This window comes from Lytechinus variegatus, chromosome 3 (assembly GCF_018143015.1).
Source record: "Lytechinus variegatus isolate NC3 chromosome 3, Lvar_3.0, whole genome shotgun sequence".
NCBI lineage: Eukaryota > Metazoa > Echinodermata > Echinoidea > Temnopleuroida > Toxopneustidae > Lytechinus > Lytechinus variegatus.
The window spans coordinates 13,781,713-14,021,599 of NC_054742.1; the positions used below are offsets into that span (position 1 = coordinate 13,781,713).

The 239,887-nt window shown below is 34.7% G+C and overlaps 4 protein-coding genes and 1 long non-coding RNA gene across 24 annotated transcripts; 2 read left to right on the forward strand and 3 right to left on the reverse strand.

The window, feature by feature from the left end:
- Nucleotides 1-31,794: 31,794 nt before the first annotated feature.
- Nucleotides 31,795-65,868, reverse strand: LOC121410271. Of its 2 annotated transcripts, XR_005969305.1 has the most exons (11): nucleotides 65,582-65,868; nucleotides 59,116-59,304; nucleotides 57,801-58,380; nucleotides 56,943-57,107; nucleotides 54,850-55,025; nucleotides 52,872-53,018; nucleotides 50,517-50,734; nucleotides 37,210-37,401; nucleotides 36,671-36,766; nucleotides 33,997-34,299; nucleotides 31,795-33,305 (listed from the first exon to the last, which is right to left on the reverse strand). XR_005969305.1 is itself a non-coding variant. In XM_041602235.1 (10 exons), exons 2-10 carry the CDS (start codon nucleotides 59,218-59,220, stop codon nucleotides 34,107-34,109), a joined length of 1,872 nt encoding a protein of 623 aa, XP_041458169.1. In that variant the 5' UTR covers nucleotides 59,221-59,304; nucleotides 65,582-65,868; the 3' UTR covers nucleotides 33,821-34,106. The 2 variants fall into 2 exon arrangements, 1 of the variants encoding a protein (XP_041458169.1); XM_041602235.1 differs by lacking the exon at nucleotides 31,795-33,305 and having other exon boundaries at nucleotides 33,821-34,299.
- An 87-nt stretch (nucleotides 65,869-65,955) lies between these two features.
- Nucleotides 65,956-87,153, forward strand: LOC121410270 (ubiquitin carboxyl-terminal hydrolase calypso-like). The gene is made up of 12 exons (XM_041602233.1): nucleotides 65,956-66,123; nucleotides 76,074-76,103; nucleotides 76,756-76,943; nucleotides 77,162-77,281; nucleotides 78,226-78,427; nucleotides 79,092-79,164; nucleotides 79,817-79,937; nucleotides 80,792-81,054; nucleotides 81,427-82,413; nucleotides 82,971-83,154; nucleotides 83,775-83,867; nucleotides 84,695-87,153. The coding sequence occupies exons 1-12, from the start codon at nucleotides 66,084-66,086 to the stop codon at nucleotides 84,917-84,919; spliced, it is 2,526 nt and encodes an 841-aa protein (XP_041458167.1). The 5' UTR covers nucleotides 65,956-66,083; the 3' UTR covers nucleotides 84,920-87,153.
- A 1,783-nt stretch (nucleotides 87,154-88,936) lies between these two features.
- Nucleotides 88,937-195,549, reverse strand: LOC121410272 (dynein heavy chain 3, axonemal-like). 19 transcript variants are annotated; one of them, XM_041602236.1, is made up of 86 exons: nucleotides 194,841-195,549; nucleotides 192,221-192,316; nucleotides 187,314-187,485; nucleotides 186,572-186,728; nucleotides 167,586-167,971; nucleotides 166,878-167,016; nucleotides 166,011-166,152; nucleotides 163,532-163,767; nucleotides 162,818-163,013; nucleotides 162,284-162,487; nucleotides 161,551-161,804; nucleotides 160,766-160,970; nucleotides 159,854-160,057; nucleotides 159,532-159,662; nucleotides 156,318-156,513; nucleotides 155,616-155,810; nucleotides 154,851-155,039; nucleotides 153,962-154,090; nucleotides 151,669-151,869; nucleotides 151,213-151,352; nucleotides 150,618-150,776; nucleotides 149,905-150,133; nucleotides 149,132-149,284; nucleotides 148,663-148,804; nucleotides 148,180-148,378; nucleotides 147,426-147,534; nucleotides 147,024-147,143; nucleotides 146,513-146,683; nucleotides 145,596-145,733; nucleotides 144,988-145,131; nucleotides 144,408-144,572; nucleotides 143,684-143,818; nucleotides 142,829-143,047; nucleotides 141,890-141,990; nucleotides 141,068-141,182; nucleotides 140,348-140,481; nucleotides 138,851-138,865; nucleotides 138,027-138,200; nucleotides 136,815-137,016; nucleotides 136,085-136,090; nucleotides 135,505-135,743; nucleotides 134,949-135,098; nucleotides 134,181-134,400; nucleotides 133,358-133,621; nucleotides 127,022-127,113; nucleotides 126,361-126,402; nucleotides 124,852-124,933; nucleotides 124,248-124,386; nucleotides 123,766-123,956; nucleotides 123,057-123,152; nucleotides 122,414-122,605; nucleotides 121,869-122,002; nucleotides 121,326-121,488; nucleotides 119,466-119,648; nucleotides 119,000-119,158; nucleotides 118,507-118,578; nucleotides 117,924-118,124; nucleotides 117,048-117,203; nucleotides 116,256-116,351; nucleotides 115,824-115,928; nucleotides 115,356-115,489; nucleotides 114,984-115,155; nucleotides 114,561-114,647; nucleotides 114,221-114,337; nucleotides 113,674-113,841; nucleotides 113,198-113,353; nucleotides 112,693-112,797; nucleotides 112,305-112,355; nucleotides 109,987-110,147; nucleotides 109,459-109,630; nucleotides 108,593-108,718; nucleotides 108,013-108,190; nucleotides 105,410-106,189; nucleotides 103,548-103,624; nucleotides 102,894-103,187; nucleotides 102,423-102,560; nucleotides 101,537-101,797; nucleotides 100,374-100,466; nucleotides 98,266-98,307; nucleotides 95,895-95,993; nucleotides 95,194-95,376; nucleotides 94,741-94,833; nucleotides 94,425-94,598; nucleotides 92,637-92,747; nucleotides 91,795-91,855; nucleotides 88,937-91,303 (listed from the first exon to the last, which is right to left on the reverse strand). In XM_041602236.1, the coding sequence occupies exons 1-86, from the start codon at nucleotides 194,865-194,867 to the stop codon at nucleotides 91,158-91,160; spliced, it is 13,584 nt and encodes a 4,527-aa protein (XP_041458170.1). In that variant the 5' UTR covers nucleotides 194,868-195,549; the 3' UTR covers nucleotides 88,937-91,157. The 19 variants fall into 19 exon arrangements, with proteins under 19 accessions (XP_041458170.1, XP_041458173.1, XP_041458181.1 ...); XM_041602239.1 differs by lacking the exon at nucleotides 98,266-98,307 and adding an exon at nucleotides 99,828-99,836; XM_041602247.1 differs by having other exon boundaries at nucleotides 105,983-106,189; nucleotides 194,841-195,548.
- LOC121410274 lies at nucleotides 177,376-183,500 on the reverse strand. Its single transcript, XR_005969306.1, has 4 exons — nucleotides 183,280-183,500; nucleotides 180,639-180,894; nucleotides 179,841-180,144; nucleotides 177,376-179,125 (listed from the first exon to the last, which is right to left on the reverse strand). It is a non-coding gene; the product is annotated as an uncharacterized LOC121410274 (long non-coding RNA).
- Nucleotides 195,550-204,606: 9,057 nt separating the features above from the next.
- Nucleotides 204,607-231,326, forward strand: LOC121410275 (mucin-17-like). Its single transcript, XM_041602256.1, has 6 exons — nucleotides 204,607-204,757; nucleotides 215,411-216,645; nucleotides 217,592-217,696; nucleotides 218,687-218,855; nucleotides 227,202-227,275; nucleotides 230,230-231,326. Exons 1-6 carry the CDS (start codon nucleotides 204,718-204,720, stop codon nucleotides 230,743-230,745), a joined length of 2,139 nt encoding a protein of 712 aa, XP_041458190.1. The 5' UTR covers nucleotides 204,607-204,717; the 3' UTR covers nucleotides 230,746-231,326.
- The last annotated feature ends 8,561 nt before the right edge of the window (nucleotides 231,327-239,887 follow it).

The window sequence follows — 239,887 nt, forward strand, 5'->3', positions numbered from 1 at the left end:
TCAGGACACATCTTTTATAGACTAATGGTTTGATTATCAGGACACATCTTATATAGACTGGTTGTTTGATCATCGCGACACATCTTATATGGACTGGTTGTTTGATCATCAGGACACATCTTATAGAGACTAGTCGTTTGATCATCAGGACACATCTTATGTAGACTGGTAGTTTGATCTTCAGATCACATCTCATAAAGACTGGTGTTCTCTTTTTACCCAATATTAAATATTTTTAGAGTGTTTGCTTGTTTGTTTGTATCGTTCAGATCTCGTGTATGAATGTATGTCTCTTGTATGTATATATATATCAACCAATGCATATCAATAGTATATACCCACAGATATAAATGGCTTTATTTTCAGGCCAGTATTATTATTATTTTTGTTTCGTGGGACAATATTAATTTCATTAACAGTGTTCTGAATGTCCCAATTAATAACTTTGAAAATCAGGGTGCGCTTCCTGCTTATTTGATAAGATGTTAATTTATTCTAGTTCATGAAATTAAGGAAAAGCACTTGAAACGTTTATTTTGTGTAAACGTATGCACTCCTCCCCCCCCCCCCAATCATTGGATAATTCTCGATTCGCACTGCGTATGATCATAGAGGTCACATCACTGGTTGTTCGATTTTATGGCATTGAACTGATTGCGACTTGTCAAATATGGATTTTGTTTATCACCTCGGTCGTGCAAGACCAGCCGGCAAACATTTAGTCCCTTTAACAGTTTGCCATAGCCTGCAACAGTGATTTTCATGGTGCTGCACGATAAAAAGCTTGGTTCCCAATGAGCACTCAAAGTCGTTGTAAGCGATAGCGAACCCATGGTAACTGGTCGCGATATAAACAAACATTGTTGCCACAGTGTGTTCACATAATTGACTATGCGTAAACTGTGTGTTAACCATGTGGTCACTATGTTGTCACAGTGTGGGACTTCAGATCACATAGTTAACCACATAATAACCCACATGGTTGGCATTCAAAACACAGAGTGACACACATATACCACAGTGTGGTATGAATTGAACTATGTGTAAACCATGTGTGTATATTGTTTTCCAGTTGTTCACATAGTTGACCGTTGTATTTGCGCGTTAACCACGTGTTAACCCTGTTGTCACAGTGTGGGACTAAAGATCACACATTCAACCACACAATTACCCACACGATTGGGTAACAAACAGTGTTGCCACAGTGTGTTCACATAGTTGACTATATGTAAACTGTGTGTTTACCATGTGGTCACACTGTTGTCACAGTGTGGGACTTCAGATCACATAGTTAACCACATAATTACCCACATGGTTGGCATTCAGAACACAGAGTGGCACACATATACCACAGTGTGGTATGTACCGAACTATGTGTAAACCATGTGTTTATAGTGTTTTCCACAGTGTGTTCACATAGTTGACCGTTGTAATTGTGTGTTAACCATGTGGTCACAGTGTTGTCATAAAATGGGACTTCAGATCACATAGTTAACCACATAATTACCTACAGACTTGGCATTTCAAACACAGAGTGGCACATATAGTACATACCACAGTGATATGTGCATATACCGTGTGTCTCAAAAAAACGTAACACTTTTGAAATGGTTGCCAAATTGAGCATATATTATTTCATGAAAAAATGTCAATATGTATGGAAAGCTAAAGGACCAACCTTTCATATGAAATGACAAAATTGAAAAAAAAATCATGCTTCGATGAACAGGGTTCACTTAAGTTAGAGGTATGAAAATGGGCCTGCGCAGGATTTTTCCTTCCAATTGTGGACAGGTATAGCATACAAAATAAATTTGATATGAGATATTCATGATCGATGGATTAAGAGTTAAAAGGATGTTTTGAATACCAGTCCTTTCTCTCTCTCTGTCATTTATCAATCCCCAAACACCACCCATGCCACACACACACCAACTTTCACTCCCATCCTAATGTATCATTGATGTGGTAGATGTGAACAGGATGAAGGAAGAATTGGAAAATGTTTAATTGAAATCATTCAAATTCATAATCGACATGCAACCCACTCTCCTCCCCCACAACCTTTTCCCATCCCATTACCTACCCCTTGCCTTTTCTTTATCTGTTTTCTTCCGTAAATTTGGTGGATCATCAATCACATTTTATTCAGGTTTTATGAATGACCCAAACATGTAATAGCTAAGTACATCATTCATTAAGCATTGAAAATACCAGACCCCTTCTCTTTCCCCACATTTGAACTTTATCACCTGTCCATGGAATGTGACAATGCATTGTTATTCTTCATTGGCCTGAACACTGAGTAGCCAGAAACTGTTACATAATCCTCTTTATCCAAAATAACTGTTTGAATCTAAACAAAGAGGCAAAAACATGGTATTACACATTACAGGTTTAAGAGTAAAAATAATTGCATTAAAGGCGCTGTCACACCTTGGCGTTTTAGACAGCGTATGCCCGACGATGAGGAATTTGGCGAATGCGCTGGCGTACGTCGAATACGTTACGGGTAAGTTTTGCATACGTTAAGAGTACGCTAAAACACGCTGGTATACATGGTATACGTCGTCATACGACGTATGCCAGCGTATGGCTCATACGTCCCGCATACGCGGGCCATAAGTTGTAGGCAAGTTACGCGATCGTTGATACACGTTACTCGTAAGTTACTCATAAGTCGATGTACGTCGAGATAATGTCCAGCGTACCTAAAAACTTACTTCTAACCTATGAGTAACGTGCTTTGAACGTATGTGTAACATAACTCCAACGTATATTGACGTATGAAGACGTGCTCCGGACGACCACAAAACTTACTGAACGTGTTTATAACTTACAGCTACCGTATAATGGCGTATTGACAACGTTTATAGGAATTGGTATCAGAGGGTGAGCGTGAGGGTGAGGTATCCTCCTTGGTTCACGTCCATGCCCCCGCCCATGGCCAGGGGACTTCTTGGCAGCGTTCTTCGAAGTTTCCTTCGGCATGGCGGTGGTGTTGATACAGTGATGTATCGTGCAGTTATGATTTGAATAGTCGAGCGGCAGCCTTTTTAAAGGCTACGACACGTGTTCGTCAGCGATACGCTGCCGCGCGCTATGCGTAAGTTAGGCTATCATAGGGCATAAGTTGTGTACGCCAGCAATACGCTAAGCATTCGTTAGAATACGTTACTTATAAGTTAACGAAGCGTTCGATATAAGTTACTAATACGTTATGTATACGTCCAACTCGTTATGAATACGCTAAGTATACGCCCAGAGTTGAAGAAAAAAAATTAAAGTTCAGCATATGCCGACGTTTTAGAGAATTTTGATACGTCGGGCATACGCTGTCTAAAACGCCAAGGTGTGACAGCGCCATAAGTTGTTACATAGCCTTCAAACAGTCCATCTTATGCCATGTCATGCATGTTGTCAGTATGGAACGACCCCAATTCACAAATCAACAGCGTGCCTTCATGGTAACTAAGTATCATCGAACTAACAATGTTACAGCAGTCTTTCAGAGGTTCAGACAAGTCTATCCGGATGTACGCTGCCCTTCGCATCTTGCCGTGTACCGCAATGTCGCGAAGGGCAGGGGACAAGCCATAATCTGAACCGAGGAAGATCAGGACGCCTCAGGACTGGACGATCGGCAGAGAATATTGAAGCGGTTCATCAAGCCATTCAGGAGTATCAGGATGGAGACATCAGCTGTCGGCGAAACCCTACAGATGTACCCCACGCCACCTTCAACAGGATCACGCGACTTGATCTTCACTACCACCCTTACCAGGTGATTAAGAGGCACGAGCTTCTTCCAGATCGTCAGCGTCGCACAAGATTTTGTGAGTGGCTTCTTCGAAGACCGGCGCGATTCTTAGATGACATGTTGATAGGGGACGAGTCCGGTTTCGCTCTCAATGCTCAGGTCAACACGCACAATCTTATGGCATACCGGGATAAAGGGCATCCTCCAGAAGAGTTCGACTACCAAAGGAAGGACAACCGGTCGAAGGTGACGGTGTGGGCCGGTCTCACTGGCAGAGGGGACATCATCGGGCCTGTCTTCTTTGACAACAATGTCAACAGTGAAGCCTATCTCCAGATGATCGATGGATATGTTGTTCCCTGCCCTCAGTACGGTAGAGTTGCAAGGTATCGCCGTGGCAGGAATGGACGGTTCCGACGCGTATGGTGGGCGCAAGATGGGGCACCTTGCCATCGCTCCAGGATGTCACAGAGCGCCTCACCCAGCTCTTCGGTGATCGAGTGATATCCCTCAACCGCGAAGTTGAATGGCCTCCACGTTCACCTGACATGACGCCTCTCGACTTCTTCTTGTGGGGATGGCTCAAGGCCAAGGTCTACACCACACCTCCCGACACACTGGATGATATCAAGGAGAAAATCACCCATGAGATTGATGTCCTTCGTCAGGACAGAGCCACAGTCAGGAGAGCTGTTCTGGACATGTTGAAACGGGCAAGATCGTGAATCGAGAGAGGTGGACATGTTGATCATTAATGTGAAAGACATTCATCTTTACCGGTACCCTTACTCAATCGGTACTTTGAAAGCCGTGATATTCAGTCAAGAAGAAAAGATAGCCATGTGGACTATGAACTGATTACTTTTGTCAGATCGTCTTCTTGTGGGGATGGCTCAAGGCCAAGGTCTACACCACACCTCCCGACACACTGGATGATATCAAGGAGAAAATCACCCATGAGATTGATGTCCTTCGTCAGGACAGAGCCACAGTCAAGAGAGCTGTTCTGGACATGCTGAAACGGGCAAGATCGTGAATCGAGAGAGGTGGACATGTTGATCATTAATGTGAAAGACATTCATCTTTACCGGTACCCTTACTCAATCGGTACTTTGAAAGCCGTGATATTCAGTCAAGAAGAAAAGATAGCCATGTGGACTATGAACTGATTACTTTTGTCAGATCTTTCATTTTAAGATGAACAAAGCAGTTGTAAATAAGAAATATGAATAAAAGAAACATGAACATCTTTAAAAAAAAAAATTAACTTGTTTTTGTCATGTCTGCCCTAATGTGTGTGTGTGTGTGCGCGCGCGCGTGTATGTGTGTGCGTGTGTGTGTGTGTGGTTTGTGTGCGTGTGATAATTGGTTTGAGCAATTGCTTGATGGAATTAATGTTTCAGTGATTTATCGATTGATTTCATTGATCAAAATGAGTGACTGGTTAATAATTTGATTATTAATGGAAAAAAATGATCCACCAAACTTTCAGAAGAAAAGTGATAAAAAAGAAGGAGTAGGTGAGAGGATAGGAAGAATGTTGTGTGTGTGTGTGTGTGGGAGGGGGAGGACAGTGGGTTGCGTAATGTTAATTATGATTAGGAATATTTCAATTTAGCCAATTCCCATTCATCCTTAATCCCGTTCACATCTACCAGATCAATGATACAATAAGATGGGAGTGGAAGTGTGTGTGCGTGTGTGTGTGGGGGGTGGGCGGTGGTGTTTCGGGATTGATAAATAATAAAGAAAAGGGAATGGCATTCAAGGTATTCAAAATATCCTGTCGATCCATCGATCATGAATATCTCATATCGACCTTATTTTGTAAGCTACAAGTAACTTACCTGTCCAAAATTGGAAGGAAAAATCCTGCGCAGGCACATTTTCATACCTCTAACTTAAGTGAACACTGTTCATCGACGCATGATTTTCTTTTCCAATTTTTCGTATCATATGAAAGGTTGGTCCTTCAGCTTTCTATACATATCGACATTTCTTCATAAAATTACATATGCTCAATTTGGCAACCATTTCAAAAGTGTTACGTTTTTTGAGACACACGGTAGAACTATGTATATAGAACTAGTTTTGTCACTGTGTGGATTTCCACATATTTTCCACATATATTGAACACAGTATGGTATATTTTTAAAAATGTGTACACCCTGTTTTGACAGTGTTGTCATACTATGAGAGTTCAGATCAGTCATGTATCACATTATCATACCCACAGACTTGGCATACTGAACACAAAGTAATTGGATCTTTTAATCTCCAGCCCAGTAAATAAAAGGAAGGAATACAAAAAGGAACATACAAAGATAATAGAAAATAGGTAAAGGACTGGCGTGTGTGAAGGTCAAAGAAATCGAAAGGTGAAATAATGAGAATAAGAGTAGAAGGGCAATTTTAATAATATACATGTACATTTTTACTTTGTAAATATGATAATATGAGTCTTCGGACTTTTGTTATGTACCATTTTCAAAATAAAACCTGAATTGAATTGAATTGAAACACAGAAATTATAATCACGTTATAGTTACTGAGTTGTTAGTTGTTATTGAAATTTATTCATCAATCTACGAGGAGTAAATTTGCATCGACACTTTAATCTGAAGTGATTATTTATTGATTAATCAACTAGTAAATGTTTAGTTCTATCAGAGTGACCAGATTATATGACATTTATTTACCGAACAATAAATTTAACAGAATATTCCTCAAACGGTTTCTTTATGTATAATCAAATAGTAACGACATTGAGATAAAACCGCGCGATACACACTGTCATAGGCAGATCCAGGGAGCCCGAGGGGTCCGCCCCCCACTGGCGGAGCAAAAAAAGAAAAAAGGGGAAGCGAGAAAAAAGGGAAAAGAGAGGAAAAAGAAGGGAAAACATAAAAGGTCGAAGATGATTGAATGAAATAAGATGAGGGGAGGACTTGGAAAATAATTTTTAAAAAAATCTTTAGTGTGCCTATAATAAAATTTTTGCTCGCCATTCGCGCTCCCATTGCGTTTTAGGTGATTTATATTATCTTGCTCAATATGGAGCTTTAAAATATCAAATTTTGAACTCAATATGCAAAATATATTTTAGCTCGGAGTTATGTATCTCTAAATATTGATTATACAACAAACTTCTTAAAATCCCGTTTCCATGACATTTTACCAAAAAATTTGGCTTTCGATTTGCGCTCGCATTAAAAGTTAAAATATATTAACGGATGCATCCTACTTGTAATTACAAAAGTGCTTGGAATGCCCACTTTTCAGGCCATAATGTCATCAGATTTATGAATAAGATATTAATTTGATAGTTGCATTGTCCCATGTGTTTCATCTTCCGCTTAGCAAGAGGAATAGGGAGATAGTCATTTTCATATGCATGTCCTAATGATGTCCATGTCCTATGTTAAAATTCAAAGTAGGCCTAATAATAATGAAAAATAGCAGTTCTTTATTAAGTGTGATCCATATCCACCTCATAATTTTCATAAAGTGCCTGAAATATAGAGCTGAAATTGACTCTTTTTCAGATCGGAATAATGATAAAAGATGTATGCCTAGTTTCTAGGTCTAAATATGAAACACTCACGCGCATGCTTATTCAGATACTCAACTTGGTCTCTAATTAAATCATTATCCAGTTTCAGACCACAATATCAAAAATTTTCTTCTTGCACTTTGTGCTCGCATTATTAATGCAGGAAGATTCCCTATTCTCATTCTTTTCATGATTTATAAAACATGAATAGAGTGACTCCTATTTTTTCCGCTAGCGCTTCGCGCTCGCATTAATTTTTTCGTTATATACCTATCCTGTTCACGAATAAAACATATTGATTAGAATTTTACATTCTTTATGTAAAAAATGTCAAAATCTTGGAGCTCGCGCTTCGCGCTCGCAATATTTGACTGTTGAAATATCTAACGTCTTCATGTGCAAGTGCAAGCAGTCCTTAACAGGTATCTTTTCTGCTCGCGCTCTGCGCTCGCATTATTAATGTAAGGAAGACCCCCACTTACTCATCCTTTTCATGATTTACAAACTTGAATTAAGTGTCTCGTTCAGTATAGGTCTAAATCTCGAAATTTTCCGCTCGCGCTTTGCGCTCGCATCAATTGTTTACTTATATACCTATTCTGTTTAAGTTACGAAAAGTGCTTAGAATTTCCATTCCTTAGGAAAAATGTCAAAAATTTCAGCTCGCATTTCGCGCTCGCATTATTTGATTTTTAAAATATGTAGCGTCCTCATGCATTGCTAACTGCAAGCAGTCTTTTCCATCAGTTCATTTCTGCTAACGCTTCACGTTTGTAGTAATTATTCATTGGTATACACATCTTTTTCAGGATAACAAACATTGTCCAGAATGTTCAAGATTTTAGGGAAAAATACATAAGATTTCCACCAAAAAAATAGCTCGCATTACTAGTATATAAATGAGGATTATGATATTATATATTCACATATCTTCATAAGAATAGAAGTGACTATTAGGACTACCCATTCAAAGAAACCAAAGATTATCTTCGAGCGGCCGATCGGAAAAAATATGGCTGGAAAAAAATGATGCGAGCGCGAAGAGCGAGCAGACTTTTTTATATTATGATCTGAAACGAAGAACAAACTGCTTATCTCAATAAATATGCGTGTGCGTTTTTTTTAATACATTATTTAATCATTTAATTTATTTATTTCCGTTGCACAATGTTGTACATAAGATAATATTAAACATAACACAAAAAGTAAAGAATATTACAAAGCATAATATCATATATAATCTAATTAGGCCTAGATTTGATAAACACAATAAAAAAATTAAGCTGCCTTAGATAATGTTCGCCTTTTGGAGTAAAAGGGAAGGGCTTGCCAAAAAAGCAAAGCTTGTTTGAAAAGCAAGCCCCTAAACTTAGTTTCATTTACGTACAAATACGAAATATAAGTTCGTAATAATAGTGGGTCTATGTATAGATATTTGCAAAACAATCATTAACTGAAAAAACATAAAATCAATAATGCAAGCACGAAGATCGAGCTGAAAATGTTTTTTTTATTCCAATCTGATCAAGGGTCAATTTAAGCACTATGTAAGAAAATTATGAGGTGGATGTGGATCGCACTTAATAAATGATGCGAGCACGAAGCGCGATCTGTTTTTTTTTTTGACCTATTAGACCAGGACATTCTAAGGACATTTTGTCATATGAAAATTATATATATATATTCTTTATATCCCTCTTCCTAAGCGCGAGATGAAATTTGTCGATATTCCATTTAAAAAAGGGGGACAATTTAGTTATGAGGAATTCATGAAAATGTTATTATCGTATTTATCATTCTAATGCGAGCGTTTCATTCGTTGATATTAGGCAAGAAATCTTGACATTTTAAGCAATTTTTGTAATTATGAATAGGATGCATGGGTTAATATATTTTTAACAATGCGAGCGCGAAGCGGAAGTAATTTTTTTTCCAAAACTTCCCTCACCTTATTTCATTCACTCTTTTCCCTCCTCTTACTCATTCTCTTCCTTTTTCCTCCTCTTTCCCCCTTCTATTTATTTTATTTTTCTTTCTCCCCACTTATTTTCTTTTTTGCTCCGCCGATGAAGGGGGGTGCCTCGGGGCCCGCCTATGGGTATTAATATAAAGAAAAAAGTCTAAATTTTAAGATGACGTAAATGAAAAACCATAAATTACCTGATAAATTTGGAAAAACTAACCGGGAATCCCTGTTCAATTTTTTTCGGGACTTCCTATACTGTATATATAAGTTCGTCTTATTTTGTTCAGGCCAATAATGTTCCGATGTTTTTATATTTTCTGTCTTGAACAATCATTTTCAATGATATATCATAAAATAATTAAACAATAATCCTATACAATAAGTTTAAAGATGGGAAATTTATTTATTAACTAAATTACTTGTTGTTTCCTTCCCCATCCATCCCAGTCACTTCGAGATTTTCTTTTGTCCATCGACGTTTTGCGTATATATTTGCAATTTTCCCTCGTGCAAAATGTTTTGCGATTTCATTATGGACGTGCATCATAATGCTAACTTTTTCTAGTTCAACGTTTGCTCCATATTCTTTCACTCTCTCCCGTATTTTTTTTCTTTTACAAATGTTGGCATTTAAATCATTTAGTTATTGCAGGGGCCATCTTTTCATTTTAATAAGATTTTTTTGTTTGCCAGTCTTTTTTATTTTTTTCTGTCCACGTTTTAAGTCACACGCACAGTAATCATGTATTCAAAACCGTTACCCTTAAACTTACTGTATTGAGTGATGCTCATGATATGATTTTTTTATCGTATCGATATTATATAGAATTGTATATGCTTATTTCTTATAATAATTTTAAATTTGTATTTTTTATGATGAACACTAAAATGAAATAATTTTTCTTTTATCTAAAACATACTAAAAAAAAACAGGACATGATTTCAAGTGGCATTTGTTCTCACGTTAGCGTTCTCATGCTATTTTATGAGTAAGCTTATCGCTTAACTACAAATTAATTACTTACCAAAAATTTGGGAAATCTCTTATTTCTATTGAGGATTTGTTGCTCTGGATGAAGCTGTAGTAACTGGGCGATTTCTTGCTCCGCTGCTGAGGATACTGGAATCTGAGATTGTGTTAATCTGTGTAGATTGAGACCGGTAACTATCTGTAGTACAAACAGCGTAGACACTGCAACAAATCCAATTTGACCATACGACACCATTGTGATAGCTTCTTAAAGTTGCAGATCTCCGGTGCAGAGACTTCCTCCGTCTTTAGGCACCAAAACGAAGAAATTTTGAGTGTCAATTCTACCTTGATATTTAATATTTGCTCTGATAACTATGAAGTAAAGAAATTCTTATTCAGCTGAAAATCCGTCGTTGAGCTACCAGAAACCGTCGATGTTTAGCTAAACCATCACAAACACAAAATGCTCTCAATGGTCGAAAAGAAAGTGAGGGGGACAAAATAAAGAGGGTTATCTTGATCAAGCTAATCTGAGTTGTGAGAGGAATGTGGAGGCATTCAAGAGTTTGAATAACTGATTTCAAGCGTTGAGAAAATACGTGGATGGATGTCAATGTCGAAGGGTATTTTGAAGTGAGGCGCTGGAATATTTAGACTGATTATGCACGGGGGAGGGGCGAACTCGGCAAGATGAACGCATCTCTGGACAAGTGTTGATGTGACGTCACTGCAATCTCGTACTGTCAGTGAAAGAAACGGTTGGTGTCGAAAACATTGTAACACATTAAAGATAAATACTGAGAGATGATAACTGATTTAGACAAGGACTTTCAAAAGACAACCACTTCAAAACAATCCAACGTGCTATACCACGTTTAGAATCGAATAAACACAAATAGAAGTAAATAACGAACTGATCAGCAATTAGAGATTAGGATTTAAGATCTAAAAAAAATATTTGCTTAACATCCTATCAGTTGGAATAACCGTATGCACTTCTTTTTTAAGGAGATGTATGTTTTATAATCAAGAAAGTTAAAACTAAGATTGCTTATTATATAATCAGGTCCAACATGCCAAGGCTATGATCTCGCATCCTTAAAATGTCGGAAAAAATCAACTTATCGCATATCCGTATGTTGATTGACAATGATCATGATGATAAGGGATGAGACTTGCCCAATAGGACTGGAGAACACTAATGACGATTCACTTCAACTCATGAATAAGGCGCTTTATTTCTTAGCGAATCAGCCGCCACTTTTCATATTTACTACGGAGACACTACGCACTAATTCTTTTGAAAGTGCAAGTCAAATCACAATGAAGAGATGAGAGGCTTTTGTCGAAAGTTGGTGGATCGGGACAGCATCGAAATCTCTTGACTATGGACAACGACATGTTTGCAATTGTTCGTCCAGTGCAAATCTTCGGATGACCTGCTGTCCCAGTCTACCAACTTTCGTCAAAAGCCTCTTAGCTCTCCAATGTGATTTAATTGTATATTGAAAGGAATTGATGCGTTGTAGACAGTGCCTCCGTAGTAAATGTGAAAACTCTTTAGTGTCTCACCATATCAACGTCAGCAATGATCCTACACTCATGACACACCCCCATCAACACCCCGTCAACGCCTCATGACAGCGCCACCATTACTGTCAACACAGCGACTTGAGAGCCGCTACTCGCCAGTGTCACCATTGACACACCCCCAACATGCCCTTCGATCCAGACTACAAAAACACCATAATTATCATCGGTCGGGGTTAGCGGTTTTAACTTTTACAAAAGTAGTGGCTAGTTTGATGTTAAATTCCTGTTTATTTATTTCACTTTCTAATCTGAAACTTCCACTTACAAATTTTGTTATTTTGTTATTTTCATGCACTCTTAATCTGCTTCAATCACTATAGGCTATACTTATTTATTCATAAATTTTCTGCCTCGCATAAAATTCTATTTTCTTCCCTCTTTGTAGCTATGTAAATTGCTGCTTTAACTTTTGATAAACCATTTAAACGAACAAACGAATTAGACATACGGGAATACGGCAGTAATACTGTAATACAGTAATACTAGCCATGGTAGTATTAAAAGGATGCTAGATATTAGTAAATTATAGTGTGTTGCTTCGTATGTTTAATTCATTGACGAGTATTTTCTTTATTTTGTTTAAGCCCACTGAAGTATGCTATCTTGCTATGTTTGTCATGCTTATGTAAGAACAAATATTGGTATTATTGGGTCACATCATATGGAGCATCAAGGAAGGGGAAACGAGAAAAGAAAGAGAGAAAGAAGATAAAATACAAGTCAATGCATAAACATTCACATCAGAATTCAGCTCACATTTGCTTAACAATAAAATTAACAGTGGTGGGCGGGAGATGGATGTATAAGGAAACAATATAAACATTTGATCTATAAACAAAACTACGAGAATGCAAAGGTATATAAGAAACTAAATTTTGAATACTGAACAGATTATAGGCCTAAACATTATCGGTATTGAGCCTATTAAGATTCATTCATTCAATCATTTCGGTTTATTGTACACAATACTTCCTTGTTAAAACAGTTGGGAGACTGATACAAACAAAGATTACAATGTAAGCATAAATTTCATTGTTACATTAGTGAAATGAAAAAGTCAAATAATATAAAGTAACAATTAATTAATTGATGTTGGTATATTGCACTTACAAGGTAATTCTAGATGATAGCACGTTACAAAATTATTTCCAAAGATATTCATAAAAAAAACTATAATATGGTAATGATAACTGAAATACATGCACTAAATTCAATAAACAAATTTATAAGTTGTGGAGAAGGTTGAGATTGGGATATAGAATTAAATCGCAAAGTGGAAGGTTCACATTGTGAAATAAAAATGGAATTGTGTTTTTAAAATATAATTTTGAGGCTAATGTAAAATATCTGACATACGGAAAATGAGGCATAGAGTACTGTAAATTTTATTATCATAGATTATATCATTATTGTCAATGTATATAAAAATATCGTCACTACATGTATTAATATGTTATATTATTATAATCATTACCATTTAACAGTTACCATTTGCAAAGAGATCAAAAATGAGAGTAAAAACGTATGTGATTTCACCAAAGGCAATTACATACTTTTTAGAGATAAACAGAGATGGATATTCTTGGCAAACACAATATACTGATTAATAGCATAAAACTACATGTTGGAATTTAGCATTCTAGTTAAGGAGGGAATCGCAGAGTTCTTGTATCGCTGGGTTTTACAACGTAGCAAGTGGAGTAGATGAGCATTTCTTAATCCTGAACTACGATTAGAGATGCTTTGACGAGTGACCGGTAGCATGACACGGTGGCGATCAGATTTCAGGAGACCGCGTCCAAATCGCAGAAGAAGATCATTCCTGCGCTCACACAACATAGGTAACTTAAAAAGAGCAAGCCGTTGTTCATATGAGAGGGGAGACGGATACACAATGAAACAAAGCGCACGTTTTGGATCCGTTCAATTGCATCACTCTGCTTCTTCGTAATTCCTGAGCCCCAAACAGGAACACCAAACTCTACAAGAGGACGGATGTAAGCTTTGTAGATGGTCACAAGATCATGCTTGTCGATTCCGAATTTCTTTAGAACACACAGAATGTAAAGTCTCCGCGCAGCCCGTGATGTCATCTGTTTGACCTCATCGTCCCATTTCAGATCCGAATGAATCGCTACACCGAGTAGTGTCAGAGAATCAACATGTTTAAGGTGAACATTTGCGATGGTGATATCCAACATGGGAGGAGGATTCTTCAAGAAAGACACCTGCATAACTTGACACTTTTCAGGCTTTGGCGTGACGTCATTTAAGGCGCACCATTCCCCGAGTTCGTCAACGTGATCCTGGATGTTACTTTGCTGGTTCGTAGATAATACCTCTACCAAACTCAGGTCGTCGACATACTTCCATCTATATGGTGTAGATAGGGCAGCATCGTTAACAAGAGCAAGGAAAAGAATCGGTCCCAACTTAGTACCTTGAGGCACTCCGCATGACAGGCTCATCGGATTGGATGTCTGTCCCTGGTGTCGTACCACTTGGTGACGGTTGGACAGAAAACTACAAACAATCGGTATTATTGAAGGATCAACTCCAAGTTGGATCAACTTCTCAATGACCTTCGAATGATTCACAAGGTCAAATGCTTTGGTGAAGTCAATAGTGCAGATGTTGGCATACCATCCACGTTGCTCAAGATTCTTATAGATGACGTCCAGCATAGAAACAAGATAGTGGTTAACAGAACTCCCTCCTATATTGCCAAACTGCGATGAATCAATGTGGGGTTTAAGGTCATTCATTAACCAGTCGGCAAGGAAACTCTCAAAAACTCTAGCAAGAACAGACGTGATAGAGATAGGTCTAAGTTGATCATAACCTGTAACGCGTGTAGACTTGGGTATCGCTGTAACAGATGCACACTTCCACTTCTCCGGAAAATATCCGTTCTTCAGGCATTTATTGAAGATCAAGGAAAGAGGTGTGGCTATTTCCGGAGTAAATTCCTTAAATATGCGAGTAGGGACGTCGTATGGATGAGGTGCCTTAGAAGAGTTAAGGCTTCTTAAACGATGTGACACTTCCCTCTCGCGAATAGGGGGCGGAGATGTAGGTGCTGGAAGATATGCCGAAAGAGTTGTCAAGTCCAGTGGTGGTAGTGTGTTGCAGATTGAGGAAAAATGCCGATTTATATCATTCGCTACTTCCCGGTTGGATTTATCTGCTTGACTAATATTGAAAGAGGGCTTCTTTTTCATTCCCGTTAAGGATCTTACTTGTCTGTGCCATTTTCATGGCTCTGAGCTCTTGAGATGCTCAACCTTTCTACGGAAATACTTTGCTTTGGCTCGAGAAATTGCACGTTGGACTCTATTTCTTAGTAGATGATAGCGATCCAAATCTCCACTCCTGTGTGCGATTTCGCGTTGTTCGATGAGGTTACGGATGCTGCTGTTGAACCATGGTTTGTCTCGAACTCTTCTCCTAATTGATATCTCTGGAAAACAAGGCTTATACTGCATCATAAGTGTGCTATGGAGAATCTCCACCATTTCATCAACATTTTCAGCATCGGTGAGCTCAGTCCAGTCAAATTCGGTGATCCACTGACCAAACATTCGAATGGATGAATCTTTGAAAGGCCTAAGTTTCACCTTGGTAGCCTTCTCAGACTGAATTGCGTCATGAGGACGGACTACGACGACACGATGGTCACTGGACGCAATTGGTCAATGAACAACAGGTTCATTAAACACGTCTGGAAGATTCGTCAAGACTTTGTCCAAGATGGCATCGCCTCTGGTCGGCAATGTTACCAGCTGAGTCAATAGAGCCTGTTGAACAAGATCTTCAGTTGGCATGTCATTAAAATCACCCAAGATCAGAATCAGGGCATCCTCAGTAGAATTAATCACATCTACTATCTGGATAATGTGATCAATTGTTTCCTGATGATGTGGAGACCTCGGTGGAGCATATACAACGCACACATAATGCTTTTTCCTAAACGTATTGTGGGAGAGGAAGTTAATTTAACCCACAATATTTCAAGATGTTCAGGGACCGAGTCTTCAAAGACTTGTCGGCAATTAATGTCATTCCTCGTATATAACAATATTCCTCCCCCAGCTCTATCAACACGTTCAGATCGATGAAGAGTAAAGGAGGGCAAATCAAAGCAGGATGACGGCTTATCTGGGGTGAGCCAGGTCTCAGTGACTGCAATCAAACTGACGTCAGAATACTGTGCAAGAATAGTTGCTTGGAAATCATCGAATTTGTTGCATAGTGAACGTGCATTAGTCAAACATATGGAGGGTAATAATTGGCGATGTGAGCTCTGATAATATTCACGACTGATGTACCTCAAAGTTCTTGGTCGGATAAATAGAGCTGGGTCAAACTGCTTTCGAGGATAAGAGTGAACAACTCGTATTGGCCGGTGAACTTTCCTTCCTGCACGACGCCCTCGTTTGCGGGCGATTCCAAGAGTCTGTATAGTAGAAAAAACGTCTTGGTCCAAACGAGGTCTCGGATGAGGCAAAGCTCGTCTCTTGTATAGTAAATTGGACTATTGTCCGGAGATTGACTATTGTCCATGACCATGGCATTCGCGGACACAACAATGCCGGCCAAAAAGATCAATGTCAAGGGTCCGAACTGTCCGAGCGTCGGGTTACAAACGTAGTTAGCGTATTGACGTATGTATATCATGTTACTGTATATACGGGATATACTCACGACACAGCAAGAATGTAATGTCAAAAATGATGGAGATGAAGATACGAAATACCGTTCTATAGATATATATTTATGGTAGAAAAAAGAAAGATTTAATCAAAATTATTATTTGTCTTTAGAAACTGCAAGAAAATCCACAAAAGATGGGAATGATATAAAAAATACAACATTATTTTATTTACACTTTACACCCATAAACTACCATAATTTTCTACAAATGGGTATAATTTTACGTGATATGGTTCCATAATCATAAAAATGTGAGCATTTTTTCATTACACAACAGGAAACCTCTCCATCCAATTAAGTTCTGTATTGAGTAATATATGTGCAGTCAGGTTAAGCAACAATCTATTCACGTTTAGCCACTGGCGTAAACCTGCAAAGTTTTTTTTCTTTTCTTCAGGACTTGAAGATTACCTAATCATTCATCTGATTGAGAATTTCAAACTTCAGGTCAGAATATCAAAATTTTCAATCAGTTGTTTAGATAGGTACCCATCCTGTTCATGGTCACAAAAAGTGCTTATATAGGGTCTAAAGTGTTGGGTCCGAACGTCAAGCATTTTCAGCCCCCGTGTCGCAGTCGCCTTTAGTTAGATAACCCATCCTGTTCATGATTACCAAAAGTGCTTAGAATGTCAAGTTTCGGGTTGGAATATCAAAATTTTCAGCATAAATTATTTAGTTGAAACCCATCCTGTTTTTAGAAAGGTGCATAAAATGTCCTGCAGATATATTGTGTCCGAATATCAAAAAATTCCATCTCGCGCAATTGAATGTTTATTATTCATGTTCAGGGAGCCCCTTTTTACGAAAATTACACAGGGGCACCAAAATCAGATCGGACCCACTGGGTGCAAAATCCTGGATATCCGCCTGCCTTATTAAATATCTCATATTATTCATAAGAAAAAAACTTAGATGTGCTCAAAACTTTAGACTTTAGTGGGTCTATCCCCTTACAATATTGTTTTAAAAATCAGAAATTGCACCATGTTGGTAAAGCCAGCCTGACACTTGCACGATTTTGTGTCACGCATTGGCACGACTCAAGTGCCAGTGTGCAAACTAGTCGAGAACTGGCGTGAAGTGTGCGTAAACACGTCGTGACACGTTGCGACTGCGTACCATGTTGGGACGAGAATTTTGAAATGTTCAAAATTTTGGTCACGACAAAATTTAGCGACCGGGTCGTGAACTATGCGCAAACTGTTCGTGAACTCGTCGGGACGATGCGGGAGGATGCGTGCCAGTGCGTGGCAGTGTGCGCCATGCCACGACTGTCACGAATAGTTCACGAACAGCTCACGTCGTGTTCACGAATAGTTCAGCACGATACCGTCCGAATTGCGCAAACTCGTCGTGCCAATGCGGGAAGTGCGTAAACTATGCGTGAACTCGTCGTGACAGTTCGTGTCAATTCGGACACTGACGGGAATGCATTCGTGAACTATTCGTGAACTCGTCGTGAACTTGTCGTGAACTATGCGTGAACTAGTCGTAAACAGTGCGGGAACCTCCCAGTTCGTGCCCCAAAATGGCACGACTTGCCACGACAAAATCGTGGCCAAAAGTCGACCAAGTGTCAGCCTGGCTTTACCCATGGAAACTTGGTTGGTCGAACTCTCTCTCTCTATTAATTGCTCTTGTGAGAGGGTGTGCGGGAACACCAAATGTGAACATCCTTATTGAGGCTGGTCTTTCTATAATTCAAATTCAGGAATGCTATTATATATACCCTCCTTGAGGCTACCGCACACCTTACGACCCGACGGGACGCCGACTGGCTTGCGACTGGGTCAGGGGGGATGTGACGTCACAGCGCTTTTCAGCTTCAGAGTCGCAGACCGTTCAGAGACAAGTCGCAAGGAAAATCGGAAGGATTTGACGTGTTGAATCCTTATTATGACTGGATCGCAAGCTCAATGCAACCTACAGCCATTATCAGACAGAAGAGTTGCATAACGCGTATTATGATAAACAACGCGCATATGCGGTAGTAAGCGCAATTTCTCAGATGCTATGCCAAAAAGCAAAAAGCGCATGCGTGAGTCGCAGATCGGATCGCAAGGTGTGCAGTGTCGAGGCTTATGACTGCCTTGCGACTCATCTCCCCTCATTACTCAGTCGCCAGCCAGTCGCCGACTAGTCGGGTCGTAAGGCGTTCGGTGGCCTTTAAACATGTAAAAAAAAAACAAGACTATCCCTCGAAAATTTCAGGATAAACCTGCAATGTGAAAGAATCATGTGGCAACGTTTCATTGTTCATTTCTTTTAAATTTTGTCACCAAATTTGTAAAGTCCGTTCGCATGAACGGAAAGTTCGTACAATGTCATCAACATTCAAATGCTAAAAAAAGTGATTTGGGTGCAAATCCAATTCAAAGTGAATTTTAAACAGAAATATTAGATGGCCAAGACAGATAGCCAAGCGCGATTGGTCCGTAGCGCGTCACGTGATATGATCGAAATCAATGTATTTTCCCAGCCGGTCCACCTTCGATGAATATATTGACCAACCGGTCCATGAATATATTTTTCTACGTGTATGGCGCCCTCTTGTGGATTAGATGTTACCATGCATTATCGGCCTGCCTTGGGTCCTGGACCTGGACTGGGCTCGAACTTTAGATTTAGATCTAGGGCTAGGCCTAAACAAAGTTGATTTAATTGGAAAGGGCCATTCACTCGTTCGACTAATGTTACTTAGATATCTATAGATCAAGATCTAACATTAGATTTATCACTGTGAATATCATAAACTTGCTGCACGCATCGTTAGGCCTAACTTTATCTTCATCATTAGAGGCTATCTAATATAGCAGATATTGAGTGATGGGATGTGTAAAAAAAATTCTTTGGACCACCTAAAGGATTTATATTTTCCCTCGTGATCATATTTTCCCTCAGCGTCGGGAAAATATAACCCCTTGGGAAAATACAAATCCGGCGGTCCAAAGAATGTTTATATTACACATCCCATCAGTCAATATCTGTATAATATATGAATGTATGATTAGTTTTTATTGTCTCACCTGCGAAGCAAAGTGAGACTATAGGCGCCGCTTTTCCGACGGCGGCGGCGACGGCGGCGGCGACGGCGGCGGCGGCGGCGGCGTCAACATCAAATCTTAACCTGAGGTTAAGTTTTTGAAATGACATCATAACTTAGAAAGTATATGGACCTAGTTCATGAAACTTGGCCATAAGGTTAATCAAGTATTACTGAACATTCTATTAGAGTTTCATGTCACATGACCAAGGTCAAAGGTCATTTAGGGTCAATGAACTTAGACCATGTTGGAGGAATCAACATCGAAATCTTAACCTGTGGTTAAGTTTTTGAAATGTCATCATAACTTAGAAAATATATGGACCTAGTTCATGAAACTTGGACATAAGGTTAATCAAGTATCACTGAACATCCTGCATGAGTTTCACGTCACATGACCAAGGTCAAAGGTCATTTAGGGTCAATGAACTTTGGCCGAATTGGGGATATCTGTTGAATTCCCATCATAACTTTGAAAGTTTATGGATCTGATTCATGAAACTTGGACATAATAGTAATCAAGCATCACTGAAAATTTTGTGCAAGTTTCAGGTCTCATGATTAAGGTCAAAGGTCATTTAGGGTCAATGAACTTTGGCCGAATCAGGGGTATCTGTTGAATTACCATCATAACTTTGATAGTTTATTGGTCTAGTTCATTAAACTTGGACATTAGAGTAATCAAGTATCACTGAACATCCTGTGCACGTTTCAGGTCACATGACCAAGGTCAAAGGTCAATGAACTTTGGCCGAATCTGTTGAATTACCATCATAACTTTGAAAGTTTATGGATCTGATTCATGAAACTTGTACATAAGAGTAATCAAGTATCACTGAATATCCTGTTTGAGTTTCAGGTCACATGATCAAGGTCAAAGGTCATGTAAGGTCAATGAACTTTGGCCATGTTGGGGTTTTTTGGTGAATCTCTGTAAGTTTATTGGTCTAGTTCATAAAAAGTGGACATAAGAGTAACCATGTATCACTGAACATCTTGTGCGAGTTAGAGTAGTATTCAAAGTCAGCACTGCTGCTATATTGAACCGCGTGATGCAGGTGAGACGGCCAGAGGCATTCCACTTGTTTTTTATCATAGTCAATAAATTTTGCGCTATTTATGATCAAACACATGTTACCAACAAATTTCTTTCAAATACAATGACATATACACAATTTATAAGAAATACATTTATAAAGGGCCTACCGCATTTTAAAGAAAAATTGTTGCCAGTATTAAAAGAGTAAACACACAAAAATCAGTCCTGTTATTTTTCTTTAACATGCTTCGCGAGTGCCTTTACCTTCCGGAAGCTAAGCGTGCTACTTTCTGCCTACTTGCGTGCATTACGTGTGACCTACGTGACTGTGACTGAGCCGTGTTAGTAAAACCCCTTTCACAATTGACGTACGACCTGTTTACGACCGCCTGCAACAGTTTTTTCTTGTCGTTGTACGATCGATCTCTTGGTGTCTTGCGAGCACTCGCAGTCGTTTTAGGCGATCGCACGAACTCGAGGTGGTCGGAGGTGGTCGTGACTGGTCGCATCTGAACTTTGAACATGTTCAAAATCCAAACGCGATCAAATACGACTGATTCACTCGCATCAGGTCGTACCATCGGTCGGGCGATCATCGTGTGAGTGTTGTTCAACGTTGTACGACTTGGTGCGAGAGGTGGCACAGCTAAGTATAGTCGCATCCGGTCGACTGGAGGTCGTACAACAGAGACCTATAGAGACCAATCTTGCGACTGGGTGCGATTATATAAGACTGTTGCAAGACCGATCGAAATTACGGCTTACAACATTCCACTACCGTTGAATTCGCATGTATGCGACCGTTCAGCCCCTTTCACAATTGACGTCCGACCAGTTTACGACCGCCTGCAACAGTTTTTTCCTGTTGTTGTACGATCGATCTCTTGTTGTCTTGCGAGTACTCGCAGTCGTTGTAGACGGTCGCACGAACTCGAGGTAGTCGTGACTGGTCACAACTGAACTTTGAACATGTTCAAAATCCGAACGCGATCAAATACGATCGATTCACTCGCATCAGGCCGTACCCGGGGTCGTACCATCGGTCGGGCGATCATCGTGCGAGTGTTGTTCAACGTTGTACGACTTGGTGCGAGAGGTGGCACGACTAAGTAGTCGGATTTACTCGACTGGAGGTCGCACAACACTTGCACATGTGCTAGCGACTTACAAGTACAGAGACCTGTCTTGCGACTGGGTGCGATAATATATGGACCATAAGACTGTTGCAAGACCGATCGCAACGGCTCACAACACTGCACTACCGTTTCATTTGCATTTATGCGACCGTTCCACTCGCAATCCCTCGTGCAACACACGCATGTGATCGCACGAGCACAATAAGAGCACATGCGACTTACTCGTGCAACGGGGTTTACTAGTTGTTTTTGTTGTACGACAGCTGTTGCAACTGTGACAGCCTCTGTGCGATCTTATGAGATGACTAGCGATTGATGCCTGTTGCAGCCTGTCGCACGATCAAAAGGTCGCAAATGGTCGTACGTCAATTGTGAAAGGGGCTTTACGGACGACATACGAGCGCTGCGCGAGATATCTACGATACAACTGCAAGTTAATTTCGTGCGAGTTGCCTGTGAGGTGCGAGCCTTGGTGATTTTGCTGAGATCCTTAAAGTACGTCACTCTAGGGATTATTTCCACAGCGACGTACAACATCCAACTCCAAAGTCAGATATTGTACCCTTCACTGGACAAAACATGTGTAGAATAAAATTATCATTATTATTATCATATTATTCTTATCATTACTGTTGTTACTGTTATTATTATCATTATAAGCAGAAGCAGTAGTAGTAGTAGCAGCAGTAGTAGTAGTATTAGTAGTAGTAGTAGTGGTAGTAGTAGTAGTAGTGTAGTGGTAGTAGTGGTAGTGGTAGTAGTAGTAGTAGTAGTAGTAGTAGTAGTAGTAGTAGTAGTAGTAGTAGTAGTAGTGCAGTAGTAGTAGTAGTAGTAGTAGTGTAGTTTTAGTAGTGGTAGTAGTAGTCGGTAGTAGCAGTAGAAGTAGTAGTAGCAGTAGTAGTAGCAGCAGCAGCAGCAGTAGTAGTATGTTCATAAACTCCTAATTGTTTGCATTGTAAGCATAATATATACATAAATAAATTAACAAATTGAAGTGAAATGAATGTCATATTTCCACACTTTGCCCTTACTATTTAGATTATATTGAACGTATAAATGCATAGAGTAAATAGGGTATATCATATTATTGGTTTGAAAAATAATCATAATGGGCAAAGAATAAGGAGTCTTATATTCGCATTTCATGACTATTTCAATTTGCTCATAATGACTATGATTGTGAATCCGCCAAGACTTGTGAATAATTACTAGTATCATTTACATCCTCTTTACTTAATGCTGACACACTTCCTACACAAGAAATTGATACCAAAATCGTGTTAGACCAGTCCATTAGAGATATAGAAGTTTGAAATTTCAGACAAATTTTAGCCCTCTGACACTATGTGAGGCAGACAAGGGGGGTATTTTCTGTAAAACCACCGGAAAACAAATATTCTGTGTTTTCTATTTTCATTGCCAGATAATCTACTTTTTCCCGATTGCTAACCTGTTTTGGTAGAATCTGAGTAATTGATGCTATTTACTATATTTATTTAGCTATTCAAAAAACTTAAGGCATATTTTCCTGCTCAGTTAAACCACAATGCTTAATTGTTCCATGAATTTTCCAGTTAAAAATGATTTGTTTCCTTCTATTTCTTCAGATTATCATATAAATAAATATATACATATATATATATAGTCTGCTTTGGCATATGGAATGAAATAATGGAATATCAAAAAACTGTTTACAATATACTTTTAAGGAATTTTCGCCTTATAGGGCTTTGTCAAGTAATGACAAATTTTATTAGCTTATGTCAAAATAATGCATATTATAATGTATAAATTGCACAGTTTAATAGGCTGGAAAGGGGTTACAGTCATAATCTACTCTATGTCTGTGTATTTGAGAATTCGGTGCATGTTTGTGTGCGTGTGTGTGTGTGAGCAAGATACAAAATGTCAGGTACATCTCCTGTCCATTCATAATAAAAATTTGTCTTTATTATTTCATTTTCATTTTTATGTTTTTTTTTGTAAGTGATATTTCAACATACGTGTCTATGGGCAAATGCATCCTATACAGATCAGCGGAGGTCACCAACTGAGGAGCTGTATATGAGGGCGCAACCAATTAGTTGAGATCACTGGAACATCAATGATGTGGAGCTCATCCGGCATCTCGCAACAAAATTTGACACAATTTTTCATTTCAGCCTAGTTGACATTGAAGTGAATTATTTTGGTAAAATAAACTGAGGAAACATATTTGAAATTAATAAAGGAATGACGGAGAAGAAGCTTACTTTTTTGTGATTTATGAATAAAGTTTGTATGAATTAGCATAAATAATTTTCTAGTCAAAATTTCTAAATTCTGAGTAGACCCTCGGTGAACCTCATGAGGGTCTCAGATGGAAGGGAAAACAAATAAAAATCCGTTAACACATAAATAAGCATTTTTGTGAGTTTTAAATAATATGCATAAATTAGCGTATTAAATGAGTCTCAAAATTCTGTGTAGAAATTCAGTATCCGCACCTAGAGCAATCGTATAAAGCAAACAAATTTGAAATTTATCAACAAATGAAGGAGAAAGGGTATTTTTGTGATCTATGAAGAAATTTGGCATAAATTAGCATAAATAACTTTCTAGTCAAAATTTCAAAATTATATGTCAAATTTGGTAAACCTCATGCAGCTCTACCAGATGGAAGAAAAAAAATCAAAATCAGTAAACAAATAAATAAGAGGCATTTTCTTTGATTTATGAATACATTTTGCATAAATTAGCATAAATGATTTTCTACTCAAAATTCTGTGTAGAAATTTGCTAAACCTGATGAAACTCTACCAGATGGAAAGAAAAAAAATCAAAATCGGTCAACAAATAAAGAAGAAGCACTTTATAAGATTTTATAAAAATATGCTAAAAATATTTTTGCATACAATAGCATTAAAATATTTCTATTTAAAATTTCGAAATTCAGTGCAGATGTTTGGCAAACCTTGCGAAGCTCTACCAGATGGAAGCCCAAAAATCAAAATCGTTCAGCAAATAAAGAAGAAGCATTTTTGTGAATTTGGAAAAAATGCGCATGAAATAGTGTATTTAATGAGTTTCAAAATTCTGTGTATAAGTATTTAATTCCCCACCTAGTGATATAATATAAAGCAAACAGAATTGAAATCGGACTTGAAATGGCGAAGTAGTAGCATTTTGAAATCATGGACGGATGACAGACGACACACGACGGACGCCACGCCACGGCATTAAAAAAAAAACAATTGAGCCTACGATGTAACGGATCATTAATGATATGACAAAGACATGCGACCGATACACTGCAAAAACTACGATGTTGACTCAAGACCAGCCTGGAATCTATATATGTCCACACCAGAGAAGTGTTAAACAACACCAGTTTGTTTTTGGTCTAACACCAGATATGTGTTTATACAACACCAGTTAGTATTAAAACAGCATCGGTTTGATTCCAAACTGGTGTTGTTTCAATACTTCTCTGGTGTGGATATATATAGATTCCGGTCTGGTGTTAAATCACACCCGAGTTTTTGCAGTATACATGTAATTTCAAATCATAGAGATGTACACTAATTAGTATATATTCCTATGTTTCAAATGGAGCTCCTTCATCCAGTTTGTCATTCTTTATCTATTCATTATTCTATATCTACTTCATGCATACATTGAATGAAGATAACAATAGTAGGCGTAGCTTAAATCAAGGTTCCCCAGAGCCATCTATCCTTTGGAAAAATTGATGATGCCGAAAAAAATGTCTCAAAACACTTAAAGATTTCGTTTCGAATGCGTTTAGAAATTAAACATGCATTACAAAAATATTATTTATTCAAAAAATCATTTCACAATTTTCATATCAATGATTGCATCAGTCTTATCCAAATATACATATATATAGAGAGAGAGAGAGCAAAATACAATGTGATTACAAAATACAATGTGAAATAATTTTTATCATTAATATATATATATATATATATATATATATATATATATATATATATATATATATAGTCTGCTTCGGCATATGGAATAAAATAATCTTAAAAGGTATAGTAAATGCCGTAAAAATAAAATCATAGATTTTAAAAGGAGCATAACTCTCAAAAATGAAAGGTAAAGTCACACTCTTCGTCAGTGCCCATGATGTGACAAAAAAGAGAATTCAAAATCCGTTTCTGAAACAGTCGTGAAAAACACGTCTGTTCATGGGCATACGGATTGTGAAACTCACCTTTCAAAGAAATCAATGCGCTGAAGATGGATGAAGAGCACTGTAAAAAACTTTTGCATATATATATATAGATATATATATATATATATATATATATATATATATATATATGCAGTCATTCATATGAAAATTGTGAAATGAATTTTGAATAATGAATGTTTTTGTAATGCATGTTTTTAATTTCGAAACGCATTCGAAACGAAATCTATAAGTGTTTTGAATTCATAAATGGCGAGTAAGAAGCAGAGACTTAATAGTAAAGGTGATTCAATTTTTTAGAAGCTTCCATCACACGATTTGAACATGGAACTACTGAATATAGAAAATGCTGCTAACTTGAGAGCTCACGTCACAGTTGCTTCATCAAAGTGAATATGAAAGAACGAGGTTTGTAAAAACCCTGCACACTTGGTTTGTTCGGACACAGTGTTATTTAGGAGTAGATTTAGAAGGACAAGTAGATGATGATGAGAAACTCAACCACCTCTTGAATAGTAGTTAAGTAGGTGCTTCTTCTTGGGATCACTTCCCCTCTTTCAGCAGAGCGTTGGTTGTCTCATGATCAGATTCCGAAAGAAGATACTTGTCAAACACTATTTTCTTTATGATCTTGATTGTTTTTTCATGACGTTATCAAGACATCACTCCTAAATCTGGAGACTTTTATCGAAAACTATTAAGATGGTTTTCTTCTTTCTAACCGGTGCCTTCACTGTTCTACTGTACAACTTATACACCCCCTTCTTGCTCGTAGTCGCTAACACGACTGATTCTATATAACCCTAAATTTCAGTTTACTAATTTCTCTTACTAATAGAAAGATGGGGGAGGCGGGGAACACATATTTACTTTGAAATCAATTGACTATCAATAGTTAAGTGATTTAGATAAATCCATTATTAATCTCAGTAAATTACCACTCGATGAGAGACTCAGATGTGTCTGCCCAGGAGTTTTTTTTTTATTCTTCACTTCATTTGAATCAATTTGGAGAGCCGAGATGAGCATCGATCGTAATCACAAGTTTGATCTCATTTCGTTTTTTTTCCAAATTCATTTGTTCTGCAGTTATCATGACTTGTTCGTTTAAGCCCGATGGCTCACACTCTGCGATTCGTTGCCGAATTTGAAAGAAATTGTGATAACATTTGATATGAACATTTCAACTAATAAAATCTTACGGATCAGAGTTCAGAATAGTGGTAGGACTACTGAAATCGAAACTCAGTCCAGTTCGAGCCTCCCTGAATGAATAAAAACAACTTCGAATCCAAATCATGATGACGTCATCATCGGCTGCGACTTGAAGCCGATTTGGACTTTTCTCCGACCATAGGACTTGCCGCAAAGTAATTTAGTATTCCTTATATTATGCCAAACTTTCAGTAAAATAATTTTACTTTTGGAAATATCATAATGCAAAATGCGATTTCTTGAAAAATCGCGTCGCAACGAATCGCATATATAGAGTGGGCCGGGGCTTTGCACTTAACGATGGAACTTTTATAACTTTAATTGATAATGGAGAGATTATTTCTTTCTCGTTTCACTGTAATGCCATCAATATTAATCGCTACTGGATTTTCAAGTACAGAACTTGATCTGCCAGTGACGGGAAAAAATGGATACCCATTTTTATCCTATATAGAATGAATCGCACTGTCGCCTATGCCAATTTCTTTTCACTCTAGATGGATTGCTCTACAAGCTTTGAGACATTTTATAGCGATGTCTTCTCTGGCATACTAATTCATTTCATCTATGATTATTAATATTCATGAATAGGATTTTAGTCAAATCATAAATACGTTTGAAAATGACAGCTGATATCTTACCTCCTTTTTTCGATAATAATTTCCATATGATTTGTTTTGATGAAAAAGACTGAAAATATCAAGAAAAGGTACGCAGTAGAACTAGAGTATTTTCATTAGTTTACCATCTAAATACAGGGAAAGGGAGGACGTAAAACTACAGCTGCTTTAAGGGTAATACAGCTTTATTGTCATGTTATAAAGACTATTGTTATACTCAGCGTAGGGAAGTTAATCATAAAATTAAGATTACGATCATCTTGTTATTGTTATTAATTATTATCATTTTTATCATTATTATTAGTAGTAGTAGCAGAAATATTATTATTAGTAGTACACTGTAAAAACTGCGGTGTGAAAACTGACACCATTTGGTGTTAATAGAGGACCACACCCTCAGGTGTTAGAATAACTAGCCTTAACATATAACACCAAAGAGTGTAAATGTAACAACCATAGGTGTTGTAATAACACCTATAGGTGTAAAACTAACACCAACAAATTAACACCTATGTAAAATAACTGGTGTGGTCCTCTTTGTACACCGGTTAACACCACAGTTTTTGCTGTGTAGTAGTAGTAGTAGTAGTAGTAGTAGTAGTAGTAGAATTAGTAGTAATTCCTAATAATAAACTATGACCAAACCTACCACGCTATCAGTCGCTAAGTAACCAGAAATCTATAGATAATTAATACTTTGCTTAATGAAACACCTACACTGATGATGACATCACGATGATCTCGAGCTAAAAGAACAAGTCATTTTCCCGCATCTTGAAAGCTAACACCACAATCAACTCCTATCACTGACATTTCCGCGCCAATAATATGCACGAAGAGGAATATGGGACACAGCGTACCCTAAGGGCAAAACGGAATTTTGAAGTTTGCATAAGTTTTTTTTATTCTTTATATTTTTATTGATAAATCATCAACATACAAATCATTTACATCAAATTTCACTATAAAAGCTACGAATTTGTATAAGTTAATAAAGTACGCCCACTTTACAAATTATTTGAAGCAGACGACATGGCGGCATAACAAACCATGAACTTTAATACAGAAACATTAATGAGCACTTCCGAGTAACGTCTTTTAAAAAAACTTGCACCCTCGTGATCTAAGATAAGGGGATGATTATATATCTGTAAATTTGTAGTTGCTGTATCAATTTTGAGATTATAAAAACCGGTTGCCGTTTATACATCCAATTAATACATTGCGATAGTAATTTTGACAATTTTCTATAAGGTCATGTCATGCTCGTGCATTTTCACATACTGTCAATGTTCCCTCATCTACCCCCTCTCTCCCCCCTTTTCATAATCTTCCTCTTTCATTCTCTCTCTTCCTCTCCCTCTTACCGTACTCTGTACCTCTCCATTTAGTTTTACCCTATAGTCCTATTCACAGGAACCTTGAATATCAATTTCTTCCCTTTTTCGTAATTTGATTGAAGCAATAGGGCAATTTAACTAATGCTAGACATTACCGAAAAAGCTTCAAACACAACTCCATGACATTACCAATTTTAATTTCTACCCCGTGGCACACTTGAGTGAGATTTCTCTTTCTACTTGATCAATAGTATGAGGTAAAAAAAAGATTGTCTGTTGAATGTTTAGAAGTCACCTGTTCGCGTTTGATTTTTTTTATTCAGTGATCCGCATTAAGGTATTGTTATGTAAAAAGCACGATCAGCAATTTCATATTCAGTAATTGTCTTTTATCTCACAATAATTAATAAATTATGCATCAATATATTTCGATACAATTTTAATGACGTAACAATTATGAATGACAAAAACTTATTCGGCAATTTTATTCCTTTTAGCTTCATTGACTTCATCCATAAATCGATTCTTCGTTTCTATAAATCGCCTGCGCCATTCCCATTTATTTTGTTCCTAATGTAAGAAGAAACTAAGTAATTTGCATGTGGTTAGTGCCAATATAATTCTTTTTCAAGTTAATAAAGCTTTTTCAAAGCATTAAGGGAATGCGTTGCTTTTCTTAAGGTTGCGAGGATGAATCTATCAGTGAAATTTAAACAAACCCGGGAATTGTGGATAAGATTACATTGTATCGCTTTTATTCCCTTCATTTCGAGAATTTGCAATCAGATGATTCCCTTCAATATAAAACCTGGTAACTCGTAGTGTTATCAAAACAAATGTCAATATAGTAAGATCTTTTAATCAAGTTGTCCGTTTCTTTCAGCAGAAGACCCTAAGGGATATTATGTGGAAAGTTTGGTATTATAACGAGACACACAAAAGCTACGACCAGTTATTATAGAACCGATTTCTTGTCTCGCTAACTCATTTATTTCAAAATGTATACAAATATACTGTCATGAATAGCACAATGATGATTTTCAGTACATAATTGTGTTCTGTTTGCCTACCTTTTATTCACATTTTTCTTTCCTTTTCATCAGTCGCATGCAATCTCTTGTATAACCCTTCTCGGTTAAAAAATGTCTCCCACATTCATAAAATGGTTCATATATTATCAGGATCAAGCTTTCATTCTACCTGATAAACATGAATCTTGGAAACCCTTAGATATGGAGGACGGTAACAAAAAATTCTTGAAGTAGAGTCTCGATTCATAACGGTTTTGTCATATTTTTATTGATCCCCTTTTCTTCCCTCCTCTCTATATTTTCTCTGTCAGTATCAACCCCCTTTTTCCTCATTTCTTTCCTGAATTCCCAAACACTCCTTATGTTCTTATGCTTCTTAAGCAACTGAAATATTTTCAGAGATTTTGCTCATTACAAATATCATTATCATCATTATCATTAATCTTATTATAATTGATATTATATATCATATTAATGAGGTGTAACCGCCGCAGCCATGTGTAAACAGCTACTTCAAACATTTCCTTATTAGTTCACAAAACGACGAGGAGTATTGTCACTTCGAGTCGGTTTTCCATGCGTCCAATTACATAGGGGGAATCAACCAAATGTAGAATATAAAGAGAAAACTTTTTAGATATGTTCAACTTCTCAATGGTTCATCTCAGAGGACCTTGAAACGAATGGTATCCCCTTACTTCATACTAACTTTGATATATGAATTAAGTTAGGAGATGAAACGTCACATGGACATCGGTACCATAGTGTAATGATAATGTAAGAAATCATAAACACGCAAGTAAAAACAAAGTAAAAATATCTAAAGTGATTTATAGATCATTTATATATTTTCTATCACCTTACAAAAATTATACAAATCTAAAAACAAAGACAAAAGCTGCTTCACATAAAATTTCAAACTATTTGGCAATGCATAATTTTCACATTCTACTTTGGAAGCACCATTGTTAGCAAAAAACTAAAGGAAGCTGTGAATCACGAACAATAGCATCAATCAATAAAAGCTGAGCGAAATCACTTCTTCCTGATTTAAAAAATGACTCAACATGGAAACAAGTATGTCTTGTTCAATATTTCACCCATACAACAGGTAACATGTATGCATGATTGTCTTGTACAGAAGATAATTGTCAGAGTCTGGTTCTGTCAAATATCATCATCAAGTGGAGCACATCTGGCAGCCTCGCCTGCATTAAGCGATTCAATATAGCCACAGTGCTGACTTGGAAATCTACTATAAAGTAATTATTCACAAAATTGATTATCCATATGTCCACAATTCATAAACTATAAAAAGTTATGACAGCAATTTAATCATTACCTCCAACATGGCCAAAGTTCATTGACCTTAATGACCTATGACCATGGTCATGTGACTTGAAACTCACAAAGGATGTTCAATGATACTTGATTACTCTTATGTCTATGTTTTATGAATCAGATCCATAAATTTATCAAGTTATGATGGTATTTCAACAAATACCCCCAACTTGGCCAAAGTTCATTGACCTTAAATTACCTTTGTCATGCGACTTGAAACTCGCACAGGATGCTACATGTAAGTGATAATTGATTACTCTTATGTCCAAGTTTAATGAATCAGATCCATAAACTTTCAAAGTTATCATGGTAATTTAACAAATACCCCCAACTTGGCCAACGTTCATTGACACTAAATGACCATTGAAATTGGTCATGTGACCTGAAACTCAGGGAGGATTTTAAGTAATACTTGATTAACCTTATGTCCAAGTTTCATGAGCTTGATCCATACACTTTCTAAGTTATGTTATCATTTCACAAACTTAACCTTTGGCCAAGATCTGGTGTTGATGCCGCCGCCATAGGAAAAGCAGCGCCTATAGTCTCGCTCTGCTATGCAGGTGAGACAACAAAACCACTGATCAATATCTTATCCTTTAAAATCAAACATAGATATTGCACAACTTAACTCCATGATCAACATATTATATTAGTATACATAATATTTCTATGGTTGAATGTAATTATCTGAAAGAAAAACAATGGAAAATGTTGATATTTATTACAAATGGAAATAAACTGTTCCAAAGTATAGCCAACCATATCAGAATAATGGTAATACATATCTTCCAAATCGACAAGACTGAGGTTTGGATTAGCACATACACTTCTATAACCATCTAAAATAAGAAAACAAAATAAATTTCAAAGTTCAATGAGAAAGATTAACTAGAATGAGGTATCATGCATATAAATATCAACATAAAGAAATTTAAGACATTCATGTGATCAAATGTAAAATGATATTTTTTTTTAATCAACCAAGAACTATACACCAACATCAATACAATAAATATATGATAATTTTATGATAATTTGATTTCTCAGTAGGAAATACAGTATTAATTTTGTTTCAACAACAAATTGTAAATCTAAAATATGTATGAAAAAGTAGTTTGTTACATTTGTAAATCAATACAAAAAATGCATGTGAAGGAGAGCACATATTAAGAGCCCTATCTTTTTACAATTATGCAACATACCTTTTTTTACTCATGAAATATAACTACACAAAATTTTACATTTCTTGATTTTAAATATGCCTAGTTTTTATTTCTGAAAAAAATATATTTTTTTAAATACAATCAACAATACATCAGGCTTATTAAGCCACAGGCCTGAAGAAATGAATGCATTCCAGGAGTTGTAAGAGAGGTTCTAAAGAACATATAATTATACTCGATGTGCCCACTATCTAAAATACCTGGCATGGTAGAAAAAAGAAGGAAATTGTATATGTGATGATAGTACAATTATAACAAATCAAAATTGTTAAAAACACTCATTGTTTTCAACATTTCTTACTGCTGGCAAGCTCAAAAAAAAAATACATATATATATATATATACTAGTATATAAGACAGACGAAAGGACAGACGGTCGGACATCGAGCATGATGGATAATATGTCCCATATGGCAGGCATATAAAAAAGAGAGAGATGAGTCATGCCACCCTACAACCCCCTTCCTTATAAAACTGACAACAAAACTTACACCATAAGACATCAAAGATTGAGGTGTCCAAACTGTACAGATCCCTCTTCCTGATTGACTGGTTCATTTAAAAGATAAGACAAATAAATCAAGCATAAACAAGATCAAAGGCAAGATTAAAGACAAGAGTAAAGCCAATGCCAATATAAAAATAAATTACATAATACTATTAAAAATTATATCCTTAAAATTCAATATATTCTCTTTTCACATTTTTTTTCAAATATTTCTATTTTTATCAGTCTTCTGATTTTCCATTGTTAAGAAAATACCTAAATATCATGCAAATCGAATAACCTGCATATGATATGATTGAAAAGCAAAATTTTACACACAAACAAAAAAAGAACTTGTGCCATGATATTTGGAGTGATAAATATGACAGCCATTGTGCTTTACAAATCTTAGGCAATAAAATAGCTAAAATTCTTAAAAGTACAAATCAAGAAAGTAAATTAATGCATACACTCGATACCCAACTTCACATACAGCTTGAGTATATAAACAAAAGAAATAGAACATAAATTGGAAGAGAAAAAAAATCTCTTCTATATGAAAATAATAATTTGATAAAAATAAAGATTTCAAAAATCTTTAAAAAGTTTTGATGCATTTGAATACATTTTCATATAAATGAGGATTTATTATTAATTCTAATATATGGTATGAAGCAAAAGATCTAGAAGCCTCATAAAACGGATTTAATCTACACAAATGAAATGTCCTAAACTAGAAAAACAGTTCACTACCTTTATGAAATTGCATACTCTTAACTGACCTTTCCATTAGTGATCCCTGTAAACCCTTGCAGCCATATCTTACATCTGAAATGACTATCCTGACAACCTAAGAAAAAAAATTATGGAAGCCCCATCATGTCTAATAGAGCATTGATCTTAACATCAAGCCATGTGGTATGACTCTTTTTGAAGCACTTCACCCAAGAGGGAGGAAGATTCTTGAAGCCAAACCAACAGCCTAAAACAGCACCAGCTACAGATGCATTATAGGTACTGTCACCTCCTTGCATTGCAATCTGTGTTATCAATGACCTGTTAATAAAATAATGCACAAAGAGAATGTATGAACAAAGTCAGAAAAATGAATTGGAAGACCAATATCAATTAACATTAATAATATAAAAATAATATGAAAAAAAGAAAACAGCAAAAGATTTTTTAAAAATTGCGTAAAGTGCATCTCTTTATTTCACTGTTTATCATGCATGCATGTCCAGTTTCCTTATGTGTTTGCAAATAAAATACTGGAATTAAACAGAATCAGGTGAAACCGCAGTCTTTAGTGACAATGCTGATAGAATGCATCTGGGGTAATAATATGATACCACGTATCATATACCACGTATCAAAAGCACAGTTGAGTATATTCACATAGTAACAGTGCTATATAAATGGACATATTATTATTATCACATTATCTCCCACTTTCTATGGCCTTTTCTTAATGTATAGAAATATTGCCTTTTGCATAATTGCGAAGAAGGCCCTTAAGAGCAGGTAAAAATACCTAAAAATTTTGAACTTGGGACAAAAAGAAAGGGAATTTAAAGGGAAAATGAAAACCATCTTTAATTTTTGCTTGGCCTGGTTTCTCTGTGAGTATGAGACCAAGTACATTGCTTTTTCATGTTGCAATAACCTGAATGGAGCAAGATGACAAAATTCAAATTCATTTTTTTTTCACATCTCTAAAAAAGCAAACAAGCTAGAGTATATTGGATCAAAACAATCAAAAGATTCCATAATAACAGAGTATAAAAATAGAAATAATAATTTTAAAGTTTGGACAGAATTACAATACATAAGGTAACTAAAACTATCACTGAAGGTGATACCCCCACCCTATGCTGTTACCATGGCAACAGTTTGCAACACATGGGAAAAAATATGTCCTGCCAATATGTACCCCTCGACCTATGTGTGAGCAAAATATGAGAATTGGTTAAATACTGATGAATTAGTTCAAACCACAAGATTTTTACCTAATTCTTTACATACAATATATTGTTACCATGTTACAAGATTTCCAACAAGATGTGTGAGCGAAATATGAGAATTGTTTGAAAATTGATGAAACTGCAAGTTTTTTACCTGATTTCTTTCATATAATATGTTGCTACAATGACAACATGATTTCTGACACACACAAAATACATGCTTTGCACATCTTTATGTCAATACCAATGAGTGCACCAAATTTCATGAGAATCGGTTAAAAACTGAGGACGGAGTGTGAACTGCAAGATTTTTATCTTATTTTTGCCAAAATGCACCATTACCATGGAAATACAATTTCTGACACATGCGTGTTGACGTACTTCATTTGGCGGGGGTATAATGAATGGGATGTGAGGGAGTAACAAAAAGCCAATAGGCATATCTAGACAACTCCCTGATATACATGTACATTCATTACTGGAAGGACAAAAGGACAATCATTCTCATAAATACTGGTAATCCATTAGATTGATAAGTTTTTAACAACACTATCATCACAGTTGTTTCACAGTTTTTCCCATCTTAGTAGGGATATTGCAAATATATGTATTTGAATTTTGGAGAGCTAAAGAAGTATAGTTCTCAGAAATACTTATGATTAAATTTTGTACTAAGCATAATAATAATGAGCTCAAGGTGACTTTCAGAAATGCATCTACAAAACTTATGTTTTAAGGTCAAGTCCACCCCAGAAAAATGTTGATTTAAATAAATACAGAAAACTCAAACATGAATAATGCTGAAAACTTCATCAAAATCTGATGTAAAGTAAGAAAGTTATGACATTTTAAAGTTTCGCTTATTTTTCACAAAACAGTTCAATTCAGTGATATGTAAATGAGAGAGTTGATGATGTCACTCACTCACTTTTTCTTTTGTTTTTTATTGTCTGAATAATACAATATTTCGATTTTTCGAATTCGACAATTAGGACCCCCTTGCTTGAACCACAAAATTTTGAATTCCATGTGTTCAGGGAGGAATGACACATGACAATGACAGGAAAATCGAAATATTTCATATTTCATATAATAAAATACAAAAGAAATAGTGAGTGGGTGATGTCATCGGTCCCCCTCATTTGCATACTGAACAGGATGTGCATATAACTGTTTTGAGAAATTAAGCAAAACTTTAAAATGTTATAACTTTCTTATTTTACATCCGATTTTGATAAAATTTTCAGTGTTATGCTTGTTTGATTTTTCTCTTTGTATTCAAATCAGCTTTTTGTTAGAGTGGACTTGTCCTTTAACTTAATAGTTCAAAACACTTCCAGCATTGTAGATGAATTTGCTTGAAAAAACTTTTTGAAATTCCCATTAAACCAAATAAGGATAATTACTGTGATTTGGGCGTAAAAATTGTCTGTAGTTATTTGCATATCAAGTGTTCTTTGTCATACCTGAAGTTTGTATTCCTAGACATCTTAAGAGCTGTTATGCAAGTGGCCACTGGTCTAAACGTGTGACTTGGCTTGTTATTATCAAGAGATCTCAAACTGTTGATAAGAAACAAACAATGATAGTGAGAATTAATCATTTCACCAATACATTACAATTATCAATCTCATCATCATGTATGAGTCAGAAATGTAAAAGTGCTCTAGGTCTTAGAAAAGAATGAATAGGGGAAGAAGAAAGAAATAAATAGACAAAGAATGGAAGAAAGGAAGAAAAGGAGGGAGGGAGGAAGGAAGGAAGGAAGGAAGGAAAGAAAGAAAGAAATAATAATAAAGAAAATAAGAGAGATATAAAGAACGAATGAATGAACAAGTGAAGAAAGAAAAAAAAAAGAAATAGAAAGAGAAATAAAGAAAGAAATCAAGAAAGAAATGAAGAACAAACAAAAAAACAAAAGAAAGAAATAAAGAAAAAGAGAAAATACATTTAAGTATAGTATCTATTAATCAAAACAACATGAAAGTGACTTTGTTAAACATACCTGTCAATACATGATACAGAACAGTATTTGTTGAACATATGATGATGTTCTTCATGGATTAGGTGCTTCCTTCCAACATCAATTGCCATGGTAATGATCTTATCAAGAGAAAGCTCCTCTGATGAAGAATTATAATCATTCTGAAGAATTAATGCTATGAGTGATGACAAGAATGCACAGCTGGCCTGACATCTAGACATAATTATGATAAAGAATAGAAAGAATAAACTGAGTCCTATTCATTATGATAGCTCATTTTCTTGATTAAAAATCATAAGGTTCGCAAGAGACTGGTAATTTGGCATCAACTGGTTTTAGTGTTGCGCCATTTTCAAAGAATTTAGGTAAGAAACAAGAAATGATATGGTTAACAGAACAGGTGCATAATAATGGATCTCCATTGATGGCATCTACTGCATTTAACATACTTGTTTTTCCCCCTAAATTTATCTTATTGCCATTTGAGTGTCTTTGCAATGAATGTCCAAATCGAGACACACTGGTAGTTCTCAATGACAAGGTCATTGGATAAGTTTCTCAAAAGAGACTTTGCACACATGTCTTGGAAAAAGGCCAATATCAAGGATGTTAAATATACACAAATTTCTTCATCACATTTCAGTTCATAAAAATGGTAATGTAATTTACGAAAATGACATGATTCATAATCACTGCCTCAATACTAAACAAAATGAAACAAGATTTATACTTTTATCATTTGAACTGTGTGCCTACTTCACTGTAAATGAATTCTCTACCCCAACATTCTATTCTATCTCTTTCTCTCTTCCTAGCCCCCTCTCTCTCTCAAATACTCAGACCCACACCCACACACCCACGCAAACACTAGGCAGAAATCAGGAAAATGCTCTTTTAAAGGCCAAGGTGGATAATTAAAACATATCAAAAGAAAACACCTGATCATACCCCAAAAAACATCATTCACATCAATACAACTCATTCTTTCACAAGTCTGCCAATAATAATAACTTATATTGGCATGAGTGTTGATAGATAGACCACAGCCTGTCTGAAGAAACTATATAGACAAAATTAGATGTACATTTGTTCATTACAGAAAAAGAGTGATTTGTGTGTAAAACCATCCATACCTTTCTGAATCAGCTCCCATATTCTAGAAAACGAAATATAAACTTACAAATAAGATTATTGAAATGATAACAGTATTCTGCCCATCCTGCAATACATGAATTCATGTACTTGTTATTGTGTTATTGTTTTTGTGTTTGTTCTACCTTATACTTGTCATCTGTTTTAAATATAATTATAAATCATAAATCTTAATTTTTTCTTATATAGGAAATTAGTGGCTTTACTTTGTTAAAATTCTTATTTGTGCACAATGATGTGCTTATGTAATTACACAAATTTTCATTAAATAACGAATATGTACTTGTTTTAAGAGATGAAATAAAAAGTTAAGAATGAACTGAAGAGCTTATTATGTTTAAGAGCCCTGTATTGTATAGTATGAGTAAGTGGATAGCCTAATAACTGTTATTGCCAAGATAAAAACAATTTTAAACAAGTGAAAATAAATTAATTTTAAATATGCAAATATAATAAAAATGAAAAAATATAAACACTTTAAAATGGAAAATACAATGATACTTAGGAAATTACATTTTCTTGAATGGTACTTTAGTGTAAATGAATTGGCATGAAAAAGCCTGAATTTATGTGAAGAGTTTTGACTATAATTGGAACATGGACCTCATGGTTGGAATAAAATGAAAGTGGTTGTCATCATTGTTTGTATCATCTTCATTGAGAATATTTAATCCTTCAAGGTATATTCCCAATCATGTGACAGTTTGCGTATCCCATGTAATTCAACAACCATTTACAACACTTGGGCAAATATTACTGTTTGCATATTTTCCCACAAAAAATTGTTTCCAAAGAGATACATAATTATCCAATAAGTTCTTGACTAGTGCAAAAATTGTATATTGCGTTTTTCACAAACATTGTATATTTTGAGAAAAGCTGTCAATTTTTTTTCAAATTGTGAATGATATATTTTTCTTCATATTAATATCTATCCTCTCTATCATGACACCATATTAATGACAAATTATTTATCATTTTTCAGCAACCATTGACCTAGGGAAAATGGTTGGCCAAAATGAAGGAAATTGGCAAAATGGAAGGAGCAATTGAGTTCTCCTAATAAAAAGAATTGCTCCTTATAAACATGTAATAATGTATTGATTATATGTAAATTTTATACAATCATTTGAATTTTCATTTGTTTTATGCATGACTCAGGATTAATGAGCTACCTTTCTTTAACCCTATCTAGGCCGGGGGGGGCCTCGGAGGCCCCCCTCAACAAATCGCGCGATATTTTCGCCGTGCGAAATTTTTTGACCGCGCCGCTCGCTGACTTTTTACTTTCAAGTCTTGCGCAACTTTTGAGACCAATTTTGTTTCACCCGGGTACGTGGTTCCGAAATTACGCAACATTATGTAAGTGCATGTCAGACCGAAAATTGCTCAAAAACATGATTTCGTGTACAAAGTCAATGCAAAATTCATAAATGTATGATTATTTTTAGTTTTGCTAGTCTAAATGTATTCATTTTATGCTTTTTATGATCACAGAAGAGTCCCCAACAAATTTCATTGAAAAAACAATGAAAAACAAAAGGTAAAAAAACATAGAAATACATAAGAAATTGCAAAAAACAATATAATACATAAGAAAATGATTTGCTATCACAATTTTTTCATGTACACTTGCTAAGGACACCACAAAGAGTTTCTATACCAAAAATTAGTACATTTGGAGCTTTATTTAGGGAGTTAGAGGAAAAAGTATGATTTCGCATACTAATTACGCATAAATTAGCATAATCACTTAATAGCGATTCGCATGAAATAAATTACTATACAAACTTGTGTTACGATACTGCAACAAATAACAATCAAGATGTAATTTAAATTTCCCTTTTTTTTATTACAGGAAATAATTATACATAAATAAAACAAATAATGATCTTACATAAATCTCTTGAAGTGTCTGATGTACAATCCAGGGTTATAGTCCAATATATATATATTCCAGGTAGGCTGGGAAGATTCCTTATTGATGATGGCGATGATGAAACTGATGTTGAAGTCCGATGAATAATAAAAGTCACTGCAACGAGTTGAAATGTCCGTGAAGACGATGTTGATGATGATTAACAGTCAATTTCAGCAATCCATGGGTTGAAGCGTGTTCATTGAACAGGTTGATGATGTTGATGAGAACTGATAATTTCTCTCTCAAAATAACTGCAAACAGTTCATTGATGGTGGGCATAAACTGCTCTGATCTGATCTGGTGAAGTGATCTCATATGATGTGATGTGATCTCCTGCTCTCATATGATGTGATGATCATCTTGAAAAATCTGCAGCTTTATACTAATTACAAGTGTTCTAGATCATTCTAAAATTTCAACTTATCTACAAGCTTCTAGAATTCACTCTTCTGGAAGCTTCTTTATTTCTAAAACATTCTTGAATGACCTCATTGAAATCAACATGGGTAAACAAAATACCTAAGCCTATTCATTTCCACTACCAATACAATTCTATTGTTTGGCTTTTCCCTATTCAACAATAAAACTCCTTGGCCTTTAAATAGGCAAGGCCTGCATAATAAAAAGACATTCTGGAAAGTTCTTTACAAACATGCTGTGGAATGTACTTGATCATTCTAGGCTATTCTTAAAGAGGAAATAACTAATAGATTAATGTAACTGCTTTCACAATTCTTCTACAATTATTCTTATATATAACACCTCCCCCACCGGGGAAAAGAAAGCTTTACCGTAGTAAAGGTTTCTTTAAGATTACTTTTTTTTCTTTTAACTGCTCAAAGTCATCTTGATAAATCATTTACAGTTATCGTGTACAAAGATATAGTACTTAACGAACATGTTAAAATAAATGAACATCAAAGATGTTTTCTTCAAATGACACACTTGGTCAAAATCATGAATAATGTCACTTTTTATACTCTTGATAGAGCATCAGCAATTACATTATTCTTTCCCTTTATGTGTACAATTTTCAAAGGGAATGGTTGGAGCATTAGGCTCCATCTATACAGTCTTTGATTCTTTGTTTTAAATTTCTCCAAAAACACAAGAGGATTGTGATCTGTATAGACTGTAATCTCTCCATTGGTTAGATACACCTCAAACTGCTGAAGGGCTAGTACGAGACTCAGGGCCTCTTTTTCAATAGTTGAGTATTTCTTTTGAAACCAATTGAGTTTCTTAGAGAAGTAGCACACTGGTTTTTCGATGCCTTCTTCATCTTCTTGGAGCAATACTGCTCCTACTCCAACATCACATGCATCAATAGCTACTTTGAATGGCTTTGTGAAGTTTGGAGCTGCCAAAACAGGCTCATTCACCAAAATGGCCTTTAATTTCTCAAATGATCTTTGACATTCGTCAGACCAAACATACTTCACTTTTGCCTTCAGCAGGTTTGTCAGAGGACTAACCACTGTACTGAAATTTGGAACAAATTTCCTGTAGAAGCCACTCATACCTAAGAATCTGAGCAATTCTTTCTTAGTTGTGGGAATTGGGAAGTCTAAGATAGCTTGTGACCTTTGCCTTGGCAAATTCACTCTTCATCAGATTCACTACTAGATTGGCTTTGTCCAGCCTGTCAAACAGTGCTCGCAAATGATTCAGATGATCATTCCAAGTATCACTGTATACTAGGATGTCGTCTATGTATACGACACAATTGTCAAGTCCGGCAATCACTTGATTTGTCAACCTTTGGAAGGTTGCTGGTGCATTTTTCATTCCAAAAGGCATGACTTTGCATTGAAACAAGCCTTCAGGTGTAACAAAGGCTGATATCTCTTTGGCTCGGTCAGTCAGTGGCACTTGCCAATATCCTTTAAGCAAGTCTATCTTTGTGATATAGGCAGAATTTCCAACCCTGTCAATACAATCTTCTAACCTAGGAATTGGATACGAGTCAGTCTTAGTTACTGCATTTACCTTTCGGTAATCAATGCAAAATCTCTGAGAGCCGTCTGGCTTTGGAACCATTACAATGGGAGAACTCCAACTACTCTGACTCGGTTCGATTATGTCATTATCTAACATAAACTGTATTTCCTTATTCACCATTTCCAACTTGCTTGGATTGAGCCTATAAGGATTCTGTTTGATAGGTCTTACATCGCCTATGTCTACGTCATGTACAGTTAAAGGTGTACGACCTGGTTTGTCTTTACATACATTCTCATATCCTCTTAACAGGCCAGATATATCATTTCTTTGATCTTCAGGCAGGTGTTTTAATGCCTCATCCATGTTTCCTAACATCTCTGAGTTAGATAACTTTATACCACATGGTTCGTTCTTGGATACATCTGTATAAGACAATTCATTATCTGTCTTTCCATAACATTCTTCTTCATGTACATTTACATGTTTTTCTTCTTTGACCTGTGTTGTACCTATTGGCTGACTAGCCTCTCGCTCAAAGTATTCTTTCAACATGTTTACATGACAAACTCTTTGAGACTTTCTTCGATCAGGGGTACTGATCACATAGTTGACATCATTCAATTTCTTTTTGACTATGTAGGGACCACTAAACCTAGCTTTCAAGGGCTCACCTTGCAAAGGCAACAACACTAATACTTTGTCTCCAGGCTTGAAACTTCGCTCTTTTGCATTTTTGTCAGCTTGAGCTTTCATTTTTCCCTGCGACTCTTTCAAGTGTTCCTTAGCCACATCACAAGCTTTTGAGAGCCTTTCTCTAAACTTTGACACATAGTCTAGAAGGTTTACATCATCATTCTGAACCATAAACCTCTCTTTGATAAGCTTTAGAGGACCCCTAACCTCATGACCATAGACCAATTCAAATGGACTGAAACCTGTGGACTCATTCGGGGAATCCCTAGTTGCAAACAGTAGGAATGAGATCCCTTTATCCCAGTCATCGGGATAGTCTTCACAATAAGCCCTAATCATGGTCTTCAAAGTCTGATGATAGCGTTCTAACGCTCCTTGGGACTGTGGGTGATAAGCAGAGGACTTGATCTGCTTTATTCCCAACTCCTTCATAACTTGCTGAAATATTCCTGACATGAAATTTGACCCTTGATCAGATTGAATTTCCTTGGGCAGACCATACCTAGTGAAAAACTGCACTAACGCCTGCACCACTGTCTTTGCAGTGATACTCCTCAAAGGTATCGCCTCTGGAAACCGTGTAGACAAGTCCATAATCGTCAGGAGAAATCTGTGACCCGACCTCGTTCTGGGTAAGGGTCCGACACAATCAACAAGAACCCTAGTAAAAGGTTCATCAAATGCAGGAATGGGTATCAATGGAGCAGGCTTGATAGAAGGCTGTGCCTTACCAATAATCTGACATGTGTGACATGTCTTACAGAAATGCACAACATCTTTGTGCATCTTAGGCCAATAGAAATGCCTCATAATTCTATCTTCTGTCTTCCGAATACCGACATGACCTGCCATAGGTAACTCATGAGCCATTTTCAGAATATCTGTGCGGTAACAAGGAGGAACTACAACCTGGTGAATTATACACCAATCTTCATCAGCTGGTCTCCGGGGAGGTCTCCATTTCCTCATCAAAATGTCATCTTTGACATAAAAGCACTCAGGAACCTTATCAGCCTCAGCCTCAGAACATGCTTTCTGTGACAAGCTTTTTAATTCTGGGTCTGCCTGTTGTGCCTGTACTAGGGAGGATTTACTAAACAAACTATCATTGTTAGCAACAGAGCCTTCAACACTATCCCCATTCAAATCCTTGAAAAAGGTTTCAGCTAACCAGACATCAGTACTCTCCTCTACATCAGCAGATTCCGCATCATCCTTTTCAGCTCTACGAGTCTGAGACCTAGTAACAACACAATCCGGGAAAATCCCTGGAAAATCTTCCTGCAACAATTCAGTTTCAGCTACCTCAACGGGCTTTTCCAAAACCACTGGAGATGCAACAACTTTATCTCCAGCCAAGTCGTTACCTAACAAGAAATCAACACCTTTCATGGGTAATTCTGGAACGACACCAACAGTCACAGGACCACTAACTAGGTCACACTTTAAGTCGACCTTATGCAAAGGAACCGACATGAAATTTGGGCCAATACCTTGAACTAAGACGTTGGCATTCTCTGAACTCTCCGGAGGAAGAGCCGAATCCCCTGGCACCATCAGGGACTGTGCAGCCCCTGTATCCCTAAGGATCACCACTGACCTACCAGCAGCACCAGTCGAACAAGGGGATACTTCACCATCATGCAAAAAACTTCTAAAAGTTTCATCAACCTGTTTGACTTTATCAGCAAATACCAGAGAAACACTCTCAACATCTTGATTGGGCTCTGATGGAACAAACTCCATCGAGGGAACACTTGTTTGCTTGACAAAACCCATGTCTTTCTTAGTTTTGGTTGGCATTCCAACCAATTTCCAACATGATTCTTTCAAATGTCCCGATTTATGACAATGAGTACAAATTTTGGAACTACGACTCTCAGACCTTTTGGTTGATTCTGTGCCCGCACTAGCCTGATTCTTGTTAGTGTCTTTATCCTTGCTTGCATATTTTCCCTCACTAGGTTTATTGTGGGATTCAAATGACCCTTTACCTTTCTTTTTCCAATAATTCTTGAAAGGAGGCCTATCTCCACTACCTTTATGTGTGACCTCAAATTCATCAGCTACTATGGCTGCTTTACTGACTTCAGTAACTCTATGGTCATCTAAGTGAGATTTAATGCCAAAAGGAAGACTCTTTTTGAATTCTTCTAGGAGGACAACTTCCCTAAGGTGAACAAAATCTTTGTCAACTTTCAGTGATCTGTACCACTTATCGAACATCATTTCTTGTTCCCTAGCAAATTCAACATACGTCTGGCCTGTTTGTCTTTGCATGTTCCTAAATTTATGTCTGTACGCTTCTGGTACTAACTCATATGCATTGAGAATTGTTTCTTTTACTGTAGCATAGTCACATGATTGCATTTCAGAGAGCGAAGAATAGACTTTTGCAGCCTTTCCAACAAAAACACTTTGGAGGAGAAGAGTCCAGTATTCCTCGGGCCAATTCAATCTCTTGGCCACTTTTTCAAATGACACAAAATATGTATCAACTCCCTCTTCATCAAATTTTGGCACAAGGCGAATGTTTTTCGCCAAATCAAAGCCTTGGGGAGATTTATCTTTAACAGAGATAGTATTTGCATGAGCTAACTCCATTTCTTTCAACTTTAACTGGTACTCCAATCTCATTTTCTCCATTTCAATGTTTTCTCTGATTCTTTCCTTCTCAAGGTTTTGTTTGATTCTCTCTTTTTCCAATTTAATGTTTGCCAGTTGGATCTGAGCATCCTCTGACATTTTGATAGAAGTTTCAGGCTCCTCTGTAAGCTTCATGTGACTAGCTAACAAGTCAATTATCTCTGCCTTCTTTAAACCTGGGGCTAGAGATACACCCAAATGATCACAAACTGTTATCAAATCATCTTTCTTCAGTGACTTCAAATGATCATATGACAATTCTGTCTTTGCAAGAAATTCTTCAACATCAAATGAAGCCATAGTGAATATATACAAATACAAGCAAGTAATAACACAGTACAGTATATTCTAGAACTTTCCAAAAATTTCCAAAATGTTTCCAATTCAAATTGAGATTTGTTTCAAATTGACTTTCGTCTCAAATTGGTTTTCGTTTCCAGGAAAAACTGTTTATAATTTCAAACTGGCTTGTACAAATTTGGTTTCCGTTTCCCGGACAAGCCCCCAAAAATTATTTGTTACGATACTGCAACAAATAACAATCAAGATGTAATTTAAATTTCCCTTTTTTTTATTACAGGAAATAATTATACATAAATAAAACAAATAATGATCTTACATAAATCTCTTGAAGTGTCTGATGTACAATCCAGGGTTATAGTCCAATATATATATATTCCAGGTAGGCTGGGAAGATTCCTTATTGATGATGGCGATGATGAAACTGATGTTGAAGTCCGATGAATAATAAAAGTCACTGCAACGAGTTGAAATGTCCGTGAAGACGATGTTGATGATGATTAACAGTCAATTTCAGCAATCCATGGGTTGAAGCGTGTTCATTGAACAGGTTGATGATGTTGATGAGAACTGATAATTTCTCTCTCAAAATAACTGCAAACAGTTCATTGATGGTGGGCATAAACTGCTCTGATCTGATCTGGTGAAGTGATCTCATATGATGTGATGTGATCTCCTGCTCTCATATGATGTGATGATCATCTTGAAAAATCTGCAGCTTTATACTAATTACAAGTGTTCTAGATCATTCTAAAATTTCAACTTATCTACAAGCTTCTAGAATTCACTCTTCTGGAAGCTTCTTTATTTCTAAAACATTCTTGAATGACCTCATTGAAATCAACACGGGTAAACAAAATACCTAAGCCTATTCATTTCCACTACCAATACAATTCTATTGTTTGGCTTTTCCCTATTCAACAATAAAACTCCTTGGCCTTTAAATAGGCAAGGCCTGCATAATAAAAAGACATTCTGGAAAGTTCTTTACAAACATGCTGTGGAATGTACTTGATCATTCTAGGCTATTCTTAAAGAGGAAATAACTAATAGATTAATGTAACTGCTTTCACAATTCTTCTACAATTATTCTTATATATAACACTTGTAGATTATGTCCTAGGCAACCCGCATGCCAATTTTCGGCGCGACCGTGCGGTCGACGGCCGAGATCTTAGGGGGGGCCTGGGAGGCCCCCCCCGGCCATAGGAACTCCCCAAATACCCCGGCCTAGATAGGGTTAAAGTTCGTCAGATGACTGAAAGAAGTAGTTAGGCATATGAGCTCAACTCAATATGGCAAGCATTCAGTCAAGAACAAAAGTACCAAGTTATCTTCCTTGTCATTCCTTCTTAATATAAGGTGTTATTGAGTCGTTTAGTAATGCATCAAAGACATTTCTTATCTTTTGGTCTTCATGATGTTCCTTTCAGTAAAAGCAATTTCCTACCCATTGCCTGTAATTCTACATGTATTCCAGCAATGCCAAGTAAGATCTTGATGGTAAGTACCCAACAAAGATCCACAGGCAAGAAATAAGAGCTATGATGACAATTATGATAATGAATAGAGACATAATTCCTACACAAATGCATGTTAGGAACAGCTCAATTTCTTTGGAAATAATCATTTTATTTTGGGTCCATTTCATGGAAAACATTTCATATTCATGCTAATCAGGCACAGTGGCTGATCTAATGAATGACAGAAATTACTCCCAGGTCTTTTTATCAAAGTTGAGACAATGGCAAATAGGGGATATAAACTCACAACCCAACAATTATGAGTCCATTGTGCAAACCACTAGAACACACGACCCATTGATGTAATCCATTTGAGAGTGTATATGAATGGGGGACAGTGAATTTACCATATTTTTGTTAGGAGGTAGGATCATCCATGCAACATTCTCTTAACTGAAACAGAAAATTTCCAAGTCTGATCGGTTTTGTTAATGTAACTGGCAGCTGTCTCGCCCTATCCCTTTCTTTCTTTTCCTCAAAACATCTGATATTGCTTTACATACTCCGTTTACATTTTCTAAATACCAATGGTTGGATTTAGTATAGGAAAAACATCCACTTTGAAAAAAAGAGATAAATATTTAGAGGTATATAAAAGCGTATTATTGGCAGTTTTAGTTATCACATTTTTTGCTTCTTCCTATTTTATTTGATGAGAATATTGAACGATTCATATCTTTGTGAGAAGTTTGAATATGATACTGATAAGCATAACAATGTCAATCATTTTTTTAATGGTTTGGGTTATAAAAAAACGAATATGACCCGTTATTTACCTGATCTTAAGTTTATGACGAGAGAATTTGGCTGCAGAAGAAATGCAATTGATATGATCACAGCAATTATTTTTGAATAATAATCATAATGATGATGACTCTGATGGCAATAACATTAAAGGGATTAAAGGAAAATATTCATATCTTTATACATAGCGTAGAATTCACTGAGCAAAATGTCGAAAATTTCATCAAAATCGGATGACAATTTATAAAGTTATTGAAATTAAAAAATTAGTAATATTTTGTGAAAAAGAGTCATCATGAATATTCATTCGGTGGGCTGATGATGTCACATCCCCACTTTCCGTTATTACATAAAATCATAATTATTTCATACTTGTGTGAATAATATGTCTTCCTTATAATGAAATAAGTTGCAGCAATAAATATCTAATGCATTAAAACAGTTGTCAATTCAAATATTCTAGTGCTTGTAGGAAAAAAAGATTGAATAAACCTAATTTCATATAATAAAATACAAAAGAACAAGTGGAGATGTGACATCATCAGCCCACCTAATGAATATTCATGACGACTGTTTTCACAAAAGATTTCTAAACTTTAAAATTCAATAACTTTGTTATTTTGTTATCCGATTTTGATGAAATTTTCAGTATTTTGCTCAGTGAATTATGCTCTATTTATAAAACTATAAATACTTTCAGCCCAGACAATCCCTTTAATGATAATAAGAAGGTGAAGGAGAAGAATAATAATAATAATAATTACAATAACAATAATGATAATAATGATTATGATAATAGTAATACTAATAATGATAATAATAATAATAATAACAATAATAAATGAATAAATAATGAGTGTGATCATTGCAGTGCACAGACGAGAGTTGGGAATGACAGCCTTCTTTACTCATATATTTATAACGAGAACAATTTTGTAAGAATGCTAAAAACAAAGTATAAGACCTTTCCCCCGCCCCCCCCCCCCCCCCCCCAAACCGTGCACATTTGCAGGCAGAAAAAACCTTGAGACAAGAATACTACCATATCGGCCTGCAAAAGACCCGATCGATAGCTCATGAATATTCATGTAACAATAGCGAATGGGCGAGTAGTGTTGGGTGAGGAACATCGTACCGCTCTGTCATTGGTCAATTTTGAGCATAATGCCTTCACACATTCACCTTTGATCTGCCCATAGAAGTATGTGTATTGCTACACACAACCGTTATATCACACGTGTCTACAGGGGAAATCTTGATTCAGATCGTGGTAATATCCGAAATCAACTCTTCAAAATAATGATGCAAAAATAAAATTTTACTCAAAAAATGTCTATGTAAACCACTATTTTTTATATATATGATAAATTGAATTGTGAATTAATTGCCAGTATAACAACATAAAAAACACAAAATATGGTGTTGATTTTCTGGCTGTAAAATTGGTTAAACAAAAAAAAAGTTATTGGGCACGTATACGTGGTACGTATACCTGCCAATGGCACGAGAGGGCTAAGGGCACGCATACATGTAGCTGCTAATGGCATTTAAAGAGTTAAAAATATGAATAAATTAATTTTGCATAAATTAGCATATTTAATGAATTTTAAAATTCTGTGTAGAAGTTTTGTATCCCCCACCTAGAGCTATCATATAAAGCAAACAGAATTGAAATCGGACTTTAAATGGCGAAGTAGTAGCATTTTGAAATTGTGGACGGACGACATCATCTTGCCCTTCGGGCCGGATGAGCTAAAAATTACATTTGTTGCAGATTTTATAATATTTTTCTCACAAGGAAAGCATTAGTACCTATATGGTACAACACCAAATATATTTATAAGAACTTGTCATGCCTCATACACCAGCTCATAGCCAAAGATCACCACACCAACTTCTAACAACCATCAAACACAAGTAGCCTACAATAAGTGAGCAAATTCTGCCACAGCACCTTTTTGGAATAATTTACTATTAAAATAACAAAATATATCAATCATCATTAGAGGATTTCAAATTTAAACTGAAGTCTTATCTATTTTACTATTATCAGTTCTTGGCACCAAGACACTTATCAAAACTCTCTCATTCTTGTGTGTCTCAGAATAGAATATTTACAGAAAGATGGCGCTATGATGGTTGCCCTTGCATCACCATCCATTGCATCATTAGCTCAATTTAAAAAGTGTGGGAATGGTTAGAAGGAATGGTAAGTGTTTGCTGAATTCACCGTCTCACTGCTTTTCCATCTTGTCGCAAGTATTTTGTTGAACACTGATCTTTACATTTCACAAGGCCACATTGATTATTTAAGACTCATTCACTCCATTCCAATTGACTTTATACAGCTACTACCCAGATCTATCCAGTAGGCAATAGGCTAAAACAATAAAATGTATATCTACCTTGGATCCTGGTGTGTTGATGTACATATCCTCAAAGCATTCTCCTCAACTTCATCTAGCCTGTAGAAATGAGGTACTCCAAGGATTGCCGTTCTTACTACAGCAGAATTATCAGCTAGATGTTCGCATGAATCAGCATCATGACCATCATAATTCCTATTCCATAATCCTCTTGCTATGGCACTGGGTTCTTCACAGAACAAGGGATTGGCTATCACCTGGTTAAGAAGAAAAATATAACTTTGTTTAAATAAAAAACAATGAAAGGCCTGAATTTAAAACAAGATAGATTCTTAACAGTGCTCAATCTAAATGTATGCCTCCATTTTTGCCAGATCTTAAATATATTGTACACTTTAACTCATAGATTTTTTTTTCAATTTACTCATCAGGGGGGTGTTTCACAAAGATTTAAGTATCACTTAGAGTCGCACTTAAATGCCGAGTTGCGTACGGTATGAAAGGCTTGACCGCATTGGTCAGATCATGCCATGAGGACGCGCACGTACAGCGTATCTATCAATAAGATCGCACGTTGCATATCATGTACGCGTCGGCATTTAAGTGCAATTTAAGTCATACTTAAATCTTTGTGAAACACCCCCCATATCTTCCCTATGTTATGCATTTATGAACTGACTTTGATTATAATATATCTATTGGATCAATGATGCAACGAAATAGATATAACTTCAATCATAATATCTTAAAATATTAAGTTCAATGTATCTCACTTAATCACAAATTTTTAACTTTTATACTTTATAAAGCCTACTTTAAGTTTTTGGTAAATCCCATCCTCCCATAGTAAATTTCCTGAAGCTTTCAAAAAACAACCTAAAAAATTTCTGTTCAATTCTTTTTAATTTCTTGAAAAGGACATTGAGCAATGAGCACTCTACAGAGCACTTGAATTTGGCACAATATAAGTCCAATTTATTATTTTTTAGCTCATGCCGTGGCTTGGCGTCCATCATCTGTCGTCCGTCCACAATTTCAAAATCCTTTTTCTTCTTCATTACAAGTCCGATTTCAATTCTGTTTGCTTTATATGATAGCATTAGGTGGGGGATTCAAAACTTCTACACAGAATTTTGAAAATCATTAAATATGCTAATATATGGGCATTTTACAAAAATTCACATGAGGGTCACCAAATGCAAAGAATGCTTCTCCTTCTAAATAATTTGTTGACCAAATTTTATTTTTTGCTTCAATCTGGTCACCAAACTTCTACACAATATTGAAATTTTGACTTGAAAATTATTTATACTAATTTATGCATATTTCTCGAAATTCACATAAAATGCGTCTTCTTCTGTATTTGTTGACAGTTTAATTTTTTTTTCTTCCATCTGGTAGGGCTGTATGAGATTCCCCAAACATGTACACAGAATTTTGAAATTTTGAGTAGAAAATCATTTATGCAAAATTTATTCATAATCACAAAAAATTGTTTCTTCTTTTTTACTTGGTGACCAACTTTGATTTTTTTTTCATCTATCTGGTAGAGCTTCATGAGAGTCACCAAACTTACACACAGAATTTTGACATTTTGACTAGTTATAGTTATAAGTTCAAATGATACAAATTTGTAATTTTGATTTCAAATGAAATATATTTTGAAAAATATTTCTTTGAAATACAGCGAGTAGCATCATGTGTAGTGGCACAAGTGGGGGTGGGGGCAGGGGCATGGTGCGGGAAATAGATTAAATTTTTCAAAAAGTGAAAGGCACCACATGCGTGTCTGTCTCAAAGAAAACTTCATGAATGAGTTGTTTACTATTAAAGGTGTAATTTGACTTTCGACTGTAAGACTGTAGGCTGATTCATTCAAACGCAGGGGTTTAGCACTTGGAAGGATGCATAATACAAGCATTCATTTAGGAAAGATTTTTCATTGCAAAAAACAACTGAAAGTTTCTTTCAAATTTCATATAATTTCTTTTGAAATACAAGTCAAAGAGAAGGGGGAACAAAAGGCTTACTTGTATTTATGAGGAACAGACAATGCTCTTTACCCTAGATGTTCAATAATTTAAACCCTATGTCTTTAGGTAGGTCTTGAATAAGTAGGTCAACTATAGTGACTTTATAGAAGATGTGATTCCAAATGAACAATCAAACCATTCAATTATTTTCTCAGGAAATAATCGAATAGTAAAAATGACATTTGTCCCAGGCCTAGACCGTCCACAACACCTTTGTAGGATTTGAATGTTGAATGATACCCTTTACCAAACTTAGAGAGTCCTCTCTTCTCTAACTGAGAGTATTAACAGATCAGTGCAATTAAAAAAATCCACATTTTGAAAATTACAAAAATCAATATTTACTTGAGCAATGACCTACCTTAGCCACAGTATTACTGAATCCTTCAAATCCTTTGGTATCACCTAGCTCTGGAAAACCATGGTTGTACCAATGAACAAGTCGTTTGGCAAAGTCTAATTCATCTACCACACCAGCCCATTGGAGTATAGAGTCTAAGGTCAAAACCTGAAGAAAGAAAAATGTAACAAGAAAATCAGAATAATGCCATTGTGGGTCAATCTTCTTCATTTCAATTTAAGTCTGAAATGAGGAATGAGTCACTTTCAGAATTGCCATAGTTGATATTAATCAAATTCAAGTCAATTCAATTCACAACAAAAGTGTCCCCAAGGTGAGTGCATAATACGCCCACCTGTAAAATGGTGTTATTGGTCAAGCAAAAAAAGTGGAAGGTGGTGATAATTATATGAGCCTAGATTAAGTTGAAACTGAAGTTATCCCATTTACAAAGACTTCAGAAGGATAAGATGAAAATGTGTCACTGTGACCTTGACCTTTTGACCTCAAAGTCAATAGGCTTCCTGGGATCCATGCTAGTATCATGCATGCCAAATTATATGAGCTTAGGTTAAGTTAAAACTGAAGTTATCACATTTACAAGAACTGCAGAAGGGTAATATGAAAGCATGTCACTGTGACCTTGACCTTTGACCTTTTGACCTCAAAATTGATATGCACCCTGGGATCTATGCTAGTATCACACACAGCAAATCATATGAGCCTAGGGTAAGTTGAATGAATTTATCGCATTTACAAAGACTTCAAGAAGATAAGATGAATATATGTCACTGTGACCTTGACCTTTGACCTTTTGATCTCAAAATCATTAGGGCTCTTGGGATCTATGCTAGTATCATACACACAAAATTATATGAGCCTAAGTCAAGTTAAACTGAAGATATCACGTTTACAAGGACTGCAGTAGGGTAAGATGAAAACATGTCACTCTGACCTTGACCTTTGACCTTTTGACCTCAAAGTCGTTGGGCTTCCTGGAATCCATGCTAGGATCATACACACCAAATTATATGAGCCTAGGTTAAGTTAAAACTGAAGTTATTGCGTTTACAAGACCTGCAGAAGGGCAATATGAAAGCATGTCACTGTGACCTTGACCTTTTGACCTCAAAATCAATAAGCTTCCTTGGATTCATGCTTAGTATCATATGCAACGAATGATATGAGCCTAGGTTAAGTTAAACTGAAGTCATCACATTTACAAGAAAAAGTTAATGGACAGATAGACAGACAGACAGACATCGAGCATGATACCATTATACGTCGCGTCTAGGACAGGCGTATTGGCAAAAGAGAAAAATTAAATGAAACAATTTAAATACAGTATATTAAATTGAATGCACCAGCACTGCAATAATATAGAAAAGTACATTATGGCACAACAAAACATGACACAACTGAAAGATTTCAACAAATGATGAATGAAAGAATTAATTAGAATCAATTGAATTAAATTTAATGTCAAAAAGTGGCAAACAGTTTTTTATCAGTTTCCATTTAAATTCCTTTAGTTCTATTCAAGGTCCTTCACAACTTATTGATTAATTTTAAAATTTAGTACTAAAAAAATGAGGTACTGAAATTTGCCAGATGGAAAAGATCCTCTTAGTTGCATTACAGGGTGGAAATTAAGTTTTTATCAAAAACTGTCTTAACACTTAAAGTAAGATAGCATTTTTAGTTTGTACAAAAACAAGTAAATACTATGAGAAAAAGATCTGTAAATTTGAGTTATTTAATAGATTGAAGATTTATGTGCAATGAAAGGACAGCTTGAATCACTATTAACCAAATGGCCCATTTTGGGAGACTAATGACGGGCTTTTATAATCTATCAGATGTTTTCTCCATCTTTTTCTCCGTTTTTTAATCTACATATATGGTAAGTAGTAAAAAATAAATGACTGGATATTACATTTTCACACAAGAATGGTAAATAAGTTAAGTGACCAAGATTTCTTCATGAAAGCTTTGTTACCAATTGATCAAATGCAGTAGTCCAATCTCCCTTGGCCCATTGAAGTCTGTGTTTATCACTTATTTTCTGATTCGGATGAAGAGTATGTTCATCATAATGGAACTTGCATTCATCTTCTGTCATCCAAGCTGTACACAGGCCAATAGCATCACCAATAGCAGCACCATACAACAGACCTTATATTGATAAACAAGGAGAGGGGTGGTCAAATAAACTGTTTCATAGTACTTTTAGCTGAGAAGTTATAATATGATTGGAATATAAAATCATTGAATTAAATTAAATGAATTGTAAATAAGAGTTAAAGGAGAATGAAACCTTTAGAACAATATAGCTTGTGTGAAAATAGAAAAATCAAAGAAACAGATCAATGAAAGTTTGAGAAAATTCGGACAAATAATGAGAAAGTTATGGGCATTTGTATATTGCAATCACTAATGCTATGAAGATCCTCACATTGGCAATGCGACAAAAAAGTGTGATGTCACTTGTGAACAATTCTCCCCATTACTTTGATATATATTTCACTTAAAATTTCCTCTTTTATCAAATCTATCAGTAGATAATGTGTTCTTTCTACAGGAGGGCATGTAATACAGATTTTAAAAGAATACATCATGGATAAAGAATTTGTATCATCATAAGAAAAAGCAAAAAGAGACATTTTGGGGGTATTTTATAGTCCACCAAAGGGAAAGTTGTTCACATGTGACATCACACATCCTTGTCGCATTGCCAATGGGAGGATCTCCATAGCATTAGTGATTGCAATATTCAAATGCATCTCTTATTTAGTCTGCGGTAATCGTTCGTATGTTATTGTCGCGCATAGTCCATCATTGCTCTTTTGTCAAAATGGGCCAATCTCAAAAGAACCCTTAACGAAGCAACACTATGACACAAACATACAAGAAAGCTTGATCTATTCCCTTGTCCTTATTTATAATCGCACGCGATATCAAACCATTGCTCACTGTTTGTTCATCTTATTGGGTTATATCAACCCTTCGCTCGCCTTCGGCTGCAATTTACTCAAAGAGGCGAACAAAAAAATCGATATCCTTTGCATGTCATATTGATCCTTCGCTTACCGTTTGTTGATAAAATGATATGACAAAAATTTTATTTGAATTTGTTGAATTCGCATGCATTTTTCCCATTAGTCACCCTTCGTCCGCCTGCATAAGTCAAGTGTGAGGGGGTTTAAGGTTAAGTTTTCGAAATTTCGTCATTACTTCTAAAGTATATGGATCTATTTCATGAAACTTGGCCATGAGGGTAATCAAGTATTACTAAACACCTTGCCTGAGTTTCAAGTCACATGACCAAGGTCAAAGGTCATTTAAGGGTCAATGATCTCTGACTAAGTTGGGGGTATTTGTTGAATTACCATCATAACTTTGAAAGTTTATGGATCTGATTGTTCATATAACTTACACATAAGAGTAATCAAGTATCACTGAACAACCTGTGCGAGTTTCAGGTCACATGACCAAGGTCAAATGTCATCTAAGGTCAATGAACTTTGGCCAAGTTGGGGGTATTTGTTGAATTACCATCATACCTTCGAAAGTTTATCGATCTGATTCATAAAACTTAGACATGAGAGTAATCAAGTATCACTGAACATCCTGTGCGAATTTCTGGTCACATAACCAAGGTCAAAGGTCATTTAAGGTCAATGAACTTTGGCCATGTTGGAGGTAATTATTAAATTGCTGTCATAACTTTCAAAGTTTATGGATATAGTTTATGAAATGTGGACAAAGGGGTAATCAAGTATCACTGACAAGTCTTAGGTCACATGATCAAGGTCAAATATCATTTAGGATCAATGATTGTAGTATTGTATCATTATATGAATGGTGTTTTTTGTGAATAATTAATTCATAGTCCTTTTCAAAGTCAGCACTGCTGCAATATTGAATCATGCAGGTGAGACTGAGAGGTGCTCCACTTGTTAGTATATTCACCCATAATATCAATTTGACAGGTCATTTTATAATGAAAATAATATTGATGTAAAGAACTCAAATCAGTTCAATTATACCAAACACTATACAGTTCTCCCAATGGAAGTGAAACACACTTACCAACTACCTTATCCATAAGCTCATCTGCTTCTAGAGTAGTAGCACCTGGAGGCGGTCTCAAGGGGGTGCGAATTCTGCTCTTTGTATTGGTAGTCTCTGTCAGCTCTTGGGCATACTGTGCCTGCGCACAGTGGGGGTTGGCAACACGTGATTGCAAGACGTCCCCTATAATTTTTAAAGAATACATAACAATAATAAATTACATCAACTTAAAAAAGAATGTCGCTTAGGCAAGCACATAATATGCCCGCCTGTAATGCGGAAAATGGAGAAAAGCAAGAAAAGAGAAGGTGGTGACTTTTCCTAAGACCTTCTGACCTAAAAATCAACAGGCTCCTGGAGCTCCATGCTAGTGTCATACAAACCAAATTATATGAGCCAAGGTTAAGCAAAGTTATCGCATTTATAGGGACTGCAGAAGGGTAAGATGAAAACATGTCACTGTGACCTTGACCTTTGACCTCTTGACCTCAATATCAATAAGCTTCCTGGGGTCCATGCTAGTATCATACACACCAAATTATATGAGCCTAGGTTAAGTTAAACTACAGTTATTGCATTTACAAGGAAAAATAACGGACGGACAGCGAGCGTGATAACACGTCCCGTAGGAGAGGCATATACATGTAGAAACCTACAGAATAATCATCTAATTTCTGAAAAAGCAGAGATTAACTTTCCTATCAATAGGAAAAATATAATTTTATTACATATAAGGAAATAGCTTTGTTTTTTAATCAAGCCATCAATCAATGCAGAATGGGCAGTAGTAATTTACCTTTCACTGACTTTATCATATGCTCATTAAAATTTAAAGTTTTAAATACACATAATACCTAGGTGTGAGATGCTGATTACCTCTACATCGTTTGAAAACATTTCCTGTATTGCTCTTTTTCGGAATGTATCCATTTTCAGACTGCTTCCTGAGAAACTGCAATGTCTTCTCTGACCCTTCATCGCATATACTCTGAGGAGGAGATGCGCATCTGTTATTAGAAGCCAACAAAACTTCCATGATGCTAGACTTCCCAAGAGATGAAGGCAACAGTGTTAACAAATTATCCATGACATTCAACTTATGTAGCGATTCCATGCCTCCTATATTCTCTGGCAGAGACTTGAGTTTGTTGCTAGATATATCCAGCTTTTCAAGCTTTACAAGATGGATGAAAGAATCCGGGAGATGTTCAAGTTCATTATGATTGATGAGCAATGTCTTGAGATGAAATAGAAGAGAGAAGCTATCTGGTAGAAGAGTAATACGGTTGTGACTCATATTGAGGTAGGAGAGATGAGGGAGACGGAGAGGTATCTCTGGTGGTATAGCGGATATATGATTGAAACTAGCATCCATGTGTTCAAATAATGAAATAGAGTCAACCAAAGCCCAAGGTAACTCAGTCAATGCTCCTTCTAATTCTTCACCTGCAACATGCTAGATGAAGAGAAATTGAAAAAAAAGAAACCAACAATAATTAAAAAGTATATAGATATCAAGCTCAAATATCAGCAATGCATTAGATTTGGAGGAAGGGCAAGAGTCAATAATGGGAGTCGCACACATCATTATAAAAAAATACTCTGGTTATATGTATAAAGCACTTTTAACAGACATACACAATTTAAGCACCCAAGTGCTTACAGAAAAATTAATCGGTCATTTGATTCAAGCAGTCGTTCCCACACACAATGCATGCACATCCTCCTCTCCATGGGGAGTAGTCCAGCCAGTACTGGACAAGCTACCATGACTTACACATCCTAATGTGTGAGACTTGGCATGCCTCAAACTGGTCAAATCAAACTGGATAAATTTTATCAAGCTCAAGACCCCCCCCTCCCTTCCTAAACCATGATACACATATATTTTGTGATCTTGCTGTTAATATAGAATGGCCATACTCTTTGGCCCAATCGATGGTTATATTCATTCTTAAATGCACAGATGTAATGAGAACATACCCAATTTTTTTTTCTGCAAACAAAAATACAAACAACTTACTAAATTCAAATTCACACTATTATTGTCACTATTTAAAAAATAATTCAATCACAAACAGTGATTGTGTTGGTATGTATTTACATGTATACCTTTAGTATTCCAAGTAATGTAATCTTGTCAGATGTAGCATATTCAAACTTTCTTGGTTTTCAGAACAAGTATGTTTACCTTCTGGTAATCACTACTAGTGATTTTTCTGGTCAGCTTTAGTTCTTTTCTCTCATCAGGTCGCACTGGTGTGAAGTCATTCACTTGCAGCTGAACGTTCCCCATTTCTACTTCAAGCAATCATCCACATCATTAGACAAAGGAGTAGATGAACTTAACATACAATGTACAGGTAATCAGAAGTTCTCACTGGAATTTAAAAGAAAGAAAAATGAAAGAGAATGCACTATTGTCTTTATAGAGATTCATATTCAAACAGTTTAATAAACACACCATTAGAAAGTGGCATGATAAAATATTCAGTCACAAAGTAAGGTTGTTGTCCCCGGTGTTGGCAAAGAGGGCTTTGTGAAATGGTTACTAGTAGCAGACAAGTAACTCACTATCTCTGAATTTAGTTCAGAAATTAGACTTATAACAGTGTTGAGAAACGGGCCCTGGTAGGATTTTTTACTTGTCTTTTTTAGCTAGGCCCGGGGCCTAAATTTAAGTTCTTAAATTGAAATAAGTTATGCTAGACCCCTAAGGCTAAGGAACACTAATTTGTTTATAGACTATTCAAGTTCAACTTTTTTTAAATTTCCATCATTAACATTGAATACAAATCAAACATAGATCTACACCATACAAATACAAATCAAATATGATTTGATCTAGGCTTGATCTACAATGATTAGGTTACAAATCAACTAGATCTACAAATTCCAAAACATTTGTATTTTGTAAAACTAAGGTCTAGATCCTATTTAAATAGATCTAGTTTTATTAAAAATAAAAAGATAGAGTCTAGGCCTACTCGAAAAGATCTTGTTTGGAAATGAAGGAATCCACTTCTATTATTAAGACAGTTCAAATAATACCAGTGCTGCCAACACTCAAGCGTTGAGCAGGAGACTCATGCATTTCACCCATTTCTCACGCTTTCAATTTATGCTAATAATAAAATTCTCACACAAAAAATAGTTAAATAAAAATTTTTGAAAAGCGATTTTAATAAAAAGGCGACCAACTCAAGAATCCTGGAAGTGCTGAAAAACTTATGAAGGTTTTCCTGCCTTTTGTGGAAAGCCTTTGATCTCATTTTGAGCACTTGCATGTTTAATTTTCTTATATCTGTCCAGAGAGTGATGTAGGACAGTTATTTTATCATTTTCTTTAACTTATTTCTTCAGCTGTTTTTCATTTCTGTTTCATCTAGATTTGAGTTCATTTCCATTTCTTTTCAGTACTGCCCTTGCAGTCGGAACTAAGGTTATTTGAATTTGATTATATTCAGTTTTCATTCATACTTCTCCACATTGGATTCTTTTCCTCTGATTCTCTTTTGTAATCTTCATTTCTTTTCTATTCAGGTGTTCCACTCATTCCATCCCCCAGCTGACTCCTTAGTTTCTAATGCCATTATTACATAATCACTCAGACATCTTTTATCACCTTCATCTTATTCTTCATTAGTTTAATATGATGAACTGGATTACTACATTTTAGTTGAGCTCTCCCATTTTCATTAATTTCATTGGTAAGCTTTAAGTTAATTTAAATAGTGTTATGTTTCTATAGCTACAAATTTGATGTCGGCCAGAAAGGCCTATGGTATAAGAAGAGAAGTGATTTTTAATAAACATATACACAGACACGACACAAGATTTCTTTGACTTTAGTTCAGTTTATTTGCGTCTTCTCCTAGTTTCACTTATTTTCCCCTTTGGTTTGATGATTGATTGATTTGAGCTATAACTTAGAACTTACATTATTTTCTACCTCTAAACTTCTAATTTTTACTACCTTACAGTGATATGATGACTTTGATGGCTAATTACATAAGCCAACCACGTAAGTACCCCCTTCACCGTAACTACTTGTACGTCGCATCGACCTAGCAGAGGCGCCTACTGGCCTGGACGGACGTACGTACCTACATCTACATCAACATACATTTCAAAATTCGAATTGAGCTCAGCCTAGAGCACAAGGTTAGAGACCAGAAAAGAACTAGAGATGCTCGGCGGGTCGCGCAGCCGAGCACATGTATCCCCCAAACCCACCGGGTCATCTGTCATTGCAATATATAGAGCTCACACAGAAAAAATACATTTATCATGGCGACAATGACCCTAGCATGCAGGTCCCCCAAGTCCATTCGCCATCCAAGTGTGGTTGAAAAGTGACTTATGATTGCGGAGAAAGAGAGTCTTGCATGTTGACTTCAACGTTGACCTGAAAATGACCGTTGATCTTACCATGTGACCTCTGACTGCAGCATAATATGCAGGTTCCCCAAGTCCATGTATCATCCAAGTATGGTTGAAAAGTGACTTACGGTTGCAGAGTTAGGTGTCATAAAAGAGTCTTGTATGTAAACTATAACGTTAACCTGAATATGACCTTTGACCTTACCATGTGACCTCTGACTGCAGCATAATATGCAGGTTCCCCAAGTCCATCTATCATCCAAGTTTGGTTGAAAAGTGACTTACGGTTGCAGAGTTAGGTGTCATAAGAGTCTTGCATACTGTAAACTTTAACGTTGACCTGAAAATGACCTTTGACCTATGTCTGACTGCAGCATAACATGCAGGTTCCCCAAGTCCATGTATCATCCAAGTTTGGTTGAAAAGTGACTTATGGTTGTGGAGTTAGGTGTCACAGGAGAGTCTTGCATGTAAACTGTAATGTTGACCTGAAAATGACCTTTGACCTTACCATGTGACCTCTGACTGCAGCATAACATGCAGGTTCCCCAAGTCCATGTATCATCCAAGTTTGGTTGACAAGTGACTTATGGTTGCGGAGTTAGGTGTCATGGGAGAGTCTTGCATGTTAACTGTAATGTTGACCTGAAAATGAACTTTGACCTTACCATGTGACCTCTGACTGCAGCATAACATGCAGGTCCCCCAAGTCCATCTACCATCCAAGTTTGGTTGAAAAGTGACTTACGGTTGCGGAGTTAGGTGTCATAAGAATCTTGCATGTAAACTTTAACCTTGACCTGAAAATGACCTTTGACCTTACCATGTGACCTCCGACTGCAGCGTAATAAGCAGGTACCCCAAATCCATCTACTATCTAAGTTTGGTTGAAAAGTGACTTATGATTGCAGAGTTAGGTGTCATAAGAGAGTCTTGTATGTAAACTCTAACGTTGACCAGAAAATGACCTTTGACCTCACCATGTTACCTCTGACTGCAGCATAACATGCGGGTACCCCAAGTTTAGTTGAAAAATGACTTACAGTTGCGGAGTTAGGTGTCATAAGAGAGTCTTGCATACTGTAAACTTTAATGATGACCTGAAAATGACCTTTACCTTAACATGTGACCTCCGCCCACACCAAAAATCGATAGGCGGCTTCACTATACAATACTTGACCTTCATGCCAAATTTGAAGTTGATAAGAGAAGAAATGCAGCTGATAGAGCACTCAAAAGGAAATCTCTGCGGCGGTGGATGCGGCGCAACAAGGCCAAATCCATAGTATCCTCCGATGATACAAATATCATCATCATCCGATGATACAAATATCATCTCTCCCTCTCTTGTTATGTTTTCCATTTTGTTTGTTGTGTATGCTATGCATGTATCCTTAGTTTCAATTTGAATTGTATGTTGTATGTTTTAATGAGAATTTAAAATAAATAAATGAAATGAAAATATATGCAATATCTCATTATCATCCAACAACCATTTGCCTATTAATTTGTATTATTTTTGAACGGAGATCGTAAGATAGAGTATAGAATCATGAAATATGATTATAATTTATATGTTAGTTTGTAGATTAATATGTTATCTTTCATCTTGTTGGCATTTTTTAAGCTTCAATCATTGAGTATACAAATAACTGCGGGATAAGTATAGGCCTATAATTACTAAGAATTGAGTTGCTCATTTATAGGATGCTTAAAGTCACCATGAATTTTGCTTGTCTGATTGTTTTCCTGAAGTCCAAGAAGATTTTTTTTTCTAGAGACATCCCATTCTTTTTATTGTTTTTGCTTATAGAATAATGAATAATCATGGTCACACTAAATCAGCTCTATACTTCTACTTCTATACCATTGAAGAATTGACACAGAAATCAAATTTTGTGATAGATTTTGTCACAACATCCCCCCCCCCCAAAAAAAAAAAGAGAGGAGAAACGGTGATAGCGAAGGGGGAACAATTGCAAAAAAGATAGCGTTGCGGGATTTTCTTTCTCTCTAAATATTTGCTTCCGCGTATGTTTGCGAGAAAATCATTGTTTTCTCCTTTGTTTACCTTTCTATACTACCCCGTTTACCTTTCTATACTACCCCGTTTTTTCATCTCAGCTATATTGCTAGTGTTTTGTGGCGGCATCAAGTTTTAAAGAATATTTGGGAACGGAATTACTATAAAGATTATAGGTCAAAGTATATGAAGTCATATTTTCTTCGAATCGATCACACAACATTCCCGATCCTATAGTTCAGGGCAGTAAACTCTATAATAATAATGCCGTCAATTACCCACCCACAAAGGCTACTTCTTCCGTTTTTCAGCTCTTTACAAGTCAGTCATAATTTATTTGGGGATTGCGGACGGCCTGTTCCTCATTTAAAAGGGGCACTTACAAAAATTGTGCGTACCATATATATATATATAAAAAGAAAGTACAATGTTATTATAGAATTAGATGGAAGTTCATGTTTTCAAAGAACTGTCACCAATTTTGCTCCATTTACATGTAATTTGATATTTTGCATATATGTCACTTAAGTTCCTAATCATTCAAATACACTGTTAAATAATTTTTAAAAATGCTGTTTACGATGTGAATCACTCAGTAATTGTTCAAACAGTTTAAACAAGTCTTTAAAATCTTAAACAACAGTTTAAATTCAAACATTAAATTATCAATAATAAAAGCATGATTGTTTAAGAGTTTAAACACTTGTCTGAAATGTTTGAACAACTACTGTGCAATTCTCACAATTAACAGCATTGTTTAAATCATTTTTGACAGTGTAAAAGCACTTCATATAAATGAGTTCAATCAGGGGTGGATCCATGATTTTCCAAAAGGGGGCACATTTTTCCGATGAAAAATTTGACAAGCAAAAAAAAGGAAAGTTCTTCAACAAAAAATTAAGGATATTTTGTCCCCGAAAAAATCAACAAGCCAAAAAAAAGGTCTTCACTGTCGAATGGGAGGGGGCACTGTTCGGTTTTAACACCATTTTCACATTACAAATGTTCATCCGGCAGTGAGTTTGATGATTTGAATTTGACAAGCAAAAAAAGGTCTTTAACGCAAAATTAGAGGTCGTATCGTACCAATTTTTTTTTAGGGGGGCGGGTGAGGTTGTGATTATGCTACTGCCATGCGGTGTATTAAACAACAAATGGTGACTGGAGATTATCTAAGGGGCAGAATTTTAAAAAAATCATAATTATTTATTCTTTACATTATCTTGATATTTCTTAAAGCAGGCAAAATTGTTTTTAAGTATTTCCATTCATTCTATCCTCATTGTTATAAAGTGAAAAAGATAAATAACATGAAATCATTTACATTATTGAATCAGAATTTATATTTAAGAATATCGTAAATTGGTTATTCTAAATGTAAAATTAGAATCCATCTGTAAATATTTCTTTGATATTTCATAATCACAAAGGGAATAATGATAATACAGACTAAAATTTTCTGATCTGGAAATCTCTGAATATAACTATAAAACACAAGCACACTATTGATAAATACTTTGTTCCTTTTTAGTATCATTATATCAAAATAATTTGAGGAAAATAACTTTTAAAAAAAACACCAAGTAAACACATTCATGCTTTAGTGGCAGTTAGTGGCAGTTTTTCTGACATCTGGGCACAGACTGGAACCTCAAGAAACCAAAAGTTCTCTCCTCCTACCCCCGTCTCGATCGGCCATTTTGTTACAATTCATAACAAAAATGGCCGATCGAGACGGGGTAGAAGGAGAGAACTTTTCGTTTTTTTGAGGTTCCAGTCTGTGCCCAGATGTCAGAAAAACTGCCACTCGTTAGACCATCATCCATGTAATCGTGGTAAGTGCTTGATTTCTGTTTTAACTATTTATTCGGAGAATTATTTTGACCATACTTCACGCTTGTCAGGTGAGTATGCCAAATTGCAGTTTGCACGTACGATCCTGGGCTCCCTGGGTTACATGCACGCATGCCCGTTCCATAGCATAGGGGTGCATACGCACGTACTCACACGCTGGTGATCCGTTCCAAGGACCCTCGTTTTCACAAAATTGTAGTTCAGAAGCCCGTTCCTCCTTTTTACAATAAGCCCACTCCAAGGCCCCCATTTTTTGTCTCGCCCGCGGCACACCCCTACCAGTATTTTGGTCGAGTGCCCCCCCCCCCCTGAGGCCGGGCCGACCCCCCATCCTACTGTACTACTACTAAAGACAAGTCATGATAATGGCCGGGAATTCTATTTTTGTTTAGCTTACCTCGATTCAGCCAGTGCAATGACACCACTGAGTGACTTGATTATTGATATTGTTGGGTTGCCTTTTCTTTTAACAACTTCAAGTAGATCTGTACTAGATCTAGTCTGTGTTGAGTGTTGCACGCCAGCTGTTCAGACAATACCACACAGTTCACTGAAATGCCCATACTGTAGAAAAATATGACGTGCCAAAATAGGGGGTACAAAGTTTAACCAAGCCACGTAGGATCTCAACCTGGTTGCACTAATTAGCATATTACTATCTTGCATTCATTAGTTTAAATTTGGGAAAAAAATTCTACTCCAACTTTCAAGCGTATCTCTGGCAAGTTTAATATTTTTCTCTTAAAAAAAACAACACACACATACAACAACAGCTTGTCATACATCCCTGTGTCCTTGATCGTCCTTGATTGATCAGCGAGTCAGTGTTTAAACGATAGCAAGAATATAGATCGAGCATAGTTTGAGTATAAAGGCCTTAGGCCTATATTTTTTCAACAATGATGGCTGGAGAGTGGCTTGAACTTGAAAGTGATCCAGGTACTTTCCAATTTATTGTTATTTCTATGTTGTAAGTAGGCTAACGTTAGCATGGTTAGATCTAAGTAGAGTCCCACATACTGACATTTGTGTCTTCTTGTTTAAACTGCCCAATAAAGCCAAGCTCAAGCCAGGCAGGGCCTCCGGTAGACTGATATATCCGCTGTTTTGGGTGAGTTTTTTTTACATTTTGTGATTTTTTTTATCCTCCTTCCTACACAGACGTCTGCCATTCATTGTCGAAAATAAAATTTGTAATATATTTAGACAATCATTGAATTCAGTTACGCGAGCGAAGTGCGGACAGATCAGCTGGGCGTAGATTTGCCCCGGGGACCCCGACACGTCTTCAGACAGTGTCGGGGTCCTGAAGGCTACCCTTCATCATCTCCGGAGCACAAAACTTCGCGATGTTTTGCATTAAAAAACCGGTGATAATAATGAATTAAAAATCTAACGATTAATGTCAATCTTACCTAAACAAACTGTTCCTAAATCAGCTTACATTTGAAAGAAGAATAATGTATACAATTCTAAGAAATCCTTCAAAAGAGCGTCAATTTTCGGACTTTTGTTCCAATCGCGAGATCGCCATGTTTGAAGAATGTGAAAATAGTTTCTGCGCATGCGCATATGAATATTTATAAGATGACGTCTCTGCCTTTACAACACAGTTTAATGAATATGCATGTAACTTAAGTCAAAACTTCCGGCAAGTCGCCTCGATTCAATTATTAGGCATATAATTCAATACCATTTTTTCATATTAATTTGAAGAAAAAAAATCTGTATTAATAAAAAAAGTAATTTATTTCATATATATTTCTATTTTGTTACATTCTGTGTTTTTTATATTTTTTTTATTTTGTCATTTGTTATATTTCTTTTCATTCTTTTTATGCTTTGTTTATGGGAAAGGGGGGGGGGGGTAAAGCATGACTGTTCTCTTGGTGTGTTTGTGTTTTATATACTGAACAAAATAAAATTCACGAATAACATGATTGTGTTTTATAATCAAGAGATTTCTCGATCATGTAGAAACTTTTAGTCTGTATTATGATTATTCCCTTTGTAATTATGAGATATTAAAGAAATATTTACAGATTCTAATTTTACATTCAGAATAACCAATTTACGATTTTCTAAATTATGAATCCTGATTTTATTGATGTTATTCATCTTTTTCAATTGTTATAGCAATTAGGAAGGAATGAATATGAATTTAAACGAAAGGACATACTTAAAAACAACTTTGCCTCCTTTTAAAATAAATATCAAGATATTGTAAAGAATAAATAATTATGATTAAAAAAAATCTGCTACTTTGATAATCTCTAATCACCATGGTAGTAGCATAGGTTTTTTTTATCGCCCCCCTTCTAAAGAAAATTGATACCAACGACCTCCAATTTTATGTTAAAGACCTTTTTTGCTTGTCAAATTCACATTAAAAACATCGAACTCACTGCCGGATCCGGGGGGGGGGGGGGGCAAAGCCGGCTCGTCCTCCCCCCTTGAGAAGCATAATGAAAATTTGTGATGTTAAAAATGGTGTTGAAACCGAACTGTGCCCCCTCCGCTTTGAAAGTGAAGACATTTTTTTCTTGTCAAAATTTTTCGGGCCAAATTATTCTTTTTTTTGTTAAAAAGATTTCTTTATTTTTGTTTTTTTTGGCTTATCAATTTTTTTCCTGGAAGAAATTTCCTTAATTTTGGTTGGAAAACTTTCCTTCTTTTTTTTCTGCTCATCAAATTTTTCATTGGAAAAACTTGCCCCCCTTTTGAAAATCATGGTTCCGCCCCTAATTGAGCTCATTTATACGCTGTGCTTACACTGTTAAAAAATAATTTGAACAACGCTATTTATTGTGTGAATTGCGCATACTTAGTTGTTTAAACATTTTAAATAAGTGTTTAAAATCTTAAACAATCATGCTGTAATTATTGATAATTTAATATTTGAATTTAATTATTGATAATCAAATTTTAAATCTAAACTGTGTTGTTTAAGATTTTAAATACTTGTTTAAACAATTGTGTGATTCGTATCGTAAACAGCGTTTTTTCAATCATTTTTAACAGTGTATTTGAATGATTAGGAACAAAAAGTGACATGCAAAATATCAAATTAATGGCGCAAAATAGGCGACAGGAGATTGATGGCATGTGAACTTCCGTCATCTATAGTAATATTGTACTTTTTCACAATTTTTATAACTGCCCCTTTAAATGCTCAGGATAAGGCTGTCCGCGGCCCCAAATAAATTCACTAGTAAAGAGCTGAAAAGCGGAAGAAGTAGCCTTTGTGGGTAAGGGTAATTGACATCATTGTTATTATATAGTTTACCACCCTTTCCTAAGGATCGGAAAAGTTGGTATTGATCAATTTGAAGAAATATATTACTTTGACCTGTAATCTTAATACAAGTTCCGATCCCAAATATTTTTAAAAACTTGATGCCGCCACGAAACAAAATAGCTTTAAGCCGAGATGGGAAGACGGGGAAAGGTACCGTAAACAAAGGAGAAAACAATATTTTCATGATTTCCTCGCAAACTTGCGCAGAAGCAAATATTTAGAGAGAAAGAAAATTAGAAAGAAAATCCCGCAAAGCTATCTTTTTCGCCACTGCTTTCCCCTTCGCTCTCACCGTTTCTCATGTCCTTTTTTTTGGGGGGGGCGTTAGGATGGGGAAGGCCACCCCACCGCCTCCTTGCGACGAACTTTTATAGAAAAATGGGAAAGGTTCATGACAAAGGCCTGACTTTTATTGGGATGTTATGACAAAATCTATCACAAAATTTGATTTCTGCATCAATACTTCAGTGGTACTGCAGTAGAAGTATAGATAAGCTGATTTAGTGTCATCATTATTATTCATTAATTCTTATAAGCAAAACAATTAAGATAAAGAACGGGACATATTTAGAAAAAAAGCGCCTCTTGGATGCCAGGAAAACAATCAGATAAGCAAGATTCGCGGCGAATTTATGCATCCTATATGTAATGAGCAATTCAATTCTTTGTAATTACAGGCCTATCCCGCAGAGATTTATATACTCAATGATTGAGGCTTAAAGAATGCCAACAAGATGAAAGATTACATAGTAATCTAGAAACAAACATATGAATTTTAATCATATTTCATGATTCCATACTCTATCTTATAATCTCCGTTCAAATTCAAAATTGATATTGATATAAGCATCAATTGTATATTGAAATGGTTGTAGAATGATAATGAGATTTGCATATATTTTCATTTATTTATTTTAAATTCTCATTAAAACATACAACATACAATTCAAACTGACAGAATGATTCATGCATGCACAGTATACAAAATAAATAAAATGGAAAACATAACAAGAGAGAAAGAACAAAATTAAAATATGTGGGAGCCAGCTTTGGACTCCGTGATAATGTCTTTAAAATCATTTCACATCACGGAGTCCTCTAGATTCTAGGCTAAGTCAGCCCAGACCTTTCAGTTGCTGGGTTCCAGAAAATGGGCATCAATATCTTAAAGAGATGATTTGCTGATCACTCAATAATTTTGATCAACGAATATATTCACAAGCGTACCTAAAAGAGGGGGGGTAGACTGCCCCCCCCCCTCTGATGAGTCATAACTCATGCAATAGACGTACCCCTGCCGCCATGACGAATCACAACTGATCCCGACGAGCCACAAGTGCCCCCTCTTTTGAACTTGTAGACCTTTTATCTCTTATTTGCTTGTCAATTTTTTTTCTGGTACGAAATCATTTATTTGTGGTTGAAGACAATTTCTTTTCTTTTTTTGCTTGTCAATTTTTTGGGCAGACGAATTTGCCCCCCCCCCCCGGAAAATTCTGGGTACACCCCTGAAAATATTCCTTTAATATATGAGTATTAATTTATTTCTTTGCTTGTTTATTTACCTATATCTGTAGATTTCTATAATAATAATAATAATAATGATAAAAAATTTGTAGTACGACAACATGAGTATTATCTCTCGAAAACAAAGAAGACAAGAAGAAAATTAGAGACAAAAAAAGAGAAGAAACAAAATGAGGAAGAATAAAAAAACCAAAGGCAAAAACTAAAAAAAAGGGAAGAAAAAAACCGACCCAAAAATGAAGAGAAGGTAGGGGAACAAAATAATGAGAATAAAAAAAAAGGGCAAAGGAAAAAAAATAGAACAGAAGAAAAGAAAAAAAAATGAAGGAGAAAGAAAGAAAAAACAATTCAAAAGAAAATGTTATTTCTTTCAAAGAAAAAACCAAAGCCGTATGTTGACTGGTTACCAGGCAAAGGGAAAAGCAAGAATTTACGGAACTAGACTCATGAATATTCATATAAATCTTTTTCCGACGCATCGAATGATAGCCTTTTGTCGGGGCCTTAAGTTATATTTTCTATATGGACTTTGGTGCTATTGGCAAATCTGATGAACATGGCAAACTTACTATAATTCACACATATTACGCATATTCAATTATTATTTTATTTTTTAAGTATATTTTTCTTTTATTGTTTGTTTTTGTTTTTTCGCTCGTTGCCTCGTCAAAAGGCTATATCGATCCTCCATTGCTTCCTGTACAAACGACTTTTAATGCACATCAGAAAAAAATCCCTCCACTTTTGCCTAGTTTTGGGACATTACTTCTTCGTTTTGAGGATTGTGAATATTGCGGCTTAAGTTGTAAGTATGTATTGATTCCTTCATTCCAATTTTGTCCAATGTCATTAATAATCATTCAATTCCCGATGCTCATCTGGTTGATCCGGTGAGCTGGGGTGAAACACTTCGCAGCCCGAACACAGTACATGTTCGGGCTGCCGCAGTAAGGCGTAGATCAACCTGGCCTTGTTAGAATGAGCGAGCGTAGATACTTGCATTGCAGTGAAAGGCAAGCGCATATTGTTAACACACAGTTCAAATGACTTTGCTCTGATCATCCCTTTGGCTTTGCCAAGTGCTGGATGAAGTGGCATTCTGAATAGCTCAACAAAACCGAGTCAGTTTCTTCCTTTATTTCGCTGATTTTGATTGGTCAAAAATTCTGGTGGTTGCTTCGTAGCCTACATCTCTGGCAAACATCAAAAATATACATCATAGTCATAGAGTTTTAATTACCAGCGTGTGATGGAAAGACCTCAAGTTAAGATAATACTGCTTCTTCATTTGAAATCGCCCACTCGTAATCATCGGATCTTCATGAAACTAAGTAAATAATAAATTGTATATTTGAAAACATAAATAAAGAGTCAGCGATTGTGAAATTTAGGGAAGAAACAAGATGTAATAATTATAAATCATAGTGACCTACAGTGTGCTATTGGCAGGATTTTCATATTGAGAGAAAAATTAAACTTTCAGAAGTTTTTTAAAACTTATTTAAGTTTTACTTTTTTTAATATCATTATTTAAATCATTCCAAAGCTTGATTACTCTACAACATAGACAATTCTGGGTGATTTTAGTGTTTGGAAGATATTGGTGAAGATCTGCTGAATGACACGTAAAGTATGAATGATAAGAGGCATTTTTGTCAAAAAGATTATTAAAAATATTTGGCAAGAGATTTGAATGGCAATTGTACATATATATATGAACCAAGTCACAAATTTTCAATATTTAACAATCAAGAAATAACTTGATTGTGTTACTATTGAAATGTTTTTACAAACTGTTCTTATAAGAAATAATCTATGTAAATGTGTTGTGAATCCATTTCCCCATAGGCTTTAGCATGCAGCAATAAGTGAGATGGGGTTAAACCAAAGTATTTTATAGTGAAATTAATACATGTCTGGGTAAAATAAACTTCAGTTTGCGGAGGATGCCAGTACTTTTTGATAAGCGAGTGCATAAATCATCAATATGAGGTTTCCAGGATAGAAATTCATTGATCTTGATACCTAAAAAATTGATATTTGATACCTGGGAAATGATCTTGCCATCCATTATGACTGAAGGAATGTCAGTACCATTTTTTTTTAGTGTGTGTTTTAAATAGTACAAATTTTGTTTTTTTCAAGGTTCAGTAACAGTTCATTGCATTGAAGCCAGACAACGACTTTATGAAGTTCAGTATTTATGGTATCAATGAGAGGAATAATATTTTTGTGAGAAAGAGTAATACTGGTATCATCAGCAAAGAGTATGAAATTAAGAATTAAGGAACAATTTACTTGCTCACTGATATACAAAAGGAAGATCAAAGGGCTGAGGACAGACCTTTTAGGAACGCCGTTTGATACATGACTTGAAGTAGAGTTGAGATCCTCGACCACAACATACCGCTTGCGTTTTGATAAATAATTATCAAACCAATCAAGAGCGAGACCGCTTATTCTATAATGTTTCATTTTTTAAAGAAGTATGTCATGACCAACGGTGTCAATGCTTTCAAGAGATCCAAAATTATACTAATGGTTAGATGTACCCTTATCTATTTCTTGCATTATAGGATCATATTATAAATTTAATTTCTAATATTCAAGCAAAAGAAATCCATATCAAGTTATGTTCACCATATATACTTTACCACAAGACAATAACCCGAAATAGGGTTAGGTGTAGATTTTTGGATAGGGGTAGTTGTCGGGGGGGGGGGGGTAATTGTCCAGGGGTAGTTGCACTTGAACCAATGTTATCGGTATGCCAATATGCCAAATCAATCTGAGTACTTTTAGACCTCCATTTTTCTTAATTTGTCATTAAATTTGAAAAAGTACATAAAAGGTCATTTTTTAATTATGGCTTTTGTCTTAATTGATAATTAAATATCAATTATGTATATTAAAAATCTATAGACAACAGGGTTGGGCTCAATTATAAAGTAATTGCAAAGTAATTGATCAATTACGTAATTATTAATTACATTTTTTGAGTAATTGTAATTTGTAATGGAAATTTCTAAAGGGAAAGTAATTGTAATTGACTTCAATTATTGTCAATTACTTTTAATTACATTTACATGTATGTTTCAATTTTTTCTGGATTGCTTACTTTTCCCATAGCTATACATGTATGTCTGTTACATGTAACTGTATCCTTTCCTGTGATGTGGATGAAAGAGGAGACACTATTGCTACATGTATAAAGATGTGCACAAATTGACCATTTGTAATATTTGAGAAATTTTGCAAAAGGTCATAGGTCCAACAAAAAATCAAACTATGTAATTTTTCAAACTAGCAAAGTTATATTTCTTGTAAACTCATGCAGTGGCTTCATTTTGTTTGTAAGAATTAACATAAGATGTTTACTAAAATCTTTAAAAAAATTTGGAATAGCACCCGAAAAAAATCAGCTTTAATAGTTTAAAGGACAAGTTCAACCAAACAAAAAAGTTGATATGAATAAAGATATAAAAATCCAACAAGCATAAAACTGAAAATTTCATCAAAATCGGATTTACAATAGGAAAGTTATGGCATTTTAAATTTTCACTTAATTTCACAAAACAGTTATATGCACATCTGGGAAAACTGATGACGTCAGCCACTCATGATTTCTTTTGTATTTTATTGTATGAAAATATGAAATATTTTAATTTTCTCTTCATTGTCAAGTGAAGAAACAATTCCCCTGAAGATGTGGAATTTATAGCATTGTTTATTACTATATGGTTCAGTCAAGTTGGTCCTTATTGTCAAATCTGTAAAAAATGAAATATTGTATTACAATAAAAAAACAAAAGAAATAGTGAGTGAGCCAGTGAGGGACATCATCGACTGCCTCATTTGCATGTCACTTAGTTATGCATATCACTGTTTTGTGAAAAATAAGTGAAATTTTAAATCCAATTTTGATGAAATTTTTATCGTTATGCTAGTTTAATTTTTCTCTATATATTCAAATCTACATTTTTCTGGGGTGTTCTTGACCTTTAAGTGGGTGATCGGGGAAAATGTGGATGAATATACTTTGTGAAAGGCAAAAGCTGGATCCACCCTTGATGAGCAAGGTTACGACTCACAAGTCAAGTTTACATGTTATCACAGTTATGCATCATGATTTCTACAAATGAAGAAAGCATGTGCATTTACATTCAGTTGACATTAGCATTAAACAGAGCAATAGGCAGGATCAATGCTCTCTAAACTAATAAAACATTCATGTCAGTTTCTCTCTAACTTATTGTTGAAATGGGTGGTACTACATACAATATATAAATTGATTCCATTTATGACTTCATAAAAAGTAATTGAAATTGTAATTGACAAAAGTACATGCAATTGGTAATTGTAATTGAAAAAATGTAATTTAATTCAAAAGTAATCGTAGTTTAACATTTCTACAATTACGTAATTGTAATTGTCATTGAAGAAAGTACTTAAGCCCAACCCTGGTAGGCAACTATAATGAACAATGACTAGGTAGACCATTAATATGTCAAAATAATTGCACAAAAAGCTTGTAAAAGGTTTTAAAGCATTTACATTCCCCATAAGCTATAAAGTGTGCCATGCCCAAACAAAGAGTTCAATAAGATTACACAAGTGTATTTTGTCCACAAAAGCCCTGATTTTTTATCACAAAGATGACAATAACTCGACTTCTGGGTGTCATCGTAGATATTAACCCCAATTGTGAGCATATAAAACATGCTGGAAGTGCCTAGTAGTAATGGTGGAGATTGGACTGATGCTTGCCTAGGGGCACTCAAGGTTTCATTACATGCCGCTGCGCACAGAAAAGTCAAGCCTTAGAAGTTGTGTGTTGTGGACTCCAGAAGTGGCGTCGCAGCACACGTGACCCACTAGTTAGAAATCCACTGCCAAACGCAGTTCTTTGTGCCAGGTTAGTATACTAATACTAACTTCACACTAGTGTGATTGGTCTACTCCTATGAAGAAAAGGATGCGCATCCTCCTCGATTATTGCTTTATTCCCCCTTTTGATGGTAAAAAGGGAGCACAATAATGAAAGAGAAAATAGTAGTAAATAGAATATGCTTACTGTTTTTCCGAAATATATGCTGGAAAATAAAGAGTTTTTATGACAAACATTCAGGATCAGGTTCTTCTTCGATCGTTAGCTGTCATGTTTGTAATAAAGCGGAGCATACAAAAGGACCAGAAAATCATGTTTGTACACTCAGCTATATGTCTAAATCTATCACCAAATATTTTTTTTAATTAGAAAATGTTGAGATTTTTGCTCATGTTGGTTGCTCGTAACTTCTTTTATAACTTTTGACAGATATATGTCTTGTGGCTTCTGGCCCCCTCAATAATTTTAGCTCATTACGCCATTGTCATTGATGACAACAAATCAAGCCGACATGTGTGTGCTCGTGTGTTTCGGCTGTGTGTATATTATGCCAAACTTATGGTACTATTGGTCCTATTGGTAGGCTAGCATTTCGCTGAATATTTAAAAAAATGTATTTGATTATTTTTAAATAATGATTCTTGGATTATTCATGGATTAAATTGGGATGAAATAGATTATGAGGTAGTATATTTGTTGAGGTCTCCCTGCTATAAATGTTGAGAATGAGATGCAAGTCTCCAACATTGGCTGTGCCCAGCTACATGAATGCAAACAAATTCTGTTTGGTGTAACAGAATTGGGATGGCTTTTTTGAGAGGAGCCCAAGGGATTACGTAGGAGTATGTGAGAGTATTAAGTTATTAAAGATGCACTTGTGCATTAGCAGATCAATCTTTGACCTTGGTTATGTTGGTGGAATTGTTCTATCCGTAATACCGCTTAACTGTTTCAAGGTTGTAATCGAACCTTGTCCTGACAAATCATGCATTGATTATGCTGGTGAAAGTTGTAGAGCAATGTTTGGACAATGTGCCTATTTAATAGTCATGCTTTGTGTCTGTTGGAAAGGAATTCATGATAACAATTTGTGGAATAATCTTTGTTTGGATATGAATTTTATGTTTGCTATAATTTATTAACCAGTAATCTCTTTTTTTTTTGTTCAATCTCCAGGTGTATTCACTCTTCTTGTCCAAGAGTTTGGTAAGCTGATTTATTACATAGTACATAAACATGATGTTCCGACTACCATTGCTACTTCTGTTCAATCTTTTTTATTCAGTTTCTTTGGCTTTTATCATTCTATTTTGAACAACTCCCCCTTCTTCCTTTTCTTCTTCTCTGTTTCTCCTTTTCCTTCTTATCATCCTACTTCTATTTCTCCTCATTCCTTTTTTCCCGAATAATTGTCATTGTCATTTTTTTCTGCAAATTGAAAAAAAAATTGAATTTAGAATCTGAAAAGCATAAAAATAACCCCTTTTTTCAGTGTTCAAGCCTGTGGAATAACAATGCTTCTATAACAATATGCATCATGGTCTTGAGAAAGGCAATAAAAAGCCTTATGTCCAAATCCCCGCAAAACATGTTAATTTCAGTATTTCTTAAGCAAAATACTCAGCTGTCAAGCGGTAAATACTTGAACTCTGTTGTATTATGTATCTAACATATTTCCCATATGCCAATTGCACTTTTCACTTCAGTCTGGGTTTTTAAATTACAATATTGTAATTCTAGGAGCGTTTTGTAGCAAATTCCAGCAAAAAGTCTGAACATGATTGATTTTTTTTAAATCTGATTATTTTGGATTTTTTTTTAAATGAATGACGTAACTTTTCATCATATCTACGTGTAGGTACAAAGGGTGTTCAGGTTGAGGAAGTATATGATCTTCAGAAACCTATAGATGGACCTGTCTACGGATTTATATTTCTCTTCAAATGGATCGAAGAGCGTCGGGCAAGACGCAAGGTTCAGTCAATCTCGGATGATGCATACGTCACTAATCCCAGTCTTCTCAGAGATATGTTCTTTGCTCATCAGGTGAGCTTAATCCTGAATTCATACCAAATAGTTTTTTTTATCAATAATCATTGGACATATTAAAGCAGATATTTTACCTGTAGAGAGAAGGTTTGTTCTGATATATTACAACTTCCAAGAAAAAAAAATCCTTTTTTTTCAAATCACAAACATAATTTTCCTCACACTGAGATTGAAATGTATAACAGTGTACATCTTTTGTTGTTTTGGTCATACAGGTAGTACCAAATTCATGTGCAACACATGCTCTGCTGAGTGTTCTCCTAAATTGCCAGGACATTACATTGGGTAAAACTCTTTCCAATTTCAAGGAGTTTACTAAAAACTTCAGCCCAGAGGTAAGAATATAGGCAAAACCTACTTCACACCAACCAAATGTATTATATTATTTCTTAATACATACTATCAGTCTGTGTGGAGTGTGTTTCGTTGATGTGACACTCACACAGGCAAAATCTACTTCATACCAACCAAATATGAACTATTACATTACTTCTTATGACATACTATCAGTCTGTGTGGAGTGTGTTTCGTTGATGTGACACTCACACAGGCAGAATCTACTTCATACCATCCAAATATAAACTATTACTTTTATTTCCTATGACATACTATCAGTCTGTGTGGAGTGTGTTTCATCGGTGTGACACTCACACAGGCAAAATCTACTTCATACCAACCAAATATAAACTATTACGTTATTTCTTATGACATACTATCAGTCTGTGTGGAGTGTGTTTCATTGGTGTGACACTCACACAGGCAAAATCTACTTCATACCAACCAAATGTATTACTTTTATTTCCTATGACATACTACCAGTCTGTGTGGAGTGTGTTTCATTGGTGTGACACTTACACAGGCAAAACCTACTTCATACCAACCAAATGTATTACTTTTATTTCCTTTGACATACTATCAGTCTGTGTGGAGTGTGTTTCGTTGGTGTGACACTTACACAGGCAAAACCTACTTCATACCAACCAAATGTATTACTTTTATTTCCTTTGACATACTATCAGTCTGTGTGGAGTGTGTTTCGTTGGTGTGACACTTACACAGGCAAAACCTACTTCATACCAACCAAATGTATTACTTTTATTTCCTATGACATACTATCAGTATGTGTGGAGTGTGTTTCGTTGGTGTGACACTCACACAGGCAAAACCTACTTCATACCAACCAAATGTATTACTTTTATTTCTTAATACATACTATCAGTCTATGTGGATTGGGTTATATTAGTGTGACTAAAGCATTATTTGTATTATGATCTGTTAGGATCGTGGTGAAGCTATTGGTAATGTACCTGAGATAGCCCAGGCTCACAATGCCCATGCACATCCTGAACCCCCAAGATTACCAGAGAAAGCAACAGGAGGGATTACAAGAGCTAGAGAGACCTTTCATTTTGTCAGCTATGTCCCTATAGCAGGACGCCTCTATGAACTAGATGGACTCAAACGTGGTCCATTGGATCATGGTATGTACATGTAAATCTCTTATTTCAAAACTTAGTGCAATATTTTCAACATAGTGAGGATACTTGATCAAATAGAGTCATATAAAATATACTTCTTGGGGAAAAATTAATTCTGGGATTCTCTTGTCATATAAAATATACTTCTTGGGGAAAAATTAAATAATTCTGGGATTCTCTTTTATTGTGAGAATTATATTCTTGATTTGGGGGTATTGGCCTTGTAGATCAAAATTCAATCTTAACAATTTATCATTTGGATTCACAATTTCATTGGCTATTTGCATTTTCAATATTTTTTCTTTTGAATTTTCAATAGATATCTCTTTTCTGTTATAAGTGATGCTAAATTTATGTCAGATGCAACCAAGTCATTTTCTAGTCAGTATATCTTGATGCCATTATCTTAGAAGGCAACATCATAAAGGACAAGTGTGCTTTTTGGGGGAGAGGGGGCACTTAATAGATACCACCACTTTCACTCCTGAATTCAATACCAAATTTATTCAGTTTAAGTGAAAGAAATAGTTTGTTTTCATCATTGTTAATTGATACCATCATGAATTATTGGTTGGGGAGTGAGTTTTGGTATACAGTGAATTAATCATGATGGTTGATCTACTACAAAGTAAATTACCTTATCCAATATACACAATTGTTATTATAGGGCCTTGGGATGAGAAAGAGGAATGGACTGCTAAGTTCCAGAGAGTGATTGCCGATAGACTTGAGAATGAAGGGTAAGCAAATCTAGTCTGATTGTGCACAGTGCACTAGTCATTACTAACCCATTTCCTACTCATTTTTGTCTGGCATATTTTAATCAATGTGATACACATTTGATTTTGCATATATTCTTATCTTAAATCAGTAAATTTCTGTGCTAGTATACATGTATTAATTCCTGAGATCAAGTTTACCGTTTAAGCTTCATTTAGATAGGATGCAACAAACCACAACAATATTGGTGTTTAGACAGTGTGAAACAATTATTGAACTGCTAAAAATGCATCTCATGCATCAATTTCAACAAAACCAATTCTTCAAAGTTGCACAGACAAACACATGATCTTTTTTAATGATTCATTTGTCTGTGCAATTTTTCTGGAAACTCAAGTATGCTAATCTACAGATGAGAATTTCATTTACCTGCAGTTTTTGGTCCATTAAAACATGATGCTTTATCTTGACAAGCCTTGATCCAGCCTTTTTTACTTTTATGCTAGTTTAGCCATGCAAACATCTTTTTCAGTAATTGTTTACAGATATATTCTGGTTTGAATATATTGTAAAAGAATATATTAAATTGCTTATTAATAAAGGTAAATTTTATTTTGTCTTTGACTTACCTTTCAAGATTTCTTTCTCACTATTGATTTGTTTATATTACAGTGGATCATCTGACATTAGGTTTAGCTTGATGGCTGTAGTAGCAGACAAGAAGTTAGCTATAGAACAGAAGCTCTCTACACTCAGATCCAATAGAGAGATTCTACTCCAGACCCTTAATCAGGTATGCCATTTTCCTATCCCATTTCACACAGAGTGATATAGATATACTAGAATAGTTAAAGCCTGGCTAAAACTTTGTTAAAAGGTCAATAATTTGCATTATGCTCAATTATTATCTAATGTACAAAAGTGAAGTAGCCATGAAATAATTTGTCAGCCATTAGAATTTAAATATTTCTATTCATATCTAGCACCCTCTCTCGCAGTGTTATAATTTCTCTCTTTATTTCAAGGGTTCTTTTCCACTTATCTTACAAATTTAGTGTTTGGATGTCACAAAGATAGAAACAAAGTTTATATCCTGAAGTTTTCAAGCAATTCCATGAATTTGAATAGGTTCTACCGGTATATCAAAAAGAAAAAGACAGATATTTCAGCTACCAATCAAAATAAATTTTCATGTAAAATTGCATAAGTCATCCTGGAAAAGATATTTTCATTTCATATTCTTCACAGTTCACACCATATTTGTTTTAGGGAATACGCATTCACATAATCTAGTAGATTAATTAGATAGGTAATAGATGCATTTGGGGCATTTACCAAAGTTAAAGATAGGCATTAAAGGTTTTGTACTGTGTGAGTATCTAATATTGCTATGATTTACACATATTAATTATTGAAAGTGATTTATATGTGTCGGTTAACTATTCAAGATACTGGGAAACTTTCTTGAGCCATATTAGTTAACTTTTTTTCTTAAATTCTAAGTGTCGAGTAAGAAATCTATAGGACACTTTACAAAAATATGTTGCTTTTTGTCTCTTCAGTGCAAGGAATAATAGTGTATTTTGTTGAGTTTGCTCTGTCCATGTTTTAAGAGAGGAATAAATTGTTCCTGTCTTTGATAAACAGCTTGTAGAATCAACACAAAAACCTCCACCTGGCAAACTGTCACCAAAGTTATCAAGAGATTACAATACACCGTTGGATATCTCTAAAGCTGCTGAACATCGTACAGGTGACACTGGGAAGAACCCTTCAACCATTCCTTCTCATCAAGCAGACAGTCAAAATAAAGAGATTGCTTTAGTCAAAAAGAAGAAAAAGAAAAAGAAGAAAAAGAAGAAGAAGCATGCCCAGATTGATAAAGGTCCAAGCCCAACACCAGTGTACAAGTAAGAATCAATTAAATGTTCCCTCATTGGTTTCATGATGGTATTTGTTTAAACATTGCTTAACATTATTATACGTCTCTAGCTTTCATAATTACAGATTCATAAAATTGTGTATGTACTTGTACAGGTTAACTTTTTGTTGTGTATTTCATGTGTAATCTGCCATGAAATAGAGCTGATTCCTGTCATCAGGAATACAAGAATACCTAGGGTACTTGTCAATTCCATCCAGTTATGTGACTTTATCTAGAAATGTGTTTTTGTCCTGACATATCATTAGGAATAATCACTTAATATGTATAATTCTGCAAGGGTTTCATACTTGCATTTATACATCAAGTTGGTTTATGTGCTCTGTTCTATTATATTTAGATTACCAGCTGCTCTTGACGGTCACAACTATTGTAAATCTCCTCTTTCTTGTGATGAACAATCCATGTCAAGCCCCAATACAGACTCGGCAGAATCAGAAAGTGAGGAAGACAAGAGTCTTGACAAGGGTGTCGACAAAAATCCAAAGAAGAATTCTGAATTAAGTGGAGATTCATCTCTTAGAGACAATCAAAGTAAATCTGAAACAACCACTGAACAAGAAGGAGGTTCTGAGGGGACAGGTGAAACACTGAAAAATGATGAAGGAAATGTTTGTATTGTTGTGAAGACAGATGATGATGCTGATGGAGGTAGTTGGACAGAGAGCGTAGAAATCATTGATGTAGAGGTTGTAGCTGATAACAAGGAAGAAAGCACTAATATGGAGACAAGTACAAAGAGTGAAGGTCACAACAGTGACATGGACACAAAAGATAATGATATGAAGGAGACTTTTGAAGATGAGTGCATCAAGGAAGATATGAGTAAATCAGAAAATAAACCAGAAATTAAAGTAGAAAATCTATCAGAAGTTCAAGCTGAGACTCAACCAGAAATCAAGGAGATTAAACAGGAGGCTAAACTAGACATTAAACAAGAGAGGAAACTAGAGACTAAACTTGAACCAAGTAATATCAATAAGACACTACTCTCTTTCACAGCTAAGATTCCTCCAGATTTATGCCAACCTCTGACCATTCACACAGCCCCGGATCGCATCCCAACATCCCCATCTCCTAGTAACTACAGCACAGATACAGCTTCTGAAATGGGGAGTGCTTTCAACTCTCCTCTTATCAAATCTGCTAATCAGTCTAGGTCTAATAGTCCAACTACCAGCAAATTAAATAGATTTCAGGCCTGGAAAGCTGGTGCTAGTGCAGATGAGAGGAATAAGTTGGAAGCTGCCATTGCTAAGATTGAAGATGAAAGGAAGCAAGCTATTATTGATGAGGGAGGGGAAATTGGAGGACTTGATATTGGAAGGTAAAATCAAGCTTTGATCCTGATTTCGTGGTCTTGTTTTTTTATTAGTCTTTGATTATTATTGTCTTATTTGGCATTTCAGCAATAACCAATTTGCATGAAAAGTACAAGGTATATCATCCTTGAACAATCTAGTTTGTTTTATTTTGGTCAATGTGGTTCAGCTTGTCATCTCACTGTATATTTAATCTGTTGACTTTTAAATCAATGTTGTCATCAGATTACCATAGCTGCTGGGTATGGTGGTTATATTAAAATTTCAGAGCTGCCAAGTAGTACAGATTTCCAGTATTTAGTACTGAAAAATGAGCAGAATACTGATGGTTTCATGCAAAATACTGATTTCTCAAGTTTCAGTTTTATGTGGTGTCCTATTGTATTTCTTTGAAAATACTGATTTCCTCGCCAAAATACTGATTTTCGGCTTTAAAAATATTGAAATGTTCTTGTTCAGGTTGGCAGCTCTGAAATTTGATTAATCCCATGCTTTCTGTTAAAAAAATCAAACATATTGGTTTAATATCTTCTTAATTGTCATATGTTTTGCTGCTAAACAGGCTGAAGTCACTGAGGAAGAGACCCGGTATTGATTTTGACGATACTGATATACAAGCTAAGCGACAACTATTTAATAAAGATGGATCAGGTGGGCGTGGCACTGGGAAACGAGAAGCTGCTGTGTGGACAAAGATCAAGAAAGCTGCTAACAAACAAGATGATACACAACACTTCACACCAGGGGTAATACTCATGGCTGTATATGATGTACCTTGAATAAATGAATTTACTATTTCATGATTTAATGATGGTTGAAAATTGATTGTGCATTGCTCTTGGATGAACTTAAATCTGAGGTTTACAACAAGACCTTCATGGTTAGTCATGTAAAATTTGATGACAGACCAATAAACTTCACATCAAGGATTGATCATTAGCAATTCTATTACTTTCACTTTCAAGAGAAATGCCAACCATTTGTTTCTTTTATTTTTCATGAAAAAAGAAAGTTTCCAAGAGTAATGCAGGGTCCATGAAAAATATCCTCTTCAAAGTAATGTTTTAAATAATTGGTTTAAATGTTGATTTTTTTTCTTCAGTTTATATATAGAAAAGCAACCTCCTCCCTCAATGATTAAAAAAACACACACACATAGGAGGCACTCAAATTACTAGTGCCTGTTAATACCAGCCAAGTGTTTGTGCATCCAAGTGCCTAGGGTCTATTTGTACCAATCTTTCAAGGATTCCTTTTCTTTCCAAAGATCTTGTAGATATGTATGCATGGGGTGTTTTGTCCTATTCTCTATGTGATTAATTTATATTAGCATTTATGTTAATGATATAATTATTTTTGTCTACAGGAGCTTCTTGATGTCTTAAAAGGGGTTGAAAATGAAATCAGTGTGTATGAACAAAGACTACAAGATGAAAGGGAGAAGAGAAACAAGTACAAGGTAATTAGGATGAATTTAACAGACTTTCATATATTAAAGGTAGCCATGAAGTACTTAAAATTATTTGTAATTGAAAGTGAAAGGGAAACATGTATGGTTTAATTAAATTTGACAGCAACACATCCAATCTGATCCAGAATTTATCAGGAGCCATTATCTACTTGAGAAATCGTAAATCTAATGAGACTGAAAAATGGTGATCATATTTATAACTGGGTAAAGGCAAAACCAGTGTTGACTGAAGCAATCTGACATAGGCATATATATATATACCTATATTCAAAGAGTAAATGTGGATGTCTGGTAATAAATGAAAACTATTCACTTTATCAATGAAAAGGCAGTAATGAAAAGGCAGTAAATGACCAATTTAATGAGAAGAGAGCATGACCTGCTGATCACAAATTAGTCTTAAATGTACCAATCAGCTTAGTGAATCAAGAATGAAAAAAAAATCCATTTCATTGTTCAAAATAAAATCTGAAATGAAATACATGCACTTCAAAAATTCTTTTTGTCCAATGGATCGCGGGCCTGGCAGACATTGTGCAGCACCAGATCGTTACAGTAGCTCTATCCCTTGAACCATACAGGGTAGCAGCAACTCTTTTAGCGTCTTTTGGTTTGACACAGCTAGGGTTTGAACTCTTTACCTCCCGGTTGTGGGATGGACGCTCTACCAACTGAGCCAACACACCGACAAAAGCAATAGTTTCTAGTGTCTTCCATTTTTAGGAGTAAAACTGTTTAAGCAAAATCTTGCTTCATATTCTAAGAGGTTAAACTATGAATCAACCAGGTGATATGATATCAATTATTATTAACAGATTGATGACAATCGACGGACCCACAACTATGATCCATTCATCTTCACATTCCTGTCAATGTTAGCTGAACAAGGTAAACTTGCACCATTAGTAGAGAAACATACTCTTATCAAGCGTAGACAAGGCATCTCATTAGGGAGACTTCAGAGGAACCGTAAGCCTGATCGCAGGAGAAGAAAGAATCGCTCCAGAGGTATCCGCAAGAAATCTGGAAAGTACAAGTAATTTCATTGGAAAATCATCATTGTAAAGCATTTGAGTGTTATTATCTTGCTAGTATAAAATGTTTTGATCATGTAACTTTAATCAAATATTATACCAGTCAACATTTGTCAAGGTCATTAAGAGTTTGGTATAGTTGTTAAATATTCATGTTGCATGGTTAGGCACGGACATTACAAATTCTTGCCAGATGTTGTGTCTGGCTATTTTGATATCGGTTCTTTATTCAAGAATCTGCAAATACATGTATACATGATTCAATGAGATTACCTTAAAAATTTACATAGATGAATGTGACACCTATTGGCTTGTGTGGTTTTTTTTTTTTTCTACACCCACTCATAGCTGAATGCATTTTTACTTAAATTCTGTAATAAACTCATCAGTAATCGAAACCCATGCCAATGCCAGATTTAAGTAAATTATTTAGCATGTTCATGTGAACAATAAAATGACTGAAAATGAGGTCTACAGTGTATGCTGAAAAGAGGATAAATCAATAAGATGTAAATACTTTTTCAAAGCATTTTCATGAAATTTTTCTGGAAGGAGATGAATGAATTTTCACACTTATTTTATTTATTTAAAAAAAAACAACCTGAAATGAAAATAGACTGACAACCTATTCATTATACTGTGTTTCTATAATATTGGTATTTGATATATGATTTTGGTTTCACATTTTCTGTAAGTTAATTTTTGAATGGAAAAAAATATTAAATCTTTAAATGAATCTGTAACATTAAAAGCTTGCAGCAGTTTTTAATGACCTGTTTTCTTTAAAAAATCATACTACTTTTGAAACCATATTCTCTAAGCCCAGGTAGGCCTACATGGTTCTGAAGTTGTGCAATATTTTGTAAGTGCAGGTCACTCCCATGACTGCTCAACAACATGATTTCATTTATGTATCCAATGCTAATTCTGTTTCCTTGCCAAAATTCAGGAGAGTATCATTACTTTACTTTTCTTATAAAAAAATATCTGGTATCTTGCTTTTTATGAATGGAATAGTGGGACTGACAATGAAAATTTAAAGTAAAATAAAAAGGAATACATTAGAAATACTTATGCCAGCATTTCTATGCTCATTTGATAAGAATTGTAACACAAGTGTTTAGACCAGATATTCAAATCTGAAACATTTTCTCTTTCTTAATGTCATAATCCAAGGACATGAAAAGGCAATGCCATTTTATCAGCTTGGAAACTTGATACACATTTTATACAAGCTTTATAAGAAAATAATAACTGTGAATAGTTTTTCAAAATTAGAGGGGGAAAATTCATTTATTCAATAATGTAAATTTATTGACTATAAATGAACTTTGACCTTGACTAGGGAACACATTATTCAATATCATCTGTGATATCCAATAACCATATCATTCTTCATTTAATTGAATACTTTGGAAATGGTTAACAAACATAGTTTTATCAGGTAATTGATCTTAAAAGATTTATCTTGACCGAGTGACCCAACAATTTACTCATATAATTGATTATACCAAGGAGATATCTCCTTGATTATACCAGATAACCAATGTATTATAGTTTAACTGCATATGATCTACAGATTTCAAAATCAGCATGAAAATAGCCTTTGGTTATGTATTTTTAAGTTGATACCAGTTTACCCCCAAATGACTCTAGACCTTAGCCTAGTGACCTAAATTGCCCTCATCCTTTTGCTAATACTTGGTAATCATTATACAGTATTTAAGTCTTGTCATGGGAAACTTTCAAAATGATCATATTGATTAATCCAAATCTTAATGGTTGATTTTTTGTATTTATATTGATGCCAACACATGGTCAAAGTTCCCTTACCCTGTTGACCTTCAACCTTGAAAATGTGACCTAAACCTCAAGCCAAATGATCAATGATACTTTGTCACCCTTATGTCCAAGTTTAATGAAATAAGCCTTAATAATTTTGAAATGGCATTTCATAAAGCTGTTCGTAAAGTTACGAACGACTTTACACACGACTGGAACATGTTTTTGGGTCATAACTCAATCACATAGGGATGACACATAGCACAAGAAAGGATCACCAGTCATGCGTAAAGTCATTTGTATCTTAAGAACAGCTTTATGAAACACCCCCCTGGAATATCAAGAATGTAAGAGCAGTCATTTAAGTCCTGTTGGCTATGTTGAAACATCAGACAAGGGTATGAGATAAATCTAACTGTGAACATTGTCAGCTGTGAATAAAATTATGCACACATGTACAGTATCATTCATCTGATTCCCTTTTTATTCTGAATTTCATTGCTATATATAGCCATTCTTTCAATCATTTTTTTCAGTCTCAATGTTTCTTTCATTTTCTTCTTCCTGTACTATGGGTATTTTTTTTTAACTCTTATTGATTTTTTTTTTCTTTAAAAAATAAAAATAGTCATCAAACCAAACTACAACTTTAATTATTGATATTTTCATGGAATAAAAATAAAATAATATTGGTAAACAAATTAAGATTGAAAAAAAAAATCCTTTAGTTGGAAAATACATGAACATATGCCAATAATATCAATATACATATAGATATATATTAAAAAAAAGTACGTTTTGATAAGGTAATATATTTAGTTCAAACTAAGTTCATTCAAATAAAATTCGAAATTTTACAACACAAGTCCTCTTCAGGGAAACATAAACGAGCAACCAACAAATGTTTCCCTGAAGAAGACCTTACGTCAAAAATTCAGATTTCATTTGAATTAGGTTTCTCTTGTTGCTTTTCACAGATAATATTTCTCTTCAATCACATTTTTGAGCAACCTCACACAATTTACTCACCACATTACTACTCAAACATCCATGTAGAATTTAAAGGATATATTTATTATAAACAAAGGATAATGATTTTATACAAATCTCATGATCGACTTCACAATAAATTGATCTTTTCATCTTTTGATGATTCTTTCATAAATAATTTATCAATATAATTACTTGTAACATGCACTTCAAATACAAACAAACAGAACTATACATGAACATAGTAAAGATATGTTTTTTTAAAAAGTCAAGGTATACTGGAGCACATTTTGGAATGTTGATATAAATTTTGTTTTATTTGAATGGCTAACTTGGCAACACAAACTACAATTATATATCAAGTCAGGGATATGTTAGATATAGCAACATACTTTTATCATACATCTGATCATGAATTTATATACAAAGACATATTAGCTTATTTAAACTGTCAAGATGATTACCTGAATATTGGTGATATTCATCTACAGAAACAAAATAAAGTCTGAACTCTAAAAGAAAATATATGATTGTATTAGAACTGGGGGAATTTAGTTATAAACGACTACAGACACACTGTGAATCGAGGGAGGGAGATTTTCAGTGTAATTCATTTAACTGTATTTGATCTGATAAACTGTATTCAGAGTGCATTTAAAGAAATTTGCAATGAATCACAGTCCTAAAGTCGACTATGGTTTGAACTTTTAATTGCAATTTAAAGAGCAGCAAATTTGAATTACTATTGACAAAGTACAAAGACAGATAATAACATGAATGTCCAATCTTTGGAAGCAGCATATAGAATGCATAGAGTTGAGAATAATCATTTTAAGAATTTTCCTCCATAGAAGAATAATTGCATCTGTACATAATTATTTACAATGTAATTTTGGTAAAACAGTTACCTACATGATAAAATTTTACAAACAGGTTTTATGATACATCATACTGATATACAGATGAAGAAGACAACTATACTACATCAATTATATACAATAAAAATAGAAATGTACAATAACATTCATTCACATAATCCAAAACAACCCTATTGCATGAAGTACACTAATTATTGTGATTACGTTTTGCTGTAGAATATAAAATTGACATCAAAATAGAAGAAAATGTTTTAGCAGAAAACAATCTTGATGTTGCGTATATCCTTAACCCTAAAACAGCCCGGGAGTCGGTCAATCCCCCTCCCTCAACATCTTTGACCATTCCAGGGTGCAAAACTTTTTGACTGCGCCACTCTGAACCCTTAAAGTCTCATACATCTGTCAAGAACAAATTTGCGTCACTTGGGTACCTGGTTCCTTGGAAATTATGCAACATTACCAAAGGAATGAAGGAAAATAGAAGGTACAAAGGAAATAAAATATAGGAAATTGATTTTCAAACCAAAGATTTTTGCAAAACAATTGTTTGGAATACTGGAGAAATATTTACTTCAATAAATTGCATTTACAGTGTATTGAATTTATTCAGTGAAGTGGAGCAACAAGTACATGTATATTTTATGCACAGATAAGTATATAATATAAAACAAAATCCAATTATTTTGGAAAAAAATCAACATAAATATCACATACTACCATCATGCAAATTTTTGTAGCATTCACCCAATTGGTGGCTGAGATCTCAGGGAGGGAGGATGGGGGTTGAATCACAGAACAGCACAAAAAGGCCAGAGATGGAAAGGGTTGAGATCCTCAACATAAACTTCAATTTGAATCTAATTTTCAGCTATATTTCTGGTTTAATGATTTCAACATTTGAATGAAAGTATGCAAAATGTAATGATGTAAACTGAACTGACCTGAATACTATAAGTTACTCTGACAATTTGTTCGTAGAATTCACATCACATTCTTTCTGCATCAATGAGAATAATTATTTATACATACATGATTTTTTTCACAATACATATACATAAAAATAAGTTAACAGAAAAAATAAAGATATTTATTTCTAAAGTTTATTTAAAAGTAAATATATTTACATGTATAAAACTAATCATCCAACTGCAAATCTGTTTAAAGAATTCATTGTGAGTTGCCTTTATTCATTCTAACTTTTAATGCAAAGATTAAAATAAGTTTGCAGAAAACATGAAATATGATTGTATAGAGCAATGTATAATTTATTGAAATGAATTATATGCCTAGAAATTATGCAGCATTCTACATTATCTATATAGAGCATTTTAGCATTGCTTAAAAAATGCATATTTTGGTGTGCATCAATTGCCATGTAGTATCAGAGCGTACCCCTAAAAAGTACCGAAATCTGACAAATATCCCATAGGCTCCTGTACAAAATTTGTTATTGAATAGGAGATTGTAACAGTATAGTGCACATGCACGACTGCCACATTTACTTGCAATATAATTTAAATTTTGTAACTCAGTTGCTTTTTCTTTTCAAGATATACAGACAAGCTTAACACAGATAAACTGTGTCTTGTTTGAACATCATTCTGGATATATTTCATCAGTCATTGGACGGACTATATAAATGATATCCCTAAAGACACAATAATATTGCATAGCATTCTCTGTACATGTCAAAATCTACATTAAACTCTCAAATGATACTTGCTACTTTCAGTCTTAAAAAATGCAGAAACAATGCTTTCAGAAGTACATCTCGTAGTAAACTATGTAACTATGATCCTACTTCTGTAAATTAATCACTGTTTAACTTCTATATGAAAATAAAGAATATGATTGCCTATGTTACATGTGAATGAGCATCGTAGCCAAAATTTTTACTTTTCAATGGTCACAGGTGGTATTTCTTGTACTGAAATATCAGAAAATAGCTTTTATTGCTTAATCTACAAAGTGTGCTCACTAAAAATACATAACTATACCTTTTACTCTCAAACATGTGATAAATCATTTGGATGAAAAAATGTCAACCATTTTTTCAATAGACTTCATTGCTTTCATGAACAATAAAAATATTTCAAGGTGTACATGCACACAATTTGAGAATTTGTCAAAAACTTTATCATAGATCCTCCAAATAATCCTATTTCTTATATAAGTGACAAATTCACCTGTCTGGTGCTCATTTCTGAATATCTCAGCTGATTGGGCCAAACGAGCAAAGAATTTTACACTTGACTGAACATACTAATCAATTATATCATATGAGCCATATGATCAACAGCTACATGTAAGCTTTCAAAGGCAAAGACCTCGTTTTCACACAAAATGGGTTCCTGGCTCATTGTTCTAGTCAAAACTTTTTTCTCTTTCAAAGTTATGGTATTTTGTAAAATGAGGGTATTGCTTTGTTGATGAGTTTTGAAGAAAAGTTGTCTGAGAACTACTACATTCTTTGGATCTGGCTGTTAAGTTGACAGAACCTGGACAAACCTCAGTTGTTCTAGTTATCAGGTTGGTTAAATTGGCAACATCCTAGTTCATCTAGTTTAAGTTAGCATAACCACTTCCCTTTTGAACTAGTTATCAAGCTGACAGAGCATAGCCACGCCTCTGTTAATCCAATGGTTTGGAGTATGAGATGATGGGAGCTGTATCTCCAGAACAAAGTTAGTAGAGTGCCCAGTAGTAGACAGCGTTCCTCGTCGGACACTTGTTTTGTAAACTATAATAAAGAGAAAAGGAAATAATAATAATAGGCATTTATATAGCGCCATCTATCTAGAAATATTCTACTCCAAGGCGCGTTGTTATTATCATTACTCCGGCTTTAGCTCGAGCTGCCTTTCAGCGCTCATGCATTCAAGGAATTAATCCTGCCGGGTACCCATTCACCTCACCTGGGTCGAGTGCAGCACAATGTGGATAAATTTCTTGCTGAATGAAATTACGCCATGGCTGGGACTTGAACCCACGACCCTCTGTTTCAAAGTCCGAAGACTTATCCACTGGGCCACAACGCTCCACAACATACTTTAATATTTATTAAACAATGTATGTATATATTGGTTTAGAATTTCCCCCTTTTCAAAAACAATTCAGAAACTACAATGTAAATAAAAGATCTGGAAATGAGTCACATAGGAGTTAGTTAATTTCTAAATGAAGAGATATACAGATTCCATATAAAAGCAAGGTAAAGTATCTAGATCTTACCTGGACATGAATAGGACTGGGTATTCTTAACATTTGACTTCTCGATAGGTTTAATCCATATCTAATGAATACGAATTAAGGAAATGTTACAAACATATTAACACTTTACACTAGCTGCAGTAGCAGATCCAGAATTTCATAAATGAATGGGCACAGACAATAGGTTGATATCTTCTAAATTCTATGACAATGAAGAACAAACAAAAAGGGTTTTTATACCTTTTATGCATACAAATTCAAAGTTGATCCATCAAATGATTCTTATTTGCAAGAATACAGGAAGTAGGAACATACGAATGAATGTCATAAAAACCTAATACCTCTAGCAACTATCCAGCTTTGGCAGAGGCATAGAATGAAGCATTTTTCAGGCAAAGTGGGAACTGATGCCACCTGTGCTCCTGTCTTTAACTACCATATGCTTAAGAGTACAGCTTTAGAAGGGTAAAAAAAATTTTGTTGTTTTTATTACAGGTACAGAAGTCAATGGATTCTCAACTGTGTGCAGTCTCAGTGTATGCATCCATCATTGGAAGATAAGAATTAAATTAAACACCTAACTTATAAAAGGTTTAAATAGTGACACATATGACCTTTGGCCTCATGAACCCCAAATATAACCAGATTATTGTCACATTAATGCAAACAAAATCCAAGTTAATCTCTCTAATGGTTGGTTGTCACAAGAACAGGATATTTTCAAGGATGTAAAATTTTATGAATCCAGTTTTCTTAAAACACATAACATACATCAAGCTTTCTACAGATATCTTGTAATTCAAAAGAAATACTTTCCTCAGCATAATTGATCATGAATTATACTAATTGAACTAAAAGGATACAACAGGAAGAGTATCATAGAGTATCTTTGGTTGTGATTCAGCTAAGACATGGGTTGGTCTATCCCAACGAGCTCCTTCAATGAACAAACCAGTCACATATACTCCATCAACCTGTAAAATAAATTACATTAGAGTTCTCTTAAAAATCATTACAGCTACATTAAAGTAAAACATTAACCCTAACATTAATTTCTGAATTATGTCTTAATTAACATCACATACACAGTCAATATAATAATCAAAGATACTACAAGGGTAAGACTGGACACTCAATAGGGCGTGTAAAGAAACGTTGGGGATGGGCACCAAACAGGTTTTGGTCGGTATACATTCGCATATTGTCATTTGTGTGAAAAATATTTGGAAAAATGAAAGAGGTGATGGAGAGGGTGATTTTTGACATTTTGATTTTTTTTAAAGAAAATACTAACAGAATTAGAAACAACTATGCATGTATCTAAGATATTTCCTGGGAAAAGAGAGATGGAATTACCCCCCAATGCCACTCTGCGCCCCCTCCATCCCCGTCTATCATTTCCCCCACATGCCATAAACACATAACGGTGCTGATACGCAAAATTTTACCTACCCAACGGTATTGGGGGTACTTCCCCCATGTACAAAATTGAGGTACTAGTATTTATAAAATGGTCTTCCCCTAGTAGTGTCTTTGTGATTATATAATAAAAATGCAGGTACACATGTGTTTACACTACTTGAAATGAAATAATAACCTGGCAGAAGGGTTGCAATAAATTGTAAACTAGATGGATTCTCAACTGGTCAAAGCCAAACTTTATGCCTCCACCACTGCCAAACCAAGAAAAATATTACACACCTAACTTCTTAACCCTTTGAACCCGGTATTATTAGGGGCGGCCGTGACATACACCCTGAATTATTTGCACATAAATGACTTCTCGCCCACATTCACAAAATCCCCCATGATTCGAGACCCAACGGCACCTTCCCCCCGCTAGTACCCGGACCGAGTCGGCCAAAGTTGTGTGGCTTCTCGTAGACCTAGTCTACAATCAGAAATATCAAATTTAGTGTCTGTTTTGGGCTCAAAATCACTGTTTTCACCAAAGTCAGATATACCAATTGCTTCCCCATAGTAAGCACATGACTCGCCGCATATTACACCGTGTGTTACTGCACATACGACACGAGCAACCACAAAAAAGTGGCATATTTTGGCCATTTTTTAAGCTAAATCCTTCCGAAATCATTGCCGACATTGACTGAAATTATCGACTAAATATTCCAACACGTACTAGAAAGATGACGTCATTTTAGAAGATCACCTGACATTTAGAATCCATGCTTTTGAAGTCACATGGCCCGGCCTATCGGGTATTTGCGGGTTTACTGGCAGGCCGTTATTCCGGCCTATCAGGTTCAAAGGGTTAAGTTTTCAAATAATGGCCTTTGTGACCGTTAATATTGTGACCCCGAACACTCACCTGATAATTTTCACTCAAACAAACATCCATAAGCAAAGTTGAACCCTCAAATCGTTCAACAGTTATCGACAGAACAAGATATATTTTCGGGCATACAAGGACCTCAATGACCTTTTATCTCTTAACCCAAAAATGTAATCAGATCATTATCCTTCAATATGTATACTCAATCCAAGTTTTTAAGTTGATGCATGAAATGGTGCTTTATTCATTACAAGAATGGAAAAGGAATGAATGACATCCCAAAAACATAACCCCTCGTACAATATGCAATGGTATAAATAGGACTTTCTACCAAACAAACCACTTGAAATATACTTACTGGTTTGGAATCCATACTATTCTCTTTCTTCATGACCTCAAAATCAAGTAGTAGCTGATCAATTGGTATCTTGTATCGTCTAGCAAAGTTCTGCATGGTTCCAGTAAGAAATGAATGCGTGAAGTAGAAACCTGATAACCAGAACACTGTAGGCATCCCATCACGTATCCAGTCCTACAAGATATATACAAAATTTAAAAAATGGTAGCATTCAACCAAAATATTCAGAGAAAACATATGATAGCTACAATAAAATCAGAGGTATGTACATTGTATAAGGCGAGGCAAGAATAAAACCATGTTTTGCTTTACTTACTTTGAAGAACTGTAGTCTTGCCAGGAGATCAGTGATGTAGCTACCAAGAGGTTTCAAGGATGGGTAAGACTTGGCTGCCCACATACCAGGTACCTAAGAACAGTAACAAAATTATGAGAAAATAAATTATTCCACGTAGATTAAATCTGATTTACAAGAAAAATCTGTTTTTTAATTCACATTATGTTGTAATGATCTCAAATTATCATGGCTTGATGAGTTCATGAAGTGCAGCAAGAATTGATTTTTTTTTTAAAACACAGGTCAGACAAGCAAGAAGGCTGATTATTTCATGAAATTGCCCAAAAGATCTTTCATATATTTTGAGACATAAAAATCAAGCAAAACATTAAAAACTGAGACAAATCAAATCAAGGCAGAAGTTCATAATCAGAAAAGTGTTTAGTATTGTATTCATAACCGAGGAAGGGAAACATAAGTACTGATACATACCTTACCAACCATCATACTATCAAATACATCTTCAAGCTCAGCAGACATTACAACTAATCCTTTCATGGCCTTGCGGATATCCTGAAGACTAGACCTCACTACTTCAATCAAGCGATTGAAACGGATTAACTCCTGAACCAGCACAGTATTCATCGACTCCTCATAACGCACAGGATACTTGGTCTATAGTCAAAATAATCAATATAGACATATTAGCATTGTCACGGGGATCCTATTAACTTTACCAGCAAAGGAATAAGCATACTAATATATCATTTGATAATTTTCTCAAAACATTAATTAACTACAATGGAAGTAGGGAATTTGTGAAATAAAGTGGAATAGATGAAGTGATTTGATATGTTCCAAAACAATATCATGTATGTTTCCTGACATACAGACAACAATGGTCACTAACACTGGCTCCTTTCTGTTGCCACCTGTCATGAACTGAAGTAAAGGTGCGTAGTCAGTTGTAATGATTTCTTTCATGTTCTAATCATATATTATGCATACTTGACACACCCTGTATCATTTAATTGTTGTTCTTTTATTATCATTGTTTTCAACTGATTTCCAAAGTAATTTGTAACCATTTTATAGTTTGCCACATCACCTTTAACCATAATCTAGCATTCTTGGGTTTCATTATACACAATACACTGCAATAATTGCATTTTTTCTATGAGAATATTTCTTACCTGTACTTCTTCTAAGTTGTAATTTGGAGGGATCTTGGATAGAATATCTGAAGCCAGATCTTCAATGATTTGTTGAGATGACTTTCCTCCTCCTGATGCCTGACAATACGGTAAAATGAAATTGTTTTCATTCTAGTTAATATTCTTTCCCACCAAGCAAAGAAATTGTATGTAGTAAAACAAATACTTGAAAATGAATATAAAAAATCTTGGCCCTCTTTACATTCAGAGGGTAAATCTTTACTTGCAAGGTATCCTATTTCTTCTGTCTTACAGAATGTATGAAAATACTAATGTAAAAGAGTTACTCAGTGACATGTTTCAAAATTCAAGAGTGAGTCAAATTCAAAATTCTTATTTCAGATTTCTAGTGAAGATAATCATATTTTCAAGATTCAAGAGTGGGTTAAATTTGAAGTTTAAACTTGAGATTACTAGTAAAGATACTCATATATTTTAGATTTTATGAGAGTCAAAGTTCAAACTTCAGTATACTTATGAAGATAGTGAGTCAAAATCATTCCATGAATGTATAAGTCCTGCAATGTATTAAACTTAAGCTATTAAGCAAGCACTACCTGTTAGACTAGTGTAGTAAAAAAAAGATTAGTTTGATACAATATTCATGCCTATATCTGGTTTAAACCAAGATGAAAAGATGAATATGAGTTAAATTCATTTATATCCATTGATAATTGAAAGTACTCTAATATTCTAAAGAACCTTTTAGTTTTTGTCTATGATTTTGATGAGGAATTCAAGATTCCATGACATCAATTTCAGAGATAAAAAATATTCAGGGTTGTTGCTTTGTATTATTATATATCTCTTTACTAAAGAGGAAAAAGACACTTAATTTCTTGTCAGATAAGATAAACTTAAATAAGGAAACGTCTCTTCATGCAAGTTAGAAACAGAGCAAAAATAAAGCCAAAATGAAATTCTTGTCAGCTACACTATAAAAAGTGAAAAGTGCATTGATAAAAAAACCAATATACACATTCTATATTTCAATTGATCTCAACATTTGACTGATATAAATGAGAAGACTATGTTTGGCCTTGAACTAAGTATTCATATATAAACTACAGAGAGTGATATTGAAGTGCAAGTCACAGCAAAAAAAAAGGAAAAAAATATTAGTAAATGTAAATGTACTATTAATAATCTCAAATATCAACATACTTCAGCCCCTCCCCTTAATAACTTTGTCAGTGCAAACATTCACCAATCATCAGAATAGCTTTGCAGGCATTGTGCTGCATTCCACTCATGTGAAGTTAATGTGAACTAACTATCACTTTATTGAGACCACCGAAGCTGCACTGAAAAACCCAGAGCAATCATTAAGTTGGATGCGTTGGGATTTTCCTCATTTCAAATCAAGATAGCCCTCTTTATATAAGGCTTCTTGCAACATGGTAACAAACGTACATGTATTGTAGCATGGAAATCAGCATTTATTTGGGGCAGTTGCAGTACTGTATGAGTTCCTTGATATGGAATGTCTTACCATTAGAGTCAAACAATCACATTTTAAAGAAATAGACCAAAAAAGAAATGGGATGACATTTCAATAACTTTAAATTGTTTGTGAATTACAAACAAAAAAAAAGGTTCTTGGAATATTGAAATTCATTATTATCACTTAAATCGGAATTGATAAAGGGCTAAAGTCAATTCTACATGTATAGAAGACAATCATCAGTCAAATATTAACAGAGGTTCATTAGTGATTAGACATGAATGTCTAAAATGTATCTTTGATTGTTATGAATTTGTTTCATAGAATTGTATTTTAAATTTCAGTCTGAATCCTAAAAATCCTTCTTTCGTATAGCTTAATTTCTTTAAATATGAGTACATAAAAGAGCTGTTGGTACTCATTATTCAATCTACTTTACAATGTACTTCTTTATTATAAGTTGAGTTACTGAGAAATCAAGTACTAGCCATGACAAAATAGAGGGAATGATTGGAGTTATCTTGGTACAATAATACAATTTTGAAGCTGAATAGATGTTAATTGCTTTTCCTAACAATAGCAAAGCATTATCATATAACTTGACACAGGTCCTCCAAATACTATTCATGACCATACAATATCTAAATCAGTTAATGCACCTAAAGGAATAAATGAAATATGATTCATGGAAATGAATAAGGTTATCAGATTGACCAACAACTGATAAAGCATATGGCCACAAAATGATATGGGAATATATCATTTTTTTTATCTACACTACATAAATGAAGGATCATTCAATATAGTTGATTTTAGATGCATGAGAATATATTTTATATAGTGGAACATATAAATATGTATGGTCAAGAAGCACAGGGATGGTGATGGGAATATTAACAAACTCACTTTCTTCTTTGACTTTCTTTTTTTATTTTGTACCACAGACATCTGAAAAGAAATGTCCTTCCTAAGATTAGTTAGTGTCTTACTATACAAGTGAATAAACTTGTAAACTACAAACATTTATTCTTCAAAATGGGCATGAGCTTGAGGTCCAACAATATGTAATCTATCATTACCTTACTCCATTACATTAATAGTTTGATCAATCAAGTACAAAGTACAAATCCTGAAGGCACACTTCTGATAATCAAGTTAATCAAGTTATGTTTAACTGCAACTCATTATACAGTACGTCCCAGAAAAAACGAAACCGAGATTTAGCGATCATTTATCATTACTTAATCATAAATAAAATAGATAAATGACCTACCAATTTAAAGCTTAGAATCTCCTCTTTCATCTGATATTACTTACATTATTTCTCATTCACGCATGAGTGAGCAAATACAATTTAAAGAAAGGATATCAAAAACTCATTTGGCGGGGGGTATCTGGGTTTCAAAAAGAAAACCACATTTTTGAAAAGTTCACTATTTCCTCTTTAATTTGATACCTAAATTACAGAAAATGGTCAAGAAATAACAAAGTTCTGGTCATTTGAAATGAGGCTTGAATTTCAATAATTTCATAAAATGAAGAGGTTCTCCAGGCTGGCTTTCAAACTCACTCACCACTCCGTTTTGTTGACGATCAGCCATGCATTAAATCTTTTGTTCACCATGCATGCGAAAGCTTCTGTGGGAAACCGGTGAAAACACGTTTATCTCATGAAATTATGGAAATACAAGCCTTATTTCAAATGACCAGAACTTTTTTATTTCTTGACCATTTTCTGTAATTGAGGTACCAAATTAAAGAGCAGATATTGAACTTTTCAGAAATGTGGTTTTCTTTTTGAAACCCAGATACTCCTCGCCAAATGAGTTTTTGGTATCCTTTCTTCAAGTTGCATTTGCTCACTCATGCGTGAATGAGAAATAATCTTAGTAATATCAGATGAAAGAGGAGATTGTAAGCTTTAAATTGGTAGGTCATTTATCTATTCTATTTATGATTAAGTTATGATAAATGATCGCTAAATCTAGGTTTCGTTTATTCTGGGACGCACTGTATAGTAGAAAAAGCATAAATTAGATTTTTATCATGCACATGCTAGAAAAAATTATCATACAGCAAACTAGGTCATGAATATGTGGTAATATCATTTCAAATCAGCAAGATAGTTTTTCTCTGTCTTGAAAAGAATAAACAGAGTAGATGAGTAAATATTCTATACACAATATATTATCTAACATTCGACTGCAAAATACAAGAAAAAGTTGTTCCTTTAAGTTATTAGAAGAAAAATTTAAATCGGTAAAGTTTCTTCATTTATCAGAAATTATGAATTATGAAAGATATGACACATCTGCTGATTTCAAAATGTATGCTACCACATTGAAAAATGGAAGAATATAATTTCAACAGGCAGTTTGCCTGTATTAATTGCAGAGCAATGTTATGCAACAATTTCTTGTTTTGTTAAATTGGAGGAAAAGATAGTTTCAGAAATCATGAATGTATACCTCTCCAGACTGCAGAAATATTTTAAAGCATTTAAAGCAAAATGAAGAAAAACATGGAAAATGTAAAAACAATTAAATATCTATTCAAAATTATGATGCTCAATCAAACTTAAGTGTATAAATTAAATCTTTACACAGCTATAAGGTGATTTCATCATGCATAGAGTCTAAAGTCTATCTTAGATTATAGGTAATTTATCATCCTTTTAAAGCTCACAAACATACAAAAAACTAAACAAAAAACCCTAAAACTCCAAAAACATTTCATCTCATAATAAAGGTAGCAACTGAGTCCTTTGCATTTATGAATATTATATACATGTATGGTAACAGCAAATTCACAAGACTTTTATTTATCTAAATGCAATATCTTTAATTCAACAATGCTCTTTCATTTACCATCATTTTAAAATATCAAATCAATTTCTTGTAAAATATGATAGAATGTAATGACTTTAGATGAATGAATTATCAAGTTTTATTTTTTTTTATAATCTCTTTTGACAAGAGTGTTATAGTTTGCAACACATATTATGGATAACATACCTGCCGTGGCAGTGTCAATAGAATTCCATCAAAGAGTTGTTGTGTTTCTTTCTGATCCTTGGTAATATCTGCATTCTCATGAAGCCCAAACACCTGGAAATATCATTTGATGTGATAACATAAAAATAGACTTAACAAATTTACATGTATGTTGTGCTTTTCATTTGTTGTAATTGTTATCTCTAAAATTGTATTTTGCTTTTTTATCCCTTGCCTCTGTATAATATTTCTTAATATTGTTTCATCATGTTAAATTATTATTTTATCTTGGATGCAAATAAAAGGCCATATGGGCCAATCAATCAAAGACATCATCTACATACATGTACATTTTATGTAAAAATATGTATAAACATATGTATATGTATGTATATTATGTATAAACAATTACTTTCCACAGACAAATAGAATGGTCAGTCTTTTCTGATGGATCATCAGAAATTTACAACTTCAACTATTCAACAAATAAAAAAGATCAACATTAAAAAAAAGTTTTTAAATAAATCGTATATAAACTTATTTGATGTTTTTACTCAAACTGATATTTCTAGAAATTTCTTGCTTTATACTACTACTACTACTACTACTACTACTGCTGCTGCTGCTGCTGCTGCTATTACTTCTATTACTACAACTATTACTACTACTTATACTTCTACTACTACTACTACTACTACTACTAGTAGTAGTAGTAGTAGTAGTAGTAGTAGTAGTAGTAGTAGTAGTAGTAGTAGTAGTAGTAGTAGTAGTAGTAGTAGTACTAGTAGTAGTAGTAGTAGTAGTAGTAGTAGTAGTAGTAGCTGTAGTGCTACTACTGCTAAAACTGTAACTACTACTACTGCTACTTACTAGTTCTGATAGTACTTGTACTACAGTATTACTACCATCTTAATTTCAGATAATATCATAACTATCACTATCAGCATCATCATTATTATCACCACCATCATTTCACCATCAACATCACTGTCACCATCAAAATCACAACCACCATCACCATCATCATCATCACCATCAACACCACCACCATCACAATCACCATAATCATCATAACTGCCACCAAGAACATCATCATAATCATTATCATCATCATCACCATTACCATCATCATCACCACCATCATCATCACCACCAATCGCTTTATATTAATGTTGGAGATGTACCTCTGGATGCGGCATAAGAGGAAGACTCTTCATATAATCTGTGTATGATTCATGAGGCCCTGAAGGAGGACAGCAATAGTTGCCACTCTCTGAAAAGCTGTATCCTTCTTCAACAATGATCTGATCATTGTAGAAGATTGCTAGAAGACTGATCAACAGACGTCGATCATGATAGTCGGTAACTCTACCACCGTAGTTACACTCCCCAGTCAGATATGTCAAGGCTTCTAATGGGATTACATCGTAGTCATTCAGAAACATCTGTATAAAGAAATTAAATCATTTTGTACAGTTGACTATGATCTATCTGACTGTAATTAGTGAGCACAAAGATTATATGTGGACATAAACACATGAAATTGACTTGAATTGAATTGAAAATAAGGTTTAAGGTTCTATTCTTTTATTATTTGATAATTACTGATGATTTGATTCATTGGTAATTTATTATTCTTACACATCAACAGGCATTTACCATTCGTTTTATAATAATGAATTTCCCTTTTTAATTGAAAAAAGGCATTGTGACATTATTCCAACTTATTCCCTTTAAATGATTTTATTTCAATATTTCTTATGCTACCGAAATCTTCAAATAATAAAAAAATCAAATAACTTTTTATGAATTTTCACCTAAACCAAAACGCAATTATCAAAGAATCTAAAATCCATCACTTTTCATGAATTAGTAATAAATCCAAAACACTGGGTGTTCCTCCATTTTTTATTTAAATTACTTGAAAAATGTATTTAATCTTCTATAATAATATTTAAGATGTTTATTTTTTTTTCATATTTCATGATATTTTTCTTTTATTTGAATGTTCATTGATTCATACAAGAGTTAAGTGTAGAAAGAATCATGATTACTGAGAAGTTAGCTTACCTGCTGTTGTCTAACGCTAATGCGCAAATCTGATTCATTGAATTCATAAGGTGTATTCCATCCAAGAGGTCCAAATTGTCTTCTCTCTTGTACCAGAGCATGGAAGAAACACAGACTGAACAAAAGCTTCTTCCATAACTGTCAAAACAAGATTTATCAATATCTCATTTTTACTGACATCTTATCTACATTCACTTTTTAGTTTATTCCCTTTTGTTGTTTCTTATACCTCTTCTGTAGATTTCTTTTAAAAATAAGTAAATTTGTTTATTAAAAAACTCATTCATCTACAACATTATGGTAGAAATAGAAGGAAATATGAATATCCTGGCAAATGCGACAAAAACTCACTAAAATATTCTCAAGATAAAATAATAGAAACAAAGTGCTTAGCAGAACTGATAAAAATCGTATATTCATCACAATCCAATGTACACTATTTTAAAGAATTAAAAAGGGATTTATATTTACATCTGGTTTTGAGCATCCATTGAAGAACTCTGGATCTGATATAGGATCATTGAGGTATGATCTAAGAAGATTAGCCCTTAGACCCTTGGGAGGTTCATTAGTCATCTTAATTCCATTCTGAAGGATAGAGACAGGGAACGATGGAGTTGGGTAACTGGTCAACCATAGACGGAATGAAGGACGAGTTTTCTCACTGTCAGTGATCAGTTCCTCACAGATCTTTTCTAAGGTTGGTAACCAAGACAATGCCAAGTGACAGTTCTGAAGCACCACCCACGTGCCATTCTCTACAGCCTGTAATGGTCAAAATAAAAATATAGAAACTACTAAGTAGGCCTGACTCAAGCCAGTCAATGGTGAAATTTCCTCCAGTCCCGTTGATCAATCAAATAAAAAAACACTTTAGACATCCACAGAGTTACATGTATATACAGAATAATAATAAAGATTATATTCATATATCTGGTGTATAAACATGTGTAATTCAGCCTTGATATGAAAGAACTGTTTTATATAAATGTATATTATAAACCACTTTACATGCAATTTAATTCTAAATGAAAGCATGCATGCATACATAGATAAATACATGAACAAATTTCTAGATGGAACAAACAAACAAACGAACGAATGAATGAATCAGGTAAATCTTACCTCATTAATCATCTTAGCAGCAATAGGACCTTGTCCTTGTCCTAATGATACAGTCTGCATTCCATTACCTCCCATACCTAGATAGAAAATAAGAATCATATCATCTTATATAAAGAAAGCATTCAAAGTATCTGTACTGAACATTCCTTGAATCTCTTTACATATTTATCCCTTTTTGTCACATTCTTCTTCCTTTCTATCATTTTGATTTGATTTATAGATTTTATGTTCATCTTTTAGTTGACTTATGCACTCCAACTTGGTCAGGTTAATATAATCATAGACAAATCTTTCAATTATCACATTCAATACCATAATGAAAAAGATGAAAAAGTATTAGGAAAGGAAAAACTCATCACATGTTGAAATGTTAATGAATCAAAATGAGTTATATATAATATAACAAGCTTCAGCACTCTGGTAATAAAACACACATCAAATGTAAGTTCTCACTCCTTTTAAGTTAAACATTGTTAGTTACCCCAACAAACTGCTGGAAAACCAAATTGTAAATATGAAAGAGCAAGAATGTATACTATAAGTAAAAATGTGTACAAACAGGCTTGAATACCATGCAATTAGTTTCCCCCGAAAAGAAACATATCAGAGTTATTATGGTTCACTATGGATAAACAAAACATGATGATTAACACTAGATAACAAGAGCATTAATATCAGTAAAGGTGCAATAACTAGGGTTAGTTCTCTGTTAATTTGTTCTCATTACATGCAGTGACATGCACTTGAAATCCTGCCAAAAGAATGGGCTCAGATAAACAAATAATAAACTGCTTTCTGCTAGAAATAAAGCTGCAAAATAATTTGCAGTGTTGCTGTGAAACATGAATAAATAACAGAAAGAAACAAAGTGAAATAAAATGTCAACTTGAATGTCTGATCATCAAGAGGATACAAAACCTGCCATGAAGAATTATGCATAATGTGAAATACACAAATAATGATGAAAAATAGACTAGAAATATCTGCATTAGATGAAAAGATAGGTAACATTACCAAAATAGGTTTTTAAGTGTGAAACCATTCATGAGTTTCATCTTAAATTCACACCTTATATCTTGAATAGGTATTCAATTATTCAGGATTTACAAAACATTTTGTTTTAATCAAAGTAAAGGATCACCAAAGAATAGAAAACCATTTGATGAAAATATAGTTCATTATACTTCATGGTTCATATTAAATTGAAGAAAATAATCAATCTTTGAAAAATTAAAACAGATTCCACTATTACAGCACACAGCATGGGAGCTAAAAATTAAATATTTGTATTTTGTACAAATATATTTTCTCATTATACATAATTTCATGACTGTATATGGTTGCTTTTAGAGTATACCTTTATAACTATAATGATAATGGGAAGGAAAATAAATGCTGGTTGATGCATATGGGCTTAGAATTACAACTTTATACTGGAAGATGGGAAGAATAAGTTATGTTTGCATAATCACCAGTAAAAATCACTACAAAGACAGGGGAAACTATGAGAATGTTTGTTTCTTTGAAAAACAAATTGGTTTCTTAATATTTGATTTAAAAACATTTTCTTAATTCATCAATTCTCGCTTTATAACAAGATATTAAGGTAATTGGAAATGAAATAATTATATGAGAGAAATAAGTGACATGCAAATGCATAATATGCTCAGGAAACAATAAATTCAATGAAAAAGGAATTATGAACAATGATCTCAATACAATTGCTTTGCAGGGTGATATGGCTCAAAAGTGTTCCAGAAATTCAAAAAGGATAGAGCCTATGGAAGAAAAGAGCAATATGAAAAAACACATGAGGTAAATAGAATGAAGGTAAATGTGTGGAAGGGTTGTGCGAGACATACTACTGAGAGATCGGACGAGAGATGATCGGAAGATCTTGGATTTTCTTCTATGACGATGTCTGTCCGCAAGGTACTCTAGTCCAGCTGCTTCTACAGGATCATCCTCAATATTTGCCATCTCTTTCTCCATTAGATCATCTCCACCTGCAGAGAGGCGGCCTGGTTCATCATCCTTACTCAAAGGTTTAAGGTCAGGTGGGTTTGGGGAAGGGGTACCATGCAGGGGGGTGTTTGGGGAAGGAGTAGAGTGTCGGGACGATGGGGTGATGTTTGAGGGTGCAGTGCTTTGGTGGGGTGCGTGCGCTGGATTTGGGGTACTTGGTAAGGGAGTATCAAGGTTTTGTTCAGCCTCAGAGTCATAAGTACTGTCTACTTCAGGAATAGCTGATAGGACACGTCTAGCAGGGAGGATATCAACCAGATCATCTTCTACAAGCTCAAAGGTTTCATTCTGGAAATCACCATGAAGGTTAGAAGGGTGCAAATGATCTTTTTTGGCATTGTTAGAGTGAGATACATGGAGCAGCTGATTTTGATATGTCAGCGCATGCTCTAGATTCTCTGTACTACCACTGAGCTGCTGCGATGTTTGAAGAAGTAAAGTAGATGTATCGCTTTCCTCTGTCATCACTTCACTACCTTCATCACCTTCATTCATTGATTCAAGAAGTGTAGCAGCATCTGGTGTCTTCCTCTGAGCAAGCAGCTCAAGACTGCTTGTTGCGCGACTCATGTTGGATTTGATCGACATTGAGTCTTGCTTTGGCGGCTTCAGGAAACCTGTTTATAATACATATTCATCATCACATAGTTTATATCATGAATATCCACATGCACTAAATACACACATAGAAATCATACACAAATTATCTTAATAGTCATTTCAAAACAGCCCCAATCTCTTGATATTTTGTGATTCAATGAATTCAATTTTAAAATCGAGTCACCTAAAATGGTTATACATGTGCATGTATTAAGCTGCTTGGCATATTTTTCATATTTCTCAGGTTTGAATACAAACACTCAATGGTAAAAATATTTCCTCTTATCCTTGTCCATTTACAATGGAACTTATCATCAAAACATTAATGAATCCTCAAATTACAACTTATAAATTACTTAAATACTCAGCTTTATCCTATCAAGCCAACCTTCCAACATTCCAATGGAACTGATATAAGATCAACTGTTAATATTTTAGTTAAAGCATGCACCAGGAAAAAAATCATGCCCCAAAAATATAAACATGCACACATCACACAGAGATACCTAGATTTCAATACCTAGTACAAAAAAAATCAGTATTGTGACATTGCTTGTAAGTAAAACAGATATCAAATAAGTTTAATTAAGGCTACCAATTAAAGACTAATCATCACTCTATACATAAGTAGGCACGAGTCATGGATTCCAGAATCTGTCCAATTTAGACTGATTTTGGTGAATTTTTCCCATTCAACTATTCTGATGTAAGAAGTGATAATAGCATGATTCATGCTGAGAGGTTGATGATATATATTCATTTTACTTTAGATGTCTCACAACACTGACATTCTAATTCAAACCCTTTATCAAGATTAAAATCAAAATTATACTAAATTATGATAGCAAGACTGGCATGTCCAATTCTCTGGTTTTACTATTCATTGTTAAGCTTTTTTTCTATACTATTGACTTACTAGATTATTTGAATGTTTTATAATTCTCCTGTTCTATATTGAACATTGATTGTAATTTAATTGCATAGGGCTCTAATGTAAATTAATATATTTAAGAAACTACCCTGGGTAATAAAAGAGAATACATGCAATAAATATTTCTTTATTTTCTTGCCCTGCTTTGTCAGTGCTGTATCTGGATGTGATTTTTTAAAGAATGCTTTCTCACCACAGTGGGCAAGAGCGATCTCCCCGTCCTAGTACTGTTGATCATGATTTGTAAGGCAGCAAATACAGGAAAATTTGCACAGGTCTACATTCATACATCAAATATTCAACCAAGTTGAAGCAATTTTAATTATGCAAACTATGTTTTTTATGCCTCTTATCAGTCAAATTTTCCTAAGTCAAAGAGATTTCTGTGGTCTGAAAGTTACATGTATTTCCCGTGTATAATATAGCAGGTTCCTTTGCCAGAGATATGGGTGTTAAGGAATTGAGACATGCTAATCTTGCTTCCGCATTCACTGAGTATGGTTCAGAGAATAAGTTCGTTCAATATCTATGATAAGATTAAAGAAACTAATTTGGGGGTATCTTGAAAATCCATGATTGTTTTGTTTCTTATTAAAATTCAATTTTGATCGGAATACTGATTTCTGACCAGTGAAGACATTTTTTACATAACTCGGCCTTATACATTAGTCTTGTGCATCTACTAAAGTCTGGTTTGTGAAGAAAAATCTAGTGTTTAGAGGTGTCTACTGTTAAAAGATATTACAAAGATATGGTAATGTTGTTTGAGAAAATTAAATACTGAAGTAATATTGTAATTTATTTCTTATGTCAAGATAAACAAATTACTCACATTATGAAAAAAAAATGTTTTGATACAAGACTGAAGTCACAGACTTAATGATGTTGCCCAGGGTAATGAGTTCTTACCTTTTTCTACTGCAAACTTCATTAGAACATTCATTGGATCAGCACCAGGAGAAAGCACAAAGATGAGAGGAGTGAAGTAAGATGAATCCACATAACTCTTAGCGAGGTCAAAGGTCGGAGGCTCAATGTAAGCTTGACCCATAGCCTTGATTATGAAGTTTTGGACAGCTGGTACAACCTGGTTATGAAAATTATCAAAGAGCAACATATGGAATATAGATTTTACATATCTGATCATCTTTCAAAATATTGATTAAATTATTTCAATGATGTGATCCATAACTCTATTGACACTATCTTAATATTTCAAATAAAGATCATTACATTTGTTCATTATTGCCCAATATAATCAATTAGTTCCTATTATCAGAATATCTCATCCTTGATGTTGGAGAAGAGTTGATGTAACAGTGTGATAACAGATTTTGTACCTAAGATTAATTCAACATATAACAATAATTCTTCATTATAATGACATATTGTTAGCAATCTTTATCATTTCAAAGGACTTGACAAGAACAAGTGAGAAAATACCATATTCCTTGATAATGTTACATGAGCAATATGAGAATAGACTTACCTTATCTGGCCTAATCATACGCAGAACGATAAGTTTCTCAATCTCATTAAGAGATAGTTCCCAAGGTTCTGGTATCTTATCAGTGTGGGGAGAAGGCGAGTCATATAACTTCTTCCACTCAGAGATCTACACAAACAAAATACAAAATATTAACAAGTATAAAACAATTCCTTCAAGTATCTTTCATTTTTGTTATGTGGTAACTAAGATCAGTCATAAAACCAGAGCTGCCAACCTGAAAAGGAACATTTCAGTATTTCTGAAGCTGAAAATCAGTATTTCGGTGAGGAAATCAGTATTTTAAAAAAATACCATAGGACCACACATACAACTGAAACTTTAGAAATCAGTATTTTACATGAAACTAGCAGTATTTTTCTCACTTTTCAGTAATAAATACTGAAAATCAGTACTACTTGGCAGCTCTGTAAAACCAATAAATTACTGGTAAACCATGTATAAAATTGAACTAAACTGATGGGATGAATAGACAAGGAGGGTATATACTGCAATTACATCTTCTATACTTGAAAATCAATGATCAAACTGCAATAATACTTAGCAGGGCTTTTTTATCATTAAAAAAATAATATTTTTCATATTCACATAATCATGTAAGACAAAGCGGAATATTGGACAAATAAAGAAATTTAATTGAACAAAACTGATTTCGAATTCAATAGGAATGACCTATAAAAAGTCAATGAGACTGATGATACATGTGTGATCATGCAATATTTTTACTTGTGCCTATCAGGACATACAGCTACATAGATAAAACCCATATTTACCCAAGTTAGTATACATTGCATAATTAGAAATATATATATACACTCAAGTATGATTAAAGTATATATATGACTTACATTACTCCTGAAATTAAGCATGAAATCATCAAAGGCATCCAACTGTGACACTCTAACTACTTCAGCCCATGACTTATCAGAGAGCCAGGTAGGAGCAGGATTCGGGAATGGATTCTCTAATGCTATACCACCAGTAAGAAGAAACCTCCATTCTCTATCATCAATCTCTCCTCTGAAAACAAAGATTTCAACATCAGATAAGGACTCTCATTTGAAGAAAAATAATAAACCAATATATTTTACTACAAAAAACATACACTCAATAATTTGGGGTATTTAGAACTTCACAACTCTTTTTCTCACATACATAAACTTTATCCAAGAAAATTGTCAAAATAAGCAATAAACACTGTCAAACATTTTCTTATATTTGTTTTGGTGACCTCAAGTGTGATTGTTTTTCAGCATTTCTTGACTATTCAATGATAGAGTGGCATATAAACTTGACTTTAATACTTCCTCATATACAGGTAATCATGTTTAGTTGAAACTACTTTAGTTAAGCTTTAATGTTAGTGGTACTCTTACCTGCCCTTGGCTATACCAATACAGAGTATGAATGAGAAGAGTAGTTTATCTTTCTCAAATAATGATCGGCATACGTTCTGATAGATGCTATATGTGAAATGATCATTTAGACTCTTAATACGCCTCTCAAGATCGTTGGATGGCTCACTCAGACTGATGGACTGTAAGAAATCATTCATAATAATAAATGAATTAGATATTCCAGTATTCAATATCTGACAAGGGTAGACTATAAAGTGCACATAAGAGCTGCTCTGCTAAAGCCAGGGTAATTATGCTGCATTATTGTAGAAGGCTAAGACACTTCTGATAAAGTAAGCATTAACAGCTTTATAAGTATGATTATTATTATAGACTATGTATACTGTACATGTATACAAGAACTAAATATCTTGATTTATTCATTCACATATTGAGGAAAGTCATTAACACTTTTAACACTTTAGTCCAATGCATCTGAGAAATGAAATATCAGTTATTTCTCCTTTATCACTATGCAATAGATTTCCATATATTAATATTCCTTGGATAGGTAAGAAATCAAGTACATATATTGTTTAGAGATATTCAAAACTGATCCAGTAAGTATTCAACATTCATACAAAACAAATGTTTCTTTAGTAGAGAAAAATACATATTATTTCAGATTTTGTGATTGATTGGTGTACAGTACTTGTTATGACACACATCATACAAAATGGTTAGTAGTAATAATGCACCAAATACCACCAAAATTACACTGGGTTTAAAACAAGGTTTCACACAATATTATCCAATTACAAAAATGCCTTTGATGGATAATGCAAACCCAAACGATATATTTCAACTTAAAAAGTGGTTATGTAGCATTAATTTCACTTTTCTATCATTCATTTAAATTGATAATCAAGTATAGAATACAAAATGCAAGGTATGTGTGCAAGGGGACATGTAAGGGTATTGTGCAATTTATACTTCATCACTCTGCTAAAAATTGATGAACAAATCAAACTAAAGAGAAGCAATCAAATACTAGGTTGTGAAACTACATGTATACAAATGTGTGTGTTACTTAATGATCGATCTCTCAGAGAATCAAACTTGTTGTCCCTTTTCTGATACTGATATTTACTATAGGAGGCTTAACTACACCAATATATCTTCATAAGAAAATATCGTACTGCATTTTATAAGATGTGGTATAAAAGAATTAAAACATATTTCATAGGGCAATGTATATATATGTTGCTTAATATCATACAAAAATAACATGTATTATCCTTCACCATGATGTCCTTTAATGATAAATATTGACAATAAATAAAATTTGATTAGTGCAACAAACAAAATTAAAACCCAATATGACTGCCACCGCATTAACCCTAATAAGACTGTCAGCCCCCCTCAACATTTTTCACAATAAATCTGCCACACAAATTTGTTTTTACCGCATCACCTGCTGACTTTTTACTTTCAAGTCTCGCGCAAATTTGGAGACCGAAATTGCAACCCCCGGGTATGCCGTTCCGAAATTACGCAAAATTTCATAATGCATGCAGACCCAAAATTGCTCAAAAATGTGAATTCGTGTACAAATCAAATGCAAATAGTGCTTTTAGCCAAAATTTATGAATGCATCAGTATTTTTCTTTTTACTGATTAAAATCAATTTATTTCATCTTTTTTATGGTCAGAATAAAATCCCCGCCAATTTAAAGGTCAAGTCCACCTCAGAAATGAAGCGAAACTTTAAATATGATAACTTTCTTATTTTACATCCGATTTTGATGAAATTTTCAGTGCTATGCTTGTTGAATTTTTCTCTTTTTATTAAAATCAAGTTTTTGTTGGGGTGGACTTGTCCTTTAAATTGAAAAAAAACTATAAAAACGAAAAGTAAAAAAAAAATTCATCAGAAAGTTAGAAAACAATAAAATACGTAAGAAAATAAGTGACGTTAAAATTTTTCAAAAGTACATTTGATCAGAACCCTATTAAGAGTACGAACAACAATTTGTATTTTAGGGACTTTATTTAGTTAATTAGGGCATGCTTTTGATTCTATGAATAAATTAGCATAATTAATTAGCAATAAGATTTTTCTCAGAATTTGATATTACAGTTTTGTAGATTATGCCATGGGTAACGCGCGTGCCAATTTTCATTGCGATCACGCGATCGACAACCAGGATCATAAGGGGGCTGAATCAGTGCCCCCCCCTCATCTTCTTAGGTGTTGAAATAGCACAGTCTATTTAGGGTCAAGACTTATAACATGTAGCATATTAATCAATGAGGGTTCCTGCCCTTCACCCTATTACGTAGACACACAAACTTACTGGGATCTCTGCTAGCATTTCTGGACTCATTCCTTTTGTGTCATAGACTGACTGAGTAGCATTATAAAAGGTGAAGAAGAATTACAGATGGTAAACTCAATCAATATTTATGCTTTTAAGATAAACATATTCATATGATATGATGAAAAGTTTATAAATGAAGAAAATACATTAATGTTCTTTTTTTTTTTTAATGAAGATGATATTAACACCATAAAAATAACCATGTACATGTAAGCTTATTTGTCTGACTTATACAAATTTCTTGCCTTGTCATAGCTTTATAAGAGATTACAGATTACACAATATTAAAATTCAATGGCTTTTGTATGTTATGAAGTATTGAAACATTTTGAATACTATAAAATGGTATAAATGACTTTGTCACCTGTAGATAAAGGTTGATGAACCAAGCTAATGAATACTGATACATCGGCTCAATGTTAGCAAGGTCAGATATTGTGAAGAACAGGATTGATGAATGCTTGGCAACCTAGAAAAGTAGAAACAAAAGAAAGAAAAAGGAAAATCTTATCAATATATGAAGGATGATTATGATGTAATCATACTGAAAATATAGAGCTGATATATAAAACAGATTTCCAAGAGTGAGTCCAGTTCAGTTTCATTGATTCAATCAAACATCAATAAAGCAATTATCATTGAAAATACAGATACCCTTTTCATTCATTTCTGAATGTCTACAAGAACCTATTACAAATTTAATTTTGAAGATTATAGCAAGAAACATGAAAGCCAATATAGCACATACACATTTATAACTAGGACTTTGTGAAAAGTTGTTCATCTGTATTGTTAATTATCACTGAGTAGCCTACTTTTTTTTATAATTCCACATTAAGCCTTGTTGAAATCTACTGTGTGATTCTTACAGGTTTATATCCATCTCTTGTTTCATCAATTTCAGTCTCTGTCTTGCTAGCAATCTCTTGTTTCTCTGAGATCTCTTTAGATAGGACCTTTGATGATGACAGAATCTCAATGGCTGTTTCATCTTCTAAGATGTTCCCTTGAGATGAAGATAAGACCTGATGGGAAAAGGTGAATGGAAATAAAATAATAAAACATTATACCAATTATTATGCATAAAAAAATACAAGATAGATGCAAGAATCGATGGTTATAAATGTTTGTTAATTCAGTTATATAATTGACATCTAAACATTACAGGTGGAAACTCTTAAATTAAAAATGTATAACATCAACTAATTCATAAGTTATACAAATGGATGCCACTTTCATATGACAAAAGAAAATGCACATATTCCTTGTCTTAGAACATGGAAATATTGTAATAAGAAAATCAACTAGAAATCAAGATATTCCTAAGATATTATTGAGAGCAAACCTCAAGGATCTTGTCTTCAATCTCTTTGAGTTGTTTCTTGTTCTTAGCACTCTCAATAATAAGTTGATTTTTTTTCTCCTCCAAGTCTGGCTTCTCTTTGGCTGCAACTAAACCCAAAAGCTGATCTTCTAAGCCAAGGGGTGTGATCATAAAGTTCAATAATGTCACCTGTACATAAGAAATTAGAAAAGGGGTTAAAAATTCAACCCAACCATGTATTGATTTCTTGGGTTAAGATCAGTCACAACCACAATTATAAAACTCTACTACAAGGATGTAAAGAGAAAGTGAACGAGCCATAGATCTAAACGCATACAAACCAAAATGCTAGATGAGGTTACCAATAGTCACATGAAGTGAGATGCATGATATATCATTTATTTGAAAATACATAAATCCAAAAGCAAAATATTGTAGATTTTACGTGATTTCTTTCTGACACCTTTGATTCAAAGTAAAATATGAATCAATAAACAGCGATGCACACAAGCAATATAAAAGTTTAAAAAACATTGGATAAAAGTGAGGTAAAAATGTTTTGTAATACCTTGACAGAGACTTCTGGTAGATAGTGTGGATTACGTAACCTTGTTGTGATGTAGAACTTGAAATCTCGACTAAACTCAACCACATTATCACCAAGACGAATGTAGTCCAAACCATTCTGTACAAATGGAAGAAGAATTCATGAAAATCAATATGCACTTCACTTATTATTCATATGTAATTAAAAATGCTTAAAACATCTTTCAACATTAATCTCTTTTTCAACCACAGTTGTATATACAACAAGACATATCCTCAATATAAGGACAGTTTTGGAACACAAGAAAAAACATTTCTGATCAAAGAAAATATCAAGGATAGAGTTCACACGCAATACTCACCTGTTTGAAAGTTTGTTTCAACAAAAGTGGTTCCAGAACTGGGTCTAATTCTTCACCAACATTCTCCAGCAAACATGGCTGACCAAACTGTGACACATAATAATCAAGCAACATTAGAATGAAAACCGGGCATGGGTCGAAACAGGTTTGGGTTTTTTACATATATGTATGACATGAATACTCAAAGTATGTTTTTCACTTCCATCAAACTTCCTAACCCTAAGTATCATCTCAAATTATATTTTCTGAAGCATGTTCAGAACCCCTTTATGAAAATAATCTTAAGACATGTACATTTGAGTAATTGTATCATATTTGTTTTGTAGTCTTCAATTAATATTTCTTCTTTTTCCTTCATCTTGTCCTATTCCCCCTACCCTGTCCCTTCACTCTTGTCATCAGATAAGAACAAGTGTAACTGACCTGCATGCAATTCTCTAACGTCCTTGTGTAAGTAGGGTCAGATAGTTTGATGACCTGTAGTTTGTTAGGTTTCTCCATGTTCTTAATCCATTTATTAGCTTGACCTTGAGGATCAATCATGAGTGGCCATCTGTTAGCATTGGTCACTATCAAAGCATTGTCGGTTGAGAAGCTGGAGGAATCAATACAAAAATATACATGAGCAAAAAAATAATAATTTCACATCTGGTTAACAGTCCTTTTAAGGACTTCACCTTACATCAAGTTAGATACTTCTCACTCTCATGTTTCTCTTTCTTGCACTTCAATTTCCATCTTTACTACCCCATCATCCAACAATCCTATTCTATATATTCTTTAATTCTAACTTACTTATCGACTGGTAATCCTGCTAGCTGCCAATCTCTAACTTTGACTGGATCACCGAGAGTAGCTGACAGAGAGAATACACTGGATACAGGGATATCCTTCTCAACACACATATCATACCAGTCCTTTAGACATTCCTGTAATCAAATTCAAACGATAATACATAATTTTGAAATTGGAATATCAATCTGCTTTTTATCAATGTACAATCAAAATATCTTATCTTTAAACCATTCAATTAAAATGGTCAGAAAGACTGTAGCCCTCAAATATTTTCAAATTATTTTACTCAACAAAACAAATGCTTTTACATTTCATATTGCTGGTTGTTTTTCTTAAACCTAGAACCAATAAACTAATGAGCTAAAATTCAATTAGGTGTTTATATTTGGATTTATATTGCTAAATGCATCTTGGTTTGAAAGAAAAATATCTGAAGGAAGAAATGAGTTGCTATGACGTTTCTCTTACCTGTCTAAATGATAATGTAAATGGTCCAAGGTAAGCTACTACACCAGCAGATAATAATACATCACCAACAATGTTGATATATGTCTCACTTAGTTCTTCTGTCAACTGTCAAGGTCAAGGGAATACAAATTGATATGTCAGATATGTTAATCAAACAATGCATAAGATATATGATATGACAATCTTCTGAAAGTTAGTATTTTCCCCATTTTCTTTCAAATGAAAACAGTATATAAATACAAAATTGCTCTAGTACAAATAACAATGTTTTATATCCATTTTATATACATTGCATACTATATTTGATGACATAACACCAAAGTCACATTTCAAAACAGTTAGCATTGGCACTTTAAACTACAATATGTAATTTAAATACCAAAAGCTGAGATTCCATGGACTATACGGACAATAGTAATCCTTTTATCTTACCTGTAACCATCTATCTTTCTCTCCTCCTAATCCAGCAATCAATTTTTCAGCTCGGATCAATTTCAACTTTGTCAACTCAATATTATCCTCAAGATCCTTTATAATACAATCAAAGAAAAGCTTGATAAGACACAAGAAATATTCAAGGCAAAACCTGCAGATTTGTAATTATCAGGTAAACATTTGAAAAAAATAATGTGAGCATAAAATGGCATGAATGGCTTGCCATAGCTGTCAATAATTTCAGTCAGTCAACCTTACAGGGTTTTGTGAGAAACTTGCAGTCAATTGCAAGCTCATTTTAAGTCCCCAAATCAATCATAATTCTTGTAATTAATCACAAATTCAATGATTCATGCAACGGAAATAAATAATTAATTTGTTATATAAAATTGTACCAATTTTATCGCCCTTGGGCAAGCCTTGTAATCTACATTAGTCATTGGATGAAACTATTTTATTTGATTTACTTTATCTAAACACGGTAAAAGCCCTCGATCAGCCAATGGCTGGTTTTCAGAGAGGCCATGCAATATACAAACAATAAGAAGAATAATAAATCATAAAAAAGTAAACTATTCAAGATACTAAACTACAAACATTTACCAAACTGAACCAATGAGCAGAAGCTTGGTACCTGGTATGACTTATTAATTAAATTGCACCAAGTTCTTTGGCGTTTATGAGCTAAAGAAGGGATAATGACTAAAAAATATATTTGAAAAAAGACACAGGTTTCATCATTAAGTAATTTGCACTATACTGTAGTAGCTACAGCAGCCTATTGTGTACCTTCTTCTCTCCTTCTTTCCTAGCTAGTTGGTCATTGAGATCTTGTAGTTTGCCCATGATCTCTTTTAAGACACCTCTTTTCTCATTGAGATGACCTTGTTGTTCCTCTAACTTGGATTCTGCATCCTGAAGACGAGCTCTCTTGGGTGCGACCACCTGTCACATTATAAAACAACATTGTGATATCATCTCTTACAAAATGGGAAACTCAGCAGTAGTTTATCTGGGTGGTAAGTAGGGCAAAGACTTTGTTCCTTAAAATGCACAAGCAAATATGATTTGTTTGTTTTATACAACTTCCCCCAATTTTACTATACCTCCTACTGAGTTGCCCCCAAAAATTAATGTACAGTAATAAATAAAGGAGCAAACTTTTCCCTTTAAACAGGTTCTGGCATAATCTCACATTAAGTACAACCATTAATTGATTTGCACATCTGCTACTTGCATTGTAGATTGACAACATTCAGAGTATAGGTAATGCACTGAACTGAATGTACTCTCCCTGCACTCCAGTGAATATAACTCTATTACATTGGATGCTACAGTATAATTCACTGAATGTGTGACCTAACTTTAAAACCAATCAGAGTACAATATGATTTTTATAGTCATCTAAGTTTGACTATACTATCAAAGAGAGCTTAACCAGACCAATGTAGATGACATATCACAATGATCAAATTAGGCAGTAGGATTACCTCTACCCTATCATAGACCTCTATTACAAGCTCAATAGACAATTAAAGTCATATTCAAGGGATATTCAAAGACCACCAGTTATTTGCAGAGAAGTAGTCCACAGAAAAGTCATTGCTAGAGTAGGTTTAATTTTACAAATAAAATCAACTAAACTAGATTGTTGTCGATGATTACCTTGGCTACTCTATCATAGACCTCCACAGCTCTGACCCAGCTACACAGTCCTTCACATGCTGAGGAGACCTTCTTGACTACAGATGGATCAAAGTCTGGGTTGTTTATGTATTGATCTCGGATCTTCTTAGTGATAGCAGAAGGGATGTTGTCCTTGTCATACTCTTTGAGTGACTCTAGAAATTTCATATCCCCAAGCATCTGCAATGATTAATTGATTTATTGTGTTATCAATATAAATAATGCAGGGAATTGTTTTTATACAAAACTAGCTATTTATCATGAATTTACAATGGGTCATTTTAAAATTTCCCCTAAATGTAAACATGAGAACTCTTTTTCCTTTTCTTCATTTGGAATAAAAAAAATGAACAGTATTCATCAGTAGAAGGTACATCTTAATAGTTTTCAAAATGTAACCTCAATAAAAATGTTTGATCTTTTTCAAGCTATGTCAACAGTGTGGATGAATGTAACATTTCATCATTCTCTGTTTACATTATTGTTCATATCAGCACTTTTTCTTATATATATGCACATTTTAAGTTAAATGTATGTGACTTATCTTGGTATGAATACTAACTCTTTTAGCAGCAGGCCAGTAGTCATCAAACAGCTTTCCTTGATCATTGGTTTTTCTTTCTCCTTTTATCCCCTGCACAAAGAAAGAGATTATGTGAAGCCATGAAATATGTTGCGATAAAATGTCATGTTAACTTATCTATCATTGAGGGTATAACAAATTTTAAACAACACATACATAGATCCTTGACAGCTGAATGTGCATCTCGTGACATTCAGAGGAATCACCTGTAGAATGCGAACACATGAAAGCCATGCAAAAGACGTCTATTGTACGATCGAGCGAGAGAGCCAGCAGTGCAATAGATCCCATACCATGGCCTGCGCCTACACCGCATGTGCGCACCTGCATCATTGTACTGCATAAACCAAACCATTACCACATCCATAACCACCAACACCATAACTTCAACATCACCACCATTACCACAACAAAACCACCACCTTCATCACCACTATCATAGTCATCACTGATATTGTCTTGTATATCTAACCTTCATGATACACACTGCTTCCATCACCAGTCGGACTCCAGCAGGGGGGTTTGTCATTGTTTTCACAATGGTAATATCCTGTTGCTTGAGAGTATCTAATGCTTTCACAGCAGCATTCAATGCTGGCATGGCAACTGCTAGATTAGCTTCACAGTCCTCCTACAGATGCACAATAACAAAAAAAAATGATACAGGTAGATTAAACTAAATTATGTGTAACACCAGCAAATTTTGGTATCTTCATGAAAGTAAGTGAACAACTAGTATCTGGAAGACTGTTCTTTGCAGATATTTTAATGGAAGACAAACAATTTCAGGAATACCTATCTACAAACTTCTTCACCCATGACTGTACAACTGAAAAGCTGTGTGAGCAACATACACATATAAGTGTACATATTCTTTTAATAAGTCATTTAGAAGTAAAATAAAAACAAATATGTAAAAGTATTGAGACTTAACTGACCTTAATTGCCTGAGCTTCTTTTGCAGCAGCATTTGCAACGGCTTCATCAGCAGCAACTATCTGTCTCTTAGCATCAACCTCTTGGGTCTCTTTTTGTACGATTGCAATTAATTTATCAGTCTCTTTACTGTTCTCAATTAGCTTTGGTTGTAAGGCTGTTAACTCTTCTTGCATCACAGATATCTGTCATAGGAAAAGCGAAATAAATTATATGCACAATTTAGAAAAAGCAAACACTTATCTACATTTAAGATACAATACATTGAGATCAATCAAAATGATTCCATAGTAATGGATACTTTTTTTGAACAAAATAATTAATCAAGATACAAGATTGAACCAAGGTGAAATTTTAATTTGAAATTATATCCAGAGTTAATCCTGTATTTTGACTGATAATGTACATGATAAGATATACCGTAAGTAACGGTGTATTAACCGCACCCGTGTATTAACCGCACCCCCAACTTTGGACTAAAAAAAAAATTCTTCTCACATTTACATGCATATTTGAGGTACGAAGAAACAAAAACTAAGTTTAAGATTTCAAAGTTAAGTATCCAAAGAGATTACCGGTGTGCGGAAATCTGTTGTTCTTGATCAATTCATCTACAAATGTTAGAAAGAACGGTCCCGACAATATTGGCCACTTACACACTCACTCACCTCACAGTCACAGTGTACACACACACAGAACTGCCATTACATTGCAAACTACATACAGTAGCAGTCATGCCAGTACATCTTATCAAATTATGATCTGTGTCTTTCCCAGCGTAGGAGGAAGAAACATTCACATTTCTTGCATCACAACCTCACAATCACTTTCAGAAATTTGATGTCTTAGCATGAATTTTGGATACGGGATTACAGGAAGGTTCAAGAAACAAAGAAATTGACATTTTTTTCCAGTTGTTTTTCACGGCTTTGTGCCGTCTCTCTTGTGCGTGGTTTATATGGTATCTTATGAAGAGCAAACAGGAAGGAAAAAAACAAGCTGGCGCGAAACGGAACTTTGAATAGCGCCAGCTTAAGTCGCACTATAACCATATTACAATGCAATCTCTAAGCTCACTCAACTCCCGCTCAGCGGTGACAAAATTTTACCGAGTATGCTTGGCGTCTCTTTTAACTTAGCCAGGGAACTTCACTACTACTTTGAATTGAGAATAAAGTCAAAATTAGTGTCATGAAGGTGTGTGCGTTTGTTTTGGACAATATCTAATTAAGATCGTAATAATTGCTTCCCATTACCCGCGGCTCATACCCCTCTAGACGACATTGCCTGGGCGGATACGCCCGGCCACTCGATGTGTTGTGAACTGGCAGACATCGTACATGTACGGGAGGGGTTACGGCGGGCCGGCTCAAACCCGTCACCGTGTATAAACCGCACCCCCGACTTTTGCTTCTATCCCGCCGAGAAAAAGGTGTGGTTAATACACCGTTACTTACGGTAAGTGTGTGTGAGATTAAGTTTTTTTTTTATTTTTACAGCTGTGTATCAATGTATGTGTGTGGCAACCTTTAACGTCACCATCCAAAAGACAGTGACCAGCTGAGGATTTCATCAACAAAATGTCAGATCTGACAACTTTAGAGATTTTGATTGGCTGAGAAGCACGGTTACTATGGATACTTTCAGATAAAATGGGACTTGTCGGATAACACGTCAGACAAGACCTTTCATAAAATGCTCCCCAGGGCTCAACCTTCAACCTTTGCATCAATTCAAAACTTCCCTGACATAACATGGATCATAGGTGTACACAACGAAGCCCAGTTACAGAGTCATGATTATGGTGTGATTGGTAGGCTTTATTCAAGACAAATTTACCAGAAAGATTATTTTATACTGACCTGAGAAGCAGCAAAATCAAGTTTCTCTAGCCCCACTATATATCTGTTTTTAAGAGTCAAGATCTCCATTCTCTTGCGATTAAGAAGAGTCTTGAATGTCTTGATGAGCTCTAGATATGAAGTTGGTGTCACATAGTTTGCTCTCCTGAGTATGGTGAAAAACCTATTAACAATAAAGAGTATTTTTATACACACCTATTAATATGATCAAACTGAACAAAACTGCCTTTAAATAAAATTTTTATAAACAAAGCAATCATTTTATACACATTTATCAAATTTATCAAAACTAATTTGAAATTAACCTGTTAATACACAAAACAAAAAAATATGCACATCTATCAAACAACTTAAAACTAACTTGTATTGTTTAATAGTACAATCTTCACGCAAGCTATATATTTTATATATTCTAGCACAGATTGTAAAATCAAAGTTAGAAACACCTATTAAATGGGCAACGACTGCCTTTACATATATTTTATCTATATTTCTATCACAATCTCAAAACAAAGTGACAATATAGATTGATAAGGAATATACCTATCTGACATAGCTCTGACGGTTTCATGGAAGTGTTTACACATGACAACAGTCTCAGCTCTTATCTCATCTGACATCTCAACATCATCTAAGAATTTATGAGCTACCATCTCAAGAGCATCCTCTGGCCATGCCTGCAAAGGAATAAAAACAATCAGAGAGCTTCTAGAAGCAATCCAAATTACATCTTACACATAGCCTCATCGTAAGTACATTTAATACACTCACACCAGTTTCAAAATTCTAGATTTTTTACAAGCCAACATTTGAATTTATAAACCAAGAAAGTAATGTCAGACCAATTATGTTTAATTAAAAGCTTATTAAATCTAATGATAATTTGCTTAAATGTCATTTTTCAAAGCTGAATCAAGGAGACAATATTGATCAAACAAAATTGCTACTTCCTTTCAAATTTACAGCAAATGTGTCTAGACACATCCAGAGCATACAAGATATAAAATAATTTAACGTACTATTTTCTGTACATTATGTAGCTTACATCCAATGACACATAAAGTTAAAAAGGCCATCAATTAACATACCTTGAACCAGTCAATAGTGCAGCAGTTGATAAGAGAAGGGAACATCCTAAGCCTGTTCCTAAATGCATCACCAATAGGACTGAATGCAAGGACTACGTGAAGGTTACGTCTGATTCTCTCTATAAACTTGTTATACATGTTGAGTGGTGTCATCTCAATCTGAATGTTCTCTGCTACACACACTTGTTGCATCTGCATCAATAAACCAAAATCATGTCATCACTTTCCACATATGATTTGCACCAATACCATGACATACATATATTACATTCATTCTCAATTTCATGCTGAAGAAAATAAACAAGCTCATAAGAATGAAGTCATGTGAATTACAAAGTGGTTGGATTTTGTAGGCTGTGTACCTTTCAAAACACTGAAAAAATATTGTTGAATTTGTATGTTTACTGATAAGGCAAGGTTTTCATCATAACAACATTCTCATACTTATGAAGATTTCACCAAGGTAAAATACATTTTTTAACATAAAAAACATGTTTAGAAATGAAAACATTTAACCCAAAGCATTAGAGTTCTACAACATAATCTCACAATTTATATTTGAATATCCCTATTCATTTTTTTCTTTCCTTTTCTTTCTATGTAATTCACTCTGCAAACTCTATTGACTTCACACACAACCCACCTTCTCAATAATCTCAAGACGTTCTTCATTCTCAAACAAGTTTGGTATATCACCAGTATTGAGGATCATGTTGATATCTTCCAGAAATGACTCTTCCTAATAATACAAATGTGACAGAAAAAATGAACCAAAATTTGTAAATAAAACAGATTTTCTTAGTCAGTGGATTCTGTTTTCAATGCATTGAAGTTCTGTGAAAAACAAAAATTGGTTAGACTTATCTCATAATTCATTAGTATTACTAATTTTTCCTTGTGTCTAAATCTTCAAACAAATATTATTCTAATAAAAACATTTAGATATTAACAAACTAGATAAATAAGCAACTTGAATGTACTGAAAAAATAAGCATTTATTGTTCATAAGATTATGTAAATATTAATAATCAACAAATAAAAAACAAAAATATTAAGAGGCAAACAGAGGTACTCATCAACATCTGTTGTCTGACAATTTCCTAGTTTTTAATTGGCTGAGAAGCACAGGAGTCTGATTGTTATTCTGGTAACTGCCAGACAAAGGCAACTTGTCAGAGTTGACAATTCTTTTATGAAACAGTCCTCTATCGACTAAGAAGTAGACCTGGATTCATAACAAATTAGATGCACTAGCGTGCAAGTATTTTATCACCAAAGAGAGGATAAATATACAACTGCTTGCAAAGTATATACTTGCTTGTAGTTGTATGAAACAACTAATATTAACAAACCTTGATTTGATGATCCCCAAACAAGAATACTGTATTACAACCTTCATCTCCTGCTTTCCTCATCAGCTGCCTAATATCATCTCTCCAATCAGCTTGTGTATAATTCTTAGTAATCTCAATACTGAATAGTTCATACATGGCCATGAAAGATGCTAAACGAGCTGCGCTTGCCCGGCCACTACCACCAATCCCTGAAGGAGTCAGAAACATGATTATGAGTTCACATCAGACCTGTTACTTACTGTCACTAGGTAGGTTCTCTATATTAGTCTATTCAGAGTTACAGATCTTATCAATGAACAGATTAACAAAGAAATGAATAAAATTTAATTAAATTAAAAAATAATGTGTTTTGTACCATTATTTATCGTACCAAATACTTTTAAGATATAGAAAATATATCAATTATGATTGAAAGAATGATTTGAAAAGTCTAATGCATAATATTTACAGAACTGAGAGGCAATAAAGAGTTAACTCACCAACAAGAAGAGCATGTCCATTGGGTTGTTTGAGAACTCTACTAATCCTTGAGATATGCTCAATAGCAAACCGGAACATAACAAGATCCATAGGAGCCTTAGTCATTAGGTTATATTCCTCTAGATACTTCTCAACATTCTGAAATTAATATCAAACAAGTACCTTGTATAAAAATGGCATGCTGATGTTTAGTTCCATTATCCCTTGTCAAATTTCAGTATTAAAGTCAGAATCATCCCTGGTTTGTCTTTGCTTTGGAGATTGGACACCATACCCCCCCCCAACAAAAAATAAAAAATAAATAGATAATAAATAAAAATAACAATAAAAATAAAATGAAATAATAATAATAATTAAAAATGAAAAGAATGAATGAATTAATTAATTAATCAATTAATTAATAATTGAATACATTAATAAATGATAAGTAAATAAATAAATATATAAACAAATGAACAAACAAGCAAACAAATAAATAAATAAATATAAATAAAAATTATTGTAGATGTAAGTAAATCTTTTTGTTACCAATCACACTTCACATCTCTGTAATGAATAATTTGGGGATATAATATGATAAAATAAAGATACAATATGCTTTACCTCTCTGAGTCCCTCCAGATCAGTGATTTCATCATAGTTCTTCTCATCATCTTTGGTTCTCATATAATCTCCAAAGAATAAGCTGTAAAATTAGAAAAGATGAATCATTATCTTGTTTCAACAATAGCGTATAATTAACAAGAGAAAGTGACCTAGGAAATATAGGAACTTAACTAGATAAAAAAAAACATATTTAATAATTCTGATTGTTTTGATGATAGAATGTAACTGTAATTTTTTTCAGAGCAAATATTGATAAATTTTACGATCAAAAATTTATGTCAAATTAGTAAATAATTCTTGGTCACATGGCCAAATACCCTTCAGGATCCAATCCAAAGCAGAAAGTGAAAAAATGGTAAGCTGGACAACAAAAAATAATTGATCTTTTCCCATATAATCACAACCATACTCACATTGTATTACCACAGATAACACAGGCTCATGTGAAAAACAATAAAGCTTATTGATTTGAGTTTTTCTTATAAATGAAAAGTACTTGGCTTGTAGGTGATGCAAACACATTTTGATATACTTTTTAGCTTATAAACTTTTGAATAATCTATCAATCTAATGTTTCAGTTCTGATGAGATCTTAAATACTATTTGATATCTAAGATTTAATTGCTAAGAACTTTTTATAAAAGCATCACTGAAATTAAATTGGTTGATTTTGTACACTCAGCAAACAAAAGCAAGGTAACACACTTTTTCCAATTTCCTAACAACTGCTACAGTATATTCTTGTTGATAGTATGAAAGCAAACTACTTGATAATAATACTTTGTATGGACAGTGCAGGGCAATGAGTCTATTCACTGTTAAAGTGGAAAAATCACTGCAGGTTTGTATACTTGTGGATTAAATATCAAATCAAACTATTCTTACCTCAACTTACATTAAAGATACAAGTATATTAAAAACTATAATCACAGCAAATGCAACATGCAAAAATGAAATGTGAGCAAGCAAACAAACAGGCATACATTGTAAGACTAGATAATAAATAAGATCAAAGTTACGTTTAATACACACGGTAAAATACAAATCTAATGTTCTATCTAGTCTAGCTATAAATCAACTGGTGTAAAATGAAATATACTGTGTCACACTAAATGTATTTATACTTCAAGAGGATGATTAGTATGTTTAACTTAGATTTTAAAAAAATGTTACAGACATCAACCATGAAAGAGTTATGAAATCTATTTCCATATTAGGTTTAAAACATTTTTCCCATTTTCACATAACTTTTCTGTCACCTCATCTTGGGTTTACACTCATAGTAATTACACAAATTCTCCAAGGGAATATTTTCAATGAAAAACTTTCATCGTAATATTTTCACCATTCTGTAAGATAAATTTGCCTCAATTGAGACACCATAACACAATCTAATACATCATGCAAGAATTGAAAAAGAAAAAGATATTTTATAAAAAAAAACATTAGTTAGGATAATCAAAGAAAGCTCAAACAAAATTGTAACTGCACTTGAGAGAAAGATACCTGCGAAGATGTTCATCTCGTATTTCGGGATGTGCGCTACTGCTGCATGATGGGAATGCAGGGGTGGAATGGATGCAAATATTGTTTAGGGTATAAAAGGTGATGATGGGAAGAGGCTTAGACAAAACACCTTGGTTTGCAATCTAAGCTAACATCTATAATCTAAGCATAAAATACTGTCAGAGACAATATATCAATGAAGCAACATTCTACAGATTTTCATTTGCTATCTCTCTTCTATTAAAGCAACAGGAATATTGAATACATTGTCATATATTTTAGGAATGCAGGGTATACATACATATTTTTGCAGATGAGCTGGTTTTCTATATGATCACACACACAAACACACAAACTTGCTACACAGATATAATATAACAGAAAGTTGTCTAAATGCATTCCATTTAAGCTTTGTTATATTTGTTTAAGATAACAATAGGTTTGATAATGCACATATGAAAATACTCAATTTGGCTTTCACAAATGGAATGCAACCTTTTTATCATTCTAAATAATAGCTGTTTTGTTTCAACTATACAAAAACCAACTGACATTCTTGCTATAAGCCTTTAAGTGTACATATCATGGCATATCATTTGATGCACTTTCAAAGGTGAAGAATTGTGATAAAGAAGATTATTGACAGACAAACACGTCTTACCTTCTCATATTGGTATCAGTAACCTCTCTTCCGGTTGAAAGATGAGTGAAGATGTTGTTCATCTTTTCTTTAAACTGACTCTGAACAATACTCTACAATCAAAATAAAGTAGCACAAGGCACACATTTATCAACACACCTTTTTTAATATCCCATGCAATTATTAATGACAAAACATATAAAATGCATATTTATCGCAGTGAATTAGAATGGGGACGGCAAGCAAAATAAACAAGTGGAATGCCTCTGGCCGTCTCACCTGCATCACGCGGTTCAATATAGACCAATTTCACGGCCGGTTTATGTATTTGGCCCTCTATCGGCGACGCCATTGCTGCGGTGGGCAAGTGCGCTGACCGCGATTGGCTCTGTGTACAAATTCAATGAAAGATTACAGATAAGCTCTGATATTGTGTCATTAACTTCATCATAAATCAATAAAATAAAGCATGGACACCTGGGTAGACGATGTAAGACAATGGCCATATCTGACCGATGAAGGTATGATGAATTTTTGCTCTTTGGCTACTTTTTCCCCTTAGTTTTGTCAGTAAAAGTGAGTTGATGATGACCAAGAATCGCTGTTGGTTTTCATCAGGGAGCTCACTTCGTGTTGCTAGTAAATTGTGTTAGAGTAGCGGGAGAGTGAACGAGACATAGAGTGAGAGAGGATGAGAGAGAGGATGAGCGAGGGGAGAGGGGGGAGAGAGTATGTGTGAGAGGAGTAGGATAGTGAGAGGGGAATAGTGAGAAAGGGGGGGGTAGTGAGAGAGAGAGAGGGGGGGCTAGCGAGAGAGTGTGTGAGAGAGAGAGGGGGATAGTGTGAGATAGAGAGAGAGGGGGACTGATATTTCCATCTAAGCATGATCAAATAAATCCCCCCTCCCCCCCACAAAAAAAAACACCACCACCACATTTTATGCAGGCCTATAAGTATCCAAAAGGAGGGGGCAAGGCAAGAGAATAAAACAGAGAGAAAGGAGGAAGGGGAAGAGAGGGCCAGGGCCCTGTTTCATAAAAAGTTGTTATGATAGCAACTCCTGCTGGAATGTTAACTACCATGGTAACAGTGAGAATGCCCATTTCATAAAAAAAGTTATGATAGCAACTCTTGCTGGAATGGCAACTTTTATTATAAAAGCCAATCAGGAAGCAGAATTCTCACTTTTGCCATGGTAGTTACCATTCCAGCAGGAGTTGCTATCATAGCAACTCTTTATGAAACAGGGCCTTCATCACGGCCTGGAAACCTATGCAGGGAGTACGGCTTCACACACAAACAGGCTTCATGAGTCCAAGGCGAGTGAATTTCACATTCACTTTGCTTCCAATCCTGAAGCTTTCTCCAATTGTTGTGGCAATTGAACACAGCACAGCTGCGACCTGAACTTCTCCGATTAATGCTCATTGTGAATCTTACAAGAAATCTGCTCAATTGGTCCAAAATAAAAAAAAATCGAACGAATGTACCAAATACCCTATTGACTTGTGTACTATAAAAGTTGATTCGCCCACCGCAGCATGGCGACCAGTCTGCTGCCCTCTCACGTTGTGAAATTGGTCTATAGCAGCAGTGCTGACTTTGAATACTACTCTAACTCGCACAAGATGTTCAGTGATACATGGTTACTCTTATGTCCACTTTTTATGAACTAGACCAATAAACTTACAGAGATATGATGGTTATTCAACAAAAAAACCCAACATGGCCAAAGTTCATTGACCTTACATGACCTTTGACCTTAATCATGTGACCTGAAACTTGAACAGGATGTTCAGTGATACTTGATTACTCTTATGTACAAGTTTCATGAATCAGATCCATAAACTTTCAAAGTTATGATGGTAATTCAACAGATACACCCAATTCAGCCAAAGTTCATTGACCTTTGACCTTGGTCATGTGACCTGAAACGCGCACAGGATGTTCAGTGATACTTGATTACTCTAATGTCCAAGTTTAATTAACTAGACCAATAAACTTTCAAAGTTATGATGGTAATTCAACAGATACCCCCGATTCAGCCAAAGTTCATTGACCCTAAATGACCTTTGACCTTAATCATGAGACCTGAAACTTGCACAAAATTTTCAGTGATGCTTGATTACTATTATGTCCAAGTTTCATGAATCAGATCTATAAACTTTCAAAGTTATAATGGGAATTCAACAGATATCCCCAATTCGGCCAAAGTTCATTGACCCTAAATGACCTTTGACCTTGGTCATGTGACGTGAAACTCATGCAGGATGTTCAGTGATACTTGATTAACCTTATGTCCAAGTTTCATGAACTAGGTCCATATATGATGTGGAAGAGGTTCATCGTGGTGAAGGATTGAGTAGAAGAAATAACCAGTTGTCTCACGATGTAGCAAACGTAGTAGGAAAGCGACGTTTCGTCTGCAAGCTGCTAGACTTCGTCAGGCAATGAGCAAAGACGCTGCTGCGCACGGGTTATATAGCGTCGGGAGCTATTGTCCGGCTCCACTCGGGCGTGAGCCGCGCTGTGATTGGCCGGAGCCGCTGGCCAATCAGGGTCCGCGCTGGTGCTTGGTGCCCGCTCGGGCGTGCACCGCGCGCTGTGATTGGCCGATGCAGCCGGCCAATCAGCGTCCGCGCTGGTGTCAGGCACCCGCTGGTGCGGGCGCCGCGCGCTCTGAACCGTGGATGCAGTATGCCGTCGGATGGTAGGTAACCATTCATCAGGGATCTCAATGCCGCTGTCCCTGTTGATATTGCTCGGGTGCAAACGGATCTGGATCGCTTCCTTAATGCGCCGCGTATACCAATGCTTATCATTGGCGATGCAGCTGACCTCATCCCAGTTAGGTGGATGATCGGAGTCCCAAGCATGTTCTGCAACAGCAGAGCTATCGGTGCGCCTAAGCCGAACATCACGGCGATGTTCCTTCATGCGTTCCCCCACAGGTCTACCAGTCTCACCGATGTAGACTTTGTCGCAGGTCGAGCAAGGGATCTTATAAACAACCCCATCGCGTCTGTCGGGGATCGGGCGGTCTTTCGGACGGACCAGCTGGCTGCGGATGCTGTCGGACTTAAATATAACTCGGATGCCATGCCTCTCCAAGCGCCGGCGGAGAAGATGCGCGATACCATCAACAAACGGGATTACTATAGCGGATTTAAATTGCGCAGGCTGTTCGGACGGGGCGCTCTTCTTCTTAGCGACGCGGTTAACGAAGGAGCGCGGGTAACCGTTAGAAATAAGAGCCGAGGTGATGTGTTGCTTCTCTGTAGCTGTGCAATGGGGCTTAGTAACGATGCGTGAAGCTCTGTCGTAAAGACACTTCACTACCCCGCGCTTAACGGACTTCGGGTGATGCGAATCATAAGCAATGTACTGATCGGTGTGTGTGGGCTTCCTGTATACGGTGGTGTACAGTCGGCCGCTGGTGTCACGGTGCACCAAAGTGTCTAGAAAGGCAATGCGCTCGTTGCACTCCATCTCCATGGTAAAACGGATGGAGGGCTGCTGCGAATTCATGTGGCTCAAAAGGTCATCGGCGGCGGATCTATGCGTGATGATAAACGTGTCATCTACGTATCGCTTCCAAACTCTAGGGGCGCAGTCGGGCGGGCAACTATTCAGCGCACGTTCCTCAAAAGCTTCCATGAACAGGTTAGCGATCACCGCGGAAACAGGGCTGCCCATGGCTGCTCCTTCTTGCTGTTCGTAGAAATTGCCGGCAAACATGAAATACGTAGATTGCAAAACAAAACTCAAAAGCTCAGTTACCTGGGCCGGAGATAACTGTGTGCGCTCGGGTAGGCTCTCATCACGTTCGAGCCTGCTAAGTGCGACCTTGCATGCGGCGTCGATGGGTACATTGGTAAACAATGATACCACATCAAATGAAACCATGACCTCATGTTCCTGTATGGTTTCGCTGCGCAGGAAATCAACAAACGACGCGGAGTTATGGACAGCATGCCCATTGGAACCGACTAAGGGAGCAAGAATATCAGCGAGATACTTAGACGTGTTGTAAGCAAGCGAACTCACACATGACACAATCGGACGAAGCGGGATGTCAGCTTTGTGGATCTTAGGCAGTCCATAGATCCTGGGCGGTTGCTTCTGCGACGGTTTTAGCTTACGGTAGGTAGAATCATCGATGTCACCATTCTTGTGAAAGCCGCGAAGAATAGTGGAAAGCTTGCGGGAGAGGCGATCGGTCGGGTCCTTCCTGATAGCGTGATAGGGGCCGGATTCGATTAACTCGGACATCTTGGCGCGGTAGACATCGGTGTCCAGAATAACACTGGCGCGGCCTTTGTCTGCTGGCAAAATCATAATAGACTCGTCCTCCTTGAGCGATTTCAAGGCTTTGCGCATGCCGGGAGTAATGTTCGATTTAGGCGGTTCGGCGGAGGAGAGGATAGCATTTATCTCTCTTCTTACGGAGCCGATGGTTTCGGCATCAAGCGAACGGATGGAGGATTCCACCTTCGCAACAATCTCGGTAGCGGGAACACGCTTCGGGGCTACTGAAAAGTTAAGTCCCTTGGCGAGCAGCGCACTCTCATCAGAAGTCAGTTTGCGTTTAGACAAATTGACGACCCGAGAGCTAGAATCGGCACATACGGAACTATCCTTACCCTCTGAACTAATCTTGAGATACTTATCCTGTTGTCGGGACTTGCACTTCTCAAATTCGTGGCGGTAGATATCGTCGAAAAGCTCGAGAGCATTGTTGTAGTGCTCTTCGGCGAGCGCGGAACGGACAAGGGTAGTACTGGACTCAATCTCGGCGCGGATAGACTTAAGAGTCATGCGGGTGAGGCGGATTCTTTCACGAAGGAAAAGGCGGGAGGTCCTCTCGGCGATGATGCGTGCTGACTTGGTGGGTACTGGCGGGCGAACTCTAAGATCTTTCGGGATAACGGCGTTCTTGATGCAACGGGTTAGGAAGGTAAGATGGTTGGAAAATCTCGCGAGTTTCTTCGAGCAGCGTTCGTGTCTTCGGACAAGCCTTAGGGCAGGGCGCCCATACTTCTGAGAGATGATGTGGAAGAGGTTCATCGTGGTGAAGGATTGAGTAGAAGAAATAACCAGTTGTCTCACGATGTAGCAAACGTAGTAGGAAAGCGACGTTTCGTCTGCAAGCTGCTAGACTTCGTCAGGCAATGAGCAAAGAGCAATCACAGCGCGGCTCACGCCCGAGTGGAGCCGGACAATAGCTCCCGACGCTATATAACCCGTGCGCAGCAGCGTCTTTGCTCATTGCCTGACGAAGTCTAGCAGCTTGCAGACGAAACGTCGCTTTCCTACTACGTTTGCTAGGTCCATATATTTTCTAAGTTATGATGACATTTCAAAAACTTAACCTCAGGTTAAGATTTCGATGTTGAATCCTCCAACATGGTCTAAGTTCATTGACCCTAAATGACCTTTGACCTTGGTCATGTTACATGAAACTCTAATAGGATGTTCAGTAATACTTGATTAACCTTATGGCCAAGTTTTATTAACTAGGTCCATATACTTTCTAAGTTATGACGTCATTTCAAAAACTTAACCTCAGGTTAAGATTTGATGTTGACGCCGCCGCCGCCGCCGCCGCCGCCGTCGGAAAAGCGGCGCCTATAGTCTCACTTTGCTTCGCAGGTGAGACAAAAAACAAACAAATTCATGATTAAGTGATGTTAAAACCAGGTGGGAATATCTCAAACACACTTTTCTGTTGTACTTATTTGCAAAAAGCAATTATATAGAATGTTTTAATTCATAGAATTCATTTTCTATGAACATTTTTAGTATATTAAAAGTTATGATCTAAAGCACTGTGGAAACCAAAATCCACTATCAAATCAAACAGGTTCTAAATTACTTTCAATTCAATATTGCTTTGTGACATAATAATGTTTGCAGGATGCTAATGAAACACGTCAAATGAAGGAATTCTCACAAAGTTGTGGCGAGCAAGAAAATCAACCCTCTGGATATGATGCCTGGATGGTCCGTGTAGGACTGTATTAGTTAATTGCTTAACACCTTTTGGGCACTCAAGACAAAATATGATTGCAATTTTGGTGTTAAACGTAAGTGTTGGTGTACCAGGCACTACATAGCACCAGACAAAACACAAACTAGAAATATGGCTGTGGCTAAGGTTGACTCAGTGTTCAGCTGAATCCATATTTGGTGGTGGAGCTTGGATCAACAGCATGATTTGTATTTAAACAACAGCACCAACACAGCACTAAACTTACATCACTTTATACACAGGCTGGTAAGCTTGACAACCAACATTATCATAAACAGGGGATTGATCATGAACATACATTGGAATATGAGATACATCCTAAATACCTTGACCATGGTGAAGAATGTCTGACGGTCGTCATCGTCAACTAGGCGATCATAGAAGACACGATAGACCTCATGAACCCAAAGTCTGATGAGTTTCTTAGCTCCATCTGGTCCTGATGGCATGCATGAAGGCTTGATTAGAAGGATACCTTGTACAACTCTAGCAAAGTCTCGTAGATTGAAGACATAATGAGACTTGGATGGGGTGGGCAGGAAACTAGAGATGGCTTGGATGTAGATTTCAGTGGTAGAATATACCATTATCTGAAATATAATGCAACATGAAATAATGAAGGAACAAATCAAGAAATACTGGATCACACTATTTAACACTTCAGGGTGTGTTTCACAAATATTTAGGCATGAATTAGAGTCACAATCAAATGCCTAGTTGCGTGCAAAATAAAAAGGCGTGACTGTATTGGTCAGATCACATCAAGCAGACACTCACTACTGTGTATTTATCAAAAAAACATGTTGCATATCATACATGCATCGGCACTTAAATGCAAGTTATGCAACACTAAGTCATACTTAAATCTTTATGAAACATCCCCCTGATCATTTGCAAAATAAAGAAGATTCACATTTTTTTAACCATTTCCTTAATATTTGATTTCTTTATAAAGTTCATTAAGTACAAATTAAGGTTTATTACATTCATTGTACTATTAATTTTGTCCATAAAATCATCGAACAGCCTATCTCCTACAAAATGAAGCTTTTTGTAACAGGCATTTTTTTACAACAAAAGACTGAAAGATCTTTTTTAATCGCAAAATGTTTTGTAAGTTTTTACTTGATTCTAAGTACATGTACTTACCCTTGAGTACCTCCTAAGATTAGTCTCAAAACCTCGATTGAAGTGCCAGTCCAGGAGTGGAGTGAAGATATTCTTCATAGTCTCTTCATTGAATGTGTCAATGGTGATGATATTAAAGTGACGTAGAAAGCGAGGAGTAACTGTATTCCTACCTCCTCCTGGTGGACCCATTGCTGATACTAATATGATATCCTCAAGGAACAACATACTAGTGTCTTTCCTAAAATCAATGATAGCATTCAAATAAGTTTGATATTACTTCTGTAAAGCACAATAAAATTGTGGCATATATTATCATAATTGTTATATCTACAATTTAGTTGTTTTTATTTTGTTTTAGCTTTATCAATATAATACACTGTGTGCATTTATCATTAAGATATATTAGTACTACTCTCGTGGTACTTGCAGAGCAAATATGGTGGAACAATGATACTTGTGATACCCTGACAAGAACCATATTTTTTATAATTTGAATGTGTCTATTGTGTGTGTGTGGATGAGGGTGTGTGTGAGTGTGTGTTACTTGAATGCACTTTTATCCTCATACAGCAACAGAAAAACAAGAGCATTTGAGATAAGACTGGTTGATGTGAGGATAACAAAAGATAATATCACTTTATGCTAAATTCACTATGCACCTACAAGGGTGGTGGTTTTAAAAGATGCTGTTGAATAAAAGAAAACAATAATTTTTTTTTGTAATATAGAAGCTCCAGACGAAAGAAAAGTTGAGATTGGTGTAAAACGATTTAAAGACTGCATTACCTGTCGAACCAGTAGCCATGATCCACCCAGTGTCTAAGTAGTTCTATAGGAGGCTGTGCACCATATTTCTCTTTGGCTGGCATATTCAGATCATCCACAAACACTACAAGCTTCTTGCCTGGTGTAGGACCATACACACCTTTCTTTCTCCTTTTAAAGCAAAAAAAGAAAATAAATGATATAAAATTAATTGGTTCACAATGGAATATATGATACATCTACTTTTTTCAATGTGCAATTAAAATATTTAAATCATCACAATATTTGTCAGTTGCAATTACTCTCCCAATGGCATAAATAGCTGTCCAAATCTTGCCATCTCTGGCACTCTTATTTTTTTTTACCTTCAATTCTTGGGATGTAAACTTCTGGTTCTAAACAAGCACTTCCTTTTTATTGCAAATAATATAAGTATTTTATAGTTTTACATTTAATTTGATGAGATTTTTCTGTAAAACGGACTATGTGCAATAGGAAGAATAGGAGCTTTGATACAGCTAAACAGAAAGACAAAAAAATGTGTTGTAGTCAACTTCTTTCACTTATACTAACTCACCTATCAAGCTTAGACAAGATGATATCTTGTGTCTGATTAGCTGATGTTTGAGCTGAGAAGTTGAGATTATTTGGGATGTAATCCCCTTTGGCTAAGTCTAGAAGGAAGGCATTGGTGATGGCTGATTTTCCTGTACCAGTTGGACCAACAAACAGAACCTTCTCACCTTGAAGTAATAACTTCTTAAGGAAGAAGAGTTGCCGTTCTGTATCTACAGTCTTGATGATTAGTTCATTCACCTGGTATAAACAAGACAATAGACAGAAAATACAGGTATTAGTACCAAAGAAATTACATCAACATATGTCAATTTCAATATTTGCATATTCAAAATAGTGCAAAAATACATTTACATTACCAAGTAAGAGACATACAAGTAGAAAGAAAAATGTAACCAATTACAAATTGACATTTATTCAAAAGATAATAGAAATAAATATTGGTGTGTTTTACAATTTTTTAAACAGGTAAATAACTTGAGGAAATATACTGATAAAAGAGTGTATCACTTAGACAACACAAATAATAAGGGTTGAACAAAATATTAATATAAAAATAAGCACGGCACACAGTATCTCACCATTATCTTTTTAATTTCATGTTTTAATAATCCAATGTGATGCATGCAAATTGAGAAACAAGACAAATTTAATAAAGTAATAAAAATAATGACCATGAACAGTTTTTTAATTCTGAGCAATTACATAAGTGGTTCTTCCTTAATTAGACTCTCTTTAAATTTAAAATTTAGATTTAATCAATTACTAGATCCTTGTATTTGATTTGATATCACTTTATTGAAATCACAATAAAGGAAAGAAATTTACAAAGTCAATACAAAACATAATCACAGTTAAGATAGGCCCAGGACATGACGCATAGCTGTCGATGCAGGGCAGTAGTATAAAACTTAATGTACAATTTCGCTGTAACAGGTACATAACATATACATTGTACATATAACATATCTTTAAAAAATGAGTATGTGAAATAATAATAACAGCATCTATGTGTACTGTAATAAGTGTATATCTTCACTAATTTGTTCAACTGTGTATTCATACATTTCTGGCATATAGTTTACAGTCAGCATTTTGCATGTATGTATGTAGTCCACGTAAGAGATTTTGAGAGAAGCATCTGCTGATTTGATGAAACATGACATACAAAGTAATGACTTAATGCTATCACTTTATTTAGTCAGAGTCGTTTAGTTATCATCTAAATCAACACTGTCAGTTATATGTAGTCCAAGAGTAAAATTGTTAAAAAGCACTTCATGATTTTTACAATCATTGGGATTTTAATACCTGAGTATTATCAGCGATCTCAGTAGGAGTAACAAAGGTTTCCCATCTATTCCAAGCCCCAAACGTCTTCCTCGTATAGACATAATCAAAGACTGAACCTCGCTTGGGAATCAACAGGTTACGAGCAAACTTGAGTTCCTTAGGACGAGGGTGCTTCCCAGTCGTTTCCATGTCACAGAGCTGCTTGAAGAACTCACTGAAGCTATGGGAGGAAAACAAATCACGATTAAATCTGAGCCTATATTTCAAAGCTCAATGAAACGTCTTGAAGTAAAAAAGGTCATTTTCAATATACCACCAACATTCTTTATGTCAGCTTGGTACATACTGTGAATTAAAATCAGAAGTTTAAATAAACTTTCAACATTTAAATGACATATCAATTTGAAAATTCCTTCATATTATCAAGCATAAATCATGAATCTCATGTGAATAATTAGAATAGAAAAGAAACAAGCACTAAATAAATCTTTCCAAAGTGATCTTGAAAAGTTTTAATACCATGACAATGCAGTCAGCAAGGAGTTTCATAATCCCTCTTAATCCTTCAATATACACTCTTGACTGGAAGAAATCCTTTATATTTACTACACTTCTTTGAATAGAGAAAATAACTGTCTGATAGCTAATAACAATACAGAGGTGACAATTCTTTGTGAGGCTAATCTCCTGCTTGTTGAATACAGTCATGTAGCAAGAGATTGAATTGACTGCTGTTGAGCTAAAGCGTGTGCCATGGCAAGCAATACAAGTTGAAACTCAGTGAACTGATAAAGCCCTCTTGTTATACAAGGTATTAAAAGGGAGGAAAGATCATTAGATTTCAGCAGACAGGGGCCTTCAAGCATTTGAGTTAACCACTCATAACTCAGTAGAGTCAGGAATGCAAATATTCACCCCATATGAGATATTGGATGGGGGTAGTCACATATGAAATTCCAGTTGCATAACAAAATCTGGTAAGGGTCATTGGTACTAGCTTTCAAAGTTATACTTTCTTAATAATTTGTATTCTTCAATCCTGAAAATCCTTAATGAAAATTACAAGGTCAATCTTATCATTATTATCACTTAATTTCTTATAAGATTCTATCAATTGCAACATGAGCAAATGAACAACATACAATTCACAAACATCTGTCATATATGATCTGAATACAAACAACACATTTCAACATGTGAAATAAGATCTCATATGACCCCTATACTTACTTTTCTCTGAATGCTCCATCAACAGAAACCCCAATAGACCAAACAATTGAAAAGAAGAAATAGCAGAGCATCATATTGGAACGTTCATCAAGGAGCTTCTGATCAGATAGAGAGGCATCAGGATCATCTTCTACTTCATCATCAAGATCATCAACGTCACTTTCAGTTTCCTCCCTAAAATTAGTATTGATAAGTGAGTTTGCATAGACTATTTCAACATTTGATTACTCCATAAATAGTACATTATGAATAAAATTTTCAAATAAATAGGCAATCTAAGAATTACTTATTTAAAAGAAGAATGCCTACCTACATGTACATGTACAATGTATACCAAAGAAATGTATTGTGAAAATGTGTAAAAACAGGCCTACATGTTCATGCAATTTTTTTTATTTGTGGTGTCATATGTGAGCAACTTCCAAACACATCGTGTCACAAAAATGTCAATGAAATGTCATTTTCTTAAGAAAAAAATGGGAAAAAGGTATTTATTGTACCTTTGGTATATCAACAGGTAAATTAATTCAAATCATGGATTTGAGAATCAAAACTGCCATATACAAACTTTATGAAAATTTCTTGTTCATGTTCCTACTGTTCGTGTCCTAAGTCAGTGATTTTTTTTTAATCATGGTGATTTAAATAGCAATTTGAATCATGGACAAAATCAACATGACTTGAATTGGCCAACCCTGACCAAAGCTGAAATATGAGTAACATAATATTGATTACTAACATTTAACTATTGGCTTGCACCTGGTGAAGTCAAATATCTAACAAGTGAAATATAAAACTGTACATTGATACATTACATATCATACCTCCTCTTTATAGCCCTGTGTTAGCAGCATGGGTCACCATCAATATTGGGGGTTAAAGGTCAAAGGTTAAGCATCCAGCACCACAGCAACCATTAAAAATAATTATAAAACAAACAAAACAAAACATATCAAATAGTGAGATTCAAATAATATCTGGACCATGTGATATGTACTTATCAATAAATACATGTATTAGTAGATGCGGGTTTGAAATGTGTGTGGGGTTGTTTTTAGGTAGGCTGGGTTTGTGGGGTGCATATGTGGCGGGAGGTTAATTGCACATTACAAAACAGCAGGATTTACATTTACATTCAAACTGGCCATCCTAAATATAAGGTTTTTTGTATTTTTCTTTTATTTCAGAGAGAACTCACACTTCAAAACATAGATGCATTAAACGTCAGAAATGTAACAATGCCTTTCCTTGTTTTCAGCATTAATCATATTAATATTGTACTTCAACCTGGCATAATAATTTCCCTCATTAGAAATAAATAATAATTTTGCTATGTACAACACTTTGTTATATACAAAATGTGGAAGCTCTGCAGGGTAGCGGTTCTGACTCTTGACTCATAATCAAAGGGTCATGTGTTCGAATCCAATCGCAACCAAGCCTCCTTTGACAAGCGTCAATCCACACTTTTCCACTCTCCACCCAAGTGTTAAATGGGTATCCAGAAGAATGCAAAAGCCTATGTAGTTAGCCTAGCAATTGAGTCTTGGAACTTGGTCGTTCAAATGTATCAAATGCTATATAATGCAGATTATCATCCTTATTATTATAATTATAACACTTATAAATACATAAAACTAGATGGATTTTTTTAATGCATGCAATTAAATCTTCATGCCTACGCCATTGTAAGACCCAGAATATATCACACACAACTTCGAAAATTTTCAATGATAAACTTTGTGACCTTTAAGCTTATGACCACAAAACAAATTAGATCATCATTCCTCAAGTATGCAGGCCTAAACAAAGATTGACGATGATCCCTCACAGTTTGAAAACATGGAATTCGCATTTTAGAAAACTCAAAACTGGGGTCTCCAGCTTAAGCATATATATCATAATACAGACATTTTTTTATCAGATATGAAATTAATATTCCCATATATGTAAATACGTATTTAATGTCACAAACAGAACTGTAAAATAAAAAATGTTAGAAAAATGTGTAGATTAAAAAGGCAACTTTAATCATTAATAGGATATCAATTGTATGCAACAATAGATAAACATGTACAATTATTTCACTTATCATGGCAATGTGCTTGATAACACTTGGAACTATTACTAATTCATTTTAGTGTTGGAAAAAATAATGCATAAATCTTTGGGTGCACACATGTGATGTCACAAACAAATGTTAATCACTATTACAGCAAAAAAAAGGTGTAAAAAACAACAACTGTGTAATAAACAATTTGCACTTTCATGTGTTTGTGGGTGTGGATGTATGTTCAATATGAGTATAACTATAATCTTACCCAACATCAGTGAGAAGGCATTTGTAGAGTCTTAGCATAGACATAGTCATGTGCATAGGAGACATAGGAACAAGCTGACGACAGATACGACTAGCATGGTGTAAACATGGTGGTAGTAACCATTCAAACAACATCTGAGTGCAGGAGAGATAGAACCATCACCAATATCACATCATACATTCATTATCTAATGATCAAGACATCACTTTCATAATTTGTAATTTATCAAACAATCTGTATATCTATTGCTCTAGATTGTGATTATGAAATTGTGTAGATAAACCTATTGCAGATACATATTGATTTGAGGGTTGGACAACCATGACGAGCTTACATTTGAAGTGGTTTTGATTTGTGCATTCTAAACTAAACTTGGGGATATTGTTAATATGGAGAAGCGCAAGATGTATCTGGTGAGGCAAAGGGCAATGTGGCTTTTTGTCCATAATCTAGCTTAACGCTTTGTGACTACTGTATCCTGTAATACCCATACACTTTGTACAATGATGACACAGTCCCAGTAGGTAATGGGTAAACTTAATAAGATGTTTAAGGTTTGTACCTAGCCCTAAGTCAGGCCTTTTGGATGGTGACAATGAACAATGGTTCCAAGACAACAGTAACTATATCTGATAGATACACATCTGTAAAATATCATTTTAAATTTGTAAGGCTTCTGCAAAAATAGAAGCGAAACCTCTAAAAAATGACATGACTCACCTCCATAGTTTCTTTCTGCTGTTTAGTAATGAAGTCAGGTACTTCATGTTCCATCCATGATGCTACTAATGGTTGCCAACCTAACTGAGATGGTTCCATGTATATCATTCCACATCTGTATCATTTCAAAATCAAATGTTAAAACTGACATTAACAAACAATGATCACATATGGGACAATTGCAAATAAGAATTTTTACACAGATTCTTAGTGAAATAAAATCAAAATTTAAGAAGCAATCACAAAAGACCTAAAACAACCATTAACTCTACCCTAGGTGAAATCATTTCAATCAAGATATGTCCCAGATGTGTCATAACCACAAGATACAAGAAAACACTCAAAAGATATAAAGATGTTAAAACTGCTATGACAGTAAATTGTCTCTTCCATCCTACTAGAAAAGCAAACTTTGTAAAGCAGCTGTAAGTTCCTGTAAAGAATGATTTTCAATAGGAATTTTTTTAAGGAACACCTAACTTATGGCTGGTCTAAGAGACAGATCATCTTCCTCTACAGGTGTCTGATAAAGCAGATTAGAATGTATTGTTTTCATTGTTCCTTGGTTGTATAAATATTATTGCAATCAAACCTATCTATAAAAACCACTCAAAGGAGAAAAAAATGGTCTTTATACGCAGGAGGTCATTATGGACAAGTTCCTGTAATACAGCCTTCACAATGGGGGAAAATTATTCAAAGGTAACCAACCTTTAATCCGTAAAACCAGGTGATATTTTTTTGGGGACTCTTGTGGTTGCTTAAGTATGTTAATATCATTATCGTTTGAGTTTGAATTTGAAGTGAAAAGTTGTGATTTACCTGCTGACAGTAGCTGGTGAGGCCTGCTCTAAATCCTTTGGTTCAAAGATCATGTTTTGTTTATTACTCATCTGAATGATCTCACCACTCATCAAACAGAGCTAATATTAAGATAAAATAAATTATCAAAGTGAACGTTTGGGCAATTCACTTCTTTTTCATTTTCAAAATGGCGAAAAACTGCAAACTTTGATTCTCCATATGAAAAAAAATATAACCTTAACCTAAAAAGGCTGGGCTACTCCGATGCCTAAGAATAAGGGGGGGGGGCAGATTCAGGGCGACTGGCACTGTATATAGTTTATATTCCTTAAAAAGTATATAATTGTTTGCATTTCCAGGAGTGGAAGCAAATTGAATATTGCTCTGAAACCAATGAAATATTGTGCTAGGGAAGCTGACTCTGCGCCAGCTGATATGCAAAATCAATGATTTATCATGTGCATTATAAAGCTAAGAGTTACAAGAATTGTACAACCTGGTGGGTGTTTCATAAAGCTCTTCGTAAGATACGAATGACTTTACGCACGACTGGTGATCCTTTCTTGTGCTATGTGGTATCCCTATGTAATTGATTTATGACCTAAGAACATGTTCCAGTCATGCGTAAAGTCGTTCGTGACTTTACAAACAGCTTTATGAAACACCCACCTGGCTTGTCCATTCTAAGGTTACAACAGACCTAGAATAGGTTCAGCTACTTTGTCTCTCATTAATATATTAATGTTTTGCCCCTCAATAGCTAAAAACAAGAAACTTTCAATTGCTACTGAGGTCTTCCAAAACTAGAATTTGCCTTTAAGAGAATAGGGACAGAAAACTTATAGAACCGTATCTTCAAACTCTAATAAAAGAATTTGCATTGAGAAAGGGAAATAGACAGATTGCATTCTACGTGCTATGCCACAATTTTTTTTTAACTATTCCTAAATATGTTACCTTTTTATTATCATCAAGTACTGTGTTCATATTCTCAATCCACACTGCATCTACTGGTCCATCAAATATACACCATTTCCTACTATTTGATGTACTAGAGGCATGTTCTCTAAATGTATTAGCCAATACACCATCTGACCATTCATGAGAAACTGGGTCAAATCGGCCATATAGCTGACCCATTGTGATGGCTTTGGGGTTGATGATACGATACTCAACCTGTAATTCAAAGAAAATAAAATATGTGATATATTAGTTGGTAGAAGTGGCAGTGAGTACAATTCATCTAGGTTCCAAATAAATTTTAGATCTAAGTACCCTTTGGTAAAGAAATGATTCCTCATGATGTTCTTAAAAGAAGATATAAAGTAACTGGCTCTCTATTTTCCTCTTTTTTTGTCTTTTTTTTGTGGGGGGAGGGTTATGCCTTCATGACTTCTCAGCAGTCAGCTGAAACAATAATCATCTATCCTTGAAGGTAAATAGTGTTAGACTACTAAACATGATTCCAACAATTAAAACACAAATACTTTGTTTCTTCATAGTGCATAGGACTCTGAATACATAGCATGTTCATATGTGCATAAGCAGAAATGGAAAATTAAAACAAGAATAAAGTGAATCAGAAGGAAGGAGTTGTCCTAAGATGGACACTGACTTCATTGTCGTATTAATACTTGTTATTAAATAGATTTTTTTCAGAGAAATATAGCTCTAATTACTTTTGTACCTTAAGAATCACAATGCAAGGTTACTTGGCCCATGACATTCCATTAACTTCCCAAATGTTCTGACCTACTACCTTTTTTTTTCCTACTTCTAATATTGGACAGACTCTAGAGTTACCATACTTACTCTATGTTCATCCATGAGTTTATCTTTCTCTAGATCACCAAGAGCATCTGAGAGAACCTTGAAGGCACTGGTCTTGCCTCCAATAGTATCACCTACTATCATCAAACCATGACGTACAAGAATCATCTCATAAATCTGAAGTAAAGACCAGAGGCATTGAAAGACATAAACAAAAGGAACACATGGTTATACTTAAGTCATAACAAAAACAGATTACAAACCAACCGATGCTATGTCATTCCAAATAATTTCTCTTTGATTGGGTTGGAGTCAGTTTCATAGGTGTGACTGTAGCTGTTATTCTATCCAAGTCCAAAAGAGACAGAAACAAACACAATTTTATACCACTGACTTCAACAATATGTTGTAAACACATGAAGTACAACAAAACAAATTTGGTAGACACTCATACTATGATATAGACTGTATATCAAATATTAAAAGGTTAAACTCGCTGTGGAAGAGAGTTGCAAATGTTTAAAAAGGGAATTGCCCCTTTTTGTCAGATGTTTTGTGACTGATGACAGTATACTTATTCTATTTGACAGGGTATATGCAGTAGTTAAGTACACATTTCAATGTCGGTATACAGAACTATGGAGACCTGTGAACAACAATCAGAACTTGAAACAATCATGATTACCTTCAGTTTAGACTCTCTATTCATTTACTCATATATGAATCACTTCATACTACTGCTTTATCAACTCCTACATGTACATACCTGAATGATTTTCTCAATGAACCAAGGCACATATTGAAGTTTCCGTCTGGTAATATTTGTCTTGAGAGCCTCTTCCAGGACACCATAGTCAGGACGAGGAAGCTCTACTCCAGGGAAGAGATCCGAGATGATGCCTTCAAACAGCGGGATGTCATGAGATAAAAACTGGGGAGGAAAAAGTTATGACATTATTCTTAGCACTGCAGCAATGGTCTATATAACTTTGTTTCTGACATGGATAGCTAGTAATAAAGCTTTTCTCTTTTGTGCTTTCCATCTCATATTCAGTCTAACATACTTTTTCTTCTTTTTTTTCTGTTTGCATTTAACTTTGTGTATCATGCATAACTTATTATTATTTTGCATAGTCTGTATATTTGGAGGGATTTTAAAAGGATTTTTAAGACGAACTACTTTGGAATTGATATAAATAACTGAAACATTATTACAACCATGTTAAACGTGAGAACATTGTGGGTTGGGCCAATCTCTTGACTAATCTAAAGTGTGTTATTCTATCACAATTACACAAATACCAAGCTCTATAGTTCTACATATTGTAAAATCCTTTGTAAATTACCTTTGGTAGGTTGACATCTTTGATTGATCTCAACACAAGAATATCTTCAGCTGTGTCTGGAAACTTAAGCTTCAGATTCCCTGCTGCAGTCAAGACAGACTTCACTGCTCTCATACCGTAGTCATAGTGATGTTGGGAGGACAACTGGATAAAATAAAACAATTAATGGTGCAATCAACTTAAGAGTACACATGTAATCCAGTGGTTATCACTATTTCATTTCTGATATCTTTTTCAATTTGACCATTTGTTGCATACATGTAGATCTTTCTCCAAATACATTGTAAAATGTCATGCTGCTTCTCAACATCTGAAAGTTTTGGCTTCACACATCACAAAGTCCAGCCTATCCTTACTCATTATTTTCCCTGTAAACTTTCACTCATACCTCAATTTCTGAAATTTATGAAAGTAGAAAGTAACATAAAACCTAGTTCAAAATCAAACTTTAGGCACAATCAATAGTGGGCAAAGTTATCATGGCTTGAATACTTCCCAAAACGAAGAGAGAGTATAGGAAAATGTGGGTTCAGACAAACAAACAGACTGATTATTTTATGGAGTTGGCAAGAAGTTGAGTAAGCATAATTTCAAAATGATGACTGTACCTGTTCAGAGCATAGTTTGTAGGTAGCGACAATCTTGGTAGATAGAGATCTAGCATCAACAAAGCCCATGGAGTAGAGACTGATCTCAGCAATTAATGCATAATCAGGAACCATCATGGCTACGGTACGGAATAAAACCTATAAAACAAGTGTTTTAAAGTAGTAATGGATAATGACTGCCATTTAACAATAATTTGACATTTCAATGCAACATTACTACTGTATTTCACAGTAATAATCTTAAAGCCAACTACTCCAATTCAAAACTAATTACGATTCAACATCATTTTTTCATTGTCTATAAACTTTATCAAAATTGAGAATCAAATGGCACATTATTGATTTTGTATGTACAAATAAGTTAATTAAAAATCATGAATTATCATAATCTGAAATATTAATTCATTCTAGATGTCCTGTAACTTTCACTGAATTGATATACAATGCTATTTGGTTCTGGAAATAACAAATAATATTGTAAGCAATATTGTTTACTGAATAAACACTACATTGGGAGATTTCAATTCCGCTGTTGGATTGAATATTCATTTAAATATTACCTAAATGTGTATGGAAGATCAAAGATCCCACAACAGCTAGAAGATGATGATATTTGTGAACACAATGATGAAGTGATTTGGGAAGAAATAATGAAATTATGTTGTGATTTAAATTTGAAAAATCAAAACAAGAAACATGCAGGTAGATTTTATATTCTGAACATTGCCCAAACAACTACCTATGTTGAGCAGAGGTATAAAAATGGCCCACATCTTATATAATATTGATAGATTATCACTTATTTGTTATTTTGGAGCTGTGCTGACGTAAAAACCGGCCCAAAACTAGTTCAGAAATCACCCACTGCATTATCAAATAACCCTACCCAATGGCATTTTGAACACCAAATAACTTACCTTGAGATTATCAGGTAGTTCAGCTCTACCAGCATAGCCAGGATTCATGGTAATAAACATAGTACAAGATGGATCCAATGAGATCTCAGTACCTTCAAATACAAAGGTTGTTTGCTGCTCTGCTACAGCTCTCTGAATGCTCTGGATCTGCTGGGCTACTACTGACAGAACCTATAATAAACATATAATAATAGTTGAATTTATGTAATGTTTAATACTCTGTGCTTCAGAGTGCTTTACATTGTAAAGATCAGAACGACATTCAATACAAGCAAAAAAAAAACATTTCATACAAAAAATACACATTTTAAGCAGGCATAAGTGTTTTAGTGTCAGGGAATTTTTTTTTTGAGGGGGGGACATGTATTAATCAAATATCAATAGTGAATTAATCATTTGTGTGTGCATAAAACACTTCATGATGAAATTCTGCAATATGATTTCTTTCCTTTTTTCATAATGTCATTTACACAGGGAATATATGTACAAAGTATATAGAATGCTTACTTACCTCCAGCTCTATCCTGTTGAATTCATCAAAACATGCCCACGCACCTGACTGAGCTAAGCCTTTGAAGAACTTTCCCATGGCCTTGTAGTCCAGACCATCAGAACAATTGAATACTACACACTGCAACAACAACAATAACAATATGATAGTAATAAAGTGAAAAATAAAGTATATTTCTTGAGGTAGACTGTTTACACAGGAATATTGAATGATGATAATACAGAAAAATATTCAAAAAAAGAATGACAAACATTTTTCCAAATTGTGCTATTTGTTGAAATGAAATTGCATACATTTACTCAAACTTAGTAAAAATTACATGGAATGAAGATAAAATGTTCACTTTGACCTAAATGATTTTAAAGCACCTTGGTATTGTATGCCTTCTTTCTGTATACTTACCTGTTTTGCAACAGCTTTAGCCAGATCTTTACAGGTCTCTGTTTTACCAGTACCAGCTGGACCTTCTGGAGCTCCTCCAAGGTTCAACAATAAGGCTCCCATTAATGTCCTGAAACAACAAGGAGTAACATCTCTTTTAAATATTCAATATGTTCATGACAAAAGGGCGTATACCATCTCCTGATACATCTGAAATAATAGAGGTATTTTCTGCATATTCAATATAATAATCACAAACGTGATTATTATATTGAATATGCAGAAAATACCTCTATTATTTCAGATGTATCAGGTATTTTCTGCATATTCAATATAATAATCACGTTTTTGAGCATCCAAAGCAATTTTTTCTTAATCTTTACTTTATTTTACAAACTGCTTCACTCATGATAGCTTAGAAGTATTACAAATGTTCACATTAATAATAAGACAGACAAAAATCATTTCATGAAGGCCATAGGTATGGAGGGTCAGAAGCACAAACTTCTCTGAACGCCTAATATGCTTGAATAATTACTATAAACTTCTGTTACAAAAGTTAGCCATACCAATCATTTTCAACTTACAATTATATACAGGTTGGTTGAAAATTCTGTTGATACAAGATTTGCTAATAAAAACAACTACAAATAAGAAATAACCAGAATTTATAACACTTCTATGCAGACAACTGATCTTGAATGAAGTAAATTGAATAATATACATGTATCTTTGTCAAGAATAAGATCATGATTTTGTATACAATGATTCTTACCTGTAACATCTATCAGTGAGTGGTGTAATAACAAGTCTTCCAGTGTTTCCTAGATACTCATAACCATAGGGAACAGTGGTTGTAATCATCCTTACCATCACATTGCCTTCTTCAAAATAATACCTCAACTGACTGATCCATTGGAAGTTAAGAGCATCCTCTATCTTCTCATTATACAGGGTCGATACCACATCACGAGCTAGACAAAGAAGAAATATACTAGTAGATCAAAGCTTTAATAATTAGTTATTATTTAAATCTTCTCAAAACATTTCTGTTTCTATTCCCTGTCTTAATTCTCCAAGCACACTTCAGAGTCAATTTAGCACTTCTAAAATCAAATTATCATTATCATTATTATGAATATTATCATCTTTATGACAATTATTATTATTATTACTATCATTATCAGTTACAAACATCTGTCATTCTAGGGCAATCTTCAGAAAGTAATACTGAATTCATTTTGAAGGCTTGACTTACCATGAACATCAATAACAGTAAGAGCTCCTAAAGTGATACGTGCCATCTTGGTCAGCTTTCCTCTCACCAGCTCAACAATCTCTTCAATCTGACGGTTACAGGTTGCAAGGTACTTCTTCAGACCATCTTTCTCCAAAATAGCCTGTATAACAGTTCATACATAATTCAGTTTTCAAAATACTTATATTCCAATGTGCAATATAGCATGAGCTTTTTCCCATTATATACTTTGTTAATTAAGTAATTTAACCAACTGCGACATATTCACATTGAGATATGAGGGACATTGTATGTACGATGAAGTCCCACATAAGCATTTGTAAAAAGGATAACATCTATCACTGGGAATATATATATTACCATTGATAGGTACTTACAAGAACAAAATACACCACTCTTTATTTTGTTTTGTGAGGACCACACTTTTTTCTTTTAAAATTCCTATTTTGATTTGTTTTGTTTAACATACCTTGGTGACTTCAGCTGTCCAGTATATAGAGCTAGCTGCAATGACTATCTGACCAGGCCAGTTGAGTACCCAAGATTTCCTTGGTGTCTTTGGATAAGCTAAGACTGCCTTGGCATTCACATCTCTTAAACTCTTCTTCATAAGGTCCTCCACCTAAACACAACACAACAAAGAAAATGTGGCTTCAAAAAATAAAGAAAGCTACAATGTTGGCATTACCAATATAATTTTGGGGTATGCTTTTATTCTACAGGCTTTTATTGATAATTCATATTAAAGATATTTGAACAGCAAAAATGTTGGTGGTCTTTAATCCTAAAATCGATATTCTGACTAAATTTGTGTAAACCCATCTTTCAGCAGGGTAATTGCTCTGGCATTCCTTAGTACTAAAGAAATAAATGCATAACAGAAAAAAATTAATGACAGACTTATTACAAATGTTTCAAAACACAAAAATTAAGGGGGGAAAAGATGTATGAATAGTAAAGGAAATTAAGGATTACATAGGAAACAAAAAATATGAATGCGAACATCAAAACATCATTGCTGCAGAGGAAGTATACTATTGACTACATTGGATGACTTTAAAGATATAAATATCTTGGATATGATGCTAAAAGTGGTGCTTTAAAATGCAACTACAAAAAGTACATCTAAATTCTAAGTGCATGACCCTGATTGGTTGACAATCTAAGTTACATTTGATTTTGAGAAGTTTGTTAGATATAAAAGTCTCTTTGTTCAATGTCTTCATGTAGAATGATTCTGACCTGTATAAGCCACATCTCCACCAGGCCATGAGCATCAGCAGGGATGATACGAGAACAAAGCTCTACACTCTCATTCTCAGCTGATTCCATAGCAATGATCTCTTTCTCTGGTGTGAAGGTCAGCTGAGCAATACCTTCAAAACATTTCTTAAGATGAGGTTGTACCCTGAGAGGATCTTTGGTCTCTGATAGTATCTCCAGAAGCTCATCATTTGATAGGAAGAAGAACCTGTTTGGATGGATCAACATTGATGTTTGAGTAAAATATGGAACACAATCTAAAGAATTGTGATTTGATTTATTTTACCTAAAAGTAGCTCACAAACTAGTGAAGGAAGTAATAGCTTTAGACCTTATATTTTCAAACCACGAGAGCACAACCTACATCATTTTGGTTTTAAAATACTTTTCCATTGGAAATCTATCAACAATTTACATTCTGAGAGAATAATTACCATTATCTACCTATGACATTAAATAACTGGCTAACAGTTACTATAACAAATATCACAAACTAGAAAGATGAACAGCACTGAGTAAAACAAAGTTCACTTGATCTAGGGATTTGGCAGTCATATTCAAATAACGAATGTTATAGACTCCTACCGTCATTGTATCTGACTGGCTGTCAGTATTTTTTCTCTTTCAGTGAGAATTCTAGACACCCATATCGTTACCCTGAAGAATTGCTAACCTTACTATGCAGTACTAACCTTGGAAAGAACAGCCTCTTTTTCTCTAGGTAGTCATTGAGACCCTTCTGAATGGTGTCAAGGAGTCCCTCAGAATGTTGAAGATTCTCTAACATGTCCTTCTGAGAGGTCACTACTAAAGCCAAAGTGTTCTTCACTGATGTGTGCATGATCTCTCTCCTACAAAAACAAAAAATATTGGTTGAAAACACTTCTCAGCTTGAAATCAGAGTTTTCCACATAGAAAATCCAAGACAGATTGATGGTCAGTGCAGACTTGTGAATTTCCTTATTGAGATTGTATGTGAACTCTAATGGCAGAAAGAAAGGAATTTTGTTCAGTCACTCAGACTCTCCCACATCGTTTGATTTGTGCAATGATGCCATTCTATATATTTTCAATTCCTAGCCTGTTCCTTATTCTTTCACTCTAATTACTTCTTCATATACTCCTCCTTTCCCTCAATTTTCCCTATCAGGGCAAGATCCTTTGAAATTCTCAATGTGTAACATGACCCATGCACTTTAACTGCCTAATCAACAATAGGCAAATCATTCAAAGGAATATTGGTAACAGCATAAATGAAAGTTGGCATTGTGGTGAGAGTATACATACCAATGTCCATCTACAGTAGTAAACATTTCTCCTTCAACAGGTATCTGTCTCCTGATGTCCTCTGAGCCAAAGATAGGTTCAAGGTATAACCAAGCTGCTTGTACCTTCAGCCATGAATCCAAGATGTCTTTAATACGATGCTGCAAAGATCATTTAAACCTTAATTCACATGAAGCCATTTTTAGATAGTAGTGTACTTGTCATATGCTTTTATTTTGACACAAACATCAATATGATTAACAATCTTATCATTTAACACCCACATTATTCCTAAATGAAATGCAAGCAACCAAGTAGAACTAGTCTGTTCGGTTTTTTCTATGGTCTTTTAATCAATCAATTCATTATTTCATTTAATCATTCATTCATTCAATCAACCAATCAATCATTTAAAATGGTTTATTACAGCTAGTGCATGATTATTCTTGAGGAATTTAAATGTATCCCCCATCTTACCAGTCTTATTTCCCATTCTTTCAGTTCAGCCTCAAATGGAGCAATAAATGGTGATCCTCTCATTGTAGCTGTCTTAACTACATGATCTTCAATCAATACTTGTACATCATCTGGTGCTCCTAATATTGAGAGGTTAGTGTCCTTGTATCCTGTGAAGCTAAAGTGTACTGCCTCCCAATCACTCTTCATCTTAGACAAAGCCTGTCAACAATAAACAAATATTCTAAAATCAATATCCTTCTTGACCAATATTCATTAGAAAACTGAATCTTGTGCATATCTTTGACTTTCACAGATAGATGGATTGTGCAAGTTGTTTACAGAGGCTCTTGATGCTATAAACATACTGCTGAAATACCCCTAGAGGATGGGGTCAATCTCCATATATTGTGTGTGGACAAGCCAGAATCAAGCTTAATGTGCTTTACATTGCGAAAACCATTCACATTTTTAACAAATGGTATGACTGCACCTTCCTTACTTCACTCTCAATAATTATAAGCATTTTTTGTTTATTTATCAAGCACAATACATGAAAATAATACTATCATCTTACTGCAAAGAGGACACTATCACTGTACAAAGTCATTAGAGTTAGGGCCTTTTGGCATAAAGTCAATGACGGGAGAGGAGTCAAAACCACGATACAACCAAAATCAATACTTAACACCCCATCTCACTAGATGGCGATTCCACTGTGATAGTCAAAAATCGTCAAAGCGTGGTATATCGTAGCTTGATCTTCTCAATCTTCTCCATTGTACCTTGATCTTTTCTGAAGCGGCAAGGATCGCCACCATCTTCCTGGTCGCCACAAAATTTTAAACATGTTCAAAACTTATATAGCGAGAGCACATAGGTGCTAAAGCGCATCACAATCGACACATGAGTGTATTACAAATGACATATTCGTAGCTGTAATGGAGCACCACTGCATAAAGCATAGTAGAAGCGCATTAAAAGTGGCACAACATTTTCAAACATGCCTCCCAGAAAAAGGACCAAAGAAGGGAAAGCTGCCCAAGCTACCCTTGTTAGGCTGGCGGTCCAAGAGAAAGAACAAGAGGTTATGGTGGTGGTAGAGGAGGTGGAGGAAGAGGAGGAGGAGGAGGAAAATCTTACTGCTGAGCCAACTGGAAAGAGAAAAAAGACGCTCACATGTCTTGATGGCGAACAGAAGGAAAGTATGGCGAAATGGCTTATTGACAATCCGGTCATCTACAACAAGAAAATGCAAGATTACAAGGACACATCAATGAAGGAGAGACTGTTAATGGCCAAGGCTGCTCAAAGGAGAAGCGTATTCAACTTCTAACTGATGTTGTAGAATACTAAGGTACGTGTATATAAGTCCAACCGAATTCTGGACATCCATCTTGGTCGGAGGTTGACAATCGACTGAAGAATGTCTCATGTGCCGCGATTAATATGCCGATTGCTTGAAATCGTTTCAAGAGCTCATCATTACCTTAACACAATCGCTCCATTCATAGCACCACCGTAGCGAGGTCCTAATTAGTGTATGAGCCTCATTGTACGGTCGCTTTGATTACAGAAGCAGCGCATTACATCTGCCTCAAATCGTGGCAAGAGAGCGGCGGCATCGTACTATCAGCGTGTTACCATCGCCTTCAGTGCAGGTCGGTGGCAGTGAAGTTGCAGTGCAATCGCCTTGCAGGCTAAAAATAGAATTCGAGGAAGATTCTGCTAGGCTTTGGGATTTACACAGATCGCCAAGGTTGCCATGATTGCCTTTCTAGTGAAATGGGGGTATTAGGCGAAAAGATCACACAAGAATGACATGAACTGAACAGAACTTGAAGTTTAAAATAAATAAAAAAAACTTGTACACAATAATCTTAAGTTGCTTGCCATTCATTCATACATGCATTCATTCATTCATTCAATAGGAGCTCTTCAAGTGCTCTTCTAAAAGAAAACAAAGATGGGTTTGTTTAAATACCAATGGGTAAATCATTCCACGGAGAACTACTTATATATGAAATTGAAATTTTTTTTTTTGGTTGTTTTAATTTTTGGAATGTACAAGTTGTGTTTTTCTTTTGTCTTGTTTGATATCAATTGATTCAATGATTGAAAATTTTTCTTTGGTTGTTTTAATTTCTGGAATATACAAGTTGTGTTTTTCTTTTTGTCTTGTTTGACAAAGAGCAATACTGAATGATGGAGTTATCCAGTTACCAATTTGTGCATAAAACTACCTTCACAAAGTTGATGTAACTGATATATGTTTAAGAGTTCTAATTTTTGGTTGAAATGAAGGGATACTGACCTTCTCCATGGCATATTCCTTGCTAGCTTGAGAGCTTATCTCTGATAGATCCTCTAAGTATTTCTCTAATCCCATCTGAAGCATTTCAACCAAAGGTGTATCATCTTGAGGGGTCATGTTGAAACCAACCTAACATGTAATCAACCCATAAAATTGAGCAATAATAATGAGGGCTAATTGTACACTAAAACCATTGAGATCAACCTATCCTCCAGTACGAACACTGCATTTCATATTTATTCAAACAAGATTTTTATTAAATTGAGCATTAATTGCACAATTTCAAAATAGAAATGGCATATTCTGAGGACTAATATGAAATTCATTGACACATCAGTATTTCATTTAGATTCTTTGGCCATGCATTTCTTCATCCCAAATAAACTGCTTTGACCAGGTGCTGCTACATTGTAAGTACTATAAATGCAAAAATCTAGTTTATTACTTTTCACAAATTTCAAGCTTTGTCATTAAGCATAAACCCTTCAACTCACAAAGAAAATATTAAAAATTTATATTAACAAAAATAAAATGCAGACAAAATCTTACACTTATGCAAGATTTGATTTGACATAAATATCAGAGCTATTAACCTAATTGTGAAAAAGAATCAATTTTTTTTATTTTTTTTAATCATATTTTCAAGCCTAAAATCCTATTTTTCTTTCAAATTTTGAAAAAAAAATCACCATTCTTTCAAGTTTCAAAAATCCTATTTCTAGGGCAAAAATTGTTAAATAGAATAAAATTCTACTAAGTGGCAGCTCTGAAATATATTCCTGGATCAAATGGCTCAAAATTGATACAATGAAAAAAGCGGTGTATCCAGGAGCTGACATCATGCTCATCTTCCACTTCAAAATCTAATATCAAAATGGTATGAACCTACCTTTTCACTCATCATATCCCAATGTCTCTGTTTGATACCAGGATTGCAAAGAGCATTAATAAGAGGCATGTTGATCTTGAATTTCTCTAACTTTGCTTTGATAGTGGTTGCTGCCCTCATTGGTCCCATCATGTCAGGGTGTGCAAATACCTTGGTCAGCTTGTAACTGGTACGCCACATGTTCTGTACCTAAAGGGACAAGGCATTAACATTGTGGATAATCAGATTACAAATAGCATAAACTAAAGATGCATTTACAAATGAAAATCTAGAGGACATAGGTTGGAAATAAACTATAGATCATTTACTTCTGCATGTGAGGGGAATCAATAGCAATCAAAAGTCACATGACCTCATCATCTACAATATCATCTAATGAAGGGTAATGATTGAATCAAAACTTTCTAAGCTATGGAAATCAGGCAATGCCATAATTCAATATTCAGAACATGTACACACTGTTCCTTTGTAAGCAAACATGAGTCTGCTGCTTGGTCCATTTAATAATAATAACCATTAAAGTCATCCCCTTATGGATATATACACCTTGAACACATAAATTCCAGATAAAATATTATTTATGAAGTCATTAGCTCTTTGTTAACATTAACTTAAATCAATCACACTCTTTAAAAGAAGCTAATCTGAACTGGAATACGAATTTCATTACACAACCATCATCCTTTTTCACCTCTTACCATCATCTTTGTTACCTCATATACAACATACTTTTAGCCTCATCCTTATCTTTGCCTTCTAACCTACCTCATCTTCAACCACTTCAGCATTAACATCTAGCAATGGTCCATTCATCCATTTATCATACATATGATGGAACTTGACTGCAGCATTCCATAGTTTATCATATGGTTCTTTCTTCTCCTTGATCTGATCTAGTTCAGGGTAAGGGCTGATATGACCAACATCAAGTAACTTCTGCTCCTGGTTCACAGCTCCTTTCTGAAAATAATATCACACCATAGGAATACAAAATAAAACACGCAAAGCTCTTCTCTTCCTGAAACAATTTACAAAACTGAGGATACAAAAAAATTCAGATAAATATTCCTGCTGATGAAACTTCACATGCTGAATCTTTTATTGTTGTTAATTGACTTCTCAACTATTCAAAAAAGATATTTTGATTTCACTGCGTAAATGATTGTAGTTTTGATCTGTAAAAATGGGGTAAGGCAGCAAATTACTTGGTTTCCATGTATAACAAATAAAAAAACTTGAATTTTATACTTTCCTTCCCATACAAAAGTTTCGGCCAAAAAACTTGAATGGCTTTCAGACAATAGAATAAACGGTCCTAGAAAATAAAAAAGGTATCAAAAGAAAATGTCTTAGATGATTTTGGTTTGTTTCCTTGCTATACATTCCTTCAGTGTAAAACAAATAAATATGAAAAAATCCATCAAAGTTACTACAGTTCCTGAAAGAAATTCATGTGATAGTACTCACCTCAGCATAGAAATCATCTAGTTTGAGCTGGATATCAATCAGTTTATCCAGGTAATCCTGTGCTTCTGACATGCGATCCTTGGTTCTAAATGCTTTCACTTGATCCATAACATCCTTGATACGAACAGCAAACTTCTTCTGCCAATCATTAAGCTTAGATACAGCATAGTCATGCTCTTTCTGAAGCTTCATCTCACTGAGAAAACAAAATAATAACTAGAATTTAATTCGTCATGCGGACGAATTAGGTGGTCTGTCATGATTTGTCATTCAGTGTCGGCTGATGTATGAAATAAATCATTTAGATATCATTGATAATCTTGATCGTAGACATCCTAAGAATAAGTTTTTACCATTACTAAATGTGATTATTGATGTGGTGATGGCAATCGTCAGACATACATCTTCAAACAGATACATACAAGATAGATGATTATACCTTACGGATCAACACGGCAATGCCGGCATGATCCGGGGAGGTCCGGGATAGTTTTGCCCCAGATGACTGTGAACACGGCATCAACACGGCAGCTTCACACGGATCTACACGGATCATGCCTGCAGAGCACGTCGTCAACACGGACCAATACGTCAGCAACACGGACCTACACGTCAGCTACACGGACCACTACGTCAGCAACACGGACCTACACGTCAGCAATACGGACGAACACGTCAAATGCGTTATCCATTGAGCTAGCATATTCCCCATAGAGATTACACGTAAGCAAATTTGAGAATTACAATTCCAATTTTGCAAGCGAAATACGGGCATGATCACGGCATCTGATCAAAAAATAGAGGGCATATTTACGAAAGCTTAGAATCTCGGCTACAACATACTAAAAGCTCAGGGAAAACTGACAAGAAACAATGGAGATATAGCTCACGAAATAGAGGAATGTCGAATCTAGTTTTGAGAAAAGGTCATGTCCCATAGAGATTACACGCAAAATACATGTGATATGAAAAAAAGTAATCATAATCTGTTTTATCTTGCTAAATTTTAACTTTTATACCTTTAAATTATCATAAAGGATCATGTAAGAAGTGGCAAAAAGAAAAAAAAAGTGAAAAAAAAAATTCATCTTGTTCACCCCAGGACTCGAACCCGCACCCTTTAAGAAGCAGTCAAAGCCACGATATTCCCCATAGAGAATACACGTAAGCAATTTTGAGAATTACAAGTCCAATTTTGCAAGTGAAATACGGGCATGATTTCGGCATCTGATCAAAAAATGAAGGGCACACTTGCGAAAGCTTAGAATCTCAGCTACAACATACTAAAAGCTTAAAGAAAACTGACAAGAAAAAATGGAGATATGGCTCACGAAATAGAGGAATGTCGAATCTGGTTTTGAGAAAAAGTCATGTCCCATAGAGATTACACGCAAAATGAGGAAAAATGACATGCCTCTTTTCATCGCTGTTTTACGCAATGATGCGTTTCTCAAAACGAATATTCATGTTAACTGAGGAGAAAGAGTACATTCTAACCTACAACATATCGAAATCTGGGCGAAAAACGATCTATATTCGAGAAGTTACAACCAAATTTGCATAAATTTGATGACGTCATTTTTGAAAAAATGACATTTTTAGTTTAGGCGCCATTTTGATGACGTCACGATATAATTTAGGGACATTGATGACATGAAATCAAATCTACAACTCATACTCTATCGATATATGAAAAAAAAATTGGGGGTCAATGGACTATTTAAAGAGCTACAGTGAATTTTCAATAGGCATGTTTTTGCCCATATATGGCCTATAGTGAGAGCTCGCGCGCACACGTGCTGCAAACTTTAATGGGTGTTAATTTCTATATTAATGGTTGTAGAAGGTTGATCAAGGTATCAAATTGCTCAGAATTTTATTAGCAATGCAATGATATTAAAAGAAACGGTTTTTCTGCGTAGCGTTAAGGTGTAACGCGCGGAAACGCGCGCGCATACGTGCGCGCGCGCAAATTTTTGAAATGCTTAAAATGACCTGAAACGTACCCAAAAAAAATTATAGGTCATTTTGACGATGTTTTTACCTTCGACGTGCGCGTACGCGCGCGTCATGACCTTTAGATGACCTTTGATGACATTGACAGTTGACTCTTGACATGAAGTTGATGTCATGTAAATATTGTTAATTTTTGATAATTGATAATGAAGATATGATCAAATGAAGAATTTTACAAAATGGCGCGTAGATGACGTCATCATGACCTGATGACCTTGAAAAGCTTTTTTTGACGTGTCCATGACAGATCCTATAGATGACATGAAATTCAATGAAATTGACCAAGTCCATTTTGAGATAACTTGGCGACAAGAAAAATCCGTAAAAATAAATAATAATAAAAAGAAAATTCTGACGAAATTAAGAGGTGATCTGTCAACGACAGACCACCTAATAATCCTCAATATGAATCATGACAATCAACAATACGAATCTATATTACCAATTCCATCGAGTTGTTAGCTGGTAGCAGCTACAATAGCATTGTTTTCATTATTATTATTACTTGGTGACAAGCAAACTAAATCACTATGAATGCTTGGTTTCTCCTTCTGATGTAATTGGGAGTGCGCAGGTGGACTACTCAATATAAATAGCACAGAGGCTTTTTAAACATGCAAACGTGACAACTCTCTTCTGCATTCAACCTCCGTTTAACATCCTTTCCAATGGACAGAATGTTTTCTCCTTGGCAATTCCATAAAATATGTACCTCCGACCCAATATTATGAGACCTTCATGAAATTTTCTGTCTCTGATTTCTTGTTCTTGACAGTCTGTAACGCTGTCAAATGGCCATGATTTAGTCAGGTTATGAAGTGAAGTAAAACTTGAGAAAAATGGTGGTTAAATGTACAAAAAGGTTGATTATTTTACGGAATTGGTGGACTTTACCCACAATCTTATGTTAAAAAAGCAGACACTTTACAAATAAACCAATTTGCCCTCTGCAGTTGGTGACCTAAAAATACCACTGCTATTATGATGTTATAATATGGTATCTTTAGCATTGCAAAGAAAGCTCCAGCAATTTCTGAAAAAAAATCAACATATTAAAAGAAACATGATATATTTTTTTTTGCTCCAGCATGTTCTGAATTTTGTGTATTTGAATAAACTTAAGCTGCATATGACTACAACATCTGACACTATTTTACTTATCAGTTAAATTCACATGTAAAATGGTATCAGAACTGACCTGTTTCTGATGATAGGCATGATTCTATCTGGCCAAGTGAATGTTTGGTCATTCAGCATCAGATCATCTTTGTTCAAGTATGCGTAGTCCATTAGAAAGATCAGGTTTCCTGCAGCTACTTCAAGCTTTTTCTGTATGAAAGTTAAATAGTAGCAATTATTTTGACTGAACAGACTAATCCAAAATTCAATGACATGACTCTTTCCTATACATTTAGAAATATTCAAATTGCAAACAACACTATTTTCAAATACTTCTATTCTAAAACAGCATTTTTTAATAATGTAAGATTTTTTTAAACAAAAAAACAAAGAGTTTATACCTTGAGTTGTAGTAGTTCTCCAGTGGTCAGCCTGTCTACATATTCCTGAAGTTTGACTAACTGAGTGGTAGTCTCTGACTGAGTGGTAATTCTTCTTACAATCTGATCATATTGACCACATATTGCACGGTTGAACAATCGACTTGTATCAATGATGTTTGTTATCATGATGTCAGCTAAATCTCTTGATCTCAGAATCAGCCACTGTAAAGAAAAAAATGAAATAATTATTGTAGTTTATATAATTATGGTTACTTGAACTAGGACAATCTATACCTCACAGAAAGCACTATCTGCAACAACTTCTAATACCTTTGAAAAGGAACCATGGGAAACGTGTAACTCTTTGACAGAGATACAGGGCTGTGTAAATGGCATCCCTCTACATCTATGATTCATCCTGCCTCCACATTTTACACATAGGTGAAAATGGGTACTAACATGATTTTTACTGAGAGAATATCATTTTTTAGACTACTTTTGTGGTTGAATGTTGGATCTAGTTCTCTTACCACTTACAGCAAGGTGCACTTGCAAGGTCAATGGAAAAACAGCCTGGTGGATGTATACCCATCTTTAAATAACTGATACTGGTGTTTTGCAGATAATTCAATCTGGGTCTCATTAAATAAAGATTTATAACTATGGTCACCTTGCCATTATGTCAAACACCATGGTAACAGGGCCCAGCTGTCAATCTAAATCAAGGTTACCATTATAGATGCCATAATGGCGAAGTTTCCATAGTTGAAAGTATTCAAGAAATGGGCCAATTTGACTGAATGTAATGAGTTAGTTATGACATTAATATTCCATACACAACATGCTTGGTTTCATCAAATTCACAATTCTATACGCCTATCAATTGGAACAATTTTTCTAATCTACCCAAAATAAGATGACATTACTTACACTATTGATATCTGTGCAATCCAACTGGAAGAGATGCATGGGAACATTGAGAGGGAAAAGACCTACTTCAGCAGCCATCTTCTTGAGTTTCTCAATCTCTCTGACATAGTCCCTCAAGTGTTGGTCTTTACTTACAAACTTCTCAACCTGTGAATCAGAGGAGGATTTCAACAGGTAGGCATATGGAGCATACACCATCTTAAACCTGTAACAATAAGACAATACAATGTTTATCATTTAACATGTTGACTAATGAATTCCATAAATTCATAACACTTTGTACAGAGAAAACCAAAATCCAGCCAGAAATGGGTTAATAGCATCAACTAAAATGAAAATAATTGTAAGTGTGTGAATCCAAACATAAACAGTTGAAATAATCCTGGAAAATACACAGTATGTTAGGACTGCAATCTCTTGTTTATAGTTTGAAGATATATAAATTTGTAAATAGATCCTTTGATCTTGAATATAGCAGAGTCCTATAATATTAGTGAAAGCCAATATGGAGAAGGCATATCTCTGTCAGCAGAGAAGTATTTTTCAGCAACGAAGGTGGAACTAGATGGTGTTTCACAAAAATTTGAAGTCTGACTATTGTGCCAATGTACACATGATATTCAATACAAAATCCCATTAACCTATGATTTAAACAAAGTGATGATGAGTACCACATACACAACGCAGCATTTTATGTGTGATTTATAATTGGACAACATCTTTGTGAAACACCCCCTGGGCTTCTAGCTATTACTTTAGTCTAGTCAGTAATAGAAACAACTAACCTGACTGGACCATGATAGTTATGTAAGATGACCTCTTTGACCTGCTCTTTTGCCCTCCCAATGACCTCCTCATCATCTCTGACAGTAGGAATATGAGTAATGGCCATAGCATCTACACGATGGAAGAGATGATTCTCAACCCTATGGATTCCCTTCACACCATCTACCATGCATTGGATACATTGATGGATGATGTCAACAACACCATTGATGTCTGGGGTGAATTTACAGGATACCTTAGACATCTCAGGACCCTGGAATGGAAATAAACCATTGCATTAATGGTAAACAATTTAATGCATCTTCATGATGGCACTTAAAAAGCTTTCTGGTTTCACCACACACATGAGTACACAATACAGTAAAGCCATGAGGCAAAGTTCTACAAGCTGACAAGGTTATCCATTTTTGAATGAAATCTAACATCTGCCATGTTGGCAAGTTCTATATTTGTGTACAAGATTTAGAGGCAAAATTTGAATACAGAGACAACTAAACAAACTGATTTTTATAATGCTATCATAAATTCAACAATAATTTAAGTAGGGAGATCACATTCAAGTGGCTTCTTGAATCCTTTATATCTGATAAATCGTATAAAAAAACTTTATAACCTAAAAAAAATGTAACATACTTGTACCTTTGCAATTAACAATAATTCCTGTGTGAATAAACAATCTTTCTAAAATCATTTTGTATCACTGTTATAATGAATCAGTTATGAATCAATTACCATGGAGATCTTGAGAGGCTGTGGTATGGTTGGAAGGCTAAGGTCAGAATCATTGTAATCACAATCATAATAGTTTCCAGCATCATACTGTTGAAACCATTCTACAAGATCATGAATAGACTTCTCTACACAACTCCTCAAGCACAGTGACATCAGTGTAGAAACAGACCTGAAGAAATGATCCATCTGAGCCATTCTACCATCCTGCATTGTGTAAATAAAAACAAATTCATTGTAATTGTTGGTAAACAAAATGTTAAAAAAATTATGGAGAGGTACAGCAAAGTCTCTTCCGAACACAGTAAGCAGAGTTGATTCAAGTCAGAACCTCTTTGGTGACTCTACATTAATATGCTTACATCTAAACAACGTAAGTTACAATTTGCAGACCATCATAATTTCTTCACCTCATACAGTTCCATTAAAGTCACATAAAATTTATATAACTTACATCCTAACTTTACTAGAAGTAATAATGTATTTTGTAGTTATTAGATAAATATATTCAAAAGAAACAGAGAGTAAAATACTTACTGAACTCTCTGGCATCCATCTTTCAATCTCATCTCGTTCATCATCAATCATATTGGCACATTCCTCCAGCCAATCATTGATTAAGATCTCTCTTGTTTGTTTGGTAGTATTCTTGATATGATATAGGAAAGCCTCAGGAGTCAGGGGCATTATCTCTTCTATACCAAGCCTATCTAACATCCTAAGATGAGCATATCTGGGAGAAAGATAAGAAAACAGGGTCAAGATTATCTGAAAGGAGTATGGATTGTTAACACAGAAAAAGATGAGAAATAGGGGTAATAAAATACTTAAAATAGCATCATAAGAAAAAAGTAAAGAAGATAAGAGATGAAAAATATACTGACAGTTCTGAGTCCTACAACAAAAAGTAATTCATCAATTGCAAATCTTAAAGAATATCTTTGACAGGTTACTGGTCAATCTGTTGAATGAAATTCAACATGAAATAATGATGTTCATTGGTCAATGTTATTTCATATTTCATATTGGCTTAGTTAACAAGAACTGTTTGGGAAGAAATGAAATGCCTGTTAATAGCATATAATTGATTGCCACTTTCAGTCTGACTGCCAAGTAGTCTTGTGAAAACTTTACTTTTGGCAATTCCTAATTAAACTATATCCTATTAAGAAACTCCATTCAGGAAGGCTATCCACACCCACGAAGAAGAAATCCATTGTATATATCAGTATCATAACATTGTGAACTCACTGTGTCTGCCACTTGTACAGTATAGTAGTCATGATAGGATGGGTGATATAAAGATAATTCTCCATGGATTTCCTTGCATCATCTACAGCATCACTCCATGGATACCACTCTCTACCAGCTGAATTAGAATGTTTGGTTGGCATGGGGATACCAAGTCTCTCTTGTTCTATTGGGTCTTTCAGGATATAGTCCAAAATACCCTTCTTCATGCTTTCTGTATAAACAGATCTTGCCTCCTGCATTAATGAAAATCAAAATCAGAGAACACTGATGAAGAAATACTTTGACATCACCATATCTAATGATAGAATTCTTATCATCATCATCCCCACCATCATTACCATCCTAATCATCATTATCATACGACCTACCATTAATTTGCAGTACTTCTGTTACAGCATGTTAGTCAGTATAACATTTCTAAAAACATCCAACGGCTCATCCATTTTGCTAATTTATGCAAGACCACACTTATTTGTCATTCAAAACTGATGAGCCTTGTTAAAGATTAATATTTCATGACATTCTAATCATGAATTCCTCGTGAAAGGGTAAAATACCAGCATACTGGTATAGGCTTTTATGTGAATACAGGTACACTCAGCGTTCTCGCCAGAAAAAAATTCACCCATGTCGGGGACTTGTGCTGCCACTCCTGGGGGTTGGGTGCGGGAGGGTGGAGCGCGGAAGCGACGGCCTTTTCATCAAATAGAGACGCTAAGGAAGCCCCATTGTGGCGTATTTTTAAGCCCACACAAATGCACATAAATGCACAGATACTTGCCGTTCAGTCCAAAGAAAGAGAAGTGCAGCTTTCCAGCTTATGAATTGTAAATATTTTCGAGAAAAGGGAAATCACGAAATGCATTCAACTTCGGAACAAAACAGCGTTCATGATTGAGGGTCATGTGATATGTAATGGAGTTGGTCAATAGAGTCGAGACGCGTCATCCAACTTAATTCGCTGAGCTAGCTGAGCGCATGCGTGTGGCTTTCGTGCACATACACAAATGCAAAATATATCACAGACACTTCCTAGTGATTTAAGACTGTGTGTTCCAACACCAAACAACGTAATGGCGTGTAGATCGACATGTAAGTTTTGTGTGAGTCTGTGATCTGACGTTTCACCATGGAGCATAGCCGGTGTGATGTGCGGGGCAAACGGGGGAATAGGCAACGGAACGACCGTACCGTGCCGTCATATGCCCGCAATAGCAGCCGCGAGCTAGCTGGGCGCCTTGCCACTTTCCTAGCCGTAGTAGGCCTGTAAGTGGTCTTAAGTTGGTGGGACTTTGGCGCAACCCGATAAATGAAGTTGATATCACTAAGATGAGTTCATGGAGTGTATTATTTTTTTCTGAATATTTCCATTTAATTTTTCCACGCATGTCGCTGAAATTTTACGCATGGTTCCACTTGGTCTCCATTTCCGCAAGCATGGTATTTGAACCATGCGTATTATACACTGGCGAGAACGCTGGGTACACTTAACATTTATACATTTGGGGGTGACAAAAATATATCTAAAATAAAAAGATTGAAAAAACAAAGATGCCATAACTTTGTATCCAATGGGATAGTAATATGATGTGACATCAACACCTACTAATTTCAGAGTGCCAGTGATTTTCTAAAGACATTACTTCGTCTAGCCATTAACATAAAACACTACTTGAGATACTACCCCTTGATGCACATAAAATTTGTTCTCTTTATTTGAATTCATCAATCTCAATGGTCGATTAATTCAATTTGTCATAAAAAAACTACCCTTTTTTTCTTTTTAAAAACACCTTTGATAAAAGTATTTTCTTTCACTCAAACATCCATTATCATTTTTCCATATCTTCCTTTATATAAATTAATTCATCATTCCATTTCAGTGGTCACACAATTCAATTTGTCATGCTCATTTGGGCTTTTTTTAAAGTACCTTTGCCAAAAATAGATGCCAGCACTCAAACATCCATTAAAGTAACAAAAGCAAGCATGGGATGCATTGTTATACTCTGGTATGGTTGTATTTTTGAAGGACTAGTGCCCTGGGAGCCGACAAATGGACATTGTAATATATGACTGCTAGGCTCCTCACAGGTAGTCAATAGAAGACCTACTAGTGCTAATCCCTGTGTAATAGAAAGTTGTACAAATAAGATGAATGAAACATGCAATCTAGTAGTGATCTGGGATCTAAAAGAAAAGCCACCTAATAGGTTTCCTGAAACCTCCCCAAATTAGATGAAATACTTCCATTCAATGATACACATTTCATTGCCAGAATGTACATGCCACAGGCACAACACTGTACTGTCTGTATATAGTTCTGGCTTTTAGATACATGTAACATAGTGACTTGATCTACAGTCTGCAGTTCACAAGTGAATAAAATATTACCATTCAAATAATTTTTCTATTGCCTTTACATATCCAACCTTTTACTAGTTTCGAATAATGAAATATTAGGAAAGAATACTACCTCTGTGACTTCTTTCATGCACTTCTTAAGATGTTCTGTCTTTAATCTAGCAGGAAGAAAGTTATACATTGCTTTGATCCATTCTGTCTCTAGGGGTGCTACTGAAGAATCTTCTATGGAACCTTCAAGCAAACCATAATATCTAAAGAAACAAACAAAAAGGACTATAATCTATACAGTAAAAATTCAAGGCTTGGTTACAAATATCAAAATTGACATAAAACAACATATACAATTTACTTTTGATCATATCATACAGGCTGCTCAAAACAAGAATCAATATACCCATACCTATAATATTACAACTATTACAAATACTACATGTATGTACTAAAACTACTGCTGGCTATTTTAATGCCATATGTTTTTAAATCAGGACACATTTTAGAGATTATAACTAAGCCCTGAATTTAAGTTGTACATATTAACAAAGGCAACCATACAAAAATAAATCATATGAATTGCATAAGTTGATTACATATAAACTTTGTAAGCACACAAACCTTCCATGTATGTCAAACTCAACATTTCATACTTTATTTCAAAATCATATACAAATTTGCTGTTTGTTAACAGTCAGAGTAGTTGTCAAGATGAATAAACAAAGTATTACAGTAAAATAAATTCAAAATTGATGCCAAATTTGAACCAACAATAGCCCAATGCCCTATAGCTATCAAGGGATCCATGCTACTAATTACCCTTGCCAAGTTACCATCTTTTATCGTTTCAAATGAAGGAAAGGAAACAAGAAAATATGTACTTGAGGGGAAAGCAATACTTCATGAAGGTAGATTCCAATACTGTCTCTGAAGAACTTAGATTTCATTAATAACGCTTCCTGAAGAAATCAATAAATAAATGTACCTAACTACATCCTGTTGGTCTGGAGTAGGGGGTCTTGATAAGCCATGAGTTGAGTAAGTATACCCTGGGAATTTAACACTCATAACGGCTTCCATCTCTAAATCATAGTCACGCATAGATGGAGGAAGGTCTAGACCATCTAAACAAAGAAAATAAGTTAACATAAATCATACCTACTGTTAGATTATATCCCTTCTCTTGTTATATCAATTGATAAAGATCTATCAAAAACTGGTAAACATAAATTTCAGTCATATGTTCATTTCCCATGAATAATCAATATTAACATGATGGAGAGAAATCAATCAAATAAATCAATATTCATTTATACATTACATTTTGCAAATCATTATTGAATTTTTTTATTTAAAATAAGAGAATATCTTAACAAAAATCTCTCTTATAAAATAGGGTCAACTAGTAACTCAATTGAAAATTCATTAAATCAATTTATGATTGACTTCATACTAGTAAAGAAAAAAAACTCAACCTCTGTTTATAGTAAACTTATCTATTAACTTGATACTTGCAATAATTGAATTCATGAACTTCATAAAGTATCTCTAAATGAGTTAGATATTATTTTCAATGTTCAACAGGGTTCTTTGGAAAATGCCATGGTTTTTATTTCAGTAATTGTAACCTCATCAACACACTTAAGAATCTATTAAAAAATGTGTAATGTTAGTTCCTGAAACATGAACTTACCAAGACTGCTATCTGAACTTGTATTTGTCACAGATCGAAGATTAAGTATCGGAACATCATTAACTGGTGTTGGTGATGAATGTATTGCATTTAAGGATCCATTACCACTATCAGGAAAAATAGGATCACTACCGCTACTAGAGGTTTGCCTCATGGGTTTACCCTCCCTGCTACTAAATGGTCTAGTCCTATCATGTCCATTAAATGCACTGTCTACATGGTCCCTTGGACTAGTTGGAGGGGTGTTTATAGGTGGAAGACGACTCCTACTGGCTGATGGACCATTAGAATGAAAGCTTTGGACCAGTGTTATTCCATTGTTGTGGACTGATGTTTGACTCCTACTCTTCTTATACTCAGCATAGGATTGATGCGATGATCTTGGACTATAGCAAGTGGATAATCAACAAAAATTAAAATATTTCTTAGGTCCCTAAAAAATATATATAGTATAATGATTGATTGTGTTTCATAAAGTAAAATACAGAATTTACCCAGCAGCGTTTAGACTGACTACACAAATTCAACAATTACAAGGTGACAAATAAGATGTGTAACAAAGACTAAATACAAAAGACACATATTAAAAGATTAAAAGTAATATCATTAGTACGGTATTGGACAAAAATAAGAATTAAATACATGTAGCTGAAGTTTAGAAGAAAGAGAGGGGGAGACAGAAACAAGAGAAGCAAGTCAGTCAATGTTGAGGTGAAATTTATTTGAAAAGCAATATCTATGTTTTCAATTTCTGTTTAAAGCTATGCAAGCTTTGAGGTACCTTTAAGCTTTCATCTAAAGCCCCATCACACTTATTTCTAATCAAGCAGAATTGGCCGGAATGAAAGGACTATTGTTTGACCACTATTGTAGTTGGTCATTTAAATCTACTTCGAACACCGTCCAAAAATACCCCTTGAATGTTTTGAACATGACCCAAACCTTCGGGACGGCCAAAAGAAATGCCAAAATTTTTATTAATGCACTCAGAATGCAGTCAGAATATTTATAATGCACCTAGAATGTCCAAGAATGTAGCACGAATTATCATTGTCATTATCATGGCCTACATATCAAATCAAAAATCAAACCAAACATGTACCAAAGTAACTCTATGCAGAGTTACTTCTTTTGAGTACAGACCATCACCAGGTGTATCATCATTCTATTGAGGTTAGGTGAAAATGACATGGATTTTATTCATAGAACAAATAAATCAAATCAAAAGAATATTTTACAAAAATAATCACATGATGGGTTTAGATCCAAGAGAAGCAGGGCTATAATTGAACAAGACATGCATAGCCAAAGCAAGATTCTATAGCTTTTTAAGAAGTATGCAATGTACAAGTAGATCATTTTTATTGCATGTTTCCAATAAACCATTTTTAATTCTACTTTAGTACAGAAGTTAAGACAATTAATAAGAAAATAACCTTTAACATTTTATATAATGAATCAATTGGTGTTTTGGAAGGGATGCATTATTCTTAAGGCTATGATAGTAGTGAAATTCTTGCTCAAATTATTTTTTATTTGCATGAGAGCAAAATATGAATGCATATCACACAAATGGGTTATTATATATAATGTGCTGAAAACACAGATCTTTTATATTAAAAAAAGAACAACTTTATATGATTATGAACATGTACCATATCTACCATGCAGTTCCACATTTTCATTATAAACTGATGAATAACACCTTGCTTTGTCATTAAAGACAGAGAAAATGAAGAGAGTAGATCACTACCTTGGTAGAGTAAACAGAGACAGATACTTGAGACACCCTTTTAAAGCTTCCCATTGTCAATGCTCCTACTGGTTCAATTATCCTACTTTAAGTGTTCTAATTATATCTCACTGGCATGTACATGCAATTTGTTCTCTCACTTTGCCTGTGGTCTACTAAATTTCAATTTTACCATGGACCTGCTACTATGACTTGTGAGTAGAAGGTCCATGATTCTACTGAGTATTCCTCCATTGAGCAATAGGATCATTGTAGTTGGCAGAAAGAGCTTTGTTAAGGTTTATAAGAAAAATAATGTGCACATAAGTGTTAATAGCCTTTTAAAGTTACAATTAATGTCTAGGGATTCTTAACACATAATGTACATGTGCCAAATATTAAGGGATTTTAGGGAAAAAAGCATGTGTCACCCCCTCCCAAGATAACACAACTCTTTCAATGGCACAACAAAGCTGTCCAAACAAAATCCTTATTATATTGAGGAAGTGTTCTTTTTATGGAGAAAGATAGAATTTAGCATTTTTTTCTATTCCCTTAAAGGTCAAGTCCACCTCAGAAAAATGTTGATTTGAATCAATAGAGAAAAATCAGACAAGCACAATGCTGAAAATTTCATCAAAATCAGATGTAAAATAAGAAAGTTATGACATTTCAAAGTTTCGCTTATTTTCAACAAAATAGTTATATGAACGAGCCAGTTACATCCAAATGAGAGAGTTGATGATGTCACTCACTCACTATTTCTTTTGTTTTTTATTGTTTGAATTATACAATATTTCAATTTTTACGAATTTGACGATTAGGACCTTCTTGCCTGAAGCACAAAATGTTTAAATAATGGAATTCCACGTGTTCAGGGAGGAATGAAACTTCATTTCACACGACAATGATGAGAAAATAAAAATATTTCATATTTCATATAATAAAATACAAAAGAAATAGTGAGTGAATGATGTCATCAACTCTCTCATTTGGATGTAACTGGCTTGTTCATATAACTATTTTATTGAAAATAAGCGAAACTTTAAAATGCCATAACTTTCTTATTTACATCTGATTTGTATGAAATTTTCAGTGTTATGGTTGTTGAATTTTTTTTCTTTTTATTCAAATCAAGTTTTTGTTGGGGTGGACTTGTCCTTTAAAAGTGAGTTAATCATACATGTAAATGTAGCTTTGCCAAAAACAGCTTAGGATGCCTGAAGGTTTTCGAATGAGAATCACTGACTATCTCATTAAATGAGAATAAAGAAAAATGCTGGGGTGAGGTTAAGCAAATATTGGCTGAAGCTAAGTGTTGCATAAGACCTTCAGATTTGCACTCCTTTTCAGAAATAGCAACTGAAAACTGACAAACATTTAAAACAAAAAATATCTGATTTGGACTATAAAATTATGTACTACATGTATACATTCCATTTGTAAACAAAATTTTCCTTCTGGTTTCATGAAGATCACATACAAGACTATTCTACATGTTAATCTGATTAAATTTCACATACAGTACAGCAGGAGTAGTGATACAGTTCATATTTATTTACAAACTGCAGCTGCTATCAATTTACACTCCCAAGTCCAACAGTAATTAATTAATTAACCAAAGCTTTCTTGACTCTTTCAAATGCACTTAAGAAGCTTTCAGCTTTTGTAATGCAAATTTTAACCAAATAACAAAATGATTGAAATCAATAAAATCCGAAGTCCCTCTATCTCAAAGTTAATTACCCTTTAATTGCTTGCATCTAACTAATAAGATTGGCCTCTGACTTTTGGTCTAATTTATCAGTATAGCTACAGTATGTTATCATATTGAGGACATGATGTACACAGTGTTTCAAAATAAATTTCATGACAATAAAAATTAAGAATTTCAGTTACACTGTAGGTCTATACTCTCCAATTTTTATGTCCCTACACCTGCACTCTCTCTCCTTTATTCTCACTCTCTCTATCTCTCCCTCTCTTTCTACCGTCTTCTCCCCTCACCCTTATTCCACGCTCCCCCTCTCTCTCACACAAACACACTTTATAGTGATAAATGTTTTGTATTCTTAATTGATATATTTTTCTATTTTTACTTGCACTGTAGGCCTACATGTGCATGTACCTTTCTTGATTTATTCTATTTATTTTTATCTCTCTCTCTCTCTCACTTCAAATATATGTAAACTTTTAAATTCCATTAGAGTTGCTTTAAGCTTCAGGATATTTCAAATGATTATATTTCATTCAATTCAATTTTCTCTTCCCTTGATAATAGTTTAATCTGCCGAGTTTTGCTTTTTTAATTTTCTTTTTTTAACTAATTAAGGTCATACAGCATTTTTCAGTCTGTATACCAACTTTAATTCCTGTTTATATACATGTACATATGCATGTATATAAACACAATTTGTGAATATGGAATTATTGAAGAAAAGGATCAATAAATGAATCATAAAATCAATGTACAATACCAAAGTAGATATGTAAATATAATTTTGTTTATATGTTGTTACATTGTAAACTAATCACAAACTAAGTTTTATGAAGGTCCAACATTTTAAGTAACTATTCTCATCCATCACACCCATACTCCAGAACACTCACTCGCCCCTGATGTTCATACTGTTGATCTGTTGATACTATACAACCATTTCACATATTATTTTTGTCTTATCCCTCAGACTCACTTATATATCATTAACGTTAACTTTGTATTCTCAAGATATTTTTGTAGGCCCATGTGTATAATTTACAATATATTTTACCATGATTGAAATAAAGTAGTTGTTTGACATATTTTTGGATAAAACAATTTTAAATATAATTCGCTGTTTTCTGTGCCAACCTGTATACCACTTTAATAGTCTAGAGGATCTTTGAATATTTCTTGACCTGGTGTGAGTGCTATGCATACATCGGAGCCATGTCATAATATTTGCAGTAACTATTTAATGACCAGACTCAAGAACCAATGATAATTGGCTCCATCACTTACAATGGAGTGTTGTATAGGGTGTTTCAAAATATGTTGGCAATCATTAAACTGAATTTCTTATGACAAATATTTTCTCTAAGATGCCATTTTCAGAACAATCAGAAAAAGAAATACATGTACACATATAAAATTAAAGAATTTTAAGTAATCTCTGACACTGTTCTCATTACACTTTCTAAAACTAGTTTACTGGAAACTGGTTCAGGAAACCAGTTTGGAAGATCGCTTTGCTAGCATTCCCATTTGATCATCCGGTAATGGTTTTAAAATCACTTCACCTAAAGCAATCTTGTTGCTGTGGAAACGCTCTCAGTGGGGTGACACGTTTCGCGCGAAATTCAAAACCGCAGCAGAGGCATTCTATACCTGTCGTGTAGAGTAGTGCACTCAAAACATGCGAAGATCGCTTCCCAAAGAACAGCTGTATCCTCACTTACGCAAAAACCAGTTTAACAAGGCAAAGCGATCTTCAAAACTACATCACAAGGTGGTTTTCTGAACTGGTTTGGAAGATCGCTTCAACTGTTTTCATTACAAGTTAAACTAGTTTCCACCAAACTAGTTTCAGGAAGGTAGTGAGAAAGGATTTTCTGATTAAGAAGTGAGCCAGCAGCTTAAGGACATTCCACAGTTAAAATAAAATCCATGTCATTTATACCAAATTTTGCACAAAGTTGTAACGTTAGAGGAAGGTATACCACAGAGTGTTTATGGGTCCATGTGCTTGTTTTCAAACTAAAAGCACTTTTTTTTTAGTAAATGTGCGTTGAAAAGCACCAAAAATGTGCGAAAAGCTTTGCATCTACATGTATGTGAGGAAAATTTCCAATCCACTCTCCAATTTATTGAAACTCAAGGTCATACATGTATGTACATCGCAGCACTTCAAGGTAAAGTATTCTGAAGTGGTAGAGGCATTTTGAAAGCTGGTCCATGGATTATTTTTAGTTAATTAGTTTCATTAAATAAAACAAATCTGATCTGCATTTAGAGTGCAGATCAAGGGAAAATAAGCTGATACCTATAGCTAATTATTCACCTATTCATTCAATGAGCATAGATTAAAATATGTGCAGATCTTGATTCACACAAAAACTGTGGAATGTCCATAGGGTATCTCTTTAATATAGAAACTACATGTTTTATCAAGGTGTCAAATGATAACAAATCTATAAAATTGAAACCTTTAATCAAGAAGCATCATTCATACCCAAGAGTTATTACTATTATTATTATTTGTTTGGCGTCACCTGTGCCTGGGAGGCGAAAAGCGAACTGAATCACTATGACCCGCAGGTCTCTCCTCCCAATATAACTGATTGGGGGAATGCAGGTGGACCACTACACACGGCTGTTTCACTCCCATAGGCTATGTACAAAATAAGCCCTTTCAAGTACGCGCGCACGAAATCCTCGCGCGCTGCCCAGCCAGCTGATATGCTATTTCAACTTTTACACTACTCGACGATCAACTGTAAGATTTCAATTCAACATGTGTTAAAAAGTTACATTTTCGGAGGTTTGCCTTACCTTTTAAGGTTATTCCTTTCCATCGTCATATGGTATCTCCAAAATTTCACGAGAAATCACATTCCAAATTTCGAAAATCCTTATCATTTTGATGATATTCACATAAATCCTGAAAGTTCCACTCTTATTAGTGACATTTTCAGTGCAATCGCGAATGAGCCTGGCCCCTGGGACTTGCAGAGAGCGACCATTTCAGGCATAATATCTTGAAAAACACTACTCCGGTTTGGTGTTCTCAACGTCTCAAAAGATATAATGTCTTGCTTAATAATATATCCGATCGGCATCAATAACCCATCATTAGTTTTCTTTTACTTCTACTTTTGCTACCCAGTACGACTCATGCACGTCAAATACCATATACGGTCTTTGACGTTGCCAAGTTTCTTCTGGGAACTTATAACACGATCATTGTTTCATTTTAAGATTTGGAAGGTGTATATTTCATGAATAAAGTAACAAATTCAAATAAAAATAAGTTTGTTAGAAGTTTTAGATATTTTTTGTTAAGTTTTGTCAGAAAAATTATTACGATATGTTGAATTTACTTTATATAGATTTGAATCATTGAAATTTATAAACACAAATTGGCAATCGATCCTCCACCGCTAACGATTTACGATTTATTTGTAAACAAAACTATCTGGACGTCATCGATCACATTTTTAATGCGGAAATGGGTCTAGATCTAACGTTAGGTCCAAGACCGGACCAAACACAGCGAGACCACTTGAACAAATGTATTTGTTTTAGAGGAAAATTCTACTTGAATTATTCCATTGCTCTTCTCATAATTAAAATTTGAGAGAAATGTTGCAACTAAAACGATTCACGTTCGTCTGACAGCATTTTGTGATCCTTTTTAGACTTGATCCTGGGGAGAGCCTATTTTAGAATGGGAGATCGAGTCGACGATACCAAGTACATGTACCACGGATCATGATCGATCATGGAAAAAAATTATTTCTTCTAACTAGCTGTCATCATATAAGCCGTGAGAGTACATTGGCCTATTTTTTCAATGGCATGAATTGCTCAAGTTGGCGGTCCTCTAAAAAAATAGGCAAACTCTTTCTCATTATAAAAATGATAAAAATAAATAACTTGTTATAGTAGCCTAAGTAGGAATATTTAAGTGGGATGGGGGTGGGTCAAGCTGAATGAAATGTTGATGACCCCCCCAAAAAAAAATTATGCTTTTCCATCATGCTAATCATTTGTAAATATTGTGATTATGATTTACTTCAATAAAAACTTAAATATAAAAAATAGTGTTTTTTTTAATTGTGGTGGGGGGTGGGAGGGTTAAAAAATTGAAGGGGGTTTAACCCCTGTAACCCCCACCCCTGTGTATGCCACTGACTTGTTAATACTGAACTAGATCCAGAGACAGGGGCCGGCCCCGGGGCCATCTTACTTTTGAGGATAAGGCAGTCCCCCCCCTTCTGGAAAGTGGTGTTAGGTGCCGTGGAAGTTTTGAAAATGGGGACTGACCATGCAATAATCATATTTATATGGTAATTCTTATGTTTTTGAACATGGTTTTAGAAAGCCCTCACAGCCCCCCCCCCCCCCACAGCCCCTGGTGTTGACTAGTATTATTGTCACTGATTCTTTTAAAAATAACTTTACTTGTTAAATTTTTTAAATGGAAACTATGTTTTTTCTCATTGTGGAGGTGAAATATTACACCCCCCCCCCACCGTCATAAATACCCAAGCCAATCCAACCCCACAATACCTCAGAGGAAGGTCCAGTATTTTTGAAATCAAGAGGGTGCAAAGAGAAAAACTGAAAATTGAGTGGGTGCAGATGACAATTTTCTATGCAATTTCCTAAAACTGGCTATAGGCCTGTAGTTATATTAGTAGTATGTTCAATTGAGATTTTTTTCAAAATGAGGAGGGGGGGGGGACATCCCTTCCAACCTTGCCTTTGACTCTGGTTTTTCAGTTTCATCAATACTGCCTTTGTCCCGTTTCATTGTTTGTTGTCAGTGATCAAGGATTTAATATACATCGGCCACATTGCATAAAAAAAGTTACAATTATGATTTACCATGCACATACAACTTGTATGGAGTCCTTGATCTTGATTGGCTTTGATTAGTGTTAACATGGTAGTTACCATTTGATAACAAGGTTACCATAATACTAACTTTTATGCAATTGGGGCACTGGAGAAGGCAAAATTGAGGAAGGGGGTGGCGTATTAATGACAATGGCCTTTCATTTGGATAAGGCTGCCTAATCGAGGAGTCATTCTCAAAATATAGCATGCCAGGCAGCATACAAGTACATGTGCCTCACCCTTGTGCCTTTATCCTTGATTATACAGCAGAATGTTAGATGTCTCAAGTAGTCATGGCAGGTCATCCCTTGCTTATAAAAAGAGTAAGATTATATAAACGAATTTTATTCAAAATTTACAATAAAATTGCAGTGAATTACTACATATTTTAGGAAGTTTAGATACGGATAGAGTTTCATTCACATTCAACTATTTATTGAACCACTTATTTATTGAACCAGTGACATTACATGCACAGATATACATATAAATAAACATCAAGACAATAATTTTACTTGAAAGAAACCTTCCAATAAAATAATATTTTGATAAGCATGTATAACAACTGAGGTAGGAGGTAAAGTTCAATCTCTACATGTCTGTTGGGTCAATGAAACCCTCGTAACTTTATAAAAGCTATAAAATATGGATGAAAGGAGAAGGGATTGAACTCCTAAATGAAAACAATGGTCACTTGTCAGGTCTGCATTATATACTCCCTGAATATGAATATGAAAAAATCAGTCATTTTAAAACATAATATTTTCAAATTTCATGTGATCTACCACTCACACAGCCATAAAAATTGGTTATCTATCATTGTTGTATGCATATCAATTACAGTATAACAATTAAAAAAAACACTGAAAAAATACTTTCACCTTCACATGCCTGGCAAATTCAGTACCCCATGGATAAATTTTTTTATGCAATGATACAAGACTTAAAAATACAATAAATATAAATTACAAATCAGATAAGTGACTACTGGTAATTGATTAGATTGGATATGACATGCACATGTAGCTCATTCCTTTATATTCTCAAAATTATTGAATTTGTAAAAATAATCTGAATCTCGTTGTTCTTTGCATTTTAACTGACTAGAAATGTAAACCATAGTCATAATTCATATTATGATACAATATAATACATTGGTATTATAATACATATTTTCAGTTGTTTTTAACCTACTATTTAACATACAATGCAATTCTATTCAAGGTTTATTAGAAACATGGGTCGCAGCCAAATGGCTGAATTGTTCATGTATACAAAGTAAAAACAATAAAAATACTCATTAAATATTTCAAACATTAAAAAACAGTAACCTTTGTAAAAACTGACATGAGAAATATGTGTATAGGCAAGAATACTTTGGCAAAGAAAATTTATATACATGTACATAAGATAATGAGGAAATAGTAAATTAAAAATAATAAAAATAAAATACGAAAACGTTTGTAAAAGATCAATAAAAATATATGGATATTAAAAAGTTGATTTCCTCATTCATTAAAAAACTTGATATTGCAAGTAGGCTGGTATTGCTTTCAAATGAGCAATGGGTTTATTGATTGGGCATGTCTTTATTCAGGAGATCTATGAAATATGGTATGGGGCTACTGCGAAATCGATTTGTCCTACATTTGTATTGCTGATATCTAGGAGTATGTCGGAGATTGATGGGTAAGTTTTTTGGAGGAGGTAACCAGGTACTGAATGTTGGATATTTGGTTACAGATATTGCAAAATCCAGGCCGAGTTTCTCCCTTTTGTATTCCAGAGTAGGAATTTCACATGATAGGCAAGCACTGGCATAATCTGTGTAGTTTGCCCGGGTAGTTTGGGCCCAACATGATTCTACAAGCTCTTTTTTTAATTTGCTCTAAACTTCTTACATATTTCTTTGTAAGCCCACCATTAAAAACTGGGGTGCAATATTCCATAACAGGACGAATGTAGCCAATGTATACCAATTTCAGATCCGATAGAGACAGCCCATATTGCTTCGAAAGCCTAAACATGTACAACTTCCTGTTACATTTTTTGATGATTTCCATGATATGTAGGTCCCATTTTAGATTGGATTGGACGATTACACCAAGAATTTTAACAGACTGTTACATGTAATAACTTCTTAATCAATACACTTCAAATCGAACAAGAGTGTTGCTACGGCGGGCACAAAATATATATATAATTTGTCAGCTTGCAATCAGAATTTGATCAATTCTAACTGCATATCAATTAAAAACAAATATAGCGCAGGTAAGTTTTGAAATTGTTTAAAATGCTTTGACTTGTCTCTTCTTCCAGATGAATAGTTCTGAACTAATCTAGGATATTTTCAGCTACTAACACCTAATAGATGTTTTGGGTGAATTCTATCTTGATCTTTAAAAGTACATCAAAGGCTGCAAGAACTTTTTTCCCGTATCCTATGGTTGCGCACTTTAAAATTTCACTGTAGCATTTAACCTTCCAGCAAATATTCTGCACATGGATATTGGTACATATACTTGCACATGTTTCTCAAAACTGTTATTACTGACATCGTTTAATAATTATTGATAAAAAAATAATGAATTTGTCAGATTTGATGGAGAAATACTAAATTTGAAAAAAATAATAATTACAAGCAAAAGATAGGGAATCCAATAAACCACCTTTTCTGACTAAGTAATTTTCAGTTGATTATTAACATTAGGCAGTTGATTATTAACATTAGGCCTTTGACCCATTATCCTAATGAAAGTACATGTATTACCCAGGGATCAGATGAAGTGTGAACATAATTGATGCAGAAATAAAGGAATGTGACCAAGTTGAACAAAAACTTGACCTTTTGACCCCAACTTCCTTTTGTAGTGAGTACCTCAGTAAATACTGAAAACATAATGAATGAAAAGTTTCACCATGTCCAATTTGTAGAACTTTTTCCTAGATAATGTTACAAGTAGTCCCTGTTTTTTAACTATATGTGAACTTGAGGTTTACTGTGTTTGTAGCAAAACTGGCCTCCTAAAAACATTCACAGGACATGTTAACTACAATAAAGGCCAGTAGAAGTAGAACAACAAGAAGCTCTTGAAAAAGCTGGAATCACACTTGAAGCAGCTAAACATTCATTCGTGGAAAGAGCCTCCAGTTTCATTGTTTGGAAGAAGCGTCAGGAAGATGGTCACGTCGAAATCAACAAGATACCTGGAACAGTAAGTAACGCAAATTCTTAGCACTGTGAATTAAATGAGAGAATTATCTTAATTCAAAGCTCATCACCTGTACAAATGCAACATACTACTTGTTTATTTCTTTGAAATATAGATAAAACATAATTTTTTTAAAGAATGGTTTACAAGTATAAATGTTGATCTACTTATAGTTGGAAAAAAATATATATCCCCTTATGATATCCAAATCACTTTGATTTCTCATCTTCAAGCATTTTCTTCCATATTGACTAATTTTTACATTTAAAATAATAGTAACTGTGATAGAAATTGACACAATATTCAGAAAGTAGTATGTTTCACCCTTTTACTTTCCTTTTCTTATCCCCTTTTCTTTGTGGTGAAAATTTTGGGAGCCATGAACCCAATGTGTACATGCAAGTGAGTGGGGGCATTTTCTTTCAACCTGTATAGTGGCAGATGAATTTAAAAGCACCAAATTTGAATTGCGGGGGGGGGGGTCTTCTAATGAATGGCCATCAAAATATTAAATTAAAATTGTTATGTATATATGCTTTATAGCTTATACATGTGAAGAAAGCTTCTTCTTGTTTAATAGTCATTCAAAGAGATTTACATAACAAGATGCAGCAAAGACATTGGCCATGATGAATGATGGGCACCTTAATTGGTCCACAGTACAGACAGATGAATAGGTAATTTTCACTGAGAATTAATGTCGTACTGACCTCACTGTCTTTATTATCTCCGTTCTTCTTATCAATGGATAACCACTGAAGACCTGGCTCAAGATCTCTGGCAGTGCATGGCTCCTTGGGGTGGGGGGGGGGGCTGACCAACAGGAATTGCATCGTCTGATCTTCACAGTCAAAGGTAGTGTCCCATCACTGCTATAGCCCCATTCCTGCATAAGATTTTGCATATGTTGCAATTGCATTCTGTAGGTAATCAAGAAATGACCAGGTTTGCCAATCCTCACTTGAACCATGGACAGTCAACAGTGATTCACTAGGTCCAGAGCAGAGTCACAGACTGGAGGTGGTTATACAACAGAAACAGAAAGAAAAGTTAGCACCAGAATATTGCTTTATTTTGAATAGTTTTAATGATCATAAAGAATGTGAAATCAATAAATTCATCTCAAGGACATTGCCACAAAGGATTATTCATGATCATTTGCACCTTTAAATGACAATAGATATTATAATCTGCCACCAGATTCATGATTAAATTCATCAAAAGTGAGAATAATATATACAATCATAAATCTTTCCTGGAGACAGAATAATGCATTGGATTTGTACTAAAACAAGTTTTTGAGCAAATTTTGATCTGATATGCACTTGCATAATTGTATTATTTGTTTTTAAACTGTGCCAATTGTCACCAATGTGGCCTCAAATTTTGCATTACCAGAAGACTCAAACGAAAAAGAGTAATAGAAATATCTTTAAACATGTTGAGGGAGGCCAGCCTTTTTTTTTCATAGCTAAAGCTATTAATTGGCAGAAATCATCAAAACCTACCCTTATGTTCATGTTCCATCATCTTTCCACAGGAATGGATTTCTCACAACTCACGATGGGGCAATTCCTGAAGAAGAGGTGTGGATTAAGTTTGGGGGAGATCATGGTGGACAGGTGGAGGCTCATTTAAGTTGGTGATACAGAGGTCTGCAATGTGGAAAACACAATGCCTCATAGAAATCCTTGTTTGTTGGATGCTATGAAGGTTCCTTCCATCTCATTGCTTCAGAAAATGACTCATTCCATCACCAAGCAACTGACAAATGAAGAAGATTAAATGTAGAAGTCAGGATATTGGAGATATAAATTTCAAATTATTCTATTTTGTAACATCACAGATGTGTAGATTACTAATAATTGTGTGATATAATTTTTCAATTTTTTATATAAAAAGTAAAATAGCTGGCAGTTGTTTTAGATGTTTATTTTATCTGATGTAATATAGGTATGATTTAGATTTAACCTCTGATGTAACATACAAATTTTTTCCTTCAATTTTTGAGACTAGGGGAACTAGTTGAAAGGATACATAAAATAAAAAAACCTATAAATATATTGGTAATAATGTCATTTTCATGTGAGAAATTAGATTTTTCAGATTATGTTGGTGATATTAGTTAAATATGACGTATCAACACTCAAATCAACAAAAGAAGAAATTCTTTGAATACCTGTTTCACCAGAGAACAACTATCATGATGATAAAAAAGACGAACAGAATTTATGCTAATCTTCCCTGTACAAAATGTGCACACAGAAGACATGTTATATTAAAGATAAAAGGATCTTTGAAAAATGAAAGTCATCTTATGATGAAATTTAGTAAACAAGAAATGCCACCAAAGAAGCACGTGCGGAGATAAACTATCATGTATGAACTATAATAATAAATGTATATTTTGGTCTGATACAATAGAAAATTAAAATTTAGGGCCTACCTGACCTATGTGTGTATAGTTTGTTGTGAATAAATGTAGCAATGTGTGTTATTGATAGATTCATTGAAACTAAAAGATTGAGAAAACAAAGAAATAAAAAAAACACAAAATCCTTTATTTCAGACCCAATCCCCCGGACCCACTGTATAGACTCTATGAAGTACAGCATATTTTTAATGCAATACCCCCCCCCCCCCCCATGTATCTGAAAAAACCTCAAGCAGAATGTAACCCTAAAAAAAACAATTAAAAAATCTAAAGAAATAAAAAAACACAAAATCCTTCATTTCAAACCCAATCCCCGGACCCACCGTATAGACTCTATGCAGTACAGCATATTTTTAATGCAATACCCCCCCCATGTATCTGGAAAAACCTCAAACCTCAAGCAGAATCTAACCCACCCTAAAAAAATCAATTGAAAAATCTAGAATGTATAGGGCCTACTCGTACTACCACTTAGCCTAGAGGACTCAGTGATATTTTTTATGATTTTGATATTGTCATTTGATCAAGTGGCAATATCAAAATCATAAAAAATATGATCACTGAGTCCTCTAGGCTAACTAGCAGTAGCACTGCTGGCCTTGAATCTAGTCACTAGTGCGGTGTAGTCAATGTAGCCGCAGTATCACAGATATGGGTAACACTGACTGTAAATTTGTATGCAAAAAAAAAACAAATGGCCAAAAATATTGCAAGTGTTGTCATGATTGTGAAAATAAGAGTCTAGACCAAGACTGTGAAATACCCTTTTTTACGAGTCAAAGTTAGCACTCGGCAGCATTAGGCGCAGCCAAATCATTACATGTACAGCAAATGCACTCTCAGTCTCACTCAGGCAGTCTGGCTCAGCTAGCTCTGCCTTAACCCAGGGAGCGCCGGCCCGCCGGCGCCCAGGAGCTCATGTATTGACCCATACTCATGGGACAAGGGTAGATTATGGTCAAAATATCTAGCAAGATAAATTATGAAAACAGAAATTATGCACTTACCACGATTACGGTATATGGATGAAGGTCTAACAAGTGGCAATTCATAACAAAAATGGCTGATCGAGACGGGGGTAGGAGAAAACTTTTCGTTTTTTTGAGGTTCCAGTCTGTGCCCAGATGTCTGAAAAACTGCCACTCGTTAGACCATCATCCATATAATCGTGGTTAGTGCATAATTTCTGTTTTCATAATTTATCTTGCTAGATATTTTGACCATAATCTACCCTTGTAGACCATTGAGTATGGTCAATTACACGGTAAGCTCCTGGGCGGGCTCCCGCCCGCGACGCGGACGGGAGTTCCCTGGGTTAGCTCTGCCTCAGCTCACGAAGCGCAGCTGAGCTGCTGTGTACATGAGCGGTGTCTGACCACACAGCCAGGCGGCCCGCGACCCGGCCCTGCCCGGCTTCACCCGAGGTAGCGGCGCCCACATCCTGTACAAACAGAATGTGCTGTATCGAAAAATGAACCTAAAGTAAATTCTAATGTTGGGTCGCACGAAAAATTGCGCCAGATGAATCTTCAGTGCAATGAAAACAAAACTAAAATAAATACGAAATGCTGACAAACCGGACTTTTTACATTTTGGACTTTATAAAGTTCCATAATTAGGTCCAGATTTGCGAGTTAACATTGGATTATGCAAACGCAAACATCATCACAAAATGGAAAAAAACAGAAAACGTATAATCCCATTGCCATACTTACGACTTCAAACATGGAAAAAAATGTTTCCTCCACGGAATTCTTGCGAAATAAATAAACTGTTGGGGACAGACAGAGAGAGTTGGTCGTGTCAGCACCAAATGCCACAACATTCGCCAAAGATTTGTTCATCGCCCCTGTAGAGATCGCAGCACAACAACGTTAAATGCATATGCGCACTTGGGCCGCGAGGGGGCGCCAAGCTTATTTTCACTATGAAACAGCCGTGGACCACTACACCGGGGTTTTCCCCTACACTTATACAAATAATGCAGTGGGTTCTTAATGTGCAAAGTTGGTGACTCTCCTCTACATGTACATGGGACCTCCATTTAACGTCCTATCCGAGGGACGGAGTGTTTTCCATTGTAACATAGCCTGCATCTATGAATATGGGAGAGACATTTACACACAATGCACTGGCTTCAGTCATCCACCCAGGGTGGACTCGAACCCACGATCTTTGGTTCGACGGGCAGACGCGTTACCGACTGAGCCAACACCAATCCCTTTGAAATTACATGTAGAATAGACATACACTCCACATTCAATAATAAGTTTGGGGTCAGTTTAAGGGTGCATCTATGATTTTATTTTGTAACATTTGATCCATTACACCATAAACCATAACAAAAAATAAGATCAATTAATCAGGGCTTGACACTAGCGGCGGTCCGACGGTCCCAGACCGGTAAAAATCGCTGTTGGGCCAGTATATTTTCAGAAATAGGAAGATTTACTGGTCCGACATGACCAGTTAAAAATATTTATGTCGGGCCAGTAATTTTTCCAAAAATAGCAAGATTTGAAGGGTCCGACATGACCAACAATTAAAACCATTTTTGGGCCAATAACTTTTCCAGAAATGGTCAAATTCACTGCAAACAATTTCCCCCGATAAATTCTATCATTCACACACAGAATGAATCGCAGGTAAGTGTTACTAGAGTAGATACAGTGTACATGTAGCCAGCCATACAACCTACATGTACGTGGTAAATTCTCTACTGGCTGCGCGAACGAAACTTCATGTGACTTGGTTAAACTCTGGCAGAAATCTTTCAAAGAACTGTCAAAATTCATGGTTCATACTCATGAAAGGCTCTTATAATGTCCATATTTCCTAAAAATTGGAGTAACTCTGTCATTTGTAAGCAGTAAAAGGAAAAATTTTCAATTCTGTTTGGTTCAAACAGATCGGGTTTCGGGTGATATCGTCTGAATACAGATGAGCCCCACATATGCATTTATGTGTGTGTTGATACACTTGGTTTCTGACTTTCTTTTGTAGCTATTTTGATTGAGCCAAAAAGATACTAATAACTTATTTATGATAGTTTTAGCTTTCTTCCTATCTTTCTTTCCTTCTTTCTTTGTTTTTTCCCTCTCTTCTTTCATTTTTTTTGTTACTGTCTTTCTTTTTTATTTTCCCTTTTTTCTTTAATTTGTTCTTTCATTCTTTCTATCCTTAAAAAAAATATTTTTCTCTATTTCTTTTTTCTTTCTTTCTTTCTTTCTTTTTTTCTTTCCTTCCTTCCTTTTTTACTTCCTTCCTCCTTCCTTCCTTCTGTCCTTCCTTCCTTCCTTTCTTTCTTTCTTTCTTTCCTTCCTTCCTTCCTTTTTTCCTTCTTCCTTCCTTCCTTCCTTCCTTTCTTTCCTTCCTTCCTTTTATCCTTCTTCCTTCCTTCCTTCCTTCCTTTCTTTCTTTCTGTCTTTTTTTGATATTTTTCTTTCTTTAATTCTTGAGTCCATCCATCCTATATTCTTCTCCTCTTCCTTTCTATCCTTCCGTCTTTTTACCCTTTTCTTTCCTTCATTCTTCGTTACTTTCTTTGTTTCTTTCTTCCTTCCATCCATCATTTATTTACCCCTTCTTGTTTTTTATTTCTTCCTTCTTTCAGCCCTCTCTTTCTTATATTCATTATTTCATTCCTTCCTTTCTCCTATCTGTCTTGTTCTTTCCTTTTCCCTTTGTTCAATCTATCCTTTTACCTTTCCTTTCTTTTTTTTCACTGCTTGCTTCCTTTCCTTTATTCTTTCATTCCTCCCTTTCTTTGTCTCTCAGTCTTTCTTTTTTTCTTCCTTTCATCTACTTTTTTACTTCTTCTTTTTATATTGCTTGCTTCTTTCCTTCCTTCCCTTCCTTCCTTTATTTATTTCTTTCATTCTATCATTTTACCTTTCCTTTATTTCTTCCTTGATTCCTTTCTTCCTTCTTTCAATCCTTCTTTCCTCTCTTTCTTTCTTTCTTTCTTTCTTTTGTCCTTTCCATCTCTCCTTTTACCCTTTCTTGTTTTATTGCTTCTTCTTTCTTTCCTTTACTACTTTCTGGATTTGTTCTTTCTTTCTGTATTGCTTGCTTCATTTCTTTCCTTCATTTCTTTTTTCTTTTCTTTCTTTTTTTTGTTCCTTCTTTATTCCTTCCTTTCCTTCTTTAGTTCTTTCTTTTTTTCCTTCTTCACATCTATCCTTTCTTTACCTTTTCTTTTTTTTCTTCCTTCCTTCACATCTATCCTTTCTTTACCTTTACTTTTTTTTCTTCCTTCCTTCACATCTATCCTTTCTTTACCTTCTCTTTTTTTCGTCCTTCCTTCCTTCCTTTCATTCTTTCTTTCTTTTCCTTCCTATCCTTCCTTCCTTGCTTTCTTTTATTCTTTCTTTGTTTTCCTTCCTTCCTTTCTTTTTTGATATTTTTCTTTCTTTAATTCTTGAGTCCATCCATCCTATATTCTTCTCTTCTTCCTTTCTTTCCCTATTTCTTCCTTGATTCCTTTCTTCCTTCTTTCAATCCTTTCCTCTCTTTCTTTCTTTCTTTTTTTTGTTCCTTCTTTATTCCTTCCTTTCCTTCTTTAGTTCTTTCTTATTTTCCTTCCTTCACATCTATCCTTTCTTTACCTTTTCTTTTTTTTCGCCCTTCCTTCCTTTCATTCTTTCTTTCTTTTCCTTCCTATCCTTCCTTCCTTGCTTTCTTTTATTCTTTCTTTCTTTTCCTTCCTTCCTTCTTTCCTTCATTTTCTGTCTTGCTTTCTCTTTTTCCTTCATTCCTTCTTTTTATTGGGGGGGGCAACGAAAGGCTAGAAAAATAAACTTGCGCCTCTTTTTAATGTTTTCTTTATTTTTGGGACCAGTAGATTTTAGGTTCGGACCAGTAAAAATTTGAAAAACAGGGTATCTACTGGTCCGACATGAATAGGTTGGACCAGTAGAAAAAATGGGTTAGTGTGGAGCCCTGAATTAATTGACATTGATTTAAATTGCATAGAAAATATTCACAAGAACACTTGTATGATGTTACCTTTTTCTTGGTGAAGGAGTGCCATGAGTGGTAGATTTATCAGGTGATCTCCTATGGTCCAAAGTAGATGATTGCATATGATATGATCTATGTGATGGAGAAGTACCTCTGTGATTTGGAGATGGTGATCTTTTGCCATTCCGAATCTGTGGACGATCTAAAATCAAATTCAAAATCATTACTTACTTGGAATTCATTTGATTAATGAAAAAGAAAGTTAGTCTTTAAAAACTTTTTGCCATTTATACATTCAATATAATTAAATGTATCCCAATAATCTAGAAATGCAAAGATAAAAAACTATGTATGCTTACAATATCAGATAACGTTAGCTTTTTTTTATGACTTGCTGCATATAATTATTAACATAATTATATATATTAGAAAAATAATATTTTCATCATTGAGAACCAAGACAAAAATATAGGAATCTTGTTAAACCTGCAAGTAATGTGTTTATAAAATTTATATCTATATCAGATAATGTTGATTACACTGGAAAGGCATTATTCTTGTAAAGAATTTATACCATTTTGGCTTTATTACAATTTTCAGAGCTGTAAAACAACAACTACATGCAGCATCAAGATTTCCTCACAGTCTTATATATATCAATAATACATGTTCTAATTCTCACTTTCAATTAGGTGCTTTTTGTGAAATTCTGAGACAGGTGATTCTTTGAAAGGGCTTCTGGAAAACCACCTGGCTATTATCGATACCATCTCAGATAGATATTTACCATGTCTGCGTAGAATCTCATAAATGTATGAAGATGTCAGATTGCGGGCTGATGGAGTGTAGTTATTAGCAATAGCATCACTGACTCGGCGACTATGTTTGACTTCTTTGGTTGGAGCAGCTCTTGTGAATGCTCCTGGCTGAACTATCTTAGGTTTGTCACTATATGCCGGCTGGACAAAATGAGAAGTTAAAATTTTCACAATAGTATCGATGACATACATTTTCTTCTTCATGATTTCTTAAAAGTATCTATTCACGGTATTCACCATATAATAAACAAGCTCTTGGGAAAAAAATAATACAATTTTTATGTGCTTAAAATCTTACAATGAGTAATAACAGGACCCCACTGAATTAAAAACTTTTTTAATGGTAATTTTGCCATCCAACGGTAACTTCCATGGAATCCTTGATTTGTTTTGCTATTAAACATCATTTGATATAAACAAAGTAACCACAATATTTAATACAATAAGTAAATTTTCATATCGCTTATATATAGAGAGTACAATTAAATGAAGAATATACAGGTAGTGCATCATTTCATTCATCTGGTTGATTCATTTATATTCTCAGGAGCAATGTACTTATAATTCCACACATTCGAAATTCACAATTGTACAGACTTGGTAATGTAGAAGTTGTCATGTTGGTGCATAAACGCCCTTAGCAAAACATCTTTGTGCACCGCATCGGTGCAGAAACATCCTTACACAATGCAGTTTGTGCGCGATTCAAAGGGTGCTTTTTTCAGTGTGGTATTTAATACAGACATTTTTACACAGACAAGACAAATTAATGGAAATACATAATAGGGAAAAAAAATTGTTGGACTTACAAGAGTAGGAAAACAACTAATCTGATCATGATCTTAAATTTTTGCTCTGTTTCCTTAGGTGTGAATTACAATTTGTGCATTCAGGTCTTTTTCAATCTTGTTTTCTCAAAATCTAAAATTTATGAAGACTGAAATATTAATATGAGCATATGCCATAAATTCTGAAAAATACTCTAGGAGACATCCTTGATTTTAATAATAGCATAGCAACGAGCCTCACTATAAGAAAGGATTAAGTTATTCTATCCTGGTTGCCATGGTACAGGCACTCACTCAAGAAATAATAATTTTCAATAAAATTGGTGAAATCATTACGACATTCACATGAAGCTTTCTTATTTATACCAGACTAATATACAAAATCATAATTTATTCCATTAACCTGCAGTAAGCAATGCAATTGATATAATGAAAAAGAAAGTATTTGCTGAAAAATGTGTGATGCCAAGCATTAATAGTAGGCTACAGTGTGGGACTTCATGCCCAGCCAACTAAAAAATTTAACAGGTGTACGTGTCTATGTAGGAAAAACTCACTCAAGATTTTTCTTTCTCAAGCTTTTTTTTCCTCTGATATTTTCTTAAGGACGTTCAACACTAAACAGTTAAAATGAAATCAATGTCATTTTCACCAAATTTTGCAGTTACTTTAGCACCTAATAGGCCTACCAAATATGCAAAAATTAAAATGGGTCACCCATTTGCAAAGGTCTCGAGAAATCGCATTAAAAATAATTTTGCGTTTTTAAACCCTGGCACGGGATCACAACATTGAGTGTTAAACCTTGATTACTCAGTCAAAATCTATCTGAATTTCATTCAATTTTACAGTATACACTGTACAGTGTGGTTCAGAATAATATAAAGAATCCACTCATATTGCTATTCATTTGTCCTTTTTTTAGGTGAAAGGTGACAAAAACATATCTAAAAATCTTGATATTTATGTAACAAACTTAAATGCTGCACTTTATTCAAAAGCCATGTCATTTTCACAAAATTTTGCATGATTGTAGAGAAATGTATACTGAAGTGTGAACATTAAAATTTGGGGGTTCATAGATAAGCCTGTTTTCAAAATATCAGCCCTTTTGTTGGAGTATTTGTACTTTTAAAATCACAATAACGCATCAAAAGTCTTGAATCTTCATAAGGGAAAATTTTACCACTATCCAATTTAATCAAACTCGAGGTTGTATTTGCCATACTTTGCAGCACTGCAGATTAAAGTATACTGAAGAGGTAGAGGCGTTTGAAAAGTTAGTCCATGTATTATTTTTAGCTAACAGTTTCGTAAAACAACACATCAAGATTTACTGTACAGATGATTAGAAAAATCAGCTGATAAACCCTATTAGCTGATTATTCACCTGTTCACTTCTTGTGAACAGGTGAATAATACGCGCATGGCGTAAAATATACTTAGATAGGGATGCGCACAAAAAATAAACTGGGGAACGTCCTTAATTCCATAATTTGCTCTGCAAGCAAGTATCTCTTTAATTATCTTTTTTTCTATCTAATGCGACAAAGAATTGAATTTGTGATTCATATAAAAAATTCAACTCTCAATTATTAACAGGGCCATATGACACAAATTTTTTCCTGGAGGCAAGGCAAATAAAATTTTTTTGAGAAATTCGAAAGTGAGGGAGCTAGTGATGGGGTGCTTTTGCATTTTTTAAAGTGGAATTGAAGGATTTTTAGCACACTTTTGTTATTTTGAAAATTTCAATAAAAAATCTAAGTTTTCAAAATTTTGGTAGGCCGCAACTTTTCCCTTGCCCCACCACCTGCATACAGCAATGATCAATGAGCAATGCAAATTGCTCCAGCTCAATGCTAGTGGTAAATTTTTATTCATAAGGTTATTATGTACACATTCAATATTTGAACAATCTCCTAGTTGTGTCACATAAGAGCATAAAGATAAATACTTTAAGTGAAAATGTACTTTAGTAAAGCATACAAATTGAAACTGCACTTATAAATACAGGCTGTAGCTCGAGTATTACATGTACCATAAGCCCACTTTTTTCATTTAATACCTTGGTCACATTTGCTCTAGACAGCAGCCGTACGGCAAGTCGAAAACAGCCGTTTTAACAAATTTTGTAGTTTGTACCAACTATTATATAGGTGGTTTGAATTGAAATTAATACAACAGCTGGTTTCGACTCGCCGTACGGCTGCCGTAGAGCAAATGTGACCAAGGTATTAGATAATTTCTTGAGGCCTTCAAAAATTCTGAAATTAAAAAAACACCTAATGCCCAACAATGTATAAAGAAATCAATTATCAAAGAATAAATTAAACATCAGGCAGTACATTCTACTGGATAGAAACAATAATCTGCAATATTTGTTTAACCAATCAAGTGGAATGCTTCTGGCAGTCTCGCCAGCATTGTACATGATTTAATATAGCAGCACTGCTGACTTTGAAAACAGGTACATTATTAAATAATTTTCACAAAAGAAACCATTCATATGATAAAAAATACTATGTCCATTGACCCAAAATGACCTTTGACCATGATCATGTGACCTAAGATGTGTGGAAAACAACCATTCATACTTGATTACCCTTACATGTACACATATATGTTTCATGAACTACATCATGTACATGTAGATCCATAAACTTTTTAAGTTATGATGCCAATTATACGAATACCCCCAACACAGCCAAAGTTCATTGACCTTAGATGACCTTTGATCTTGGTCATGTGACCTGAAATCTATACAATATATTCAGGGATACTTGATTGCTCTTATGTCCAACTTTCATGAACTACATGTAGATCTATAAAATTTCAAAGTTCTGATGACAATCCCACAAATACCCCCAACATGGGCAAAGTTCATTGACCCTAAGTGACCTTTGACCTTGGTCATGTGACCTGAAAGTCAGGCAGGATCTTCACTACTACTTGATTACTCCTATGTCTAAGTGTCATGAACTAGGTCCATATACTTTTTTAGTTATAGCAGGCCTGGTTATAGTTCAGATAGTTGGTTCAGATTTCAATGTTGCAATGCCGCCATCAGAAAAGCGGCGCCTACATGTACTCACTCTTCTATGCAGGCGGGGCAAAAATAATAATGTCCTCTTTATCTTTATTGTTAATCTAATCACTAAAATCTCTAAAGTTATTTGTTGCAGAATTGAGGTGTATGGAAATAATAATGGCTATCAGATTTCGGTCATAAAAATCAACCCTTTTTGATCTGATGTTCTTGAAAAGCTTCATAGAGCATTTTGTTGCATGTCAAGGTGTAGTTCATTTTGCTTCAGGAAAATAAGTTTTCTATGCCCCCTTCCAAGATAGGATCGGGGGCCCGTCTTACAAAGAGTTGTGATAGATCCAATCAACCACAACTATGGACGGCCAGCAACATCAACATCTATTATGCATGTTTGTTCAAAATATTTTCAAGCTATGATGTCTATTCATGCGTTCATTTTTTTATTGAAAATTCACTGCGCTTTGCTTTGTTTACAAAGCACATTGTGCAAATTTCCTATAGAAAAAAACTATGACACTGAGGATTTCCATAGAGTTACGATTGATTGGATCAATCATAACTCTTTGTAAGACTGGGACCTGATCACACCAACTCTCTATGAAAGGCATGTACTATGTGCTGTGAATAGAGATGAAATTACAACAATCACCCTATGAAGTAATAAAAAAAATGAATTGCAACTGCCTGCAGGCCTAGAGCATTGAAGAACTGCACTACAATACGCTACCCGGATACATTTTATCATGATTAATTTCAAACTGAACCATGTGAATCAATCTTGATGCCTGATGTTCTGGATTTATTACCACAAAATAGAATTACTCTATGATGTAAAATTGTGTATGATATCACCCATACATGACAATCAATTCAAACATTTGGAACTATTTGTATCCATACTCCTTTTCAAGATGATTTTCAAGCAATTTATCATTTGTTTTTCATATAAAGGTCTGGCAAACTAAATGCCACAGATTCTAAAATAGATTATTTCTGGCATGTATTTTTCAATTTGAATAGATGATGCAGTATAAATTACCTGATGTGCACTGAGCGGAGGCAGGTGACTTATAACATTAGGCCGATACTGAAGTTCAAATTCATTGGGCTGGGCTGGGAAGTGCCTTGGTGAGATCTAAATGAAATATGAAATTAAATAGTGTCATTCCTAACAAATAGTAACGAGAAACCACACTACATAGGTGGAAACATTTGGTACACTAATTATGACATACAGTACTAATCAGGGGAACATTATAGAACCTGCCTAAAGCTTTGGTATTCCAGTCTTACAAAACTGTTTGTAGGAACCATTTTTTTATAGTTCTTGATGCTCCATCAACATTTGAATCAGGCAATTCATCAAATAAAAATTCTGTCTCTTGAGCATCATTACTTTGTACATGTAGATGTAGACAATGTAATAGCAAAAACTTTCAAACTTACAACATGTAAATGTTAATTTAAATATACTTTTATCTTATCTTTCACTTTAATAATGATTTTCATATTGTGTATTCTTTCTTTTAACGAATAATGAATTTCAACCTTCAAAATGAATTAACTTTAAAAACAAACATTAAACCAGTAAACAGAAAAGGTGTAGAAGATTAGAAGAATAAAATATTGACTTCTTTTTATGAAACATTGGTAATGATTTGTGTAAACAAAGAAAAAAAATGGTGAAAGTCAATGCTGAAAATGATATCACAAAGACTAAGTACATACAGTATCTCCAATTGGCAATTTGGTATAACATACATACATGTACAGTCAGGACTACTCTCCCATTCTACCCAAACATCAAATTGTAGCTCAATGAAACATATCATACAAATCTGATGCAAAATGGCATTTTAAAGATTGCTTATTTTCATATAGATAATATAAGAGCCCTACAAATAATATCATAACAGGTATACACACATGCACCAACACACCATCACACAACGCAACAAACACACAAGATAGAGTAGAAGTTAAGATGATCCAATTACAATTACAGAAAGAGATTGGAGGGGTTTTTTAAGAATTGAACAAAAATGACTTTGATAATGCCTTGAATGTCTTAAAGGATGAATTCCCCATTACAATCATCTGAAGAATTTTCATTTGAAAATAACAGATTCATCAAAAATTTACTTCAAAATAATGGATGTATTTAATTTTTCCTTGGTTTAGTGTATACTGCATAAGACATATTCAATGTATTTAACTGACAGTAAAAAAGTCATGCTGATACTGACTGTAACATCAATAAAACTTGTATATATGTACATGTACACCCATTCTTGGAGTAAAGATATTCTTTACATGAACACAGAGATGGGACTAAAATCAATAGGCGATTATAAAGCTGTAAAAAGGGGTTCCTTGTGATCAGCCCATTGTTTGTTGGTAACTTGTTTAAGACAGGAATTGGGATTCCTCACTCAACCACATGTCTCCATCTATTGATTTTGTATTGATCACAGAGAGAAACGTCTGTATTGAAGCATGTAACAGATAAACATTGACCAAAAATGTAATTTGCCATTTGAAAGTGCAAGCTCAGCATATTGGACATAAACATACTTTTTCTTACACATTGATCGACAGTGTACACGTATAAAGTACACCAACCTTTGATCTCATCCATCTTTTAAATTTTTACTTTTTATCAAATATCAATTGATACTCTTGCTTGACCAAGCGATATTTCATTGTCCTGCACTGTCTTTAATCAATAAACACATCTTTTGCATGAGTAGTCATCCTCAGCCTCTTGCAAAATTCATTTTTATTCAATCAAAACTTTAAAAAATTATAATACAAGACAGACCTTTCATTCTAAGGATGACTGCTCATTTGATGACCAAGGACATGTTTTCTTTACAACTTTTGTCATCCTGATGATACATGGTGTATGAAATTTTACCCCATACATTGACTTCCACACTGTACATGTTTGAATAAGAAGATTGTAATTTGTCTTTGATTTAGATTGACACAAAGTGTGATAGGTCAAGGTAAGAATGTGTCATTGACACTGTGAGGGTGTGTGTGTGTGTGAGAGTATGAAGGTGGGTGCATGAGAGGGTATGTGAGCCTTTGATGGTGTGCACAGGTGGGTGTCTATGGTTGTGAGAGGGTGAATGAATGTTTGGGTGTAAAATTATGATTTTAATTACTCTATGAGTACTATATTATGTATTTTGATTTAAGTCAACTGAGCAAATTGAAGGAAATTCTTATAAGAAAAAAAAAGAGTTGTACAGGATTCTAATTTCTCAGAAATTTTATCTGGACAAACTCACTTATAAAATTTCAAATTTCATTTTAAAATTTTTTGTTCAAATTTTCATTGCCAATACCCAGTTGTTCATGTCACTATTCATTATGTCATTATTTTCTCTGCTATTTTTACAATTTTTTCATCAGGGTGAAATATGTCTTTAATAAATCATTCCTTAAAGTACTTGCGTAGTATTTGTGTATCATATTTTCTTTGTATTAATAATTCAGGGCCTACATGTGTTCTTTAGTTTAAAAGTAGTTTCCAATTTCTAGTGAATCTGTGTCATTTGAAATCAATCATCATTCACCCATTTGTTCAACTGTAAAAGTCAAACACAGACAAAACCATCCAAAAAAATATCAGTCACAAATTAATATCTCACCTCTTTCATTTTAACGTTACTCCCCATAACTTGTTCGTCTGGTTAGTTTGCTGCACACAATTATGGGAGTTAAAAGATTTTCGGGCAAAATTGCCGTGATGTAGATCGATGCTGGATTCCAAAGTCAATTAATTATTATCAATCTAAGTGTCACCTCCTCATGATTAACTTTCAAGTATTGAAACCAATATCCAAGAGTTGCAAAGCGTTACTCGTTAGACTCTCAGTCAGCTCAGCTGGACAGCCAGCTTTAAATCACCTTCGTCGGAGTAGTGACGTGAGTAACAAGCGAGGCGAAGCGGAATGAATAAGCCCCGACCCCGTACCTAGCCCGTACACAAAGTACGAAGTGCTCGTAGAAGCTCACTAAGAGCGTAGGGTTGCTGGGAGACAACCGAACTTTCGAAGTGATCTTTATTGACTCAGTAAACGGATTAAAGATAACGGTACACGAGCCATGGTACGTCGTGCAGTGGTGGTCCGTAGCATTTTCACAAAACGGAGCATTATCAAGAGTTCCTCTATCGCATTTAGCTCCTATGGAAGCTAGTCCCGAACTATATACGAATGTTCCATGTCTAAACTTTGTCAGCAAAATAAGAGCAGCAAGAAAATTTCTAGTCCGGTCGCGTTAACATAACGACACCACCGGCAAATGTACCGTCCTGCACCGTATTGCAACAGGTGAATGGAAGCGGTACAATAGGTACAGGTGCGTGTTCCTCGATCCCAGCGGGGTCTCTCCCCGCCCAACCCCCCCCCCCCCGGACCCCCGGCCCCCTCCATATAACTAGATGGCCGAGTGACCCCGCCCTTACCATTTTCGGTTCTATATCTAATTCCAGGGATCAAATTAGATCTATAATTCTTTTATTGTCCATGAAATAATACTTTTGGAAAATAACACGGATTCCAGGCCCAGGCACGAAGAGCGACCCCACCCCTTACACTAGGCGTTTGTAATCCAAGTTTAACTCGGGGTTTAACTTACGTGGGAAGAATACAAATTGATGCAGACTTGGTTCGAGCATGGACCTACTAGCTGATAGGTCTATGGTTCGAGCCAAGCCACGTCTTTCGGGCCCGCGGGTGTGACGTTATTAAAGGCCCGGCCGGTCCCAAATGATAGTCATATCAAATCAAATCATTTATTTCCACAATAATATATATATATATATAAAAAAAAAAAAACATTACAAATAGGTACAGAATAGGAAACAAACATAACTGAAAAAGGAAAGTGAACCGAGTTGATCAAAAGTAATATCTGAGTGAAACACGTCTGGCAAAGCTCAATTGCTCTCGCACAGACTCACCTATATATAGGGGAAGGCGGGGTAAGTTGAGCATAGGGGCAAGTTGAGCCACCAGCCCCAGGCCAATAATGAATGAGTCAGACATTGTGGTGGTGTCATGTATTGATGACCCATAACATAACCCCTAACCCCACCACATTGTTTTCAACTTTGAAACAAAAAGTATTTTTTAGAGGGAAAAATATGAATTTCAGCCAAAAAAGTAAAAAAGAGTGTGAAATAGATAAGTGCTTTATAAACACACACGTCTTTAAATATAATAAAGACATGATAACAACATTATTAGTCCAGGTATGGATCTTCATTCTTGTCATAGTCTTTTATATGATGGATGCATAATAAATGTGTGGATACAAAATTATTGCACTAAGTTCGGACTGGGGTAAGTTGAGCCAAACAGCATGGGGCAAGTTGAGCCATGGTAATTCCTATGGTAATGTATCTTAAAAAACAAACCATAAAAATCGATTGAAATGCTGGCTGAAAGGAGCAAAGTTACATGACTGCTCTTTTCCTTTTAAAGGATGTTAGTATTTATAGAAAATCAGCAAGTGAAAAGACTTTAAACAAAAAATTGACATGCTTGTTCTCCCCTCATACATTTTGTACATAGTTTTTGTGGCTCAACTTACCCCAGAAGGTGGCTCAAACTTACCCCATATTATGGGGCAAGTTGAGCCATTTGACATCGTTTTTTTCAAAGGTCACGATGACTTTCAGTGTGGGGATAGAAAGTTATATATAGGTGGAAAATATTCCAGAAGAATTAAATTTCAAGGCAAGGTACTTATTTCGACAAGATTATTAATCATTTCAATTCTAACATGCAAAAAGCAAAAACTGTCACAACTTACCCCGCTTTCCCCTACCTTCTTGGGGCACAAAACACATTCCCCTTCCCGGTTGTGCCAGGGAATCGTATATTCGTGCCAGAAATTATGAATTATACATGGGTGTAAAGAGAAGGCCTATACTATGAAAAGTTTTTTTTTTCAATTGCATTGACACAAAATGTCGGCTCTTCTGCTGTTTGGAGTGGGTATTACCGCCAATTCCCGACTCCCCAAATGATTTCAGCAAGTAATTTTTGGCAAAGTACTGCTCAAAGTGGGGAGGCATTAAATTCGTGCCGTGTTATACGCAAAATTATGTACGATATGAAACTTTATTCTATATTGCTGCACATCCATCTCCTGTGCCATTGATTAAAAATTTCAATATGAGCGAAATTACAATTTTTTCTTCCAAAATAAATCAAAAAGGCTTCCGTGATTCGAAAGCGTGGAAAAGGTATAGACCCTCTTCTATAGTTTACACCATTTCACATATTGAGCTTGTGTTTCTTCTTAATCGAGTTATCATCTCAGAAATGTCAAAATTATAACAGGTTAAAGTTTCAGAGAAATTTCTAAAATTCCGAGAGCTTCAACGCGGCATAGGGCATATTTCGTTCCTGTATATACCCGTCTTCTACTCTGTTTTGCGACTTGAGTTCACGTAGGTACGCATTTTTACCACTTCTATATATTCTCAATTTTTATAAAACGTATTAGCGCCATCTGATGTAATACTCCTTGGTAGGTATAATGACTATACCCACCAGACCTAATTGTTTTTGAAGTCCATCCTGACATGCCTGAGGAAAATGCTGAACGTGAATGATGATAAAACCCTTTTTGTTGACGTTTGTTCATTTATTTTTATTGAGTTTTTTTTCCAAGATTCTTGGGGGAGGGAATTTGTAATTCATCTACCTCGCGTAAAGCGCGGACGCAATTCCATCAAAGGGAAGGATTCATTCAACAATATGAAATGTGAAATAAGCCTCATCAAGTCATTGTATTAAAATTTTCAGCACACACTGCGTGATCACATCATTTTATGAGATATTTTTTTAATAATTTGCCATTTTCAGGTCAGTATAGGCTACCAGTATAGGCAACAAAATTTAGGTCGCATTATTGGTTCAGTGATGACGTACGTATATGCAAATATACATCCTGTTCATGAAAATTAACTCAAACGCTGCTTAAACATGCTTAAACCATGGAGCTAACACTGCTTAAACTAACTTTTGCAGGTCAGTAGATAAAACAAAAATCAGCTCGCGCTTCGCGGAGGTATAATTTAGTTAAGTAATCATGCATGTTAATTAAATCAAACAGTGCTCGAAATGAACGTCAAAAATTAATTTATGTATAAAGGAAAGCATATTTTTCATGGGTTTTGCATATACTTTCGAAACCACGATGATTATGGCCTTCCGAAAATATTTTGGTTATCCGTCGGGAACTGCATGGGCCTGACGGTGCGGCGATCATTTTTTTTTCTTGTTTCCCCCTCACTTTTTATCACTCTATGAATTATTTTTGTGGCTATCAGTCAGCCATATGCATTCTCTGAATATGATGGGATAAGAAGAGACATGAAAATATTCAGATTATTTAAACAATCCTCTAATCAGAACTTTAAAGGCAGAACTATATGGGGGTAATGTGTGAGATTTGATGAATGGGTTTCAAGTTTTGACTGGAGATTACGCTGCTACAATAATGATAGACGGGTGGTGAGACCGTTACTGAGAAGAGGTGAAAGACGAGGAGCTTGTGGAAAGGGAGGAAGAAGGGAGAGAGGGGAGATAAAAGTGGGGATAATCCAAAAGGAATGAGATTTTATACCACGTTGCGTATATACGTTTTACCTCTTGTCAGTTTTCTCTTTTTTTTTGGGGGGGGGCTATGTTTTGTCTTATTTTGCTTTGTTTTGTAATGTTTATAATTTTGTTGTTCAGTGTTTTTATTTGTCTTATACAATGTACGGGCCTCTTGGAAGACCAGCATCAACAACTATATTTTATAACTGAGAATGGGTTACCATTCTTAATTCTACGGGTTATTTGTATATTTTCAATTTGTGATTAATGTAAGCCTATGATACTTTTATGATACGAAAACAAAACAACAACGCCATCATAATCATTGCTATCACCACAATTATTGTCATCATCTTCATCAACATCATTGCTGTTATACATAGGAGGATCCAGAGGATCAAGGGGTTACAGCCCTTGTTGGCGGTGCAAAAAAAACAAGGAAAATGGAGAAAGGAAACAAAAAGAAGATAAAAAGGAAGGAGATGGAAAAGGAAGAAAATATAAGAGGGGGAAGAAGAGGGAATGAAACAAGGGGAGGGGAATACATATTGTTTCAATTAGGTTATTTAATTAGCTATAGCGCTTTGCGCTTGCATTGTACTGAGTGAGATGATATTCACTCGGAGGACAAGGGGCTTATATCCTTTATTTTCAGGGGCGGATCCAGCCTCCGCCAATAGGGGATAGACAAAGGAATAGTTGGTATAGTGTCGAAAATCTGTCTATCTGACGGTCAATCGGATCGGGGTCGCCGTAGCCACTAACCCGTCTCTGTGGTCTAGTGATTTAGGCACCGGCGTTCAAAGCTGGGGCCCCGGGATCGATTCCCTGCAGAGACATTTTTCGGCATCACCAATTTTTCCAAAGGGTAGATAGCTCTGGGGAACCTTGTTTAAAGCTACGCCTACCATTATCTCTTCATCCATTTCTTTACAGTATAGGCCTATATAAAAAATATAATTCTATAATTATTTTACTACTTATGAAGGGAAAATTGTAATAATCATACGTGCGTAAAAATTTAAAATTATGAAAGTGGGGTAGATAAGCAGCGGCATACAGATGAGGGTGGCTTGGGGGAAATTTGATCCCCTCCTAATTTTTAACGACCAAGGTAAAAAAATAGAAAGAAAAAGAAAGAGGAATGAGTGGAATATGAGATCATTTTCTGAAAATTATGTCAAAATCTATCACAAAATTTGATTTTCGTCATAAAAATATCAAAATTTTGCTCGCTAGCTCGCTCGCAACTTCTTATGAATTTTACATGATACGACATATCTAACCGCCTCAAATTTTGGCTCATTACGCCACTGTAAAAGTCATTTGTTTTAAGATAGTGCCCCTTTCCCCTGTGCACCCCTTTCAAATTCGCTCCGCCGCCCCTGGGGTTGAATACATGAAATATCTAAAATTTTAAGCTTGCTTTGCTCTTGCAAACTAATAACTTTAGTCTTTAGCACCACCCCCTGACATAGATAAAAAAAAATAACCGAAAACAAACACCAGCTTTTAGCGGCCAACCGGGGGAGATAAACCTGAAAATATCCCCCACCCCCATAGGCGAAAGCTCAATCCATCTCCGTGTTATCAAATTCCTTCATCTTTCTACCCTTGTCTTTACAGTCCGATTTTCGCAATAATGTTTATTAAGAAGAATGATCATGAAAATCCATTCGTGACCGTAAATTGTATATAGCGCCATCTTTCGTTGGAAACATTATATTCATGGACTTCATAATAACAATTTATTTACCGAGGGTTGCCACATCACGGGGTTAAATCCAGGGGGTGGGGGATTGCATGTACAATCATGCCCACACTTTTTTCAGGATAGAAAAAAAACATCATCAATACTACTGTTAATGTGTAGATTCATCTTTAAATGGTATCAAAGTGCTTGGAGGGATAGTCATGGAGGGCTGAAAATACTTAATCTGTAAATAGAGTAAAATTCACAGAGCAAAATGATGAAAAATTCATCAAAATCGGATAACAAGTAATGAAGGTATTGATTTTTAGAGTTTGTCAATATTTTGTGAAAACAGTTTTATTATGCGCATCGTCATGAATATTCATTAGGTGGGCTGATGATGTCACACCCCCACTTTCCCTTTTCTTTTACTAGTACATGAAATCTGTTTCATCTATTGTGGTGAAATAAATTGCGGCAATACAAATAATGCACTTAATCAGTTTTCATTCTCTTTGTTTTAGTTCTGGGTAGAATTTTTAAAATAAACTGAACTTTTCATAGTATAAAATACAAAAAAACAAGTGGGTATATGACATCATCAGCCCACCTAAGGAATATTCATAAATATCATGCCTTGAACTGTTTCACCGCAATAATGCAAATTTTAAAAATTCAATAATGCGTTAACTGTTATCCAATTTTAGTCGAATTTTCAGCATTTTGCTTTGTAAATTTTACTCTATTTATTGAGATATAAATATCTCCAGTCTGGACCACCCCTCTAAAGTGGCCTACTTTTACATTAAAAAAATGCAAAATCTCTCTCGCGGACACTCCGCCCCCGCGCTCAATCGATACTAGAATTTGGTCGTGACAAATCACTACGTTTAGCTTATATAGCAAAGGTTATATTCTGCATAATGGGAGTTTAGTTATAAAGTCCATTTATGAATATGTGATTGCAATTACTTTATGATTATAACTATAATAAAAATATCCTTTACACTCTCGTGAATATGGGGGCGGGGGAGGGGGGTCATCTGGTATCAGGGGATTTTGTTAGCCTACGTACTTTTTGAAGTAAAGTGTACGATGAGTCACTGATAACATTGACCAAAATCAATGAAGTTAATGAAACACTATAATCTTTGCTCAAAATATCAGATGCTGCACCATGTCCATCTTTCCTTTTCATAATACAATTTCATTGTGATATTACCACTTTTTTTAAGTTATGGTCTGTGATGGCCTATGATTTTCACATGGCACCCTTATTTCCGATAATCATGATCCTATTTTTGTTTTCATTCTCATCTCACTTTAACCAGTGAGAAAATGAGTATTAATGGAACAGGGGACCGTTTCATCAACATTTTTGTCCAACAAGTTGTCAGATCTGACATCTTTCCTTGATTCTGATTGGTTGAGATGCACTGTCACTATAACTGTCGGATGAAATGGGACTTGTCGGATAATACGTCCGACAAGTTCTTTCATGAAACGCTCCCCAGATCTCGACTATTTAATCTCTTTAAATTTGCTCTTTTTATCTTTCTTGTTCACAATTTCTAAAGTTTACGTTATTGATAAATACCTTTATCATCATATTTTTAAGCGACTTTTTTAGGCTCGCTATAACTACGCTCACCACCGCAATATCTCCCAAAATTATATACACTCTTTGAAAGACGATTTGGTTATCATTCTGTCTTCCAACTATAGAAAATGTGCCCGCTCGCTTCGCTCGTTCGCATTTGGATACTTATTGTGATCCAGTAGTTTGCGTCACATCGAATAATATAGCCATCGAAAAGAAACCTTGATAGACCTTCAAGTGAAAAATTATCCACGCAATTATATAATATAGCCTGTGATGTGATAATTACATAGGTCAAGTCCACCTCAGAAAAAAATGTTGATTTGAATTAATACAGAAAAATCAGACAAGCATAATGCTGAAAATAATCAAAATTAGATGTGAAATAAGAAAGTTATGACATTTTAAAATTTCACTTATTTTTCACAGTAAATATTAATACGCACATTTAGTCACAAAATGAGACAGTCGATGATGTCCCTCACTCACAATTTCTTTTTTTTATTTATTGAATTATACAATATTTCAATTTTTACAGTTTTTGACAATAAGGTCCAACATGACTGAACTCTAAAATGTTAAACAATGGTAATTCCACATGTACAGGGAGAAACAAAACTTTTTATTTACAGGACAATGAGGAGAGAATTAGAATATTTCATAATAAATATTAAAAAAAATAGTAAGTCAGTGCTGTCATCAGTTCCCTCATTTCCATACCGTTCGGGATGTGCATATTAGTGTTAATTTGTAGAATTAAGCGAAATTTAAAAACGTCATAACTTTCTTATTTCACATGCGATTTTGATGAAATTTTCAATGTTACGTTTGTTGGATTTTGTTTCTTTTTATTCAAATCAACTTTTAGTTGGGTGGACTTGCCCTTTAAGGTTTTGGGACATCATTCTTTCTTCCATCTTTTGAAAATTTGCTCGCTCGCTATATGCTCAATCGCCGCATTATCCAATAATCACACCCCATGAAAGACGATTTGGATCATCATGTCTTTCAATTAATGTTTGCTCGCTTGCATTTGGATATTAAATGTTGATCAGTAGTTTATTCATTACAATTATCTGATTAAAGCTATTGAAAAAGAAATTGTGAAAGGCCTTTAAATGAAATATTAAAGATTATGTAAAATTTTTAATTTTCAGGTCAATATATTGCTTAAATCCCCCCCCCCCCTCCATTGCTCGGATCGGATTTACGCCACTTCAGTTAGGAAACTGCTCTACCAGCGGGCCCTGCATGCATAACATAATGATTACCCTTCTCCAATCTAAATACTGAGCGCCTATAGCAAGAAGGCAGAACGTCCCATTTTTATAAGTCTTTGGTATACTCGGCCGTAGATTGAACCCACGATCTACCGTTCATGAGGCGGACGCTCTACACTAAGCCACCATGCCCGGTGGCATTTAAAACTAAGAGAATGAATGGTCAAATAAAAAAAAGATAATCCCAGCAAAAAGTAGATTTGAATGAGAAGAAAAAAATAAACCTAAAATTGCATAAAGCTGGTAATTTCATTAAATCGAATGACAAATAAAAACAATTGAGAAGCAAGTACATGCATGCACGCCGACCCGCAAATTTAATAGAAAAGAAAAGCAGAGGCTTAAAAGTTCATCAAAAAGCAGTTTTGACATTTCGAAGTTTCATGTTAATTTCACAAGACATTTAGACAGTGCAATCCTGGTCGGTGTGGGAATGAGGAAACCGATGATTATTATCACCACCTATTTTTGTATATCATTATGAAATATTTTAATTTCTACTCTTTGTAATGAAATAAAGTTTTCATAAATACAATGTTAGTGAGTGATAGACTTGGCATCGTTGACTCTCCGATAGAAAAAACACATAAGAGAGAGAGAGAGAAAGAGGGGGAGGGGGGTCTCGTTTGCATTAGGCCTACTGTTTTGCATATTAACCTATTAGTGACTTAAAATATGCGAAACTACAATATTCATGATATTATGAAATACATATTTTACACCCAATTCCGATAATGTTTGGCATTATGCTTGTTTGTTTGATTTTTAAAATTGAAAAAACGCTGAAAATCTCTAACAAAATAATGACGTTCTTAAAAAATTAGCAGGACTTATTTTGTTGTTGTGAAAACTCCCCTCTTCTCCTCCTCTTCTTCTTTCTCTTCTTCTTCTTCTTGAGTCCTTCTTCTTCTTGTTGTTCTTGTTCTTCTTCTCCTCCTCCTTCCTAAGATCCTCTTCTCCTTCTTCCTCCTTCCTAAGATCTTCTTCTCCTCCTTCCTAAGATCTTCTTCTTCTCCTTCTTCTTGTTCCGATTTACTTGGGGCTAACACCCCTATAACGCCAATGTTTTGTCAGAGAGACTAAAAATTCCATTTCAATTCGATAGAGAGAGCGAGGGAGAAAGGGGGGGGGGGGGGGGGTAGAAAAGTGAGTCTTGCACGATCCCATCTCGGTACCTCGCATACGTATACTGCGTGTGCATGTGACTTTGGATAACCGTCTCTCATATATGCTTCTGCTGTAGCATTCAGGAGATCGTATACGAGATGCGCACTTCTAAATTGTAAAGTAAAATCTCATTCTCAATCAGGTTATCATACAATTACAGAGTCAGTCATGGGTTCGTATCAAAGGATTACCGTTTTCATTTTCTTAAGTAAGTATACATTCACTTATATTATTGAGAAGGTAACGTTTAGTTTTTAATGTTGAAACCCAAGAGTGAAATGATTGAGCATCGCAAGATGCAAGCCCAAGTAATTGTCCATTCATTCAAATGATTGTTGATGTCGACTCTTTCTGCTGTAGCTCCAAAATGGATTGCAGCAATACAATAGGCTGAGATGCGTATGAAACGTTAGATAGGGCAGACTGATTAAATAGGTTCTCATTAGATGTGATGACATTGTTTGGTGAGAAACTGAAGTGATTTGATTACCATTTCTCGGGCTCTTTTGTTTGAGTGAATGTGAGATTCTAACATGAGATTTAAGTTGTAATTTCAGCTATTAAATAAGTCAAGAGTCTAGCACTCTAAGACTAAGTCTAACTTTGTTTTCTCAGTCAAAGTCAGACTAAGACTAATCTCAGTGTAGAACCTATTCTGAAATTTCTTTATCTTTTTGTAGTTCTATATCTTTTTTTTTTTATAAAACAGCATCTTTCACTGAGCATACATGCATGTATGTATATTATAGTCAGGAATGACCATCATTTCTGGGGGGGGGGGGGGGATTTATCAAATTCAGACAATATCATCTCCATTTGATTTTGAGTGCTGCCAATGTTTGGCTATACCTACATGTAGTGTAGTTCAGTGGAACAACCAATGTACACGGACTGAAGCTTGTGGTATCAGAAGTTAGAACTGTGTGAGTTACATCTAGATCTATGTGTAAACTAAACATTAAAGCTGAAAATTGTAGATCTAGATCTAACTATTAATATCTGTTGGCAAGATAAAGGTATTTTCTCATCTTTTTTTCTGTTAACTTACTACTAGGAAACTATGATATAAATTTATGCAATAAGGGGAAGGAGCTATTGTAATTCAAATGATTTTCTACTTGGTCATCGATCCCTGCAAGAACATGTTTTACAACAGGAGACATATAAAAATGATGCCATTCCAGGGAGAATCATCATTGGCAGTTTTAGCACAGTAGTGCACGAGCAAATTTAATATTATTAAGCGTAGGGGAAGCAAAGGAACTACCATACACTACATGTTTTTTTTTTTTTTACAGAAGACACTTTATTGGTTGATATAAAATCATATAATGATAAGTTGACAGATGGAGAATGGGCATTTCCAGAAATTTGAGATATAAAGATCCATGAAAATATGAGACAATTTTCAAATTACAATCCCTGTTATGTATCTAACATGAATTGCAGTTTAGTTGAAATATTTTCATGGCTATTACTAGTCCTGTTGACTTTGAACTTGTTTATACTTGTTGAGATTACTAAATTAACATGAAATATTCATTAATTTAGAAAATGTTCTGATTTTGGTTCAACTTACTTTCAGTTTGATTCTTTAGTCCAGGGCCTATAAAGAGCATTGTGACATAGCCTACTACTGTATAGATCTACATGCTGAATACTCAAATGAATTTGCCTACTCTGACTCTTGGACAAGGATTTAATGATTACATTCATGAACTTCATGAAGTAAATTCTAACACTGGGACTGTCCTATCCTTATCCTACAAAATGAAGTGTCATGGTTTGGCACTGGCTCTATCCAATATTTTATACTACAAAATGAAGTGTCATGGTTTGGAAATCTTATGTTGAAGAGCAGAAAAACAGGCTTAACATATTGGGCTTTTAAAACCTAAATACTGTAGTGTAGTGTAAGAATAATTTTTTTTTGTTTATTTGAGGTCAAAAGTTTAAGGGGAAAGTTCAGTTTTGATTATTGCCTCCTGTTAAAATACATTTTGTTTTAATATGTGTATGTTATTTTAATTCTGTACCAAAAAAGTTATTTTCTGTTTTATTTTCAAATGCCTTTTCTTTAATGTTTGCCAAAAGAGTACATTAAGAAAAGATTCAATGATGTGAATTAAAATCCAGTAGTCATCCTAGCATTATGCTCCCCAGATTGTGTGACTGCTTGATCACTTAATGCATTTATTTATGAAAACTTGAATTTAACCATTAATGAGATTGATCTCTAGGTAATGATTTATCTCTTGTCTTCGTAAAGGCGCTAGACTTGACATACTGTGCACGTTCATGTAGGTTCATACACGTTATGAATAGTGATCACCACTTTTGAAATGTTCAGTACTTTTACTTACTTTACAGCTTGTTTTTGAGATTGCATTTCCATGCAATTAATTTCCTATATGATTTTACTGTTTTTGATCAATTTATAGACTTTACAGAATAAAACTTCAATTGTTTCCACAAAAGCAAATTTTTAAATGATTTATGAGTAAGGCCTGTACTGTAGTTGATATTTTCTTGTCAGAGTAGATAGGCCATTGAACTGACTGAAGTGACAACAGAATTGAGCTACACGCAAAAAATAAAAGAAATTGTTGTAAATAACAAATTGTCATCTTGATATGAATTCTCAAAATCAAACCACAAATCCTAGCCTGAAGAATATACTCCATTGGTAACTTTTGTCCATTGACAGACAAGTAATTTCAAAATGATATTGTCCACTTGTAAACATTGAGATTGTATAGCCCTCTTTGTTGGGCAATTCAGGAAGTTATTGATCTGACAAATGACAAGTGGATATAGTGGATTTAGAAAGAAAGTCAATATTCGCCTATTGACACACAAACGACACAATGACACTAAATATTACAGATCACTTGCACTTTCACTGACCTGAGTACAGTGGTATCTCAATGTGACACCCCTATGATATGTAAATATATGAACATTGAATGTATTAAATTTTATTAATACTTGCAAAATCAATAGTTATGCAAGTCCAACCTCAGATGAATGATAAAGCCTGGTACATGTATGTTTGTATACTAGTGAATGTTCATGGTTTATTGAATGAACTTCATGTCAATTTTATCTGCGTTCATTGAATGATTGCAGTCATTGATTATGTTGATATGGGAATAGGATTAGGATTATCATTTGGTCATCATGTTATCAAGGTTATAATTTGTCTAATAACAGTCTTGTACATTGTGCGGCTCTGCTTGTTTATTTTTCAATGAGCTTAGAGTCTGAGATAAAATATGTTAATTATTCTTTAGTCAATTAAAAGCACGGGAAGCCAGGGTTATCACATTGTGCATCCAAGAAAATCAATTGACATTATTCAAGACCATGATAGATTTCTTGAAACACAAATGTATTGCTTTCTTTGCATTGGGCCTATCCTGCATTTAATATAAACACTGTGAGAACACTCCCATTTCATTGGATACTTTTTTTTTCTTTGTAAGCTTGTTCACATTTTGACAAGTATATTGAAAGTGGGGGATTTTGTAGAGTGGCATGTTTACATGCTGTGGTATGGTAAGGAGGTCACATTGATTAAGGCAAGCCAAGCTGGTTTATAATTTCTCTTCAATTTAAGGTCAGAGGGGATTACATTCTTAGAATTCCTTTGTGTCAGAGCTCCAGAGAAACAACTTCTAATTTTGATTTTATAGGCCTACATTTAATTTTTTGGAAAGAAGTTAATTTGGTAATTTACTTTTTGTCAGTAAAATTTTAATTTGATTCATTTAAGGACAAGTCCACCTCAGAAAAATGTTGATATAAATCAATAGAGAAAAATCAGACAAGCACAATGCTGAAAATTTTATCAAAATCGGATGTAAAATAAGAAAGTTATGACATTTCAAAGTTTCGCTTATTTTCAACAAAATAGTTATATGAACGAGCCAGTTACATGCAAATGAGAGTCGATGATGTCACTCACTCACTATTTCTTTTGTTTTTTATTCATTTGAATTATACAATATTTCAATTTTTACGAATTTGATTATTAGGACCTCATTGCCTGAAGCACAAAATGTTAAAATAATGGAATTCCACGTGTTCAGGGAGGAATGAAACTTCATTTCACATGACAGTGACGAGAAAATTAAAATATTTCATATCTCACATAACAAAATACAAAAGAAATAGTGAGTGAGTGATGTCATCAACTCTCTCATTTGGATGTAACCAGGGTTGGCGGATTTAAATCACGTTGATTTAAATCGCGATTTAAATCACCATGATTTTTTTTTAAAAAATCATTGATTTAAATCACTTCCATTGAAACATGTACAAATCATGGACAAAGTATTTGTTCAATGTAGTTTTAATTCTTCAAGTCAACTGAAAAAACTTTGAATTAACTTTATATCAATAAAAGATCAACAAAGTCTTCATATCTACTTAAAACAAATTAAAATCAAATTAATAAAATCAGGTAATTCCTTAAAAACTACAGATGTATGTTGTCAATAGGTACTCATTTTTTGTAAATTATGTCGAGTTTTTCTTCTGAAATTTTACATTCTTTGTCAGTTATTATTAGTCAATTTCTTTCTTAACATAAAGTTTTCACATAATCCAACTTTTCAGAGAGCAGTTTGTAAAAAAAATATATATATAAAAGTCAATGAGAAAAGGTTTGTTGGCAGTTTTCCAGTTTTGATCCTTCGCCTACACATAACTACTTCTGTCATGTAAAATAAAAAAATGATAACTGCATGTAATCAACATATTTAACATGCCTCTTATTTCGTATTGTTACATTTATCATACATTTGATGTTTTAAATAACATAATTATAAAAATCACATTAACATAATGTAGTACAGTCATAAGCTTTCTCTTATAAACCTTTTAAGTCACTGCAGCCCATTTTATGTTCAGTGCTACAAAAAATGGAAGTTTTGTATCTGCATCTAATAATGGAAAGAGCTCTATAACAACAATTTGCAAAACTCAGAATAAACATTTAACACTGCATTTTAATGTTAAGATGCAGGTACTTCAGTTACAATCATTGGCAGTTGTAAGCTGTGTCTTATTTAAAATAAAATACTTCTTTTTGTAATACATATGTTGTAATTTAAGCAGTTTTGCAGTTTTTATCCTTTAAGTTAAAAGTAAGTAGATTCTTTTTCATACTTCATGGATCAAACAGATTTTTTTTGTAGAGAATATGGGAATGAAAATTGTAGATTAATGTAAAAAAAATTCACAGTAACAAAATGTAGTATAGTCACCCTTTGACTAAGCTATCTCCTATATTGTTCTCCAAAACTGAGAGTTTTGCATCTATATCTGTAGCAAGAGAAGAGCTTTTTATCAAAAAGATCCTAAACATATTGTAGTCTCTCTTTGACTATTGTAAAGCTGTGACTAATTGAAAAAAATCATTGATTTGAATTATTTCTCTTACAATATACATGAATACTAGTAATTGGCAAAGGGTTTGTTGGCAGTTTTGATAAGGGATTTTTTCTCTTGGATTTTTTAAATATTTGAATGAAAAATCCCAGAGGGGAATTTTCTCTACTCACTGGGAATTCCCTATGGAATATTCCTTCATAGGCCTATGTATGATAGAATTAAGTTCAGATACATGATTCCTCAAATTTATCTTTAATTGTCCATTTTTACTGGATTTTAATTACAAAATATGTGGTTAAGAACAATATTAGGGGTGAAATGTATAACATCAATATTGATGTCATTGTAAGAGTAAGGGGGGGATAATTACCCTTTTTTTCGAAGGAACTTTTAAAAAATCAAAAAAATAAAAAAAATCTGATTTAAATAAAAAAAATCTGATTTAAATCAAATAAATCCGATTTTTTTGATTTTTTTTTAAAAATCAAAAAAATCGCCAACCCTGGATGTAACTGGCTCTTTCATACAACTATTTTGTTGAAAATAAGCAAAACTTGAAAATGCCATAACTTTTTTATTTTACATCCGATTTTGATGATTTTTCAGTGTTATGCTTGTTTAATTTTTCTCTTTTTATTCAAATCAAGTTTTTGTTGGGGTGGACTTGTCCTTTAAATTTCATTTGATAAAAATAAATATGGAGAAATCAATTATTGGCGAGAAGGAATGAAAATACAAAGAAAATTAAGTGACAATACTGAAAAATTATGTAGGCCTACAAAACAGTATTTGAGTGTGGTCTGGTAAATGTTATAAATCTGAGTAATTCCAGCCCAAAATTTAACCCTATCTAGCCTTGGGGGGGGGGGAAGGGGGGCTTTGTTAACCAACCTCAACATTTTTACAAGAAATCTCTAATGCGAAAAGATCAACTCTGTAACGTTTCATGACTTTTTTCCTTCAAGTCCAAATTTGCGACCTGGGGACCATTTCATGAAAGTTGTTAGCCAAATATGTACATCAATTAGCATTTGTAATTTAAAAGTAAATTTGCATAATTTTGGTACAATTAACTATCCAATGTAGGAGGAGATTACATCATGAGTGATGTGGCTGTCAATTTTCAGCACGATCGTGTGATCAACGACTGTGATCGGGGGGAGCAAAAAAAGCCCAAGCCCCCCTATACAATTTCAAAATATTCCAAGCTATGTCATAAGGTACCTTGTCAAAAGTCATTGCAGTATCTTTTTAGCAGGAGTTCTGTTCTAAATAGGCACTTTGCATATTTGACTAGGTACCTAAGGAATGATCGAAGAAGGAATGTGGAGTAGGACATACACAAAGACTAACACATACAGTGTAAAAAGGAAAAAGAGTTTGTCTTTCTTAGGTAGGACTATTAATGTAGAAAAAGACAAATGATGAACTTACACTTTTTTGGTTATTGAAGAGGCATATGCTTCAGAGTTTCTTTATTACATTACATGTATATCTTCAAGGTTTAAAGATCCATAATTTGGAACCTAATGTTTTTTAAAATAAAAAGTAGTACATACATGTATGGAGCCTGGAGGGTATGTGAAAATTGAATTTCTATAGGTTTGATGAGAATGGGTACTTGTGTTGAGAGAAAACTATCTGCTTTAGGGATTTAGAAAGTATTTTTATGGCAAGTTTGTGGCAGTATTCTTAAAAGAATAAGTCCTAGAAGTACAAGTATACAGAGTAGGCCTATATTTCTCCTTATTATAATTAGCAACTTTTGTATTTGTTTGTTTCATGAATTATACATTAAAAAAGTAGAAAGGCTTTATAGTTCACCCTAACAGCAAAATCATTTGAATAGTAAGAATTAGATAAACACTTATCACACAAAATATCATCAAAATCAGATTATCTGAATGACATTTTTGTCTCACCTGCATAGCAGAGTGAGACTATATTAGTTGCTTTTCAGATGACGGTGGCATCAACATCAAATATTAACCAAAGGTTAAGTTTTTGAAATGACAGCATAACTTAGAAAGTATGTGATTCTAGTTCATTAAACTCGGACATACATGTAAGTTTAATCAAGTATTACTGAACATCCTACATGTACCTGAGTTTCAGGTCACATGACCAGGGTCAAAGGTCATTTAGGGTCAATGAACTTAGACAATGTTGGGGGAGTCAATATCAAAATCTTAACCTAAGGTTTAGTTTTTGAAATGTCATCATAACTTAGAAGATATATGGATCTAATTCATGAAACTTGGCCATAAGTGTTATTAAATATTTATATAATATTTACTGGCCTTGAGGGGAACATTAAATATGTTGACCGCAACAGAAGGGCGACATATTAGATGTTTCCCCGAAAGAAGAGCCAGTCAATATTATTATTATTGCATAAAGCTGTACAATGTGTAATTCAATCTACTATTCGGAACAATTTATATATATGCCTGTTTGCTTATCACTACTTCTGACTTCAGGTTATTCACGACCTTTAATAGCGAAGTAACATTTAATAAGCAATTGTGACGTAATTGTTTCTTTGCAGTCGGGCATCATGCAGCGCAAACATACACGCGTGTAAATCTTGCGCTTGGGTTACGTTTGTGTATGCACTTGCCGCACCGCGCATTGTCTACAATGCATTGTACTTTGTTTCATAAACTGGTTCCAGCCAGATTTCTGAAATACTGAAATTAGCAATCAAAATCGGCTCCTCCTGCGCAAGCGCATTTATTAGCAGAAATATGGCCAATATTGCCCTCTATTTTGTACAGGATTCCTATGGGCAAATCCCGGGAGGGCAGCATGGCAAATGTTTTCCTCTTTGGTCTCGGATTTAAAGTAGCAAGCGAAATATGACTTTTATTTATCTGATAAAATGCCTTGTATAGGTAATAATACTGAATATCCTGCCTGAATTTCAAGTCACATGACCAAGGTCAAATGTCATTTAGGGTCAATGAACGTAGTATTGTATCATTATATGAATGGTGTATTTTGTGAATAATTATTTTATTCAAAGTCAGCACTGCTACTATATTGAATCGCGTATTAAATGCAGGTGAGACTGCCAGAAGTGCTTCACCCATTAAGTTTTTGTCCACTGTCACAAAGAAAACTGCAAATGTGGATGCCAATTGTTATCTTTTTTTATTATTATTTACTGTGGAGCTTCTATGTCATCAAATATTAGAATTTGAATTTTGTTATACTAGGTCATAGAAATGAAGAAAAAGAAAATATTGCATACTTATTGCATACTTATGCTGATTAAATAATAATAATAGGCATTTATATTATATTGCACGATCTATCTAGAAATTTCTATTCCAAGGTGCGTTGTTATTATTATTTAACTTGAGTTGTTATTAACTCGAGCTTCATTTTAGTGCTCATGCATTCAAGGAATTAATGCTGCCGGATACCCATTCACCTTACCTGGGTTGAGTGCAACACAATGTGGAAAATTTCTTGCTGAAGGAAATTATTCCATGGCTGGTATTCGAACCCACTACCCTCTGTTTCAAAGTCAGAAGATTAATCCACTTGGCCACAATGCTCCACACGATTTATGTTGTGATTATTGATGTGATCGTTTATGATTATGATGATGGTGATGATGATAATGAATGATAACAACAACAACAACGATAATGATGATGATAATAACAATTGATATCTATTTGATGATGATAATAGGCCTATATTGCATTGTAATAGCTCATACATGTATAGCTGCAGTGATGCTCTTAACAAACACATGAGTAACTTATGATTTTGATTTGAAATTGTCTAGTGATGTTTTCCTTAGGTATATGTCAAATGGTAATCTATTATATTAACAGCTTCTTTGTGATGTTGGAATAAACTCTCTCATACAATACAGGACTAAACTTGAAACTTAAAAAAGAGATAAGACTCTCTAGGGTCTACTGCATGGCAATAATGTTCCATTTGAGTATTTACCTGTTTACCTACTGTGCATTCCAGAGCTTCCTACTTTTAAGACTTACTCTAGATTGACCTCAGCCTTAAGGTCATTATTGCTTGACCTTTCAGGTCATACCCCACCCTTTTGTTGACCCTTACTCCATCTGCCCTGATTTATTAGCCATCCTTCTAGTAGAAGCATTTCCATTCCAAGTACATAGTCTTAGACCCCTGTTACATCTGAAAGTTTCCTACCCGAGACCCGACCGAGTCCACTTGCAACCTTGACTGGATTATTGGTGGATTAGCTTCGCGAACGGACCGAGTCCGAAATGTGGTCTGTTTACATCACAGTGTTCATTCCCTCCCCTTTCGCCCTATCTGTACTGTTTCGAGCGGCATCCGATTGCTGACACTTTTAAAAGGCGCTCTCGATCTAGGCTCCGAATAATTCGCGCGCGCTAATTGAAGTTACCCGAGATTCTGAAAGAATGCTGATGATCCCAGCAGTCGTTGAAGATATGATCGACTTGAAAAGGATACGTTTAAAATGCTTCTTTTCACTCAAATCAAAGACTTTATCAATCACAATTCACATGTCGCAAAAACATTCGAAGAACGACGGGGCTGGGGAGGGGATAGCGCGCGCTATGACGTAATTTGACAGCTGGCGAACGGACCGAGATAGGTTCGAAAGCTTGTGTGCGTTTACATCTACGAATCGGTGGACCGGGGCCGGCCCGATACCTACCCGAGACTACCTCTGGATGTGGTCTCGGGTAGGTTCGCTAAAAGGTGGCCCGAGGTAGGTTTGGGATGTTTACATCTGATTTCTTTCCGACCCGAGGTAGGCCCCGGGCCGGCCCGAGGTAGGGAATCTCTCAGGTGTAACGGGTCTTAGTCACGTTCCTCTCCAGCAGTGTATCACCTGTTATCATTGCACTTTTCTCTCCAATCACCACTGAAGCAATTAATTTTCAATTTTGCTAGTGGTTGGAGTATGTGTATGAAGAATGTTTTTATTGGTGTTTGCTTTGCTTTGGAATGTAGTTGGAATAAAAGTTGACATACATTTTGCAGGACAATCACCTCTAGTTCATGCAGTATTGAAGAAATTTTAAATGATATTATTTTCTTGGTATAATAATGATATTTGTTTCAAACCACATCTTGTAATGATAAGTAGGCCTACTACATGTTAATGACTTTTAGAAGGAGAACAAAATGGTGACAAAATTGAAAATAAAATGGGTTTTGCATTGTTTTGGGGACAGGTGTACTGGATAAATCAAATCGTGTTGAGCATACACATGTAGGCCTAATATGCATTTTATCTTGAAGCCCATTCTCCAGTGCATATAAATGTAATATAGAGATTAAATGTAATAAACCCTCAATACAATTTTTCCTCTTTCTTTTCCATGGTAGATGGTAAGATGTAGACACTCAAAAATATTTTCACTTTATAGTTGTTCACTTGCAGGGTTTCTGTTTTAATAAATTTCTGTTTTGCATTCTTTTGATTAAACAGTTGGTTGTTTAGTTGGATTATCAGTTGGATCAAAAGCTGGATGTAGAGGTGATGGTGTGTGCTCAACACAAAGGAGTGTGACAGCATCAAGGAGATCAGTTGCACCAATTACTGACATTGAATACGACACTGTTACAGAAGTAGGTACAACATTCGAAGTCGTAACTCAAGTGAGTAGTGACTACATTTCTTCTCTAAATGTAACTCAAACACTTTCACCTACAAGCAAAGGTGAAACTGTTGCCACAGCACAGAACGTGACACAGACTGTAGTTTTTACATCCAGCAGAGCTAGCCGAGCGGCTGATGCGGTAACAGCAGTTTATACAGAAGTTGAGACAGTTGTTGAAACAGGAACCTCTCCTTTAGATGGAGATGGAAAAGAAGAGTTGACCACTCCATCAGAATTAACAACAGATAGGTTACCTGTATCAACAATCAGTCCTTCTCCAGCTTCTGATAATTTAGTCGATACAGGAACGACCTATAATGACATCACAACTGTGATGATGGAAGAAATGACAAGTGATTCCGAAAGACCAGAACATATTATAGTTTCAACACCTTCAGAAGACTCAATCTCTCCATTAGAAACAACTCCAGGATTCCTTACCACTGTGGATCAAATCAGTTCAGCACCAACATCTACCCCAAAGAGAGCAACCACTGCATTACTGCAAACACCACAACTGCCTACAACTCCAGAAGATCTAACCACCAGCATCCTCCACACATCATTACCATATACAACAGAGAAGATAATGACAACAATTCTGCACACTTCACTACCACCCACATCTCCAGATGGTCCAACCACATCTGCTCCAGAAAGAGGAACCAAAGCAAATCTACAAACATCTATACCACTCACAACATTGGAGAGTTCAACAATGGTACTCCTACAAACATCATTACCTTCTACAACACCAGAGAGTATAACCACAGCATTACCACACAGTTTTCAAACATCAACTTCTGATGGTTCAACAGCGGCCCCACTCCAGACAACAATACAACCTCCAACATCAGAGAGTATAACCACAGCATTACCACACACTGTACCATCAACAACTCCTGAAGGTTCTACAGCAGCCCCACTCCAGACATCGATTCAACCTTCAACATCTGGGAGTACAACAGTACAAACAACTTTACCACCTACAACTCCAGAACAATCAAGCACAGCCAGTCTAGGTTCAACTGGAAGCCTGTCTACTTCACGTGGTACTCAAACAGTAAGTCACTACATTGTTTCCTGCATTATTTCAGCCATGCACAATATGTGCTTGAAAGAAAAATTTAAAGTACAGTGTGTTTGTGACTTTTGCTCATAATAATCATCAATAAACTCAGTTATTTTTTAATTTAGTTAAAAGTCAATAAAGACAAATAATGAGTCAATGAATCTATTTGCTATGAAATTTGATGCAGCAATGTCATCCATTAGGTGGTAGAATGAGACTGTACCAGCTCTATAGTGAGCTGTTATAGTAAGAATGGCCCTTGAAAGATTGTATTTTTCCTATTGCTATGTGACCAGAATTTAGATGCTTGAATGATTATAAATTATTGAAAATGCTTTGATATCTAGTTTTACAATGATCTTTTCTAAAACCTCTGTTTAGATGTTATTAATGAGAATTAATAGGACCTACACTGTTCATGATAACGTTGATATTTTTTTGGTAGTTAGACTTTAAAGTTTGCTTTAATCTTTAGCTTTTATTTTTTGTGAAAATGTGTATGATATCTTTCTACATCTGCATTTAAGGCAAACTTCTTTGTCTTTTTCAATGTACGCAATGCACCTTTACGCCCTCTACCTTAGACTTAACATCTAAATGTGTATTATGACGGAATAAACCCATTCATAGACTTCGCCCTTTCTTAGGATGTATGCATATATATATATATATATATATTATAAAAGATGCAAAGAGGTAATGCATTATACTAGTTCCAACAGAGTTTATTTTCAAGTTCAAATTTTCGACTTAAATCTCACGTCTTCTTCAGGGATACAATAAAGCTCACATTGACAAGATATGGAAATAAAAGATGCATTCATGATTATAGTAGTCATAGAAACGCGCAGGTTAAAAAAGCATCACCATCATGAAAGCATACTTCTTGACGCGCACACATATATTAGTTAGGCTTCTTTTTTGCTTATTTTTTCAGATGGATGCTGACCATGGAGACTCTGACCTTAATCAAATATCAGTCAGTGATCTCTCATTAAATGAAATTGAGAATATTGTTACACTTCAATTTACACAAATCACGGTAAGTACAAATGATAGTAAAATGTCTGTCTATTTCTCCGCTAAAATGCTAAGATTATTTATAGTCAACCTTTAATACATTTTGATCTGAAATAAGTCGAACATTCTCCAAACTTGATGATATTCACAAGACACCTTCCTATTATTGCATCTACTTTTATTTTCTTTAATACATCAAGCAAGTCAATATCAGTTTCAGCTGATTCAAGCTATTCTTCATCTATCAATAAATTTTTATTTTATGAACTGATTTTTGCATTGAAGATACAAGACCTAAAATAACGACTTCAAATTTTCCCTTATTGATTGTATTTTTGCATGTCTTGTCTTGTACAAAATGAGCACCTTGTGGCATATCGAGGTGACTCTTGTGGGTGAAATTCTGAGGAATGAATCCCTGTCGAGAAAAAATTACTGAAAGGTTAAAGTTGATAGCTTTCACATATTATTTGTCTCATGCTGGCAGTTTAAAAATAACTGCGGAGTAAGAAGTTAAATCTAATACTTGGAAAGAACATGGTAGAAATATTCACTTGGTTCTATAAATATTGTATGTTCAAAAGAAAAGAAAATCAACTCGCATGAAAAATTTAACTGTCACTTGTTTCTTTGTGTACATCTTTTAACAGCATTTCTCATTTTCGATTCAATTATTGATGCTTTGTTCTTTTCAAGTGCATAACACATACCAAGGAAATGTGTCTCTATTTTCATACATTTTTTTTATGAAGAAATGAAAATAATACAAACAGTCAATTCATGATAGAGGACTAGTATGATTTACTTGACTATTCCACTTCCTTGGAAGAACTTGACAATGTTAATATCTAGTGAAGATGTCAACTGTTATGCTTTGCAAAACTTGATAATTTGTATGTCTTGTATCTACAATTATACATGTAGCCTATGTCTAGTCATATACATGTTTGATACTGGTCTGTTCAAATTGAAGGCAACGTTATCATTTTCTAAATTATGCATTCATTTTTAGGTGGAGTCATGGTATGAACACTATGATCTGTTATTCAGAGGATATATGGCCAGTATGCTGGATTCAGTAAAATCAAGCAGTGACATTTATTATATCAGTCCAACTCCTCTAAATCAGGATGGTATCCTTTATGTCTCATTTATAGCACGATCTTCATCAGAACGCAAACGTGAGTATTCATTTATTTTGATAGTGTGGCCCGTATTCTGAAGTCGGGTTTAACTATTATACCGTTTTCATACTGAAGGCGAAGTGGAGTTACTCCGGAATAACTCCGGATTGAGTTTATACGCTTTTACTGCGGACCGACTTTAAACCCCCTTTCATATTGGCAAGCACCGCAGCGGTGTATCCGCAGTCATTGCTATGGTTTCCAAGCAAGTTCGCGCCATACGTGTGGCGAGATCACAGCGATAAGCGCATACCGCATTTCCGGTGCGGAGTAACTCCGTTTGTAACCCTCTTCTCGAAGTGGGTTGAGTACTCCGCTTTGAATCCGGATCGAACTAATCTCAGAATTTTCATATTGCCCTCCAAAGTGGAGTAACTCCTCCTAGGCTCCGGACTAACTCCACTTCGGCTCTCACTATGAAAGGGGTATTAGAAAGTCAAGGTTAATATGAGTTTTCCAGATGATGATGATGTTTAAAGGGATAGTTTAACTTTGTGAGCAGCTGATTTAAAAAATTCTCAAACCAAGATGAAACATGTGTACAAGTACATGTATTAGAACTAATAAACCCTGAAAACAACCGTTATTGAGAATAAACAGCTAAAACTACACGGCAAACCCCGATTTTGTAAATAGGCGTCTTATAGACACCTAAATAGTACACTTAAGTGTATGGGATGAAATTAAGATGGTGTTTCCGGTCACTTTATATTTCAATTTTTGAAGCACTAAATAATTATTTTCGAACGCAATTTTTTCTGGGCTTCATTTTTGTAACATATCACAGACACAGGTGACAAGTGTGACCTTCTAGCTCAGATTTTTTAAAAGTCAAACCAATGTTAACCAATCACTTTAACAAAAATCTTTATTGAATAATGCAGAAAGTTATTATCACAATAATAGTAAATGGGCCTGTAGGCCTAGTTAACTTGCAAATAAAACTAATTGTAGTCATGGTGTTGTCTTTTTAATTTTCAGCCTGTTATTTCAGATCATCTTCAGGTTCCATATTCAGTTCCTGCAGATGATCAGAAATAAAATGTCTCATGACTCTAATCTGTGATTTATTTGTTAATTTGTGATAGTGAAATGATGGCATTGCAAGGTGAAATGACTTATAGACAATCAGAAGCACACCCACAAACAGAATTTTGGGAATTCTATCATGTGTGTTAGTCAGGGGCTAACCATGACCACTGAACCCACAAAACAGGTTTGGTCTGGGATTGCAATGATATAAACCTTTGTTGAAATTACATGCTATTGCCATTAGTCATGTGGGTTTGTTAAAGAGGGTGGTTCCCTTACGTTGATCTGATGGAGATAGAATTACCAGACTACTGCCGAGAATGTTTCTTTGAAGTGAGCAGAGATGTATTGCAACATCACTCAGAAACAAATCGTTTTCATAGAAGTTCTCTCAGTAATCATTGCCTAGTAGCTTTTTGAAATCTTAAACCTGTTGTCAGTTATGAAGCAATCATCATTCTGTAGACATGCACAATATATCATTATACTCAAATGTAGAAAAGGGGAAATTCTACTCTGATGTAAAGTTGTTCAAAAAAATCAATTCAATTATTTGAAAATATAGTAAGACAACATGAAATGCATAGATAATTTTAAAGTCAGATAATCTGCAATACCTGTCTAAAGATTTTGGAAAATGTTTCGATGTGAATGATATTGACCAGTGAATTTTGGAGCCCCTTATTGGACTTATCTTTAGTTGTTGTAGAATATGAAAAGCAAGAGTGTCCCGTGTATTTTTAAGAGCATTCATGAATGACAGTATGCCCCCTTCCCCCCAAAAAAAACTCTTTACTAAATACAAACAATTTATCTTTTCTGTTATTAAAGAAGGTTATTGATAATGAATTTGAATATTTTTCCCAATACAGAAGTAAGTCAAATTGACCTGGTACATGTACATGTACGATTTATCTCTAGAAGAAAAATTTGCCAATTTATAAGAATTTAAACAGGTAGTCCACCTTGATTCATATTTTTTAGACTAACTGAGAAAAAGTGCCTTTATAGCACTTTTATTGGAATGACATCTCTATATTGGGTGTGTTCAATCTTGATTTTCAAATTTAACATCAACTGGTTTAAAAACACTATTACAAAACGTGGGTATTTATAATGAGAAACAAAGAGTGTGTTTGGTGTCCCCCATTCCCGAATACATGTAAAAGTAAACTTTAAGTTCGAGATTTGGAGGAAAATTTAAATGACAAAAAAAGTGCCTTTGGAAACGCGATCAGCTCAGAATTAAAACCTTTAGCATCACGAATGCAATGAAATATGAGACTTAACACAATTGAGCTTAGACAACGTCTTAAAATTTGCTCTTGCAGTAGAAGTCTACACAAACATGTATACCAGAATTTACTTTTCTTGCAATGAGTCAAACTCTGCAGTAAGCTAGTCCTTAATGAGAGCCCTGGGGGATATTTAAAGAATATTGATGCATATATATATCCTGCTTTATAGTTGACATCGTATGACACTGAATAGTGTGCCCCTCATCCAGGCAAAAAAAAAAATGTTTTCAGGGCTACTTTCAAATCTGTGACACTTGATAAGCTTTAACGTTGGGGGTTTCCAGGGCTCCTTTTTTAGTTTCCAAAGGCTCTTCTAGGCATATGATTTCATTCATACCCTGATCGTGAATGTGTTCTGGCCAAGGTTGGCTCAATTTTCATAATTAATTACATTTTTTAGAGTAATTGTCATTTTAATTTGTAATTGAATTTTTTTATGGGAAATTAATTGCCAATTACATTTAATTACATTCAATTACATACTTGATTAATTTATTGTTTGATTTACTCAGGATTGCTTATTTCATTTTACCTTTAGCTTCATAGTGCTCTCTTGCATGAAACTGTATCCTCTCCCATGATAGGGAGGAAAGAAGAGACGCTTGCTATAAAGAAGAGCGCAAAATAGGTGGTGCTACATGCAAAATATAAATTTATCTGACTTATGATTTACTGTATAGTAAGTAATTGAATTGTAATTGACAACAGTAATTGGTAATTGCAATTGGAAAAAATGTAATTTTATTTAAATTAAAACTAATTGTAATTGAACATTTCTTTAATTACATAATTGCAATTGTAGTTGAAGAAAGTAATTGATCCAAACCCTGTACTGGTTTTGTAATTGTGTTTTCAATTATGATTCATGTTGGTGTTTAATTTGAAAATAAATTGAACACACCCATTACAGATAACTCCCTGTCATCTGATCCTGGCATGCTTCAGTGACGCAATGTATGCCCCTTTTCCACTCCCTTGGGAGCATTCCAAAAAGAGTTTCAAAACTCTATTGACTAGGTATACTACATCTAGGCTTTTGCATCTTGCGTGAGACTCATTCAACACCTGGGTAGAGAGTGGAAAAGTGTGGTTTGACTGGAATTATCATCCTCTAAACTAGGAATTTAGCACCCATTTCAGAAGGAAATTTGATTTTTTATTTTACTGAGATTGAAAAGCAAAAAAAAAAGAAGATAGGTCTATACATTGGTGATGATTTGATTAAAATCTATCAAAGAAGAAAGTTATGAATTTTCAAACTTTTGAATTTTTGATGTCACATGCAAGCAGCTTCTCCATTTGTCAGTTCCATTTTTTAATTATTTTCCGTAGAAGGGGATATGAAATGATGTTTCTGATGATATATCTATCCCACAAATGAAATCACAAGTTTTTTAGAAAATAGCATTTTGGGTAATTTATATCATGTGACATATGGAGGAGCTGCTCATATGGGATGTCACAAAAGCAAAATTCAAAGATTTCATTTATTCTTCAACAGAATTTCATCAAATCTTCACCAATATACATAGTATTTCTCAATTATTTTTTTTTGCGTTTATCAAAGCTTACTTGTTAACAGCCAGGGAAGGGGGGGGGGGACTTCCCTTTAAAGACAAGATGAAAAATAATGTTTAAAAGTGAAGAGTCAATAAATGACAAACATGTACATAATGCAACCAAATGATTAATATAAACTTATTCAAAGTCTGATGGGTAATATTCTGGGATGATATGTGATAACCAATAAAAGGTTCAGATTCAGAATTATATTGTTCATATCTAAGCCCTGAACGATGAAAAAAAAATACTTGTTAAGGCCTATTATGTTTGAATTCCCAAATAATATATGTGTGAATGTTAGAAATGAAAATATTGCATTATTTTCAAGAAACTCAGAACGGCTGATCATGTGTACTATATGTAGGTAGAGATTGAGGTTATGGGCTACATCTCAGGTTCACAGCCTGTTGTGGTTGTAATATGAGAGTCTGTGCTTTGTTCCAAATCCTCCTTGTGGCTCATTATGCACAGGCAGGTGTCCCTTTACCCATGCTAAAACCATTCTCCTTGCTAAAAATCAAGAGCTTGAAGCTCCTTGCTCTAACCGTTGAGTTATGTCTTCATGCTGACTTGACCCCCCTACTCTACATCTCTTCACCGAATATGATGTAGCTCTCACTGCTCTGCTTTCTCACTGTACATCAGCAATCCATTTTCTGTCTAATTTCTATCCATCTATCGATCTATTTATCTATCCTTCCATCCATTTTTTAAAATAGATTTCTGTACAGAAAGACCTACAATTATCCCCATAAATCAAATATTTAGCAATGAATTTGTTTCGATGCATTACAGATGAAAATGTGATACTGATATGCAAAGCTAGTGAGGCCATTGTATTCCTATGAATGAGGGAATATGAAAGAAAAAATATTGTTGTAAAATGGAGAATTAAAGAGAAGAGCTGTTATACATCTTTGATCTTTCCCTTGCAAAAAGGGAAGTAAAAAAAAATAGCCTTTCAGTGTAAACATTTTGGAAGATTACTATATAAAGCACAAAAGTGGTATATATTATTGAAAGGCACTTATGAATATCAAGGACAAGTGTATTTTGATATGGGCTATGTACAAGAAAATAAACTAAAGGAATTTGTTTTAGACATATAGAGTTTTCCTTTATGAAAATTGAACATAGGCCCTAAATACTAAATTGTTTACTGTGAAACAAATATTGGCAAACAATTTAGCTCACAATATTGGTACTTGGCATCATATATAGTTTGATATAATTAATGATACATTGTATGGCACTTTTTTGAAGAATGTGAAGTTTACAAAGTATTAATTGATATGTGGTATCACAATATTGTTGTTTTGGCAGTGTTTTTTCCCCCAGCTTTATTTTCAAGTTCTTTGCTAAGAGTAAATGGATGATATGATGTAATTTTCATCTGGATTTATGTGCATTTGGGTATATCATACAGAATATCAACATGTACATGTAGTCTGTCTCCCTTTTTCTTTGATTACTGGATGGCTTCATGTTTAATACCAAGTTCCAAAGTGTATACACCTGCATGTTTGTATCCAAGCAAAGATAGTGGGATTGCAGCAATATATCAAGGAGTCATCACCCAACGCCTTGATATATCTGACTGGGTCAGAAGGTGTAGGAGAAAGTGCATTGAGGTTAAATTGAGTTGGTAGAATGGGAATTGACAGAGACCTTTACCCTAAGATATTACAATTGATTGAGGCTGCTTCGGATTCAATGTTGGGGTGAATTGGACTGTACTATGCAATATCTGTTTGATGAAGATGCTCTGAAGATCAATCTACAAAATAGTGCTTGGTAGACCATCTTTAAAGGGGAAGTTCAAGTTGATTTCGATAAAAGTATACAGGCAAATAATGATACTTTGGCAAAAACAAAAACAAAGAATATTGGTTGTAATCAGCGCCTTAATAAAGAATATTTGGCATGTGATATAAAGTCCCTAATTTTCTCAGGAAATTGAAGAAAAAAATAATTGTGCATTCAAATAGTAAATGCTGTTATTATTATTATTATTTGTAATCCAGCATTAACTATTAAAAATGTCAATTTGTGTATTTCATTTCTCATGATTCATGTACATGAACATGGAAAAGCTGATCTCATGTGATATCACAAAATCAAGACTTTAGAAATTTATTCTGTAACTCTTCCATGGAGTTTTGTCAAATATTTGATTTACATGTTTCTCTAAATTTGCTGGTTTTTATTTGACAAATTTTTATGTAAGGGTAGACTTCCAGTAAAACAGTACCTGTGGTTTGATTTATATAAGAGAAATATATACAGCTGATTGAACTATATTACAGGTTTGAATATGTTAAGAAAAATATGTTATTAATTTTTTCTTCTAAATAAGCAAATAATTTAATTTTGATTGAACAAAGCAAACTAAATGCTATTCAAGAAAAATGGCTGAATACCAGAACAATAGATAATCATTATTTTTAATTTTAAATTACAGATAGCAGTAGCTTTATTGTAATCAATGCATATATTTGTAAATTATTTCAAGTAAGGAACTTTCATGTATTCTTCTAGAGTTTAAAACTAACTTCCTTTCTGTCAGATATCTTTGAACAAGAAAAGACTTGCACCTCTTCCAAACTCTAACAGCAATTAAATTTTAATTGTACATGATGTGTAGCAGTTTAGGATACAGTATGTCAAATGGAATATTGTAATTATTAGAGTAGAGTTGTAGGCAGGAGAGATGCATCGTTTGACTATAACTTCTGATGTCTTAGAGCTATTAAAGGGATAATGAAGGAAAGAATAATATTTTTCCTTTTTGTATTCTGAGACATGTGACATCAATTATAACACAGACCCAGTGGGAGGTTGGACTAATTATTCTGTATGGTTGGTCTCATACAATACCAAATAATTCCTGCACAGTGTGATAATTAGATCAATTAAGCTATGTGTAGTAGTTATACAATTACAGTACATACAGAGCCTAAAGAGTCTATAAAGCAATTGCTTAAATATAAGACCAAATTATGATTATTTATATCTATATTATTGATTTCCAATCCGTCACATTTTGGTTCTTGTATCTACCACAAAGATAATAATCATTCAAGCAAGCTTCCGCAGAGTTACCAGTTTAGTTTTAAAAGAAATTTCAAAGTCAAATGAGATTGTATTTAATTTTGTAACTGGCAATGCTATGATTAACAATGATATTCATATATCTTGCAAGGCATATGAGTACTTTACACAATTATGCACTTTTTAATAAGATATTGATCACAGCATACAAGTTCCTGGCTCTTCTTTTGGCAAAGTACCATTGTGTTTTAGGGTTTATTTTTTTATGTATTTTGTATGTATATGTATTTTGCTAGTTTTTTTTATTGAAATTGTGATAAGTAATTTAATAAACAAATAAAGACTAAGGTTTTTATTTTTTACTGTACCTTGTGTATATCAATAGACAAATCACTTCACACCCAAAAATGAAAAGAAAACAAAAATAAGTCATTAGGAGCCATTAAAAAATTGAAATTCATGCATTTTATATGACATAAAATATGGGACAGCTGCTCATTTATGACGTCACAAATTCCAAAACTTAAAATTCTAATAACTTTCTTAATGTTTAACAGATTTTCCTCAAACCTTCACCAATTATTTTTTTTTTTCTGCTAGTTTTACAACAAACTTTTCTTCAGGGTGAACTTCCCCTTTAAAAGGGTATTCCAAACAAAAAGAGTGATATTTGTTGAGCAAAATGCTGAAAATTTTGTAGAAAGTCTGGCTAAAAATAATAAAAGTTATTGACTTTAAAAGTAATTTCTTTTGTGAAAACACTTTCACCCTTTTCTTATTTTGTGACAAGAAATAATTTTGTATTTTCATAGCATGATGTATGTAGAACATGTGTAAAAATGATTGTAACAAGATAAGTTTCACTTCAGGGATTGTTATCTCACACAGTATATCAGTACTGAATTCTATTTACATTCTTTGGAATAAATGTAAGACAAAACAATAATTTGGGAGATGATATCATCAGCTCTCTCATTGCACATTCACCATGACTTTGTAGTGACCTGAAACTTCATGTATAGTATAACTTCACCCAAATATTGAAAAAAATTGAACTGTCTTAAATTTCTTGTTCCTTATCCAAGTTGTGATTGAATTTTCTGTACTTTGTTTTTCTCATTGTAATTTGTTGAAAATAATTTTCATCCTGGCGTAACCCTTTAAAGTAATTACTTGTACTGCATATCTTTTACGAACCACAAAGACTAATGTTTACAGGTAATAAAGCTTGGTGAGTCTGATAAATTAACTTTGAATTAGGTTTGAATATTGTATAGGTACTTCTAGGTACATTGGGATAAAACAGAGTAAACGAGGTCATAAACATTAATGTTCTTTTTTAGGCTTATTGAACATTAAGATTTTATAATTTTGCATTCTTTTTGGTATCATTGTTCAGGTTCAACGAATCCAGTTGTTCCTCTAGATGATATTCTTGGAGCATTGGACAATATGACAGCATTAATAGCTAATGTAAGTATCCTTGCTGTTATTTAGCTATTGTATTCCCAGTTCACAGTGAGAATCCTGAATTCATATTTTTACCAACAAAGTTATGGATAGGTAATGATAATGATAGTTATATCCCGCAATACTAAGAATCTTGCTAAAGGATTGGTCAAAAGTCAGTCAAGTGACAATTGGTAGTTTTCGCATCAATCATCACTCAAAGTGATGGAACTTTCGTGCTTCGCTGATCACTTCAGCCCATAGGGACATAACAGTTATTAAGAAGTACACACAAAATAAAGAGGTCATTGCCCTTCTTTTTTTTTGTTCCATCATTTTCCATCACATCACAGGATGATCTTGCAAGATGTAGGTGCGTGCAGCAGTGAATATACCAACTAGAATTAAAACTTAACCCCTCCATTGTTTGCCATTGAAATTCCTTTGTGAGGTCACATGTATCTTGCTGGAGCAAGGTCTACATGTAGATGCTTGCACAGTTTACATATGCGCTAGCATGAAAACAGTTATATCACCTCAAAGACTATCACTTCTTCAGCAAGCTGGTTGTACTCACTATCTCTCCTCAATTTTGCTTTAGAAAGGTAGTTTTGTACATCCAGCTTATCTTAAAAGTGCCTGTCACCTTCACCAGTTTGGTGTATTGATGATTGATAGGTTGTCCAAGTTTTTAAAGCATGTATTTTAGCGCCTACATTCGTAATTCCGAAGCTTCGTAACTCCGAAGGTTCGATTATTCCGAAGGTTCGTAATTCCGAAGGTTCGTTAGTCCGAAAACAAAATGAGGTTCGTAATTCCGAAGGTTCCTTAGTCCGAAAACGAAATGAGGTTCGAAATTCCGAAGGTTCCTTAGTCCGAAAATGAAATGAGGTTCGAAAATTCTGAAGGTTTGTAAGTCCGAAAACGAAATAAGGTTCGTTAATCCGAAAGTTCGTAAATCCGAAAACGAAATATGGTTCGTTAGTCCGAAAATTAAATAAGGTTCGGATTTCCGAAAATGAAATTAATTCATTTTGGTAACAAGAACGGTGCTGTTCTTGCAAGATAACGGGATATTATGCAATGATAAACTATCGAACGATGATATATGTGTGTGAGAACATTTTTTTTGCACTTTTTTGGCTCCCCCTAAAAAAAAGGAAAATACTTTCCGCCGCCCTTGGTTGAAACGTGTATCGTCTTCATGGCTAACTGCAGGAATCCCTGAACATGTCCCTTTTAGATCAGGTCAGAGCTTATCATTAAAATTTCTGCTAGTTATCTAGTTACATAGCCATCTTGTTTTGAAGATCACAAACATATTGCCCATCATATTTTCAACGAAAACTATAGATTGCGCTTCGCGCTCGCATTATTTAACAAGTGCTTATGATGTTATTACATATTTATTTTATTTATAATAATTATTCGCTATTAGGAATACCATTTCAAAGATACAAACAAACAAAATCAACTTTAAAGCTGCCGATCCGGAAAATTATGGGTGAAAATATTTCGCCCCCCCCCCCCATTGGCGAAATTGGATCCGCCTGGGGGGGATAGCAGGGGGCACTTGTACCCCCAAAAGAAATAACAGGGAAATGCTATTTTTCCAAAATGGGAAATTCCTTTTTTTTTCAAAATAAATACTCTCTTTAAAGTATACATTTTCGATTAATTTTCAGGAGAAACTCTTATTAAAAATGACATCCCCTCCAATACAAATCCTATTATCTGAAGGTTACTCGCAAAAGACCATCACACTAAATCCCTAAGCTGCATCTTTAAACCATTTGCTTGGGCAGCATTTGCTCAGATAAAATCGAAATTAAGTGTATGTTTGATCCGGGCATTATTCTTAAATCAATACATGCTTTGGCCACAACACACACATATATCATCGTTCGTTAGTTTATCATTGCATAATATCCTTTTATTTTGCTAGAACAGCACCGTTCTGGTTACCAAAATGAATTAATTTCATTTTCGGAAATACGAACCTTATTTAATTTTCGGATTAATGAACCTTATTTCGTTTTCAGACTAACGAACCTTCGGATTAACAACTCCTATTTCGTTTTCGGACTAACGAACCTTCGGAATTACAAACCTCATTTCGTTTTTCGGATTAACGAACCTTCGGAACACCGAACCTTATTTCGTTTTCGGAATAACGCCACAAATGTTCGGATTAACGAACCCTTTTTCGTTTTCGGATTAACGAACATCGAGGTATAGGCAAGTTACGTGTTTCAGAATTACGAAGTGTAACCGTATTTAAGACCTTTTAAAGTGTTGATTTATTATTTTTCAATCAGATTGTAGAACCCACTCTTATATGTACACTAGAAGACTGAGTCTACTCTTTAAAAACATTCCTTAGTAATTTAGATGATATATATGTTTTGTTTTAAACCTAAGGAGCTTGTTTATTGGTTGCCAACGTAGTTACAGATACATTTTATCACTGTCTTGTGTTGAGATGTTCTTAATGTCCACAATTGTTTCAAGTTTGTCAATTGATCCACTAGTAAAGTGGTTATTGGTAACTATCTCAAAATGAGTTCGAACAGAATCCAATGATGAAATTACCACCAAAGTGTTTGTATGTATTCATAAAAATTATGGAAGAAAATGTGTAATTGCTGTGAAAAAAACAAAATAAGCATGGAATTCCATCCATCAAATGTTGAGTATTTTTCGAAGCAATATTAGTACTGTCCTACATATGCTGTACTGTGTTAGTGATCAGCAGAATTGTTGATTTTGAGCTAAGACTTTATGATTTTACAAAGATAAGTGTACATCAATGTACCACATCGAGATATATGATAATATTTTGACAATTAACAATGATTTAAAAGACCTTCTCATAAATAATTGTTTGCTTCAACTACTGTCTTTTAATATTTTAATGAAAGTATTCATTTTTAAGAGAGAAATTCCATAATTAAATATTTTCTTTGTTTTCTGCACAGCTTGGGCTTCCAGAATCACAAGCCCCAAACATCACTACAGAGCTTCCTAGTTTCATTCAAATCAACCTACCAACCTCCACAACACTTCCAGATGAGGAGGACAATGAAACAACAGAAGCCCCCATTATTCCAGAAGATGATGACAAAGAAACAACAGAAGGCCCTACTCGTAAACCTCCTCCAGAAATTGGTTTTCTGAGTAATCCTGGTCTCTTCATCTCATTGGTAGTAATAGCTACAGTGAGTATTATAATCATCATTGTCGGTCTTATCTATCTTCTCTGTGATAGAAAGAGAGGCAGGAGCGGTGAGTATATAACCAATCATACACCTCGTAATAGTGATTTGGAACTGGGATTTGACAATCCTGTCATGGCGGAAAATGATAAGAATGTATCTAATGGCAATCACCTTTCAAGCATAAAGGGAGAAATGGAATCAGATATGATTGTACCATATGATAACTTTACCCAAGAAGAATTGATGAATTATGAGGTGGAAGATACTCATTTGTAAAGCAATCAATTTCTCCATGGCATCATGCAGTGTGAAATATAGATATTTGAACAAAAGTGTTTTGTGATGATGCCATTGTATATTTCACTTTGAAGCAGTATGTACTTTGAAATGATATTTTAAAGCAGTTTTGCTGCGGGACTTTGTTATGATATGTGCATTTTAAGACAGTGAATGTTTTAATAAAAGTGACACATGTGTTTGATTCTTGGTACACCTATTAAAATTTGCATAGTACTAAAGTTCAGTTCTATATAAAATCTTATATCCATAATTCAAACAGTTGTACTAAAGAATGTTACAGATATAATATAGAATTTTTTGGCGGTCATCCGAACCGCCATATCACACATATGACTGTGCAAAACCATTTCAGAGAAAATCAAAATTTACTAAAATAATTTTTACACTTTTTTAGTTCCCCAGCCTTAAAACATATGTATTGCTAGAAAATTACATGGTTGGAAAGACCAAGACAATTCTTTACATTGATATCTTTATTTTTACACAAAACCAAGGATCAGAGAAAATATAGCAAAAGAGCTACATGCTTGTAATTTTGGATTGAGGGGGTTTAGGTTTTACCTGTACAAAAACGCCATAGGGGATAAACAACCCTGACCACGATTTCAATGCGTGTGATCGGTCAAAAACGTCATATCGCTTTTTTATGTGCAAAGTCAACGTATTGCTGATACGATGGTTTGGCCGACCGCGCATTTGCATATTAAGTGCGCACAGATGTTGTTTGCTTTTCTACAGTACACGTTTCCAATGGGATTTGCGCATTTTATCAACAATTCATATGGCATCGCTGAGAAAATCCCCTCATTCCCCTCACATCTCCAAAAAAAAAATAAATTTCTGCCTAGATATGTAAATAAAATAGAATAGGACTTTTGACAAAAATTGACAGACCGTTTGGATGAACGCCAAGGAATTTTATGGTACAGTATTAAAGTATCTAGAAGCACTTAACCCAAAGTATATGTTTGGGTATGATGCATTAAAATGTACTAAAAGAATAATCAGTCTTCATTATGCAATCAATGGTATATACCAATGAAATATTCCTTAGGAGTCATTGAGAAGGTTTATAGAAGTCATCATGGACGAGGTAAGCTTATTCACATCATGCTCTCAATGACTTTGAAGAGAATGAAAAAGATGAAAGTGAAAAATGTACACGGCAGAATATAGTTTTCTTCCAATGTTTTTTAGTTGAATATTTCATGCAACTTCATGATCTCTCAAGCTAGTTTACTATTGTAATAAGCTTTGATGATGTTGTTTCCTATGATAATTTGGATCAAGCTGTGCTTTTGTTGCTTGATGTGTTCTTCATTTATGGCTCGAATTAATCCAAGGCCATCCAAGGCCATGGCCTTAGATGCCCTCAAAAATGGCCTTGATGCCCTTTCAAATATTTGTAGACTTAAGGCCAAAATAACTGCCCTTTTTTGCTGTGGCCTTGGTGCCCTGCGGTAATCCAGTGCATGTGCCCCATTGAAAAGTGCATTTATTATTGATGCCCTTTTTTTGGTGGCCTTGGATGTCCCATAAAGTGAAAACTGCCTGCCCTTTCCCTTAAGTGCCCTTTTAAAAAAGTCCTTGCCCCTTTAAATTCTTAATTCGAGCCCTGTCATTTATGAAGCATAATACAGTTCAACAATCACAGTACTTATAGGTAGAGTAGAAAAGAAGTTATAATTCACATGTTTGAGATTTGACTGTGTATAAATTTTGATTTTGGCAATGGAAGAGTTCATTAAAAGGTATGAAAAGGGATGGATTGATGTTAATAGGGGGACAAAATGGTTAAGGCTGAGGCTTTATTGACTTGAGTTATGCAATTTAAACCAGTCGATTTAGACCCATTAAATATAGGCCAGTAGTGGTGGAAACAGTTAATGCAGTTTAACTTAAATTCACTCATTTTATAGCATTTTATGATTCACCATTCTTATTATCAGGCACTTAATGTGCCGGTTTGTATTTTTTTGTAATATGACAGTACTGTATAAAATTAAAGTATTCCTTGCTTGCTGGAACTTAGGTGATTTTCTATATATGATGTACTATAAGTAGCATTCCTTATCAGAAGAACCTTCCACAACTTTGTATATCTTTAATGTCTCTGTTAATAGAATTTACTCATGTAAATGTAGTTTATTGTCTTTAAGTGTTTACTCTTAGATATGTTTAGTATTTTTAAACAATGACATGGTATTATCTTTGAATATGAAATGAATTTCTTTTGTTTAGATTTCATTTCTGTTTAATAAACATCTGCTTGTTGTATGTATAGAATATCACTGTTTTTATATGTTTATTGTTTTGGGTGTTTTTTTTTTTTGCAAACGAGTGCAAATTTCCTAAGATTAGGAGTTGATTGGGCCTTGGACAATTCTATAAGTGGCAGGCCAACTTTTATTGTAATTTAATTTATTAGTAAGTTAATTTAATATAAAGATATCATAAGTGTAGGTTTATCATGTACATAGACTGCAGACATACTTTTGGCTGGAATGCATTAAAATAGTTATTGTTTGCAAGGCTTTGTGTCATGGCATTTTACAAAAGTATTAGCTTGAAGAATGATGATCAAGCAATACATTTGTTTCCATCCTGAAACATTTGCTTTCAATGTTTCAAGCTAGGTCATACCAGGTCCACTTTTTTTCTGCCTTGGCCTTGGCAATCGTGTTAAAACAATTTGAAGTTTTACAGGAGTGACTAAATAAAGAAGAATGAAATATTTGACTAATTGAAATAATTTTTAGTTTGTAGTTTTCTTTTACCTGAATGCAATACAAGATGGATGTCTAAAATAAACTTGCATTTGATACACCACCATGAGTAGTGTCGCTACAGCAAAAAAAAAAATCAAAGGGTACATGTAGCTTTAGAGCTCCAGGTAAGTAGATATACTTACGGCATTTGTTTCAATTCTACTTTAGCATAATTACCTTAAATATCATTCATAGGAAGTTCAGGCAAACAACATGTTTTCAGCTCAATCTAGTGTATTGGCTATTATTCCCATGTTGATCATTTTCTTGTAAGTTTCATCAATGAAATGTCAAATTTATTTAGTTGACAGAAAATTGCATTTGTTTATGAGCTCATTATGAGTTATTCTCTTACATTATAGAATATGAAACCAAAGTTTTTGTATTAAAATGGCAGTATTTTTGTCGCATTATCAAATTGATATGTTGTAAAAAAGTTGATAAGTTGCCTTGTCATGTATATTGAAGTTAAAGTGACAATTTGTTTTAGACAGTGCTTAACACTGTCATCAAGTTTAAAAGATGTCTTAAAGTGCTTTATGACACTTGTTTCTTGTTGGCACAGGACTGGTATGGTCTCCCAAACTTCTTTTTTTTAAATCTCTAGAGGTTCAATGTATTTAATTTGAAGAACACTTTATATTTGTTGAAGTGTTTTTTTTTTTAACTTATCTCTTCACTTGCTTTATACAGCATAAAGTTTTGGCTGCTACATGTATTTTTTAAAACAGCAATCTTACATCTTGCCAAACTTAGATAAGAAATACTCAGAAAGAACAAAAAATGTGAGCCTGAATATTATCCAATTTTAACCTTAAAATAAGCAGTCTTGCCTATATTTCAATAAAGGGTATTGCAATTATAGTGTGCAAAAATATGCATCATTTTTTAGTCTAAGAAAACTCAAGGAAAACCAAACACTGTCCTCGAGTATGTGTATTAAAGAGAGGTTGGTTGTAATTTGAATGATATGTCCATTCGGTTATCCCTATATTTTCTTTGTATATCAACCTATTATATTTGCCAAATGTAAGTTTACATGTAATTGTGATTAGTTGATTTTACAAATGTATTCAACTCAGCTAGCCAAACTCTCTTGCCAATAAGTGTTATAGAGTAATGTTAGCTAGGTTTTTTTTGTAATATATGCTGTATTTTTAAAACATACCTACTACAGTGTATTTCCAATTTCTTTTTTATTTCTTATTGGATGATTTCCTTTTAAACATGGCTAATAATCTGAATATTTCTTCTTCCAATATGATACATTTATTTTGGTACATTAATATCATAGATGTCAGTGTATTGAATAGAGTAAGCCAAATATTGCTAAACCATAAGTGCCTCACTTTGTCACTATTCAAAACATTGGCTTGCCAGCTTGATTCTTGCTACAATTGCAAATCAAGCAATTTGTATTATGATATATTTGGCACTGTTGTTTGAAATCCTCCTTTTACCTTGTAGTGTAGTTTACATATATGTTAAGGAGTTTTCCCCTGTAAGTTTTTCAATGTGGTACTAATTTTGGAAATGTTCAGTGTTTATTGCACCATGAATGTGTTGCTAAACAGGGATGGCAGTACACTTGTACTTGATGTTGATAAAAGTCATTTTATGTATAATTAGGAAACCCAGAGGCAATGCAATATTGAGGCTGTTAAAGGTTTAATGTTCTACTGAATCTATAGTTTGCAATGCATGAATATAAAGCTTATTTGTATCATTTAGCTATGTTTATGTATAATGTTTTTTATTGTTGCGTGATTTGTTGAAAAAAAAGAATAACCAAAACAAGAGTCAAATTATTAAAGGTTGAGGTAATAAACTTGTCTATCTAATACACACAAGTTTCTTGTATAGACATGTAACTTCCTTGATTCCAGACTCAAGCACACTTTATTTGCCATACAATATATCATTATTTTCTTGTAGCTGCTACTGCTCCTGATATAGTGTTTTTTTCTTTCTCGTATTTATTTATTTTATCCATTTTTTTTTTGGGGGGGGGGTGGTACTGCCAAAAAAAACCCTATAAAATGCTAGTATTCGCCTACTTCCTGAAGTTTTTATGATAAGTCAATAGTCATTTCTTCCATGTTGCTTTCTCATTTTTTTTACCACATCACAGGTTATATATTCATATCAAAACATATATGAAATCATATATGCACTCAAATTCCAACATACTATCAACAAAATATAAAGAAAAAAAATAAAAGGTCAGATGATGGAAATTTATGTGGTAAAACATGTAAGATCATTTAATAGATTAATCCTTTTCTATTACTTTTTACTAGTAACGATTTTTTTTATACAAATAATTATGTATAAGCTTGATATCTATGAGACTATTGCCATTATTAATCCAGTACTAAAAGCAAATATTGTAAGTTGACTATCCCACCAATACATGTCATGTAGTAAGATAGTTTTATATAATTATGAACTTCACTTAATCATGTTAATACTGTAGCTATTGTAGGCCTAGTACCATACTGAATTTTCCCTTCATTTTTCATAGGTTCAGTGAGGTTAAAATTTTATATTGAAAAGATTTTACTGAAAATCCATCTTTTCATTACTCATTCATTCATCAAATTGTTGAAAATTCTTGTGAAGATGTATTAAACATGTCAAAGGAGAATTATGCTGCTTTTTAAGAAATCTGCCATTATTTTGTTTAATGCTAGGAAAAGTTGTTTTTCATTGGTTTCTGACAGTTTACAAACCATTATCCTGATATTTAGCTTTGTATTGAATCTTTTAGACTTCTTGGTGACCTTTTTAGACATTAAATGTTCAAGTGATTGTTTCTTTTATAATGTGTTCATTTTCAATTAAAGCCAATCCCATTTTCTCTCCTAAAAGATATCAAATGTAATTCTTTAGTAGTTATTATGTAAATTTTGCTGAAAATCCTACTTTGTGTTTTTATAATGTAATGTAATTGGAATGCACCATCGTTTAGATTAAAATATATTGTTGTTGTTGTTGTTGGAGGTGTAACAAAGCCAGAGATATGCATTTTACAGACTGTGTTCTTACTCTTGGATTCATATTTGGTGCTTTTATTAAGTGTTGTTTATAATAGGCCTTTTATTCTAGTGAGTTCATTGCCATTATTATTGTTCATCAGAGACTGTTCTAGCATTTTGCTAAGTTATGCACCTTGCTTCATATTAAAGATATCAGCAAATATGCAAAGTTCTTGTCTGTAATGTCATTTATATTGTATTTTCTTACTGCAATGCTGTCTTACACCTACTTTCACCTATACATAGAAATACTTGATTAAAATGTTTCAAGTAGATACATGTACCTATAACACAAATATGACTGTTCTGTAATCATTTGGATCTGATCATGCTATGAAAGACCAAGGGAATAGGCCAATAGTATTCATTTTTAATCTCATTAATTGAAATTGTAATTGAATTGAAATGGGTGAAAGGAAGAAAGTAACTAACAAAATAAATTTCTTTTTCTTTCATCCCTCTAACTTTCTCATTTTGATGCACAGGTTTGAATCCTGGGAATGGCCAAATTACGTTACCTTTCAGGCCCCTCTGTTACTAGCATACCAGAATCATCTATTTTGGCTTGTTTGTCATCTTGAAATATACATCTAGGTTTGGTTAAGAAGGTGATTTACGATCTAACAACGTCGTCAATCCAATACCTGATCGTTATTCAACTTCATGTAAAATAGGATCTTGCAAAACAGAATACAAAGGTCCTATTTTGCAACTTGATATGAAACCTTTTCCTCAAGAAGCTTCTTTTTTATAATCTCACATAATTTAAAGTTGCAGAGTACCCTGAGTTTACCTTTTGATCAATCCATCTGTCTTCATATAATTTAAATATAATAAATCAAACTTACTAAACTGGACTAATATGTAACTTTCGGACATTTTTTTTTGCAAAGATAGTCGACACATGCAAAGCAAGTATATAGAAAAATATGAATTTATAAGGAAAGCATATTTTTGTGATGGGTTTTGCATACACTTTCGAAACCACAATGATTATGACCTTTTAAAATATTTTGATTATCCCTCTGGAACTGGCCCTGTGTGGAGAGCATTTTTGTTTTCTAGTTTCTCCCGCACTTTTTATTAGTCTGTATCTACTAAATTATTTTTTGTGACTAGCAGTCGACCCCGGGAGTCGACCATTCTCTGAATATGATGAAATAAGAAGAGACATTAAAATACTCAGATGATTCTCTAATCAGAACTTTTAAGGCAAAACGAATATAATGCATGGGGGGGGGGTAATGTAAGATTTGATGGATGGGGTTCAAGTTCTGACTGCAGAATGCGGTTTCTACAATAATGATAGAGGAGGCGAGACCGTTACTGAGAACATGGACCTACTAGCAGGTCCATGCTGAGAAGAGGTGCAAGAAGAGGAGCTTGTGGAAAGGGAAGAAGGGAGAGAGAGGGGAGCTTGGAAGGGGGATTTTATTTATTTCAAATATTTAAAAGAAGGGTAGCTCAATCAGCAACAAGCTGGTTTTCGTTGAGGCCCTTCGTGAACAAACAAATATAAAACATGGCAACATATTAACGTGGTAACAAATTCAAATGTAAACAGAAAAATAGAGCATAAATACTAATATTGAAAAAAAATGAAATGAAATAAGCATAAATAACTATGGAAAATAACAGAACAAATAAAATATGATACTGTACAGATGTTACCTAAAACTAAACGAAAATAATATGACGCACGAATCGGGGTCGTGACCTCTCCAGTTCAAGAGAATGAGATATTCAAATGGGTAATGGCAATTGCAGTCACAATTACCCATCAACATTATCCTCATCACAATGTTGGTACCTGCTGATTTGCATCAACTTCCCACTTTAACCATCTTTAGAAACCCCCTCCATACACAGTCATGTTTTTGCGTTTAAAGCCTACCTCTTGTATAGGCCTTTGTTTACTTTTCTATACACTGTTTTGTCTTGTTTTGCTTTTTGTAATTTGTCATTTATAAAAAAAGATTATTGTAAATTTGTCTTATATAAATGTACTAAACCCATGAAAGACCAGCAGCAATATTGCGCATTTGCAGCTGAAAATGGGCTACCATTCGAAATTTTAATTTATTTGAATATTTTCTATTTGCAATCATATTGTGTGATATTTTTGTCTTACGGAAAAAAAACAAACAACATCACCATTATAATCATCACAACCACCATCTTTATCATCATCATCATCATCATCACTATCATCATCATTGTCGTCGTCGTCATCATCACGGTCATCACCACCATCATCATTACTACCACCACCATCAACTACTTCACCTACACGTTTCAAATACCAGAGAATGTATCATTCACCCCGAAAATTTTGAAAGTGAATCTGTGGCTACACCCTGTTGTCGAAAATAACTTCAATTCCACCACGCAAAATTAGAAACCAAAGTACTGACCTAATGACAGACGAGGTAGTTAACAGGTTATGAGTTAGGAGCATATGACCTGAACTTAATTGACCTTGCATGACCTTAGTAGGTTGACAGATGTCGTCTGGTGTGTATTTGGTGACGGGGTATTTTTTATGACGCACGAATCGGGGTCGTGACCTCTCCAGTTCAAGGTGACCGAGGTGTGGTAGGCCAGTTCTAGATTTATGCCGCTTTGGAATGGAAGCAATAGACCCAATATATTAACATTAGGCTAACAACACTTTTTAAAATCACGATCATGACTCGTAATCACAATCTCTTAGCAATGTCTTTGTCCAGAAATTAAACAAATAACATTCAACAACTAATTTCCAGGTTGATAGAACAAAAGTTATATGACGGGTTGTGGTAATGATGATGGTGTTTCATGACATTTGCTCCCGACCGGCGACTATTGCCCCGATGAAAAATATACATGCTATTAAGCTAACCATATGATATAACGTCCAAAACTAAATAAATCCTATAGCATAATCATTATGTTTACATTATTCTGTACCTAAAACCCTTTATTACAAGCCTTACTCTAACCCTATGCATGCCGGGCCCTCTGAGATATTACAATCGGAGCAAATGTAGTGTCACCTTGAGGTTAGAACAATCCGTGGCGAAACATCTTCCTTGGTATAGTTATTGTTCTCATAAATGTCAATGGTAGAACAAAGTTTGTGCGTGTACCTGTATACATGGGAGTCTGGGATCATATACTATTATACCCTCGATGCAATCATTCTCCTGAGGATTCCAATAAGAGCAGACGGACCGCTACCATGGTAACCAAAACAGCCGCGACCTGAGTAGTAAAATCCGGTGAACTCGCCGCATTCCTGATACAAAGTCCCCAACCCCACCCTAAACTTGG

What these genes read in the sequence shown, in the direction of transcription:
- LOC121410271 (XM_041602235.1), bottom strand. Translation starts at nt 59,220, where the DNA reads ATGGGGAACGTTCAGCTGCAAGTGAATGACTTCACACCAGTGCGACCT. An exon ending in TCTGTATCATGTATTGACAG is followed by an intron (nt 36,767 to 37,209) that starts GTATGTTTAACA and finishes TCTTATCAACAG; the next exon opens with TTTGAGATCTCTTGATAATA. An exon ending in TCTAGGAATACAAACTTCAG is followed by an intron (nt 34,300 to 36,670) that starts GTATGACAAAGA and finishes TTTTATTAACAG; the next exon opens with GTCATTGATAACACAGATTG.
- LOC121410270 (XM_041602233.1), top strand. Translation starts at nt 66,084, where the DNA reads ATGATGGCTGGAGAGTGGCTTGAACTTGAAAGTGATCCAG. An exon ending in GATAGACTTGAGAATGAAGG is followed by an intron (nt 79,165 to 79,816) that starts GTAAGCAAATCT and finishes TTTATATTACAG; the next exon opens with TGGATCATCTGACATTAGGT. An exon ending in TACTCCAGACCCTTAATCAG is followed by an intron (nt 79,938 to 80,791) that starts GTATGCCATTTT and finishes TTTGATAAACAG; the next exon opens with CTTGTAGAATCAACACAAAA.
- LOC121410272 (XM_041602236.1), bottom strand. Translation starts at nt 194,867, where the DNA reads ATGGGGAGTAACGTTAAAATGAAAGAG. An exon ending in CTGTACAAGTGGCAGACACA is followed by an intron (nt 163,014 to 163,531) that starts GTGAGTTCACAA and finishes TCTTTCTCCCAG; the next exon opens with ATATGCTCATCTTAGGATGT. An exon ending in AAGATGTCAACCTACCAAAG is followed by an intron (nt 144,573 to 144,987) that starts GTAATTTACAAA and finishes TTTCCTCCCCAG; the next exon opens with TTTTTATCTCATGACATCCC.
- LOC121410275 (XM_041602256.1), top strand. Translation starts at nt 204,718, where the DNA reads ATGGGTTCGTATCAAAGGATTACCGTTTTCATTTTCTTAA. An exon ending in CTTCACGTGGTACTCAAACA is followed by an intron (nt 216,646 to 217,591) that starts GTAAGTCACTAC and finishes TTATTTTTTCAG; the next exon opens with ATGGATGCTGACCATGGAGA. An exon ending in TTCAATTTACACAAATCACG is followed by an intron (nt 217,697 to 218,686) that starts GTAAGTACAAAT and finishes ATTCATTTTTAG; the next exon opens with GTGGAGTCATGGTATGAACA.